Source organism: Solea solea, chromosome 20, assembly GCF_958295425.1.
Source record: "Solea solea chromosome 20, fSolSol10.1, whole genome shotgun sequence".
NCBI classification, from domain to species: domain Eukaryota; kingdom Metazoa; phylum Chordata; class Actinopteri; order Pleuronectiformes; family Soleidae; genus Solea; species Solea solea.
The window spans coordinates 10,932,271-11,220,628 of NC_081153.1; the positions used below are offsets into that span (position 1 = coordinate 10,932,271).

At 42.0% G+C, this 288,358-nt stretch overlaps 1 protein-coding gene and 1 long non-coding RNA gene across 17 annotated transcripts; both read right to left on the bottom strand.

The window, feature by feature from the left end:
• Positions 1 to 4,246: 4,246 nt before the first annotated feature.
• Positions 4,247 to 22,843, bottom strand: LOC131447953 (uncharacterized). Its single transcript, XR_009234105.1, has 5 exons — positions 22,736 to 22,843; positions 21,975 to 22,124; positions 21,201 to 21,262; positions 9,484 to 9,657; positions 4,247 to 7,173 (listed from the first exon to the last, which is right to left on the bottom strand). It is a non-coding gene; the product is annotated as an uncharacterized LOC131447953 (long non-coding RNA).
• Positions 22,844 to 48,158: 25,315 nt separating this feature from the next.
• Positions 48,159 to 222,768, bottom strand: adgrb2 (adhesion G protein-coupled receptor B2). Of its 16 annotated transcripts, none has more exons than XM_058620059.1 (36): positions 221,966 to 222,768; positions 171,081 to 171,984; positions 142,213 to 142,275; positions 140,299 to 140,487; positions 132,916 to 133,077; positions 127,367 to 127,531; positions 126,782 to 126,946; positions 125,447 to 125,548; positions 124,141 to 124,247; positions 122,977 to 123,171; positions 122,265 to 122,333; positions 121,618 to 121,726; positions 121,102 to 121,254; positions 116,161 to 116,248; positions 115,109 to 115,211; positions 110,535 to 110,578; positions 96,965 to 97,091; positions 87,155 to 87,258; positions 86,758 to 86,860; positions 86,359 to 86,509; positions 84,176 to 84,245; positions 82,730 to 82,796; positions 79,490 to 79,575; positions 77,735 to 77,833; positions 75,840 to 75,939; positions 75,150 to 75,221; positions 72,988 to 73,080; positions 71,677 to 71,940; positions 70,137 to 70,176; positions 69,678 to 69,692; positions 68,296 to 68,468; positions 67,463 to 68,146; positions 64,985 to 65,020; positions 62,982 to 63,095; positions 52,497 to 52,550; positions 48,159 to 49,482 (listed from the first exon to the last, which is right to left on the bottom strand). In XM_058620059.1, the coding sequence occupies exons 1-36, from the start codon at positions 222,047 to 222,049 to the stop codon at positions 49,306 to 49,308; spliced, it is 5,331 nt and encodes a 1,776-aa protein (XP_058476042.1). In that variant the 5' UTR covers positions 222,050 to 222,768; the 3' UTR covers positions 48,159 to 49,305. The 16 variants fall into 16 exon arrangements, with proteins under 16 accessions (XP_058476042.1, XP_058476040.1, XP_058476049.1 ...); XM_058620057.1 differs by having other exon boundaries at positions 142,192 to 142,275; XM_058620064.1 differs by lacking the exons at positions 48,159 to 49,482; positions 52,497 to 52,550 and adding exons at positions 54,689 to 54,736; positions 60,328 to 60,409 and having other exon boundaries at positions 142,192 to 142,275.
• Between the last annotated feature and the right edge of the window lie 65,590 nt (positions 222,769 to 288,358).

Below are 288,358 nucleotides of genomic sequence, written 5' to 3' on the forward strand. Positions count from 1 at the left end.
TTTTATCACTGGATTTTATTGCTTCCAATCCATAAAGTGGGCCCGGTTTCAGCCCCTGACCATTCAGAAACATTTGTCTTAATAGCTGCATAAATCCCACCTTTATTGTCAGTAAGTAAATAGTTCAGGAGGCGAATAAACATCCCGTTGGTTTGATTTATGCAAACATCGCTGCTGCTGCTGCTGCTGTTTGATATGGGCCGAGGAGTGCTCACATCTTGGAGATATTTGGTTTGGGTCCTTCTGTCAAAAGGTCAGCCTCTCTACCGAGCTGTTATCTTTCAATTTCTCTTTAGCTTAAACTGCTACCTTGTGGAAAGGAAGAAGTATAAATAACTTTTAATAAGTGCACAGCTGTCACAACAGCCTGGCGCGTCTTTGACTCGATAGAAAAGGAGCAAGACGGAGGGGTTCATGCTGCATTAGTGACTTTTGCAGCTGTCAACCTTTGCAACCTTTGGGGAACTCTGTGAACCAACAGCCGACAGGAAACGGGGCTATTTAGGTTTGTTTGTGTGTATTTTGTTACCTCTTTAGGACATTTTCGAGCATAAACACTGACATTAGCAGAACCAGTAGTCCAGATCAAAGCTTGGTCATAAGGGGCCAGGTGTTCATTTTTGAGGTCTTTGTTACGGTTGAAGGTAACATGTCAACTCTTAAGGTTAAGGTTAGGGTTAGGCATTCACCGGTTATGGTTCAGGTTAGGGATAAGGGTTATGTAAGTAAGTGAGAGTTCTTAAAAGATAGCTGCGGAAAACCTGTGTGCGCATGGAAGCACGTATGTGTGTTTAATACGAGCACGTAGCTCTTTACAATGGAAGAATAAAGGATGTACAATTTGAATTTAATGGAATGGAGGTGGAATTTTAATACAACTGAATTAAGCAGAGCATCGGTTTTTAAAACTCTAATTTATGTGGTTTGAATTTTTCTATTAGTGTCAAGCGCATCCCCTTTTTTTTTCCTCTCCATGTTCACAAATCCAGACAGACAATTTAAGCATGTGTCATTTCCACTCCATCACGTGTATACGAATCTAAATGGGTGATTATTGCGTTTTATCCCCAGGTTGTTAAATAACTACACTCTGGAATCAAGTCCGTCTGTCCCGAGCCCCTTGAATCACAAAAACCCGGACAGACCTGTGCGACTATGAATGTGTCTATGAACTAAATTTTGTACTAATTCATCAGTCAAAAACGAGAAAGCTAAACCCACACGATGCTGTGGGAGATTTCGTCATAAAATTAGACAGTGGCTAGCACTGTTCCCTCTGTGTTACCTCACAGCAAGAAGGTTGCCAGTTCGCATCCCGGTCCAGGCCTTTCTGTGTGGAGAATTTTCACATCATGATGCCTTTGTGGCTCTTGCTGAAACGTCTGTCACACACAAGAAACAGTTTTGCAGGGAGAGATACTTTAAAGGTTGTTTAAATGTTTAAATGCACTTATTGTAAGTCGCTTTGGATAAAAGCGTCTGCTAAATGACATGTAATGTAAAGGAATACTTCACCAATTTGCATTTAGCTTTGAATTACTAGAATAGGGGTAGTATTTTTGAAAAAATTGTGCTTCCCAACCTCAGTTTCCCCTGAGTCGAGAAATATAGCCATTCTTTTCTTTGTTACATGCTCACCAGTGACACTTGGTCCGAGGCTTGAAACAGCTATGCTAATTCTGCACTTTTTAGAAACACTCGTAGGGGGACGGGACCTCATTCCCAGAATGTAAACAGTGTCCGCCATCTTTGCTAACAGTTACGCTAACAGGACCAAGTGTCAATAGTGGGCATGTAACTAGGGGGGCCATACGTCCGGATTTAGGCCGGACAGTCCGGAATTTAAATGCCTTGTCCCGCGTCCGGCGCAACCTCAACCCAGACGCTCATTTGTCCTCCTTTTTGGAGTTGCACCTGAACGCAACGCTGCATATCGTCAAATGGTGTAAGACTTTCCGTAAAAAAAAAAAGATTGGTTAAAAATGATTGGCTAAAAGCGGTGTCACTCAATTCTCTGATTTCTCATTGGTTGAAAATGTAAACAAGCCTGTTTCCATGTGCTCGCTCTGTTGCTCATCTCATTAACTGAATGTTAACATGCCGAAAAGACGGATCTCATTTAATGCCGAATGGTCAAAAGAGCACACGTTTTTCTTCTTACTGTCTTTTGTTGTTTACATAATTTTTTTTTATTTATTTAGTTTATGTAAATTTAATTTGCACATTTAAGGCCATAAATGTTCTGCTTTGTGGCACTGCACTTTGCAAGACAGATGTATTGAATAAATACAAATACTGTGAACAAATACGTTTCTCAGGAATATTTTTTCCTCTTTTGTTACACATACATCATGATATACCATAGATAAATTGTCTTGTGAAACAGAGTATCTCAGAATCACTGTATCATCGTTATCATGTACACAATTGTATTGTCGTGGGGAGTACACTAGAGTTGTATGGTGCGATTATTCTTTCCTCACTAAATGCCGCAAAGTGTCCTCCTTTTTGGTGTTGTGGAAATGGCCACCCTACATGTAACACAGGAAAGAAGAAGGAAATACAGTATTTCTCGACAATTTTTCAAAAATACTACCCCTATTCTAGTCATACAAAGCTAAATGCTAATCGGGGAAGTATTCCTTTAAGTGCATACATACAGAGAGTGCATGACCCGGAATTGCTATTTATCCTTGTCAGATTTAATTGTTTTGTTGTTGCAAACCCCTTCCTCTTACCTTGAGACGCAGGTCCCATTTTCAAGAGAAACCTATCAAAATGGTTATTGGCCCTTTTGTTTTCATATAACCTCAAACTATCTCACATCTTTCGCTGCTTTTCAAACACTTCCCTCTATCAGCTTCATTAGATATCATCGATTAAGATGCAGAGATAAATCTCTCCGGCGGAGTGTTCTGCTTTGAAGTGATCCGTTCAAAACTTAACCAATGTATATAATTGCACCTGATAATCGCTCGACCTTTTTCTTCAAAGGTGCTCCAAGTGTCTGCATGCGAGTGTAGGGAAGAGAGATAGGGCCGACAAGAAAGATGCAATTATTTTGAGGGTGTCTCTTGTACACATAAAAGGATACAGTTTCAGAGGCCTCCCCGGAGCTACACGTGGGTAACAGATTTGTCTTCTCCTCCAGTACTTCATAGCTCCTGTGCACAAACAAGGAAATCAGGCCACGCAGTAACATGTTGACGACAGTCCCAGTGAGAATTGATGTAAATGCTCCAGTTCATACGAGTGTGAGCTATTCCTATCCACGCCTTGTGGGACTAAATTGCGATGACAAACCCAAGAGACGTGATCATAAATGCTTCATCATAAAAAAAAGGTGGGAAACAAAAAAACAATGAAAATAAATGATTGCGATGAAGGAGCAACCCGTGTGATATCGTGATAAAGGCAACGTGAGACAGCTTTATTTGTATAGCACATTTCACATGGGGCAACTCAATGTCTTCTGCTGCTTTCAGCTTCTTCCTTTTAGGGGTTGCCACAGTGAAAGTATTTGTCCCCATATTTGATTTGGCAAAGATTTTACACCGGATGCCCTTCCAGACAAAATCCTCCCATCTATCTGGGCTTGGTACCAGCAGCAGGACAACACTGGATGTGGCCTTCCCGTGGCTAGGTTCAATGTGTTTTACTTAAAAACAAAATAATTGGAAACATTAAAAACACACAAGTTAATCAAAACCCAATCAGCAAACAGTACAGAAGGGTACAGAAAGAGAGAAAGAGAAAGAATACAAAAAGCCAGACTAAAATGGAGCATAGAATATGAAATGCAGAGCCTTAAGGAAATAAGGGTTTGCAATGAAATTGACCACATCTCAGATCCCTGCCTGTGTGGTTGGTGTACAGATTGACAGAAGACACATGAGGGTTCAAAACCTGACCTGATTTTACAGATTTGGTGTGTGTGTGTATAAATACCGCGTGCATATGTGTGTGCATGCGATGGTGCGATCAATTACAATCACACATATTGTGCACGGTGGGTGGGTTTGGCTGTGTTCCAGCTCTCAGCAGGGGAGCATCTCTGAAAAGGAGGATCAATGAGCTAGTCAAGCAGCATCATATGGTGGTCTGAAAACGCTCCGTGATTTACGAGATGCGAGGCCTCGCTCTAACCAGCGTTATTCCGTCAGCAGTCACAAGTTTTGCCTCACCTTCTGTTCAACTAGAACTCTCCTCTTCCCCCCCCCCCCCCCCCCTTTTTTTTTTTAACTGCACGTGCTCCATATTGAGCCGATCTTCTACATTTAAGCTTCCTTCGGCGTCTTTAATTAAAAATGAGCAGAAGGAACTTATTGGAGATGTGGCTTTACAGCTGAGCTTTCTGCTGCTAAAAGACATGTCACAGCACAGGCAGTGTGTTCCGGGGGAGTTTCAAGTTTTTGCACGTGTTGGACAACCCTCCAGAGTACACACCATGACTGGCCACTGTCTGTCACATGTACCGAATGAGAATGAGGCATACAAGCAAGCTGGGGTCCATACGGCTGTGTAAATTTATGTGCATCCACCATTCGACTCGCCATCTTCATTCTAGTCCGCACCTTCTGCACCCTACCACCGTTACCTCCCTCATCCATGGCCGTAGACACATTAACGGTGGACTTCTCCCTTGTATCCCTCCACTCTTGCCCTCTTCAGGATCTCTCATTACTCCTTCCTTCCCTCAGTAACTATGTGAGGAGCAGAGAGTGGATGGATCCTGGCAGTGTCTTTATTGGTTCAGTTATTTCCACTGCATGCTCCCGTGCTCCCCTAAGAGGATGAGGGATGGCACAGGAGCAGTAAAAGAAGGGGAGTAGATGAGATGCATGGGAAGACAGAAAAAAAAGAGTATAATATGAGAGAGAGAGGTGTACTTTGTCTTTCTTTTTCACCTTTGAGTTGAATCAGTGAACCCATTCACATACATTGTAAATGTCTGATACACATACGCGCGCGCACAAAAACACACCGAGGAGAAGATGGAGCCAGTGCACCAAGTGACTCCCCACAACTTCAGTGCAGATGAAGGAGGGGATACTATTTCAAGCATGAGTGCCGAAATAAATCAGTCAATCAATAAGGGAAGACGTAGCCACAAATGCTTGTAAATGGGTAGTCACGCAAAATACAACCTAACCGAACACGCGCCAGTGAATTAGTGCGAGGGACTCCTGTTTAGATTGTCATTAAAAGCTTCAGCACGCTGTTGTGTGCCACTAAATTGCTTAATACCCAACACTGTCTCTCGCTGACCGATAATATAACCAAGGCTTTAGCTTAGCATGAATAAAACAGTATGTATGTGTGTGTGGGTGTGTGTGTCGAGCTCCTCAGTTTCCCCGGTCTGCATTATTGCTGCAATAAGCCACGGAATAAACTAAAACTACCAGGCAGTGAGCTGAAACGCTCCCAACGCTGCAACAACTGAACTTACAACGTCGCCATGCACTTCCGATTTAAGACTGGAGCAGGCCATCGTGATACGTTACTAAAGTCTAATTTGCCGCTTGTGACATTAGGGAGGAAGCACAAAATAGAGCACAATAAAAAGAAGGAATGGAAACCATAAAGAGAAGAGCGAAGGACGGTCACTGAGGGAGATGGGGAAGGAGGCTCGAGGAAGATGAATAGGGAGTACGTCTGCCACATCCTGCGTCATGATGACAACCATGTGGAGCTTATTTGGCCAAGTGACACATATTCCAACAACAGCACTTTATTTTCCCCTCTTTCCTTCCTCTCAGTCTTTCCATCCAGAATAAAGGTTCGGGAGGCAGGGAAGGGGTATGGGTCTGTGGAATTATGCTGACACAGGCTAATGAGAAAGAGAAGGGGGGGAGAGACACAAAGACACACACACATACACACACAAGAAAGGAGAGACCAAAAAGTTGTGGAGAGCGATGAAGGGAATACAGTAGCAGCTGTAGTTTTCCACTGGAGTTTGGAAAGAGTGAGTCCTCCATACTCGGAGGCCAGGACGCTCGTGTAGTCATGTGATCACCCGGCCACGTTACTCAGAAGTTTATGAGGGCCCACTGCTTCCAGGACTTTGGAGGAGGGGTTGTTCTCCCTGCCAGATTTTTCCAAACATGATGCTCACAACCTGCATGCCAAATGTGTTTAGGACATAAAAAAAAAATGCAACACTTTCTTCGGCTTATCTGCTCCACTCTCCACGGCGAAATAAATCACACATGTTAAACAACGTACGTACATGCTCTGTTAATGTTGTTTTAAGTAGAGGTTGAAATCAGATAAAGGTCTACACCGGATTTAGTTATTTCTGGTTCATTCTGTGGACCAGGTGAATAGTTATGAATAATAATGAATACGTATTGCTCTCATTTCATTCAGTTTCACTCTCATAAACGAAGGAGCTACGGAGTAATAACTTTTTGATGGTAGGCATCACTATGAGGCTGTATGTGGGAGCCAAGCCATACATTCACTCAGCTCTCTCAGAGAACTCAAGAAGTGATGTTGTTAGTTCAAGGGCTGGCGACGGCCAAAAGAGTATTAAAACTTGGCCAAGGTTGGCTGTTGACACTTGCCTTCTAATTGCTCAGGGGTTGTGCAGACATGCAATCTGCTTTCAAATGCAAAATTGCACTTTAAGAGATCAGAGCGACACACCTGGAATACATATTAGCATTTAGCATCGCCTGAGATTTTTTTCCCCTTCTGTTTATCACCTCACATAGTTCATCCCAGAGGTAAGAGTGTGCGGGCCCATCCCAAATATGCACCCGCTTTACACCTTCACATGCAAAAGCACACTCCACCACGCACCCAGCAGAGGCGAAGCTTCATTAGCATGAAGATGACTTTTACAAGACACTATAAAAAAAAGAAAAGGAAATGGATGCATCAGCATGTCCTCCAGTGGCTCTGCAGCTAATTACAGCTGCTCATGGAGAGCTCATGTGCGGCACATACCACAGCGAGCGTCTGATGGCGTCGATACCGGCATGCGTCACGCGGCGCATGCTTGCACACATCCACTCGTGCACATTCAAACACACTGGATGTTAATAATCAAATCAATATGAGCAATCTCAGCATTGTGTCTCTCAGCTGCTGTCACCGCTGCCGTGCATCTGTCTGCTCTCCATGCTCCTTTAACCCCAGAGGGGTTTCGCAGTCATCCACTAGTTTCTTGAATTAAAAAAAAAAAAAAAAAAAAAGAGTTAAATATGTACAGTCAGTGCAGTAGATCTCTACAGTAAATCGAGACTTTAAGGCTAATCAAGAGGTCTGCAAGGTAAAAGCAAGTTCAGGATACTTCTGACAGCTGATGGTGGCAGGTTTAATGAAGTCTTTGGCTCATTAACATAGGGGCTCAGGCGGTGGCCTCGCGCTGTCCCTCGCAGGCTCGTTATATCAACAGCAATACGCCACAGACATGGCTAATTGGCTGCAACACACAATATAACATTCAACATTTTTGAGAGATCATTAGAGCAGGTTTGTTTTTGAAGCTTGATCGCATGTTATCAATAGGTCGGCTATTAGACTGGTGTCAGTTCACCTAATTTCTCCAGCGTAGTGTTAGAAATGGAAACGTGATGGGGTTATTAGGGGCAGGGGTGTTCCGAGACCGTCCGTTCTCGAGAGTTTACAACACAACCGGTGCTGTCACAGTGACATGCCACTTTTCTGTACCTTCTGCATTAATACCTGCAATGACAGGGAAAATAAGTTGTAGAAGAAGTGGTGCAGAAGGGGCTAAATTGCGTCAAAGTAAGCCCCCGTCGCCTGACATTTGTTTATTGTTGTCAGAGAAAAACATACGTCACGTTGCCATGTCTTTTCATTTCTGTATGACTGCTGTGACTGTCAAGGCATAACAGATTGGATTTGAAAGTAGGTCGGACAGACGAGCGAGCTAAATTTGCTTTGACTTCCCTTTCATTTTTACAAGTAAATAATAACTTTTGCGATTCTTATTTTCTGTGTAACTGACAGATTGTCAAATAAATGTGCACTACGACTGACAAGCGAAGCCTGCGGGGCAGGGGGTGCTACGCCGTAACGCTAGGCATCTTGCTACTTCCGCCTCGACTTTATAAGGTTATTAGATTTGTTGTGAGTAAAATCACATGATCACCCACTTTACCTCCAAAATATCTGCTTTATGTGACAACTAAATTCTCCATTCATGTGAACATCTGCTGAACTACCGCCACTCTCTGATCTTGTGATGTGTTTTTTTCCTGATTTTCAATCTGGGAAGAGTGCACTTGTGCTCCTAGGGAGACATGGCACGGCTGATTCATCACCTTAGAATTCTGTTTTTAATGTCTCTCAACAGATTGTATATGTAGCACTTGTCAGGAAATCTCATGGGCCCTCTCAACCAAGCAATCCTTATGACTTAACATGACCTCAGGAACCAAATCTGGAACTAAAAGGCGCTCGCTGCATCTTTAAAGTTTTGGTTTCCCCCTCATCTCTTAAACCTTGGAGGTAATAATTTGTCACCATCTCCACTGGAAGCTAATGGGATTTGCTCATTTGCAATGCTGCTGTGTACTCAGCAGCATGTTCAGCCCTGCTGTGACACAACACTATCAGCCTGTCAATCAGTCTGTCAGTCTTAAACGTTGGTCCAGACCACGCCATCCTCGTAGATCACTTCGCTCCCTGAATGCAGGCTTACTTGTGGTTCCCATAGTCTATAAGACTAGAATGGGAGGCATGGCCTTCAGTTACCATGTTTATCCTCTGCGGAAACAGCTCCCAGTGTTGGTTCTTGAGGTGGACACGCTCTCTGTATTTAAAGTTAGACTTAAAACCGTCCTTTTGGATGAAATGATATGCCTCCGTTTTTCTTGCTCTCTGCCTTTTATCTCTTTTGCAGAAAGAGAGACAGGCTTTCACTTAATCATTTTTCTTGTTATACAGTTATTTTTTCCTTTCACTTGCACCAGTTGAAGCACATGGCTGCACATTGGGAGTCTGGTTCTGCCAAGGATTTAGTGTTGTTGAAGGTGAGTTTTTTTTTCTTTTTCTCTCCACTGACACCAAGATGTGTGAACCGTTGGGTGTCCCATCTCTTCCTTCCATAATAATGTAAGGTGTCTACCTTAAAGTGCCTTGACTTCATGTGCAAGGGGATTTTGGTGATATATAAATAAAATCTGATTTGAATTGACTCTACTTCATAAGGTGACATTTTCAGTTGGTCCAAATCTACATGATTTTCCTGTACTGAAACACCGCAGAATCCGTCTTTGAGGAACTTGTAGACAAGTGGTAGCAGCAGGAGATGGTTTATTTTAGCATCTGCCTGTGTGTGTACTCTCTCACACCCTCTGTGCCTCCTTCATATGCATCAGTGCTTTTTGCAATTAGTTTAGATTAAGCCAGACCCCACTGCGGAGAAGCCAGTTGCAGAACTGGCCCTCTGCAGCAGTGAGGTCAGCGGGTGATGCTTGAAGCCTTCTCAGTGTCAGTGTGACTCACTCAGGCAGATCCATTCAGCTTAGGACCCTCTGACATTAAAGAGCTGTTATTCTCCAGCGACCGTCTTCCCTCGCATTGTCCCCCGTCATGATGAGTCTCAGAGGGTTTAGTGCTGACCTCTTCACCCCATTGCAGAGAAGATATGCCCACTATTAGTGCCCGAGATCAACGATACTGTGAGACACAGAACAGGGAGGGTGCAAATAGAGAAAGAGAAAGAGAGAGAGAAATACAGAGAAAAAGAGACTCTTCCACATCAAGTCATAAGCTGATCGATTCCGTCCTAACAGGGCTTCATAGCATTGATTGTAGTGTAAGTAGCTGCCTTGCTGTGGCTTATACTGAAGCCCGCACACCACTGCTGCAATGGCTCAGAACGAAGGGTGGCTTTTAATACTTGAAGCATTTTCTATTATTTTTGAACGTTTTCCAGCCTTGAGAATACATGAATATCCCCCGTATGTACACTTTCATAAATGTACTGAGTAAACAATTCACCACACCTCACAGGAGTCTGAACTATACAGGGGGCCTATTATCATTACAAGTGCTCATCCACTCACTCTTGTTTGTTGTTTTCAACTGAAGTCTGTGTTTGTGCGTTTGTGTGTGTGTGTGTGTCCTCTGAGCCAGACACTTGAAGGGATTTTCTTGGTTTATGCTTGCAACACACAAAAAAACACAACAACACAAAATCCAAACAAGCTATACAGTCAGGAAGATGAGCAAAAGATACGAGGGGGGAAAACAGGAGTGAAATGAAATGCAGGTCAGGCCTTGAAAGATTACAGCATGAAGGTGGTCTAGGCAGCGCAGCTAATTATGCATGACATTACTGAATAAGCTGTTCTGCTTGCTACATTTTATTAAGGGGAGTAAGAGGCTGAACACGTGAATTCATTATTCATCGATTTGAATAGATATTTAACAGTGAAAAGATTTGAAAGCGGCAAAAAAAAAAAAAAAAAAACTTTAGAAAACCAATTCCACCCATCCATCCATCTTCTACCGCTTTATCCTCCACATGAGGGTCGCTGGTGCCAATCACAGCTGACATAGGGCGAACAGGGCCAAATAAATAAACCACCATCCACTCTCAAACTCACACCTACGGTCAACGTAGTGTCCAATTTGCCTAATCCCTAAATCTGTATGTTTTTGAACTGTGGGAGGAAACCGGAGAACTCGGAGGAAACTCACGCACACACGGGGAGAAAAGCCTGTGTTCCAACCGGGTTAATTATTGATTTTAAAATAAAACAACAGGACATTCTTTTGCGTGTGACCACCAACAACATATTTGAAATGATACACAGCACGCAACGAAGGAAGAAGAAGGGGCTCTATGGGGACATCACCCTATGACAAAGCATACATTTCTATGGGCTTAACGCTTACATGCAGGTGAGAATTCAAGACAGCTTTGCCCTGTTTACCCAGCCAACAAGGCAATCCAGCTTTACAAATAACTACAAATGTTGAACACAGCACAGTCCCCTGCGCCAGGGTTAGAAGGAATCAGTGAAAAGGGTTTTGTTTTGTGAAAAGCATTGATTCAGACTTCCAGCTGAGTGAGTTGTGATTCTAATCCGATCATTTGTTCTCCCTCTCCTCCTACAAAGCACTTGCCAAATGTGTTAATCTACCCAAATATGCCATTTTCTTCCACAGTGCTGTGTGATGAGACCCCCATGACTTGCAGTCCTAGACATGAAAGGGCAATTTCCTCATATAGGCACACATGCACATCACGGAATACTCGCACCTACATGCACAGTATCTGTGCAACACGTCCCAGTTCCCAGAAACACAAGAAGGCACGCACGTCGCAACACAAACACACTTTAACTCTAACCCCTCTGCTGGAGTGAGCTCTGAGAGCAGCTGCTTTTTTTTTTTTGCAGCGCTGTGTTGCCAGTGTGAATTAGAGAAAGGGATGCTCTGCCTCCTCTAAATGTTTCATGATGTTTACCAGGCTGTTTGTTCTGAGAGCAGATCAAGGGCAGACCACTCCCACCAAAGGAGAAAAAGGGGAGGGGGGGGCATAAAAACAAGGTGAATAAATGAGTCTTTATATGACCTGATTGATGGATAGCGCTGATAGATGGATGCAGACATACATTACAGCAGGATCACGCCTAATCTACTTTACAATGCATACGCACGGCTGCTATTTATTGTTACGGCAGTATATGCTGTGCAAAGATCTGTTTCTCTCCATTCTAACGAAGTAACATCATTAGACGGTGGTAATCGATCGCGTGTTTTCATTATGAAATACTTGTCTGGCAGCTGGCCACATAAACACTGTTCAGCAGATGCATGTATTGTCAGTGCAAACATGAAGAAGAATTATCTCAATGAACATCATGTATTCATAAACTCAAGGGGTGCAATTAGCGCAAGCAAAACAAGTCTGAGGGTAACGTCAGCGCTGACGGGCCCTGCAGAGTGGAGGTGCTTTGTCAAAGGACAAAGAGTAGTAAACCTTGAGAGATTGAATGTGTGAGAACGCCGCTCTCTCTCTCTCACTCTCTCTCTACGAGAACCTCGACAAACACGTAACGAAACGAATCAAGGGCAAAGTTATGAAATTTACATGACTCGCCATTAAATCATCACAGGGGGAGAGGTGGTGATAGATGGTGGGGTGGACTCAGGCATACACAAGGACAGTTGAAGACTGTCCACATACAATATGTCTCAATGCATCATCTGCTGGGAGACAGTAAACACGCGTGAAAAGAAATTGAGAAGAAGATGAATGGAGTATGTTATAGCTGTGCTCGCCTGTCAAAACAGAGAAGTGGGAATGATGGTAAAAAAATAAAGCAAAAGAAATTGCTGCAGGACCCCCGAACACAATGTGGACAGTCAGGATCGTATAAGCATAGTGGGATTCAGTAAAATCCAACTTGACTCCAAAGATTCAATTTAGATTCAATTCAAACAAGTTAGGGGGCAATTATTAGAGAAGCAAGGTAGCAGCAAGTAGTTGATAAGAAGCAGGCTCATGGGGCACTGGTTCCAATCCCAGCTGACATAGGGTGAAAGGCGGGGTACACCCTGGACAGGTCGCCAGTCCATCACAGGGACACATAGAGACAAACAACTTTTCACTCTCAATTTAGAGTGTCCACTTTTGCCTTATCCCCACACCTGCATGTTTTTGGACTGTGGGAGGCAACCGGAGAACCCGGAAAAAACCCACACACACATGGGGAGAACATGCTAAGTAACACTCCAATGGACATACATATAGGGGCAACACTCTGCTTTTCTCTTCTCTGTGGAAATCGTCCGGGAAGTCGTAACTAATATTCTAAGGGTGCATGTTATGTGCACATGTGTTGTCTCATTCAATCATGTCAGAGGGTGAAAATCGTCATAGTTGAAGATCTAGACTGCTGGGATAATGTTGACGATTTTATCAAATTATACTGTATGTGATATTTAATTGCAAGCTTATGATGAAGATTGTGTCAGTGACTTGGGTATGTGATTTGTTGTTGTCCGTAATGACGTGATTTCGTGACTGCTAGTGGTAGCTTCATATATTCCTGCACACATGCACAACAGTGGCGTCGATTTTACTATCTAACTCTCTATTCTGCCGTTTTCATCAAACTTGAAGAGACTGAATGGCAGCATTGGGTGTGAATGCCCTCAGTGGAAAATCTCCCAGCATTAATTCCCCTCAGAGGGTTGTCCCTTCCACCGAAGCCTCACCTCACCTCACCTCTGCCGTACCATTCATACAACAGTGGGTCCAAGACGATGGGCCATTAAGTGAAGTGGCACACATACTGCATGTTCCACCCTCCTGCCTTTTATCTCCTATGGAACAATGAAGAGTGACGCATTAATATTCTACCCTGTAGCCTTATCGCACTCTTTCCTGCTCTTTTTCTTAAACTGTAGTGCTGGGCAAATATTTCCTCCCCGAACTCGTTTTTCATCATTCTCAAAACCAACCCCGCGCCTCTCCTTCCCCTGCTCTTCGCATGGCGTTTAAGACGATAATTGACATTCTCAGACAAGATCAGAGCTGACCTGGAAGCGAGCAGGGGAGCGATTAGGCGGTGGCAGGCTCACAATGCCCCCGCTGTTCTGCGGGTAATTACACCCAGGGCACGGAGATCAGCTGCTGCTTATTGAATTCATATCAAATAAAACTCAGGAGAAAGTACCGGCTGCAGTGTAGCAATCCCACCATCCGAGCACCCTCCCCACATCATGGGTTCATCCCTCCACCCTGCAACCCCCCTGCAGCTCGTCCATAGCCCCGTTTCTTCTCATTCACTCCCTTATTCTGTCATATCTGCTCTCTCACTCGTATGTTCCATCCTCTCTGTCTCTAGCGCTCACATCGAACTCTGATTCTGGTCCGCTCTTTGTCCAGTTTCCCTCTCATTCGTCCCTTTTCACCTCATCAAACCTCCGGAGTTCTGATTCTGCATCTTCATTGGACTCTCTAGCTGCTTTACTTTCCTAAAAGCCGATGTCAGTGTGTTCCTTCCCCAGTGTAAATGCTTTCCCCCACTGCTGCCACTGCTCTGTGTGTTTGTCCTCACCTGGCCTTTTGCTCTGCCTCTCTAGCTATTTTTCATTCTTTTCATAATCATCTCTCTCTCTCTCTCTCTCTCTCTTTCTCTGTATCCAGCATTGACTCCATCCCTTTCAAAGGTCATAAACGATGGTGAGGAGAATACATAGCGTTCTGTGGTGTCCTGCTGCTCTAATAGCTGGATATTACATGTTTTTTTTTAATAGTTTTTTCTACTTCTACATCTCCAGGATGTTAAGACTACATGCAGTTATTTTGTCTGTTGCACTGCCGCAGTTTGTCCCTGCTCTGGGAGTTCTGCTGCTTGCCACTTGGGGGCGATATGGCCATATGCTTCCAGTTAGTAAATGCTCTGCAATTGCAGGTCCTCAGTCCCTGCTGCACCTACACAGTCCAGAATCTCTGGGTCGCTGCACCATCCCATGGGCTCCCTCCTTCTTACTCGTTTTTCTCCTCCTTCTCTCCACTCCTCCATTACCTCTTCATGCAACCTAGTACTTCGTAGATCAGCTGCGATAAAAACAGACGCCAGATTGAAATGTCAGAAGCGTATCTCAAACTGCCAGAACATTAACCTGCTCACCTTTTAGAGCCTTTTTTTTTTTAACCCCCTTGAGCGTGGAGCTAAGAAAGACTCGGGGCTGGAGCAGAGGAGAAGGAGGACAACGTGGCGAACCAGAGAAGGAGAGGGAGGCAGGATGAACTGCCATTGATTAAGAGCCTTCATAGGTTACACAGAGCAGACAGATATGCCGGCAGGCTGTGCGGGGAAAACAGGTGGCGTAAGCAAAGTAGACAGAAAATACTCCAGCGGTTAAGGAAGGGAGGGAGGGACAGAGGGGACAAGGGAGACAAGGGAGGCAGAGAAAGCAATAAGGCAGAGAGAGAGAGACAAGAATGAGCTGTTGAGAAAGAGAGAAACGAGGGTTGACTGAATACCGGACACAAAGCTGACAGAGCGACGAGGAGGGGGGGGTGAAAAAGGTGAAAGGCGACTTAATACTAAAGGAGAGGTAAAAGAGTGAACGATAAGGGTCGGGAAAGTCGGATAACGTGCAGTGGTGGCAGCAGGGGTGAGCACTGATCTGGAAGGGAGAGTGAGTCGGGATATGGAACAGAGAGAGAGTAGATATGTGCTACATCTCAGTGGGGACGATTTGGTTGATAATAGGCTGATAAAACCGCCGCCTGCTCTCAATGCTTGTCATAAATCTTTCATTGTTGCTCTCATCTCCTTCATCTCCCTCATTTTCTTTCCCTCCCCCTCCCGTTTTCTTCATATTTTTTTCTATTTTTTACTTGTATAGCCATCTCATCGGCCTTCAGCCGTACAATACAACTGCCACGGTGGAAACAGGCCAGTGATGCATTTTAAAATAAGCACCACAAGTGAGGGGGTGCGGGGAGGAAGGGAGGGAGTTAGGGATCTGGGAAAACAATTGGGTGAAGCTGTCTTCCCGCCAGCAGCTGCAAAGCCACCTCTTCAAGAGTCAAAGTGGATATGACTGGTATGAGCCGTGTGGAGCCTTGAGGATTATTTGTAAATAGGTTGAGAGGCATAAAAAGGAAAAACAAAAAAGGTATTGAGAAGGCATGCTTGACTTTGACACACGGAGCTATATGTTAATATGGTCTAACGTGACGAGTTGCTGAGCCGCATCACGACTCCAAGTCTCATAAATCTCTGCACCCGTCGTGCTTTCACCTGTCCTTTTTGAAGATCCTCCTCTTCATTTCCACCTACACTGCTCTACTTCACCTCTATAGCCCCCCCCCCCCTTTCTTCTCTCATCCTCCGCCTCCTCGTGTCTATCTCTTTGTTGCCTCCATGTCTCCTCTCCCCTGACACGGCCATAAATCACGAGGACTGAGAGGGTCTTGTTTGTGTTGGGGGGTAATTATATGTACCTTATGTAAGCTCTCAGGCCATGATGAATTAGCTGCCCTAAATAGGCCACTCCTGACTGACACAGGTGACACGAGCAGCAGCCACCGCCGTGACTTATCGAAACCTTGGAGTCGGTGTGAGAAAAAAAAAAAGAAAGAAACAAGTACAGAAATAACAGGCAGATGTATAATCAGTGAGTCCCGATGTTTTTTCTCCTCCCCAATGCCCGACCGCAAATATCCTTAATGTTACTGGGGGGGGAAAAAACGTGTGATTTTCTACCATGACAGTCTGACAAAGCAACTCTCTGCAGCAGCAATATTAAACCGAGCACATGGGTATCATGAGATGAAAATTAATGTTTTATTGAGCAGCCCTCAGTAGTGTACGTGGAATTGGAAAAAGCCTCAACTTGACATGTGTCTTTTATTATTTTGCATTTCATCTATAGGTTTGGCTTTGAGCCAGGAGATCACTTAAATAACCTACTTATGTAGGCACTGAGGTCAGTCGCAGTCTGAACTTTTTAACCGTGTTTTAGTTTTTCCTGCAAAGTTGAACGTGCTTGGAATTTGTCGAACATGTCCACTGTGCAAAATTTCACAGTGTCAAGACATGTCAGAGAGCAAGTGGTACCTGCTACAGACACAGAAAGCATCGCACAAAACCTATCATACCACCACTGCCTTTTGTATTTCCCAGATATCTGAAGGCTGTGTAAAACTGAAAAAAATAAAATAATTTAAGATCACTTTAAGCTGTGTTGGTATTTGAATTGTATTGATAATGTATTCCCTTGAAAAGAAAAATAACTTGCCTGTGACTGCCTTGTTTGTCTGCAGCATTAATCGATTGAAGTGGCTATTCCAAAGAGGCCGTTGGAGGTTTTTAGTGCCAGAGAAAAAGGTAGATGCATGTGATGCTTCTTAATAGCTGTGACTTTAGTGAATTAGCATCCATGGCCTCTCGCAGGGGGGCAAAACATTTGAAACACAGAGTGAGACGCTCATCGAATCAGAGCCAAGAAAAGAAGACTCCAGTCTGCCTGTAATGGGATTTAAACAAAGACGGAGGTAGTCTAAAGTAGAATGTCTCTTTAGCCCATGTTCTGTCCACTCCATGCCAGCCATTGTCAACCCTCGGCTGACAAGTGATGTTCGGTGTGTTCCAAACACCATGACAGAATGCTCTATCGTTTTGTGTCAGCCGGCCAGACAGCGGCAAGCGGGAGAGGGAGAGCGAATAATGTGGCTGGACCGAGGAATAAGAAATGAGAAGGACAAGGGCTGTTACTGAGGGCAGGGAATAAGGGAAGTAGAGGAAATACATTTATCTTCTGGCATATGAATAATCTTTTTGCAACACCACCCTCCATTCTCCCTCCATACTTCCATGCATAATATTTGTTTTCATTGCTGGCAAAGGTGCCTGTGAGTAGCAGTGAGTGAGATGCAAAGGAGGGGGGGGGGATTAAGGGTGAGAGGAAATGCCTTTCAGGGTCAGATAGCACCTGGACATGTTGAGGAGATACAGCCCACATGGTCACACACACCACAGTATATACACACACAGCCAGACATTCCCCAATGCAGCAAATGTGACGTGTATTTATGATTCTTCTGATGGTCACCATGACAATATGACACATGGCAGAGATTTCAGATGCTGGCCGTCTACACACACGCGAGCACACACACACACACACACACACACACACAGATTCATACACTCAATCTGACACGGAGGTCAGGATAATATATTTGTGAGCGCAATTATGTGCTTGGTATGTGTGTGTAAGGGACAGATGCTAGTGACTTTGTCACTGTCATTCGCCCAGTGTTAAATCTGTTTCATTTTACCTTGAGGATGGATCTCTCCTCTTCTCTGTCTCCTTGGCTGTGGCACCTCTGTTCCTCATTGTCTCTCCCCCCCCCCACTCCCCCTCATTCCCACACACACACACACATCATTTCTTCTTGTCTCATTGGCACAGGCCTGGTCTCTCAGTGGAGGTGTGTGCACATCCAGCTGGTGAGTGTCATGCTCTGCTGCTCGGTACTGCTCAGTAATGGCCGCGGTGGCCAAAAGAGCAGCTGGACACACACACACAGACAAACACACACAGGGAAGTGGAAACTATTCCCAGAGACTCACTATTCATTCCCCTCATTACCATATTGCCAGTCTCTGAGAGAGAACAGGGCCAGGTGGTGGGGAAGGAGGGTGGTGTGTGCGTGTGTGTGCGCGCGTGTTGGGGGAGGTTTCACCCTGAAGCGCCATCCAAGCACCTTGGACTAGCTTTCACTGCTATGACTAATGGCACATTTCCATTTCCATCAAACCACAAAATGCCACAGGAGTAAAGGTTTAAGCCTGAACTTACAATTGCTGGATTAAAGCCTAAACTGCCAATACAGTAGCCACCGTAACAGCTCCGACAACAAATCCATCTTAGTTACAAGTGTCCCAGCTAATGTCCACTCTGTGCAGACTGTCTCACCAGCCGGTTTGGGAGATGCTGAAAGGAAAGCAGCGTGGCAAAACCCCCATACATGGCACTGTGCGGGGCAGTAAGCAAACACAGAAATTCCTGCTCTGCTCAGAGGTTTCTGCACTGTAAAAATTTGGGAATTTATTACATCTAAATTGCATCATAAATCTGACTGCAGTGATTCTCAAAACCTACAGCTTTTACGCAATGGCCCTCTGCTGGCTCCATGCCTGAATCCTTATAAGGATGGGTGTTTTGCCCCTTTTATGATCATACACAGATTAACCTTTGTTGCTGGGTCTATGAAATGTCACCCAAATGCATCCCTCATGGTTTTTTTTTTTGTTGGGTAACAATGGATTTAACTGAGATGAAAAAAAGCCATAATTTCCACAAACAACTAACAGCTAAGAGGCTCTTAAAATAAAGCTACATTCAGGTAAGTATTTTGTTGGTTTTAATGTTAAGATGTTGCTTGTGTTTTGAAACTCTTTGTGTTTGTGTTGTTTGCCTATGATTGCAATAAGAAAATTACCCTGGCTCTCTAGACCAAAAAAAAAAGTTTTTGCAACATGCATGGACAACATGTTTTTTTTCACAAACATAGTCTTTGTTCCACATAGAAGCAGAAACAGATTTGTCTCAGGTTGTTTTGCTCCTGTACGGACAATGTGTATCTATCCCTGTCTGCGTCCATTTAGTTTTCTGGAGCTTCAGTATGTCTCATCCACATAATTGTGCTTGTTTGAGTGGTAATTGTGAACACAGTGAGAGATATTTGTCTTGCCATGCGTTGACAGAGAAGTAGGCTTAGAAGTAGTAGGACAGACTTGACTTTGCTTGGGGGGGGGGGGGATTCACAGATTCAGAAAGCATAAATGGTGGCTACCACACATCTCCCTCAAAGTGCCTTATTAACCACAGTATCATTCTGATTCCCTGATACAATGTGACAACATCACTTTCAATTAGACTACTAAAACTTGAGGCTGCTGATTGAAAACAGACAACATCCACACGAGTCATTGACAACACTGAGCTGCCTGGCCATGATATGCTCACATCTGTGGAACCGGTGCTGCATTTCACTCACTGATGGATACATATGTTTTCTTGGGTTTGAGATTCTCCCATTGAGCATGATTAACTGCATCATAATCCTAACAGCTAACCACAAAACGTTCCTCTTGAAATGCAACAAGTAGAAGAAGCTGGAGCCTAACCCTGGATTTCCACTGGACGCGGAACGGCCGCGGAACGGCCGCGGCGCGGTTCTGCTTCGTCCTCTCCCAAACGTCAATCCCCACCGGGCGCGTTACGGCAGCGGCGCGGAGCCTTGGGAGCCAGCGGTATTCACGGAAGATCGCGCGATAATCTCGAACGGACGCGAGATCCCGCGATAGACTGTGTGTATAAAGGAAACAACAACAACACAGCTTCTTTCATTTCTCCACTTCCATAATCAGTCTCTCGTCGTCCATTGTCTCCGAGACCCTCGGATCAAATGACTGTTGACCTGGGAGCACCGGTTATGACGTAACGTTGAGGTGAAGTTGTGACCCGCGCATTGTGTTTTATTTTGAAAGGGGGGCGGAAGTGTTTTACTTTGATACTGTGTCGGACTTCCTGTCTTGTGCGATCTGCTTCGTTGAAATTTACGAGGTTCAGCAGCGGCAACGGAAAAAATAGAACTGATTCCTATCGATAGCGCTGCGGCGCGGCGAGCCGCTTCTGGGCCGCTGCTGATCCGCGCCGCAGCGCGGCCGGTGGGAATGCTCACATTGATTAGAATGGAAGTGATTTGCAACGGCTGCCGTTCCGCGGCCGTTCCGCGGCCGTTCTGCGTCCAGTGGAAATCCAGGGTAAGGGGCAAGGCTCATGTTTTCAAACATGAGCCTTGTGGACTATTCTTGTTCAAACACACATAGAGTTTAGAGATACTTCAATAATTGCTATTTCTGTTTGCCTTGCCATATTGTCATAATATCATATCACATTAAGTTGTAACAGTAATTACCAAATCTGGCAACATAATGAATTCATTGTTTAAGGAAACAAAAACAAAACGTGCTTTTAATTATGTTTATTTTTATCCTAACCAAAAAGAAACCATCAATCTCACAATGGAACTGAAAGAACATAGAATGAAAAAGATGGTAATAGATGGGGGAAAACCTACTCAAATGATTAGATCTGCAGAGCGAAAGTGATCTTGAAATTTCATCTTTGTCCTGACAAAAAAAGCTGTCTTGATGAACTCCAGCTTAAAGTAGTTCACACACACACACAAGCGCGCACATACGAACGCACACACACAAATGCAAATGTGAGAATTTCAGCCATATTACAAAGATTATGGAGGATTTCAATGGAGTAAAATAAGAATACTGAGATAAATGAACCAGTGAATGCACTGCTCCTCTTATAAAAATGATCAGACAAAATCAAAACTGATTAATAAAAAAAGCATATATAGCACAGCACACTAAAAGCAAGGAGGAGGAGGGATGGAAAAAGAAACATGGGCAGACTTTGCTGCTAAGATGAAAGCTGAGAGGACTGAAGATGATAGAGGGGAAACTGTGGGAGGAAAGAGAAGCACAGGGGGAGGAAAGGAGATGAGGATGGATTTGCTGCACAAACTACACAAGAGGGACAGGTGGTTAAACATTGATAACTGTGCACTAAGGCATTATTGGTGTAAATGTCAATGTGCAGACAATTTCGTTGTGAATAAAAACATTTGAAGACAATATTGAAAAACAAGTTACCGCTGACTGTAGTCACCCTTCTCCCTGTACCAGTCATGAAGCAATTCCAATGTATAGTACAACTGCAATCAAGTGATAACGAACAATCACACTCAAATTTGGTCACTGAGGCAAATTATTTAGTTAACAATGCCTTGTATCACACCATGTCATTTAATATTCAAACTCTAATGCTTAATGGTGGAATCTGTATGGATTGTGTACACATAATTTTCTACAGCTGTAGTTAGAATATATCAAAGATCCCCCTCTTTTAGCTGCATTTGCCATTATATAACAAAATAAGGGATGTGTGTTTCATCTGCACTCTCTAATTTGAGGCAATTTAATGTGCCAGAGTGTTGCAAAATATGCAGCTCCAGTACATCAGTGGAGAGAGTATAACCCCTCTGTTGCACTTTTAGATGGTGTTAAATGTCTACATAGAACATAGGGGTTAAATTCAACACTTGACTCTTACATCTGTAAAGATCCACCCCAAATAGACAAGACAACAACATAATGGCAGTTTTTTCAGTTTTCAGCTAAAGATACCCATAAAGTCACAGTATTCTGGAGTCTGGGTTACCATAAATGCATTGAAGCAACCAAATTATTTACATTATGTACAAACTAGATAAGTGGATAACAAAATTATACACTCAATGTAATGTTCAGCAATTATTGTATGTGAAAATTACACCAGTGGACTCAAAAACCCTTCACACCTGGTCGACCAATGTTCCAATAAAAACCAGTGAGATCTCAGGGAAAGAAAAAAGAGAAAAGTCCTACCACCCTCCTGTGCTTTGGAAGTCCAGATAAATGATTGTAGTGTTGATGGGGTGTCACTTGCTGCATGTGTGGCGGGCAACGAGGATAGAGATGTGGATGGATGACAGCAGACCACAGTGAGTGGATGAGGACCTAAGTTCCAACTGTGAACTTCACACAAAAAACATACAAAAATATAAATAAACAGCCATGTAGATATACTTCAATAAAATCACTTCTCTGCAGTGTCCCTTTTACTTTTACATGAACTCATCACAAGCCATAACAAAAAACACCTCACAGTATATCGCAACATGACTACATCATAACAAAGAGAAAAAAACATTACATTTTCCCCCCTTGATATTAGCCCACTTAACATTATTACTAACATTTATCATATAGTTAAACAACGTAACTGAAGCTGCTAACAGCTTAGCCATGCTACTCACTAAACATGTGCTAAACCTAGCTAGCCAGCCCAGCACTGATGGTAATTATTCTCATCAAACAGGTAGTTTACCAAATGAACAACTACCAAAAACACTTTTTAATTAAGTACACAACAGACATCTTTATGAATTAATGCGACATTTTAATGCCATCTTGACTGGTTTCAACAAGGTTCTTAAGTTTGTTACGTGCCTGACATTGCTGCTATATTTAGCGTGCTAACGCAGCATGTTGACAAGCACCCAGAACTCAAGTCACACGCATTTAAATAACTTCACACCCTCACACATGACATTTCTCACGGTAATAAGTGATAAAAGTCACCGCACATAAATTAGTAATCGGTGAATCGACCATGCGACAGCAGACTGCTCTACGTAGCTCATTCATACAACTGTCTTGAATTAGCAACGTGTCAGCCAATCAGAAAATAGTATTTCTTGTCGCCAGGTAAAAGTGGTTGCAGAATGGACGCGCTGCGCTCTGATACGCACAGCTCCACACTGCTTGCGTTTCACGTCCATCCGCTTCCACACGGCTGGACAGTCGAGAGAGTTTTGTTACTGTACTTGTCGGACAGACATACACTGTAAATGTTTTAAACACAGCAACACGGAGCAGTATTTATACCGACCGAATGAACAGGAGCACAGTAGGCTTTCTGTGATGTAGTTATGAGAAATACGATGTGGCGTCAACACGGGATCTTTTATTCTGAAAAGTAAACCGGATGTTTTATTTCCCTACTTCCTCTCCCTCCTCTACTCTCTACGAGTTCCGTTGATTTATACGACGCAACCTTTTGAAAACCATGTGTATTTAGAGTTCCACTGCAAAAAAAAATTGTGTGAAAGGCAAAAATAAAACTATTTATTTTGTTTAGTGGAATTTGTCATTTATTAGATTAACATGTTATCTTCGAACACTATAGCATATTAGTACAACATGCTAAATTTATGCTTTGGAAGCTCCTGGAAGCCAATCCCTCAATAAGTAATCAAAGCTATCATTTGTTAATTTTTTTACTCCCCAAATTATATGAATGTACTCTGGGGGTATGTTGTAAAGCTCAGGCCAAAAATAACCAGAATCAAACTTTCACTGAAAATATTCCTGTAGCTGTGTGTGCACGGCCCTGTGAATGCATCTGTATACGTTTCAGTATTCGTACCTTCAGGTTTGTAAAAAGATGGATTTTCTTGGAGAGCGCAAAGAAATATTGCAAGATCCATCATGTGAGTGCATATAGATGAGCTGTGTCGAGCAAGTTCTTTGAAAGATGTAATGTTACTCTTTCAGTTTATTTGATCCACTTGATAAAGTATTTACATATTCAACCAATTGGTTACGTATCTCGTTGCTTAAAGCAAGAATTTGTTACTGTTGTAGTGGAAATTGCTCCAAAACATAAGATCTGAATTAATCAGTGTCCACTTCAACGATTTAACTATGAGATATAGTAAGAAAGAACTATACGCGTTTTCATTAAACATTGCAGTGCTACTATCAGATAGTTACAGGATTTAAACAATTTTAGAAATAAGTGGTTTAAAACTATAACTATGAGAGTGAATAGGAGAAGTTAAGTTCTCTCTACAGACAGATGAAATGTCTCCCTTTTGACCTTTGCCACAGCAGACATTTTGAGGTTTTAGTATGAAAAGCACAGGTGTTATTGATGCCATTAATGGAAGCTGTGCAGTTCATATGCAGTATGGCATTTACCCTGTGCCAGCTAAATAAAACTCAGTCATATTCAGCTGTGATTGTCCAACTCAAACTGTTCCAAATCCCCAATGGATCTAAAGCTACACAATCAAGATTTCTCATCTTCAAAGCTGATTATTTGAAATAGCATATCTTACATTGGGGTGGTCCATTTTAATGCACCTGAATTTAAGCAAAGTGCTAGATTCTTGGTCTTTCCTCTATGCAATGCCTTGCAATTGCATAATTAATAGGTGAATTTTAATGGCAGCCTTTTACCTCAATTAAGCCCGTTTTTAGATGTAAATGATGTCTAGATTTAAACTATTTATGTATTCTTTTATATCAAATGTAATGTAAGTAATGTTTTTGCATAAGCATGTGTACAAACCCAAGAAAACATTTAATACATGTACAATTTCTATATATTGTAATTAGTGACGGTTCGTGATGCAGTGAATTCAGAACTATGCCTCTGGCTTTGCTAGATATTTTGAAGCAACAACTATAGTTTTGGAGAATTTATAGCATCTCCTACTTCTAAAATCTTCAAACACTTTATTAGGCTTGACTTGATCATGCTTTTCTCACATATTCCTCTTCAAACTGACCATATGAGATGTTACATATGATCAGGTCTCTTTGATTCTGAATAACAGTAATTAAACAATCCATATTTGGAATGTGATAATTACCCATATTTCCCGTTCGTAGTTCTCACACCTGTGAGTGTATTTTTACTGTGTGAACCTAAAAAAAAACCAACTGCAGGAGATAAGGTCACAGTGAAGTCATTTCCGAGTGCTGTGGGTCATTTTGATCTTCTCTCAAGGTGTTCTTGCTACCAGCTCACACCTGTTTCAGGACTCAAGCAGTACAAGGAGAGTTTGTCCAATGCTCCAAAAACATGTATCTCAATGTGTGGAGGCACCGTCAAAGGTACATGAAAGCCTTGACCTTCTAACCAATGAGAGTAAGCCAAAGTCAGGGGTGGAAGCTCACAGCTGCCAATCAACGCTGGAACATGGTCCTGGTCTACAACTCGTCTGGCGCCCAGACTTCAAGATATTATTAGCTACTGGAAAACTTCTCTTGCGGCTGACTCACAGGCCATCATACTCCCGACTCCTGCATTAGATGTGAAACTTGCATATTATAGCTTTCGCTCCTCAGTTCAGCTACAACAAAGTAGCCTTCAAATTCAAGAAATCCTTCACTCTGTTCACAACATAACTGTGTTGGAAAGCCACTTAATAATGCATTACCTGCCAGAGACTACAGATGAGAAACTGTATGTATGATGATGTGTGTGTGTGTTTCTTCTTTGTGACATTAAAATAAAGTTTAATGAAGCCACTTCAGCTAAAACAAATGGAGATAGTTTGTATATTCATTTTAATATTAAAACATGAATCCTTAATATCAATCAACAGGAGGTTGGTAGCATTGACAAACACTGCAGGTTTGACATTGTGAGTTTCATTTTAAACTGTTGATGGAAACCAGTAATTAATCATTTACGCAAACGTGTTTTTCTTTAGTCCCTGAGATCATAATTCACCGAAAAGCTAATTTTATATGTTCGTTCTGCACGGCCTAGGATTGTTTATCGAAGGGCTTAAACGACCCTGTCATTTTCAAGTCAGTCAGTGAAACACCTCCATACATAGACGTTGGAGGATGAATAGATTGACAGATTGGGGTTCTGAGGGTCTGTCGGTAGATAGCAGGTCATTAAGTCCGTAAAGGACTGGGAGAAAGTAAAAACATCTCATCTGAATAGACGGAAGAGACAGCAAATCATTCTAACCCCCCCAGTTATCTTTCTTTTCTCTTCCCATCTGTCCCGACTGACTTTGTGAGCGTAACAACTTTGTGTTTACCTGAACGTCACTACTGCTGTCTTTCTGCCTCTCATTCATCCAATTCCCAACCAAAAAGTTCTCTTTACTGCTTAGTCAATGCTGCGTTGGAAATAAATTGACTTTTCAGCAGACTGTGGACTGTAGCCATCTCTTCCATCCCTTGCTCCGTCTCTCTTCCTTCGCTCTTTTCACCAACACCTGTCCTCTCCTCTTAACAATAGCTTCTCTCCTTCACCCACCTCTTATGTCTTTTTCTACCCCCGTTCATTTTGGTGATCATTTTCTCTCTTGAATGTGTTCTTTGCTTCTCTATTACCCCCACCGACTTATTTCTCTCTCTACTTTCTCTTCCTTTCTCCCTGGCTGTGGGGTGATGTATGGTCCCTGTCAACGCTGGAATCAATGGGACGGCAGTTGTTTTAATTTAGCCTGGGAGCCCAGCGGATCCAGATCCTCAGCGTCATGGAAGAGCGATGGCAATGGCCTTTCTCTCCTCTGTTTTTACTCCCCTCCCTCTGTCCCCCTCGCAACTCGCTGCATTGATCAACGCTTAGCTCCCGTTGGAGGCCCACAGCATCCGAGGGGGCCTAAGAGGATGAGCAAGCTCACCTCATGTCTGTTAATATGCTCTGGATCTGCATCGTTTGATGAGCTGATGCCTCCAGCTAAGGCATGTTAGCGCTCGAGTGTGGCGAAACGTGAACGGTTGGATATGGGGGGGGAAATCTGCCACCTGTCTCCGGAAATGGCAAACATGTATCATTGAAAAAAAAAAAAAAGAAGCTTGCTGCTTAATATTTCAGATAAACGTGACAGTGCTAGCCTTCAGAATCCAACTCAAGCATGCAAAAAATATCCCCGATGGACGTATGAACAATGAATAATGGGTTGAAAGGTAAGAGGTTGGGCGAGGTTCATTTGAGCCATGATCTGAAGCTCATGAGCCACGTGTCTCCTGACAGCGCCTCCTCTGCTTCTGTCTCGTATCGCTGTCCTCCCTTTTGTCATCTCCCCTCCGTTGCCCCCCCATCGTTAATACACATCATCTCGACGCGCGTTCTCCAATGCGAGGCCTGAGTGAAAGCCGCCATGAGAGGCTCTCATCACTTGCTAAAGTAATTAAAGTGGCCGCTTTGAAACAAAAGGCTGAATAGGTGAGCGCTTTGGAGGAAATGAAGGAAGTGTGTACAGCAGGAAGGGAAAGCAATCAGAGAGGCGGGTTTCCGACACAATGGCTCAGTTGATGAGAAATGGGCTGTACACACGGGCCATGTATTATCGGGTTTTTAGCAGATGTACGTGAAGGAAAAAAAAAAAAAAAAAAAGCGTTTTGAAGGGCCTGGTTTTTAATTGAGCAATTTTGTGTGATAGACACAGAAATAATAGACCTGTCTGTAACACAATGTTTGTTTAGATCTTTGGAATTCACATCGTTTCATGAAATGACCAAACTGTTACTATTATTTAAACTGAAGATATAAACACTGGTGCTAGTTTACAAGCTGGCTAATTAATGACACATATTAGCAACACAAATAAGACCGGGGTTAACTGGAGCCAACTGACACCATTCATCATTTGTGCAATAACAAATACAGAAATGTAATGTGCAAAACATTATCTGCTACTGTGAGGAATTATGGTCTCATAAACCCAGTGGACACAAGAAAATTATAGATGTATAGGTTTTCTTGTTGAAATTCACTTTAACTGTTTGTTTTTTATTCAACAATAAGCACATATTTCTTGTATGGTAAATGATATACATGTATATAAGTGTTTCTGAAGGATGAAAATGGAATGCATCCATTCCCCTCCCCCATAGGGGTTAATACAATATTCTGAATCCGACATTATGCAATTGTCTTACATTTTGTGTTACATAAAAATCTATAATTTCAATGAAAATCCTTCACCTTAACAACTTTCTTATATGCGCCTATAGCATGGATATCTAAAATGTGCCGGTCAGCAGGGCCTTGACACATTTTCAAATTAGGTTTGGGGCACGTTTGGTCACACTGGGCTTGAGTATGTGTTCAGCACCATATATATTTTAAATCGGTCATATCTATGGTCATATAGAGGATCATTTACGCCGCATCTTTCTGTAATCGGGGGAAAACAAGCAGTGACAGTCGCGTGTCACGGACTGGGTAACACGATTCCAGTGTCGCTTATATAAACGGCATCAGCCTCGGGTCCGGTTCGGACAGAAAAATATGCTCGGATCCGTGCTGTATAGTATCGTGTCAGTGAAAGGGTTTATTATTCTTGTTGTTTCCGTGGGCGATTAGAAAGTAAAGCTGCGTGGGTTGCACTTCAAACTTGCGGCTGCCCCTCCGCGCACTGCTTTATGCAAATACAGCTTAAATTGCAGAATGTTATTCCAAATCTACGGTTACATTGACGGAGAAACAACCTCAACTGAGACATGAGAAGAGAAGGAAAATAAGAAAAAAAAAGGGAAAAAGGGAGATTTATGAAACAGAATTATAAAGAGGAACTGAAAATAAGAACTTTCACTTCAATTTCAGTTGGATTTCATCTTTTTAGGACCGTACATTAGGAAGCCCCATTCCCCTCTCTGAGACATCTTCAAAGGCGAGCAGGTTTACAAGGAAACCGGAGGAAAAACATGACAAGTCATGGCAGAGAGATGACAGTAAAGACGTTGGCAGGTGTCATCAGGTGAAAATTAACATGGCGGAACATGACAGAGTGAGAAAAGAGGACAGCTGATGCAATGTGGGATTAATGGCTGTAGGACAGGAGTGTTGAGGTGAAGTCATGGCATTGTCAGAGTGCACCTGTGTGTGTCTCTCCCTGGTTCCCAGCACACTCCATTTAACATTATAGCACTGTAAACGTGTCCTAGGGAACCAGCAGTACTGTTATTTCAAGTTGTCAGGTCGGATCTGTGTGTCACACAGTTCCTCCTAGGGCTCCCACGTTTATGACACAAGAAGAGTATAGGTGCTATATCAGGTGAAAGAGACATCCACAAGGACAGATCCTCAGCCTTGCACCCGCCATAAGCCGTATGTGAAATTAGTGGGAATGTGGGAATTATGCTTTTCATGACAGGAATACTTCACCAATTTGCATTTAGCTTTGTATGACTAGAATAGAGGTAGTATTTTTTTTTGAAGATTTGTGCTTCCCAACCTCAGTTTCCCCTGAGTCGAGAAATATTTTACGTGCCCACCAGTGAAACTTAGTCCCAGCCTTGAACTGCAACGCTAATTCCGCACCTTTTAGACCCACTCGTACGGGGACGGGACCTCATTCCCAGAATGTAAACAGTGTGCGCCATCTTTGCTTACAGTTACGCTAACAGGGCCAAGTGTCCCACGTGTCACTGACACTGAGGTCGACACGTAAAGTAAAGTATTCCTTTAACTACAATATCTGCACCGTAGATCTTCCTGTACAACAATAGCACTGACACCAGACACACACACACACACACACACAATCCAGCTTTCATTCCAGGTTCAGAAACATGTGTGACACGTGCAGCTGCCATTTCTTACACCACACAGAAACCCTTCCAAAGTGTTGGCAGCCACAAGAAGTGAGAAAGAAAATTGACAGATGTGTCATTCTTATATATAGTCTTCTTATATCTTCTCTATATATATATATATCTTATATATAGATATATCATTATTCTCTAATTAGTTTGTCATACATGTTCTGGCATTCATTCTAAACAACATAAATGATATGGAGTGGGTGAGTCAGACTAAAACTCTTGATTCTTTCAAATGCTGTCAGTGTTTGGGTTGCCTTCCATTTGAAGCATGATGACATCTCCATAGCATACTGAGTACAGCTATAGGGTGATTTAAGTGAGAACTTTGAATTTTATATCAGCACCCCGGCAATTTTCCTTGCTTTCACTTCCGTTTCTTCTAACGTGACAGTCTTTGACATATTCTTTCAGTCCAAGCAATGCAGTTATGTGTGACCACCACACAAAAGAACACTGTTAGGCAGTGTTTTCTGTGCTAATGTGTAGAGCTGAAACGATTAATCGATGAATCGATTATTAATCGATTACTAAATTAATCGACAACTATTTTGATAATCGAATAATCGGTTTGAAGCTTTTTTCATGATTAAAACAAGATTTCCGATTGTTTAAGCTTCTTAAATATGAATATTTTCTTCATTTATTTTCTCTGGAAAACAAAGAAATCATTAAAAGTCAATCATTTTGGTTTGTGGACAAAACAAGACATTTGAGAACATCATCATGTCCAGGTTTGACGAAACACCGATCAACATTTTTTTAAGGTTTTCTGATGTTCTTAACACCAAACGATTAATCGATTAATCGAGAAAATAATCGATAGATTAATCGATTATGAAAATAATCGTTAGTTGCAGCTCTACTAATGTGTGTACCACTGCAAGCAAGCTCTTTCTTTTCAAGTCGTTTGACATCCATGTTACATCATTTCCCACAGTTATACTCGTCACAGTGGTTAGGAATACTTGAGCTTGTTCTTGGCCTGAATACTGATAATATGTGTCTGTGTAAATCATTTATTTACTTTGTATTTTGGGGAACAAAAATTGCTTCATTAATTGACTTACTTATATTGGCTAAAACTGAATGAATAAAGGACTCCAATGAGTCCGACAAGAGAATTTAGCTCCATCCCTGATGACAAAATGTTAGGTATAAGATGCTTCCCTACACACATTTAACAACATTGTACTGAAACTACCATTTGGTCACGGCAGTGATTTTTAAATCCTGGGCTAGGTTTCAGGGATGGCCAGCATGTAAAAATCAAGCTAACACTAAATATATTAAAAGAAGAACAAAGTTCACAAACTTTTTAACGCAAACCAACACAAATATGCAAGTAAAAAACAAATAAGTCAAGGACATCTATTTAGTCGGGCTGAACAGAGTGGCTCTGAAACAAGTGGAAAACTTTGCTAGAAGTAGTTTTTTTCCTGATCAAACCCGGGTTGATGGACATTGACATGACCTAAACCGATGGCCTGTGCAAACAGCCAATGACAACCTGTCACAAGAATGATACTAAAAATAATAAAAGAACAAAGAGAACAGGAAGAAAGAACAGAATACAAAGAAAATGCCGCATTTTCTCTGATGTGGTTACCTGACTTTCTGCCCCGGCGTTACCTTGGAGACAGGACACTCCAATGTACTGATCCACAGATGTGTACACACACATACCCGCACGCCATCACACGGTAGAAACCGAGGACACAGGAGGGGGTAGTGGGTATTCTGACATTTCAAGGTGATTTCCTGCCAGTGAGGAAATATCATTATTATTCAGTCAGACACATCTATCAAAGTCAGGATGAGTTTCCTTACAGTGGACAGAAAAGGAATTATCACTTCATTACCCACTGTGTGCGTCTGGCATTTGCTTTCATCTCTTGACCAATACAACTCCGTATCATAACGGTGGGAAATGTGGGAGAAGCACTTTGTTTTCTCCCACTTTGCCAGTGTGCTCGGCAGATGGAGTTCACTTGTAAAACATATAAAAGCCATTTGACAACACCAAGATGAAAAAAAACAACAACTTGCTGTCTGGGGAGAAGGAGAAGAGGGAAGAGATGGGGTGTGGGGGGGGGAGCACTGGATGCTAATGGTGGTCAGATGCACACACACACACGCACACACTTGCCCTGAGGACAGTCAGAAATGTCAGGAAACATACACCCTCATGTCAGTCAAAATGGAAGTACTGTATGAAGCGGGAGCTCTCTCCCAGCATCATGCGCCACCACAGGACATGGCATCCAGAGCACAGCAGAGGCCCCTATGGCGATCAAATAATCGTCACAATCTGCAGCTGCAAGACTGAAGCACTCCCCCAAGAGCCATCACACCTCCTCCACCCCCACCGCCCCCACCCCGCTCTCTCCGCCTCACCCACTCACCCCAACAACCTTCATTATGCCTCAGTCTGTCGCTTAAAGGCCGTGCGCTCCATTTGTAAGAAACAAAAGTGCTTGCTCGGACACGGTGTGGAATTATTGCAGAGGAAAAACGCTGCGCCTGTCGCTTTGCCCACAGGCGTGGACGTGTTGGTCTGCAGTGGAGTGGACCACCTCGAGCTGTGCCCGAGAGAGAGGGACAAAAAGACAGGATGGGGGAAAGAACAAGAGGTAGAGAGACTGACTCACTGAAACCTGAAGAAAAAAAAAAAAAGAAGCTAAAGACAAATTTAACTATAGATAAAGTTAAAACTCCACAGAGGGAATCCGTTTCAGCCTATAGCGAAAACAACCACATACTCTGCTCAGCAATAATTTAGATGCAAGAAATGAAATCCAGTACTACTGAAGATGTTTAAAAGAATAAATGAAACATAAGTGGGCAGGCTAATATGTGAAGTATCTGAGGATGGCAGTTGTGGAAGAAGTGGATCCTTAGGCTATGTAAAACGACCAACTAATGAATTATTATATCGGTTTCCCTTCTATTGTATCTACAGTACATCTGCAGTGCATCCATAAACAGGGACATATCTAATCTAAATAAATCGGAGGTTTTTAAACAAATTGATGGGAGAGGAAGGAAAATCCGTGAATTTTAGCGACGTATTGTTCAGTCGAACATTGATTAAAAGTGGTTAAATACTGGAACTAGACTATATAATGAGAAGTTTGGAGGACAAAACCATCATTTGGTGAAGCTGTAGTAACGTATTTACATACATAAACTTGTATTATGTTATAAAAGTTTCTTATGTTTTCGATTTTGTATGATCTTCACTTTTAAAGATTTCAAACAAATGTGGAGTAGAAGTGTAAAGTAGCATCATTTGGAGAAAACAAACAAACAAACAAACTCAAGTACTATCTGTTACTATCTGCCACTGTGAGAATTGTCCTTTGAAGGTTGCAGACGAAGGGCAGAGGCAAACAGCAGGCTGGAGGTCTCAATCCCGGAGAAATTCATACTTAGATAGGAGACAGACGGCCTTTCCTGTGAAATCCGTGTTGCCAGGAGCTTGGAGCTGTTGACATGGTTGAGAAGACTCTCCTTTTGCCATTCATAAATCTGTGACAGGAGGGAGCCTCACTCTGCCTTGTTATCACTGTCTCCCATTGTGAGACCCATGAGTAAAAGGTGCTTGAATTAAAGTGGCTTCCCCTTTTCCAACTCTCCCTCTCTTCACTTTGCATTTTACTCATTCAAGTTATTTTTTTGGTTCGTTTCTCTCGCGCGTTCACTCAGTACGTTTACACGCACAGTTTAACCGAGCTATGACCATAGTCTGACTAAGACAGGCAATCGGACAACTTGTCAAGTCTGACTACATGCGGAGGAGAAAATCCATTTATTGTACGTGTGCGCCTGACTCCGCCTCCGTAGGTGGCACTGTAACTCTCTATAAACTAGTGTGTATTGAATCAGTTACTGGTTGACCTTTACTTCACAGACAAACAAACAGCTAGCGGCGAGATGGACGTGATACAAATTGATCGGGCATGGACAGTTCTTGCGGTTGCTGTGTTGTCAGAAGAAAGACGCCACCGCCGCATGATTTCCTGCAACAGTACTTCAGTTTATACGTCGTCTCCTTTTACCTCCGGCAAATCCTACTCCAGTCCGACTAAGCAGGTGTGATCAGACTATGAATCGCATTATCCAGGTATGTTAGTCTGACTAAGACTATCTCGATCTTAGTTGGACTAACGCGTTTACATGACATTAAGAAAACCAAATCATTGTCTTGGTCGGACTGAAATCGAACTTTCAACATACTTGTAAACACACTGCCATAATTATATACTATACTATATAACCGCTATAAATATTGTGTCCTGTGGAAAATCATAAGGAGAGCATATAGGGAAATGATCTTCATGTAAGATGAATGGACAATAATAGAAAATGAATATTAACTTGATTCTGTATCTTTTAATCATGACTCCGCAGCCATTTTCTGCATTATCATAATGATTATTATTAGCCAAATAGAGGCAGAACTTGAGAATAATAAAACAAAAAACAAATACAAGGTCAGGTATTGTCACGGAGTGAACACATGGGTAATAGATGGGAACTATTGATTGTGTCTCATGCTTGTTAATAACACCAGGACACTGTTTACTTTCAGGGGAAATGCTCGGGAATCACATTATCCACCCCCTTAATGCATTTCAGGCCCCCCAGACCCTGGGTCATGTTTACTAATTAGTTCAGAATTTCCACCATGACAGGCTGGGCTCGGGTGACACTCGCAGCAACACCTTCACTGTCAGGATGACACTGTGGCATCGAGAGATACAGTCAGGAGGAGGAGGAGGAGGAGGAAGAAGACAGATGAACAGTGAGGGAGTCCTGATACTTCATTAAAGTGATTCACTTGGCTGATTTTGTTCTCCCCTCGCTGGACCTCGCTCTCTCCCTTTATTCACCTCAGCTGCCCTCAGCGTCATATCTCCATGTGCTTTCCCTCCCTCACTTTATACCGTCGCTTCCCCCCACCCTCCCCTTTTTACTTTTTGTGCCCGTGTCTTTAATTTGATTGTTGCTTTACCTCTGTGTCACCTCTGTGATATTCTGCAGAGACCTTCAGTGCCTCCAATGGTGATGTGATTAAACAGCAGGGGATTGCAAATCATTTGGAGGTGAATTCTATCACACACTCACATTATTGGGATAGTTCTGAGGTTGTATGAGGTACTGGCGAATGGTCAGCACTGCCAGAGCTGCACGGGCCCCCTGCTGGTGCCTTGTGCTTAGAAAAAGTATAAAGGAGACATCGTCTCTCTCATTAAAACATGGCTGCCAGCAGGGACACAAGGAAAAACTCGATTTTGGCCACTTAACAAAAGACACACCAGAAGCATCAATGCCTGCTTAAGTCTAAAGAATATTTCTGTCACTTAATCTTGGTTTGACAGTACAGAGCCTGGGAGGTGACATCTGTGGGAAAAAATAAAATCAAATGTAACCCTATGAGCAGCAGGTTCTGAGACGGCGCACAGGGACCGTCAACAAATTGCAACACTGATGGAGCCATTGTTCAATATGTGTATGTTCAATATTAAATAATCTATTTTGACAACTTTTTGATCAGGTGTGTTTATATAGTTGGTGGAAAAAAAAGATCACCTAGGTTGTAATGAAAAAGAGGATATAAGACTGTCTATATTGTACATTCTTATTGTCTCTGTATATACTGTATACATTTAAACATAGTAATGGAAGAAAGCAGCCAAAATGCTCTGTGTTCCAAGAGTTAAATTATTAATTTATATGGACTGGCTAAAGACTTGTATTTAAATCTAGTTTAATAACCTTCTAGGCGGGGAACACACTGGATGAGTCGCCAGTCCATCCCAGGGCCAAGATAATTCACTCACACACACACACCTCCAATTAACTTCTGCATGTGCGAGGAAACTGGCACCACACACACCAGGATGTGAAGCAGCAACCTTCTTGCTGTGAGGCAACAGTGCTCACCACATGCGCCACTGTGTGGCCCATAAGCAACCGAATATGAAATGTAATTTTGCAGTCTGAAATTGACATTCTACAAATTCGACCCGGCGTCCTTGAAATCACTGTCCACAGCTTCCCCCGGTGCAGTGAAGAACATCTATCTATAAATTCCAGGAACGTCTGTCTGACAGATGTCTTGCTACAGGCATGAGTAAGTACAGTGCCATGTTTGATGTTGTTTGGATAAGTAATTCAAAGATATCGATAAATATATCGCTAAAAGAAGCACACATTGGCTTTCGCCGCTCTACTGTAGCCACTCCCCCTCTCACTCACACAGCACTGTGAGTGAGACAAGGCCCAGTGAAGTTGAGGCAGACAGTGAACGCAGTGCCCCCAACCACAGACTGTTCACCCCACTACCCTCCAGGAGGCGTTACAGGTCTCTCCGCACCCAAACCAAGCTTCTCTCCTGTTGAACTCGAGCTCTACATCCCGGTGACAACCAACCAACTATTATGCAACCCTGTAGTTCAATGTTCCATATTTATTGAATGCCTTTATGTCAGTATCAGTATTTGCTTTCTACCATACACAAATAAAAATGTCACTGAACTTTTGCTGTGTAATGTAACAATGAGCACTCAAACACACACAAAAACAACATCAACGTCACCCGACTCGAGCTTCTGTCCTCTCTCCAGCTCATTCCCGCTCCGTCCATCTTTTCCGTGTTTAGACAGGGGAGAACCGTGGCTCGCCCTGAACCAAAGATAGCTCCCCTTTCTCTTTGTCTGTCTGCATGGCTGCTCTATACTCGAGGCCCCGGGGCTCTCTCTAGTGAATCTAGCTGGGAAATGCTCCAAATGACATGTCCATTTGCAAGATGTGCCCTTCCTTTATTTGCAAAAAAACACAACAGCATGGAGGGAAGATGGTGAGGAAAAAGCACAGTGTAAGGAAGATGTTGATTAGCAATTTGGTACAACAACTGCTAGATTGCATAACATATCAACATATCAAACTACAGATATTCAACTATAACTATAAAACAAGAAATGACCCTCCACAGCTGGTTTAGTGTTTTGGTCTCCTTCAAAATCCCTCAAATCCATTGGCTTTTCTAGGGTTTATGGCGAAAGCATCTCATAACTTTCATCAGTGTTTACAGCTCTCTGACCTGACGGACAGCTTAGGCATTAATGTGTCACTGGGGAGACATGAGATGCATGTGCAATGAATGCACTCCCTTGTTTGCAATAAGACCATCCACTAAACAAGCCGCTGCACAGGGTGTGCCAGGTTTTGATGAGGGAAAGCAAGGAAGGAATGTTTTCTTAAGGTAAGAAACCTGAAGCCACGTAGGCACAGACCAGGCAGAGAAAAAAAATCACTTTTTTTTCCCCCTTTAACAGGGTTGTAGATTTGGCAGTTCAGAGACATGTCCACATCGCATCATAATCTTTTCGGGGGGTTCACCCCCTGTGTCCACTGGGACCCATCAGAGTGTCATTGACCTGTCACGCCACATGTTATAGCGAGGCATCATTTAAGTGTGGCCTCTGTAGCTTTTGATTACTTCTCACGACCTACATGGGGACACCGCGGGACAACGATATATCAAACAATTTATCATCCAAGTTTGGAGGACAACAGGAGGCGGCAGAAGATTCCGCGGTGCTTTTTCAAAGCTTAGCGAACGGCAGTTTAGAAGAGAAAAGAAGAAGAGATGAAAGTGAAACATCCACTCATGTTAATGAACACACATGTGCATTCACAGGGAAAACCGTGAACGGAACACTGGATACTTCTTTCACCCGCAGTAGTCGCTATTAGCTGGCCTCAGGTCACCACCGGTTTTGCAGTTTTATATGTGTGTCAAATTCCGTGACCATTTGCATTTGGATTGGAGCGATTAACTCGTACAATGCGCAGGCATGTCTTGAATAAACTTGGCGTAATAGATATTCACTCCACAGACACTCGTACCATTAATGAGGGTTCCACTCCAGGTGTAAGAGAGTTTCAGAGGTCGTGCCATTTTTCAAGCGTGAGGACAGGTCACGCAAAAGACTCAACACTTCAACGCGTAACTTGCTGGTATTTTCTGGACGTGTTCCCGACAAGGTGTTGAGAAATAATTATACCACACGGTTATTATAGCACTGGAAATAAAACTCTCGATGATTGGCAGCAATGATGGCACAACTTCCATGAATACACTATGTTCAGCAGGGGCAATATTTACCATGGTAACGGTTATCCTGTGCTCATTAGTTAGTCAAATTCAGAACCCGCATGACGGAAAGCTACACAATCATCATTAAAATTCACTCCAACCAACGACTGAAATCGCCAACACAGAACCAGATTGTGAGCAAATAAAGTGACGTGGATCATTTCCAACCTGTCCTCCAACTGAAACGTAACTATGGGTCGTTTTTTTCCACCCCCTCAATACGACCTAAAGGTATGTTTTTACTACACTGGTGCAGCATTTTTCAACTCGAATACGCACAGATACCACTGTAGATACCACTGCTAAGGTACCAGGCTGCTGTTATGTATACAACCGCGAGGGGCGCTGGTTTTGAAAACGTAGACATAGGTCGTAATTCCTGCATACGACCTATATGTACGTTTCATTGGAGGACAGTCTGTTCATACTCACTTAGTCGAATAATAAAAATCACTTCTGATGAAAAACACGCATAATTGATGTGGAGCAATACCTATGTGGTGTGAAAACGACTGAAACCTGCTGATATTAGGAAAAGCGAACTCAATGTCCAGCAGGTATAATTGTAGTTGGAAATTGGTGAAATGTAAATATTGGATTTCAGAATTCACATGGGCATAATAATAAAAAAAGACCACATACAGTGCCATCAAAATGTCCTCCACACTATAACAAAGCCACTGGTTTCGCTCACTTTAGGGGTGGAACACTTATCCAGAGATGACTCATCTAAGCACGTCACTTATTTCCACTCTTCTCCAAGCTAAAGTAATACAAAGTTACACTCTTGAATGTGATTTATTCTTCGCTGGGAGGATTTATGTTCCACCACCACACACTGGTATCATCATTGATATCCATAATCTTTCTTAAATACTGCGCTCATGCACAAGCGCGAGCAAACATTTTCATGATTAAATGCAGATCTGGGACCACACGGTGTCATAGTGGCTATCGCTGTTTTTTCATTTGTCATCAAAAAGACCCAGGTTCTCCTCATGGTGGCGTGGGTTTCCCCCAGTTTCTCCGCTTTCCTTCCACAGCCTGCAGACGTGCAGAGGTTTGAACGGTTGTTCGTCTCTGTGTGTTTGCCCTGCGAAGGACTGTCCATGGTGGACCCCACCTTTCACCCTATGTCATGTGCTATGTCATTCAAAGTCATTTAGATCATTTAGAAAAAAACCCGCGTGGACCTTTCAAATCACGGAGAGGAACCTTGACATAAAATCCACAAGGTCAACGCGGGCTTTTTATTCTGTATGTGCCATAGAGCAGACCCGAATGAGTTGTATTTTGTACTTCACTTCACCCAAACCTCAAACAATGCACATAATACAGTTCATTTACAGACAAATCTTTATGTAGGTTTCTGTTAAAGAAGTGCCTGTATAAATTAACAAATTGGTACCATGACATACAGGTTTTACCAGGTTAAATAAAACACTTACTTGGTTTAAAAAAGTGGTGCACTCCACTTTGGTTCTGATTTTCAAAGGAATCGTATATTTATCCTGGTGTGGTAAAGTCAGGATGATGGCATTGGTATGGACTGCATTACCCTATGTGTATGAACATTTTCGGCTCTTTGTTATTTCTCAGTGTGTCCGAAGTTTCTTTTCGTACATAGTAAGTATGTCCCCCTTCCCTCCCACTATTATATTGCACTGTATCTTAAGTATAAACCCATTAAAACAGTGAAAAGAGGCGCTACAACATGATCATACTGCCTCTATGTTACTTTATGTTCACGTGGCACGGTAATGCAAACTCAGTTATTCAGCTTAAATGAACAGTGCTAGGCTAAGGTCAGTTTGGATTATCCATAGAGAATTTAGCCAGGAATGATCATACAGTTTTTGTTTGCATTCATGATGTAGCCATTCTTGCCCATGTTGTTCTTTCTTTCTTTTTTTTTTGCTACGATCGCAGCATTTATGTTGCACTTCGGAGAGAATATTGTGTTTCTGCAATAAACAAATTAACAAAGAGCTGCTGACGAGGCATGCTGAGCCACTTTACAGGGACGGAACAATGTGTGAGTGTGCATGCGTGGGGAGGGTGATTGTATTTGTAAATGATAAGCAAAAGCTAAAGCTCTTACCTTTTAGGCTTTGGCTTCTGTGTGTCGCACCGTCTGGAGAGTGTTCTCAGCAATGTTATCGTGAAGTCTGAGCAGGGTCACTGTGGCCTCTCTTTGTTAAACACAATGGATAATCACAAATCACAAACAGTATCAGCAATGGCATGTACAGGCTGTAACAGTGACAAAAACTAAAATGGAGTGTGTTTGGCAGTCCGCGCTCACCTCGAGGTCCATTAGCAGCTTTTCTCGGCACATGCAAGAACAGTACAAGGTTGAACATTACAGTCCTGTAGAAATGTAGAAAGTTGAAATGCTTATAACGATTCTGTGAAAGGGTTCAACATCGAGCACTGAAACATTGAACCTTAACGTTGTTCTCTCGGTTAAATTAGTTTTAAAAAAAAAAGCCAAATACCTATCATATGTCTGTCACTCCGATTTTGCAGCTTATGTCCGTGATGGAACGGCACACACGTGCCACTTTCACCGGCATCTGCACATCAGTCTGACAGACTATTACGGGCAGCCTAATTGAAAAAGGCTGTTTAAATGCATATCGGCTAATTGCTTCACAAAGCGGCATACATTAAACCGTGCCATTAAGCGGACACAATTGACAAGTCTTGTGTTGTACTTTATGTATAATCGTGTTTTATCATGTATGAAATGTGGAAAACACACACACACACTCACCGCCACACGCGGGAGTGGAGCCGCTGCATTGAGGTCCACCTGAGGCAGTCTCAGCTGTCAATCACGATATTTCACCCTGTCTGTCCATCCATCCACTGTGTCGCCCTGTGCGTTACATTACATCAGGCTTTATTGAACTGCAACATTTGTTTAGAATAAAGATTGTTATTATTATTACAGTTATAAAATCACATGTAATGTGGGATTGTGATCGGTAACATTTCACTGATCAGTCGACACCCTCAAAGGCCATTCATGTTTTTTTTCTGATGTGACCGCTGTGATGTGCGCCACAACAATAAATAATATGATACAAAGTCATTTGTGTGTGTGTGTCGCCATCAAGACCTGTTCCAGAGCTACTTGGCACTGAGGCTGCTTGAGTGGGATCAAATAATCCCTCCAGTTCCTCAGGGTTAAGACCGGCTCCCCGAACACATCACGCTTTTATCCGAGGCCACTCCTCAAGACTTTGAGCTTTATCTAGGGAAATAGGGGGTGAGGGCGGGTGGGGATGTGATGACGGGGGGGGGGTTATCTAGCATATGTTGTCTGTATGTTGCTGACTGTATACACACGCAAATACAGAATGAAAAAAACAACCTTGCATCATTTTTCAATTTCTTTAGCTTGAAAAGAAGCCACAATTCTACATCAGCTGATCAGTCAACAGAACATCACATCTCTAACTCGAATGATTCAGAGAGATGGTTCTTGCATTGTAAACATCCTGGTGTAATCATTGGCTTGACACATGCAAAAGGACAGTCATATGCTATAACCATGCACTTTATATTGTATATGAACATTTTAAATGTTCTACCTTGCTCTTATGTCACATTATTTTTTGTAAAATTAGTCCAATCTAACCTTAATGTCTTTTTTACATCAAATGAACACAGACCAGGTCACATGCTTGTGCCACACGCCACTGCATGCCTAACAAAATCAATAGAGATTTGGACTATGCCAATCGGTTATACAGTCATATTTGGCCAGCATAAATTTGATCTACTGACCAATTAAGCCACTGGGAGGCAAGTACTATGCAGGACACTGGAAATGAAATTCCCCACTGACATGAAATTATACCTCCAATACCATTTTCATACCAAACTATAACTATATAAGCTATGTTGTTGACTCACGAGTATGAATTTACTTGCACTTACTTACTGGCCAATATCGAATATATTACCCACAAAGACATTGCTACAAGTGTAAAAATAGCTTTAACATAAAAACGGTTTTGTTTGTGTAGCAAAAGCCTTGCTCTGCACAGGCCGCCATCTTGTGCCACCCTGTTCCTACAGGAGCCCGGATGGACAAATCAGCCAAGAGCATGCAATGAGTATTTTGAAGCAGAAGCTTCCTACGCAAATGAAGATTAAAAATGACTTTTTTCATCTGGTATGTGAAGGCCACCGCTGAACCCTGATTGCTATGTGACCATTTCATTTGACTGATTCTCACACGCGGGCCCTTGAAAAGCGATCTGAACTCACTCACGTCGTTGGGTTCGTATCCTCCAGCCTTTGACTCTAGCAGGTGTCTTAGCGTCATTACCGAGCGCCGTTGCCGTTGCCGTGCGGCGAGCCTCTGAATGAACATGTCCACACAGTAATGGCATTTTAATGTGAACACTGAGCATGAGGACAAAACCTCTGCATCCGTCTTCGCTCTCGGCCTCCTGGGTCCGTCCTTGCCATGGTCCTGGTGGACGTTGAGGCTTCAGTCCCTTTCAAAAAAAAGGAAATAATTGGTGCTAATCGTGAAACCACCCTCCAGCAGATCCAATCTAGCACTAGCCATCACACAGTGAGTTCACTTTATGTCCCGGACCTCGGCTTAATGATGCATAATTATGCATCAGCTCCTACCAAAAGTACAAGAGTGCAGACGCAGAGTTTCCTCCATCATATCAGCTACTGACAGTGTGATGGACAGCGGTATATATTACTCACTTTAATTTAAAAAAAAAAAAAAAAAAGTTGTTTTGTGAATTGTTTTACTGTAACTATAATTAATGAATAAAAGACAGCATTACTGCAGTGTCCCCTGACGTCCTGTGCCCTAGGCGTCTATGTCACCTATTCTTCAAGCCGGCCCTGCTTTGACAGGCTTGCTTGGCTGTCTCATTACCCTGCAAGCAGACGTGTTTGAGGGCACATAACGACTCTGCACTTCCCTGCCCTTGTCAGTGTATCTCCTACACACTCCCTCTGACAAACAGCCTGGAGGAAGCTGCCTGCTTCTTTTCTTGGTTTCCTCACCTTCCAGTGAGTCTTGACGGGCCTAAGTCGCTGTTAAACATCTAGCAAGTCCCAGCCACAGTATTTATGTAAGCGAGGCTGTGGTGGATTGCATTAGCTTAAGCCTACTACTAAATTATGCCAGTATTTCGAGAAGCCCTTGGCAGCGTGGAGAGGCAATTCATTCTGACTAAATGTAGGTTGCCATAATATGTGAAGTGTGCTTTGTGGGGAGAGCGTGGTGGAGCCAAAACTAAGCTTCAATGAGACATTTACGTCCGCTCAGAATAAATCACCCTCAAAGTGTGACAGACACAGGGGCTGAGGCGCGGATTAGCAGGGCCAGAATTTGGAGGAGTGAAAACAAGGACATTTCATATGGACAGCCATCTAATTCCAGGGTTGAAAGGGAGTGGGAGAGAGCCATCCTGACAAGAAACTGAAATGCTGTGAAGCAGTCAGGGATCTGATGAGACTTTGGCTGTTTAGTCAAATAGAGGAACATACGTTGCTTTAACTTGGATTGGACATTTCTGAGGACTAAGTTTACGTTGTGAAGTAAAACTTAAGATTTGTCCACAAGCCTCTGCTGGTCTTGTCCACTCCATCCTGCTCTCTTGTCCATCAATCTGCTCCCTTTTCAGTGTCGTCTCCAGAGCCTGTGGGATTAAAACCATTTGTCATCCACCCAAAGAGGGACAGTGAGACATGCGCCACCAATTAGAGCAATGGATTTATACTGTTTCTTGTTTCAGGGCTGAGATGTCTTCCCTGCTTGTCCCGTACACTTTAACCTTACCACGGTGTCAAAGTAAGACATGCAATTCCACTCAGAGGGTTGCCGCATACTATATTCCCAGGTAACCACAAGCTGTCACTTTGTCAAATTGTGCACATGGTTCCAAGGAACTTCTTTGTTTTTCCTCCCGATAGCGTTTGTTTTAACTTGTCAGTCATAGTTTTCCCCACAGTCTCCTTCCTATCGCCTAAAATATCAGCAGATTTCAAATAGCCAGAGGCGTCCATCAGACACAGTTTGCTGTTTACATTATATATCAATTATGAAACATGTGCTGGGAGACGACTCATCGAAGCCTGAATATTGTAGCGTCCGCGTTGTTTATTGTCGGACCATGAGGGAATTGCTTTTGTTTGTGCGTGCCCTGGAAATTGTCATTTTCACATTCAACAAAATGTGACGAATAAATGGATCTGCAAGAGTTGACATTGTACTGGAAAAAAAAAAAAAGGTCCAGTGTGTAAAGATTTGCTGGAAATATGTACATTTTGCAGTAATTGAAGATACAGTAAGTATACCAAGTGTACAATTTCCTGACTGTATGAATTGTTACTAATTTATATCATAGATCGAGTAAGCGTTACAAAGACCACCATAACTGAGGGCCACATAGATTCTCCAACACAGTTGGGAGTGAAGGGTGAGCTGCATGTTTTACACACTGTACCTTTTCACGGGAGGGATCAACTAAATAAAGCTGTGGTGTGTGACCTTTACAAACAAAATACATTCGGGCGATCGTCAAATGAGTTTCCACAGCACTAATGGAGGCCATCAGCTCCACATACCTCACTCCGGGATTCTCCGGACAGCGGCCCGCTTGAATCCTGTGTCATCGGGTGAACCTTTCAGCGGCGTGAACAGAAGGAGGAAGCACAAACAACGAGCAACGCTGCGGCAGGTCGGAACGTGACTGAAAATGCAAATATTGTATAAAACTGGACATTCATTAACCGGGTTAAGGGGACAAATACTTCTTGCAAAACAGACATCAGCAGTGACGTGGCAGACAATTAATTAAACAGGAACTTTGCTGCAGTTGGTGATCCAGCACTAACTTTGGTAATAATATCCCGATGCATAACTGTGGTGTTGTTCTCAGCGGGACGTATATCGTGCATCTTTGTCCTTAACCCATGTTTGATTAAGTGGGTGATGTCAAAGTCCTCACGACACAGTGGCGTCATGATTAAAGCGAGGCAAAACTCCACAGACATAACTGCTGTGGGAACAACAGGCAGAGACAAAGTCAGTCGTGTTGATTATTAGTTTAACTATGCATGACATCCACCTAAATGCTCCTCGCTCCCGCTGTGTCATTTATTTAATCCAAATACAGGAACTCGGAGCATTGTGAGCACCACAATAAACTGATCTCCCCAGGGCTGTCTGCGACTCGCAGAGGCTTGTCCTGTCGCGGCTGTAGACATCGAGCAAAAGGCAGCACTGACGAGACAATTCGAGGCGGCCGCGGCTTCAAGGAGAACTACTTTCAAAGTCACGTCTGGCCACACTTCACTTTGTCCACCTGTGTTGTTTGTCAGCGGGGTCTCTCCTTGGGTCACAAGTGACACACCAGTACAGCAACTTAATTACCTGCAGACCTCAAGGAAAAATAACCAAGAGGCACTTTAATCACTGTGACTCCACTGCGAGAGGTGAGATGAAAGCGTCTTCCTTGGTCTGACTGTCACGATGCATACCGTCCTCGAGGCTGGCTTCTCTATTTTCTCCCTCCCCTGACCTCTCTCATCTCTCTCCCTCTCTCTCTTTCTCTCTCTCGCTGACTTCCTTGAGAAATTTCTACTTGGTGGCCTTTCCTCCAGGGTGAATGATGGCAGCTTCATGGGCAGACTAATCTACACTTACAGTAATTACCCACAAGCCCCTTGGAGGGCAAATGTAGAGTGATTGAGACATGAGCACTGTACCACTCTACCACTTCCTCTAGTTTCTTCTTTGCAGCATGACAGACTGGACTGAAACCAATTCACTGTGACCTTTTTTGTTTTTTTCTTTTTTTAAATATAACTTTGGAAAATAAATGTTATTTCACATGAATATTAACTTCAAAAAACAAAAAAACAAAACAGAAACTGTTCCAGCACGCCCCAAAACCCAGAATAATACAATTGTAAGCAAACTGCAAATCAAGAAAGATCCAAGTTCTCATCCACAGACGCGCCCTCCAAGCACTGCATATGCACATTATGAGACACCGGGATCAATTTGAAAATTTATTTTCATATAAAAAAGACACTATGAAAACATTAGAGGACTACTTTGTACAATCTTATGTATAAAAAGAACATAAATGAGGGAGGGAGGGGGGGGAAAAAGGAATGCTTTTTCAGTAATAAATCAAATGAAAGCGTGGATGGCCGTAGAGGTTGGTTTAAGCATCGAAGGCTCAAGGGTGGAGGTGAAGTTGGGTTAACTTGCAAATTGTCTGGTGTTTTTTTTTCTTCTTTTTTTAAATATATATATTTCTGCAGTTGGCTGACACAAAAAAAAGAAAAGATGACGCATGAACCACCGTCTCATCAGAGACAAAAGGATTCCGTCTCTATTAGTCAAGCCGCGTCTTGCTGTACCTGTTTCTGAGGATGAAAAACTAAATTCCACTCCCCACTGGGCTTGAAAAACACAAGGACATACAAAAGTATGAAAAATCTCAAAATACCACACTGAAACGACACATTCCCGGCTCCTTCCTTCCTTCCTTCCTGTGAGCAACTACGGGCAGAAAGGCTTTGTGGAGAATTTGTCAAACGTTTTCACAATTAGTTGGACTGAGACTGCGTAGCCAAGTGGTTCTCTTTTGACACGCGGGACAGCAGATCTGAGATTCTGAGCTTCTCAGAAGGTCGAATGAATGTGACCTCGGCTCGACAGCCACGGGCCGAACCAATATGACTCCTCTGAGAGACGGTGAGCGGTGGGCTCGGGCCTATCAGCTGATTAGCTTGAAAGGTTAGAGAGGGGGCTAGACACTTGTCTTGCCATATGCGCTGCACTGCACTACCACCACATCAGGGATCTTAAAAACAGATGGTTTGAGGTCTGCATAGGAAAATGTCAGGACAAATCACCATCCCCGGATAATTACTGTTTTCAGCACTCCCTCTTCTTATCGGGCACCTCTGCCTGCCTCTAGCTTTCTCAAAATAGATTTTTGGATCTTTTTCTAACGATAAAAATGTCTTGTGCATTTCCGATTAATAAGCGTGGCTTTGACTAGGCAAGGCACTAGTCTAGGCTAGAGACAGAAACCATGTTACAACTCCCATTTTTGCCATTTTTCAAGTGAAGGAGAGCGAGTTCTTTTCTCTCTTTAAAGAGATTTCTCTTATTATGAATAGACTCGCAAATAAAACGCACTGATCCCGTTCTAAACATGCAATAGTCCCAAATCCAGATCGGACAGAAATCCTTCCTAGGCCCTCTGAGAGGTCCCTTCACTGTCACAAATTCCAATCAGGCCCCGGGATCACAAATGACCTTCTGCTGCGATTGTAAAGGACCATTTTAACTCTCAGCGCTGCTTTGACACGCAAATATATCTTCCACTGAACGTGCAGGATTTCAACTTCAGCATCTGTCCTTAATCTCCTTGAAGGTGTGTTCTGAATGGAGTGACACGTCAAGAGATTGATTCGGTCCCACCGACGCCACCGCAGTGCATCTACTTATGATTCCAATGAAATTAAACCGCCCCGTGCCCACGCCAGGACTTTTTGTATGAGGAAAAAAAAAAAGCAGAACATTGTCAGCCGAGGAAAATTACTAAAATGGCGTTCGGTCTTTCTATTATGAAAACGACGAATGTATTGATCGCATCAGTGTTTAAAGGTGGATCGCTGAAAGCGTACGTGCGCATTGGTCGGCTGTCATTGTCTCCACTGGTAGCAATATGGGAGTCGGTATCACGTTCAAATCCTTGCGCAAGCCATCTGTCGAATTCAATTTAGAAGTTATTTTCCTGCATAAAAACCACACATGGATCTGCTACCCTGTATATTTCTGAGCGTCTCTGCCCTTACTTTGGGCCTTTAGAACCCTATTTTTTTTTTAAATCTTATTTCATTTTATTCCATTTCACACATTTTCGCACGTTTTGATACACCCCAGCTGATCATTAAAATAAATGTGGACGCGGGTTTCCTTTTAAACGTTCCACCAACACATGATTGGATTTTGAGTGAATCATTTGAATTCACCCTGTGCTCCGTCTGAAACGGGTTGTCCTCTTGTTGCGACTGAAGTACAGACACAGAATGTCAAGCAAGAAGCGTCGGCAACGCAATTTTTTCTTCAGTCTGTCAACCTTGTAGCCTCGTGACCGCCGCGACTCCTTTCTCTGTCTTTCTGTTTCACTCCCTCTTTCTGCTGGGCGCGATCACAGGGAATGAGAGAGACAGAGAGACGTGTGAATGAGATATTATACAAGTGGCTTCACTGCTGACATCTCCAACACTGGGTGGGCAGACTGAGCAGAGAAAGGGAAAACAGAAAGAGGTGGAGGACGGGGGGGGGGGAAGCAAAAGAAACTCATGTCATGTCTCATTACGCTGAAAAAACTTGAGATATTATCTTTTTTTTTTTACTCCACACTGTGATTGGTGATGATTGAAATGGATTCAGACGCTGCAATCTTTAAAGGCCTTTATCTCTGAGCAGTGGGGAAGAAATGAAGGAGATGTGAGAATATGCATAACAATCACGATCCTTCCTATTCCCCCCCCCCTCTCATGGGTGAATAACACGAGGCGCACATTACACGGGAAAGCAAAGTCACACTTGGCGTGGATGGTCTTTTCGTCGTTCCTTACTGGTTCATTCTCACGGTAACTGAAAACAAAACGAGCCAGTGTAAGAATAAATAAATTCTTGTTGAAGAGTGAGACCATAGAACACAACTCAGATGGTAATCTTTTTTTTCTTTTCTTTTTTCTTCTTCATTAAAAGTTTTAAACTTAGGGGAGGACGTATTTTGGAAAATACACAAAATAAGCAGGGGGAGATACAATGCAGATGAGGAAAAGAATTGAACGATGGGATCGTTGAACCGGAACCTGGAAAATAAAGCAAAGGATGATAAATCATTGAGCCATCCTTTATCTATTTAAAATGATGAAAAGAAAAAAGAGATAAAGGAAAAAGGGGGACATTGAATGCCATCTTTACTCATTAGAAGAGAACAGGAAATAAATGAAAGCAGAGGGTTGGGGGTGGGTGGCGGGTTGGGCTGAAGGCTGAGGAACCTCAGTGAGGTTTTCATCCCTTGCTATAAAAAGAACTGAATGGTGCAGAAATATTCTTTGTCTTTTTTCTTCTTTTTTTTTTATCCCCCCACAAAATCATTAAACAATTGACATAGATTTTCTTTTTTTCTCCAGAATAAAATCAAGACATTTTTCTCAGAAATAATTTTGTCATAGTTCTCTCCTCTTTTTTTTTTCCAAGTTCCTTTTAAAAATCTTCCTTAACCGCACACGTGTCAAGCTCCTGTTCTTTCTTTTCAATAGTCTTTGCGAAAATATAGAGTAGAACAGTCTTCCTTCCGTGTCTGTCCAGTGCAGAAGTAAACAAATAAAAGTCTGATCCAACAGAGCACATCGCAGGAGACGGGGGGGGGGACGGGGGGGGCGGTATGTGTGAGGTCTTTGCCATAAAAATCCTGTATATGTATAGCTTTCCAGAGGTTCAGTATCTCTGTGTGCATCTGTACTGTAACTCGGGAACGAGGACGTGTGTGTGTGTGTTCAAGTGAGGCGTGTGTGCACATCTGCGCGTGTTCACACTTCAGTCTGGAAATCTCCTTCGGACGACTCGGGTGTGTTAGCAGAGGAGGAGTCCCAGTTCTTATTGTGCAGCTCCATCCGGTCCCTCTGCTCCCCAGGCACAATGGACAACTCAGGGGTCATGGTCTTGAAGCTGTCCCAAGAGGTCTGGTCCTCCGGGGTTGACTTGTCCTGATGAAGGAAGGGGCGACAACAAAAGGGTCATTAAAGTGGGCTGCAACTGGAGGTGCATCAAGGAAGTATTATCATCATTTTATGCTCAATCATTCACAGTGACGGTTACGCCAAGTTAGCCAACCTCATTGGGATGATTTGAAGGAAGGTTAATTAGCAAATGTGTTGTAATTCCACATACAGTAACTTACTTACCAGATTACTCAAAACTATAGACCCTTTTGAGAGCTACGTCACAGAAATGTGACTCCAAGCATTAAAAAGAGAAGACTGGGGTGATGCTACTGCAGTCAAAGAGGCTCACGTTTGTAGTGCTCACTTTATTTCATGTAAGTTAGCATTAAAGTTATGTTGTGGTCTTAGACGTAGCTAGCTCGTAGTTAGCTGCCGGCCGGCTAGCACGCTGACAAGTAAACACGGTGTGCTAAAAACGTTAATGTAAGACTTGTATGCGCATAGACTTTCTCGCGTGTACGGGCTAGGTTTTATCTATAACGTAAGAGTGAATAGCTGGCCACTGGATATCTGAACACTTGCTAATATCATCTACCCAATCGTTTATGGAAGCTGAGTCAGGCAGACTATTGCCGTTGGCTAGGACTAATTTATTTAGGTATTGTTCGCGGTCCTTAATCGACAACGGAACATATTTAGAATTATTCGGTAGAGGACTGTGGACATACATGCTATTTGCTTACCTGTTGTGACAATTTCTGACCCCAAACCGCGCGCGCATTCTCGCTAGGCTTGTTTGTATACAATGAAAGGGTCTATACTTCTACGTTATTCCTTTTTCATACCTGGTATTAACATCCATCCTGACAGATCCAATCAACCAAAAGTACAAAGCATTAGGAACAACTGTTCACACTTGGTATCAACATGCACCCTGGATACATCTCCTGTGAACACCAGTGAGCCAGTCTCACATCAGCAGCGCGTCGTACGCAAATACACATAGATGTGAGTCATTGTTTGTGTGCATCGGTGTGTCTGTGCGTGAGTAGAACGAGAAAAAGAGTTGGGAGGAGCTGAGGGAATCAGACCACTACTCCCGCTGCTGTAACATGAAATAAGAGTTTAACCAATACAAAAGAAAGGAAACCATGTGTTGATCGGTATACATACTGTGGTGGCTACAACCACGAACGATTATTTGAGTACTTGTTTAGTCTGTAAAATGTCAGCAAATGTTGAGAAATGTCTTGCTTTGTCCACAAAACTGTTTTAATGATTTCTTTGTTGTATGGAGCAAAGAAGCCAGAAAATATTCACACTTTTTTTTAGTTTTTGTGAATAACAGATTATCCAAATAGTTGACGGTTAATTTAGCAATTGATTAATAATCATTTAATTGAACAGCCTTTGCAGCTTAACTACGTAAAAATCAATGTAAGGTCACTGAGAAGTGTATTAAAAAAACAGGGGATGGCAGAATCCACAACGCGTCCTCAAACCAAGAAGCAATCAGGGTGGATGGTATGTGCAGACCTGTACTTAGAGCTGTATGTATGTGATTGTTTTTTGTTTTTTCTACCTCAGATATTTAATGCTGTTACATATATTTAGGGTGCACTCATGTTTTACCCTAAAATAACCTGGTTTAGCTAATTAGACTAAATTGTTGGCATTGCAACACGTCTGATTAATATGACCGCCAAATAACCGTTGCCATGTTGGACTTTGCCTTGGTTGGCCATTCCCAAATCCCTGCCAATCAATTTGGGCAACAGACTATAGTATGAGAATGGATAGAAATTAATGCCAGCACCGTGAAGTAAGACCAATATTGTCATAAATTGCAATTGCTTTGAGTAGTTCGGGCACGAATACAGGTTTGAAGATGGATACATTTAAATCAGTACACAACAAAAGCGGAATTTGTTTTGTGTCTAACGTTTGACAAGAAAGAAACTAATTTCTTGGAAGTCAACCTCACACAAACTAAGAAAAAGCAGCGCCATACCTATACCCACAGTCCACCCCTCCAACTCTCTAATTTTTAAAGTTAACAGATAAAAGCACGGCACCCTCTGGTTCATGGGTCTGTGACTGCAGCATGTAGTCCACAGATGTGGCTACCGGGCACGTCAAATACATGTTGGGAGGTTTGGTTGAAAACAGAATTAGAGGCAGCCTTATGCATCAGATAAGGGCCATTATTCAAATCGGAACTTGTTATCTCGCAGGGATGATTTCACAGATACAGGCTGGGGAAAGACACAAGGGATCGCTTGTCTCGACGATTCTTGGTGGAGCAAAACACACAAAGACGAAAAAAAGAGAAAGAGAGAGAGAGAGAGACATCATGGCGCCTTTTACTCGTGTGTTTTTGGACTCCGTGGAATGGAATACTTCAAAATGGACATTCGGCGAAAAATAATTGCAAATAGAGAGAACTTGTGTGTCTGTTGATCAAACCTAATCACACTTTAGCTTCTAATTCATTTGTTTTTTCTCCACAATCCCGCCCTCGCTGACATTGCACCATCACTTCTGTAGTACATGCCATGAATTACTTTTGAGCAATTCACACCCTCAAACGCTGTCCTTTCATCTGGCACTCGTCCATCGAGACACACGCACACACACACACACACACACACACACACACAAACAACTCATTGATCTGCAGTTTTGCAGCGCTCTCTTCCCCCCCTTGCAGTGAGATGATCGCTGTCCAAGCGCTAGGGGGCAATATCTGCCTGATTATCGTTCTGCTTGCGTCACAGTCTGACAGTTGGTAAAATGAATACAAAAGGCATAATCTGGGAGCCAATTTGCATGCTAAATGCTGGCGAAGGAACATTTTGTGATGCAGGAGTGTGGGTAATGCTGCAGTTAAGCCCAACTTTATCCCTGGGAGACTAAGCTAACGGTATTGTGCTGCTACTGTGAGTCTATCCGTTCCCTTTTGCCATCTCTGCCTGCCTACATTCCCTCCTTGCCCCAAACTCCCACCGCATCCCTCTCTCCCTCTCTCTGTCTCTGCCAGAAACCCCTCTACTTACACTCAACGAGTTCTTTTCACCTCCGGCAGACGAAATGCTCCATCGCTTTTCCCTCTGTGGTGATGAAATGGGAGGAAGAAGACAAGGGGATGGAGGGGGTGATGAGAGACGGAGGGAGACAGAGAGAGAGAGAGAGCGAGCGAGAGAGAGAGAAAAGAAGGAAAAGGGGATCACAGTCACTGACAACTCTTCCAACACCTTCTGCAGGTGAAGAGGCAGTTTGTGTTCACACGTCCCACCCCCGTCCGTCCCCATGTCTCGTTAAGCCTTTCTCCGGCTGAGCTGAGATAACATGTGAACACATTTGCAACATGCACACATGAGCTGTGTGTTCTTACGCGTTCGAACAGAGCAGGGTCATGCACACGATACTGAGCTGTAACATCCTGATCTGAGAAAGCTTACGAGAAGCCTGGAACTGAAGGAAGGACAGAGTGATGGGAGCGCTTCTATAATGCTACGCACCACTATAGCGGCTACAACTATGACAAAAAGGAAGGATAGCATGTGGGTGTGAAGTGAGCACAGTTTAAAATGCCATAACGGTGAATCTACCGTGTAGTTCTAAAGCCTTCATGCTTTTGAAATAATGTTGAAAGAGGATAATCAAAACAGGTTATTAGCATGTGGAAGAGAACAATGTGTTGTGTTATTATTGCACTTTTACACATCATACATACTGTATGTGTGGACATTTCTAAGTACGTTCTGAACTGCAGGCCGGGCCCACGTTGAGTCCATAATAGCAAATTTGGCTATTATGGAAAATGGAATTTTTTTTTTCCCCGCTTGTTCTTGGTTTGAACTTTTGTTCTGTTTCAAACATAGATAAAAAAGTAAGAACATGTTACAAGCAGCAGACAAAAGTGCACTGCATTTACTGCTCGTTTGGAAAAATCTTTATGGAGAGAAAAGTTTGCTGCGGAACTTGTGATGTCTTGATTTACTGTCAAATGGGACCAGCGCTTCCACCAGCTTAGAGCACATTTAGTGTTTGAACATACGGCCAGCGGGCCAGAACCGGCCCACCAGAGGGTCCAATTTGGCCCGCTGGAGGAATTTCTGAATATTTCACAGATACTTTTCTAAATATTTTGTGCCTTTGTAGATCCACTGTGATCTGTCAATACAAACGGTAAATGTATAGGCATAATATTGCACTGATTTTATTATGAACACAGGTTGTTCATAATGATTCATGTAAAAAGATACTTCATTAAATTTAAAACAAAGGGAAACTTTTTTAGAGTACTTGTTTATATTATGCTATTATTTTACTGGTCCGGCCCACTTGAGATCCAATTGCACTGTATATGGCCCCTGAACTAAAATGCATCAGTTTAAGACTTTAACTTCATTGACTGGTGCATCTTTTACACAGTCTTTTCTCCACCAATGAGCTGCATATAGACAAAACAAACAGAGAACGATCTATGCTTTCCCTTCTTTGCAAATGGCATATTTGCTCTACACAAAAAGGCCAACAGAGTTTGAAGGAGAGACGAGCATTAGCACCCACCTGCAATCATCTGACTCTGTTGCAACACATTCATTCACCATAATCATATTTCTGCTTCATCAGTCTTTAGAGTGATGAAAGTAACTCGCCTCACATTTGCCATCGCCAGCGGTCACAAACCCACTGTATGCCTTTTTTTTTATTATTTTCATTTCATTCAGAAATAATACCCGAACAATGGCTACCATTTTAACAGCTCACCTACAGTGCTCCTCTGTGGCGTTTTAAGAGGAATTATGGGAGTATATAACACTTTCCATTATATTTTTTGCAGGAACAGCAGGAGTAAATATAGGTAATGGGGCAGCGAGCACCACAACACCCTTGAATACATGTGTCTGTCTATCACTGGTAAAACTGTGACAGTGGCCAACTTATATGTTTCGGCCTAATCACCCGTCATTAGAAGTGAGACAAGCAACATCAGAGTCTGCGGGAAGTGCTACAAGCCGCAAGACAGAGAAAGTGGAAGGAGAAAAGGTGTAAATGGAATAGAGTAGGAAACCACATGAGCACACCACTGCACACAAATGAGTGGAGGAGGCCCACTACCTTCCAGTCACAACCCCCATTCCCTCATTTGGACCATGAAAATCACATCTAGATGTGGAGGCGTAATGCGACAGGTGTGTGGGAAATGATCGGGCAGGACGGGTGGGTTAACGTTACCTTTGTTTACTTGGATGCCCATGGTTCTGCTGACTGTCTTGCTACGTTCAAACTAAAACATGACAACAAACATGCAACATGAGGCCCAGTCAGACAGCAATGGACATGGAAAACAGGGGGGGAAAGTGGAAAAACAAATCATAAATTGATTAAATACAGCAGTGAAGCAAAGAAAAGAAACACACTGAATGAGAGTCCCATGTGAAACAAACTTAAAATCACATTGAAACATGAAGGACATGAAAGAAACACCAACATATGCACGAGTAGACTGGATAAATATCAGAACATGTCAGAACATTTACAGTTGTCAGTGGGCTTAAAGGCTAATTGAGGCACATTTTTAGCGCGTTTGATAATTTCATTGATATAATCATAGCATCAGTATCATTTATTACGGGGGCAGAAAAATAGACCAAGTGGGCATAACAGAGTTTAGCACCATTCCCCCCTTAGCTGGGAAGGAATCTGTGTCACAAGTAATAAGGGCCTTCAAAAGAGCCAAATCTGGAGAATGTAGGGCAAATAAATTCCATTAGTGCAACACATTGCAAACAAATGAGCAATCAGACACACAGGCTTGGTTAGCTGCTGTCTGGGCCTGTGCACTGCAGCTCCGCGTAATCCTAGGCTGCTGTTCCTATAGTGAAAACAGTTCCAGCTAGCAAGTTTGGCCCCTTTCACCTCCCTTTAATTGGCCCAAGGACACTAAATGAGCTAAATTAGTATTGTGTCTCTTGGTGCATGAAGCCAGTGTTAGGCTTGTTCCGCATGGGCTACCCGTCCCCTCATTAGAAACCACTGATAGAGCCAGTATGTAGAAGCAACACTCCGCCAGCCCTCAGTTTTCATGGGCAATTTATGTGGAAGGATGAAAACAGTTGATGAGTTTATACTTGGCACAGAGAAGGGGGGCAAGGAAATAATTAAAAACAAGCTAATGAGAGGAATTAATTATTCAATTAATGCCTCAAACGTGCCACTGAGGGCTGAGTTTAGAGGGAGAAATGGGAAGATGAGGGAGACGGCATGAGAGAAAAATGTCAAGCCAGGAGGATGAATAGAGGGTAGAATGAGATACGAAGAGGAAGAAGAGAGGAGGACTTGCTTTATTGCTGGAATGTGTAATTGAAGCCCCTCATCTTAATGCTAGTAAATTGTCTATCAAGACCTATGGGATTTGCCAGTACAGGGAAATGGCCCTCAGTGAATCAACAAAAATTGGGTCGATGTCATTCAAAATTATACATCTTCATTTTACACGAGATACATTACCATAGCTAAATTTCCCCTTAGTGGCCTTAAAATACTGTTGGAATGTTAACCGTGACTGCGTTAAGGGCGCCCCAGGTCACGCCTCCCTTTTATGGGGCAAGATAATGGAAAAAAATCCTCCTAGACCACAATATATCTCCATGCTTGAATTGACTTAGATTCCATAGTAGAATTCACACGCACGCCCCCGGCCATTTAGATAGAATTGCAAACATAGTTTTAATAATCGGAAATTTGCTCGTCGCCTCTGCTCTGATCTAGAGCGAAAATCACAACAAAGAATAGTTGTTTCTTTTGTCTCTCTCTCCGTCCCACTGCGTTCGGCGCATCTCCCCACTATCTATCTGGGGAGGGAGGCCAAGCACACTTCATTTAATTAAGAACACAGAAGAGGAGAGCAGACCATACAATGGAAATATATCTCATTTGAGAAACAAAAAAATGCATCAGCCACGCCATTATGCAGTGCAAACTATTTCCCTCTCTCACACACACACACACACACACACACACACACACACACACACAGTTCATCCCACACACAGAGAGGCGCAGCACTGCATCAATGGGCACGGCATGCAAATATGTGTTATGACCTTCTGAACCCTGTGGAGAGGATGGAAACCGACAGGCTTGTTCCACAATGACAAAGACGAAGAAGCTAAATATTAGTGCGTACACTAATGCTAAAACATACTGCGTGGCGTACAGGGCATCCACTCTGTGTTGCAGCAACCCCACTGAGTCCATCTGTATCATGTCTCCATTAGGAGAGACACAATGAAAATGGACTCCTTTTCTCTCTGCTGGCCATATGGCCCCTGCCAGAGCAGCCGCTGCACTTAAAACAGAAAAGGGTGCGGATTTGATCTCGTCATTACTGTTAATGTGAAGTGCATATTAAAGCCTGGATATAAAAATGGACGTAGCTTTCTGGTGGTTGAGGATTTTTCGGAGGGCTGTGGTGCCGGAAGTGGCCGCAGTGCGCAGGCCTTATAATAATATAGCCGTCAACGCCTACGAAATATAGCCCTTACGTGATATACTTAGAAGCCACCTCTTCTTCAACTTTTCTGAGATTTCTCTCAAAATCCTCTATTGCAGAATGGATGTCTATGGGGAAATGAGACAAGTTCTCACTTGATTTATAATTTCAGTTAACACTTTCCCGATGAGTTAATGGTCCCGAGTGCTTCCTCAATAGGACGTGATGTCAATGCTGTCAATAATGTTCTCATTTATAGGAAAATGGACAATAAAGCACAGTACAGTAAACACTGTGTGACTGACAACTACTATTGTCCCATGAGAGCCTGGTTGCAAGTGAGTTTTGGCGCCATGTCGGTCAAATTGTGTGTTTTGCAAATGGAAGACTATGTCCATTTTTATTTATAGTCTCAGGTGTATATACGGTAAACATTTTATTTAAGGTCAACAACTGCGAAATGATAGCACACAGCACAAAAAATGATCCGACCTTGACCGCTTAAAACGTAACTGCAAACACGCTGCTATGCATGTTTGTGCATTTGAAATATACACAACAGTGCGAGAGATGTATGTTTTGCGTTAAAGCCTGCCAGTGACCTTTCTTAGCCACAGTTTACCAGGTAGAGATTTTGCAGAGCAGTTTTTAAAGGTCATGCACGCCATTTGTTTTTGACAAATAACTGAGATGGGCAACATCTACATTAATTTGTTTTTTGTGTACGGGACGTGTTCTGCTGGCTTCAGCAGCCAAGCAGAAACAACAGACAAGGTGATTTTCAATATTTAGGTTAATGGGGAGTCTTGAGATTCATCGTCTGCATATCCCCATATTGTCTTTCCAGTCATGTGTCTCTCTCCTTCATTTTTTACTCTGCTTAACACTGAGTCATCACTTGAAAGCTTCTAGCTGTCATGGTAGAGCTATTGCTGTGGTAACTACTCTCTCCATACCAGCCAAGAAAAGGAAAGACAGGAAAAGCATGAACTCAAGTGGGAGTAAAGTATGTGGATTTTATCTGTAATGGCACATTATGGCCAAGACCTGTTTAAGCCCACTGCACTGACACAGACAAGGATGTGAAATATGTGACAGGAACAAAAAAGTATGGGACACACACTCTGATATTCACTCGTCCCCTTAACACATAGATCCTACCTTTGCACAGAAGTCAAATAGATTGGGTCTCCTCTGACGCCAATAAGCCTTAGTGACATTTCTGAAAGTCTCTCATCAACAAAGTGCATCGTGTTTGGCCCTTTTCAGTGCCAATGAGCTGGTTTATGGGCAGAATATCATGGTTTATGAGGTGATTATAAATTGGTTTGGATGACTCATTGTCTTTATGAACTCATCCATCACTTGGTTAGAGACTTTACATCAGTGGGTTCATCTCAGGCACTGAAATGGACACGGTGGATTGAGTGTGCTGCACTAATGAAAAAACAAACGACACAAAAATCCCTCTAGTTTATGTTTTATCATGGAAGATAAATCAGGTCCTACATCAGGCCACCTTACAAATCCATCTGTGGTAATCTTGACTTTAGATTTCGGTGTGAATTTGTACAGGCGTTGATGGAGGGAGGGGAATCTGGCATTCACTATGTGAATGCGTGTAAGTAAAGGGTTCAAGCTGTGACGCACCAAACTTTTACACCACCACACCATTAGGGGATCGTCTACCATTAACGCTCATCATCACTGGGGAACAAGGCTGACGGGAAGATGAGCAGCTACATGGGGTGCACATATAGTTTGACACGGTTTGCGTTAATGCATTTATACATAATTTTATTCATGAAATAGCATGCTTCAATGATATTGCATGCTTACTAGCAGTGACTGTCTGCTGGCTTAGCACCAAATTACTGTTGACACACCTGTCAAGCTTTCATTTCTCACACAGCACAATTTCCAACAGCGACGGACGCACAATAGGACGCTGATTTCAAAGAAACACAGACATAAACATCTTTCTCTTCGTTAGAGGGCAACCACTGATGTAACTATCAACTGTAGTAAGATAGTGTTCATGGTAGATAATGGAACATTTTGTACACCTATGTAGATATACAATATAGGAAAGTACTGATACTTTCACGTCTCTGTGTGCTGTTGTCTGGTCCTCTGTTGCTGTTTGCCTTTCGAGGACTTCAAAACAACCCCCGTCATGTTTTTGACCTGTTAAGTCTAAGGGCACTTTCACACCAGAGGTGTTTGGTCCGTTTTAAATGGACCACAATTAGTTTCCTCAGATACAAATTGTGCTTCGTTTGGGCGGGTGTGACAGCTCATCCGAACTCTGGTGTGGACCAATCGAGTGAACTCTAGACTGACTGAAAACATGGTTCCCGGTTTGCTTGCAAGTGAACCGAAATGCAAACCCACTATCCAGTGAAGCGAAGACAGGAAGTGAAGATAGCTTGCTGCCTCGCATGCTGCTCATACAGGATAAAAACAGAAACCCAAGATGTATTGCTCCATTGTTTTTGTGTTGAACAAGGATGGATTTCCAAACGATGAGCCGGGTTTTCTTCTGCTTCCTCATGCTTTTTTCTTCCCGGTCAGTGCTCATCTTGGGCCCCAAACGAGCAGCCATGACGATGTCCAGGCAGTTTGGTCCGCTAACAATAGCGCAGCTTGAAAGTGAACCAAACCAAATGAAGGCGTGACATTTTTCATCATTCCCCCGCCAAATCGAACAAAGTCCACGGACTATCCTGGAGTGAATGCGCCCTAAAATGCGCCCTTAAAGTAACGAGCTGTGTGATAGTTGCAGAAAGTACTGCAGAGCACCAAACAGACAGTGTCTCGCTGGCTTTACTTCGAAAGAAAGCTCATTCTTTGGCCAAAAATGCTTCAGAAAAGGAGACAGATAAGACCAGGGCTTAATGGCAGTTCCACGAGGAAGAGCTCTAAAAGTCACAAAATGGTTTCAAAATGACTCTGGGGGCCAGAGGGTCGGAGACTGCAGCTGTCTACATGAACTACGCAAAGCAATACATTTCTTTAAATGTTTTTGTGGTAAAAAAAAAAAAAAACAACACAAAGACACCATCCTTTAAAAGTCACTACTGAAAATGCAGGGCATCGCTCAGCCGCCTGCACACACACCACCACATCATGTGGAGAAAGCCAAAGCTTGACAGGTTTGTCGTCCGTAGTAACAGTTACTTATCTATGATTGTTCAGTCGCTGCTTGTTAGAGGCATTTCAGCACCAAATACATTATTGCAGCATGAACACACATGGCTGCTGGACAAACTAGTGGCCAACTATGTGATGCATACCGTGCCATGTAGCAATTGCTTGCTTTAAAATTACTTAAGAGGGGGCTCTACTACACACATTTTATGAGGGGTTTTAGCGTGTCTTACGTTGACTTTCTTTGAAAACAAGGGATGTTCGGCGCACGAGCGACGGCTCAGTGTTGTGTCTCGGTGGCGGGGGAGGGGGGACCTGTGTTGGACGAACACCCATTAGAGGGGCTCACATGGTGGTCAGGTTTGAGTTGAAATACTGGTTTAGGCATTTTAAAGGAGAGATACCTGCAAAGGTCAGCAGGATTGATGACGTTTTAAGGTGTTATTACTTGAGGTTGATGACTACTCATTAGACAGGTAAGGGGAAATGAGGGTTTTTCCTTCAACTAGTATTGTCCGGAGCAGGCCGAGCACCTTCATCATCCAAATGAAGTGAAATGCTCGGCAGTGACTGTCATTAAGTGACTATGTCCACTGACCATATAAAGTTGAGGGTGTATATCAGCCTCCGCAGCACTTTAGGTGTCCATCCATGAGACGATATCCCAGTGAAATGCAATTATGTTTGCCATTAAATTGCGGCACTCATGTGAATATATGTGGAAATCAATGTCAGTGTCTGTCATTTGGCAAATCAAGGAGCTTATTAATGTTATTATGAAACAATTAAATCATTACTCATGCAGTATTTGAGTTTATGTGCTTCCTACACACAGGCTGCACAACACACTGCCTTTGAACACACACAAAAAAAGAGTGGAACTATAGACATTTATTGCCTACAAACACACACAGGCAGTACATTGTTACTCTAACATGCACGCCCACCCGCACACACACACACACATACCCCCGTCCTCATCTCCATAATCGCTGTACAGTCAGCGTGCCCATGTCTCGAGATGACACTCAAAGTGAGTTGACAACAGCAAAGCTGCGCTCTCTTTCTGCGTCCTGTCAAAGGCCCGACACTGATAGCATTATCCATGTCATTATTCACAGCTAAGTGAACTGACGACTTACTCTAACATAAAGGATTTGGATGAGTTAGTCGTATCTTTGCCGCACTTTAATTTCATAACCTAATGCCGTCACTAATCCAGAGGAAATGTGCATTCCAATTTGTCTTTTTTTTTTTTTTCCTTTCTTTTTTTGCATTTGGGCATAATCTCAAAGCACACCTGAGCTGCCTCTGAGGCACATTAGCATGCTGCGGCGCAACAGTTAAGAACCACAGATTTCTGATATATGTATGGCTCACACCTCTGCGAGCAGCCTGCCATTTTTTTCTTCTCCTCCATGCTTGGCATTAATAAATGAGGAGTTGGCCGGTGCGTCTGAAAATCTTGATCAAGACACTGAGCAAATAAGCAGCAAAGCAAGACCAGTCTGGTTCATTAAAATGGCAGCATGTTGTGTGTGTGTGTATGTGTGTGTACATACAGTATGTGTGTGGCTCTATAGAAAAGGGAATATGAGAGATGCCAGACTGGCTTCTGCTCCTCTTCTGGTGGTGTAAATTAGTCGTGAACCAGCATGCCACTGATGCCAGTATACCTATCAAGGCTGACTAACTCATCATGGCTTCATGCACTGAAGCTTTGCAGATGAGGGTGCGCGTGTTAAAATTTTAATGAAACTGGCCCTCTGAAGGTCAGCGTGGAGCAGACAGGGACTCTTTCGTCTGCTGCTAATGGTGTATTAATGATTCAAAGATGCCTGTGCGTCTCATGCCCACAGGTGCCCACCCAAGCGCCCCCACTGACATGCACGCCTACTAAATACACCCACTCAGACAAACACGTGTACATGGAAAAAAACAGTCACACGACAGTCACATTCACTGACACACAGTATTAACCAGTTTGATAATCAAGGTTAAAACACTTGTTGACAAGGTAATCATTGTGAGTTATTAGTTTCGTAGGCCTTAGGTTGCACAATTTGTGATATCATCGACCGATTATGATCGATGGATCCCTTAGCTTAAATTTAAAGTGATCGCCTATATTTATTATTATTGGTATTTAAAGGAATATTTCACTGATTTGCATTTAGCTTTGTATTACTAGAATAGGGGTATAGTATTTTTGTAAAATTGTGCCTCCCAACCTCAGTTTCCCCTGAGTTGAGAAATATCTTCATCCTTCTCTTTGTTACGTAACCACCAGTGACACCTGGTCCTGTTAGCGTAACTGTTAGCAAAGATGGCGGACACTGTTTTCATTCTGGGAATGAAGTCCTGTCCAGTCCAGTCCCCCTACGAGTGGGTCTAAAAAGTGCGGACCAAGTGTCACTGGTGGGCACGTAACAAAAAAAAGAATGAAGACATTTCTCGGGTTGGGAAGCACAATTTTTCAAAAATACTACCCCTAATTCTAGTAAAACAAAGCTAAATGCAAATGGGGTGAAGTATTCCTTTAATAGTACACATTTGTACTCAGGATTTGCAGTAAGTAAGTGGAAATAAAATATGCCCTGTGAATTTCTGAGGGAGCTATTTAGTTGGAAATGCACTATAATGAATACAACATGCTTCAAAAGTACCTCATGTTTGTAAATGACTCAGAGGAAAATTCAATGTTGCAATAGTGCTGATGACATTTAGACAGTGATGACAGTATTTGTGTAGTGCGTAACTCATTTTCAGTGATCTCAGTGTCATAACTTTAGTGGTAACAGGGTGGGGTTTTTTTTGTGAGTGTGAAGGGGGGTGGAGGTGCATGGGTACAGCAGGTACCCATACAGTTTTTGGGCAATGGTCTTACCTTGAATGAGGACATGGCTGCGTCCCTGCTATACCTGTCTATGGTGTGGAACTTGGACGAGTGGTTGAGCTCATGGTACAGCTCAGAATGTCTTTTGCGAGTGTGCATCACTTTCTGGAAGGGAAGAAAGGAAGGGACAACAGAAATGAACCAAACAGAAACAAAAAAAAATGCAGAAGGGAAAGAAGGGGCCAATATATGGCAGGCGGGGGTGGGGGGGGGTATGGGTAAAGGGCTGCGGGACTATAGTGATGCCAGCCATGAAAGGGAGTAAGGAGAGGGGCGCCGACAGATCGATTGATAGCTCATGCTTGTACATCACCAACTTTGTCAGTTTTAAGGCAAGTGGGGGTGCTGCGGAAGAGTCCTTTAAGTGAAATTTTGGTGAAAATGACCGACAGAAATCATAGTATTACAGACGGGCGTCTTCTAGCTGGTGGTCCTGGTAACTCTGGATTTTATCTAACTCATTAAACGTGTAACAGATGGACTGGAATTTAGTTCTGGAACCAACTGAAATGACATTTGGCCAAAACTGCCCTCCCTGCGTTCGGATAATGTCCGTCTAGATGGCAGCTACATTTTTTTTTTTTTTCTTTTGACAGCAAACTGCATTTGTCAGTGCCACTGCTGTTGTCTCTCCATACTAATAGGCAGTGCTGGAGCTGCTCGACAGTAAGCTAATCGTCAAAGCAGATTGCAAAGCTGAAAGTGACACGGGAGCAAGATTCCAGCACCCGCACCCGCACACTTACTGAGCAGGAGTGCTCTTAGCACAAGCTCCAGTGTCTTCAGAGTGGACATTCTCATCTAGGCTCAGCTAAGAAGGTGCTACTTGTTCCTTACTATGCTTTTAGTCTTTCCTTTTTTTTTGGTCACCGGTATGACCTTGTCTTAAGTCTTCAAACCTACAAATGACAGACTGCATAAAGTTAAAGGGACACTCAGTGACACAAAGGCATCAGGGTTATCTTAGCTTGGGTTAGAGAGTAGTATTCTAAGTATACAGAAAAGCATTACTGACACTAAAAAGACTATTTCAGATTAAAGTTTATTTTAGGTTAATTTCTAAGGGACGAGGCAAGCAAATTCAATTTAAAAAAAAAACATGGTGGATAATGCTTTTACCTTCCATTTAATTATGGAAGTGTACTCTTTTTTTTCCACTTATTTCACTGATTCAATCTCTTTCTCAGATGTCAGCAGCTAATTGACGAGAAAAGAGTTGCTTTCTTTGCTCATGCAGTGGCCACTGGCGGCTCCCAGTAAAGTTGCCACATCACCAAAATGAAAAGCGATGGTCACGGTTAGTCGCTCGTCACCACTCATACCCTCTGTATGCACGTGTATACAGTGTGTGCATGGTGGGAGGTGAATGTCCAGTCTTTACAATGCATTAAATGTCACTGAAATCGCAAAAAAAAAAGAAGAAGAAGAAGAAAAATTTGCGGTACAATTATTTTACTCTTATTTGTACTTTGATGGAGACTGGAGATTCCCAAGACACCCAGCTCGTTCTGACAGAAAAAAAAACATACTCGCACACTGCCAGCCCAAATAACTCCAACAGTTTCAACCAGCCAATTAACTCAGACCACATACACGTCTATCCGGAACTACATTACTCATTCAGACACAGAAAGCTCTCTCCTTTGCTGTTTCTTCAACCAGGACCCTGACAATAATATGGAAACATAATTTGGTTTAATCGAGATGTTTTTGTCTTCATGACTATGTGATTGACACAAGCGTTCACTCAGCGTGGCAGACGATAGATCGATAGATAGATAGGGGGTAGTTTTAAGGCCAATGTTGGAGAAACAGCACACTGCGTGAAGAAGGTCTGACACAGTTCACTGTTCGAAGAGCGGGGGGAGACACAGATGCGAAGGGGGAGGGGGTTTAGAGATGATTTTTGCTCCTCTATGTGTTAATCAAGTCCTGGCAGAAGCACAAGAAAGCAGAGGCAGGCTGATGACAGGGGGTGAGGTAACAGATCTTACCTCAAAGTCCAGCTCAGAGTATCGTACTCTTTTCCTCTGGAAGAGGATGGGGGCAGGGGAGAGAAGGGAAAGCATCAATGACCACCCCTTGACCACTATTGAACTTAAGATTGTCTCTATTTCAGTCGCTCTGTGGAGCCATTGTTCAATAACAAGAAAACTGCTAATATGCACTGGATGCCAAACACGATACGGATACACTTGCAGCTGTCAAACCAAATTGCACATTATTCCCTCCATTTTTTTTTTTGTAATAAGATTAGTGAAGTGGAATAACCCAGAATTAGATTGAAATAATAATTTCCCGGCTCACATAGTCTCAAAGATAATCATTACGACCTCAGCATAAATCACCCTCGGCTATCTTTTGAGAATTTGTCGGGAAATTTGTTGGGACATTGTTCTTATTAAAAGAGCCGCGTCAAAGGCATGAGGAATGTTTTCCATCCTCTAATCTCATTTGGATCCCACCTCCCTTCTTATGTGCCTCCATAGTGAGTGGCACACGAGCCGCCAATTTAAAAGCTGCAGACATTTCCACTTCATCTGGCCCTGACATTGCAGTGAATTACATCCCATTTCTGTCTTCCTTTCTGGCTTTCGCTGTCTGCCAGATTTGCATTTGGCAGAGAGAAGGGCTGCTCCCCACAGTTAGTTAAAAGCTGTATGCATTCTTTGAAAGGCCACAGTTTGCTGATCTGACGCTACAGCGGCCAGGCTTTTTAAAAGGCAAAGGCATGCAAACAGACAGAGAGGTGCGTTTCTCTCCGAGGCGTCCTCTCCACCGAGTGAATTCACCTACGACTGCCTTAAAAACAACGCAACTAGCGCTCCCTCCCGGAGAGAAATCCTTACCTGAAACAGAGAGATTCCGTGATTCCCTTTGCGTTGTGTTATGGAAGACATGCAACATGCATATACATAATAAAGTATATTGCATGTTTGGTGGGGGACACACATAAAACAGTCATTAACCCACTCATACACAATTCATAGAGAATGCCTTGTTCTGTCAAGAATGATCCTTGTTAATACGGCGGCATGATGGTTCTAAAAAGAACACTCAGCAACGCACGCACAAGCTCTTCTTATTTATTTTGCAAACAAAATTGTATAATAACCTTATAGCCAGCTCCCTACTAATTAATGAGTGGTCAATATATCCCGAGAAGCTGCCTTTTTCGAGCTTTGACTGAGTACGTTTGAATTCAGATTCCTAGGCGTGTGACTCAGAATCAACAGCATCAACTGTGGGTAAATTAGCGTCGGCGTGTTTGAACCCAGGGAGTAAAACACAGCTGTGATTTAATCTCGAGAGGCGTGCGCCGATATCCATCTTCAAAAATCTGGCATATTCAAACGCGGGCGAAATTACAGCGGTAAATTACATTCCACAGGTTTCTCTGCAGAGGTTTCTTTAGTATTCATGAGTGCACTCGTGGCTCTTCTGACAGTGATTTTTTTATGAGTTCTAATGACTCGTCCTTAACGTCCTCAGCTCTAAATTAAGCATCTGCACTTTTCAGTGAAAGTATCCTCTCCATCTCTTTAATCAACCTTGTGAGTCAGCAACATGCCACTGGGGGAAGATCCACTGTGTGTGTGTGTGTGTGTGTGTGTGTAAAATTAAGGTGGACTGACATTCAACAGGAGTATTTCCTCTGATCCTCCTCTCTCAGTCCATCTGCTCTGCCACCTTGTACGGTTAGGAGGGTCTCTCTCTCTCTCTCTCTCTCTCTCTCCCTCACTGGATTGGCTTTCATTCATATGCACAGCCTAAACAAAGTGCAATCACTAACCTTAACTATAACCAGTTCATGTCTAAACCTAACCACAATATAAAATAGCTCTACACTTAACCAGTTCCGGAGAAATGAGAAATAATCCTGCCTTATTGGCACCAGATTTTTTCATGGCGACGAAAGGTTCTGTGAAGTCCAGTGTTCATGCCAGAAGAGCGCGCACACACTCTCTCTAAACTAAGAAGCTGTCCGTCAGTACAAGACTAACTCTTTATGACACCCTCAGTCTCAGTCAACAACAGCAAAAAAAATACTCATCTTAAAACGTTGTAAAGGACATCTACACTGTAGCATGCTCAGCATATGGTTAAAACCGTATACTGTGTGTGATTCGATGACTCGTTTAAGGCTGTGCTTATGCAGTGACATGGATGTCAGCCACTGACTACGCTGTTTTAGAGACACCGCTATGTGACGCAAATTGTTCCATTGTCTTTTTCTCAAGGTCAAAAGATGTTTTTTTTTTATAAATGTGCGTTTGGTTTTAATCCGAATATTTCTGTCCCCCCCCCCTCCAAAATGAGAGGAAGTGTTCTTCTATTCATCAGTCCGACCCTGCATCTACTACATCACCACCACACCCAGCACTTAAACCCATAAGGTTGTGTGAAAAGTGGACAAAGCGTCAGTGACGTTGGGAACTTTTTCTTCCCTCAGCCCTCAACCTCTCACCCACCTCCAGGGATCCTGCTGAGAGGCTGGTGTTGGTGCTGCCCAGGTTACGCGGCAGGGTCCTGGTTTTCTCCGCTGTACTTCCCCCCGTCAGAATCTGTCTGACTGATGGCCTCTGACTCGGCTTCACCTGCAGTGAATGCCCGTGGTTGTGCATGTGTCCGCTGTGGGAGTGTACAAAACCACCCTGAGGCATAATGTGGCCATGCCCATGGGGCATGGTTTTGACAGTACCGTATGAGCGGTTGAGGTTCATGGCAATGTTTATGTTGCCCACGCCGGACGGCATAAAGTCCACTGGGTAGGCCTCGCTCTCAGCCGGGTGGAGGGTCAGGGGGGAGGGAGGCGGTGGGAAGGGAGGATCTTCCACTGTGATGTTGAGAGGCTTGTCCTCGCCCCCTAGGCCCAGGCCTCCTTGGGAGGTGGGTGCTGGGGGCTTGAGACTGACTGTCCTGCGAGGTAAGACCATGTAGTCTCCCTCTCCTCCTCCACTGCCTCCACTCCCAGCACTTCCGTCCTGGGAATTGTTGGAAGAAGCAGGGGGGCGTGCCCAGCCCAGGCTGCTCTCCGTGCACAGATAGATTGGAGCACCACTGCACTGCTGCCCCTGCTGTCTCTGCTGATCCACATTCATCTCCTTCTTTAGAGGCGTCTCACTCAGCTCATTGAGGCCTCCTAGTGGCGGCACCTTTGGGGAAAACAAAAACAAATGTGATTCTGCAAAAAAAAAAAAAAAAAAAAGTGACAATAAAATGATCACTGATCTTGAATTTCCCCCCCTCGGAGCTCTATAATGACTCTACCATTTCTCAGCCAGTATAAACGTCAGTTGTGTACCTGTACAATGAGATTAGGAGGGGGAATATTCCCGGGGAGGGAGCTGAAATTTACTCCAACTCCCCCCTCCTGATGAGCTGCCAGCTTGGGATCGTCCTCATCGTCAAGCGAGATGCGAGAAAGGGTCCCGGTGATGGTGGCCGGGTTACAAGTGTTGACTTCCTTGAAAATGACTGGAGGAAGATACACGTGGAGAGAAGGGAAGCCACAGAGACAGGGAGAGGAAACAGGGAAGCGGCAGGTGTCGTGGTGGTTGGTGAGAAGGGAACGAGTAAACAGAGGTGAAAGATGGGGCAGAATGAATAAAGTGAAAGTAATGAATATCAAAAATGGTGATGAATTTATATAATAAATGCCGAACAGCAGGCAGGTGACAAAGCAGCATCAGCAAAACACACATGTGGCAGGAATTATTCCAATATTAAAGACGGTTAATGGAGCTGTGAGACCACATGGAAGGGTTTTTGGGGCTTATATGGCTCAGTGTAACTAATATGAGTTTTGTCTCTGACACTGTGACCTTAAGTCGATGCCCCATCTTGAAGATTTGCTGGTGAGCCAGGATTTTTATTAGCCGGGCAAAAAAAAAAAAGAGCCTCACACTGCAAACTGCTGTGCGACTCAAATGAAATGAAGCCAAATTCCCCTCGCTGCCGACCGAGTACTGTCCCATATCTCGCTCACCAGCTTATTACTCACATATCAGTGAGAGTCTATGTGCTACAATGTGTGTGTGCATTTCCGAGTTTATTTATTTATATGGAAAATACTTACGTGGCTTTGGCTTAGCTCTCATGCACATTGTTCAGAATAATAATAATAATAATATAAAAAAGATTGCTTGAAAAGCTACTGAAAATGACACACAGTTTGACATGCTAATGAGACACAATGCTTGATCACAACTATTATCTATTATCTGTTATCACAATCACACACGCACACTGAACCATCTGGGTATTCATGCTCGATATCATGCTGTTTCTGTCACCAGACGGGGAATTATTATTTACACCACACTCCATAAATCCAATTCTAGACCAAGCCTGGGATACACAGACTGTTCTACTGTAGACTGAGTGGATGCTGTGATACATCATGCTACACATTCAGATCAGAGACTGAAGCTGGATGTCTGCGTCCCTTTTGTGTTGGTGACGTGAAAGGACAGGACAGAGCGGTGTAGTTCTCATCTGCAGTAGAGGGCCAGAAAATCCCCTATAGACAAATCCGACAGTTGTTTTATGCGGTGGGTTTGAGTTTGAAGTCAAGAAGTGGTTCTTGAGTTCCACCAACAACCCGGATTCATCTATAGGGACTACTAAAAAGGCTTAGGAAACGACCAGGCAGTGTGATGTAGGTCATTTAGGTGCTCAACTTACATGGGTGTCCTCTCTCTGCAAGGGTGGAGCGGGGGGGGGGGGGGGGGGGAAGTGATGGCGTGTTAATACCTTAAAGCACAACATAAACTATTTTCTGTTCACATTTTAACAACACCTTTCATCGACAGCCAGCGATTCAGGTTTGGACACACTGAGGAGTGTTATTATCATGCACAATTAAACACAGCCTCGTCGGAACATATGCTTGCTGAACGAACACTTACTGGGCAGAGTCGGTGTGATTGATAAGGCATAATAATTTGCGCACAACTGTGCCGAGATGTAGCACATCATCGCCTGTCATTGCGTGCAGCAAAATAAAGAGTGTAACAACCTTCCCGTTGCGTAATCTGCAATGCTAACCCTGTGCTGGACAAAAGTTAAAACAAAGAAAGAAAGAAAAAGAAGACAAATGGGAGAGAGGGGGTAAAGAGAAATCAAGTGGAAGGGATCACTCACCTGTTTGACATGCCAAGTCCACATCCTTCTCAAAATCCGTCTGGGGGAAGGGAGGCGGGACAGGAAGAGAGGAAATACAATGACTTATGTGTTAAGTATTGTCATGACATTATATTAGCATGGCAGTAGCAGCAGTATTGGATCAGGCGGCCAGATGAATGACTGGATCTCAAATGGTTATGCTCTATTCAATGACTCTGATGCTCTAATGTGACTACAAAAGAGGACTGGGATCTGTTGCCATGGTGACAGTCAATTAAAAATGCCAACTATGCATGAGAACAAAACAATATGTCTTTTTTTTTTTTTCCTTTTTAGTCACACCAGTTAACACATCTTTCTAGCTGCAAGAACAGAGGATATAGAGTAAACTGTATACATGAGGGCAAAGAAGCTCCGATGTGCACTTCACAGCAGCAGATCCACAGATAACACACTTTGAGATCTACACAATATCCAAACTACTATAAACTTTGCTATTCACAGATAATATAGCAATACTTTTCAACGTATTCACACCACAAACATTCACACAACACCAATTCTATGTAGATTATGAGCATGTGCACAAACAAACACGTTTATTTTATACTTTGATCTAGGTTTTACTTCAGAAATGCAGCGTGGCAGCGCTCCTTGGAGTTAAGAAACACGCCAAAACCCAAAAGGCGGTCGGGTAAACGAAGAAGTATTGTCTCCTAAACGGCCACCGCGCGAGACTTTTCCAAAGTTTAGTGAAAGTGAAGCTCATTGCTATTCAGTCGCAGTCCTCCCTCTTCTCACCACAGAGCTTCCTCCTGGTCCTCGGTGGGATTCACTTACAAAAGCCTTTGTTTGGATAATAAACTACAGATTTTAGACAGTTTGGGCACACCACAGTGGCAGTGGGAAGAGAAAGGGGAAAATGAAAAACTGAGAGAGAGAGAGAAGGACAGAATATGTAAAGGTCTCAGAGGAGTGGAGGAGCTCTTGGTATACGCAAATCACTGGGAGCACCGTAAACGGGTCTAAATGAATGAATGAGGATATGAAAGAAACCTCTCTCTCTCTCTCTCCATTCCAAATTGAACTAAACAAATCCATCACGCGCTCCATGAAAGAGCTCACAAGTTATGTGTAGTGAGACGTCAACGACAAGAACTGTTTGATAAAAAAAAAGGGGGAACGCGGTCTGGTGTAATATGCAGCACGTTTTTGTCTTACCTTGCAGCATTTCGAGCAGCGGCGTCTATCTACACACACTGTAATTACACTTACATTTAAAGGTGCAATGTGTAAACAAAGGCAACACAGAACTCGATACAATATTGTCTGGTGGTTTTCAAAAATTAGTTTTTGTACAGGATACGCAGACAAGATATACTGTAGCGTGATCATTAGTTACAGATATGACAGTGGCATTGATCCTCTTTTGTATCTCTCAGAGCTCTCTCTCAGAAGTCAGGATATTGTTTTACAGAGTGCACCTTTTTCCTAACACACGACTAACCATGTATGACTAATATCGGGGTTTTTTTTTTTTTTTTTGTGGGTGACATACTAGTTGGTTGCTGATGTGGTTGTGGTTGTGGTTGTGGTTATGAGCATGGCTGTGGGTATTGTTCAGGAGTGCGTGGGTGACAGCGTGGCTGTGGTCTAGCCCGGCGTTGTGGTTGCTGTGGGGCAGACTGAGGTAACAGCCTGGCTGGTATGCCAGCTGGCACGGCGGGGGGAGAGGCAGCGGGTGGCCCGCCGAGCTGCACAGGGTTGTGCCGTAATGTGGAGAACCACACTGTCGCCCACAGTAGCTCACGCTTGGACTTTTCTGATGGTTTAAAAGAAACGAATGGAAAACATGGAGTTGGAATGGGAGGGACGACATGAGAGCAGTGCTGTAAAGGGGGAGCACGGAGATCATACGGGAGATTAATGGTGATGACGATGCGTGCTGAAGGCAACCTCTGAATTATCTATCACAATGAATGTTCTCCAGAGAATTGTGCATAATGTGCTCGTCTTCGTCAAAGCAACGCCATATCTCAACCAAAAACCTGGAGCAAACAAGGTTTTACGAACTGTTCTCCGTGAACAACAGTCGTCATGGCAACTAGCCAACGCTGAGAGCCGTGCGATAATGATACATTTAAGTGAAAATTGAATCGAATCCGATCGAACGCAGCGCTCCTCTCGGTTATGAGAGCGGAGACAGGAATGTGTCATAATGAGGTCCCCGTGCAGAATGATGGCTCCAAAGTTTAATCTTGAAAACCTCGGAGGGGCTTTCAGAAAGCCATAATCGTTACAGCAAACAGGTCTGAGGGAGAAATAAAAGGAGCGGCTGTGTGAGAGTTGCTCACGCTCTCGGAGTCACGGTGTGACTGTGCCGACACTGCCAGGGCAGTTCAAGTCTGTGTGATTTATCACACTCTTAACCACATTTGGAACATGTACAATAACCTTAGTGGACTGCTATGCTCTTCCAATAAAGACAAAGGACTTTGGGTTAAAAAGTAAATCTGAAAGTGGAAGTTGTTTGTTTCTGATCAAGCATAAAGTCCACGGGGTCAGTTTTGACCGTCAGCACAATGCTTTTTCAGTTTTTATGACGTTGTGTCACTTAAGGAAGTCAGTCTCCAAGCTACATTTTCTATGGGAAATGCAGTCAAAACATGTTTTGGAAAGAAAAAGGTATGGCATTAGAAAAACAATAGTGAATATGTGTTATGGATGGCAATAGCATAGGAGAAAAGAGAGCACTTTGGTAAAAGCAACCATGCATGTTTCAAAGCAAGTTGTACCCATGGAACTCTCCCACCTGGGCAATGTTAGTCTGAGACGAACGCAATGTGGGATGAAATGGAATACTATTCACCATGATCTGCACCTGTCCATTCTTGCAGGAGTCTGGCGAGTTTTCGCTGTCGTCTTTACACCCCCCCATCCGACAGCGCACTGCGTCCTGCACCTGAAGTAAAGAGAGTGAGTAGAATTCAAAGAAAAAGAACGTACAAGGACACAGGAGGTAAATGCCGGATTTTATATATTCTTCTTATATTCCATTTTCATCTGTGCCGTTGCGGATGCTCAGCGAACAAGACAATGTGTGAGAATTGCAGTGGCTGGATCGCTGCAGTCTTCACAAATATAGCTCAGCCCTTTCTTTGCTTACATAACCGTCAGTAAAAGCGATATAAAGTAGAGAACACACAGCGGCATTTCAAAGTGTCCCGTTTGAGCTTTGTGAGATCAGTGGCACATGGTCCCAATTAAAAGCAACAGCACAGCATATAGACGTTCTGACCTCGAAGCCTTTTCAGCTTCATATAGTCTTTCTTAATCTTCCTCCATGTCAAAAAGGACTGGCGACTGAGATTCTCTCCCCCCCCCGCCCCTTTCATGCTCTGTATTACAGATACACTGGTTACTTGCAACATCATTTCTCAATGCTGCTTCTGTCAAATCCCATAACAATCACACACGGCGTGGAAGGAGCGCTCGTGTAAGGAGAGCGGCTGACAGCGTTTTCGCTTCCACTGTGTGGTTGTGTGTTACAAATGAGCGGAGTGGAGAATCATCCGTGTCTGATTAATACTGCATGGGCTGGCGTATCGCTTCCATTGTTTCCTTTTACACATTTTCCTTCCCTTTATGTCTACACTCATATTCATTGGCATTTGTTCCTCATTTACCATGAGTTTTCGTGTGTGTGTGTGTGTGTGTGTGTATTGGCACTCAATGCAGCACGCTCTGACTTCAAAGTGAGGAGACTCTCCCACCTTCCTCTCGATTTCCTCCTCCCCTACGATCATCCCCTACTTCGCTCTTGAATCACGTACCTTTTTCCCACAGATCTCTGCATGTTATTTCTCTTCCCTTTCCACACTTAAGTATCTCTCTCTCTCTCACAATATGCCTCTGCTTTTCACATCTCCCTGTTGTTTTTCCCTCTCCCTCCTGCTGCCTCCTAATCACAACAACGCTGACGTCACACCTGTTCCTTCACTCAACTCGCCTCGACTGATCTCAGCGGGCTGACTGTGCCACCGCGGCCCTTTCATACTCCGCTGCACCTTACATGCTGTTGGAGCAACGGAGGAGCTCGACATCCTTGCTTGCCGGGATGTTTAGTGTACTTCATGTAGTACCACACTTTCTTTCTCTTAGTTTTGCACTGTAATGCTTCCTCCCTCCCTCCTTCCTTCCCCTCACTCCCTTCCTTCCACCTCTCTCTCGCCAACGTTGTTCTGCAGCGACATAGGATTTACGCTCAGTAAAGTCTCTCGCTGGGGATTTTCATACATTTGCAATAAATAATTCCTGGATTTACTGTACCCTGATCCCTGCTGCTTTTGTGTTATTGATTTAATGCAGCTAAGCATTCCCGGCCCTTTAAAAATTCACTTACACAGTGCAGTGCGTTCAATATCATAATGATCTCTTGGATGTAGGCACAGCAGTGCCAAGTGTACATGTATCAGCAGCCGAAGACACATTTACAGTTACGGAAAACTGATGTCACCGTAAATCCATTGATGTCGCTGGAGTAAACCTAGTGTGTGTGTGTCGGCGTGTGTGTGTAAATGTGTGTCTCTGGGACATTAATATATGTGTGCAGTGCTGTATGTGCATAATGAGTTCAAAATTCAGCACTCCTGGGGGTGCTGCAAAGTCTGTGGCAAACAGACACTTGGGGGGTATTAGTTGGGGGACTTATCGTCTTATTCCATCCAGCATCTTTGTAAGCTCCTTAAAGCAGCCTTGGATGAGACGGACAATGGCACACTATCATAGTGCATTATGACGAAGAAGCGACCGCGGCGCAGGACACGAATTCCAGGGCTAATCCGTCTCGAGTCTGATCCGCTTGTGATCTGCCGTGACTTCAGAACTGATCTGCGAACTAAACGTGACATTTTCCGAACACCTGTCAACACCTGAGTGAGTGAGTGAGTGAGTAAGTGCTCTTGAGGTCAGAATTACACATGTATGAATTCAGCTCTGTCTGCTTAACAGAGGGCCAGACGCTGGACTCACCTCTCGGCGCATCGCACAGTGGACGGTGATGATGACGCAGCCTTGAACGGAGTCAAAGACGGCGAACAGGACCTGAAGAGACAAGGGACATCTATTACTGTGTGTTGGTTTCAACGGCGAGAACGCTTCACAAACAACGGCGCTCCCCTCAAAGGGATTTATGCTGTCCTCCCAGCTTACCTACATGCACCCATACACACGTCATACATCATGTCAAGGTGAAAGTCAAAAAAGAGAAAAGCAGCTTTAATGAAGCAATGCAGATTTTTCTGAACAGTAAAAATAGACGGAAAAAAAAAGGATGCCGAACAAGTAAAATGCATTTCAAATTTTCGTTTCAGATGACGTATGGGACAGCTGACTCCCCTCTGTTCTCTCCAGAAGGTGCAACTGGCAACCTAAAATTACCATCACTGCTATGTATATGTTTCTATATTTCTGGTGTGTTTTGTGATTTTTCTTTTTTCATTTTAATCCTGAATCATAAACAAAATAAACGAGTGAATGCAAGTCAAATACACACAGCAATGCTTTATTATGCATCACTGGTACATTCATGAGCATCAATAAAATGCCAACTCCCCAGAAACCTCGGAGTACCATCACTCTGCTTCTGTCTATACGACTATGTGACTTAATGGAGCTTTTTTTCATGACGGATCACAGAGGTGCGCGTGTAAGACGTCTCACCTGGAAGAGCGTGGAGCGCCGGTCGGTTATGGCCAGCACGGCTGACATCCAGGTTAATGCTAACAGAGGGAGAACCACACAAGAGCTCCAAAGAGAGGCCCTGTCAGAGAAAAAGAAGGAGACAGCGAGAAGGATGGGGAGAGGAGAGGAAAGAAGGGACAAGGGGTTCAGTCTTAAACCAGGCTAGCTATAGTAAGAGTCTCTCTCTCTCTCTCTCTCTCTCTCTCTCTTACACGCACACACACACACACACACACACACACACTAGTCACTGGTTGGCAGTTGGCTGATTTTCACACTCAGGTTTCAGACTTAATATTCTAACTGAGAAGTGGAGGGTGATGTGTAATCATGTAGATCATTACGAGACTGACAATTGCTCACAATTACATGGTTGATGCACAGTAAGTGTCATGCTGGCGAACTGAGAGATGACAGGACATTGACAAGTACTGACATGGGGGGGGGGGCTTCTAAAGGGGGTATGTGTGTGTGTGTGTGCATCTGTGTCAGTGACACTAAAGAGTCAGACACCAATTTAAAATGTTCATGCTGTTTGAGCACATATTCATAGGTCCTATAACTGGCAGCGTGGTAGAGGGACAGATCTGTGTGGCTACGCGGCTCAGGTGCACGGCCAAGTGATAATAAAGAAAACCATAGCGCCGAAGCTCTGCTGCTCCTCCTGCCTATACATTATGGGAGCACAGTAACACGAGGAAACCAATATGACATGTGAATAGTACACATGATTCACCAATTGGTTTAGCTTTTAATTTGGAGGAAAATCAATCACATAATTGTTGTGTTTTTCCACATTCTTTTTTTAAACAGAGGTGAGCGCACTCAGGGAAACAGACGGACAAACAGTTCCTTAGCTTTTTAAATGAGTATACTGTAAGGATAATTACATAATACCTATTTAGTAATTGCCAGGCAGATCCGAGATTACCGGTGTTTATATGAAGCACGAATAACATCACAGATAACAGATATGAGCTTGTTCTACTCTGTTTGTCTGCTTTTCCAAAATAAACAATAGACCATAATGAAAGATTGGCACGAGGGCAGAGATACTAGGGCGCACAAGAACGCCTGCAGTGCTGAAATTGTGGGATTGTCTTTAATTTTCCTACTTAATACCCCGCAAACATTCCACATAAGGCAATACATGTTGAAGTGGAGCAGTTGGGGTTTTTTTTTCCCAGAAATTATATGGCCACTAAATATTAGTGGAATGCTTCTTTTAGAAAAATGTGGCATCTAACCACAGCCATGCATAATACAGCAAAAATCCTAAGAAAAAGAAAGCTCTTAACAGAAAGATATATGTATGTTTCCACAGAATACACGCTTTTAACTGGCATTGGGAGGTGTTTTATATGTTTATATTACTCCATTGTATTTACATGAACTGGAAATGTAGATACTTAACTGTGTATGTTTGTGTGCATCACACACACAGCAAAGCTTTCCTGGGAACTGTGCTGCCCGGCTATGTTAAGCCTCTTCACTACCACACTATACAAACATGGTAAAACAAACTGTAAAGAAGATTTGCAAATACAGTTCGACTTGGGTCAGGTTTGCTCTGTACGACCCGAGCAGTTTGGATCTAACTTGCTCTCATTAAATGGTGGCAGCTTCAAGTGCAGGCTTTTTCTTTTTTTTTTTTTGCTTTCTTTTTATCCAAGCAAGTCTGAATGTCATGCCGCATTGTTACAGACAGCCAGAGATTACACAGATGAAGTGGGAGAGAGAAGATGGAAGCAGATGGAGAGAGGATAATGGAGAGTATTACACAGAGATAGGGGAACAGAAATGGGGAGAGAGTGATGGAGAGTCGGCGATGGACAGAGAGGAGAAGGGAGATAGAAAAATGAAGATGGACTAACATGGCGCTGCTGGCAGTCGAGCTGGACATAGCGGTGCTCGAGATCACGCCACACTTGGAGCATTTCAGGAGCAGTCGACTACGCGCATCCGCTGGGATACTTTTGGATATGTGCGCACACACAAGCACGCACGCACGCACACACACAAAAATACATATACAAAACCATGTGGGGAGGAGAGGGAGGAGGTTGAAACACAAGTTCCCGTCGTGACAACAGGTGGATGGGAAAGGTGTCAGGAGTTACAGAAGAACCAAGATAAGAAAAATACAAACAAAAGAAGAGTGGGAAAATAAACAAGAGAAAATGTGGACAACAAAGAGAGGGAGTGGGAAAAGAAAAAGGGGGGGGAGAGTGGGGAGGGAGAAAAAGAAAGACAGGCAAATTAAAAACCAGATCATAAAAAGGTAGCAGCAATGAAAAACAGTCGGAATACAAAAGGCTGATTCAGAGCAAGTTGAGAGCACATGGAGACGGGACATTTCAATGTTATACGGCAGAGTCATGTGGATTAAAAGATTACAGTGACACAGACAGGAAATACAGCCGGCATCTTATTGCACCGCCACAGTATGCAGGTGTGTGTGTGTGAGTGAGAGCGAGGGAGGTAGAGAGAGAGAGAGAGAGAGAAAGAGAGAGAGAGAGAGAGGGAGAGAGGGAGAGAGAGAGAGAGAGAGAGAGTTGCTTATCTACACATGTGAGTGCACAATGAAGCTTTGATTGTGTACTCACTATTGACTACTCAGGACATAAAAAGTGTGTGTGTGTGTGTGTGTGTGTACTGTAGGCCTATATTATGAGGGGAGAATTATGGGGCCATGCAACGGCTTTGCTACATTAGTGTGTTATCACAGCTCATCGCCTTAGTACCAACCATATCCCCATGGCTCCATAAAGAAATACATTACACACTAATGACAGCCTGTCCTGTGAGCAACAGCGCTGCCCTGTAAGCGCACACTTCCAAGAAACACTCGGATGACACGGAGGTCTTTTCTTGTTACGGAGAGGAAGGCACACTCTGTGCTTTAGCTCCTGCAGCTACACACAAAATGTCGATTTGTGCCCAAAAAAAAAAAGACATGAAGTGTGGGATTTAATGTGAGACAGAGAAGGCGTGAAGGAGAGCGAGGGGGGAAACAATGGGATCAATAGGTATGGAAATGAACACATGGATTTGTCTGAGAGTGTCGGGGAGATCTCTCTTTGAATTAGTAAACATAGCCACCGACTGTTTTGAAGCAATACTGTAGGTGGAAGCTTTAAGAGCGCCGTGTGCATAGCATGTGCATGTTTAAGCGAGGTTTAATTTACATAATGTCAGCGTTTGCTGTATGTAATCAGGTTTCCATCTGTCACTGAGCTACATATCCACATTTATGCATGTCACATAAAACTGGGGGGAAATGGATGAGAACTGTAGAAAACGACAGTGACAGACTGCGGAGGGAAAAGTACAGGTGTCTTGTCTGATTGCTGCTAAATTGGTCCGTGTACTTTTGCCATTTGTTTTTCTTTACTGGAGACACAGGTGTACATGGAGGGCTGTGCACAGAGGCCACTGAAAGCAGTCTGAGTTAGTAGTCATGAGATTGTTGCCTCCCCGTGTTTGTGCCTGACACGGTGAAAATCCGATCTGATGCAACTCAATTGCAGGTGGGTTCCACAAAAACCTGAGGATGAGTAACATGTGTGTATTTGTGTGTGTGTGTGTGTGTGTGTGTGAGGTGCAGAGGGTTCTGAAAGTGAACTTACCCAGCTCGCTGCTTTTTAGATTTGTCTGAGATGCCGTCTCGAGACATGAGCTTATTAAACACGACGATTCCGATGAGCATATTCACCTGAAAGAGATCAGAGAAGAGTTTGATCACAGTTGCAGTAATGGATGTGGCGCCATCAGGGAGTCAATGAACGGTATCACCAGTATTTTTAAATTTCTCAATGTTTCCGTGGCATGAAGACAACTTGTTAATTGTCTCAGATACGAAACTAAAAGTGTCAGTACTTTTGCCAGGCTGACTTGTACATTTACATTACATTACTCAGTGAAGTTTTAAGCACTTGGGGGAAAAAAACGGCACAAATTTACAGTTTTTTTTTGTTTGACTAAATGAAGAAACAATGGGCTAAAAGGTCTTGAAATGCTCATTATCAGCTCTTCAAGTGAAACATATTTAAATGTACTGACAAAAGCCAGAACTAACTGTGTCATGGTTAATCATGTATGTAATATATCAAAGAAAACTAGAACATTCAGAGTAGTCTTAAGATTAAACAACTCATGGGAGAAAAAAATATGACCCTTAAGCCATAGCTCTACAACAGTTTTGAAATTAGTTTGTATTGTTACTAAAGCTTAAAGGAATACTTCACCGATTTGCATTTAGCTTTGTATTACTAGAATAGGGGGAGTATTTCTTTAAAATTGTGCTTCCCAACCTCAGTTACCCCTGAGACGAGAAATATCTTCATTCTTTTTTTTGTAACGTGCCCACCAGCTTGAAACTGCAACGCTTATTCCGCACTTTTTAGACCCACTCGTAGGGGGACGGGACCTCATTCCCAGAATGTAAACAGTGTCCGCCATCTTTGCTTACAGTTATGCTAACAGGGCCAAGTGTCACTGGTGGGCACGTAACAAAGAAAAGAAGGAAGATATTTCTGAACTCAGAGGAAACTGAGGTTGGGAAGCACAATTTTTCAAAAAATTTCTACCCATATTCTAGTAATACAAAGCTAAATGCAAATCGGACCTTTGGACTGTACTTAAAAAAGAAATAAACAAAAAACAGTGCTATTAATCCTGTCTTTGCTTACTAATGAGAAGCCCGTACTATAGCTAAGCTTCCCAAACATCTGGCTATAGTGACCCAGTGATACAGATTGTATTAGACACAGATACATGCAGACAGATACGAGCCAACGCTTGCAACATGTAGACCTCTTCCACTCTTAAATCCAACCCATCTGGGATGTGTTCTATGCCGGCAACATGTTATTTATAATCCAACGGTCAGTCCCACGTGTGTGATCGCACATCTCCCTCTGTTTTCCTAGTACATAAATCAAGGTCTGTATCAGAGTGTCCGCTTACACACATTTGCTAGAAAGGAGTATTTGAGCAGCTTTAACTCTGACTTTCAAATGTTTCGCACAAAAGCACATTTAAACTTGAGGCCTATTTCTTTGCCGCTTCTGACGGTATGGTGCATCTGGCAGCTTGTACAATTTGCTCGAAACCGTATCTCTGATCTCGTTCCCTCTCATGTGCTGTTGCTGACAGCTACCTACGATGTGCCAGATAGCGCCATTGTTATGCCAGTCATGTCTGTCCACAGCTATGTGAGTAAGCGTCATCTTGCTCTGGTATTTGCCCAAGGCCAGGTTCATTAATTAGAGAAGAGTCCTGTGGGAAGGTCTGTGTTTCTCTGCCCGACGCCCTACTCTCATTACAGCTGTTTGTTAGAGTGGGGCCTCAGCAACAACACCAGGGGGCTAGGGACCAACACATAACAGCTGGGGTGTGGAGTACACATTGACATTGTGGAGGCAGAAATGATGGGAGCTGGAAACGTCCCAATAAACACCAGACAGCGATAAAAAATAAATAAATAAAAAAAACTTACAAAACTGTCCTTTGGTTTGATAGCTACAACTTTTCATCTCCCTCACATGAAGATTACACCCCCCCAACCTTAATTTCATTAGAATTTTAAGATCGCTTTAAGCAACAAACTATGGATACTTTCAAGCAGTATTGTGAATAGGCAAAACAATCTTTTGACTGTGTGTATTATTTTAAATAATAATAGTATTATAATATTTCAGCATTATCTATGCATCCTTCCTAACATGTACCATACATGCTGTTGGTCAAAGCAAGGCAAGCAACATTTCACTTGTGATGGGCAACAAACAATATTTCTACAGATTTCTACAATATTCAAGTCAAATTTATATGTCCTGCTGACCAAACTCTGGGACTTGTAATGCAAACCCTAATCCTAACCCATTACTAATGAGCTAATTTATACTGATGAGCAATTTATTAACTCCTTCCGTTGGGGAAGTCTTGAGAAGATAGAAATCGGGGGACAACCAACTTGGAACACACTGTCTCACTAATTTCACATGGCCTGGTTTGCAACAATAGTCTTATGTACAATAGGTAGGACTGCTTTTAACCCAGAAGACATTTTGCACTGGTCTGTTTCACTTCTATGAGATACCACTGGTCCATCTCTCATTTATAAGATGAGATGCTACGTCTTAAGATTGGACTTTATTAACCGTACTGATGATTTACAATACCGTAAGCATTTTAAATTGGTTCTATTTGTAGTTATTACATTCATTATATTAATCCTTACTCCTCTACCAAGAGCGGTTCTGCAGCTTTGCTTGCCAATGTGTAGCCGTCGCTGCACACCACCGGTTGCAGCTATTAGTTAAAAATCCAGACTTATTAGGCCCACTGGTGAAAATGTCCACCTAACAGTACAAACAGTAGAAACAGCCACAGTGTCAGCTGAATAAAACACTGAGACGCAATCAATATTACAGCAATAAACAAAAACAAAGACAATCATAATTGAGACACACACTGTTAAATGCACATTTGTGTCTAAAAGCAGTTTTTTCATAAAAAAAACCCAAAACATTTGTTTTTATGGACTGAAGTGAGTGATAGCTTTTGCTGCTGGGCTAGAACATGTGTTGCTTTGCTGGGTGAGCCTGTGTGTCTGCGGGATTCTAGTTGCCTTTTTTTGGAGTGACATTTTTTGACTCAAGGGTCAAAAGAGTCAGCTTATCGTTCTGTCGTGGATACCCGGGGCGTGTGTACGCTCACGCGTGCGTGGGGGAAAATTGTCCGAGGTCAACAAGCTTGGAGGGGTCACTTGGCAGAATATTCACGGGGTTATATGATGTGATATGCAAAGGCAGAGAGACTGGTACCACTGCAGAGTGAAGGGAAGTTATGCTGGGCAGACTCACCAACACAATGACTGCAGCAGGCCCAACGAAGGCATAAAGCAGACCGCCCTCTAAGGATAACCAGCAGCTAAGGGAATAGAACAGAGCAAATGTTGTTATGCACAGAAACTGTAAAAAATCATTGTTATGAACAACATCACTCCACTGACTCTGGTCTAACTCAATGTATGTTTATTAAATGTAGTCAAAAAATGTGTGCCATAACTCAGTCCTTCAGCTTTGTTCCTCCTGCATAATCAGATTTACCCATAAAAACAACTATGGGAGGGAATACACATTCAAATAAAGGAAGCTTACGTTTTTTTTTTTTATAACTTAAGGTTCTACGTTCTTAACCACAACAAGTATGAAACAAACAAACAAAACACATTTACTCAAATAGCCTTTGTGAGCAATAAAGCAGTCATTTCTATTGGCAGGTAAGTGCCTATTTCCGTAAATATTGCCCTAAGTGCTGAGCAAAGTCATTATGCACACTACCTGAAACATTTTCTCAACCTGTACATGGTACGAAAGCCATTGAGACTTAACAAGTCTAAATGTGTCCTCCAGTAATGTCACGAGAGCAAAGTGAGGGCTTTGCCTGTAATTGCCGCCGAATAAAGAGGAGGCAAAGGGAGGAAAACACACACACACACACGCACGCACACACACACAGCCCAAAAGCCAATGCACATCTTATTAATGAAAATGTTGAGTAAAGACAGAGAGCGTTAGAGAGAGAGAACATTTGAGAGCTTATTTTAATGTGTTTTCATGCAGTCAACAGCACCATTAACCAGCATGTTTTGAGAACATGAAAGGTAAATAATGCTTTCACCTGAATGATATTGATTTTTTTTTTCTACAGGGCATAAAAACCCCTCAATCTTAATGAGATGTGTGTGCGAGTCAACATGTGCTTTTCTCCTAAGTTGGATGGATGTTCATGACATGAATTTGATTTTGTGTGCGTGTGTAACAGGAACTGTGTAACAGTTTTGACTATTCTAGTGAAGCAGATTCAGACCTTGGCCTTAGTGCCTTGGACCATTGAAATCTTATAAATGATACTTAGCGATGTTATTTAAATGATACTTGTGCTTCTTTTCCAGTGTTAAATTACAAGATGGTTATTTGACATTACAGAGAAAAGCTTAAACCTGGTTTTCAGGGTCTTTAATGAATAGAAAAAAAAAAGCTGAGCACAAACTAATCTAAAATCATGTTTTGCATTCCACCAACTGCATGCTGGGAGAGTCTCTAGTTGCCCTTTGACACCTTTTAAACATGAAAATAAACCGAATAGACGGATGAAGGAACGAAAACCGAATGTCAAATTGACATTGAGCTTTATTGATTCACTGGTTCAGCGACACTCGCTCCTTAATAATTTGTAAAACAAAACCATACCTTAGCCTGAAACCTTCAATATTATCTCAAGCAGTAAAAGGGAACATTACTCACTAGCTGGCTGTGCCGTAACCTCTTGCTCTGGTGAAACCCACCGACACGGCTACGACGAGAGCTGGAAGACCTGCAGAGGAACAGAGAGTGAGATCAAAAGTGGTGAAACAGGGAATGAAAGGAACCGTAGATAGGGACGCATGGAGATAATACATTTCCGGTGTGTACAACTCCATAGGACTATTGAAACGCCAAGTAACTATGCAATAATGTGTAATATGTGCATATGTGACTGAAACTGACCAAGGGCACTGCAGCAGGTAAGCCTGCATGTGCTCTGCATGTGCTCTGCATGTGCTCTCAAAGGTCTTACCACAGACAAGAAACATGGGCAAGGATTAAAATTATGACGGCGACTGCCATCATGCGCATGCCGCCACCGCCGCCGCCTCAAGTGTGCGAAACACAGAGGGGTGAGAGCACGTGCGGCAGAGCGAGTTTATGAAAGTGTGAGGAAAGAGCTCGGTGTGGTCAATAAGTCACGCATTAATTAGCAAACTCAAGCAATCTGTATGTGAGCGCGGGGGAGTGGGTGTGAGTGTAAATGTGAGTGAGACTGAGTGTCAGCGAGGGCGCAGCCAGGAAAAGAAGGAACGCTCGGCCTGTAACGAGCTCGGCTCCGCAAACATTTATGCAATTAAGAAAGCTGTGATTATGGTTGCAAATGAAAAGCAATTAGAGAAAGTCACATTAACATTAACAAATAAGATGGTGGGGAGCCAAGGCGGTCCACTAACTAGCAAGTGCAAAGTTTTCGTTGCACAACAACGCGAATCTCGCGTGTCTAAAAAACGGGCAACGCGTGTCAATACATCAGGCATGCACACTTTCCTTCTAAACCAACAAAGATGCAGTCACTCACACACACACACACACACACACACACACACACACGCACACACCCATCTCCTGTTTCCATGGCAACATATTTCAATCACATAATTTGAGGGGAAAATTGCAAAAAAGGATGAGAGGAGGATAGGCTGTTTGATCCCCTCCACCTTGCTCATGCATTTCATGAGCATTTGTACGTCTGCAGGGTGGTTCTATAGCTGAAACTACACACACACACACACACAGCCAGTATCTCTCTATCTGTGACTGTTCAACATCTATACATTCGCCCTGCTCTGTATCAGGGCATCAGTGACTTGGCAGATTAGACTAGGTGGGATCAATATCAAGTGAAATGAACAGACAGCATGTGTGCGTGTGCATGTGTGTGCACGCATGCGTGCGTGTGTTAGCAGTTGTAATTTCTCTAGCTATCTCAAAGCATCTCGCCAGGCCTGTGTAGATTTGTATCACACAATTTGATTGTCCCCTAAGATGGTGCTTGTTGTGGAACAATGAAATGGCAGCTCAATGAAGTGACACAGAGGCTGACGGGTGTCTGTACTCTGAATGAACAGCGCAGTGGAACGTTTGCTTTAACACGCAAACAAAACATTCAGCAAAGAGGTGAAAAAAAGGACAATACTGATGAATTTTAAGCATAATTCGGTCGTCGTTTTATAAGTAAAACGTCCCTGCCTGTTTTGCTCAGTGAATATCATTGTGGATCTTGGGGGTTTAAACAGAACAAAGCAGACGGAATCATTTGCCTTCATGGTATTATACGATTTTCTTCTCATCTCAAGGTAAATCTGAACATTAGTCTCAAGAACGGTAAGTGGATGTAGCTTCTGCTGCCGAGACCATGTAAGTGCACCGGTGTTAAGTGCAGAGCTGGAATGGAAAGTGCATCAGTGGAGTAAAAAAAAAAAAAAAATGTGTTTTGAATTACTGCGGGGCAGGGTGACTATATAGCTATATATGATATGTCATACTCAGGCATTAAGGATAACACAGCGTTCTCTCGGCGAACCTTGCAACAGACGACGACTGCACCTGTATGAGGTGCAGCTATAGTGCATGACAAATGCTATGCTGAAATTTCACCAACACTGGATTAAAATGTCTGACATCTTTAAATAACCTTTGTACCAAGTTCAGTTTTATTGAATTCTGAAGAATGCATTCTATTGGAAAGATCAGTAGAGTCAGAAATGGAGGAAGCTTTCATACCCCATTAGTTTTTTTGTATAAAGATAAATATACGCCTGTTTCAAAAAGCAGTGGCCAAAATTGACACCGCAGCCATTTTGGTGGGAAGTGTGACGCAAGTGCTCGTGGATGCTCACCCCAGCCGAGGCACAGAAAACGCTTGCGGATGAGCCGCGATCTCAATTTGCCGATGACGGCCAAATAGGACTGCCACGCTTCTGTCAGCACCCAACAGAAAGACGCCAAGAAGAAGAAATGCAGGAAGGCAGCAGTCACAGTACAAAGGCCCTGAAGAGAGAAGATAAACAACGCAAAAGTAAGATTAAAAAAAACAAAAAACAATTGGAGACCTTTCACAAAAAAAAAAAAAGAAAAGAAGAACGATTGTCACCGCCACACAGTCCCTTTCCAAAGAAAATGTCGGCTTCTACTTAGTCTCAAGCAGTGTTACTGGACTCATGTGAGTAGGTTCGCTGCGTTAATGCATTTTTGAGATCTTTTGACAGCGCAATTTTTGGCACATTTCAGTGCTTCACCTTGCTGAGTGTTTGAGATTGTCCCACCAAAATCAACAAATTGGAGGCCAGGATGGAGAGGCAGAAATTCACCAAGATGATGGACCTCTCCGAACGGATATACCTACACAGCCGAGGAAGAGAGAGGGAGAGAGAGAGAGCGAGACAGAAACAGAGCCAGAGGGGACAGGCGTGTGATTTAAGTATTAATGACACAGTGATGGACTGAACAACAACTCTTTTGGACATGGCAGAGTTATTAGCTTATTTTGCCATCTGCCACATGTGTTACAAAAAAAATCTAATTACCACCCCCTGCTGTAATTCAACCATTTGCTCCTCAGGCCCCGGTACAGTTCTGACACAGCTGAGGACACATGTATGACAACATGGCTTGTGTGTGTGTGTGTGTTCATACCTCCAAAAGGCAGCGTAGATTAGCAGCAGGATGAGCAGAGCGGTGCAGGAGACTCCACAGCCCACCATGAGGGGTACAGAGGGTATACTTGAAGGACCCATGTCCTGAAGAGAGTGAAAAGGAGAGACAGAGAAAGGAAAACTGATAGTTAATATTTGACTGCAAGACCTTGTATAACACAGACGGGCATTGCTTGACAAACCATTTATCGCAGTGTACACGGAGTGTTATCCACTCTCCATGATGTGGCCTTTTTCCGGGTAAAAAGGAATTCTTTTGGCATCGCGTTGCTTTCGTGACTGTGCCTCGCTTAACTACTCAAAGTCAACATGCGTGTTTACTCTTCATATGTATTTGCACTCTACTCGGCTTAAATTGTGAATAATAAATACTCAAAAATACATAAATATCGTAATCAGACCACCAATATTCCTTTCGACGAGTGAAATTCCTGAACAAAAACATTCTCATTAGCAAAATCACAGTGAAAGGCAAACAGCGCTGTGCGTTAGTCATCTGTGTTTGTCCATGACTAACAGTCTGAATTGCTGCCTGCAAATGTAGGGTTTTAACATAAGAGCCAGTGCTGTGCACAGGCTTATCTGTTAGTTATAGACAGATTTGATGAGCGAGGGAAAGTGATAGCTACATTTGGAATAAATCTGGCTACTTTGATGTTGCCAGCGCAGATTAAATGAATTGTTGGCACTTTTCCAGATTTGCACTTACGTTATCTATTAACGGTTACAGTCCCTCAGTTGCAAGGCCCCTTCGCTAGCTCCGTTTAATGATAGCCTGTTAATTATGTGCAATTACCTTTTTAATTACAATTGCACGAGTCTGTTTGATGGAGCCGAATAAAATATAATGACTCTATTGTGAAAGGTGTTATTTGTCAAAAGTAGTACACCGATCTTCTCGTTTTGGCTTCTCTTTGCAGCGTGTTGGACGTATCCAAGTATCACATGACCACGCATATTAATTGTGCCCGATATTTTAGTTGCAGTGATAAGGCCTGTTTATACTGAACCAGTAACTCTAATAAGTGAACCTAGTCGTATTTATTGGCACCAGGGGGCGACTTTTGCCCAGAAGTCGATTTACCAGACTTTCTAATGCAATTAAACATTTCCTCAAAGAGTTAATCGTTTTTTTTTTTTATCAAATATCACAAATTTCAATGGAAGTATGTTTTATACTGGTCAAATTGCAAAATGAAAAGTCCTAATCTAATATTCACGTACAAGTACAGTGGGTTTTTCTTTCTCTAAATACAACTCTAAAATCTAATTTTCCTTAACTGTACCCTCTTAACATGCAGTAAATTGTAAATAACTTCCAGGTGTTGAAAATGAACAAAAGCACTTACTCACAGGACATTTTCTGGCCCTTTTATGGTTAAATTAAGCAGCAAAAAAAAAAGAAAAGAAAGATTATAATAAATCTAAATCTAGTGGTTTTCAATGATTTCAAAATAAAAGCAGAGAAAGCAACAGATATCGATACCATCTATGAGACAAATGTGTCCCTTGCTGAGGACGAATGCTCTATTTCGATAACATATTAACAGTTGATAAATCCTGACCCTAAAGCAAAAGCTTCCAGGACATTATGTTAAAAAATTCCCACTCCACTCTGTCAAGTGCATTCTCTGCATCAACAGTGAGTCTCGCCACTGGGCTGTTTTTTGACGGCTCACGTGTAGAAGAGTAAAACCGTCTGAGGTTTTTCGGAGAATGACCTCCTCGCAAAACCGTATATATCCATTCTTCACGAATGCAGACAAAAATAGGAAATATTCTCAAACTATTAGTATGCACCTTAAAATCCAAGCGAAAGTGACATGTACGTGGAAGGCGCCCTTTTGAGCGGACTCAAAAATAGCCTTTCATTAAAGTAGGTGCAGGCATGTGTATGTGCTAAGTCGTCGTTTGTAAGTTTGTAACCAGAATTTCATTTACAATATCACATTAAGCCACTGCCGAGCGAGAATATACCTAAGCCAGTGTAACACAAGCCAAACAAAATCCTTATTTACACCCCACTGTTCACCTATTTGCTACCGCTGCATGATTTCACATGTACAAGGGTAAAAGCACAAGACCGCAGCACATAATTAACTGATTTAGGTCATGGTGTACAATGGACGTACACTTTGCCTCTCTTGAGGTGCCTTTGAAAGGATGAGGCGCGGAACAGATGAAGCTGCATGGCGAGCATACACCCCGCCATGCTTGAGAGTAGGCCTGCTTTTAAGTTCTCAATCACGCGGTTTTCCTCCTAGGGTGGCTAAACGTCCCTCTCATTAGAGATTTACACACACATAGCCAAGGTGTTGCTTACTGGAAATAAAGTACACGCTCACACAAAGGCACGTCCAGGGAGGTGTGCCAAGCAATTGAAAGGCAGTGTTCAAACTGCATGTGTGTGTGTGTGTGTGTGAAAAGAAAGAGATGGAGCGGGAAGAGTTAAGCACAAGGAAGAGAGAGAGCAGAGTGCAGGAGGGTAAAAAAGAACAGGAGGGTAAAAAAAAGAGAGAGCAAAAGATTCCCTTTTAGTGGTTTTCTGTGGCCCGACCAAAGGAAGTCAATTTCTCTAGAGGAAATAGGCTGGAATACCAATACTGTGCACTAACTGACACATTAGAGGAGAACGGAGGTGAAATATGATGAAAAAACTGAGAAAGAAGAGGCACAGAAAAGAGGGAAAAAAAAGACTGATAAGACAAGCATCTGTATCTAGAGAAAGGTCAAAGAAGAAGGTTCTGTGTTTGATATTATGTGGAGTGAAGGGTCAAAGGATATAACATGAGGATGCACGGGGAATTAGAACAATACACACATTCTCTCTCTCACACACAGGCACACAAATCCAATTCAGTTTCATTCTTTCTTTCTCGTTCTTTGTCATAAGTGAGCGTTTAGCCAACAAGTGACAGAATCCCCCCCAGTTTGTGCTCTTCCTCAGGTATCCCTGATTCTACAGCTTCCACATCCAGACTTGACACCACAGCTCACTTACTGCAAATATTACGATTTCAATATATCATACAGCCACTCATCACCTCCTAATGTTTTTTTTTTTTTAATGAGTTTTTTTTTTTTTAATCCTCATCCATCCTTCATCTGCGGCTTTCACTTTTCTGAGGATCACATAAGAAGCTGAACCCTATCCCAGAGGCATGTCACATCCTGGATCCATCCATAATTGCTAGTCATGTTATTGTATGCTTCCTCTTCCTCTCTATCTCCACTCTATCATCTTCTTTTCCTTTCCGTTTGTCTTTTCACCCGTCATTCTCTCCACTCTCCTACCCAAACCGGTTGAGGCAGATAGTTGTAGCCTTCTTTTTCTCCCGACTGTTGCTCACTTGCTCGCTCACTGTGTAATTGCAAGGTCTCGATCTTACAATGTAAAGTGCCCCGAGACAAAGTATATTACGAACCGGAGCTATACAAACAAAACGGAAATGAATACATTACATTCTTACTTGACATTTACGTTTAATACATGTGTAGCTTTTGTGAGAATTTGCCAAACGTTGTTTTCTTTATTGGTTCACTTAGAGTACGCGACTAGATTTAGAGTCTGTTTCGTCGTGTGAAATGATGCCACAAAGAAGGAAAATGCCTTGTCATAAACACATGAGACTATGTTGCAGTCAGAGGAGGTACAGCATGAGGCTGTGTTTTGTGTGTGAACATGGTGAGAAAAGAGAAAAACAGAAAGAGAGAGGGAGAGAGAGAATAGACCAGAGTGTGCTGAGGCTCTGCTGTGGAAGACCAGGTTCCCCTGGGCAGCCTGGCTACCATGTGATGGGGAAGATAGCTATTTTGAGCTCAGGAAGTTTAACCTACTTATCTCCTCTCGCTGACAATCCTGCTCCCTCCACTCCGACCTATCTTTCTACCACTCCCTTTCTCTCTCCCTCACTGCATCCCTCATTCCTCCCATACCTCCCCACCTACCTTGTCTTGCTCTTACTCCCCCCATCCCTCCCGATTTATAGTGCTGAGATTATACAATGCTGCACTTGTTTGAAGCAATTTCGCAAATGTGTCCTTCGTATCAGGACGACAACTGAGGCAAATGGAAGTGTGTATCCTTGAGTGCATTCAACGCCACTCGACTCATGTCGTGTGCTACAGTTTTGTTATACAGTAATAATACACTAAAAGCTGTTTGTTTTTATTTTATAATGGTAGCATTTTTTGGAAACAATGATTTATTCAATAAATGAATTACAAAAAAAAGAGAATATTCAGTGATGATGATGATGGCACAGTGCTGATATTAAAGTGCACTGTATTTATTGCTTGTTTATTAGATAAATTAGGGACTGTTGATGACTTGAACTGGTATTTCAATTATGAAATAAAGCATAACATTGGCCATAAAAAAAGGTTGATAATATGTAAAATACATTAAAGGAATACTTCACCGATTTGCATTTAGCTTTGTATTACTAGAATAGGGGTAGTATTTTTGAAGTTTCCCCTGAGTCGAGAAATATCTTTATTCTTTTTTCGTGTTACGTGCTCACCAGTGACACTTGGTCCAAGCCTTGAAACTGCAGCGCTAATTCTGCACTTGTTAGACCCACTCGTAGGGGGACGGGACCTCATTACCAGAATGTAAACAGTGTCCGCCATCTTTGCTAACAGGACCAAGTGTCACTGGTGGGCACGTAACAAAGAAAAAGAATGAAGATATTTCTCGACTCAGGGGAAACTGAGGTTGGAAAGCACAATTTTTCAAAAAATACTACCCCTATTCTCGTCATACAAAGCTAAATGCAAATTGGTGAACTATTCCTTTAAGTGTTTAAAGAGCTAAAGAGTGCTTCTGACTCAACTGCTTTCCCTAAAATGACCTGCAGAAGTATTGTACAGTCTGTGAAATACAGCAGCAGGATACATAATGTGCACATATGTGTAGGTTATCCTTGTAGTATGATCCATATAATCCTTGAAAAGATGGCACTTCCAAACTTCTAGGCATCCACATGCTCCTTTCGTCCTCACACAGGTGCAGGCACAGAAACACACACCGGCACACTTTGCCACTGGAGCGATTTAACTCTTTACATATCACTAATCTTGTGTTCCTGCCATTCAATAGCCCCCGCTAAGCTGTGATAGCGGGAGGTAAATATAACGTGTGATGTGCTTCAATGGAATCAATTCAGCCGACTCGGGATGATTCAGCTCGACACACTGACTTCAGTGGCCTCGAGACAAGCCGCGAGTCTTCTGTCAACGTGTGACAACATAGAAGGCTGACACGGTGACTAAAATGTGAATACATCACATCTAGTGCTGGCTTTATGCTCGGGCTCTTTCTCCTGTTGTACACGTTATTCAGTGACGGCAAAGCTAAAAGGTAGAAAATCACCTAGAAGACCTGAATCCAGCAAAATACACATTTTCTTCAGGTGCCCTCTGAGGCACCATCTGTATAACACACAGTGTCATGTCTAACCTGTTCTTGCCCCCCTCGCTTTTATTTTATTTTTATATATACTTTTATATCACCATATTCATCGACATATCGAAAAAAGGACTACATTTATAAATATCTATCTAAGCTCTAAACCTGTCCTTGTAGCCATGCTCCATCATTATACATCTTCAGCCGGAGAGAGACACCGTGCATCACCTATTTATTGTCTCTATCGAACCCTCAATTAATATGATGAGGGTTTTAAAAAATTTAAGGCAAGTCCTTGCAGAGTCCCTTGTAGATTTTGAGCAAGCCCCATTAGTTAATTAAAGTTGACAAGTACAATGTATTTGGCCACTGTATCCTTGTTGTCTTGCTTCATGTTTTCTCCTAAAACCATATCCTCCTGTTGTAGCTGTAATCATTCAAATAGGGCAGCATGCCACCGTGCGGTGCATCCTTTATCCCCCGTCAAATTCAACCGCTTCCAGTCAAAAATACGAATTCCAGATAATGAGAGAGCAAATAATAGACAGACCCATGAAGGTTTTCCCCATTTTGATGAGGTGCTAAAGATATCAGTCTTAATCTAATGACTGAGCCAAAGGCAGTCGTTGTGGCAGGTAAAAGAGGACGTGAGAAGCTCACGACAGGAAAGGCAAAAACCACTTCTCAGGTTGTTGCTTTGCTTTAAGAATGTAAATAGTTTATGAAAACAGCTTAATGACCTTTCCTTGTCTGCCTTGTTTTATTCCTGTTCACCTTCTAAGGATTCACACTGCGGCTTAAAAGTTTAAAACTCCTTAACACCGAGCGTATCGCAGGCAACACGTTTGCACAAGCGCACTTTGCATTACCGTAATTACACGACAGTTTGTGCTGTCGGGAAAAATTCCAACGGTTTTCTGAAAGCTGAGAAGTTGCACGTCAAAGGCAACGTGTGGTTATTACGGTAATTTGACTGGCGCTGTTTCAGGAAGACAGCGAGTCAGAGTCTGTGACATAGTTTTTATGTTTCGGCCTGTTTTTGTGCATTGAGACGAAGACTCAAATAAATGTTGTATTAAATATACAGTTATACTGTTTCCAATTTCAAATTGAACACTCAAAATCATGGTGTTCATGTGCAACTACTTGTTTTTCTTCATTTTAAATTGTCAACAAAGTATTTTAACATGCGCTCAATTGTAAATAACTGCCAGATATTGAAAGTTATTCTGGAAAAGTGGGCAAAAGCACTTCCTCAAAGGACATTTTTATGGTCTTTTTATGGTTAAAATAGGCAAAAAAAGGGCTTAGGTTAAAATACTGGCACTATTTATAAAACTGTGACTCATTTAAAAAAAAAAAAAAGTGGTATAATCTCACGTGATGGACTAAAAAGATGCAAGATGTTAAACTGACTTTAATTAAGCCAGTCTCCAAGACCGTCCTCTAGCCGATTCCATCTGTAGGATTTGTATTCCCAATGTAGTCATTCTGGGGATTAAGTGGCTTGGCTTATTGTATGGCTCCATGACCTCACTCAATCAACTGTTTCACTGTTTTCTGTAAAGTGGCAACCTCTGTATTGTGTCTGATAGTGAAGGTCTCTTGCTAGACACACAGGAAAATGCGTGAGCACGCGTGTGAGCATGCGTGTGTGCACACACACACACACACGAATCTCAGAGGATATAGAAAGTAAACAGGATTAACTGGCTATCCTTCACTCCACTGTAAAAATGGCCTATAATGGCAGTACTGCTTCTAAATCCCTCCACCCCTCCTCCCATTTCTATTAAACATAGAGGTTAATCCACACCCGCCCAAACCACCACCACCACCACAACCAACCCCCCCCCCCCAACCCCGTCCCCAGCGCCGTGGCCTGGGATAAGCTGTCAGAGCCGGGCTGCTGATACTCCCCTCTACTCCAACAGCCACACAGCCTGGACACAGCATATTAGTGTGTGTTTTTATGTGTAAGCATATACTTATAGTAGTCTGTATTTTAATTGCTGGCAGTATCAAACTCTCCTCTTGTAGAGAATCCAATTTCTCCAGAAAAAAATTAAAATCTAGAGCACCCTAAAGCAACCAAGTGGTGCACTCAACTACTTGTGACTGACTGAGTGCCAGTGACACACAAACAGTGACCCATACCTTCCGGTTCTCAGCGCTGTGTTTAACGGCGGTACCACTGGTTTAACGATACATCACTAATGACTAACACGTCTCTCTGCAGAGATGTGTCAAAAATGTCACAAAAGTCGATGTGCTTTCCCTCCTAGTGCTCTTTCATTCAACACGGATGACCTGCTAACTGGGTGGCGAGGGAAAAAAATTCAATATAGTTCAGTTGGAAAAAGAATGAACCGGAAATGGAGGCTGGGGTGACACATCTGGCTGTTTACTGTAGGTCACAGTTATCCTGTTTTTTTTGTTTTTTTGCCAGTATAACAGGAAGTGATATTTGCACAAATTACCTATCAGGCTTTGCAGCCTCCTAAAAATAAGTCAAGCTTTGAGGGACACAATAATGAACAACCACAGTAACACATCCAAAGGCCATCACCATATTACTGTATAACCCTCTTTAAAAAATAATGAGGTGAAGGTATTCAGGGAATACTGAAGAAGAAATAAAATCATATCCAGTATGATATAGGAACCTCAATGCACAGTATTATTAGATGTTATTCATTCATGAGTTAAAAACTAAAGGGCTAGCCATGTGTCCTTTTTGCTGGGATTGTTTTTCAGTAACGTTCGCGTCCATTTCATGATTGTGAGTCTGCTTTTCCCCATTTCTGAGGGATATATCTCACTTATTAGTAGCTACATTGTACTTTCATACACTCTTATTTTTTTTAATAAAAATAAAAAAATAATAAGAGCCACATCAAAGAAAATGTGTAAAAATGGATTTTATAATGGGGGAGAAAAATTACCCTCATGCCAGCAGCATATAACACTAACAGATAAACTGCTGTCCACAGACATGTGGACACATAAGATACGTGACTAAGATCAAAGATCAACAAGGAAAAAATAAGAGAACATGTATAATACCCCACACGTGAAATCACATGTAGTTTCCGTGTTTAATGCAGAGTAAATGTCAGCAGCAGGGACATTTTAACAATCATGTCAAATGCTATGTCTACAGCAACCGGTGAATGCCACGTGGAAGCCATGTTACACAATGTAAAGGTCACTCAATAACAGATGTCTGCATGAACGTACAGCTCTTTATTCCGCTTGTAATGCATCGTTACATATACAGCCAGCACTGCCCATCTCTCTCTCTCTCGGCTCTCCCTTCCAGCTAAGATTAGACTGCCGCTTCTGTTCGGTCAAACATCTTCTTCTCCAACATCCTCCGTGCCTCTGCGATCACTTCTCATCTCTGTGACACCTGGAGTTAACCGCCAGTGCTTAGGGATCTGTTTTACTGACTCAATTTTCTAAACTAGCCATTAAGCAAGTGAGCGAGAAAGAGAGAAAAAAGACCTTTCATAGATTCTAGTGCGCCAAAAAGAAATTTGGCCAAACTCCATCTGCTTACACTTCTCCTTGATTATTTAATGCAATCATTGGCCTTGTGTATATATGTATATATATATATATATATATATATGAGGTGCAAGTAAGCGTGGAGACAAATTAGCAGCCACAGCTAAAGGGGAACATTTTTGTGGCCGCAACAGGAAACGAGCTGTGGCAGAAAGTGAGAGTGACGGGAAAGTGTTAACAAGGTGACAATGAGGGCGAGGGATATGAGAAAAAGTGGGGTGATAAAAACGAGTAAAAGGGAAAACTGGAAAAAAAAAATCAGAGTAATAGGTGTGCAGGGAAGTGGCAGTAAGAAATTGGGTTACGTGTATCGGTAGTGTACGGTTAATGAATTATGGTCAGGAACACAAACTTACTGCTGTCCATCAGACATTATCCCAAACTACTAAAAGACTCTTTACTATTGTCAAACACACAACGCAAGGCACACAATCTATTTATAGAGACACAGGTTATGTGCAGGATGCAAACATTTGGGCCGAATCTGCCTCAAGATGCCTCTTCTCCCTTTACATCACAAGGGAGTAGCTTACAGAAACAACTCCTTTACCAAGTGTTCTCTCATTCAAAATGTGAATAGAAACACTTAGAATTGCCATTGTCTCCAAAGAAAGCATGCATTCATTCATACAGATAATGAAAGACAACCTTAACAGAATGCTCTAAAGGGCAATGCAATGCTGCTGCCATGGAAGTCACATACAACATGGTATTCACCAGCTCACTGACCTGACCGCGGGTGTAAAAGTTGCATTGTGACACCCCAGACTCTCACAAAAGAACATCAGGCTATGCATTGGTGTGACTCACCGGGTCTTTAGCTTGCTGTGCTAACACGGCGTAGGTGGATATCCTGCTGCACAAGCATTTGGTTTGGACAGTGGTTGACGCGAGCGTTTGGCAGCCTTCTGTGCCCCAGTTTTCCGCGCCAGCTTCCCTGGAGGTAGAGAGAAGGGAGGAGTGTCACACAGGGGGGGGGGACACAAACAGTAGCTGCGAGACATAATACACACAAACAGACGTCACGTGATGACACAGGCCTATAGGACGTGCCAGCTCAAAGAGACACCAAGTTTCACGGCGTCTTTTTTTTTTTTCTGAAACAAAAAGTTCACCAAGTCTCCCCGTTCACTCAGCACTCACACAGACACAGGCAGATTTCATTGTATTTTATTTTTATTTTATTATACACAGTTGCGTGCAGATAACCTTATTTGATCTCAGGTCTTTGCTGTGCTAAGCACCCAATATGTCTTTGACTTTTTTGTCTTCGTACTGTTGTTTCTCCTTCTCCGTAAAATACCATCTATTTTTTTTTTTTTAACCTAAAATAAAAATAATATTCTCAAAGGAGGAAAGAAAATGAAACGAGTTGTATCAGCTTACAATTAAGAAGTGACACAGTGGACACACTGGGGTTATTCGGCATTAAACGGTGAACAGCTCTGACATCCAACAAAGGTAAGAGAGGGACAATCAGGTAAGTCTAAGTGCTTTCAATAGACGGCTGCGTGGGGAGGTCAATCAATAAGATTATATCTGAAGTAATTACCACTGCAGCTCACACGACACATTAACATTATGTTTAACCCTGGGTGTACAGTACTTCTATTCAAGTCACCAGAGACAGGTAGAGAAAATTATGGGACATAAGACCGGTTGTAGAGATGTTCTTAAGGGGTCAAGACAGGCGGCTAATGAGGGATCGGTAATGAGACTCAAAGGCCTTGGCAACACATATATATATTTAACTTCTCACTGTAAGTCAGGAGATAACATTAAAATATTTTCTGCATGAGCTAGAGTAGTTTTTAAGATTCAACGTGAGGGATTCTGGGTCTATTTGTCACCTCATACTCAGTGTGAACATTTGGTCATTACGTTGTGATGAAAACCTGGCAAACCACACAGTCCAGTCGGGTAAAACTCTATGTTTTTGAGCGTGGACTCCACATCTGACCTTTGAAGATGGTCCAGCGTCAAAAGGGGAAAATACATACATAATTGGAGTCAAGTTTTTTGAAGGTTTTATCTCAAAAGGACAGACACTTTAATCACTTTAATCACGTAGTCCTTTAGGCGTTTCAAAAGGCGCTGAAAATTGTGATTTGGCAGCTCCGAATACAGAGCAATTCTGTCGAGGGTCTCTCAAGCAATAAACGTTATTGGGGAACGAAGGGACAGTTCGTCAACCTGTCAAGGCAAAACAACTGCGCTGTATAGCGAAAGCTATCTTCAGCCTCAGTGAATTACACAAGAAACACTGCTGAGAAACTCCATTATCTTCCAGGCCAGAATAAATCTGGACGTGAAATCTCATGGAAATAAATAATCTCCAAACCTCCCTTAAAGAGAAAGTCCGTCGTGTGCGTTTTTATCAATAAATCGCTCGCAAAAGCGCGTACAATTCCTCACCGAGAAACTTATTTAGCCCATTGTGTGCCAATAGCACTGAGAATCTGCAACATCAGGCTTACAAATTTGTGTATTTTTTGTATCAGAACCCAGGTTGGCAATCTTCACATCACTTGACCATAAAAAAATGTAGCGCTAGAGGAGAACTGTATCGCTAAGCACTGTTTATATCTCGGGGGGGGGGAAGCTTTGGTGGGAAAGGCACTTTATGAGGAACGATAAGCTGGCCTGTTGCTCGTGGCATTTATTGTCTCTTGAGGAAGATTTATAATTTTAGCCCCTCTCTCTAAAGAAATAACAAACAATAATATAGTTAAAGATCTTCCAAGATATCACCGTGTATGCCTTACAATTGTTTAACTATATATACCTTCGAGTGATACGAAATATATCATAATAGTAGCTCCTCACGTCATATTCTGCCCTGACAGAGTTTCACACGATCAATCACCGCTACGTGACGATTTAATTAACCAACGCGCTTAATTAGAAACAAAAATAGACGTATGTTCAAAACAGTACTTCAGTGGAAGTGATACCTTGCATCTCATAGCAACCGTTCGGTCCCTTTGTCCGTTTTTTTTATTATTTCCTTAATGTAGTAATGAAGAAAAGCCTTAGCGGCGGCCATTTCTGTTATTTATGTTGTATGGTCGTTGAAAATGAGGTAGACTTGTGTTCTCTTTTCTCAGGAAAAGCTTTTAGGGCACCACTCTGTTTTATTTCCATCTCTCAAACCTCACAGTTCCTCTCTTGGTCCGTCTGTGTCTTGCTCACTTGTTCTGTGTCTTGTATACACCAGTAAAAAAAAAAAAAAAAAAATGCTTCTTTTCTTTTCTTTTTTCCCTTTCTGTAAATCAAATCAATCAAGTTAATGACGTGTGGCACGTCGTGAATCAACCGATAACGGCGGCATATTAACCACAACGCAGTACAATAAAGTGCTTTAGAGATGTCTGTCTTGATATATATTACACACACACACACACAATGTCAGTAAAGAGATGTCAACGCAACTCTCTAATCATCGCCTGCACATTGTCACATCAATGCCCAAGTATAAAAACACAACAACCAGACAAACAACAACATGAGTCACAGCAGCAAAAACAGCTTAGAAATAGCTTGACAGGGAGCAACATGGTGCTTTATATGTTTGTGTGTGTGTGGGTCACAGGCACACAGACACACACACAGAATGTGAGCGAGACAAGAATAGAGAGAACGACAGTATATGGATGTGCGCTCGTTACTTTTTCTGAGGGAAATCCGTCCGCGCTCATGTGGATTCCACTGCGCCTATGAGGATTCATCCGACGCTACATCTGAACATGAATATGAAACTATATAAAGTTCTGCGAGTGAACTCCCGGGAGATGCCGGGAGGAACATTTACAAATAGCCTCCCGCGTGCAAAGCAACAGCCGCGCGGACGGTCACCACGACTGCGTGGACACATCAAGGCAGACGTGCTGATTTATGCAACTCATGAAAGCGTGCGCGTGGATTACATTTAGTAACGCAGACTTTGATGACGTTCAACAAAGCCACACACACACACACACATATTAGAAATTCTACACCAGTCTGGCAGCAACGAGGAAGTTGGGTAATGAGAAACTGTCTGACAGCTCACAACAGGGGGTCGTCAATGATAACACCAACACCCAAGCACATCCACACAATTGTCCTCATTGTTTTTTTCCCGCTGCCGAATTTCCAGTTTAATTAACTGCTGACCGTCGCCCGGTCCAGCTGGATTTAATTATTGGTTTTGCTGCTTTTCAGCAGAAAAAGAAAAAAGCCACAGCTTTGACTTTTATTCAGGTCTGTTTCACCCACAAGTTGCTTCACACATGCACACGGTGTATCACACACACTGTGGGCTCAGAGACGTATGAGATTATTAATTTTGGTTTAGCTTGTGGGAGGGGGGGGAGATTAAATGGGACATGGCTTTTGTTTTGTTCTCCTGTTTCGAGCATTTGAATGAGCCGGTCGCTGCCGTCGACTGCTCTTATCATGGAAAGCAGGGACCAGATGTAGAAACAGGTGCACATATCAGCATTACTGCTTTATGAGCTACGGTTCCCAAATGTACACGGCAGAGAGAACCAACCTGTGATGTGTAAATACGCATAGCTTCATCCAGTTTGCATTGTGTTAATGAACACATGCGCTGCTCGGTCACAAAAGTGACAAAGAATGTTGTTTTATTCAAATGATGTTTGAGGGTTAGGGTTCCATTATTCCTCCGTGTACACGGATTTCTACGCTGTTTACATGTGATCAGCCTGAGACCAAAGCTCGGTGTGAGCCGCGCGCCATCGTCGTTAGTCAAAAGCGCTGATTTTTGTTTTATCCCCCCATGCTTTTTACAACATGGTGACGCATTTCCAAAATTCACCACAGAACACAGTGTGTGGAGATGTAGGAGGATCGCCGGAGAGTTGATGATGCATCGCCTGAAAACCACAAACAGCTGTAGTCGAATCATCGAAGCATTTTACTTTTAGCTGCTGGTGGAGCTGAAGTATGATTCATCCTCAGTGAATAATGAATGGGCGTTATTTCAGGGTACGACAAACGCAGAGAGTGTCACTCCTAAAGTCACACACTGTTATGGCTGAAAAAAAAACACATAAGGAAATAGTAATAAAGCATTGTTTTGTCACATGCTAAAAACAAATACTGTCCATTTTTGCTTCCTAATTTTGAGTTGAGCGATGAAGGCAAACAGAACAAATAGTTCTGAAAGGTGTGTTGACCTTTTCTGTCTACTGAGAAGAAATTGGCACCAACTCTTCAATGAAAGGGCAATGATATGAGAGCCAATAGCCTCCGTGTTAAAAAGTAGAAAGGTTAAACATGCTCTGAATTCTTAAAACCTAAATATTAGATGCGAATGATTTTGGCTGCACAGAAGTAAAAACATTTGTCTTTTCAGACTTTTCAGGTACAGGAAACATAGCAGGGAATTCATATTATATTTACCCAACATCAAATGACGGTAACAAATGTGACTTGAGTTTGTTACCAGGTTTACATGAGAGATGTTGCTGTCACCGATGTAATAAAGATTAACATTATCAGCTCATTTTCGAAGCAGGTAAATGCCGTCAAAACTGATTCATGGAGATGACTGGAAACAACAACACCAAAAAAAAAAAATAACATATATATATATATATTTGGTCCATTTTCATTTGGTATTATGAAATTGCAATCTCCGTGCCCATTAGTCTGTCTCTCGCTGCCCATTTGTGCCGATCAAATACGTGCAAATTATTTCCATGTGTGTCACCGGCGGTCAGAATCACAGCGAGGCGCAAAAGTTATTTCAGAGAGCAAAAACAAAACACAGACCGTGACGCTTTCACAGTCTGTGATGCTTTCTTCTTTTCCAAAAAGAAAGCGTCAAGGGATGACAAAAAATAAAAAGTATTTAAAACTTCAGGGGGAAATCAAAAGCATGGGAATCAGTGTGCCGGCGTTTAGGCAGCATCTCCATTACAGAGAGAACGGCGCCAAGTCAAATTAAAATTCTTCAGAGGATAATTCTGAAGGAGTTTTATTTAATTCTCACTCTGTGGTCTTGTGCGTTTAAGTGTATAAACAGCGTTTTAACGTGTATTTTAATTTTCCTAACACCCTGTAGGTATATATTACATACTGAGAACCAGGAAGTCAGAGTGTCTGGGGGCTTTTATTTTTGGGGGGGGGGGGTCTTATCATCTTTACCTAATTCCTGCCTGTTAGCTGGTGAATGCAGTTTCATTATATAAAAGTATAGACTAGAGCCGCAACAATTAATTGATTACTAAATTAAACGACAACTATTTTGATAATCGATTAATCCTTTTGAAGCTTTCTTCATGATTAAAACAAGATTTCTGATTGTTTAAGCTTCTTAAATGTGAATATTTTCTTCATTTCTTTGCTCTGGATAACAAAGAACTCATTAAAAGTTAATTATTTTGGCTTGTGGACAAAACAAGACATTTGAGAACATCATCATTTCCAGGTTTGACAAACACCGATCAACATTTTTTAAGGTTTTCTGATATTTTATGGATCAAACGATTAATCGACAGATGAATCGATTATGAAAATAATCGTTAGTTGCAGCGCTAGTATAGACATCTAAGTAACTCAATGACGGCTGTCCTCCATTTAACTGCAGCTGTGTCAGTTCTTCCACGTAAGACTTCTACGGATTTTTATGACAGGGGTTAAAAGAATAAAAACAAACCGGGTTCGAGCCCCGGTTGGAACAAGGGCCTTTCTGCATGGAGTTTGCATGTTCTCCCCGTGTGTGCGTGGGTTTTCTCCGGGTACTCCGGCTTCCTCCCACAGTCCAAAAACATGCAATGTGGGGATAGGTAAATTGGACAATCAAAATTGACCATAGGAGTGAGTGTGAGAGTGAATGGTTGTTTGTCTGTCTCTCTATGTGGCCCTGCGATGGACTGGCGAACTGTCCAGGGTGTACCCCGCCTATCGCCCGATGTAGCTGAGATTGGCACAGCACCCCCCCGCGACCCTCTAGCAGAGGATAAAGCGGTAGATGATGACTGACTGACTGACGTGTGAATATCTCAGTGCTGAAGTATCATATATCCTAGATTTTAAAGGACACTGTGACTCTCTGGCCTGCACCAGAAGACACACACGGTTGGGTCGTCCTGAGAAAGCAAAGCAGCTGTTGTGTGGAGTTTTAATCTGGCCATAGAATCACCTTAATTTAATCTGCATCTTCCTAAAGCTTAACATTGCCCTTAACAAGAAATTCATCTTCATTAAACTTAAATTTTTTTTTACATGTTCCAGTACAAAAATACCCTTTTAGAGTCAAATCAGAGATAGATATGCAGATAGTACATTGTAAATGTTTACGTAAAACATAAGTCTCTCTCAGAATTATAATTATTGAATTTAAAAATCAGCGTGCATGTGATACGGTCAGAGACACAAGGCCACAGGTATCAAGTTGTGCCGATATTCCATATAATATACAGTATTTGACCCAGATATTGATTAGTAAGAACTAACTTTACATCCACCGACTGATGTAAAGATGAGCCCTATAACCACAAAAAAAACATGCTGTGAGATTATGCTAAGCTTGCTGTGATGTTTAAGACTCCGCAGCTTACGTTTTCAATCTGTTATATGAACATGAAGTACTTTTAGTTTGAACTGAGTCCAATGTGTATGAAAGAATCCAGTGAACAAAAAAAAAAAGCTTGATCAAGTAATCTACAAAGCCGTCCTACATACATCAAAACCACAGCTGGATGAACATGAAAAAATAGTAGGACTCTACCACAAGGCTAGAGGAAAAAAAACCTACAGTTTTTCATATTATGGTGTACTTACAAGAGCATCATTCATGGTAACTGCTCAAGTTTAAAGCTAATGACTTTTAACATTGTGAAATGCACTGTCCTTGCTTGACCACACCTCACTTTCCTCTGCTAACGTCCCGGGGGACATCGTCGTAAAAAAAACTTCTCCGTCCCACTTCTTCCTCAGTTTCACGTGAGCATGGATACTTTGTCATTGACCTCCACCGGCCCAATCTGCTCTCTGCCACGGACATGAGCTAATTTCTAAGCTTCTCTCCCAGGATTATCTTTCTCCCTGGTGTCCGAGCTCGCGTGTGAGTCCACGGCAAAAACCGTTACAGGATCCGACTGAAGCTCTGCCACCTCGACTCTGAAGAAAGTTGCTTATTTATTTATTTATTTATTTCTACCACCTTTTCAAGTGTTGCATGTCCATGTGAAACCTCAGGTTTGCATATGTTTATTTTTTTGTAGGAGTTGTGCAAGGGACTCAACTGGGACACTCGAGGCCAGAAGGACAAGCCCGGAATCTCACACACTGCCCTTATAACCTACTTCCAGCAGCACACAAGTAAAGAGGATAACGTGTTAGTCAACAAGATAAGCACAAGGCAACTGCTGCGCTTGAATTAAGGTTGCACATAAAGTGTGTATGTATGATCCCAGTGCGTTTCCAGGGAACCTACAACAGAGTTCAAGAGTTGGGACATGAATTTGACTTACCCAGTGGCTCCTTCACGCTACGGGTACAGGAGTGATCGAGCAAATATATTCCACCTGTCCGCGAATCATGCTGTTCACTACTTCTTTATAAAACAAGCAGCAGTTCTAACAACTATCCCTGGCCATAGGGTAGAAAGGTAAGACTCTGTGCTACCACCACTGGTCACATGATGATGAAATCATGAGAATAAAGCATGAAATAAAAAAATAAAAAAAAGATTCCTCCATGATGTCCTGTGACTTAAAGAAATCACAGCCACTGTTCACACTCAAAAGCCTCCATGTTAACAGGACCTCCAAGGTCTGATGTGACTGCTGGGTAAATGAGCTAAAAGCCTCTGTAACGCCCAATGACGGAAGACTTCACATAAGCTCGCCCGGCCGACTCTCTCTCTCTCTCTTCCTGCGTTGATTCACTGTTAGACACAGTCTTGATCCCTTCTGCTCTATCAGATGGAAAAGTGGAACAACCCCGTCAGCCCACCGCCCCCTCCTCCTGGTGGCTATGCTGTTAAGTGTTCGCTCGTGTTGTCTGTCTGTGTCGCTGTCTTTGACGCTTGGAGAGGGATGAAGAAAAATTCAAAAAAGTGGCCTTTTTTTTTTCTCCCTAGTTTCATTACCGAAAAATGTAAATATCACGTTTTACATTTTAGCACGTTGTGTTATTCTGTCGACATTTTTCAAGCATTTCTATTTTTAACTGGAGAAGGCAATTTCTGAATAAATTGCAAGTTGGATTGCTGCCTGCCTTCTACCCGAGCTGAAGCCAGCGTGGCACGCCGCGCCGACTTGGTATGCATGAGAAGTTGAAATGAAATGAGTTCAAGTTTCTAATTGAATGACTGAATGTCTCGAGAAGTCGAACATTTTTTTTGCGTGATACTGCTTAAATGGCAAACTGCACCAATGTTGCAGTTGTATCAAGTTTTGCCGGGAAGGAAGAATGCAAAAGAATGAAAAAATCTTGGCTATTATTATAATAATAATACGATAAAGTCATTCTAGTGCAACGCAAAATTGATGCAGTGCACTCTCAAAATATGTTATCTTGAAAGAAGGAACACACTTTCAAAGTGAAGAGTTTGGCTCTCCACAAGAGGGGAAAATGTACCCTCCTGTAAAACAAGGGGGGGAACGTTTCATGGCGGAGTGACAGATGGCACGTGACGAGCCTCGACACTGCCGATATGAGAATGAAATAAAAGTGTCACACTCACCTTTTTTTTCTTTAAAAAAAAAAATAAAAAACGTGATCACATTTTTAGCAAGATTTGTTAAGTGTCTTAAGTGTGTGAGGATATGCCTCCGAAATGATGAAAAAATTTAAAGTTAAGACCTGCCTGTGCCAAAGCTGATAACGTTGCCAGATCAGTCCGAGTCCAAAGAAAGTCTCAATCTACCGTGTCAGATTGAGGATATTAGAGCTGCCCACCGGGCCATTATTACTCCTTGGCAGCTGGGGGGGGGGGGGGGGGGGGTTTGAGGTGGGACTTTAAGTACTGATCCCGAACACGGCAGAGACCACTGAGGATTAGAAATAGGATTAAGTGACCCTCTGGCCTTCACAAGCTTACTGTCATCCATCCATCTAAAGTGTATGTTACATTTATCTCCAGCAACTGGGTCGTGTGTTTTTGTTTTTTTTAAACTGCAAAAGATGCAAAGGTATTTCGGCTTTTCCGTTGACGTGACAGTATGTTGCTTCTTTATGTATTTACAAATGGAATGAGAAACGTGTGGGTGATACATAAATACATGTTTGAGTAGTACCATTTATATATTTGAGGTGCCAGCAGTTCTAGTTGAAATGTATAGAACATCCAGGAGTGGCACATATCATCTAAGTGTATGTGTGTGTGTGTGTGTGTCACTGGGTTTCAGCCAAGTATCCCACACAGAGGTACAGTGGGGGGGTCAAATCGCAGTGAAGCCCGAGGCAAGGTCAGCAACCATTCGCAAAACATCTTCCATGGACGAGAGAGGGAGAGGAAGACAGCAGAACAGAGTAGCAGAAAAAGGCAGGACTCGAGTTAGGAGCAGAAAATCACTGATAGTTCAAGGCAGAAAAACATTGAAATACTCCGATCCAATTTCACCCCACTGCCCGGTGGGTGCAACACAATCCAACATGTTCACTTCCAAAAGCCTCCTTCCCTTCCCCTAACCTTACGACCCATTTCCGATCCCTGTAGAACTTTTTTCTCGTACACGAGAGCTACAAATAGCAGCGTCTATTTGGGCGGGGGCTAAAATGAAAACAGTTTGAGAGTAGGTTGAGAAGACAAACACACACGGGGGGGGGGGGGGACGGGGAACGATATGGGTGGGCAGATGGTGCCGACATATGGGCCTGTTAGGGGCAAAATAAATAAATGAACACTCACACATAAATAGTGAGATGAACTGTGGGTGCCACAAACTGTTGGCCAACTTAGCCAGCTGAGAAAGAGAGAGCAGACGTGGGAAACCGATGAGAGTGCGTGCGGATTCATAGATGTGCACAGATAAAGTGGCCGTGGCGGCCTTTAGAAATGTAAGCCTTCTTAAAGCATACATTAATTGCGTGTGCATTATGACAATGGGGGGGGGGGGGGGGTGCTACATACATACGTACATAGTGGTATAATCTCTTTTATATGTAGATGAGTCTAGTTGCGCCATCTATCGTTTCCGTGTACACGTCGCTGAGCGGCAGTTATTGCTCCATCTCCGCACGGAACTGTTTCTCTTCTGCTGTCTGCTACAGTTGCTGCTGTGTTTATCCTCACTCTGCATTACTGTCTGTACATTCTCCTCCTCTTTTTTTTCCCCCTCCTGCCTCCTGCTCAGTCTCAAAGCCTGTGGCTCAGTCAGAGAGAGAGGCAGAGAGGTGATGTCCTCCAGCAAACAAACAACGGCTTTGTACAACACGTTCCCTTTGCCCGTATCACCCGCACACTTCCGCCCGACTTGGAGTCAACATCTACTGTCCAGCACAGACGAGCAAATGGAGGCGAACAGACATACCAATACGGTACAGTCAGTTTGTGTATATTCATAGATGAAGCCCACCACTCTGCCAGGCCTCATTGCCTCACATGTTTCTCTAAACTGCATCAGTGCAATGACTCATGGCTGTTTATAATGAAGCTGTGGTACTAAAATTCAAACAAGCGAGCACATGAATAACACATTTCCTTCTATGTAGGAAAGCAGGTATAATAATAAACATAATAATATAACTAAGACACATCCTCAGACAGCCTCTGTGACAGTAATTAAAGCCCTGTTGTGTTATTGTTGGGGTTTAGCCCGTTACTTTGCATCGGAAGAATTCAGACGACATTAAATTGCAATGTGTTTTTCCTTTCTTCTTCTCAGCTTGACATATGTTTCGGTCACTGTGACTGTGTGATAGCAAGTGTCTCCCATCTGTGTTTGTGTGGAAATATATGACCTAATCTCTGGCTCACACTTTTGGATGTTTTCCATATTCCCTCCCAGTTTGAGTATGAGTGTCTGACAGACAATGCCGCCACCTTGCCACTTTATATTCCGTTTGGCTCTCTGGCCTCGTAATGTCTGCAAATTTAATTTGATTGCAGCTGTAATCTTTCCGGCTAGTTAATTGACTTTGCGGAGGTTCGTCTCCCTCCTACCTTGATGGAGAAGGGTAGTTAGATAACTTACAATGTCTTATCCTCTCCCCAGGAATCTACATTCCCACAGTGTGTTTTGGTCACTGGAGAGTACTCTTCAAGAACTGGATAAGCTAATGTGTTCTTGAAGGGGAAGCTGAGCTAACCATCCTTTTCCGTCATCTGTCTTGTCACAGCAGGCAGGAAAACGCTGTGATGGGCCCTCGACGAATTCAGATCTTATTAAAAACATTCAAAGCATTATCTGTAAGATCTAGCTGCTAAAAGCTGTATGGGGCCTTTCATTTAAAAGGAGAGAACTGCCTTAAAGTCAATGTGGTTGTGAAGTTCTATGATTTAGGGTAATGGAAAAAGTTCAGCTGCTGAGTGCAGACCAGACGAAAAACCTCCAGAATAAGAGGAGATCCAATCAGAACTATACTCTCTTTGCAAGGAACGGAGCTGTTCGACGTAACAGCAAACTATTTATTTATTTATTTATTTCCTTGTTCTGTTGGCATGACAACATGTTACCAGAGGAATTGCATACCTGGTCTTCTAACTCCTGTATGTCACCTGAACTCACCGGGTTAGCATTTTGTGCTGAGAGAGTGGGAGTTATTATTCTGTGTTGACTGTTTGATGCCGAACGCTGCGAGTAGAGGCTGAATACACATTATTATTGTGATATCCCTAACATTTACCACTTTGCCCAGTGTGCAAAGATGTCAGTCCTGTCACGAAGACACAGAGAGGCTGCTTCGAGTATTTTGATATTGTGCAACCATACAAACATTTTAGGCAATGTTTGGTTGTCACACTAGTCAAATTAGTCTAAAAGGCGTTATTATAAAATGACTTTGTTGTTACTCTGACACTGGAAGTGCAATAACAGCATGACCCAAAACCAGGCCCGGGTTTAATGGTTCTGAACAAGTTTGTTATTGACCAAAAGCGTAATCACGATGTGGGTTAATGGTTAAAGCGGCATGATCAATTGTGTGGGCTTAAATCATGTAGTTCAGTAGCTGGTCCACTTTGCAGTGCAAACAATGTCAAAGACTCACTAGCCTACAGTACACAATACCACTGACTACTTCACCAACAGGCCACGGTATGTGGGGCTTGGAAACTGTGTAACTTAGAGGAATACTTCACCGATTTGGATTAAGCTTTGTATTACTAGAATATAGGGGTAGTATTTTTGAAAAAACCCCAGACCACACCGGTGACTACCTATGATTTGGATTGCAGAGGGGTACAAATACATGGGTGTTCACCTCAATAACAAACTGAACTGCACTAATAACACAGATGTCCTGTACAAGAAAGGTCAACGCTGTCCCCATCTGCTGAGGAGACGGGAGGTCCTTCACTGTGTGCAGGACACCGATTACGGACCTTTTATGCTATTACCTGTTTGGTCCATGAAAGGTCAGAACACGTTGAAAAACTTTGATCAGTGTTTCCAAAACCTTGACGTGCCGGTGTTCTCAAATGTCTTTAGTCCACCAAACAATATTAATCAGTTTGAATGATTTTAGTTGTTATGCGAAGCAAAAACGCCGTGGAAATACTCACATTTAAGAAGCTGGAAACTCAGAGAGAATGTTAGGATTGGATAATCAAAATAGTCGATTATTAATTTAGTCATCAATTATTATTTGATTCATCCATTAGTCATTGCAGCTTCAGTATACTATGTGTAAACATTTTCAAAAGTGTAACACTTTCTTGCATACCATCTATCACATGCAATATAGCTTATCCTTTTCAACATGTCACTTATCTACCTCTAATCTTATTGCTGCTGTTAACAAGTTCATTTTCCAAGTGTGGGATCAACTAAGTAAACTCTAATCTAATCCAACCCATATAAACAATTATGTAGATTATAACAGGATCATTTAATTTCAGCAGAATGCCTACAGTGGGTAACAACAAAATGCCCGCAACGTCGTATCAGTGAACATTGAAGGGAGGGCTGCAACAAACAGCTATTGTGACTGATGTTACTTTTCAACCCTTAGCTACTCAGAGAGAAACATGTTTGTTCTCATTGACTAATTTCATTAACACTGACACGGGGAACTTCATTAGACTGTCACAGTTCATTAATAAAATGAATGGGACTGAGCACAAGCACAAACACGATCCACGTTCACACACACACACACACACACACGCGCGCGCGCGCGCGCCGTGACAATTCCATGCATTACTGCAATATACACACTCACACGGACACAAGTATCAAAATGACTCAGAGAAACTTACGGGTTGCCATAGTCCCAGACAACACACTGAGGATCTGATGTACCCTGCAAGATATGGGGGGGGGGGGGGGGGTGGAGAGGGAGTAGAGAGAAGATAAGCAGTTATTGCCAATCGAGAGGATGAGTAAAAGGGGAGGGGCAGACAGGAGACAGAGTAGCTCATTGCCGGAGGAGAGAGAGTGATGCTGTGCGGACAATGGAAAGAGGGTAAACGGACAATGAAATGGAAGGATTGAGGGAGACAGTGGGAGGGAGAGATGGAGAAAGAATCGCTGTCAGGGAACGGAGCAGCAAATAGCTGCTGCTTCAGAAAAAACAAAACAAAAAAAACAAAAACAACAGAAGCTACGTGAGCAATGACTCGAGAAAGTTAGAGACAAGACAAAAAAGCCATTTCATGGACAATAATACACAGCAAGTTGGGGCCATAAACACCCTGTAGTTGAAAGGCATTTGAATTCTCTGTGTAAGTAGAAAATAGAAGCAAACAACTATGAGGCAGTAAAATGTATTCAGGTAAAACAGCTACTTAATAGGTAGAGCTGGCCCTTTTGGAGTGTGCAAATGCAAGAGTCAAGCGAGGGACTAAATTAAGTCGGTTTGCCTACTTCTCACATGTTTCCAAGTAATTTAATGAAAACATTTTGAAGAGTAGAACAAAGTCACACAATCCACAGGGTCTAGCAATCAGCTCCCACCTCAGACTTAATGCATTGACTCACTGAACCCCAAAGCCAATCGGGGGGGTCAAATGGCAGATGAATCATGTGGTAATCAAAGCTCAGTGATGCCTGCTGGGAAAAGAAGACTCACTCAATTGGTGAATCAATCACATGATCAATGTCCTTAACAGACTCATCACAGCCTGTTCCACTGGTGATCCTCTGTGATCTGGTGCATGTCCTTTCAAACTGTATGTCTTATTTGACCAAGATAGGAATGCGATTAGTCTCAAGGTTACCGTCATGGCTTCTCTCGTCTGGAACATAGATTCTGTCCCTAAATTAACTTGTAGGGCCACAGAAATAAAGGAGTAAAAACTAGTGTATTTGAGGTCAGAGTGACTGAGAGAAGTAACCTCCTGTTACACTTTCTGGGTCTTTTCAGAGGAACAGTAATTTAGGCGATGTTAACTACCTACAAGTGAGTTGCCATTCTTCTGCTCGGCTTATGCAGAGCAGTCTGTTGGTCCTCCCTCAGCCCTGCATTAAGCACTTTGCCTTTGAGCTCCCCCCTATGGTTTAGGGGATTATAGCAGTGTAACAGCCAGACTGCTCTGTCAATTATGAATAGGATGATGTCCACTTTAAGAAGACTCACTGAAGCCTGAGGAAAATGACCTCTTCTTGACTGAAGAGGAAAGGGAACGTTTTCTGAATGTCAGCGTTTAAAAAAAAAAAAAAAAAAAGTGATGCACATTCACATCTGCACTATTAGAATTTATTTCTCCACAGGCAAGGTCATCCGTCCTCCTCTGAGCAGTTCCCAACTCGTACCCCCCATGAATCAGTGAATTCAATGCATGGCTGGGATTGAGAGGACGCCACGATGCACTGTTGATATAGACACGATCAGAGGCCAGGCGACACGGATTGATGGACGACAGCACTTTGTTCTGCCTCATACAAACACATTGCTGTCAAAGACATTAGATGTGCTTGGGTATGCATTAGTATACGGCTTGCTCTGTTAACATTTAGCTATCAATCAGTGGCCATCATGTCCAACTGCACGGTATAGTGGGAGTGACATCCGTGTACTCCCACAATGTCTGACTCTACTCTTAAGTGCTGCGTTGCATAATGACAGCATCTGCTTGACTGACGCTTCTCAAAGAAAGGAGACGCGCGCGTGTGATTTCTCACAGCTGCATTTACGGAAGGTGATGATAGCAGCTGCGGCACCTTAACAGCTCTGTCATCTTTTTGCGCTGAAAGGAACAGCCATTTTCTACTAAGATTTTCACAAACCACGGAGCCATTTAGTAGCCGTGCAACGAGCTGATGAACCAAATCAAGACTGGTTTAGGGAATCTTAAAAGCTTTCCAACTTTGGAGATGTTAAGAAAATAAAAGTGAGTAATCCGGGTGACGCATGTCAAACCGATTACAGTTGTGTTGCCGGGAAAGATGTACGGCCTATGTGTGAATCTAAAGGTAACCAGAGCTGCCTTTTAAAATCTACAAGGCCCAAATGAAAGAGGGCTGAAGAAGGGAGCAGAGAGGGAAGGGTAACACCTGGCATCTGGTCTACTGGTCCACTGTGGACAAACAGGGCTTAATGGCCTTCTGCTTCTTACTCATCACCAAACCACAAACACACACTTTGACACCATGGAAGTTAGTGTCAGGTGTGAGTGAGATGGTCTGACTGAAGCAGATGTCTTCTCAGGGAGTACATGACCACGCAAAGAGACTCCAATATCCCCCTTGGAGGGTGAACTTGGCAGCGCGCTTTCACGGTCCCTGCTTCAGTGACTGGGCGTTTCTTTTCCAGCCAAGGTCAAAACCAGCTACTGCTGAAGATCATGACCTACGACTGTGCACCTCCTTTATTTTTGCATGCCTTTCTGTTACTCATACACCATAGTTACTTAAAGCTCAGCACTTTCTAACGGAGTTCAGGCAAAGGTGCAAGGACGCTCAAACAGCAGGTTAACAGTGCATTTAATTGCACTGAAATAATGATGTGTGTGCAGATTATAATTGGGCAGCATTCTTATGTAGTTTCACAAAAATGCAAATGAGCTAGGGGAACTTTCTTTTTGGGTGTTTTAAAGGAATAGTTCCATAGAATAAAAGGGGAATAAAAGTGTTTTTCGCTCTTGAGGAGAAGAAATGATCGCGGCGCTTCCAGTATCTGACCATTAAATACTAAAGTGCAGCCAACAGTCCATTAGCTTTGCTTAGCATAAAGACCAACACGTGGGGAAACAGATCCTCTAATTACTTTAAGGTGGATTGTCTTGGACGGAGCAAGTAGCTGCAGGCTACAGTTTCACTCTTAAGGAACAGACACAAGAGTGATTCTGGGCGGGAAAGCTAATTATGGCTTTTCAGTACATGTACCTGTTTCTGTACAACTTTGCAGTTATTGCTTAAGGTTATTCATTTCAGGTGGCAAATATAGATGAGTGCTCATGACTTGAATTTCAAATCGAGCCAGATCGATGCGTTAATCACTCGTGTCCACGGCTAGAATGTAATTTATCACATGGTGAGATTTAAATGAATTTTTCTACATCGCTCTCGGAAAACCATGTTTATTTTTGATGCTAGTTATGCCGCATTGCAACACCTCCCCTGGAACTGAGCGTGTGTTATATAAACAGAGGGGGAGAAGTTTAAAAGACGTGGGCAGATGGGGTCAAACCAATGAAATGTTTATTTTTGAATATATTCTATAGTATGAGCAATTTGAAGTGACTGCTGCTGCAGCTGTATACATTTTCACTATTAAAAAAAAAACACTCTTGTGAATATTCATAGTTGTGTAAATGTAATTGTTTGGAGTATCCTTTTAGCAAGTTAAGAACAGCCTCTCAGACATTAGTCAAGGGTATGTGCTCACAGCGCGTGCATCAGCCGTCCACACACTGTCCTCCGCATGTGCTGCACCGAGTGCCAGATAAGTGTCTGTCCTCACCAGGAACCTCCGGTTAGAGGTGCAGAGCTTTAAATTAGGATCAGTATTAAGCCGTCATGCTCCAGACAGTGGGTGTGCAACTTAGCAGTAGCTCCGCTTTGCCAAAAGTGTTAAAGATGAGAATAATACAAAGATTAAAAGATAATAAATAATGTAAAATAAATGTCAACATGTAAAGAATCAATGAAGTAAGGCAGGAAGTCGGAGGGGGTAGGGGATGGAGAATGAATACAAAATCTTAATGAAACACAATACTTTTGACCTCCAGGTCCCAAATGCCACATGAAGAGACTGATTTTAGTGGAGGATTTTGTGATGTGTGTTTTCTACAGAGAACCATCAAATGTTCAGCGTTATTTTTCAAAACTGTGCCCACCTTTTACCCAGAAGAATGGCTAATGAAACCTACATCTTATTGAGGTCGTGATGAGGGCCTCCCATTAAACTTGCACTTAGGCCTTTCTGCTGAATACACCCCATGAGTCATTTATAATAATGCACTCTGCTGTAATATAAACCAAATAGGCACCAGGAGACGTTGCAATGCAAGGAAGTCAAAAAAGCTCCGTCCACATTTGCTCAGGCAATTCACAGAATACTGTGGTGCTTAATACGGTGCAGCACTTTCTCTTTCAACTGAACTCAGGAAACATGGGTCAGCAGGGAGAAGAGGAATCCTTAAAAGCCTTACACACATTTATTTTCTTGGCCAAAGCGTGTTCAATTTGCACGTTCATAATATAAAATGCAAAACCTTGCACAGGAAAGTGCTTCATAAGCAATAATTTCCATGTTCGTTGCACTGTACTGTAAAGTCAGTGAGAAAGTAAACATCTCTATGGTAGTTGGAGAAATTAGACGAATATCTCCTATTTCTTTTCTTAAAACGGGTCACAAAAGATTGGCTGGGCAAGACACTTTTCGACTTACGTTCAAAAGCGGTGACAGCTCCACCACCACCATGGGCTCGCTGGGTTGTAGTTCTGGTCGCACAGTCACCGTCAGGATCTTTGAGATGATCACTGCAGGGGGACTAGAAAGATAGAAACACACACAGAAATTGTATTATTTAGACCTTGTTCTCAAACTCAAAATGAACTGGGGGCCAGTGAACTTCTAGTCTGGTCAGGAGGGGCAGGTTCAAGTGAATTGAATTGTGTTGGGCCGCAGGACATCGACTGGCAGGGCCGCATGTGGCCCCCGGGCCGCGAGTTTGAGACCCCTGTTCTACCCATTCAACAGCAGTTTGAATTGGTTTGCCTAATTTTGAACATATCACACATAAAAACACATATTTCTACCCCTTCTCTTTAGAGAGTTGTCTGCAAAACAAAACAAATAAATAAAAAGCTAACGAGAGAGGAAGTGAAAATGGTGCTAAAAAGTAAAAAAAAAAAGTATATATATATATATATATATATATATATATATATATATATATATATATATATATATATATATATATATATATATATATATATGTATTATATTGAACCTATTAGTATTCAACAGAGCTACAGGAAGAAAATGGTTTTAACAGATCCAACTCATTAACAACCAAAGGCACTGACCTGAATAAAACAACCCACAGCCAGAACAAACACCATGTCACACAGTTTCATGGCCTTTTGACAACCGTCCGATTTCCAGCAACTTCTACTTTTAAAACTTCTACAAGTGAGAGGAACCATAAAGAATTTGCCCATTCAAGTTCTACTGTACACTGCTAAGCAGACACAATGAAGAAGAGGAGAGAAACAAGACCCGTGACAGGTTGGAATTAGACTTGACAGAAGGAGCGACAGAAGAAATGCCCCCCAAAATAGAAAAGGTTTTCAGAATGAAAACAAAATATGAGACGGAAGATTGCTGGTGGAAAAGTTGACAAAAGGCAGTGCAGGGATGTACAAGATGGGACAAGGAGAGGAGGAGAAGGTGAAATATAGAGCAATTGGACACCGAATGACAAGAGATGTACTCACTTTGGCACAGGCAAGATGACGCCCAACGTCCGGTACAAGACAGCTCCGATAACATAGTACATTGTAGCCTCAGAGTCCGCCTCTGTTTCTGAAACAGACAGTGTTGCATTGCATCAGTGCAAAACATTTCCAAATTATTCTGTCAATAATACATAATTATTTGTTTTATCAGTAACAGAGAAAACATTACCCTGAAGTCATTGTTAGTGGTGGAATCTAGGAAATGGTTAGCCGAGCATTCATTTTAAAATCCCAAATTTGGACAACTTGGCTCCTTCCGATCAGCTTCTTACGAAGGGGCCGCAGAGATTATACTCATCATGTTTGAGCTAACGTGCACTGACAAACTCATTTGATATAAACAAACATCTCGTGGCGAGGCTAACAAACACAGACTTCACCAGTCTCTTGGCAGCTCAGTTTACATTTACTTTCAAGCCCGCACTGACAAATGCTCCATTAACTACATCAGCGCAAGTTTGTAAATTGCAGCACATATCTGAAGCGTATGACAGCTACATCCCATATCCGGGCTAATTATACTTTTGAGTAGAAAATGTACCATTAATTCAGGTGAAAGATCCTGCTGTAACACTTTGTGTGGGTGGAGACGCTCTTTTAGTCAATTTGCTCGTCTCGGCGCTCATAATACAGAAGCCTAATTTTTGAAAACTAAATCCGTCATTAAAAAGGGCAATTAACTTGAGTAAAGTCAAAGTGTTCCAGCCATTTTAAGATGATGTCCTTCAGTCTCTTACTTTCCCCTGTTTGTTTCAAATCTGCTTTCCACCTCCGAAGTGTTCTTATCTCCTCTGTTGTTGCCATTTCCAAGCACTTTTCAACTTATCCACCCTTTTTGAACTCTCCTGCTTTGCAACCCCGTGCCTTACGTCACTCCCTGCAGTGTTCTTTTGACAAAAAGAGCAGAGGCTCCCAAGGAGACTTTGCGTCCTTCTGTAAATGTCACTTTGTCTCAAGTGAGAGAGCCGGCGAGAAAAAGTAAGCGGGAAAAGTTCATGCTGAGGGCTGCCACTGCCTCCTCTGCCCTTTTAGGCTGAGAGGAGCGATAGTGGAGCATCACCAACAGGGGGGTGAGGGAGGAGGAGGAGAAGGTTGATGGACTGGGTGACTCATCCAAGATCCTTCGCGGGAGAGATAGCTATGCATGACAGACAGGACCAGAAAGAGGGAGGGAAACAGAAGATCTTGATAGTGGAAAAGAAAGCAAACAAAGGGTGTGTGGGGGGCAGCAAAGTTGGGATGCAAACCCCTGGTTGTTGAAGTTCAATGACGTCAAATGCAGACATATATACAGATGCAGGTAAGTAATATCGTAAATATTGAGAGATTGTGCAAAAAAAGGAACGAAAACCATTAAGTACAAGCTGGCTGCAACACAAGAACAAAACAAGAAATCTGACACCAAGATCAAAATTAATCTATGTTTATCAGTTTCCCCTGAGTTGAGAAATATCTTCCTTCTTTTCTTTGTTACGTGCCCACCAGTGACACTTGGTCCTGTTAGCGTAATTGTTAGCAAAGATGGCGGAAAACTGTTTACATTCTGGGAATGAGGTCCCGTCCCCCCTACGAGTGCAGAATTAGCGTTGCAGTTTCAAGGCTCAAAGTGTCACTGGTGGGCACGTAACAACAACAAGAATGAAGATATTTCTCCACTCAGGGGAAACTGAGGTTGGGAAGCACAATTTTTCAAAAATACTTGCCCTAATTTATTAATGCAACGCTAAATGCAAATCGGTGAAGTATTCCTTTAAAAGAGGCAACCACAGAGGTAGGAGCTAACAAAAAAACAACAGCAACTGAAAAGTAAAATACAATGCACATGTGAATACTATGAGAGGAACAAATTGCCTTTGTCAGAAGTGAAGAGTCTGCAAGGGAGGCATGCAAATGAGTAAGTCTGTGTATTGGGGGTAAACTGAGGGGGAGGCACATCGACACTCATGGATGAATAATACCACCAAAACATTTCCCATGAGCAGTTTTTTTCGTCCCTCTCTTCTCGGTGAATGTCTAAGTGATTGGTGGTCAGCTGTAATGCAGCAAAATGGCAACCCACAAGTCACCAGCTGTGAACTTTAATATGCCATTTGTCAGGGGGAAGATATGCGTGGGGTTGATGCTTAGCCGTTATTTATGGTTTTAATCAAAAATCTAATGCTACATCCAAAGACTTCCATGTGAGTTACTCTTTTTTCCTTCCTTCCAAACTCTTTTTCTTCTGCATTTCTGCTTATTTCCACAACTTTTGTACATAGTGCAGATAATTAAAATAAGCACCAAATAACAGCATTTTTTTTCTGTTGGCCTTTTGAGCAGAAATGCTAATATTTACCAGCGAATAAGAAGAAAACACAGTGCAGTTAGTAATACTGTAACTCACTACGTCATATCGACTTAATCTTAATCTTAATCATTTAAATTCTGGCTTAATTAATGAAAGCAGCTAAACTGCCAAACGGTTTGATAATTTGCTTTCTTATCAAAAAGGTAGACGATAAGAATCATTGCATATGCAGATGTGTGTGCTAAGTGTAATGTTGGAGCAAAGAGGCAATTTTCTGCGATAACAGGAAGCCAGGGTAAGTGCGAGGATTCTACAGAACGTCATAATGGCAAGTTGTGGATTTAAAAGGATTGACATGGTCCCAGTATGTGACGGAGAGACGCAGCAACTCTCCTCTCCTGTCTCTGCGAGGTTGCTAAATATCAAACTACTAGCAATTATCATATTTCGGGTTTGTGTACAGATTAAACTCACAGTACATTAGCTGTGCCGTTTAGCATATATCTTCCAGGCTCGCTGTGAGGCCCGCTTTGCCCGCCTCCGGTTTCTATACAAGGTTACAGCGTGGTATTTCCAACTAATCAGTGATAATATCAATCGTTGCGTGGCTTCTAGATGGAGTGTGTCGCTTGCAAGCGAGTGTGCACGTCGGTCTGTGTGTATGCGACGTCTGTCACGTCGAAAAATCAGTGGAGGACTGTCTCGGTCTCTGCTCAGTGAAGCGATTCATGAACCTATCAGCGGAGTGTGTGTGCATATGAGCCTGTGCGTGCACAGACACACAAAGGTGCTGGTGGCCTTTTATGAGCATGTTTAAGCTGTCCATCTGAGATAGGCTTTCATTATGGGGTTAATGAACCAAACAAACTGATAGCAATCAAGTGACGACCTAAACTCATGGACTGCCAATGGGAAAAGGCAGAGTTCCCAAAGGGGGCGAAGGGTACTAATAATTTCCTTACTCAAGTATATGTGGAGGCTATATCCAGTTTGGATAAAACAATTTACATATGGCAGTCATGTCATTTGGCATATGCTCAAATGACTGTACCATGTCCTGAATCTCATATGAGGAAATGGCAGAGTAAATGTGGTACGGCCGGTTTACTTTTATTTAAATAAATAAATCATATCGGTATAGTGGCAAACATGGAGGTGAACGAATGACAGGTTTTGAATGGAAAAAAGAGGCAAATGTTACCGTGCAATCTGAAAAAAAAACATAACACTTTTGCCGACAACCTTTGACTTCCATCGCAACTCGCGAGACAACCCATAAACAGGGCCCGCTAGACAAATGCAAGAAAGATGGTTCGCCTATTACATTCTGCATAATGAGGAGATGGAGATTAGAGGGAGAGAGGAGAGGTGTCTTCAGGTCAGCATACAGGATGTCTCCAATGCCAGTCAAAGAGATTCAGTGTCATCAGCTGGAGTTAGAGGTCAGAGATAGCAGTGTTCTTTCAGCCCTGCAGCCTCTCTGAACTTTAATTTGGGAAGGGGACAGGGTGCCAGGCAGGAAGTCTGCCAGTCTAATTTCCTGTGAAATGTGACCTTTGTCTTCATTGGCGGTGAAGTAAGTCTTTTATCTCATACAAACCATTTTCCTCACACTGTTTTAAGTCTCTTTGGTCCCTTTCCACAACTTAGCTTCTGTGTCTCCTGATACCATCTTTCTCTTTGGCTTCATTATTTCTTTGGGCTGCATTTGGACGCATTAATATATATATTTTTTTTTTTATTTCTTGGCTTTATTTGAGAACCGATGGAAAATATTAACAGCAGTTAGTACTAAGAGCGGTTAACTGGCTTGTGCTGCTAAAAGCAAAGATTTATCTTTCAAAATTTGTATGAGACACTTGATGCACTCAAGGGGATGAGGCAGACTTCCTCACACATGAAAGACCTGCATCTCCAGGGCCTCTTTACAGTCCAAATCTTTCTCGGTAATATCCTTCGGTGTCCTTGAGAAGGCTTCTGCCTGCTGCCATGACCCGCATGTCTAAGTGCATGAATTCACACTGGGATTACTCCTCTTCACAAGCTGTCTGACCTTGGCTAAACAGCGTTGTGTGGGGTGGTAACATTCCGTCCTGTGTCAAAAGACTCAAGACTGCTTGTAAGCGTGAGAAATCTAGGAGCTGGAAATCTATGAGTCAAAACACAACAAGGCAGCGAGGCAGCTGGAACACCTTACATTGCAGTACAGTAACAATGTGGTTATAGTGTGGTAATGATTTTGAAATGGTGGACCATCTTATTTCTACAGTAACCACTATGTAATAGCTTGGTAATCAAAATGGAAATAAGTGTGAGGATGATTTTCAACATTATCATATGAAATTTTGATTCTCAATTTTGATTCTCAAACACTTTAATGTGAAGATATTACCTGGATAATACTGTATTACTATCCCCTTATTAGAACACTAATACTGGTGTATTAAAAAACTAAAACCATACCATCACCATGTTGTTACTGAACTGTTTAACATGATATCAAGTCTGTAATAAACCACTACTGCTGGCCACCTTTTTGGGACACAGGCATATCTGCAGATGCAAAATAGTGTGCTCATCGGTTGTACTGAGACCAAATCTGACAATCAAAAAACTAAGAACTGCCCTCCTACCTCCTTCCTCTGGTGGGACAGTGAAGACCTCTTTAGGGATGTAGAGCCTGTCCTCTGCTGTTCGGGCCCAGTCCTTCATCCCTCTCCGGCCCTTCATGGGGAAGTTTATATCACTGGAAACAGCTGACACTGGTTCTCGTTGGATGGTTATCACTGGGCAGACACGAGACATAAATCACTTGAAACCTCGGTGCGGCAACAAAGCGGGGACTGAAACAAAAGTTGAGGGTGAGGTGAACCGAGAACAATGTGCACAAAGTCTCGAAAAGTCACTGAGGCATTTAAAGTGTAAAAATCCATAAATAAAACAGGGGGAGGTTGTTTTTTTTTTGGTCTGAAAAGTTACACTGGATGAACGGCTGCAGTTTTCATGTGATGATTGAAACGTAAGACACATCCAAATGGTGAGCTTTTATCTCTAAAAATGTCCAGAAAGTGAATGTCTTAAAACACTGATGGTGCGAAAATAGTTTCTTTTTCATGCCCTCACAGCGGCAGAATAGTGATAACACTTACTGATGTTGTTTGTAACCATTAGAAAACTCTGAAAAGGCTTCTGGGATTCTCCAATGAGGTGAATGAAATCCTCTAATATCCTCATCAGCAAAGCGGCACCGGGAGCGACCTGTGGTTTTGAGTGAAAAAGCAATGAGCATTGATTATATTTTCATCATAATTACAAGGCATGGCCAGCTCCCTATGAGACACGTCCCACCCACTGAAACATTTTTATTTATTTCATTATCACCAATGATGGTGTTCCAGGGGGGTGGTAAACTGTAACCACGTGGGATATAATATCACACTGTGTCTCTTGTTTATTGTGTCCAGATGGCAACGGAACACACCTCAAATCAAGGGCACCAAGCTGGGTCACACACAAAAACACACAAACGTGTAAAGACGCATACAATTTACCTAGTGTAATTAATAGGAACCAACTGTGTTTATTGCACAGGTGCATTTTTATGACTATAATCATGGAAAATTGATACAGGGATGTGTACGCACTTACAGCGCTCCGCCACACACTCGCTCGCACACCTACAGCCGCGCGAGTTTAGGACCTCGTAGAGCGGTCGTCAGCCCGCGGTTAAAGTAAGGAGGTGTTCAAGGACACACAAAAGTAACACACACACACGTGTGCAACCAGAAGACTTTACCTGGTGAGCATCCTCCCATTTCTCCAGATTTTCCATGTCCAACATGTGACTGACTATCTGGAAGAATTTCTGAACACAAGATAAAGTGGTCGTTAATGCAGATGAACGTTCACCCAAAACAAAAGCCAGGTGTTGCCAACTGCCATGTCCCTACAACTGCTCGTAGAGCAGTATTAATCGATTACTAAATGAATCGATAACTATTTTGATAATCGATTAATCGGTATGAAGCTTTTTTCATGATTAAAACAAGATTTCCGATTGTTTAAGCTTCTTAAATGTGAATATTTTCTTCATTTCTTTGCTCTGGATAACAAAGAACTCATTAAAAGTAAATGATTTTGGCTTGTGGACAAAACAAGACATTTGAGAACATCATTATTTCCAGGTTTGACAAACACCAATCAACATTTTTTAAGGTTTTCTGACATTTATGGACCAATTGATTAATTGATTAATCCAGAAAATAATCGACAGAGTCATCGATTATGAGAATAATCGTTTGTTGCAGTGCTAACTGCTAGTATTGCCCAACAAACACTCCATAATATCAAAAGTCCCTGTTGAGGCCATATGTGATTGTTACACACACCTTCTAGTACCAAATGTAGTCAATTTGAAGGTGCAGCTCATGTGCGAGACTGTTGATGAATGCATCACTTGTATGTATAAGGTTTGAAAACAGGGGGCGAGTCCGCTGAGCTCTGCTCACCTGCACGTCGTCGGGAGCTGGGATGTAGGTTGCTCTTTTGAAGGTGTCCGTCACATTTCGCAGGATCTCCGTGGAAAAGAGAAGGTCGCCACTGTAGTAGCTCCTCCTCTGCAACAGCTCCAGGAGACTCCTTACGATCTGAGACATGCCCTCCCCGGCCAGGGTCCTCTGACCCTTCGCGAGATGCTCTCGTAACTGCAATGTGAAGAAGAATGTCAAGTAAAGGTTTAGGTTTGTTTTTTTTTTGCTACTGATCACTAACCACAACCACACTGTTGTCAAAGTGACACATTCAATGCTTGCACAATTGTTCTTATTTAAAAAAAACATAGCTGGCAAACATGTCAGAAATAGTAGGACGAACAAACAAAAAGAAGTGACCATGTTTTTCCTGTAAATATCGATGATTTGGAGATGTGAGCTGAAGGTGACGTTTCAAGTCAGAAACATACAGGAATAAAAAATGTACAAGGTTGGATTTGTTTTTTGTGTTGAGTTTAAAAATAGGCAAGCAAAGAAAGGCCTTGCAGCACTCTGAGTCAGAAAATGGTGCTCGTCTCTTCAGACGGAGAGATATAAAAAGTAAGACTTGCATATGTATTTGGAGCGCACAAAAGGGGGGGGGGGGTATGGGGGAGAAATGGCTTCGAAGAAAAGAAGATAACAACAATCGCAGAAAATTAATTATTGACTTCTGCTGTTTAATGAAAGCTTTGTGCAAAAGCTAACCGAGCAATCAGCTCATCACGAGCAATTCCTGACCCACAACTCCTTCCACCGTCATCAAGGAGAATAAAAAAATGGGGTTGAAGTTCACAGAGGGGGAAAACAGTACAGCTGATGAACACTTTCATTAGCCACGTTCATTAGTTGTGAGCTCAAAGCACTAGGAGGGATAATCAGAGATGCCGGCAAGTCTAGAGGAAAGAGACTGCTCTGTTTTGAGTAACTCTTTAAAGAGCAAAGTTGAACAGAGGTAGATTGAAAAGACTTTCTTTCCAAACTTTGGAAGAAAAACAAAAACAAAAGTTAATTAAATGCTGCAAGTAACTGGCTACAATGATGTAATCTAACACAACCACTTTCTTGCTAACAGTGTTGGAGAGCATAATGGTGCGAGAAGCTTCTGAGTTTGGGAGGACTCTCGCTAAAAAGGCAACTTACAGATATGTGTAAATATCTATATTCAAGTGAGACGCATCTGGCGAAGCTCGGAGGACCCCAGAAAGCAACTCCATTATTGTCCAGCATGCAACGACGACTAGCAGACCCTAGGAGAAATGAGAGAGATACAAGCATTTAATCTGAAATTTGAGCAAGGTTTCAGCCAACATGTTCATATACAAGGTGCAGAAACATGGATGACCACTGAGAAAGTTGTTAATAGCTCCCAGGAAAAAATAACACCAAGAGGTTTGTCCATTTGTTATATGTTCAGGGTAAAACACAATGCAATGTTCAATTAATGTACATTTTTAAGAAGCGAAAACCTGTGTTTTGATGTGGTAGACAGAAGATAAGCCGCTGCCAAACACCTGCAAGAATGACAATGTTTCACGAGGACACAGACGCCGCCGCCACGATGCAAATACAGTATGAATAACCTGAAAAGTTCGCCCCGTTCATTAAAATTGGTTCATCTACTTTGCTCAGATGTGACGCTCCTGTATTTACTGGCAGGCGACCTTATTCAGGCAGAAAATGTTCTGATGTCTGAGCCAACGCCACATTTAAAGAGAGATGAAGAAACACACGTTTATGTTACAGTCACTCTGAACCACATTTGCTCTTGGCTTAAATTATGAAGAAGCGAAGAAAGAAAATAAAAAATAAAAAATAAAGCTTTGTTCTTGTTCCTACTTTTAAAAAAGTGAAAAGAAAAGGCTCCGGAAGCCTGCTGTTTGAGAAACTGTGAAATGACACAGACAATGAGGTTTGACAGCATTCAAACAGGACCCATCTGCTGTGCTAATTAAGGGAAAATTGCTAGATAATGCACAAATCGAACATTTTATTATGACTGCCTCGGTGTATTCAAGCTCAAAATGGTAATATCACTAAAGTCCAGCCATTTGCATACACATTAGACTGTATATACCTGTCAACATCGAAATGAATCGAGTACACACTGTTGAATTGAATGTATGCCTATTATTCTGACCACATTTGTATCAGTTCTGCCATGTTTTATGTTGCACTAATGAGACGCGCTGTTGCTGCACTGTCATTTCCTGAAGTCACTTCACAGAGAAGTGAAATGTGTTTATTTTATTTTATTCTTTTCTCTTCTCGTTGTTTTTTTTTATTTTATTATACTTTAGCTGCTTATGCTCAATAACCAGGGCAAACACACCTCATATGTTTTCTGTTATGCGTCTTGTGTAACAGTGTCGCTCTTGAAATTGTCCAAACACAACGCGCGTCACCCAACTCGCAACAACATGAGCTCGGAGCAGGTAATGTGACTGACCAGTGGCATTAGTTGGACACTTGTTGTAGACAGTTTCTCCAGCTGAGGCTCTTTTCCATGACATAGACAGGAGATGTTCATCTTTACAGATCTCATGAGGAGCTGTAGAATTGGGTGAGAAACACAGGAAATGTGAAATACGGCACAGTTTGGCAGGCTCACACAATACGGAAAATCACCACACACACACACACGCACTCACTTCCACTGAGGGGAAAAAGGAGACGGAAAAGCACAAAAATAAGATTCAAATCAATGTCCCTCTGCAGCGACTTCCAATCTTATTCCCTCGTACATTGCTTAGTGCTCTCTGTCAGTGTCACTGCCTCAGTACAGTAGCTCACTCCCTCTTCATCTTACCCCCCTCTCTCTTTATTCATCTGTTTTCCCCACCCTCTCTTTCATAACCCTGATGAAAAACGGGTGACAGTGCTCTGAAGATATGCCGAGGGAGCAGACGAGTGTTGGCAGAGGCGATGCAGAGATGAAGAGGGATGAAGAGCAAAGGGAGAAACACACAAAGCCAGAAAATATGATACGATGTTCCCCTGCAACGCCAACAGAAAAGATCCTCGACTCGCTTGAAAGGGACTTGAGAGCCACTCAAAACAAGCGGTCATGGCGGAGGCTACATTCAAACACTCATATTTTGGTAGCCGTGTGGTATCCAGGCATGTGCATATCGTGATGTACACGCAGTGTCAGTCAAGAGACGAGCCTGTACCCTGCTCCCTGAAGTGGCTGACGCTCCAAGTCAACCACTCAACACTTTGACCTCAACCAGAAAGAAAAAAACACACAAAAGATTCAGTTTCCTGTTTGTTGAAGTACCTTATGGTGTCTATTTCCTGCTATAGTAGCCAACTTCTTCTCACTGGAGCTGCTGGTGCCTAAGCTTTTGCACATTTCTTTTATGTTTTGATTGCAAAAAAAAAATAAAAAGAATTGGTGTATATAGAGATACAGAAAAAGGACCACATGGCAAGGACATGAAAAATCAATGGAGAGGCAAAGACGGATGAGTATGTGATTTGACAGGGACACAGACGGGAGGGAGAAAAATACGAGTGTTTAGTCGTGGTGTAGATCGACTCTCTTCAGTCTTACAGATACTGAGCGTGGGGAAACGGAACACACACACGATATACACACACACACGTTTTGTCAAGAATCTGCTTTGACAAAATAACATGTACAGTATGTATCATGTATACGAACGCGCACGGGGAAATAGTCTCTAAGGGAAGATGCATTTATGACTCTTCTGCATTAATTATATCAAATTCTCATTGAATCAGCTCACTCATTCACACACACACATATATAGCCACTGACCTGGGCACTTCTTCTCATTACAGGACCGGACCTCCTCTCCGGAGCCATCACAGGGATATCCCTGCGTATCGGTGCTCTCACACAACCGGAAGCGACGCTGCCAACCGGAGTCACACGTCTTGCTACAGAGACTCCAGTGGTTCCAGCTGCCCCAGTTGCCTCCACCTAGAAGAGCAGCAAAACACCACCAGGGTAGTTCATAATCAAAGGGAATTGAGATTGGGATGGAATTTGTCAAATGTAAGATGGAAAAAAAAAAAATAGAAAATTTGGAAATTGATGGACGTTTTAATTTTGTAACTCTATGACACCCGCTGCTTTTTTCATCTTTTTTTTTTTAAAGTGGGAACAAAATGAAGGCATTATGAGCCCCTTCTATGTTCATTATAACACACCACTATATTTTTTTCCCTCTGGAGTCCTTGACGAAACCAAATTGGGTCCCAACCCTCAAATTGCCAGTATGCAAAAGACAAATCACAAAAGAGCACACGGATGCCTTTAGATAATGCATGATCCATGTTTATATAATGACATCTGAGAGCACGTGAGTGTGAATACTAAGCATTCATTTGTACGCCTCACCACTACACGAAGGGTTGGTGCACTCTCTGCTCTCCTGGTGGGGGCCCTTGCATTCAGCCCAGCCGTGCACCGACGCACTGCAGCGCCGCTGTCTCAGCTGCGTTCCCACGTCACAGGTCACGCTGCATTTCGACCACGGCCCCCACTCCAGCCACCGGCCCTCCACTGGACACAGAGATGGAAGCGAGGGAGAGGAAAAGAGATGAAGTGGAAGGGAATGGAATGAGTTGAAGATTTTGAGAGACATTAGGAAATCAGGATATGTTGAGGTGGATTTTGGTGGACAAGGAATGGCAATCGAAAGAAAGTTGGGCAGAGGAAGGAGAGGCAGGGTGGAGAAAGTTAGGAGGCTACGAGAAAATAAAGAATAGTTAGGACGGAGATAAAATACATCGCAGAGACTATTTGATTTACATAAATAGCAGCAACAACAACCAAAAAAAATGCATACTTTGTGGTTCTATACGGATATTATTAATATTTTAATCTGTTGTGAAATAGCTGATTACAATTCCTTTGATGTTTTTGTTTCAAAGAGTTCATATAGAGAACAGCCAGTTGAAGACACGTTTTATATATATATACACATATATATGTGTAACAATGGTGTATCACCTGTCAGATGAGGCACAAATATCAAACAGCCTGGTGACATGCACCAGTGTAATCAAAGCCTCCACGTCCTCCTTCAATAAAGAAAGTGTTGCTGGGGAAACTGAATTGTCCTGTAATATATTCAACACCAATAACATAGTCACATATGAGGGCGTTTGGAAAGTTTTGAGGATTTTTTTGGAAGAAATTTTTAATTAAAAAAAATTATTTGTTTGTTTTTTTTGCAGTAAAATGCCAATTGTAATTCTGGATACTGCCAAGTAAATGCATTAGTATTACTGATGGGTTTTCTAATGAGTATTATTTGGCTGACCAAATGCAAAAACCCAAATCCCAACAAGTATTTACAAACCCCCCCCCAAATATTTACAAAAAGTTCTATTTACAAGAAGCACTTTGTTTAATTTCCCCCAGGCCGTCAAATTATGTACACAATGACGCGTCCATTGTTTGTTTTCTGGTGGTGCGAACGGACTAGAGATGAGTGACCTGGTGGACATAAGTATTTGAGTATTAATAGCGGTAAATAAGGCGGTTGAGTTAGAATGGCAAACCCTTGACCATCTACAAAGATGACGACCAGAAAATCAGCGGGCGGAGGAGTTGAGTACACAGCGCAGTCAGAACCGGTGATGTGTGTGTATCGGCGTGTCTGTGCGTCCACAGCACTGGTTTTATGTAATATTGTTGAACCAGATGTAGCTTTAATTTACACATTAAATATCATCTCTCGGTTACAAATGTCTCTGCTTTCTCTATTACTGTCACACGAACGCATGATACCCTGTGTACCATGAGGTATAATAATTTAAAATGAATAACAACCCAATGCCTCTTTGTTTTGGCAGCAGTGTCACTTTTTAATGCATTTCCTCCAGTGGAATTATTTATGGGGGAGTTAGCTATGTTATTTTGAATTTTTTTTTTTTTCTCAACCTATTTTACAACAGTGCCACAAATAATTTGGATTTGATGACATTTGTCCCGCAAACGCGTGGAAATATGCATTTTGAGGCAGCGTGGCATAATATGGATGCACGGTATTTTGACCTTTCATAAATCATAGGCGGTAAATTAAGATTTGACGACAGAAAAATGCTGCCTGCTGAAGGTGACGAGGTTGACGAGACCAGGGAGACTGAGCCAAAAAAATGCAGGCTGTAAAACCGCAAAAAAAAAAAAAAGCTAAGAGAGAGTAAAACATATCATTAAGCGAAGAGAAGGTGATCTGGCCATAACTCTCTGTGCGATCAGAACTTTGACGCGACACATTCCACATTAGATTGAGTGGTGATAAAAAGCAGTGCAGCTTTTATAGTCATTTTGAACAAAAATAATTAGAATATGTTACAACTAAATTGTTTCTTAAAGGTTTTGGGCAATGCAGACAATACAAAACCCTGATGCTATGCGCCACTAAAAACACACACAAACACACACACACACACACACAATGGTTCTTTGACCATTAAATGATGCATTCATGCCTTTTTCCTAAAGCACATTTGCTTTGTTACTTGCTTTGTTTGGTTGGAGACTCCTGACAGTATGTTTTTTGGGTTTTATTTCCGTGCTTTTAGGGTAACACGCTGGTTCTGACGGCCCATTGGGGGGTTGGCCCAGTCGAGTCCTCACGTTTTGTTTATTATTGAGGCTTTTTTATGTTTTAATTTCACCAAACTTGATTATTATTGTGGCACCCTTTATATATCCCCTTTGAGCCATTGTTTCTTTAAGGAGGCAGTAACGGCATAATAACAGGGCTTTGAATCCATTCGTGTGATTCTCCCAAATGGGAAATCATTTCAAGCTCTCGTTGGCAATGCAGTCAATCATACTGAGTGTGACTGGTGCAGTGTTCTATTTATCAAGGACTAAGACTATGTCAGAGATGACAACTCAATCTCAAATGTGAACATGACATTTCCAAAGCCTAAATCCACGTCTTTGAAACCGTAAATCTGAGGAAGCATTTGGAAGGAAATAACAAACCCACTTTTTTTTTTTCCTCTTTATCTTTCTCTTGTTGTGAAAACACATGTCATAAACACTTTAATAGTGTTTGTGCAGAGAGGAAGATGTATTGACGGCCCAAAATTACAGAAAGAGCATTTCTTTAATGCGAGCCAAGCGGCGGCACAGAAAAAAATGCAAAGACGGGATCATAAAATGTAGCCATTGACTGTCATAAAGTAGGAGCAGAGCAAGGCAGCGGCGCTCCTTCTCTGTAATTAAGATAGCGCCATGAATTCCCGCATATGCCCGGCTATGAACTGACTATTTATCAGGTGAGAGAGAAAAAGCAAGTGACAGGAGACTTTGCGAGGCAATTTTCAGACGACTCTCGGGCTGCACACAAGTGCCTTTTTAGTTGTTGACGTTCCGAACCTCAAAAAGGTCTGATACGATCAAATTAATTATTCATGTATGACATTTCAACTGAACTTACTTGTGGCCTGTTGAGTGATGTGAATGACACAGCTGTCTTGTTAACATTTGCAGCTCTGCGCACATGTGCGTTAGTCGTTTGAAAGGAGGTAAAGAAAAAAAATGACAGAATTCCAATTTAATTACGTTGATACTGTATGGCGTAGTATCAGTTCTATTAAGTGCATACTGTACATACCAGAACACATTGGTATGTACTATTCTTAATGAATGGGAATATCTAGCAAAAAGGCCTATATGCTGGTATTCATCATTTCAAAGAACCATCGCCTTTGAAATCACCGAGTCCATTGAGAGAGTTGCAAACACGCACACGAATATTCTGTCAAGAGCTTTCTCCTAAAACCTTCTACTTCCATCAGTTTCCCAAAAAAGACGTGACAAAACATCCCAAGGGTCATCATTTTGATTACATCACTCTCTCCATCCCGTTAATACCGTAAAGGTTGCAGTAAAGTGTGTGTCTGCAGTCCAGGGGGAAAAATTATACTTTTTTTTTCCTCCGCCTGTACAATAATAAATAAAAAGCACTTACCCTGTGATAATTGCTCAAGCGGTGAGTGATTGCGTACAAGCGCACAAACACACACTCAGACTGAAATCCATTCAGGGAAAAAAACACAGGTTATTACTCAGTTGGTAGCCACCAGTGTTGTTGCAAACTGTCTCGTGTTTTAACGTCCATGTCCATAACGGCCATTATTCAAACTTCATTTGGGGACCATTTGTATTCTGCCAGAAAATTAAAAATGAAAACATTCAAATCAACGTTTTTTTTTTATTCCAGTGCTCTCAAAGTGAGTGCTTTTCAAAAGGGACACTTGAAACAAATTAAGTTTGCACCAAGTTAATCTAAATGTCTAATTTATGCTTTCAGTCTTAAAGGGGATTTTGGCAAATCCTTCGTATTGCCACATAACCATGTTAGCATTAACTGTTGACTTGCCAATATAAAAGCAATTGCATTCCTGGCCTAGAGCTGCACTTTGCAGTGGAAAGCAAAGCGGACTACAACGCAGGGCATTGTGGGTAAACTCAAATAATAATAAAAAAAATTAGATGAGTGAGTTTTCTTGTTCATTGTTTGTCTTGTTTTCTCCTTCAATAATTCTTGATGCCACACCGCCTCAGCAGGCGAGGAGGGGGAATGCGTTATTCAAAAGGTTTGGTTCGTCTCACTCAAGTTCAGTGTGAAAGCAAACCTGGCCCGGCTGAGTGTTGCAACCCCGAGTCCCCAATCGCACCGAGTCTGGCGGACTATTAGGTGTGAAAACTGTTTTTGTTTCTAGAGAAGTCAACGCTCTAACCACCTATATAGGTATATTTGTTCCTTAATACTAGACACTGGAGCATGCAGTCTGACTTAAAGAAGTAGCGCTGCTCACAGGATATGTTATAATTATAATATAATAGTAAAAAAAAAAACTGCCAACAGTATTTCCTTTGTGCAAATGTAAGCACATTTAAGTGTTTACATTCCGTAATATAACATGAAGTCTTTATCTGTGATTAGCTACAGTAATGGTCGGTCAAATCAGCCAATGAGTGTACTCAGTTAAGTCTATACAATCTCCGGTTCTGGGCCATTCCCCTCGAATGGCAGCCTGATAAGATTGTTTAAAATGTAAACAGATTAAAAAAAAATTGACAAAGGCCTAATAATCTTAAAAAAAACAACAGCGGAAAAGAGATAAATTGCAAGACTGCCCAGAAATCTCAACTGAAGCCAATTACGAAGGAAACACTGAAGTCGAACCACTCACAAGAAACTCACACGTAGTGAGAGTTTGAAAAGGGGGCATAAATCATGCTGCATTCATGCCATAACGGGAGGTCAAAAGTCAAGAAGAGCTTCCAGTACTCTGAAGTGATGATCAGTCCAAGTTGGTTGCCATTTGGTAACAAACTAGATGCATTGAAATAAAGTTTTTAATGAGTTATTTGCAGTTCATTAACACATATAACCATGTAAGACTGAGAGTGAACCGTCATGGTAACAGCCTATTGAGGTTGTATTGTACTTTGGACAGAGGTACCTGCTAATTCTTAACAATTTATAAATAGATACGACATGTATATAAGGTGTATACAGTAAAAAAACAAAATAATGCTATGTTGAACTATATGGTGGAGCTACTGGGATGTCGGGGTTCACCAAGATGGAATTGTAATCGTGATAATGTAAATAAGTTAGTACTTATTAGGACTGAAGAGATGACATTGTTCTCTTAAATTAAATGACAAAACACAACACAAATAAAGAGTTTACGACATGTTATGAATGCAGAAGTTAAACCCATTTTAGATTAGATAGAGAGAGCGATTATGCAACAATGGTAAAAACACAAATTATGATTGCATATGCATGTACATTTGAGAGTTACGACGGTAACTTTTGAAGTTTTTATGACTTTGAATGACAACAAAAGATCAACATGCAAGGACAGAGCAAAGGGTTGTATCATGTAAATGGGGATGGTACTGACCAGGGCACACTGCTATGTTGCAGAGTTTGGTTTGAATGTCGGGCCGTCCGCAAATCACAGCCACCCCTCCGTTCACACACTTCCTGGTTCGCGTCCTAGAGCCTCGCCCGCAGGTCACGGAGCACAGACTCCATGACGACCACTCGTCCCACAGCCCATGCACTGCGAACACCCACAAACGTGACGCACAGACACACACACACGACACGACACGGGGGATGAGGGATGAGGGAGGGAGAAGAGTGGGAAAGGATGGAGCATTCCATTACAGGCCAGAGGGTCAGAGAATGGGAGAAACATGAAAGAATACATGAGTATTAGCACAGCAAAACTTTGGAGTTACAGACAGGAAAAAAGCAGTTTATGTTAGCGCATGAACGCGAATGAATGTTAGGAATGGACGACCTTGCATTTGACATCATGCGGCTCAAGTCATCACAAGGAAATGAACATGGTATGAAGTTATTACAGCCATCAGTTATTATATAGAGTAAAGCAAATGATCCAAGGACGCCACTGAGTTCAAACACTGATTAAAATATGAAGAACGTTTCTCCTTTCCCCCCATTTCCTTCCTTCTTATTGTGAAAATTCCATTTTTGCCAACAAACACAGTTTGCCATACATCTAAATAGCAAAGATGATCTATTCTGCAAATAATAAACAGCTGTACCCTATGAGTGAATATAAACACACACAATTGTGCACACATTTACAAAGATAATAGTCAACAAATCTGACTCTATAATCTCTAAACCATCAATAAATAAACACAAAAGACCACAAAATGGATGAACAAGGCAAAGTAGGAAGTTATGAGTGCATTTTTAAAGAATAGTAAACAGATCCATAAAGTCTGAGAGAATGCCAAAAATGTGTTTGTTTTGGAATTTCCTGCGAGACACCGTGAGGAAACCACAAGTCACATTCATAGTGATGGAGGAAATAGAGCAGACATACTAGAAGACAGATAGAAAGCAAGATATGGCAAAGGGGAGGTAAAGAGGGGTGGAAACAGAGAGAATTAGTAACAGCAGGATGGAGATTGCTGGTCCTGTATTGAGCAAAGCTAAATAAATCATGCTGATGAATAATTAAGCCTACACTGTGAAGGAAGGCTCAGAGGATTAGAACGCTGGGAGAATGGAAGGAAAGTATGGAGGGCTGGTATTTAATAAGATATCAGCAAAATATGGATCGATGCGTCTTTACAATAGGCTGATGCACAAAGTGGCTGCATGTTGCAAGCAAGGCAAAAATCACAGCTTTACCATGTGAGCATAAATGTGCTTCTCTTTAATGAAAGGCTTTTCAACTGAGCTAATTTGTGGGGCTGACGAGACGGGAGCTACTTGCACCAGCTGTTCTTAAGTTTAAACTTTGTCCGTATATCACAAGTGTGTTCTGCACTCACTTCATTGAACTGGAATTGCATCATATGAAGAGGTTGCTGCGAAGAAATCTGTAGTTACACAATATTTGCACATGCTGAGTGTCAGTCCAAACTAATATTAATATTACTAAAAAGTTTGGGGATACAAATGAATGTACAAAAATCCCCCACAAAACAGATCTCACCTCAGTATACTTTTATATATAATCAAATCTCATAACTATAACTATTTTCCATGTATGTGAAAATTGTTATAATAAAGGCATACCAACATTTATCTAATTGAAATAAATGAAAGAATAAATAGACTTCAAGCTTTTAAAACTGACATTCAAAGCAACACGCCAAGAAAGATGTAAGGTGGTATTTTAATATTGCTAATATCTGATGTCTAAGTCTGTCAGTCTTTTTAATCAAATATGAAACCAATTAAGCACAGAAACAACTTAAGGAGCAACTGAACCAAAAGCTGACATCAAATTCACCAGCTTTGCTCTTCATGCAAGTCTTCAGTATCTGTATGGAAGAAGGTCAGCCATCACCTTCACCCAATCTCTCAATTGAGGTTATCAAAACCAATCAATCACTGCACCACGACATCAGCAAGTCAAGGTGTCATGTTTGACTGATCACATGTCCTTCTCTTACCATGTTGCACCTTTCTCTTATCTTTGCACCACACAGAACAAAAGACTGACTCCACCTCTTGGTACATGCCTTCTTTACTCAACTATTGCGATGCGTCCCCACATGCACAGTGAAACCATTACAGACGGTCGGGAACGTGGCGACCAACTAGTCTTCAGTCAGCCCGAAAGGTCACATGTCACTCTGCTGCTCATTAACCTCAAGTGGTTATGCACGGCCACTAATGACTGCCTACAGACACACTCCTGGCTGTGCAATTCTCTGCATGAACTCGGTCACACCGGCTTCTGCTCCAAGAAAAGCGGTCTAACATTGCTGCCACTCCGCAAGAGCCAATCACAGTGCAAATCACTCGGGGCTCCATGAATGTGTAACGAGCTACCATATGTAGGGGGCAACTCTATCTTCAAGAACCTCTGGAAGACCTCTATTCTGAACACCGTTACAGGCATTATATGCCTATTGAATAGGTTGTAACTGGAGGGTTGCTGGTTCAAATCCAGGATAGGTCAAGCTGGGGTGTCCCTGAGCAAGGTACCCAACCCCCATTGCTCCTCAGGCGCAGATAAGTGCTGCCCAAAGCTCCTGTGTCCACCACTGGTGGGTTAAATGCAGAGGTCAAATTCACTATCACTAATAGGTGTGTGTGAAAATAAAATGAATTCTAATGCTAATGAGCACTTAATGTGCAGTCTCGGAGCACTTCTTTATCTGATTTAACCTGCTTACGGAATAAAAAGATTTAGCACTTAGTGCATTGTTTCCTCCTAACGTGAAGCCGCGGCGCCCCTCGGTCGCTCATTTACAAGTAGCTTTAAAAGCGTCTGGCCAATAATTAAATACGACGGGAAAGTAAAACAAATCCGAATAAATCATGGTAATAATAAAAAATAATAAGAAAACAAAAAAAAACCTGTCATAATAGAGATAAGCAAGAAAAAAAATGGTTAATTCACAGGTCTGTTACTTATTTATTTAATTAATTAATTAATTAATTAATTAATTAATGGTTACACTACAGCATGACAGCAAAGTCAAATTAGGCCAAACGGTAACATTTAAAGCAGCTCTGGTTCTAGGAAACATTATATCGGTGATATCAGGTAAAATGCCTAAACATCCGGCAGCTCATGCTAGTAAAAAAAATTAAAATAAAAAAATACTGTCTATGATGACAACAAGTGCATTAACATAATACAACCGCTCTTTCATTTCAGCCGAGCACATTAAAAAAAGAGTTTATTGCCATCAGGGTTGCGATCACAGAGGGAGGTAGAAAAGAGTATGTTTACAGCAGCAGGCACAGGAGAGAGAAAAAAAAAAAACACGGAGCCGCGCTAATCAAACAACAAAGTGACAGATCTGTGCCTCCAACAGCCAGTAATAAAATCATCAAAAGTTCATGAACCCTAGAATTTCTTGTTTGTGTGGGGGGAAATAATGTGCACAGTAGGAAGCACATGGACAGACTGCATAGCAGCCTGGGTTTATGATGCAAATGCAAATGAGCACAGGAATTAGAAGACACAATTTCCAGGCTATATTAATGACGGAGTCTGTAAATCGTTTCTGAAACAGTCCATGATGTTATTTGTTGAAATCCTCTTCACAATTGGATTGCAATCAGTAAATAGAGTAGTCTGGGGGAAATAATGAATGGCTTTTTATTTTGGTTGTGTTTATTATTGAGAGAGCTGGATTTCTTCATTTTTTTTTTACAAGAGGATTCTAACAAACCAGATTCTTGAAAAGCAATTATGGACTTAAATATAATAAATGGTTTATATAGGGCTTGTCAGGTCTAGATGACCATTGCTTTCATACAGTTTTTTTCATTCACCTATTCAAACATGTCAAACCCTGACCTTACCTCACGCAACCAATGATCTACACACATGTACACAAACAGTGTCGATACAATCAGAACAAACCAAAATATCACAGTTACACGTACCTCGTCGGATTTAGTTAAATATAACGGTGTGGCAGTTGTGACCTTTGTTTTGTAATTCCTTGCTTTGAAATGCTTAGTTCAAAATAGGGCGGATCAAAAACATCACCGATCTTTTCATCTGCAGTGCAGAACAGCATGGCTGCAGTATGTGTGTGTGTCATGCCTGCGTCCATGTGCGCATCCTTAATCTCTTGTGGAGTTGTGAGCGTTTGACTGCTCACTGATCTGGACATTGTGTATTCATGATGCACCGTTGTTCCTGCTCTGCTCTGTTTTAAATGTCACTAAATCTCTCGCAAATGAGCGGAGGATAAAACAGAGCAGAAGTAGGGCTGCTACTTTACTTTGCACACTCTGGCGCATGGAAGCTGTATACTTCAGCACACTAAAAAAAAAAAGGTTAATTTGCAGGACCAATTACCGTCTTGCTTGCTTTGTCATGAGCCAGACCATTACTTAAAATTGATTAACCGTACCGCCATAATTTAGAGTTTTAACCATGGAAAAAAAGGGGAGGAAAAAATGTCTAATTTCACTTCATCGGTTTTCTGTCCAAGTTACTTTTCTTTGACGTTCCCTTACTTGTGTCGAGTCTCACGCACACATGTGCACAGAGATGCTCCGACACATACGGTGTCCACTTGCACCCACAGTTGTAACACACACACATTGAATTACCCAAACTCATTAAAAAAGACAAATAAATTGGTTTAAAAAAATTGGCACGCAGTTTTAATTTAAGTACAGGGAGGGCATTCACCCCACTTACACCCGACTGTATCAACTTTAAAGTGCAGTCAGTTGAGGTTTGGTTCAATATCTATAATATTCAAAGATTTCATTCTATTTTTCATTTGCATACTGAAAGCAGTGCTTTACTGAACTGCCAGTGTTTTAATGGGCTTTGGCAGGATATTTCGTTGTGCCAGTGTTCATCACATAATGTAGTAAACAAGCCAAGCTATCCTCTAAACTAATGATTGTGAACTACACTGATCACAGTTCAGGGGTATGTAACCACTGTCTTTGCCGACAGTGAACAGGACAACAAACGCTCGGGACCACAAACTGTGAATTCTTCTACGCAGAAGGTAGAAGGTAACGTTATTTCAGTGCTTTTATAGTTGAGGCTTCTCTCCCCCAAGACAGCTTCCTCCAGCTCCAATACCCCGTCGCACACATCTTCAATTGATTAGGCAACTTGGTGTCATCAGACTTTCTGTAGTTTTACTCCAGAGAGCAGTGAGAAACCTCAGCTGACCCCTGAGGTCTCTGATTGATGATCTGAATCTCCAACTTTGAAGAGACAGTTCCAGAACCTTGTATATTTCGTACTGTGTACCGTTAGGGTCACAAATATTTGGACATAATTTGTCATTTTGTCTGCGTACACCACCACTATGAATTTGAAGAGAAGTGTGGACTCAAATTAAAGACTTTAATCACATCTTGACTGGTTCATTTTTAAATTCATTGTGGTGGTGAACAGAGGCAAAATGACAAGATGTGTCCTTGTCCAAGTACAGTATGGCCCTAACTGTATTTGATACAAGCCCATAGATGACAAAATGATTTCTCTCTGATCAGTCACATCAGGTTCAAGAAACAGTTAACGGTTTCTTTGCGACCAACCCAACATCCAAACATCCCGGTCTACATGCATTTCGTGTGATCCCACCGAGGCAGAGTGCCCCAAACATCCTTCCACAACCATGTCAGAAAACATCAGAGGAGCAGGGGAAAAAATTAAAGAATTAGCACAACATAACACAGCAACAAGTATCCCTTCAAAGGCGCGACGGAGAATATTAATATCAACACAGAATGGAAAATGAGGCACTTAGACATACAAATCTCATTGGCAACATTTGCATAAAAAAAGATTAGCATATGCACCGACAGGGATGGAAAATCTTCACTTTTTTTCTTTTTAAAGGGGTTTTGAGATGACACTGACCTCTTACTTGCATGCTAATGTGCACGTATGTAACATGTAGGTACGCACACGAACGCACACACGCATACACACAAGAACACTCGTAAATGAAAAACTGCATGTGGATGACATCACTAAGACTCATACACATATCTGATTAAAAAAAAGCACAGCACTTAGACTAAATGCAAACACCGGGGCCGTACCATTTTGGTCTCAGAATAGGCCTGGTACATACCTGGTACATACAAATTTTTTGCCAAACAAAACACCACAGTAAATGGGTAAACCAGCAAGTACTCATACGATATACTATGGTCGAAACCTCAGCTGCAGAAAATGTATTTTTCTGTTTCAGAAGTTGGCAAAGAACGTGCCAATATCAGATCTACCTTCAGCCTGTGTCTTCGTCTTGTGTATCTCCGTGACAGAATGCTGTTTCACGTTGCCTGTGCCACTGTAGCCGATCAAAAAGGCCCGCTGACACAATGTGCAGAAGGCTCAGCTTGAGTCGCCACTAAAGGGAGTTTAAGCCAATCAAACGTATGTTCCCAGTCTTTAATGTAGGAACACTGTCTTTTCTTTTTTGGAGCAGGGACAGCAGCTGACGTCCCAGCATCCTCATCGTTCTCGCTCTTGCTTTTTTCGCTAGATTTCTGAGCTCCGCAAAAAGTGCGCACAGCGCCCTCACCTGAGCCAGTAACTTCCACCGTCACACACACAGGCAAATGGCACAAACACAGAGACTTGAAGTGAATGCTTTTTCTATTTTGAAAACGCGACACATGTTACAGGATGTCCCGAGTAATACGGGACAGTTGGTAAACCTCGGCAGTACATACTTTATGTGGCAGTCAGCGATGACTCAACACAAATAAAGATGCCAAAAACAGAACCTCCTATGTTGGAGGTAAAAAAAAAAAAAGTGACAGAGTTAAATATAGAGAGTTTCTGAGCTGTGGAAAGTGGAATACACTTGCTGATATGGAGTATAGGTGTCATGTTTGAGAGACTCTCTCTCTCCACTGGTCAACAGTGTGAATTGAGACTATTTTTTTCCCTCTACATATTTATTTACATATCAACATTGCATCCTCCATGGGTGAGTGCTAAGCAGGGGTTGTCAATGTTTACAATGTGGTTCTAAAGCTGCATTCAAACAAAACACAATGGCGAGCTGAGACCTGACCTGAGTATTTTGTTGCTACGTATCTCAGTCGCCCATATTACGAAACATATAACCATGCAACAATGCTTAACCTTGTGCATTTGTTGTCGTAGTAATAATATCCGAGCGTTTACTGTTGTGAGTAAGACAGCCTGGATTAACGGACAAAAAACATAACACCACGAGATCTTCCTCCTGTCAAAAAGTAAACTATCTCACACACACACACACGCATAAAGATTTTAAAACACAACAGTGAGTGAGGCCATGTTTGGTTATCATACCTGAGCCAGTGATGCCAGGTTCACCTGGACAGGAAGCGGTGTTGTTGCACATGCGCGTTTCCCTCAGGGCACCGCTGCACAGTGTCCCATAAGGTGAGGAGACGCAAGATCGTGTCCTCACTTGCCAGCCTTGCCCACATGTGAGCGAGCACACACTCCACTGTGACCACTCCTCTGCTGCAGGGTCACCTGAAGAACAAGCAGAGGGGAAGGATGAAAACGATCATTAGCTGGAGTCTTAGAGTCTCTTCAGTGCGCTCTACTCTTTGGAAGACAAAGAAGAAGGACACTATTATTTGAACACAAGCTTCTCTAGCTCATGGTTGGCAAGACGTGAATTATTTTGTGTGACATTTTGCTGTTCATTCCCACACATTTCTTTGCGGGGGAAAAAGGGGTTTCTGTCTTTCTGACGACAGGTCTTAAGTAGATTTTCAGTCATTATTTCCCAAGAACCAAAAAAGCTTTAAAACCCATGTGTTTTTATTGATTTCTGTGACCAGTTTTGTTTTTCTTCCATTTTTTTTATTTAATTGAAAACCAGATAAGAGAAAACTTCAGATTGGTAGTGGTGCCACTGCAATATCCTGCCAATAAAAAAGGACAAATAAAGTCATAATCAATACAACTGTCAAGAGGACAGCGGGAGATTATGTGCAAGATACGAGAAAGGCTTTGTGGTCACAAACAGACCAGGGTTAGATCCAGCTCAAATTCCTCAGTCAGTGATTATAAAGCATATAATCATACTAATTTGTAAACTTCCATCATGTTGCATTCGCACATGTTTTGACTGCATGATATATGATATTCCTGTTCACCATATGAATATGTAAGATAAGTGATTCTCATTATATAAGCTCCTTAATGGATATAAACTTCTACTTAATATTCATGGGCATGAAGTCCATGTTAGAAGCGTGTTTTGCGGTGATACCTAAAGACATGAATATTGATGTAATTATCATAACATGCATTCATTTTCTGCCTAATGGCTTTAGCTCTAACAGCCAGCATGTTTATGTGTACAGATTCGCCCATATTTGATTTGTTAAGACCACGATGATTGGTGATTCTTGCTTTCTCCAGGCAGCTGTGGAGTTACGCCTCTGAAAAGCAAAGAATTCTTCTCTCTGTCTTCTCTAAATTGTTTGTATGCGCCACGTCCTTTGATGAAAGAACCATCACATGGCACAGACGGAAATCAAATTAATTGCATGTCCGTTAATCGCATTACATCTTCATTAACATGCCATGAGTCAGGGCTTAAGCTCATCATACATGCCCGGAGGAACCAAGGAGGGGGAGAAGAACGAAGAAGGACAGGACAGAGCCAGGGGTTTTCCTTCCGGTACTCCCTCCTCTGCACAATAGTAGCAGTGACTATTGAAATGTGTGCCACTTTTCCTGTGTGCATGTATATGTGAGCACGCTAAAATGAGTATGTGACCTATTCTGGTGTGGCTGAACCAGCCGACATGTAATAATGTATGTATAAGGCAGATCTGTTCGCATACATAAATGTCATCTCATGAATAAACCTGTCTTTTCCAATTGTATTAATTATGTAGGATTTAAACTCTTACACATAAAGAAGCTCATACATTCCACACTATCCCACATGTGGTCAACTACTACAGTGTGGCACCTGGGCTTCTACTGAGCTTTAAATAAAAGATTATTATCTATAAGGTCTTAGCTAAGATTTATTGTAACGGTCAAGCGGAATACCTTTGTTCAAGGCTGTGCACACATACAGTACATACATCTGACTCACCTGTTAGTGCCTGAAACACACCTGGAAGGGTCTCCTCGTTTTTAAGATTTATTGTTTACGCTCAGGCTGAGTGCTTTTGTTCAAGGCTGTGCACACATACACTATATACAACTCACCTGTTTGTGCCTGAAACACACCTGGCTGGTCAGCTGATCGTGGTCTTTGGGTCTTCACCTTCAGATCATCATCGTCATATGGATCTGAAATAGATCAAATAAATACTTCTACTTGAATATAATTATATTGATACAATTTTACATTTCAATATATTAAATATTAAACATTTAACTGCAGGAAATGGAAGATACTAGTATAATATCTCATCTCTTATGAGATGCCTGGTTTGTTTACTGCATGTTATTGTGACAATGTACAGAAATCAGCATCCACTTTGCACATTCAGGGAAGTAAAAAAAAAAAAAAAAGTACATCCACAACATGACTCCTTGGCTTGATTCTTGTTGCTGAATATTTAACATTTAACACATCGACACACTTCAGCACACATTGTGAAGATAAGGATAATAAGATGTCAGGTCTACAGTAACTAAGTAAATCTGTAGTAACTAATTCTGACTGGCTCATTAGCTTAAAGGGAAATCCTTGCACGTCAACGCAAATATTCATAATTCAGTGGGACGGTATTTATGTAGCAGTAAATAAGACTGAAAGCACTTGTATTACATTAATAATATTTTGTATAAATAAAATAACATGCGGTGACAACTGGAGGATTTTATGAAAACCTGCATTGCATTGCAAATGATTGGTGTGTGTGGCAGCAATTGCCTTGACAATTGAGATTAATATGGAGAAAGGGAGCCTATGCAATACATCTCAATTTGTTTTGTCTTATCGCATTTTGATACAAATAAAGAGTGGCACAGGCACAGACTATGATCTGTGCAAATGGATTTATAGGCCAATTCAACATGGTCCGCGTCAGGTTTTCAGGAACCACGGCAACCCGAGGAATGAGAAAATGGACTACTGCAACACGCCATACATGAAGCAGATAACAGAAGAGGAACTTACCATCACAATTAGAGATTGATGAGGTACAATGTGCCTCATCAATGGTACAAAGATGCTAAGGCAAGGGGGGGTAACAAAGTACCATTAGAAGGTCTTGAAGTTGCAACTATCCCACTTACAGCATCATTGAGAAGCCAATACATGTAGCTGCATCAGTAATCCTTGAGATGCTTGGTTAGCCATCTATCTGAGCTAAAGAAAGGTGAGGTAAAGAAAGAGGCTGCCTAAAAAATACACAAGCTGTCCATATCTGAGGTAGTACAGACCGCCAAACAAAGGCTCACAGCCCTGGCCGCCCGTCTGTAGAGGTGAAGTAGGCCCATGACTCAATACCTCACATATGGATACTGGAATGCTTGGAGCTGTATGATATTAACAGGATGATAATGGACCTAATCAGGAACTCAGTGGGACCTTCGGAAAATGACAATAGAGGCCAACTCAAAGACCAATGCACAACAGAGCCTCAAATGTGGAATATACTAAGGTGATGCCCCGACCCCCCCTTCTGTTCTGCATAGAACCTTTCAGCCAGATCATCACAAAAGGGTGGCTTCGGATACGATTCGGAAGCGGGACAACCGTCAGTCACCTCCTCTACATAGATGACATCGAGCTGTATGCCAAGAGAAGCCGAGACAAAGACTCATTGATCCACTTAACCAGGATCTACAGCGATGACACCGGAATGTCATTTAGACTTGATAAATGCTGTTGGGTGATCAGAACTGACAGAGTGGAACTACCTGAAGGCAACACAGTAGACGTGCAAAACAGCTACAAATACCTTGGAGTACCACAGATGAAATGGGAACAATGAAGAGGCCACAAGAAGAACTGCTACAGCCAAATACCAAATACCCACCTCGTAAGACAGGTCCTCAACAGTCAGCTGAACAGTCAGAACAAGATCCAAGCTATCAACAGCCATGCACTGCCACTATCACATAACCTGCTGGCATAATTGCCTGGTCAAAGGAAGAGATATCCCCACCATGCATTAAGGGTTTCACCCTAAGTGCAGCACCCTGAGACTGTACACTAAGTGGATGGAAGGTGGCCAATGATTAGTGAGTGCCAGAGCAACTTTCCAGAATGAATCAAGTAACATCCAAGAGTACATCAGTAAGATGTCCCCCAGTGATGACCTGCTGAGTGACTGCCTCAGGCAGCTGAAACCCAACAAACCATGGCATGTTCCTGACAAAAGAAGTGGCTGATATTGGAAAAACATACAGCAGCAATGGCTGGAGAAGAATCATGGCTGCACAGGAGTAGGGACGAAGCAACAGACGTTAGAAGCTGGGTCTACCACACAAGGCAAGTGTAGGCTGTGCAGCAATGCCTGCGAGACGGTGCAGCACATCACAGCATGGTGTACTTTATATACATGATTGCTTAAACGCCCATCATAAGCAACACTCTGATATAGCCTTCCCCAAAAAAGAAGCCCATTTTAACCTCCCACTATCTAACACTCCCGTGTTCCAACTGCTCTCAGGAAGGACACTTGTGCTTAATGGTCTAAGTACAATATTTTACCCCAGGAACATCTTCATAATTTGATTTGCTGCTGTAGATTGCATTTGCAGCTGGCTACAGCCATGGCTTAAAACAAATGCACAAACTATTCCAATTGTGGAAGAGGCTTCTTCGATGAAATATAACACCTTACAGAAAACACCAAGCAAGTGCAGTCGTCTCCAACACATAATGTGTTCCATGCCAAAAGAAAAAGGACTGAAAAGAAAGAAAAAGTGTTGCAACTAATGTGGCAAGAGATTCCCATGGCAACAGGCCTGAGATTTGAACATATTCTTTTTTTTTCTTTTTTTTTTTTTCAATAAAGCAAAGTCAGTTATAAACTTGCATGGCTGTAGGTTTTAAAATAAGTTAACAGTCACAATAAAAGCATTAAGCCTTGCACAGGCATACAGTGCTCCAGTGTTTCACTCATTCCCACTCATTTTTCGCCAAAACTGCCAAGACTGAATTTCAACACCGACTTAAAGTCCAACTGGTGAAAAGGATTCATGGGTAACTTCAGTAGCAAAAAAAAAAAAAAATCAATGTGATATCAATTCATTTGAGTATAACTTTAAAGATTTGGGAAAATGTACTGATTTATCTTTATTTTTATAGCAACACAGTAAGTGCTGGTCCCAATTGGGAGTTTCTGAATTATTTTCTGGCAGAAACTGGCACAAATTAAACCCTGTGTGTGGGTGTAGCTCCTACGCCTCTGTGCTTCTGAGACAGAGAGGCCAGTGAAGCAGGACAGAGGAGTAATGTCTCGCATAAAATGACCAGTGAGGACTACTTCTCTCCTATCTCTTTATTTCTTTCCCTCTCTCTCTCCCTCCTTCGGTTTGTCCCTTACCGTCTCTCTCACTCAGTTAGATCTACAACACAGGAGAGGATTTAGATGAACACCGCTGTGGAGTCCGGCACAATCGAAAGTAAAGATCAATATGGATAAACCCCTGAGAGTAGTGACCTTTAGAAACCCCACGATATTGTTTAATGTTCTGGACTGCACTTTAATGGACACATCATCACACACTTCATCAAATAGTGTTGCTCTTAGTTTTTCCACCCATTTCAGCCATTTCTTCATCTCCAGGGGAATTTTCCAACTCTAGTTGGAAAAAATATAGTATCACTTCCAACCGCGAACAGGGATAATGATGCTGTGCGATTTGTCAGGTTGTGTTGTTTTACTGTAGTGATTGTTGTTGTTGATATTATTCTAGTTCTGGTCGGTTTTTGTAAAAATTTGTTATAGAAATGTTGCACAAAGATTATTATTATAACTGGCTCTGTCAAGCAATACTATCAGCCCTAACTGAAGGTGCCTTTGCAATGCAGGGGTGGACGGGGCAAGAAGCATTTATCCCATCAAACACGTCGGACAAACTTTCTGTGTGTGCTTCTTAGTGTTTTTAGTCATACACCAAGCACTCTGACTTTACTAACGCAATAACACAATAAATAATTTGACAATGGTTTGTGATATATTTATATTAAAATGTATGCACTACAGTTTTAAGTTGTAGTGTGTGATGTACAGGTGTCATTTGGCTGAAGTGTCAGTTCAAGAATCTTACGTGGGGGGAAAAAAATAATGTGACAATGGCAGTCTTTGTCAGTCAGTGTCAGGGTCTGAAAATTGCAACTGGTTGAAATCAGCCTTAATTAGATAAAAGATGACATTGAAAGGACAGACCATCCCTGAGGAACTTCTCATCCTTTGTTTTCAACCCATTTCATACGTCTCTCCTCTCTCAGAGGAACACCTTTCAGTTTGTAGACACCTATTACACTTAAGTTCCATCATCTCAACTGGCTGTGTGAAAATGATGCTCTGTAATAATTTGGGTTCACTGTTTTTCCAGAACATAATGGAATTCTCCGCCTGATATGTCAAGAGTTATTACGAGGTTGTAGATGTCAGTGTTTTCAGACATGAATGGTTACCTGCAGCTGTTTTGATTTCTGCGGGTGTAAATAAACCATTTTTAGCTTACACTACAGAGCTTGCAATTTCAGCCAATTATGACAATGATTTTGTGAGATGGTGCAACAGCTAGTGTACAGTTCAATCATAAAATGTCACCTAAGTCACAAAACAGGCACATGAAGTCAAAATATGTGACATTTTCATTCGAGCAACTGTATTTCAGTCCTGTCTCCTGTTGCCAAATGACATTCAATGGAAAAACATGTCAAGTAAAAAGTCGAAAGGGCTTTTCAGTGGATTTATTTTTGGAAAACACAACAAAAACACCAGAACGATTCTGATTTTTTAAAAATATTATCATTGTTATTATTGAAAATCATTTTATTTATTTACCGAGTTGTAGACCAGCCGCTATGGATAAAGCATCTTCACCTTCCTCAACTCAGTGTGAGGAGCAGAATACTCTCAATGAACGCACAAAAGCTTTGAGACACGGACACAACACACTGAATGTTGAAATGCACAAAGAGCTATGACACCAGAGCTCAAATTCACCTTGATGTGGTGCGCGCACACACGCACAGCTACACAATGGGGAATAAATATGGCTGATAAATAAACATCATGGAGTAAAGTGGTTTTGAGCTCCTACAAAGCATCTGGCTGGGGAAAGGGATTGAGGCAGAGCCAGTGAGAGCCACAGGCTCCTTTGTCGGACTGAGTCGGGATTTAATCCTGCTGGGAAGACCGTGTGTGTGTATATGTGTGTGTGTGTGTGCATATGATAATATGGAAAAAACAAGTGTTATAAGTAAATGGCATGAACAAAAATGTCTTCTGCTCGCTACTGTTCACTCTTTCACTGCAGTGTATATGATTGAATACGCGCACACACACACACACACACACACACACACGCACATACAGGCGAACACACACAAAGAGAGAGCGAGAGATTTTTCAGCTGTATATCAAATCTGAGTTTATAGCTCTCTGGTGCTGTCCATTTACTCCAGGGTCCATCTGGGAGAGTCCAAACTGATAGAAGTGCACCATAATGGACTTTTTATAAGCTACTGGACAAACAGACTCACTCCATCTCTCTCTCTCACTCACCCTCTCTCTCTTTCTCAGCAGGCAGATATGAACCGCGTTAGTCTGACGATGGAGACCTCAAGGTCATTTGTGTGCCTTCAAAATGGAATCAGAATCTAGTTTTCTCACTCCCGGGGGCTGACTGTTGTTTTTATTTCACAACTACACACACATGCAGACCCACGTTTAAACACACAGTTCACCACAAACCCTTGTGTAGTTCCAAACTGCCGAAATGGCTTTGTTTCGATTCACTTTCATTCTCAATCTGAAATTGAGAAATTGTCCATTCTTCTTTCTCTTATTAAATATTTTCAAATCTTCCAACTCCCACACAGCAGTCATTCGGTCTATTATTCTGCCCTCCACCCCCCCACTCACCTCAGCCTTTCTTTCTCCCAGGTCTCTAACAAGATGAGAATTTAGACGGATTTACAGTCCAGCGAACTTCAGGAAAAGCTACAGAGCCACAATCAAAGACCAATCACTGCAGGGACGGTCAGAACAATACACCAATTCATTCAGAGTCGAGTAAGCAAGACGACTGCGCTGATCAGCTACCAACAGTCACACTTAAAATTAATCGTGTTTGATTTTAAAACATTTAAAAATGACCTTGCCATATGAAAATGTAACCCTTCGTGCTCACGCGGCATGGACCTGTGCCGCAGGTGCACCCATGGTCATTTGCTGTGGGAATAATACACAACTCCTTATATGGACATCCTGTGGAGGGGGGGGGGGGGGGGTTATGACATTAATATCGCATTTTTAGTAGTGATATATATTTTCTCTGTGTTATAAGGGTTAAGAAATCACCACTATTACTATTCATCCTAACAGGGAGAAAGAAGTTTGCAAACAACTGACTCAAGATGTGTTGGCTTTGCATTGGTGCTATATGATCAACCAGATCATCCCATACTTATTTTTGGGAACAGTCCAGGCACTTCCTAATTAACTGCAAAAACCTACTTGTGCCACGAAAGGAAAAACAAGAAGGATTTATATTCTGGGGGCACAAATGTATTCAATGTCTACAGTTACACACGCCAACAGAGCCATTACAAACAGACAAGACGACTTATTGAAAAAGCAGTCATGACGCAAGTGTTGAAAACCTATTGCTCAGTTTTAAATAGACTATTATACCTTCAGGTGATATACACAATCTTCTGTTTTTGTGCTTCACAGCATCATCAATTTCTGAAAAATGTATTAATCCTGCAGGTTTGGAAGAGTTTTGCATCAAGCTGAGCAGAAGCCTTTACTTGCTAGAAGAGAAAAGGGTTAACTTGTGAGCTCGGATGTCAGCCGACAATCTTTGTCAAGTCACCTCCCGTTCTCTCTTCTCATCCTCTTTTTTTTTTTTACCTGGATCTCATCTTTTTACTACAACAGCTGCCAAAAATCGGGCTTTTTCACCCCGACAATGTACATGACGCAGTCGCACAACAAGGATCGATTAGTGCTTACATACGGTATGCTTCTGCAGAGGGATGCTGTTGCCACAGCAACACCGTCATGCTGATGCTGTAAAGAAACGAAAGGGGATGTAGGTGGGGGGGCTTGCAGGGAGTGGAGAACAGGAGGTGGATTATAAATCAGTGTCCACACTCTGTTTTCTGGTCTTCTGTCTGATTACGAGGTGAATGGCGTCTGCTGATGGCTGCTCTGAACACTGGTGAAAGGCAGCTGTTCTGCTACTGCTGTGTTCCTGCCCCCTACTGTCTTTTACTGTGTATTTGCTCTGCCACTTTAATTCTTTTTTTTTTTATGTTGTATCTATTTTATTTATTTTCTTGCATTTCATTTGTCTTGTTAATTTTTTGTTGTAAGTAGTAAGTTTTTTTTTTCCTGTTCTTAAATAGTTTTATGCCTTGACCACAAAACAAAGTTGTAGTTCATTGTTGCATCTATATTTATAGGCTTTATGTAACTGCCTAGAGTATCTGTTTCTCACGTAGAAGCTCAAATGTTAATGGCGGCCATATAATGTTTATTCATGCAAGGGTCAAGTCTTCTTTCTGGTGATCAACCACGAAAAGGAGTCGGCTACATCTGGCTGACTGTGAGCAATCTATGATTGCCATGAAAAATGAGCCACATCTGCCCATTACAGTGACATGCATTAATGATAGTGCTGCTTCATAAACACAGGCACACTCACGGACTCCTTAGGCACCCGGCTCACAGGCCAAAGCAAAGGAGTGCCTACTCTGGCAGGTGTTTTTTCATGACACATAAGAGAGCACGAGAGGAGACTCGGATAGCCAGACTGTCCTTCTTGATAGAAGGGACAGTAAAATGAGTCAATTGCCCGTCATTAGAGGGAAGCGTCAGCTCTGCAAGACAGTAGGGCAATCTTTGGAGCATTGCATGGTCAGCGCACACAGACCTACACTGACGAAAACTGACACACCCTTTCTCTCTCTCTCAAACACACGCACACACACACATGCACCCATTAGAGTTTTTAAGCATTGCTTGAGTCACTCAGACAAGCAGAATCAGTCAGTGGGAGATGGAAGGATAAGCTCATGTGAGAAGAAGCAATAACCATTCATTTATTTATCACTGCTGTTACAGTGCTTTTAAGAATGGATGTCCCTGGGTTGTTCCCGTTTGTGTGTGCGTGTGTATACTGTGGTGTGTTCCGATTAGTTTTAATATGTGCTCATGTTTATTTTGGACTGTTGTGCATGTACCAGTTTGTTCCAGATGGTTTTGTTCCTGTCTTCAGTTACAGTAGTCTTTCGCTCATGTGCAACTGACTTCCATAATGTACTGTAAAAGCTAGAGTGTGTTATTTCTCTCAGTGCCTGCAATTTTCAGGGCAAGGCTATTTCATATTCATATTCAGACCTTGTGTGTATATATATATATATATATATATATATATATATATATATATATATATATATATATATATATATATATATATATATATACACACATACATACATACATACATACACATATATATATATATATATATATACACAGTATATATATACACAAGGTCTGATACTAAAGAATGTACATCAGTAAACCCATTCACTCAAACAGGCTATTACAATGATTACATTGACTTTGTAGTCTGACTTAAATCACAGCTCTTGCATGAGATAAGAGTATTGAAAAAAGAACATCCTCCTCATTTTAGAGAGATCATATCTGGGTACTCAACTGTCTCGTTTCCCACTCCTGTTGTGCCCATGCTTTTTGGGAATATTGTATTTTATTTGATCTATTCAATTTATTTGAAATGATTCCATGTTTTTGAGAGCAGCTCTTGCTTGGGATGCACCTTTGGCTCCTTGAGCACCATCATCATTTTAATACCTGCTGGGTGAGGTTGAACTTGCACCGAGATGTGCATTGTCTGAATAAACACAGTAAACTCTTGTTTCTTTGGTTTTTCTTTCTATTAACAAATGTGGCTGCGGATCTGGAGATTGCTGATGCACATTCCGTAAAAGCGTGGAGCCCATATTATAAGCTTTATGGGTGGTGAAAAATAAAGGGATGGCTCGCAGTGAGAGGTAATCCAGACAGATATCAGAATGTCCTTCGAAACAAAATATGTTCTCACAGCCTTATACAGACATACACACATGCACACACGCACACTAATCTTTCTCTTTGCAGGGCTCAAGGACCGCCAGGGCCCCATCAGTTCTTGAAATGAAGCCTCTCAGCTTGTTCTTTTCTTCTTCAACATTGCAACAAAATGTTCCAAGCAATTTAGTCCGAGGACAAAAACAAAATGTTGTGCGGGAAAAAGCTCCTGGAGAAACAGCAAAGAGTAGTCAGGCTAGTTGATCGTTCAGTGCAGTCATTCAGCATGAAGGGAACTCCATGCTCAAGAGCCAATTTCAGCCATGAAGGTCAAAAAGGCTCTAGAATTGTGTATTTCTTCCCCCCAGAAATGCTGTGTAATTTGTATTAGCTACTGTGTTGCAGTGAGACTATTGTGCTCAGCTAAATGTTTCAGCCTTGAATGAAGAAAATAACACTGTCCTAGATTAGAGAATCACACGTTAGTGTTTTCCCACCACTGTTTTAAGAGATGGGGACCAAGTCAATTCTTGTAAGTTGGAAAAAACTTACACTGCTGAAATCTTAAATGAGACAAGGCAGCTCAAATTGAGGACTGTGGATGACTGCAAGGCTAGTGTGGAAAACTGGAACAAGTACAGCTTTCAGAAGTATGTCTAAAAGAGAACTGTTTAAATTAAACAATACCCATTTTAAATTAAAAGGGGACAGACTGCACGACGGGGGGGGGGGGGGTATCTGTGTGTGTGTGTGTGTGTGTTAATTTGTGATTTGTTATACAGTAACAAATCATGCATTTTTAAAACACAATAGTCCAGTGGGAACTAGACGTATACAATATTGCACAGCTCGCATCCAACTGAAGTACAGGATCAAAAAAAATGTATAGTGTTTTTTTTTTTTTTTTGGTCTTTACAACGCCTTGAGGAACCATAACACACTTTCAGCAAATCCCAGAGGGACATAAAGCCCTAACCCCTGCAGTGATGCCACACACAACACACCATGCTGCGAATAAAAACGAAGAAAATATAAAAGCTCAGTGTGTATTACGTGGCATATGCTAATGTTGCACGGAATTACTTCCCTTATTTGAGCCTACTTCCAATTTCCCTATATCTTGCCATAGTCATTTGATAGTAAAATGTGAATAAATGGGGAAACCCTGGAGATTAGTGTATGGCATTTAACTATGAATTGCAGGGAGAAACCTTCCACATCGTCTCACTTCCCTGGCTTCCCTTTAAAAAAAAAAAAACAGAACAAGAAAAACTGTCAGGCAATGACACTCCTGTCCCTTCAAGGCATAAATGTGCCACCCTAACTTCAGTATCTCCTTGTCACTATCAGTCACTCTTACACTTGCTTGCTACATATCTGGCACTTTCTGTTGCAAGCATGGTTTTCTCGCTTTCATGACTCTCTGGCTCTTGACCCCGTCAGCCACCTTGACTTACTCTCCGCCTTCTTTAACCCATCAATCACTCTTCTCCCGCCGCCGCCTCAGCAGTTAGGTGGCACTGGGTGAAATTATCACCTCCTCTGTCACCTCCTCTTGCCTTTTTTTTTTTTTTATCTCTGCTGTCATTTCTTGCGTTGTCCCACTTTCAAAGGCCCGAACAATGAACTTTGTGTGCACGTTGTAGATTGTACAATTTTGGAAAGGGCAGAGCCCACATGTCTTTTTATTTGACTAGATCAAAGCGGAGACTGCACTGTACTCGCATAACAGTGAACTGTAAAATTACCTCATTGATTTATTTTTTATTTTTAGTTTGTCCATGAATCAAAACACGCCACAGGCTGTTTGAGTTCAAATTTAAACAGACCAAACCTTCAGAGTTTACCTTCCATTGTAAATGGGTTTTACAATTGCAAATGAGAAGAATGATGGAACACAATTAGGCCACATAACGTTCTGAAACGCACAGTGGGTTATTAAAAGACAGCGTCCAGCATTAAAAAAACATTTTTGAATCCCTGTATGTCACTTCGAATGAACACTCATGTAATGCATTTAGGGACGTAAATTAAAACTCACCCCATAAGAAACTGAAAAGTATTCCTGCCAGACTTCATTGCCTCCGGTTCAGGGGTGATTTCTTTTCATCACGGACTTCTTGTTTGTTCTCGTTTGTTGTTCATAAGCTCTGGAGAAAGTTTGCTACAACGAAGTCTGCTAGCTTAAATGCTAACGAGTTAGCAATACAGTCCGCTAGCTTAAATGCTAACATGTTAGCGATAAAGTCCGCTAGCATAGCGGACTTAGCATAGCATAGCGGACTTTATGTCTTCGTTAATACGTACAGCCACGATTAAGTTGTTCTGCAATGCGACTTTAACTTGTCCATTTTCATTCAACGGTAAAAACACACGCAGCTTTTCGAAGTAGCGGCAGCAGCATATTAAGTAGCCATGTGTTTCCTCTGTGACGAGCATCTGATTGGCCGAAAAAACAACAACAGCACTGGAATATGACGTCACCACACCCTAACTAGGAATCGATTCAAACAGCCCTAATTCAAATACAAAGTTTATGGTTTTAAGACCCACAATAGTGTGATATGAAGCATGTAGTGGCTTTTTCGAAACTTCAACTAATTTTGAAAAAAAACTAAAAACTATTTCCTTTGTTTATTCAGTTTGTGCCGGGACAAATTGTCCTTGGTTTCACATGTCGAACAATGTTGAAATATGTTGACTGTTGTTTCCCAAACCTCAAAATGATGATGTTTGAATTATTTGTCGAATAAAGCAATGAAACCAGAATTTTTTTCACATTTAAGAAGCTGAAAAATCAGAAAGCTAGTCCTAATTATTATTATTTTTTTAAAAAAACCTCTAAAACTGAATAAGTGATTATCAAAATAGTTGACAATTAATATATTTTTTATTAATCGATTAGTAATCAATGAATCGCTGTACCTTACTGCATTCAATTTTAGCCCCCATGTTAACAAATCAGCGGTCACAATTCACATTTTTGGTGAGCAATAAAACAGAAAGTGAAGTCATACTCATACGTGTGGTGTTATGAGAGACACAGCAGACATACACAACCGGCAAACACACACACAGCAACACACACGCCATGCATCCAATGTGACCCAAGCGTAACCGATAAATGAAAGCGGTGGTCATCCACAGTTTTATGGCTTTATAAAGTCAACCACACTGTATCCCTCTGTATATTTGTGCCTCGCTACTCCCTTGCTGTGATTATCCATAAGTCTTACTTCAGAAATCCCTGCGTCAGCCGAATGTCACGCTGATTAATCACTTGATTACCTCGAGCCAATAGTCGCACTGATTAACTGTGCCACATGATGACTCCCTGGTCGACTCCCCAGAGAGTGAGGACTCCCTTTGCATCCTTGCAACTCATGACCAGGGGACAAGTGAGTTAGATGAGATCACACACGACTCAGCAAAAAGAACCCTAATCTCACTTCCCCAGAAAGATAGAGGAAAAAAACTCAGTGATAAAATTCCTTGAAAGGTTATAAAGATTATAGAGAAATATAACATCTTGAAACTGACTAAGATACATTTTTTTTTTATGTGAAAATTAGCTAGTTCAAATAATTTTGTATTAGAAAAAAAAGAGAATGTGATCTAACATACACTATATGACGTACTATGAAGCTTGAATTTGGGTACGTCAAGACATGGTGTGTCACTACAGTAGATCCAGAAATATCCACTGACCGCTTTTGCCTTGTACCTGTATCTCACCAAGTTCAGCCATTCCAACATCAATTTACTCTTTCAATCAGCGCCAAATGTCAGATACTCTCTGCAAAACACGCACACAAGTCACAGCAGCTTGTAAAGTCTACTACCAACTATATGTGGTTTGTGTTGGAGCGGGATAAAAAGAAAAACAAAGACAAACGGAATGGATGATGAGTTTGAAGATGAGTCACACTTCTAATGTCTTCTTTTCCCCTTGTCTCCTTACAGACGACTTATATACGATTTGGACGAGGACTTCACAGAGCAGTGGAGAGAAAAAAATAAATAAAGTGAAATGAAAGAACAGACAGGGACAGAGCCTGAGAGGATGACAGCATGAACTGGACTCATCTAAAGCAGTGATTTAATGCTCTGGAGGTTTTTGTAGAGAGCACAAATAGCTGCACTTAAGTACTTGGAATGGTGAATTAATTGTAATGACAGGTGCATAAAACATAAACAGCAAATGAAATCATTAAGTGCAATTTACATGACTGCGTAAGTGGACCTGAGAGTTTTCCCATTTGTGCTTTTATCAATAAAAATATGATATTATGGGATCTGTGTCAAACCTAAACTGCTTCTTTTTTTTCATGTGCCAACCCCTGGGCAGTGCAAGCATCATTAGACCCATCACAGTAGTAATGACCCCTTAGGCCACAAAGTTGATAAGGGACAAGACAGCTGTCCAAGAAAAAGTATCGCGAACTAGTCTCCAGCCTTGTTACGCTTCATCAAAGCCAACAGCTGCATGCATGCAAGTGCTTCTTCCCTTGTATCTATGAGTGCTGCTGCACAGACACCAAAGCGTGCGCCTGCATCTGTGAGCACGGATCTGCCCAGGGAGAGGGTAATGAGGACCACTGGGGCTCGTTTAAACAACCAGGGCTCACAGCCATAGAAGATCTTCATCAGTCCATTGAGTAGGAGAGGAGAAAAGCAGAGAAGCTCCAGTGTTTCCCAGTCTTATCATCACATCAGCCACATTCAACATACCCCCACCCCGAAACCCAAAGAACTGAGAGTTATCCAATGAGTGTCACTGTTCCATTCGGTCCATATTGTCTTCATTCATCATCTGGATTAAAGATGTCTCCTGCTTTGAACATGTACGTTTTACTAAATCAACATACCACTAAAAGAGGCTCTTATTGGCTTTAATTTGTATTCATTGCCCCTTAAAGGTGAAGAGAATTATTTGTCATTTGGTCACTTTAGTTGCATGTTTCTTATTTATTTTTTTTTTTCTCAATCTATCTGAAGGTGAAGTGCAAAGACACAGAAAAGAACACAAGAAGACACACACACACACACACACACACAGACACACACACACCTCATCACCTTACATTGATTTCCCACTGGCCAACCAACTGCTTAGCCATCTTTGTGGTGACAGGTTGACCCATGAGACCTGTTAGATGCTCTCACTCTCACTCACTCACTCACACACACACACACATGCACAGCACTGTCCTGCAGCCTTTAGGGAACTCCCTGAAGTATTTATTGACCACAGAGAAAAGTGGCTATTAATCTGACAGAGGCTTAAAAGCCTGTCCCCACCTGTTTGTGCATGTGCGCTTGTTTGACACGTGTGTGCGCATGTGTACAGGTATTACTCGTCTGTACACCCGCATTTCCATATGCGGTGTGCGCCGTGGTTTGACAATACAAACAACCTACATAAATTAGCATAATGCGTAAACGTTAACATTAAGAAAGAAATCCGCGCGCACAAATGAAAAAAACGCCTCCGCGTCCGTCGCACAGTTAATCCAGATGTGTGTCACTTGGTCCACGTGGCGCCTTTTTAAAAGGTGAGGTGAGATTGTCCAAGCTTGCATTCCAGCAAATTATCGTCAAACTGTTACTTCTGCCTGTTCATCACCCCAGAGGCAAACCTACAGGCCTGACAGAGCAACAGGATAATGAGAAGAGTGAGGGAGGCAGAGGGAGAGAGAGAGAGAGAGAAAGATGAGAGATGAGAATGAAGGCCATATGATGATCCGTGTCCGTCTTTCTGTGCGCATACACCTCCATCCGTCAATTAAAGCTTTAACTCCACACTCACTTTTCATCTCAGGAAAAAAAAAAACAGAGAAACACGTTATTTGTTGAACATTAAAAATCAATGCTGTGGGAACACCCAGGTGCCGTGATGTCAGAGATGGTGAGAGAGAGAGAGAGAGAGAGAAGAAGATCTGTCTTATGTCGCTGTGTTTCTCTGCCAAGAACATCAACTTAGGGGAATTTGTCTCTGGTGCCTTGTTATTGTCGACTCGGTGTTAGAGGCCATTGTGCACTGAAGTGCTTCACCAACAGAAACACACAGACAAATACACGTACACACATGCACCCATCTCATATCGGCTCAGCCATTGTTTTTTTCGCAACTTAAAACTCCAGCACAGAAAGAGCTTTGATGTGTTGCACCGGAGTCGGGCAAGTGTCAAAGTGTAACCTTGTTTTCCATGTCTGTGCGTGCGTGTGTTCAAAGAACGTGCGTCTTTGGCTCATCCTCGGTGAATGATGGCTTTGCTAAAGTGCTGTGAAGAGAAACATTTGGTTTACTGTGCATTTGATTCATTGCTGGCGAGAGGGGAAAATTTGCATAGCAGGCAGACTCGAGGCAGATCTGGGCTCTCGTTAGCCGGGTGGCTAGATACTTCATCATTATCATCAAGCCCGCACTCTGGTTCCAGCCTCTCTGGCCTTGCTCATAATGTCTAAGCAGGCTTTGCAGAAGGAAAAAAAAAAAAGCAAAAAAGCAAGAGTCTTGAGCAAATCAGGGAAATGCAGTGTATGCACAGCGAGTAACTCTGCAAGCAGCAGCATTTGTTGCTTGGTCACTCGGGCCTTTTTGGGCTTCTCCTGTCACAGCCTGCTATTCTGTCGACACAGGTACCTCCACATTTCCCCTCTTTCTCACCCACTATTTTTTCAGTCACCCACCCTGACAGGCTTGCTGCAGTGCTTTCGGGGACAATGCTTGTTATAGAGGACATGCTGACGAGTGTCGATCGATACAGACTCACAAACCGCAGCATCTGTCTGAAAGCTCTTGGTGTGTACGTCCGTGCAACTGTGCACGTGCGCGTGTGTGCACATCAGGTTGCTGTATGGGCAGGACGTTTGACTTGTGTGGGTGCTGCTGCCATTTATTTGTTGTTTTTTTTATGCAGGTGGTGTTGAATGTGCATACGTGCGCGCGTGTGTGTGTGTGAGGGATCTAGATATCAGTTTATAGGGGATTATATGGACGGCTTCCACAGCAAGAGTCACACAGGTGGAAATGATCTGTGTATATTCTGTGGGATGCCGGGAATCATAGGTCAGGCGCAGATACAGATCTGTAACACAACCTGCCTCCAAAACACCTAAACAGTTTCACGTGACCACTTTTGAGTGAGTGAATAAAAGTCCTTGAATCTGGCTGGAAAATTAAAGAAAAGGAGACTGATATGGAGACTAAGACAGTTTCCTTTTCCCTGAGTCCTAAATCCACCACGGGTAACTGCTGGAGTGTGACAGTAGGCTTATAAGAGCCAGTGTGTCGATAAATCCCAAGAGCATTTATTCCCTGCAAGACCAAAGGAGCATACCTCATTTTATGTTCCCCACAGAACAAAAAGGCAAGGTGATTTTTTTTTTCAACCCATTTATTTATCCCGGTATTTATATATTAATGTGTTCATGAGCATCATAAACTTTTATTATATTCCAAGTCAGTTCCGCGACCAGGTTTTATATGAGCAGTATATGTAAATTATCTGCGGCTTCACTTTTCATCCTTTTATCTCAGAGTATCTGTGTTTGTCGTGTATTTATTAGGTAAACAGTCTCCTCACCTGCATTACGGAGTTTGCATATACATTATGGAGGAAACTTTATGCAGAATAGCTTGTGGTTTAATTCACTCCTTCAAACATCATCACATTAGCCATGGAGCCTGTGTTGCCCAAAAAGGAGCAATAAAACACTAATGGTCGATTCACTTTTTCTTTCATTTACTCAAAAGTCTAATGGGATCATTATTCAAAGTTGCTCAGATAATTAAGCATAACATGTTTGTGTGAAAAAAAAAAAAAAACAACAAAAACAAAGGAATCAACACAGGCTCACTAATGGAAACGTGTAATTGGAGGCAAACTAGTGACAGTGGAGACCTTTTGTTTCTCTTTTTTGTTGTGCCTTCTAATTATGCAAAACAATGACAACAAAGTTTTCAACAAAAATAGAACGTGGTGTCACTTATGCAACGTTACAATAATAAACAGCATTCAGAGAGTCCACAAAACAATAAACCCACTTCTTACTTGATTGTCATATTTTCTTTTTATTTCAATCCCTAGCATCAGGTCTTGGTCCCCACAGCATGACATCAGTTTTGTGAACTTTAGAGTACAAGCTATGGTGTAATTGACGGTAAATGTCACACCTGCTCACCCTCTCGTCCAAATACAGTCTCTCCTGGTTTGTTTTGATTGCAATACTCAAGGCTCCTAAGAGCAGGCTCACAAACCAGTGGGTGACCATGATGCCACTTGAAAACACTGCAAAAAAAAACAAGAATAAGCACTGAAACAGACAGTACGAGGGTCACTCATCTAGCTCTAAACCTGCAATGGTGCGCACACACAAAGCGACCATGGTGTCTCCCCATGACGCCAGAGAGGCACTGCTGAAGACTTGTCTTGGAAGCAAAGCACCATGGATGAATGGACCGAAATGTCTGACGGTGAGGGTAGTGCACACAACACACACACAAGCAGCTACTACACACTAAGACCGACACACACACACAGACAGAGAAACACACACACACACACAGTTTCCCCATGTGTTTTTGCTAAACTCACGAGGCAACATTTCCTTGTCTCGTAATGATTTCTAAATAGGGCTGCATTGCCCAGGGATATATTTAATTGCCACACACCGGCTGGTGATGCTAATGCGCGCAGACAAAAAGAGAGCGGGAGGCGGCGTGGGGCGGGGTGTGTGTGTGTGTGTGTGCGTGCGGGGGACAGAGAGGGGAAGCAAGTCACACTTGTTTTGCAGTTGCTTTGACTCAGCAAGGGCACAAGTGACTGTCACTGTGTGGTCAAGCTTTGCACGCACCCACTTATCGGTGATGGTTTGGTGGTGGGGGGTGGGATTTTAGTGTAGATACTGGAAGCAGCTGTAACATGTCTGCCCTACACACATGCATGTCCACCTCCACGCCAGCCAATTGGCCTCCACTCGCCAGACTCCTCACAGTAGCCATTACATCTCCAAGCTCTCGTGAGTGACTTGAGTGGCGTGCGTGCATATGCCGCATGACCATGTCCCGATGTATGTATTGTGCTGCAGCGTGACAATGGGTGTCACGGCCAAGCGAAACCCCCTCGGGATCAACGCCACAACTCTCCGACTCCCTCTTACTTACTGGCACGCAATGAAGTGGTTGTTCTCCATCCAGCACATAGACACACATGGCAAAACCATGAAGAAGAAGAAGAAGAAGAAGAAGAAGAAGACTGGGCACACACACACACACACACGGCCGTGCTATGCGCTTACGTGTGTGGGTGTTTTGTGTTGCACACAGCTGCTTTTAGAATGTGTGTGTTAGCACCCTGGTGACCGGCTACAAACAAACAACAGGAGGAGAGAACAAAACATTTTCATACTTCATTACTGTGGGTGTCTGCCACAGTATGTGAACACACACTTGCAAAATAATTGTTTATTGTTTGCTTATATGGGCAAACAGATCTCTGACAGTATCTCTATCGGTGCGTTCTTGTATTTGTGGCATTTTTTTAGCATAAACTCTGCCCTTGTTGGACCGAGTCGTACCCGTTGAGGCGAGAAGATGGTCCTAATGAGGCAGAATCTCATATCTGAGAAACTGGTTAAGTTTAGAGCTAAGATTTGAATTGTGGTTAGAATAATAGGGTTAGGCATGAACTGGTTATAGTTAAGGTTAAGGAAAATGGAAGTCAGTGCCGTGTCCTAGTAAGAATAGCTAACCAAACCTCTCTGTGTGTGTTTACGAAGCTTCCCCTTCCTGTATTAGGATAAATAGCCTTGTCTATCATGTGAGGCTGTGTCAGGCAAACAGATTCTCCTCACGTCAAACCAGATGAACACAAATGAGCTCCCCAGAGGAGACATTTTAGGGGGGAAGTGTGTCCCTGTGACACTTACCGTGAAGGACATCTTATGGGTAGAGAGGTGGTGTGGCTGACAGGCACAAAGTAAGCATGGATGTACCACGCATTAAGCCCCTATTTGAACATAAGAGAGCCATCAGACCTTTACAAAACTGCAGGTTTGTGCATTAAAACGTATACGTGCGACGGCAGAAGCATGAAAAAGAACCCTGTCTTGATACTGTGAGGTGTAAAAAAAAAAAAAAAAATTCATTTACATAATGGCGGGTAATGTGTCACACCCTGTGCTGCTTGGTATCAGTATTGCCCCTTGTCTATCTCAGTATGTCTCTCTTGGTGGCAATACCATCAGGCGCCTTCCAGAGATGAATGGGAGCGGTACCTTTAGCACCTTCAGTAAACCATTAGCTAACTGGTTGTCAACTGTTATGAGGCTTTCAGTATCATTCCACCTCAGAGGTGACCGGTCGCTCACGCACTAAATCACTGTACAGTACCAAGAGGTAATTATATTGCTGCCGTAAATCTGCGCAACGGCCCGACAAAGTTAGATCATCTTTTCACACGCCTGTGAGTACGTGTATACGGTCAGGGATGCACACATGCTTTATGATGTGCATGCTTACACATGAGCATGCACACTCCACGGAGCACAGCTGGCCAGCTGCTTGCCACATGGGTCACAGTATTGCACTTTTCACATGTAATTGTGTCATACGTGGACCACATGTACTCAAAACGTGTCATTTATATCCAGTAGTAGATATTTGTTGATGCTTTAAGATCTCATTTTATTTTGTCTCCAGTGTTTTCATATGTAGCTGAGATTATACACTTTTACACCCTCACAAAAGGTCAAAGGTCCAAATATTATTAGCGTTAGTGTTACATCTTTGGAGACCGCAGCACATCAAGACTGTTGTCACTTGATGATTATAAACTGAAATCAAACCAAATCTGTTATATTGACTATTTCTTAATGGACAAATACATTGTCCTCAAGCCAATAAACAATCCTATGCAACATGCACCTTAAAATATTTACAGTGCTGGTGGAAAAAGTCAGTGAACCCAGAAACATAACTGAGCAATTCTTGTTCTGCAGCAGTAACTCACACAAAAACAATGTTCAGAAACCTTTTCCAGCTTTGGGGAAATCAACAGTTCCTGGTCACAAATCGTCTGAGGCATTTTATTTTTTTTAGCTCAGCAGAAGCAAGTGTCCCCAAATAGGTTATGTAAATGTGTTTCGCCCCTATACATCCACATTTTAAACCTACTATAGCCTGACAGCAATGACACATGATCAATGTCTGGTATGTAGTCATTTGCAAACAGTTGCTTAGTCACATGTCAAAGTAATTATGCAGACATGTTTCTGGCCACCTGGCAAGTTTGAGTGAAGCAATCTCCACCAACTCCTGAGGGAAATGTCTAGCAATATCCTTAGCTGCTAAATGCTTCACTGTGTTCACCGGCTAATTGCTAACCATATCTGTCTGTGGTTTGCTGGCGCAGAAGAAGAGAAGAAGCCACACTGCGAAGCCAAACAGAGCTGCAAAATCAGGAACGTCATTCCCAGTATTAATGCATTTGTTTTGGAAAAAGTCATCGATAGACTTCGTGGACACTGCAATACCCAGCTGATCTGTTCAAAGAAGTGGGAGAAAAAAAAAAGAGAGATCATTTTCATTCAGGTTAACCTCAGTGCTTTCTCCATAGAGAGCTCCCTGCTTTGAAAACACTGCAACGAATGTCGATACCTTGTTCCTACGATACCTGCTCGTGCGAAAATGTCATTCTCGCCAAGTCAACCGTGCGGGGGCCATGTGCTCAGAAACCAGTGTGCAGTATCGCACAAAGAAATCACAGAGACTCATATTCAAACCAAATGTCAAACCGATCATTGAGATTTGCATGGTTGGAGTTTGACAATGGAACATTTCGAAATCATCATCATCATCATCATCGTCCTCGTGCGAGCAGAAGTTTAGTGAACAGATGCGCCCCACACACACACACACACGAAAAATACAACCCTCCGGGAATTGTATCGCATGGCCGTGGGCACAGGTGCACTATGGGATGCATGTCTATTTTCTGCAGTTAATCGATCACATGGAGCTTCACTAGAAATCAGTGAGCCAGAGACTGTTATATACAGTGTGTGTGTGTGTGTGTGTGTGTGTGTGTGTGTGTGTGTGTGTGTTAATACATCTCTACACTCCTTTGTCATCAAATTGCTCTATGACCACTGAAAATTTGCATCCGCCCTGTGAGACAGGGGTTCAGGCTCTTTGTCGTCCACTCATTCACACACATCATATGCACTCACACTCTGGGTCTCACACATGAACAGTTTCTCTTAGAGAGTAGGCGCAGGGGGCTCTCCGGAGGGTAGCTAATTTGGCCCACTGGTGCCTTAACCACATCTCCTTTGCTTCATGTCATTTTCTCCTGCTCAAAAAAAACTCCCACTTTGCTTCGGAAATATCACAAACCTCATATGCCGCCGCCGCTGCCGCTCTCCTTAACATCATACAACATTTATTGGCTGCCGACAGAAATGTCGGCATTTTCACAGCCTCAATTCACTCAATTCACAGACAACCTTTGGTCCTCAGCATACGCACTTAAGCCAGGCAATCCCATGAGGTCGGAAATGGGCTTGGTGTCAGAAAATGGACACTGTACTCTGCTGTACTGCCGTCATATATACGTCTGTAGTAGCAGTGCGTGTTCTATGCGATAGCTGAAGAGCTGATGCATCAGACTTAAAGGCGACATCGAATGCTTGTATCACACATATATGTTAGTTATGGAGGTCTGCTCACATATATTAACTTGTTTTCATAATTAAAAACCTCCTTATCGCTGCAAACGAGCCGATCAAAATATCTCCTCACTGACGCTCTCGTCAGCCGTGCTGTTTCAGACCAAAACCACACCCCCAGAATGTGGATGTGTTGTGATTGGCCAGCCAAAGAGAGCTTTCCTACTGTCCTGTGATTGGCCAGGTACCTGGAAGTGACGTAATAGATAGGCCAGCTCTCAGATACACAGCTCCCCCTCTGGCACGGTGGATGCTAATCCCAAAGGGATTAATAAAGTCGTCTGTGCCCGGACTAGTGCCCGCACCAGGAGGCGCTACGGTGGTTAGAGGAGTGGTGAGGATTTCTGATGACGACATCAAATTAAGGAAGTGCCGATCCGCTTCGCAGAGCCCAGGAAAACAATACAACACTATTTTCTCAGCAGTGGCTGAACTGTTTGTTCTGAAACTTTAGGGTTTCATAAACGAGGTAATGACGCAGATACACACACAAACGCAGCGTTAATTGGAGCTTCCGGTCTATGTGGGCTTTAAGAGGTTTGCCGTGGGAGGTGAAATACAACCTTAAGTTGTGTTTTTTACGTCTTACAGTGAAACATAGAAGGGAAAAAAAAAATAAAAAATTAGCTTATGAGATGAGGCCAGTGCACAATGCATCTGGACGAAGAGATCTATTAATTGTAAGGTACACAATATATTTCCTCCCCTTTATTCGATCGATTACACTTTTAATAGCATCAACAGGAAGTTGGCCTGCATTGAATTGTCTCTGAAATACGGCCAAGGCGGGACAGAGTACTGTATACCAATTCATACGGATTCACAAAGATCTGTTGAGAAAACTGCAATGATTATAAATGACAAGGTGTGTGTGTGTGTGTGTGTGTGTGTGTGTGTAAGGGCTTTTGCTCGAGCATAAAGGGGCTCAGTGCTGAGCCCGTTCAGGGAGAGAGAGAGAGAGGGGGGGAAAGAGCCATAGCTCATGAGCACAGAATACTAATCCTGTTGCCACAGTCACCCTGAGCACATGCAGTTTTGCTTCATTAATTTTTAGGGAGGGTGGGGGGAAAAAAAAAAAATCACAAGTACTGTTTTGCAAAGCACACAATTACTCTTCGTCATCATATGTGACACGTGTACATTTTTCACCCTGTGTGTGTGTGTGTGTGTGTGTGTGTGTTTTAGACAGAGTTAAGGGTTATTGAAACACCTGTATGTACTGTGCGCCTCACGCTGCTGAACACATACACTGACACAAACACACTTCTCTCTGCTCTAATTGCCAGATACTATTCCACGAGGAGGGAATTAGCTGTATGCGTGTGTATGCGTGTGTGATGGACCACTTGGTCCTGCTCATTGAAAGGGTGATCTGGTCCCGTGAGTCACAGCCAAATCCCAGCACTCTTTTCCTGTTCCCCCCTTTCTCTCTCTCTCTCTCTCCCCCCCTGATTTCACACATGAAACACAATCCCCACCCTCTATCTGGGCTAATGAGGATTCTCAAATGCCGCTGTGGAGTTGCTGTGTGATTGTCCAAGTCACAACAGCATGCAGATACTGTAGAAGGCGAATATGTACCGGCACGATGACATAGACAGACGTGAAGTCTGGAGTATGGGTCTAGCATGGTTCCTGGAATTGCAGTTTTATATTCTAGACGGGTGCGATCATTTGCTCACAAACCCAGAATTGAGTTATTATTAAAAACGAAAACATCTCAAGCTGATGAATGGCTCTTTCACTTACTGAAAGCAAGTTTGGAAAAGTGGAAACACAGGGCAGAAACACACTGAATTAAAACACAAGTGCATCCGTCCTTGCACTGACTGGCCCTTACGGCCGTGAAGTAAATGCATCATGACTGCATAAACCCCCACCGACTGCACGTACACTGGGGCCGTGGACACTGCTTAGCTGCTTAACTCCTGACTCCTGTGTGCTGCACTCTGATTGCTTGGCATGCGACGACGAATAAGAGTGAATATCATCAAGTATGTAATTTTCTTAAAAGGCCACATTTGAGAATATTAAACACATTGCACTTGCCAAAGGTATCTGCAATTACTTAAGCTAATGGCTGGATTTGACGACCGGCGAGAGTTACATGGCATCATAGTAGGCAGCAGAAAATAACAGTGCCTTTGTTTGCATACAGTCATAATTGAACCTCCTGCTCAACTGTGCTGTTTTCCAGAAAGACGTTTAGCTAATTTGACTTTTTATTGTCCTTATATGACAGTAATGGACATTTTGGACACATACATCCATCTTCTACCGCTTTATCCTCCACATGAGGGTCATGGGGGGGGCACAGGTACCAATCTCAGCTGACCTAGGGCGAAAAGGACTGGGCCACATAGAGACAAACAACCATCCACTCTCACACTCACACCTACGGTCAATTTAGAGTGTCCAATTTGCCTAATCCCCAAATCTGCATGTGTTTGAACTGTGGGAGGAAACTGGAGAACCCACACACACACACACACAGGAGATTATTATAAAGAATTATAAAGAATGCATGTGTTGTGTTGTCAACATCCTGTCTCTGTACAAAGTTAAATAATATGTGATCAATGCATAGTTTAAAATAAAGAAAGAAAATGTTATTCTCCGATAACCACAGATCCAACGAATATGAGTCACTCATGGCGATAAAAACCACGCCACGATCCCACAGATTCAGTAACTTGACCTGACTCTGCAGTTACCATCAGCCCTTTGGAGCTTTATAGCCTCTTTTAATTCACTGTTTGGATGTTAGGGCCCACACCTTTAATGGTTTGCTTCACTCTCACCACCATTCCGGCCTCATTTGAATCACATTGCTGGGTCTTGTCAGTAGAAATTACACTCCGAGGATATAATGATGATATGTCATTGGGGGTGCTTACAGCTAATTTCTCTTGACCCCATGTGGCAAAACAAAAAAACAGCTATTTCGGGTTTAGGGAGTGAAATCCGACAAACATAAAAATCCCTCTAACAAAGTCAGGTCAGATTGTGCAAGTCACCTAAATTAAATTAAATTAAATTAGAGGACATAATCAGTGTGTCTACTGGAAAAATGATGGATGAGCCAACACATGCACACGTTTCCTTGTGAATGGATGATGAATGATTGAGAACAATGGAGTTGACTCTGTATTCTATGTGAAGGCAGCTATAGCCTATGTCTTAAGAACCAGTAACAGCTGACACAATCAAGAAAATTACCAATTGCATGTCCTGAAGTACAATATTCATTAAGTAGAGAAGAAGCTCCAGACGGGCTGTAAAGACGCCACAAACTCCAGCTCTAACCCTTTAAGCCCGTGTGCTTCACAAGCACCTGGAGAAAGAGGCTTTGAGGAGATCCATCATCCATCATGGTGACACATTCACTGCTATGCTGAAATAGCACCTCCCAAACCCAACCCCTCCATTATTTTTTTTTTTTTTTTAAGTTCTGCCCAAACCCGAACTCATAGGAGACCAGACGCTAATTTTCAACCACAAAATCCCAGCTGGAGGCCAACATCAATACCTCCAATCCAGCTTGATTCATCCATAATTTGAGTGTGAAATTAAAGGATATATCACAGAAAATACTTTTATATTTATCTGTTTTTAAAAACAGTGGTAGAGTGGTATATGGATGGCTGAAAAAGTAGAAATGGCCACATTAAAATATACAGATGTTTTGTATTCTATTTGTTAAGAAGTAAACGTGACTTCTAATGATGATACTTCAGGTGACAGATATAAAATCAGACCTTTCATTCCTTTAATTTTAAATTGAATGATTGAGGACAATGGTTATTTACAAGAAAGACATTGTCTTTCCAACTGTGGAACATGTCAAAACCTTTAATGACCCTCATAATATTTTATAATGTATATGGAAGCTACACCTGTTACTATTTGCTATGCAGAGTTCAAACACCCTGACATTTCTGAACACGGATGCAAAAAAAAAGAAAAGGCAATTTTTCCAAATTGAATGATATTTTTCCCCTTTGCTGTATTTTATAATGTGAAGCACATTTTTCATAATATGGCCATCTTTCTTTGTACAATGAGAAAGGCACAGGTCACTTTCAGGCCAGTGATAAAGTTAAATTGGGGGGAAAGTGAATTATTCTGTTTCAGGAAAGGTGGGAACATAGGAAGAGCACAAAGACAACCCTCTGAATACGTAGAATACATTCAAGACATGCTTTAATAAAGTAATAAGCATGGTCATCAATTTTCTTTCTTCTTTTTGTTTGTTTGTTTGTTGTTTTTTTTTAGGGGGTGTAGAGAACAGTTTGGAGATCAATACAGTGAAAATGCTCAAATGGGAAGTGGAACAAAATGAGTGAAAATGAAAAAGGGAAAGGTATGATGGTATGTTTCTTTTGCCTCAGACACATTCTATGTTGGCCTTTTGTAAAAAAATATCTGTCATTCAGTCATACAACCCTGAGTGTGCGCGCCCGTGTCGTAAAACTGTTTTTTAAAGATCACAAGCATGGAAAATACAATTATAGCCCGAAGGATTTTTGATCCACAATACCCTTGTGCACGCTAATGCTTCATTTATGCATCAAATGGCTTTAAGATAAAGCAGGTTGATTCAGTGGTGAAGCGGAACCTTCATTTGCAACTTCTCGTCATGTGTTGCCTGGCTCGACTAAATCAGATTGGTGAAATATATACCTGAGCTCACTAAACAAGAACATAAATAGGAAAGTTAGTGTATTATTCAGCTGCATCGCCCCAGTACCCAATTTATATGGAAATTAGACCATTTTAAACAGTGTTTTACGTTGATATGTGAATGGAATTTGTTCAGAGTTATAAAATAATGCATTTACAGATTTGATGGACCAAGCCTCTGTGGGTCAAGGTGTACAGTCTTATAAAGTTTATTTCTCCTCTCACTAAGGATGAAGGACAGACACAGTTGTGCACTATATATCCTTAATACTGACACAGAGAAGGAGTGTTTCCAAAGGCCACCGCTCAATACCCAGTGAGTATTATCTTTAAGACATTAATTTAGTTGAAAATATAAGATCTGTTTGTCTTAACCTTTTGTTTTCCCACACTGCACACATTTTTGTGGGCAGAAATATCGCCGTGATACCATCTCAATTAATTATTTGCCAATTGTGGTCTCTCTTAATTAATTATGTACAATTATCCTCTTTAGAAAACAAAATACTGTCTTAGTACAACGATCTAAACATTGATATTATGTCAGAGAAAAACCACCGGGATGACAAGAAGCCATAATGCTCCGTGTCAGGCGAGACAACACACGCACATAAACACACAGACACACAAACACATAAAAACCGAGGGAAAAGTGATGGTTTGTTCGTCTAATCACTGGGAGCAATTTGTGGTTGAACGTCTCGACCGATGCAAATTTAAAATGTGAAGGCGGGGCTATAGGGATTTTTTTTGCCACATTACAAGAACTTCGTCAAACAAAATGCTAATTCATACTCATTCCCATACACTGCTTTCATGTGAATATTAGGAATTGGTTCTTCGAGATAAACAGCTGGAGGCACACTTTTTCCAGTTGGGGCAATTAAAACCGCTGCCAGAAAAGGAGAATACAACATTATTATGTCACAAAAGAGCACTAATCAAACCTCAGACTGTGGCAGACTCATTGTTTCCCCCCCTCTTTTATCATCACCTCAGTGACGCAGAAGCTTCAAAGAGCATTTAAGTCCAAATGCAAGCAAGTGCAGAGGCTCGGTTTTTGGTAATTCAGTTAGAGTAAAGCAGGAAAGTAGCAACAAGACTCTGGCTGTACCTCTGACAGCCTGACAGTATTTACATTAGATATTTTAAGGTAATTAGGACACGGGGGAATTATTTGTAAAGGAACCGCTCTCCGCTCACAAAGGCTGGTGCACAAATCTGTCGTCTCATAGTGGTTTGTTCCCAGCGACTAACCAACAAGTATGCAAACGTCAACATCTTCAAGGTCAGATCCAGCTTTTGTAGCAGCTGGCGCAAACACAGTACATCATTTTAAAGCTGTGTATGATATCAGTTTGCAGAGCTGTTTGCCTGGTGTGCCAAGGAAAAGTGCACCAGTCCAAAACATGAAGCACTCTGTCTCCCTCTATCTTCGCATGACCCTCCTTGTTCCCATGTCTGAGTACATTAGATAATAACTCCCCCTCAGCCCACTGATCCAGAATCCAAAGAATGATAACCTCCCCATCAGCAAAGTAAAAGCCTCTCTCTCTCTCTCTCTCTTGAGAGCTCCGTATTTGTGGTAGTGAGTTGTTGAAGGCAGGCCAGGACATCTAACAATAATAACTGAGCTCTAATTAGTGCTGTTCACTATGCAAACATGCCTATGAGCCACCTAAAGGAACTTATGTAATTCTTTGTTCTTCCACACAAACAAAGTCTCTCTGTATATCAGCGGATTTTCTGTTTCCTTCTTCTCATTATGCCACATAGAGGGGAATTCGCTGGAATCAATTGAAATCATTAACGAAGCTTTAAAATAAGCTGTTTGGACAAAGCACTGAACGATCCAGCTTAGAAACACACATAGATTATACAGAAGCACACGTGCATGTGTCTTATGTTTGTGAAGAATTAGTGTATTGCATTTCAAGTCTGATCTTGTCCTCATTTAGACACACACACACACACACACACACACACCATTGCAGCATGTAGTGTGGAATACTAGGACCCACACATCTTGGCCACATGGATAAATCTCAAATATAGATCAAAAGCCAGAATTTCTGTTGGGCATTTCCAAATCTTTTGATGAGACGGCTGTTTGAACAACATTTTTACATCATTCTAATGAAAAGTTCTCTGCCAAAAAGAGGTATACTACCATTCAGACGTGGTCTTTAAGTGCAAGATAAACTAGCATTTGCTCGGTTTGGCACTCACCGCTCTAGACAATTGCTAATATTTGACTAAATGGATTTGTAATACTAACAGGATAGGCTCTAACATGCCTTGTATATTTGTGTGTTAGCATGTTTTCATATTCTCTGTGCAGAGCTCTGTGCTCATGTGTGATCCATTTAAAATGGCGGTGGCGGTGGCAGCAGCAGCAGCATTAAACCATCATCTCATTATTTGGCAGAAACATAGCCCTACCTTGGCGGACATCTCTGGGTGCTATGGCGATTGCATCATTGGAATGCAGCTCAGTAACACAGCAATCATCGGGAGCCAGCGAGCCATTGCTGAAACTATGGGGTGTCTCTGGGAGCAGCGGAACAGGTGGTGCCATGATGTTGTGGTTTGGACAGATACATCCCGTCTGGGTCATTCCGCAGCCATCCGCATCAGAAACCTCCTGCTCTCCGTTGTGTCCTGTGCGTAAACACTCCTCGAACCACCGGCAGAGCACGCCGCAGGTAAATTGACTCGAGTTCTCATTATTAATGAGCAACACCTCCACGAGTCTCAGCTCCAGTAATTCCTTGGTTACCTGAGGCTCATCAGCAGCTGGGTGTCTCGTGAGACATAGTTGGACGAAGTTCTTATCAAACTGTAGGAAGGAGTAAGGTCCATCTGAGTTAGATTGGCTGGTGCAGAGATCAATGATGTCCTGATCCCTGGCGGCAGCTGACTGTAAATGAAGGGGACAGCTTTGATTTGCCAGATGGTGGTCAAGAGATAGAAGCATGGGGGAGTGTGTCTGGCAGATGATCGGGTGGCGGGTGAAGCGGAGGTAAAGAGAGTATTTGGTGGGATCAGGGTTTTCCAGGGACCAGGAACAGCCTGGTGCCCTGGAGGGAAATAGCTCCCTTAGGGAGAAAGACCCATAAAGGACCCCAGCTACAAGGCTGGAGCATGGTGTGGAGACGGGTGAGGGGGCCCCCTCTGCCCCAGTGCTGGGGATGCCACTGGCAGCCCCATAGGCAGCCTCAGCCAGGGCAGAGAGAGGAGCTAGAGCGAGGGCAGACGCGGCAGCCAGAGCCCCAGCCACAGCCAGGAAAGAGGACAGTACAGACAGACACACCCTACCAGCAGTGTTCATCCTATGACATTGGTCCTGCAGGAGGAGAGAGAGAGAGAGAACAGGGAAAAAGGAGGTTAGAGAGGCAATTAGACGGTTCATGGAATATCTTCAAATGCAACCAGACAAAAAAAAAGAAGAAGTTGCATAACCAGCACATGTTGTAAAGCACAATATTCATACAAGTCAAGAACAAACAATCTGCTTTGCTGTCTCAGGATTCTCACGTAACCAACTTTACGGCAGTTCTTTTTCAGCCTCTCTCTCACACACACACACACATACACACACAGACTGCCAAAAACACAAACCACAACAACCTGCTGGTCTGGATTAAAAAGGTTGAATGTTTGGCTGTTGCACCATCCATTGTGTGGCCTGCTCGGTGCTTTCCTGCTGATATGACAAACACACACACACACACACACACACACACACCATCTCCTGCTGAGCAGCTCCCCCAAGGCTCTGGCAAACTATTACCATCACCAACACAGCGAGGGTCTGCCAGCATCCTGATTTCTGACTCGTACAACACAACACACACGCAATGTTTTAGTATTTCGCCTGAAAACATTGTATATTTTAGCGTGCCTTGTGTTTGTGCCCCCCTCACCTTTCCAGGACTTTCCAATAAGCACTGCACAAGTGAAGTATGGGAAACATCCACGCTACTAAACCAGTTACATTTCAGCACGATACCTTCTGTCCTCACTGATCACTGATCCAATGTTCATAAAAAAAAATAAAAAAAAAAAGAATTACACCTGTACCAGCAGCACAACAAATTAAAATGTCTGCGGAGACTTATCGTCATGAAAGCCACAAATAAGCTGTCCAATCCGTCAGTCACCAGCACCTTTATGAGAACCATGCAACATCTGGATAATTGAGTGTTATTATTACACGGGGCATGATATGGTGATTAAAAAAAACAAGGACACAGGGGCCGTCACTAGGTCATAAACAGCCCTCATGGTCATATACTGATTGCATTTCCACTACGAGGTGACAGTGCGCGCGTTTCCATAGGTAAAATACTGAGTGGGTGCATGTGGGTATCAGTGTGGCCTTGTTGAAGTTGAATGTTTTATGCATTTAGTCATTTCTTATTGCCTGTGTCACTCTTTCCACACAGGCATATCTTGCATAACGGGCTCTGTCAGGCAATACTATCACGCCTAAATGAGGGAATAATGGTTTCACATTATTAAAGGTAACATGAACATGCATGGTTTCCCATTCCCAGTTCTAACTGGTTAGCCATGTATACCAGAGGTGCCTAAACTCTTTCCAATGAAGAAGAAAACACCTAATCCTGAACAAGGGCTGCTGGCCATAGAGAAATGTAAATAAATAAAATTACAAAACACTCCTATTTCATTTGCTTGTGAAGCGATTTTGAATGTGTAGCAAATTGTCGGATAATATTTTCCAATCACTCCAATCACAAAAAAAATTTCCTTGTTTCCCTAAATTTCTTTCCACCAATGTGCCACTGGTAACTACTGCCACTCGAACACAGTAATGCTTTGGAAGTGGACTCGTTCTCTCCGTGGTAGCTCCAACCAAGGTTGCCGCACACGTGACACAACTGTAAAAAGCTTTTGTACAAGGCACGTGTGTGCTTTTTCGAGTACTGCACTTTCCTAAGGCCTAGGTTAATGAGACACCGTGGTAGCCGGTACTTCAGAGGATTTATGTGAGTCTGTTAGGGCTCTTGAGCATTGGACACATAGTGCACAAGGCCTGGAGAAGGGGCTGGGAATTGTGCACACTTTACCATGTCAAGAAGCAGCCAAACGGGGCTCTTGGGCATTTAGCCGGGATCTGTTAATGAGCACTATGGGGATAAAGATGTTGGAGGGAGCAGGACATTAGAATTCATGCAATTATTATGAGGAATTATGAAAATATGTGCAAATGTTGTTTAGGTACCCAGAATAAAAATTAAAAGATAAATCTCCTTAAGGTGTTGGGTACTGAGCCGATGCTAACACAGAGAGATGTACCATGGTTAAAGGGTTGAAAGGACAATTTTTAAAAGGACAGAGACTGGGTTTTGAAGATATTAACTATTTTACACCAAGGTCATCAGAAGGTCTTTAGCCAAGTTCACGGTGTAGAGCAGAATACGTAGAAGAGTAGATGAAGAAAGTATACAAATGCTGAGGATCTTCTTTCCTTTTTTTATACATTTATTTATTCCACTTATCCAGGTCGGCGTTGCCAGGGCAGCAGTTTCAGAGGAGAAGCCCGGACACTTCCAAGAGCTCTTCTCGAAGGATCCCGAGGCGTTCCCAAGCCAGCCGAGAGATACGATCTCTCCAGTGAGTCCTAGGTCTGCTCTGACGTCTCCCCCCCCCCAAGATGGACATGTGGCCAGGATGGTTTGGGAGGCATCCTGGCCACATGCCCGAACCCCCTCAGCTGGCTCCTCTCAAGGCCGAGGGAAAGCTAATGTAGCATTTTGTGAAGTATGCTAAAGGATATAATTGTCAGCATTCTGGTAACAGAGAGTGTTGTAATGGAATAAAGTACAAATACTTTATTACTGTACTTAAGTACAACATTCACGTATATTCCCTTTACTTTGTTATCTATATTCATACATCTTTCATACATTCAGACTCAACATGGGCCACAAGTGTCTTGCCCAAGGACACATTTATAGCAGGGGCAGGAATTGAACTCACAGCCGTGCAGTTGAAAGACAACTTGTCATACCACTGAGCCAACATGGCTCAATCCTAACTCCTCGCTTTTTTTTTTTAATACTTTTACTTTTAAAACTCAAGTACAGTTTATATCAGAAAATTACTTTTGATACTTCAGTGTAGTAAATGTCATATACTTTAAGATGTTTACTTAAGTGATATTATAAAAAGTGACTTCAACTTCTACCAAAGTAATTTTCTGGTAAGATACTTGTACTTTTACTCAAGTATCCCTTTAAGATACTTTATACAAGAGTGCTAACAGATTTGGTCAAATATAGACGGATGGCATGCATAGGCAAGAACCGGAAGCAAATAAAAGTGAAGCCTAAAGTCAAATGTTTTTGGGACAATGAAGAATGAATATTCATAAACCCAAAGTCTGTGCATGAATAAGCCCTAAAGTGCAGTCTTCATGAGGCCATTCTGTCCCACTTCAATCTAAAACAGCACTTTACTGTGGGCACCTATAAATATTCATTCATTTTGATGTCTTCCTTCCTTTCCCCCTTCCACCTTGACAATAATGTCATCATCACAAAATAGTTCTTCAAAGCACTGAAGTGACAATAGGATTATCTGACTCTGTCATCACCACAAAACTCAACAGCAAAGCTGAGTATCGCTGGGTTTCTTTTAAAACCAACACTACTGCATCGGTACCAAGAAAAAGAAATATTTCACCACACTTCTTCTACACATTGGGTCCCTGTGCAAGCAAATGAGAACCGTCAGCAATTACTGTGTATTATCCTCCATGTGCTTGTGTCCCAAAGACCCACATTGGGAGCCTAAACAGCTTCAATTATAGCTGCACTGAAATGTCAGTGTATCATGTTGTGACACATCATCTGAATGACTGATTTAGCTGCTTTCACACAAACACAGCAAACCTGGGTTAAAGACAAAAAAAAAAAAGCAGTGGGCCACATCCGGCCAACTGTATTGCATTATAAAATGTCTTTTCTGCTCCTCCATTGACACACGTATCACGCACCACCTCGCCTGTTAAAGAAATTATTATTTACCCCGTAATATACAACACCTTTCAACATTTATAGTCTTTTGTGAATCCTTTAAAGCTGTCGCCCAGTGTTGAAATTTAGCCCTTTCTGAGGGCTATTCCATGGGTTAATCATTCAAACTTATTTTAAAGAAAAGGTTTTACTAATGCATCATAACATGACACGTGTTTTATTTCAATCTGGTCTGTAATTGAGTTTGACAGCCCTGTTGTCGACGGTCAGTGTGCACTTGTATCGCAGGCAGATATTCATACAGGATGGCTCGTTGAGATGAGACTTAGGTTGCCGCTGATGGTCTACCTAACTTTAATAGGAAAAATACACCACTTGAGTCTCAACAATAGCAATAACGTTTCACATTAAACAAACCATAACATTAACAACGCATGCTCGGAACGCTTTAGCGCCGTGTTAGAAATAGTCTGTGTCTGTACCCGCAGTTTGCTTCAGTTTCAGAAAGTATTAACGGCAAACGACATCAATGTAAAGTAAGTAAGCTTTAACGGGTCTTTTCATTCTGATATTTGAGTTGGAGCTGGACTCGTGCGTTACAAAGGGCTCCATAGACTAAAAAATGAGGCCCTGAAGTTTTTCAAATTAAAAAAACGGCGACAGCGGTGTGTTTTTTCAACGTCTTCATTTCTGGGGCTCAAAAATGCTGAGGTAGCGCGGGCTGCAGGTGTAACTGGAACAGAAGAACGAGAGTCGCATGGATGTAGCCTGAGATAAGAAACAGAATAATGACGCCTATTCTCAGGTCGCCCCTCTGCTTGTGTCCGTTTCTCCACCTCCACATCTCATCTCTCATTCTTATAGTGCAGAAATGTAAGGGCACAGTGGCAGAGAATGGTACTGCTTCATTTAATGACGCAGTGAAATCTCTCATATGCAACCCTAAGATGAGATCAGTATGTGGCCCTTGAGTGAGTCGCAGGCACATGCAATATTTGGAGGCTAACTCACTTAAATAAATGCATTACTGTATCCTGATACCGAGGATTTGGAGTTCCTCTCTTTCTGTAACAAATTATAAAATGTCCCTTATCCTTGCTTCTCCCTCTTTAGAAATGTCAGCCTCAGTGCGAGACGTTTATTCACACAAATCTGCTCCTATCCTACTCGGTTTGTCTTTTATGCATGCGGATGAGGTGAATTGGATATAGACCTAAATGAAGAAGCAGCAGCATTGTTGCACTGCTGACATTTCAATGGTCAGCATTCCTTTCATAAAGCTCACTCCACCACACCATCACATTTCCCTTGTCGGTAATTCACAAATATCAGGCAAGCTGAGAGGATCTCATGCTGTGACGCGACAGCACTACATCACAGCAAAGGGGCGTTTTTGTCTTCACGCTGCGGCGAACGCTCTGCATGCACGAGCACGGACACAAAGCGGATAAACACATACGAATGCATGCTGGGCGTATTCAAACCGAACATTCATGGCAGCCCTACGTGTGACATGTGTACAGCGGTGACGGAGTCGGGAATCATTCAGCCAAGTAAAGAGGAGCTAATTATGTAGGCTATGTTTAAATCAACGGATGCTATACAGTACACAGGCTTTAAAAAAGGAAAATGAGAGAGAGTGTTTGCAGAGCATCAGTAATAAAATTTGACTTTTAGAACAATACACTTTTTTTTAAAATCATTTTGTAGTAAAAAAAATTCAAAAACAGGATTTCTAATAAATTGATATCTCCATCTGCAAGACGAAATTTCATCGGTGCAACATTTGCTGCAGCACTGCACCGCACCACAGACCCAATAAAAACGACTCTGATCAGGCAAAAAAAACAACAAAAAAACAAGTGCATCATTTAAAGTGATCTACACCCACACGACACAGTAGATAACAATGACTTTAAGTGATGTGAGCACAGATGTCTGTCCCCTGCTCGCTCTCAGACAACACCTTGCCCTTCTTCTCGTCTCCCTTCAGTACACAGAGACCAACAATCACAGGCTGCCTGTCGCGTTGAGCAAATCATCCCCATGTGCACTTGAACGCAGCTTACTATTTAAAACCAACAGAGCATACTATTTCCCATACTGCAACTCTATTGTGCCTGCATTTTTATGCTCAGCAGTGAGGATTATGTTGGTTAGCTGGCAGTTTTTTCTGTATACCGCAGTTGTATTTACAGAAAGTGGTGTGATCCATCCATCCATCTTCTACCGCTTTATCCTCCACACGAGGGTAGCGGAGGGTGCTGTGCCAATCTCAGCGGACATAGGGCGAAAGGTGGGATCACACCCTGGACAGTTCGCCAGTAGAGACAACCATCCACTCACACAATCACACCTACGGTCAATTGAGACCAATTTACCTAATCCCCATATTGCATGTGTTTGGACTGTGGGAGGAAGCTGGAGAACCCGGAGTAAAGCCACGCACACATGAGGAGAAGTGCTAAACCACTAAAGCTGAAAATTAAAACCTGCAACTTTCGACTAACGACCTGTCTTGCTTGTCTCTGAGAATCCAGGCTTCCTCCCACACCCTGAAGACTTGCAGGATGGGGTTTAGGCTAACTGGAGATGCTCAATGAAAAAAGGCGGTGGAAGATGAATGAAGGAAGGACACACAAAAAATTGTATTTAATCAAACTGTGTCAATCTGATTTGAAGCCGTCTGTGAAATTGGCTGAGGAAAGAATGTGGAAAGGCATGTTGACGGTGGCAAGGAATTGAAATTGGTTAAAAAAATGCACTGATTAAAAACCGGTGACTGCTGAAATGCTGGGTTACGGAATTACACAGACATGATCAGAGGTGACAAGGTTGTTATGAGAGAGGCCTCAAGAAAGGGGCCTTTAAATGACTGAGAGAGAGACTTGTATTGTCTCCATCCTGTCACGTCATATAGTAACAGTAGTTTTCATACAAGATCCATAACATCTTACCAAAACAGAGTGTTTGAGCCATGCATTTGAATACTGTCTCAACAGCTACCATTACTGCTGTAAAAACCTGTCAGAAAGCAATTTTGTCAAAGATTGTAACACCCAGCAGTGACTGTGTGCTTCAGCGTCAGCTCTGTGTTTTAATGGGCTGTTTGTGTCGTTATCCGTTCACAAATACACAAACACGATGACGATGCCATTATAAATGTGATATTATGCCAAATAGTTTTAATAATAATTACCTTTACAATAACATACACTATAAGAACACAGTGATTTTCCAATATACTTAACGGGAAAACATTTCGACTCATTACCATATTATGGTCTCATAGGGTTAAAAACAACTTGCTTGGCATGTAATGTTTATTCAATACAGTGTGATCCAAACGTGAATTTCAACATTGATCGGTGTTACGTTCACAGGGAGCTATTGATGGACAATTAATTGCACACGAGCGTATAAGCGCTTGTCGGAAATGACGATAAGCATTTCATTCACCTAACTGCTAAACCGTTGAATACGGAATTATATTCATTAAACCAATTTTCACACAAAGTTCTTTTCATCCGTCTTTACCAGTGAATATAAAGCCTAAAGGTGCTAAACAGGTTCCAGTTTAAGGTTAACAAATGAGGAGGTCAGGGGACGCCAGGCCCTGATTGACCCTGATTTCTTGGTGGGTCATGTTTTTGTGGTGGGTAATTCATATTTATAAAATAACACCATAAAACATCTCTTTTCCCCTCTCTCTTGGGGTCTTGCAGCTTGATTGTTGTGCCATAACACAAATGTCACCATCTGTTGAGTGTTTGGACAGAATCGGATGTGACACGCATGCACACAGATATTTTTCTCACTGACCTGCATGAATACACATACACAAGTCTGTCCTAATGCGTGTGAATATAAGGTCGGGGTCTCATAATATAGTTGGAAGTTGGAAATAGGTCGGCAGTATCGTGGAGGGGAATATTTGGGTTCTATCGTGCAATGGAGAACAACAGCATGAGCGGGAGAGTGATTGTCTTTTCCTCGCGGTGCATTGTTTTTACCAACAGACGAGTCGGCTACTAAGCAGATTTTTTTTCCACAGATAACACAGACGTATTAAAAGACAACGCAGAGGCACAGAACACTTGAATCAGAGTGTTCTTCCACGAGATGTCAGTCAGTCAGTCATCATCTACCGCTTTATCCTCCACCAGAGGGTCGCGGGGGGTGCTGTGCCAACCTCAGCTACATCGGGCGATAGGCGGGGTACACCCTGGACAGTTCGCCAGTCCATCGCAGGGCCACACACAGATAGAGACAAACAACCATTCACTCTCACACTCACTCCTATGGTCAATTTAGAGTGTCCAATTTACCTATCCCCACATTGCATGTTTTTGGACTGTGGGAGGAAGCCGGAGAACCCGGAGAGAACCCACGCACACACGGGGAGAACATGCAAACTCCATGCAGAAAGGCCCTTGTTCCAACCGGGGCTCAAACCCGGGTCTTCTCGCTGCAAGGCGAGGTGCTAACCACTACCCCACCGTGTGTCCCTCCACGAGATGTATATAAAATTAAATGTGAAAAACTGCCCCCCGTCCCTCGTGTCCTCACGTCCTCTCTCACAGCATCCATGGTCCTTCTCTGTGATTTCCAAACGGGTTCAAACCTGAGCTGTTCGTCAAATATGCTCATTTCCTGATGACTCCTAATGAAAATCTCAGCATCTTCAGGTCTGCCATCTCCACCTCCTGTCTTTTAGACAGTGCCACTGTGTCCAATCCACCCATCATAGCAGGTCTCACTACCATCTTGAAGACCGTCCATCACACATCACCCCTCTTCTTCACCTCTCTTATGCACTGTCCATGGTTTTCTCGCATCTTCACCTGACTACCACCTGTCCCACTGTCCTTCACACACAGAGTCTTCACTCCTCTCCTCTCCAGTGCAGACCTCCACCTCTCCAGGCTCTCTTCCACCTGTACCCCCCCATACTCTCACTGCAGATTACAAAATCATCTGCAAAAGTCTATAGTAATAGTATAGAGAGACTGCCGCCTGACCTCATCTGTCAAACTGGAAACTTGTAAAAGTCCCCTTTTAATTAAAAGTTGGAGCCGAATTTATCACATAAATAACGATAATAAGAAATGCCTGTTCCAGAAAATACAGTGGCTTCACCTCAAAATATGAAGATTAATTTTTGACAGGATTTTCTGGCTGTATTAAAATTCATGAAATAGATAAAAAAAAAATGCATTTCCATAAGAAACTTTGCACTGTTCCTATATATATATATATATATTCCCCTATTCACTTTTCACTCCCCATGTCAGACAGAAATACACACAGACCTGACTCTACACCGCTGACTCCAGAGTTCACCGGTCACCGACTGCTTGACATGCCAGATTATCATAATTTGTGGGGGTTCTTTGGGACTGCAAACTCAAACACGCTTTGCTTTACGAATCATTAAACTAAGGCCACAGCATCTATTAATGCATTAAAATTGATTTGGGGATGTATAGTGGGCCATCAACAAAGCCAATCCAAAGGGGATTTTTGTTTCATAATCAACAGCAGCATTCGAGGGACGTCTTGCAAACAAATGACGTGACTTAAAAGGACTGGAATATTGAAGAATACCCCTATGCCAATTCACACGAACAGCTCCATCATACGAATTGAATCTAGAGGGCATTAGGGAGGCTTAAGTTCCAGAACTCACTGATGGGAAAGCGATGGGGTTGGGTGAAGAGAAAGTCATTAAAAAAAAAAAGGAAAAAAAGAGGACAATATGGCTCACAAAGCAAGAATGTATTTAAGTAATTGTGGCTTTAGGGTACGAGACAAAGACTGTCAAAAGCTCAGTGAATCATCAGCGTCACCAGTCACTAAAGAGGGAAATGGAGTGGGAAGGGCCAGACGATGCATGTGCGAGAACATATTCGTCAGTGTGTGTTCCTGCGGATGTGCGTGTGTGACGATCTGTGAGCTGATGGGAAAGCCATCCATCACTTGGAGTTGTTTTGTTCCAAACATCTATGAATAAGGCACGCATATTTATGCACAATGTGTGTTGGCTCTGTACTCTTCTGTGTGTGTGTGTGTGTGTGTGTGAGTGGTTGATTTGAATATATATCCTGGCTGCAGAGTGATGACAATGTTTCAAACAACTTCCTATGCCATCACCCCCACACACACACACATCGGCAAAAGCTCCAATTCCTACAGTGTTTAGGAACGTGTGAGAATATTTTAAAATGGGCATATCCAGCGTCCATCAGCATGTGCAAATGACATGAATATATGAATAAGAAAAGCAGCGGAACGGGAACAACACAAGAGGAAGCCTGCGCGAGTACACGACCAGATAGGAACATGAATCAGTTTACTTAACTTTAACAGCTTATTCATTTGCAGAGGGAAATGAAACGTTTTGCCTTCAGACGTATAAGGGACCAATACAACTGCACGTTTCTCATCAGCGGCGAAAACCGCCGAAGTGTGCAAACCAGGAAATATAATCGCTAACCATTCAGTTAATAAGCGCACAATCTTTGTTAATCTATCTTATTCGTGTGTGTAAGTGTGTGACCGTGGAGGTGGTTTTTGTTGTTATCGCCCAAACTCTTCTCTCTCTCTCTCTATCTCTCTCACTGCTGCAGAGTAGATCAGGCTCTTTCTTTGATGTGTTTCCTAGCAGGGTATTTATTTCATTATCTCCCCTTTCTTTTTTCTAATCCTCATTTTTTTCTTTCTGAACTCTGTATCGCGGGAAGGCACGGGGGGGGGGGGGGGGGTGGGGGGTTGGTGGGGGTAGAGGAGAGGAGAGGAAAGCTGACACTGCAGGTGCAGGCTTCAGCCCCTGGACTGTGTTAGTCTGACTTTCACAGCATTTGGTTGACAGTGTATTCTTACATGAATGGGAAGAGAGCGAGTCCAGCAAAGGGAACTCCTTTGTGGAGAAACATCAAGTTCATAGGTCATGTGTGCAAGCAGCTACTCAGGTGACATAATACATACAGCCGCAGTCTGAGACAGCGGCATCAATGTGTGTGTGTGAGTGTGAGTGAGGGACCTTTCTCCCTCTGTTTGGGTCTGACACGTGTCACACCTCCGCTGGGGGTTAGAGGTCATAGTTGACTGTGTTTGGTCACACAGAAGGGCTGACCTTTGACACACAGCTAGTGACCTGGCACCAGCTGTGTGGGGATGTCGGAAGACTGCCGTTGCATTTCAGGCAGATTAGTAGACCGGATGGAATTTTTTTTTTTTATTAAAACAATAATAGTATGCTTACATGAGTCTGGCTTGATTCTGTTAATGACAGTAACTTTTGGCAGATGATGGACCGAGTTTATGATGACTGCAAATGAACAAAAAAAAAGCTAATTATAGAATCGTTGACTTTAAATGACCTTTAGATTGTACACCCTTCACATACTCATTTATCCACTTATACAGAACAAATGCAGGCATATGTAGGGCCAATCACATAACCAGCACTGAATGAATGAATGAATGGGTGATCACACACGCACGCACACGCACACGCACACGCACACACACACACACACACACACACACACACACACACACACACACACACACACGGGTCAGGGAATAGGTATTCAAGGCCCCGAAACCATTATGAACTGGATTGGATGAGTCATAACGAAGCCCACACACAGTTAATGTAAAATACAGTGCTGCTGTTTCAAAGTGAAGACTTTATCCAAGATCACACAATAGCAGAACACATTATAAGTACTTGTTATTGTGATTGAGGCTTATGTGCGACCTTGGTTGTGTGATGGGGATGGAAAAAAAGTAAGAGTCGAACAGTTTTCCAGTAGCTTCAGTCCCATCTCACACTACTTTAACTGTAAACGGTAATTTGCCAAAACACTAATGTTACAGCAATGACACACTCGTATGAAAATACTGAATATTCATCATCTAAGGAGGAAACCTGTTGTATCGTTATCACTTTACATTCATTTGGTTTCATTTTTCCATGATAATGTCAGGTGGACCAGTATCTCACAGAGTAAGGCAGACCAGGACATGTCTCTAGACAGTTTCCCCCCCCCCCCAAAACCACATCCCAATGTGTTTCTTGGTGATAAACTCTGAAGACATATTCAGGACAGATTGGGAGCATTCAGACCTGTACTTAAAGCTGTCCACATGCAATCCAGGTGTCTCAGGACAGATGTAGAATTTACAGTCTCAACGGCTCATATCATGTTTCATATTTTGCAAGTGTTCATGCAAAAGTCATTATTGGACACACACAAACTCGGTCTCTCTCACCTATACTCATTACCAAGATCATCAACGACCCACTGTAATATCCCTTTAAGGAGCTGCATTATTCGTGTAACAAATTGCCGTCTCAAACCTACTGCAGACTTCGCAGGGAGATAAGTCACGGTGTAAATATGCAGCATCATCAGCTTGCGGTCAAGCATAATGCCTGGCGATGCCAAAAAAAAGCAGGCGGTAAATTACAAAATGAATGCTAACAGACAACGTGAGGTCCTTTACTGAAAGAAGAATGCTGGTCTGAGATCAGATGTAAGGAGAGCTCATTTCCACTTTGGTCAAAAAGTGCTCGCCTTCCATGTCCTGACGGCACACCGAGAAATACTGCTGAAGTGTCAGGTACAGACCTTTACTGAGAGAGACGTGCAGTTTGGAGCAGAAGTACGACTTCAGCTTTTCTCCCCGTGCCAGAACAAATGGAGTGCAAATGATATGAGCATTCGTTTAAAAACAAAAAAAAAATCGATGTCTATCCTCACAGCTTTCTACTACTGTAAATAACACTGCAACGTCAGATTGGCCTAAACATTACAGATATCAGTGGAGGGTTGCTCACATCAAGTCAGATCAAGGCAAGTACATTTAATTACACCATTTCAGCCAAATACACTATAATACTATTATATATATATATCTGTATTTCCAAAGTTTCACATTAACCAAGATGAGAATAAAATAGACCAACTTAAATAAAGTTTCATTCAAATATATGTGGATTTGAGTTCATTGGCTGTCGGGTACAGTATAACCCTTGTAACTGTGTTTTTGTATAATGTTAATAAATCTCATCATTTATGGATTATGTGTCGTTCCCTAAATTTTGTAGAATTCTTCTCAATAACCCCAACAATTAGCACTGCGGTGAATGTCTAGCTCTGTATGTGCATCGTTTAGGTTACACTGTTATGTGGGTTGCACGGCCCGTGCACTGTGCCGCGCTCCATCCATCCTCATCTCCCCAACTAAACAGGCGTAAAAAGTAAAAGAAAGAAAAAAGGGAAAAGAAAAGTAAAAGGGAAAAAAAAAAGAAACCATCCGTCATCTCCCTCCAGTACAGGTGAATATATCTCCTCTTTATTTTATTTAACCAGAACTTTCATGGTAATATATTCTTGTCTGGTTCACATCGTCTCGCCTCGCGCACTGACAGATATAGATGGAAGTGTGCGGAGCTGGATAAAAGTAAAATAAATTAAAAAAGAATTCTGATCACGGAGATCACGTTAAATGAAACCAGAGCGTAATGGCAAACAAGGAAGGCACAAGTGTCACTAGATTACGACTCCAGAGTACAGAAGCTGCTCTGAAGTCAAGCACCGGCTTTTACATGTCACCAGAAGTGTGCAGACGCATTCACGGTGAAGTGTATTCTCATGTCATTTCAAGGCGAAATATCCACAATTTGTAGTTTGATAATGATAATGTGGAAACAAAAAGGACTAAAAAGCAACGGAGAACGTCTAAGTCTAGAGTGAACATCAGTAAGTATGGACGCTTTGATGCAGAAAGGAAATAGTCAAGCAAGGACTATTGAAATGCGAACGTTAATGACGGCGAAGGAGCACAATCACTCTCACGCGGAGAAAGCCACTGTCTACACATTTAGACGTAAACGGAGCCAAACAAGCCATATTGGAGCCACATTTGGAGCCACCAATAACTGTTGAGACAGGTCACCACATGCTCCAAGATAAGAAATCAGTGTGCGGGCAAACAGAGGACCATCTTGACGGACATTACTTTTGCAAAAGCAATGGGACGTGGGATGTGTAATCATTCGAGATTTATTCCTCCTCTGAGGACTGCCAATATCCAAAGAGCTAAGTTCATGGAGCAGTCAGTGTTAATATCGGTACAGTCGAAGACTTGTGGGGGGGGGAGTCACGACTCATCTCAAATCTGGGAAGTTAAATCGCAGCCTTGGTAGAAATGTACTGTAATTACAAGTCGACAGTGTCACTACAGCGTTTGCATGTTTAACATCTCGCAACTTAACTTAAAAATATACATACTTGGCGTTGCTGCCAACCATGTGGATTTCTCAATACTGTTCATTTTCATGAATGTAATGAAAACCACAACTAACAAAACCTTGAACAGCCAAGATTTGATTAATTCACTCTCCGACGAGAGTATAAATGTGTAGCTGGGAGAAGGATAATTTTGACTCCTTCTTGGCTGTATGTTCCATACGTGCCTTTACATACACACAAAAAAACAGCACAAGAAACTATCCCTGCCACGCACACATGCTCATGCACAAACAAGCCTAAATGTGATGGATGGCCTCAAGTCTATATTATGCGGGTTGATTTTCATAGTGGTGAATAAATAAGAACTAATGGCAGCCAGCAAAGGTGGAATGCAATCGTTTGCTAATGGCCTGCTTTAGAAAATGCTGTTCTTTTCTTAATCGGCAACAGCAGAGCTCATTTGTCAACGCAATAAAATGTCTGATAGTGGAAATGTTTCAACAGGCGCGCACAGAGTCGTGCACAATAAATACCACTTCCTCCGGAGGTGTCCATATCTATCATATTCCTCACAGTTGTCAGTAATGTTTCAAATGGTGTTGTACTCTGTAACAGCTACTGTGCAATGCAATGGTTGAGATGATATATGAGGGTTTTCCAACACCAGCCCACAAAAAAATTAATCATTCTCAGTGTAAGGTCCAATTTTTTGATTTCCTGGATTTCAGGTTATGGTTGTGACAATTAAAAGGCCTGAGAAAATACACCTTCAAACTATAAAAACTCCCAGATTAGCTATATTTACCAATTTTTCTTTTCAGAAAGTCGACTAAAAATCAATGAGAGAATTAGAAAGTCGATGAAAGAAGGAGAGTCGGCTTGCAAACATTGGCCTGGCAGAGCAGATTGGTGGAGGTGGCAAACTAAGCTGGCAACTATGACTATTTTCATTTATCAATAAATAGTTCTGCATATTATTTTTCGTGTTAAATTGATGATTTATCAAGAGAAGTCTATGTTTTGTCACGAAACGGTAGAAAAAGAGTCACCCTCAAGAAGCGGCAATCACAGTTGTTCATTTAATCCCGAGGATCAAAATAGCTTGTACTTTATTTTTAGTGAGCAGTTAAATAAACAAATGACGTGAGGGTTAGAGTAAGGAGTATTGAAGGACTCGGGGTCTGAGAGGTGGTAAGCAAGAGGAAAGATTCTGCGATAGAGAGCGAGGGGACAAGTAAAGGGGGTGAGAGGGATTAAGCAGAGAGAGGATGGATGTGGTCTGCCTTCACCTCCTTTAGGCCAGAATTTTATCTCCAGCCCCAGACTGGCAGCAGCACACCAGAGAGAGACCCGACGACCAGGCATGATTCAGGACTCAGGCTGTGCCCATAGACACACACACGCACACACACTGATTGCAAGAAGCTGATAGTGACCACAAACACACATGGGGACAAATATTTACTGTAGGTCTTTAGGTCTGATCTGTAGCCCCACAAACATGTACAGTATATACACACACACGCAAATAAAATCACCACAAATGTAAAGCATGCCAAACCACATCCACATAACGCAAAGGTTTATATTTAATCTACCCAGGAATACAATTCAAATGAACTCCCTAGAATCCCACTGACATCTGTTGACAGGATTTTTTCTTTTTAATCAAATTTACTGTAAAATAGCTTTGATAAAGTCAAAAGAAATGAGCTTTTCAGACAACATGATTAGGAGCATTCAATTAAAGCAATGGAATCTCACGTGTAAACCTGCAAACGTCACCATTGGTGTCAATTGAGTGAAATATGAATGATGGCTCGTCTTCACACATAACATCCAACAATACAACAAGACTATATTTAAAAAAGAATTTATGATTAGTTGTGTTGAAGTTAAATCTGATTTGATTTTTTTTCAATCTCTTTTTTCATAGCGGTGATAATATTTAACTCTGTTGTTCACGGTGTTGTATATTAAGACATAACACTTCATTCGTGTACTGTATACATACATACATACTTTTTTAAGGCCTGGCCTACGAGATAGAGGAGAGCAGAGGTCCCCAACCACAGGTTATTGATTATCAGAGTCTGAAAGATCTTTTATTTTGAAAAAAAAAAATGTCTCGAGACTTCCCAACCACAAAAGACCCATTTGTGAACAAACCAGGTGAATGGAGCCTGTCGGTGCTAGAGGAAACTCAACTGCTGGAGAGTGCAAATGAAGTATGTTTCAGACAACAACTCAGCCGGTGTTCTGGATTAAGATCAAAGCAGAATATCCAGAAAATCCAGAAAAAAAAAAGCACTAAAAACCCTCCTTCCATTTCCAACATCCTATCTTTGTGAAGCGGGATTTTCGTAGGAGGGAAACAAGCTCAGGGCTCCCACTACTTCAGCAGGACTTTGTTTTTAGTTGTTTCCAGTTTTATATGAAACAAAGGTTGGGGACCGCTGGTATAGAGGGACAACGTGACCCTTAGATTTAAATACCACTGTGTTTAATTATGTCCGTTGAAGTAATATCCATTAATCTCATCCACATTCCATTTTTCAAAAATGGCACATTTGAAAAATCACAGATTGCATTAAAGATGATTGATAATCACAAAGCTAACAGATTTCAATAAGTAAGAGTGGCTGCAGGCATATCTACTCAAGGGTAAACTTCATTCTTTTATGCCTCACAGTAAATGTCACACCCAACAGGGCACAGGCATTTTGAGGCTGAATAACATTTACTACCAATCCATCATCTGCCATCCACGAGCCACACAACAGCAGCGCGGCGACTCAAGCGGAGTTCGGTTTAAGTTTGGTTTGGATTCCCTGAATTTCATCACACGAGGAAAAACGACAGAATGAACTCCATTCCTCGGGGTCACGCAGGACGCTATAGCCAATTGTGAGCGTCACCGAAAAGTAATATCCTCTGGACTGCTCACAGGAGGTGATAATGTAAACAATACGTATTTTGAAATGACGTGTGACACGTCTTTGACAAAAGCTGCAACCCACACACCCACAGCGACAGATAACGGCGGCGAAAGTGACGCAGCAGCAGCCAAAAGAGCCGTCTGAGGTTCAGAGGTTGCCTGGTCGGCATCGACACCCACCGCCCTGAGCCTTCTGGATTCCATTCATTGACTGTGACAGGCAGCCTGTCGATACCACGCGGCGGTCAAAGCAGATGCCTAATCCAGCAGCCGATCGATGGCGAGATAAGGACACGCTGACTGCTGGGGTCGCCTGCACAAAGCAAACACCTTTTTTTTTCTCCCCCCCCTCTCAGTTTATTACAAAGACAGCGGTACAGCTAAAGAAAGGCAAGAATAGATAAACATGCTGAATGTGAATGACAGGAAAGGAAAGGACACGAGTGGGTCTTTTTGTTGGTGGTGGTGAATGCGAAGGGAGGAAACGTTAAAATGAAAGAAAAAAAAAAAAAAACTTGTGTAAGGGCCATAAACGCCACTGCTGCTGAGCTGCACATTTTGTCAAGCGATGCAACTCCTTCTCCACGAGCCAAACGACCTGGTGCTGTCAGCTCTTTGTCTGATCTTTTGGTCGCCATATACCCTGAGTCAGCATTGGAGAGAGAGAGAGAGTGTGTGTGTGTGAGTGGACATTACAGTAGTGGTGACTGAAATGGTCTATGACAGGCCACACACACACACACACACACGCACGCACGCACGCCACGAAATTAAAACAATCTCTCTTTTCGCCGTTTTTACGCGACACCTTTCAAATTCTTCGAGGTGTTGAAAATCCAGGAAAAACCGAAAGTTCTCGCCATTAAATATTCTCTCTCTCTCTTAGTCTATCACTGCAGCAGGTTCAGTCTCACAGGGGAGAAACTCATTCCCTTTTTTTTCTTATTTTTTTTTTAAAACATCTTGAATACATGTGCATTGCCATGTTTCGATCAGTCAAAGAGAAAGCTTTGGGGAAAATTACTTTCATTACTCTTCCATGTCACAACGTTCCTCTTGATGTAAGAGCTAATCAAACTAGATCCACAGCACAGAAGTGACCTGAATATAAATTCTTCAGCTGTTGCATCTTCTCATCAAACCTGACATTAGGGTTTTCACATGACCTGCAACATTCTCTATGGTGTTTTGATGAAGCCTTGTCAGAGTGCCCTTGGGAAGCGGCTCAGTGTAGTTTGTTCCTCATCTGTAAACATCTGTTCCAGCATTATAATCTAAAACACGCACTCTTTCCTGAACACAGCCTCCTGTAGGACTGTGATTGGTCTTGTTTCGACCAGGCCTTTAAGTTACTTTGTGGCAATCTCGTCTCCCGTTTCTATTCCCCAAAACATAACCTTTCAAAATTGCAGTGCAAATGACTATGTTTATGCATGAATCTCAAATTGCACCCCGGGGACAAAAATCAATCTCTCTTCTGTGACTGACATGGACTGTTTAGAGAGTCCAGGGCTTGGGGAGGATTCATCTTTTTGGCCCTTTCACCTGCAGTTCACGGGGAGCACGGCCAACAGAGACGCGTGAACCAAAGGCAGCGCTGTTTGCTGAAGTGTAGCCACAGGAAAACCGAAAAGGATTTTTTCACTTGTTTCTTTCCTCCAACATGTTTGTTAATTTCTTTGCAAGTATGTGAAGACACGCCGGCAGCTATAGAGTACAGCTCAACACAGCACAGAGCTTAAAGCATCCGTCGCTCCACCGCTTGTAGTGAGAGCCCGAGGCTTGCAAAGGCTACACATGACTTACAATCAAGATGTGGAACAGAAAGTATAAGAAAGTCACTCATAGCTACCTATTTTTGCTAATGGTAATTCGGTGGTAGATTACAGTGCACTGTAATGCTGTGGGCAAAGCACTGCCATTTGATTTATATGGGTAGCAGTGGAGGAGGGGGATGAATGACAGCGAGGGGAAATAGTATGGCACATTTGAAAACTGAATTACATTCTGTACAAAAAAAAAAAAGACAGAAAAAAGCGGAGTTAACTTAAGCTTGGCTCAGGGCGATGTGCGTGGGCTTGCGCAATCATGTGGGGAAATTTAAATAAGTTGGAATCAGTTCCCAAATTTGATCTATGACAGTGACGGCAGAGCAAATGTTGCCTTCGCTTCAGGCTAAAACCGCGCAGACAGGAGGGGAAGCCACTTAGCATACTTTTGGAGTCAAGCGAGTGTGGTTTTGCTCACAAATGCCTTCAGTGCTGATGTGCAAAACTGTCCCGTAAATAACTGTTTGCGACACCTTGCAATGCCCATCCAGTTTCACACTGGTAATGATGCACATGACATGCGAAACGCCCAGTGTGAGGTAACTGTGATAAAGATCACACGACGCGCAGTCTACGCGGAGCATTCACGACTAAGCTTGTGACCTGGGGTCTTTGCAGTTGCTGTGACTTCACTCTTCATGGGTGTCGACAGCGGTCACGCACACAGCACAATCTCTCTCCAAGAGATGTCTCATCATATTTAGTAAAAAAAAAAAAAAAACACGTGACATGGAGAATCGTGCTTGGAAACGAGTAGACTGCAGAACATTTCCTGAAGCGTGTACTGTGAACAGCTCTTGGACTGTGGACTCTGAAATGTCCAGTATGTGCTGTAGGAAGAGGGTTGGCGGACACTATCAGGAGACCATTTCATACTTGGCAACTGCCGGCTGTTCATCGAGTGAGTTTTAATGTTGGCACACAGATGAGGCTGAAAAAATCGGGTGTGAACTAGGCTTCACAGAAAAACTAACCCCGGCGTGCACAGTATGTAAGACCTTTTGATGATGTTGTTTTCACATTTCTCCCTCCATGCACTTGTGCTTGAATATGCATTCCCCCTGATTTCTAGTGGCTCATAGCAGATCAGTTCTGGGGCATCACTGAATGCTGTGGCTGAATAATTATATCACATATTTATTTTACCAAAAACCTACCACGGTAGGTTTGTCACCCAACAATATGATTTAAAAAAAAAAAAAAGGAAGGTGAAAACCATTATTCTGGCCCTCTCCCATCCATTCCTCTCCCTTTCTTACACATTTAGTCATGCCCTTGTTCAGATAAAATGTGATGGCATACAAATACCCTGACCTTCAATGTACCCGTGGGGTTTGCGAGTGCTGCCTGTTCCATCTCCCACCATCTTTCTCCCGTTTTCTCACTGCCTCAGCCACCAGTATAGAGGAGGGTGAAAAGGTCGGTCCCAGCAGGCTTGGCCACAGCCACTGCAGCTGCCTGTCATCAGTCCATAAAGGCACCACGCTAATAGACTTCCCCCACTCTTTTCTTGTCAAACAAATGGCCGGACCATGGTTCCTCCTGAGAGAAGGGCCATGTCATAATCGATGCAGCTACTCACGTATATCACTCCCTCCCCTTCCCTCCCTCCCTCGGTCTCTCTGTCGAGCTGAAATGCACACGAGAAGGAACCACGGGTCTGAAACACAGTCAGTAAAACTTCAATCCCCATGAGTAGGACTCAAACGAATAGTAAATTGACAAATACGCATATATGCTAATTAACTTTGCCCACTTATTACTAATCACCGCGCAACCGCACTTTGTGTCCCCGGTAAGTCCCTCCCCCTTTCGGTCTATCTTGTTTTCCTTTGCAACCGGCTGCAGTCTTCTGTGGCACACTTCGCTAATTAAACACAGGCAAAAATTTGAGAACACTAACTCAAATCCAATTACAGGCGTGATGAACCACATGTGTCCCCATGGCGATGAGCCTGGCCAGGTTCCCCAAAAGACAACAACAGATTAACAACAAGCCTGATTGAAATGGCAGGCTTTCAAACAACATCCGCTCCGATTGGAGCAGAACTATACAAAGCATACTCCCATTGGGCTAAAAATAATAAGCAGAGCAAAGTGTACTCCAGAAAGTGGAGGACAAGGGTGTTTCACATACTGATGCAGAGTCCCCAACTTTGTTGTTGAGCTCGCGAAGAGAACGAGAGGCTCGTTTTAAATGTAGTGCGCATGAGTTAGGCCCGACTCATTTCAAAAGAGCAATTTCAGATGATGATGATTTTAACAAAGAGGTCAGATCACAATTGAAAACATACTCAACGAGACGTTCTCATCACCAGAGAATTTTCACGCAATCACCCTGTGATGGAGAGGAAAGAAAACAAAAAAAAACAAGCTCTTCCTCATGATCAATTGTAGATTGTGGAATAAAGTGCCTCACAGCCGTATTCAAACAGTAAAGGCCTGAGTATGACAGACGGGGAAACCTGCTGATCACACGCTTTGGTTAGAACACGGATTTGAGACCTTATTAGCGTCTTTGCTGAGCACTTCAAAAGGCACTGTGCAAACCCACGAGGTTGTGTGTGGATAGCTCGCCACGACGCAGCCACCGGAGTCAAAAATAATCACAGGCTCCAACTTAACGTGTAAATAATCCCAGAGGGACAGGACACACTTATGACATCACACCGCAAGAAAGCGTGGCTCTCCTTGAATTAATCACCGGCAAAGAAGGAAGCGTGGGACTATGGTGTCATAGCACGTTTAATGGGAAAGTTGGTGTCACCGGGCCAAAACTTTCACCTCAATGTCACGCCTTCGTTTGATGTCAAAGAGAAAACAACATCGAGGAATGAAGACGGGGGGGAGGAGCAACAGAGGAGTGAAGAGAACAAAAGGAAATGCAAATAAAGTGTGAGAGCTCGAGAACTTGAGCGTGTGCTATATGAATAACACAAAGGGCCTGCAGACAGTGTGTGCGGGTCCACCTCTGCATTGAAACGCTGGATTAACAATTCATATCCAAACCTGTGAAAAGCGCGGACAAGTGAATGATGAGTGCACTCAACTCTCGCCTACCCTTTGGGAATTCGACAAAAAAAAAAAGAAAAAAGAGCTCCCTCTCAGAAAAGGAACTGAGGTTTCTCTCCTTTTGTAACAAAGTGAGGGAAGTGACAGGGTGAGAAAATAAATTATAAGTGGCCCTGAAGGTCAAGAGAGAAGCGGAGGAAAAGAGGGGAGCAATTGTCAAATCCAAACTCCGCAAGACACTTGTCAGTCTCGGGGTTCCTGTGAATAAACTCCTTCAAACAGGCGCTTATATGCAGAAAAGTAAGAGAATACTGACAGCTCAACAGATTACAACACTGCATGAAAGGGTTGAAGGGAAAAATAAAAGAAACTTGATGTGAGGGACATATTTTCAGATAGTCACATCAGGTCTTTGTCTTTTTTTACCCCCCCTGCACATTGTTCTTTAAGAGGAGAGAGGAGAAGAGAGGTCACTATGTCTTACATGTCAATTTGGCTTTATTAGCACAGGAAGGTAGAGGGGCCTGGAAAGGATGAGAGAAAAAGTCCAATGGGGGAAGAGAGGGTGTTCTTAGAATTAAAAGGAAGCTATTGATGTATCTTGCTCCAAGGCTGTCTTCTTTTTCTTTTTTTTCCCCTGACTTCTAATTTAGTATTTCGCACACAGCACACAGGGAAGAGAAAGTGGTGGGGCAGGGAGAGGAGGGAGATTTGGGAGGATGCACTCTGTGCAGCACACAGAATAAAGTAAGGGGGGGAAACAACACACGTTAAACATAAGGAATACTAGTTTAAAACGGTGAAATGGGTTAGGGTTATTGGGGAAAGGATTGCAGACTGGCAGACTAAAGGCCCTGACTGACTCCGCAAGAACAGAGAAATGTGTTCTTTTTTTTTCTCCCGGGTGGCAAGAACAAGAACTAAGTTCTGGCAAGGACATGTCATACATCACGAGAAACTCAAGTGCAGAACTCCTGGGAAGTCCTCACAGCATTTCTGCATTAACTGCGTCCACTTCAAATTTCTGGCCAATCACACAACAGTTGTCAGACACCACCCAAGCAAAAAAGCTCTGCCCATGATGACGCAGAACAAGCTGCAAGGAAACGATGTCGTCATTCTCTTCCCGCAGCCTTGGGTGAGAGAACACAGAGTATGTACAGGCCTTAACCCACATACATGTGGCAACATAAACGCACCCACACGCTCGTCACAGCTCTTTTTTAACACTTTATTCTGAAAGGAATTAGAGCCACACACACTGTTGCCTTGCAGATAGAAGACCGTGTGGTTCGCGTGGGTTTTCCTCCCACAGTCCAAACACATGCAGAGGTTAATTGAACACTCGAAATTGCCTGGAGGTGTGAATGTGACAGTGAGCGGTTGTTTCGTCTCTGTGTGTTGGCCCTGTGATGGACTGGCAGCCTGTCCGGGGTGTACCCTGCCATACGCCCTCAGCTGGGATTGGCTCCAGCGGCCCCTGCGACCCTCAGGTGGAGGATAGGGCGGTAGAAAATGGATGGATGGGGCTGATATGGTGGTTTTCAGCCAACTACCATATCAGTCTCTCTCCTTCTTTTAAAAACCATAAACACGCTGCGGACACACACCAACACAAGATTTATACGTACCCATCCCTCACGACACAGATTCATTTCCATAAATTCAACCTCCCGTTCCTCAAAATCCTTCCATTTTAACAGAAGGACATCTACACACAAAGACACACACCAGCGTCCACACAACACACACTTACACTGGACATAGTCACGTGTGCACATAGATTTATGACCAATGCAAATCCCCTGCCCATGCAAGCAGATTGCAGTGACCACAGACATAGCGGGACAGAAGAGGGTAATATCCTCCACCGTGGGATAAGTGAAGACCAAGACCGCCCGTCTCCCTTATCATTTTTTGTCCACTCTCCCTTATTTCCTCCATTGTCTCCTTCTGTCCTTGCCACCTTTAGTATATTGCGTGTAAAAGCTGAGGACAAAAAGCCAGTTTTGACTCATCCAATCTGCGCCATTCGCTCTTAGATGTACAGCACCTATTTAAAGATGTAACCATGTAACAGGTTAAGCAACCAATAACGGGAGAGTCACGACTCGTACACAAAGGCAGTACATACATGGACACGGGGAATCGAAGGCTTGGGATGGGAGGACAATGACGGAGAGAAACGAGGAGCTTATGGGAGCAAAAATGTCAGCTGATCCACTCGCCGTGGACTGAATAAATGTATTATGGTGAGAGAGAGGATTACATTTCACTGGTGCCTCACCACCCCCACTCAATAGAAAGTGTAGTATGACAAGTCCGCATGATATCAGTTTGTATAAAAATGAAACACCAGCAGCTTAGGATGATAAGATCACATTGACTTACTTATGATTATCGCTTTTTTTTTCTGGTGTATGTGTGCGCGCCTATTCTTAAGCAAAACAGAGACTTTATTCAATGACAGGTGAAGGTGTAATACAAAACCTCCCACTGCAACTGTCTTGTCCTCCCTTTTCCCTCCCTCTTCAGCATATTCCAATCCCCAGTATCCAGTCCTTTATATCCATATCTCCGTGCCTTTGACCCATGCAGGCGAGGTGGGACCAATCCGTAGAAAATGCTCTCCGCGCACCGACTGTCAAGTTCCCCTTTACCTCATCTCTCGCCCTGCTCTCTTTGCTCTGTCTTTTCCTCGACGCAGAGTGGTAGACTAAATGTGCATACGGGAGAAAGCCTGTGCTTTCTATCATTTGGTGTATTAGATTTTTCTTCTCCAAAAATCACAAGTTACCTATAATGTCACCCAGAAAAAAAAAAAGTCATATAACTATCTACACTGTACATTTTTCTCACTTAATTGTACAACAATATTTAGAAGAAAATAAAGATGGAGCTGGGGCTTTTTAAAAAATAACACTGATATAAAATAGATTCCACCTGATCAATACCAAACCATCTCAGAGCAGCATGTACTGGTCATATTGCAGGCACCAGCTGCTGGACCCCAAACTAACTTAAGCTTGCTCACAGAAACTTTGTTCTGTAGTTCACCAGACAGCGACTGACCGTTTCCCCCTTTTTCCAGTTGCTAAAAATCTTGAGGGGATTTTCGAAGAACCGCTTCAAAGCAGAAGATGTGATAATCAGTCAAGTTCCATCTAAATCGGCTGAATCAGACCCTCACATCGCTCATCCTGGATCCAGTAATGAGACGATGAGGTCATGTGCGGAGCACCCCTGGTTTATAATGATGGTTATGGTGCCCAGTCCTCTGCAGCTCACATTTCTCCTGTTGCAGATATGTAAATAGGTCGACCTAAAATCATTTTGACATTTGTTATTTTATTCCTACTAGTGTTATTGTGCATAATATAACAAGACCCGCATCAAATAATAGCTTTAGAGGGACGTCAGAGGCTTAAAGTATGATATTTTTGGGAAGTTGGCACGTGATAAAAATGTATTTTTAATTAAATCAGTGCTCTGCGAGGTGATATTACAAATGTAGGTGTTGACACATGATCACACGCACACACACGCACACACAGATAATGGGGAATCTATCCACTCAGTAAACGTAATAGCTGAATTGTGCATTTCTGTGCAATTCCAGTGTCAATGAGTGAGAGCCTTCGCAGACTGACCTATTTCCTTCTTATTTCGCTTCCCTCTGACAGGCACTGTAACACTTCTTTGTGATGAGTCGTGAGACGGAAACGGCGATTTTCATCTAATCTATTCCACTTATCGCGTGCGCGTTGCAGCCGTGTGGGCGGTCAGCGAGCGCGCATTAGCGACATGATATCGATGTTCCCAGGTGTAAAACACGGCCGTGAATGCCGGCCAGATTTCCCATCAGCCTTCACGCTCACATTTAACATTTCATGATTGGAGGCCCAGAGGATATTTCAGGAAACTTAGGAAAACGGGTGGATGCCCCACATCAAAACCACCTGCTCCCCATGAGGTGTGACATTTCCCATCGCCCCCAACCCGTACACATCAAACACACAAATGCACATGAAAATATACAAATTCTGTGTCCCAATTTAATGTGTCCCCCTAGCTGTGACGTTAATAGCTATGTTAATATAGCATAAATGTGCCTCTTCACAGACACAAACATGCACATACACACACACACACACACAAATATCCACATACGCTAATCTACCCCTCCAAGCCTGCCTAAAGTCAATTCAAATCTCTCACAGCTGTGTTCTACCCCTAGGATTAGTTGTGACTTGGACACACACACACACACAGACAGACATGGAGCCATATGCAGATTTTCAGCACATTTTCAACAGTGCCAGGCGCACTGCTGTTTAAATGATACGCCGGGATGCAGGTGTACCAGCCAAAGCCAATAGAGTTGGAGCACAAGCAGAGGAAATAAAAGCACATATAGGCCACAACTTTACACAGTCCGTAAAACGTGTCATACAACAGAGAAATCCGGCTTTGATTGACTTATAAATCGAACAAATTCAACACACAACTGTGTCTCTATTCAGGTCTTTACTGCACTTGACAGATCTAGTGCCATCTAATCTAAGCTTTCAGTGAGATTATGTCACTTCAAATGTTCTTGCAGCCGATGAGCGCATGAGCAATAAAATACGACCTTGCTCAATTTGATTCGCTGAAGGTTTGGTGGCTAATGTTACAATGTTGTGGTAAAATATTGGGGTGTAACTGATATTACGGAGACACTTTATGACTCATCTGTATCCATGCTACTGTTTCATTACACTTTATAATTATTTACCATTACAGTTGTGCCGCAGAAAGCCCGCTGCGTTACAATTAAATTGTTTTATTTGGTGAAACTGGACAAACGGAACACTTGTAAAGTAAATATCTGCCAAAGTTAAATGTATTGCTATTTATTGAGAGACTGATACATTCAAATAACTTTCCAAATAAGTGATGAAGTGGAACTACTTGTCCCCGAAAAAAAAAGTAGGGAAACTGAAAAGTATATTGCTGGTACAGGCTACGACAAAAAGAGCCAAATCTGCAATCTGCTGTCTTTCAACGAGTGTAAACAAACTTCTTATAATTTTTAATTCAAATGAAGCCTGCGGCAACGCGAGCTGAGCGATGCACATTGTGCTCACGCAGGGTTCTCTGTGGCAGAAAGGCGCCAGACTCCCCATTTATAAACAGCAACAGTCTTCGAGCACACGGAGGCAATGAGGCGCCGCCTCAGAAAGAATTTCACTCGTAACACCGCAGCACATTTTTATATGTGTGTTTGAGCGAGTGTGTATGTGCTTTTCACATGAACACATATATACACACACACACACACACACACAGATGCACACGTTCTGTGTTAAGCCGCAATAAACCACTGAAGCAGTTGAAAGGCAGTTTGGCAAGGCTTCTACGCTATAGCTGAGAAGAGTAGAAAAGGAAATGTCCTGCCAGCCTATTCCCCTATTCATCAATCCACTGAGCCTTGTCCTCCTAACCCAGACTAATGGAGGACGGATGGTGCATAAAAGACAGACATGCCTTGATTCATACAGTTCCAATGAATTCCCAGCTGGCTGCAAGTTCTCTACGTTAAATGATATTGAGGACCAGGAATGCACAGCCACACCGATAGCAAGGGACGGGGGATATTTAACGTGAGGACATAAGGTAGGAACAACACTGGCTTTGCCATATTCATGTTGTCTTTGACTGTGGGCCTTCGAGACAAAGTGGGCTGTTTTGGCCGCTCTACTTAGTCCACTGTCAGAACAAATTATGCTGCTGATGATTATTCATCAAACAGATGGGAAATTATAAATATTAATCCGTGATTTTACATAGTGAGGACCTGGTGTGTGTTTCTACACTCCAAATATTCCCGAGGCTTGTAATTCCTGTGTACTCACTTATTGTAAGCAAATAGAGCATAAATATTACAATGTCTCATGCAAATAAGAATTTAACTTCACACACACACACACACACGGGAGGTAAGGTAAGTAAGGGGACACAACAGGCACAGAAATGTGGGATTTCAGCAGACAGTACCCTCCACATACTGGGTCTTAATAATTCAACACTATTCAGTGGGTGCAAATGGCCCAATTATCAAACAAAACCTGAAAGAGAATGTGATAAGGGAAAGTGGGCATGTTGAATAAAGGAAAGACGGGGATTTGATGACTGGGACGTGACGGAGTCGATTGGTGAATGCAGAGTGAGAGATAAAAAAAATGAGCAGAGCTATTTTCCCCCGAATCGGAGAACAAAACTCTGCGGCCACTGCGTGCAAACAAACGTGCGTGCAGACATACTCGCTGAAGAAGCCTCTCTACTTTCCTTTCTTTAAGACCCTCAATCTGCATTCGACCTACAGCCAACATATGACGCTGCAAACTAGAAGCACAGGGGGGGGAAATGAAACAGCAGGTATAAACACGTGTGTAGTATTGACACTCAAGCAGATCATTAGATTGCCTATTAACAACACTAACAAAAGGGCACAACTGCGGCAGAGTAGTCAGTGCCTCCCTTTATATTGATTATGAGTCCATATATTGATTTGGACGGCTCCTGTAAGTCATCCATACCCATCGATCATGAATCAGTGCGGCCAGTATGAGCTATTGCTCTCAAAACTGCGAGATGACATGAGGCGTAACATGAATCGATACACTGCTCCGGCGCAGCAGGTAATCAAACGTGAAAATTAAAGAAAATTGCATGTGCCATGTAAGCGCACTCCGTGTCGCGCAACAAGCGAAATCGATGAGCGGTGATTCTGCAAGACCTCGGTGACTTAAAAAATCATGTGCCTTTGCCTCATCTTCAAAAGGTCTACGACGCCTGCATCTGCTCGGATAGAAAGCCGGATCAATACATACAGGTATGCATATGCCTGTGTTCATCGTTTGAAAAATGCAGACTGTCGCCGCGTTCTCTCCCCATGGGCATACAGGCAAAATGTGCAGAGAGTTGAATTTTCATATACAGTAAGTGCCTATTGTGGGTAACGTGTGGAATTAGATCATAAAGTCAAGCACGGGATGAAGTGCGTTTGGACTGGAGGAAACACAAGTAAATAATATTCCTCAATCTTTCTATTTATATTTTCCCTAAAAAAACAAAACAAAACACACAAGTGCTGCCAGTTCAAAAATGAGCACACCATTAAAATAGCAGCCCATGCGGAGTCGAAAGACACATTTTCCAACTAAATTTCATCACATGAAGTGAGACGCTGCTGTTCTTCTCTCCCTGACCAACAGACAGCCACAGATTTCCCTGCATTAAAACGAGCTGCATTCGCTTTTCCTGCACAGTTGCACCGCTGCATCTCGACATGAAGGCTTTACTAAACAAGGACTTTACTAAGCAGGACTAAACCAAAAAAGTCCAGCAAGTGTCCAGCTGGATTTTGTAGCCTCCGCGGTCTCAGAGGAACATATGGTCCCATGTCACATCTCAGTCACATCCGTCTCACTGCCTTTAAACCAGGTAACAAGGCAGCAATTGCTATAAACTGTCAGATGATTGATCAACCAGATGCTGAAATCATGGGGAGTGGGTGGGATGAGGCAATGATGATTTGAAGAGATGAGAGCAGACTGGTGGTTATGTGTGTGTGTGTGTGTGTTGGAGTTATGTTAATTCCTTTTCAGGTGAATAGAAAGCCATACAGACTACAAAATCTCATTATTCTGGGCTGTCATAGACTCTGTCTCCTCTTCCAGATGGGTTGATTGTATCCTCCCCCTTTCCTCTCCATCTCTGTTTTTGTATTTCTCTTTCCTCACTCTCCCTTCCTCCCCCCTTTCCCTCCACATCCAATCTCTGGTTTTAAATAACTTGTTTCTGCATGGATAGACTGGAATCATATTGACGGTGACACACGACAGATTTTCTTTCTTTTTTTTTTTTTTTCTGAAATTAATTTCCATGACAGAACACACAATGCTTTAATGAGTTTTTATTGCTTATTGATCACACATTGATACCACCGTTTGTATACATCAAGCAGTGATTGGTCCTTCATGACAGCTGCTGTCTGTGTGTGTGTGTGGGGGGGGGGGGGGGTTTACATGATATCCAGAGCCTGGATATTAATTTGAGTAAATTCAATTGCATAGAAGAAGATATGGTCTGACATGTTAGCTTATAATGAACACAGGCAGCTGAAACTCAGTATTCAGGATAAAGCCACAAGCTGTGGTTTCAAGTTACCACTGTGCTGAGAGAATTACAATTAGCTGCGGCTGACAGTTTTTCCACTTACTTTTCCCCAATTTGCTCCATGGTGTGGGCTCAAGTGTGGATTCATCATCCACTGCTTTTATGACCTTCCTCTATAATTGCAGCTATAAAGGTTTTTGAAAGGGAGAAAACAATACTTGAGGCATGAGAATGAAGGACAAGCTAAATGCCAAGTGTCCTGAAACTACTGTTAAACGAGTGAATACCCAGTGTTTTCATGCCACGGGCAGTCATGATGACCAGATATATATTCTAAATAGGCCGAGGCTGATGTTAACGCCATTGGTTCTGTGTCTAATTGGTAAAAAACAAAACAGTATTGGACATTTCAGCCTGGTATTGCGATGATAATTTAAGTTGTGACCTTGACTTACAATCAATCCGGAGGGGATGACAATGCAATGCTGTGAAGAGATTTCACTCACAACCTCTAACGTCAGTCACATTGAAGGGATCAACAAAGATTCTTGGCGATATCATTTGGGAACCCTGGCTCTCTACATCCGCTTTTGTTGCAGTAGGCAGGGAGGCTGCAACTCACAGGTTATTAAAATAATCATGTTCTGGGATCGCAGCTCTTTTCACTGAGCACCTCTCATCAGATGAGCTAGGACAGATGCCCTCTTTTCATATATTCAACAGATGACCTAAGGCAATCCCTCCACCTGCGTAACTCTCTGCTGATATCGATGCATATGTTCTATTTCTTCTCTCTCTTTTAGACCTTTTCCCTTTCCTTAGGTTTCATTGCGGCATATAGGGAGTTCTTGTCAGTGCATCAAGCACCGAAAAGGACCAGTATGCAGAGTAGGTGTAGATTAGGAGAACCGCAAATGGGAGTAACTGTCGCTACTGCCCTGATGTCTCAAAGTCTCTTGTCACTTTTGAAACTGCCTTATTATTCTGGCTGAGAGCTGCCCACGTCTTTTCGAACATTTGGTTTAAATGATGGCGAAAGGAGTTGCTGATATATTACGCTGAGAAAATGATGTCAACTCTACCTTTAAAGGTTGCACAAGACGAAAAGTCAGTCATCATCTACCGCTTTATCCTCCACCAGAGGGTCGCGGGGGGTGCTGTGCCAATCTCAGCTACATCGGGCGATAGGCGGGGTACACCCTGGACAGTTCGCCAGTCCATCGCAGGGCCACACACAGATAGAGACAAACAACCATTCACTCTCACACTCACTCCTATGGTCAATTTAGAGTGTCCAATTTACCTAATCCCCACATTGCATGTTTTTGGACTGTGGGAGGAAGCCGGAGAACCCGGAGAGAACCCACGCACACACGGGGAGAACATGCAAACTCCATGCAGAAAGGGCCTTGTTCCAACCGGGGCTCTAACCCGGGTCTTCTTGCTGAAAGGCGAGAGTGCTAACCACTACACCACCGTGTGGCCCTAAGTAAACGACATATTTTAGTTTTTCTCCAGGAAGAGAGGAATTAGAAGAGGGATTAAAAACACAGCCCTCCCTTCAGAGGCTAATCAAACATGTACCCTCTCATCTTTCTCATCCACCTCCTGAATCGGTTTGTGTGGACTCGCATACCAACGAGCGCACAACCACCTAGCATAGAATTCAAGGTGACCAACATTAAACAGAAACACATGTTGCACGGTGCAGATGCACAAGTATGGACAATGGAGTATCACGGACCACGTGGCAAATAACAGTACGGGGCTCATTTAGGAACACACTGATTTGTATCCCGTGTTAAGTATTTCCTTGGGAGTGTTTCTCTGCAAACTCCCCGAACATAATAACAAAGAAAGCCTCCACACCACAAGGCAAATTTCTAATGTAATGGCTTTTCTCGCTAAGCAGAAGTTGTTGTAATCGACATTAAATATGCATGTTCAAACAGAGAGCCCGTTCGTTACTTAACAATAAGCCACGCAGGCTTAGACATTTGATGGGACATTCCCCCGGTGGGCCTTCCTCGCGGCAAGACATGTTGTAATGTCAAAGTAATAAAAGCACAGGTGTAAATAATCAAATTATTCAAATTAACGTTGAGCTAATTAAAAGAGATCAAAGAGTTTAGCTTCCTGGGAGACACGGTCCATGCTGGGTCAGTGACACAGTCACCGCTAATGTGATCGGCAACGCCTGTGCTCTCATCTGCTCAGACGATGGAGAAGAACGTCTAAGTGTACAATCGTGTCGATGTCTGGATTGTTGGATTGTTGGATGTTGAAGACAGTCCCTGTTAGTGTCACTCGCCGGGCGTCACTAGTTCATGTCTCCTCATGGTGGCGCTGCTCAGACTAATGAGGGAAACTTGGGTGGAAGTTACCTGCATGGCCGAAGAAGAGGGAGCATACAGCGGGATAATGGCGGGGGGGAAATTCCCCATCTATGTTCAATACATAGATTGTGTACACTTTATTCTCTATGTTGTGAATTAATAGCAATTCACAGATATGTTGTTATGTCTTCAATTAGACAGAAGTCACAGAATCGTATCGTGATATTATTGATATTGTGGACCATGGATTCCAACGCCTAATAATAATGGTAATAATAATAATGATGTACTGTATATATACCTGTTTTAATGAAACCTTTGGCCACATATTACTGTTATGCCTCCTTCCTTTCTTCCCATTACCATTAACTCAACCTCCTTTAAGGAGAAAAAAAAAACTTAGTTTAAAGATTACAATGGCTAATTTGCTGCTCACTGAACCTGAATTAATTTAAGTAATGGGCGCCTAAATGGTCCATACATCCCGGTGATAAGCCCTCCCTCGTCACTGAGCTATTACACCCTCATTTTATAAGCAGCACAGAAGACTTCTTCTGTCTATGATCAGGAATCTGTAACCTGAAGCTGAGCGCTCGCAGATAACAGCGAGAATCACAAATATTTAACGCTTGTCTGATGAGCAAAGTCGGCGAATCAAATTGAAATCAATCAATCAATAAATATCCTTGACAGTTGTGGTTGCATGCAGAGACTGGGATATGTTTTGCATGGTAACCACATGCACATCCTGTGTGTGTGTGTTTTTCTACTGAGTTGTGTCCTTGTTCCTCTCATCATGAAAAAACATTATGCTCAGAAACAAGAAAGCATTGAACACCCGATGAAATAAAACAAAGAAACTATCTGTAGTGGAGGTCACGAGTGGCTAATATCCACACACTTATAATTAAACACAAAATCACAAAATGGATTTGCTGTGTGCACTTGTGCCTCTGCCTGCGCCTGTGTGAGAACATTTGGCAAAAAAATGTTTCTCACAGTGCAATTTACTGGTCCAGCGAGACATTTTAATTTCAACTGAAGGGTTTTGTTATTCAGAGTCTCTTGCCTATGTGTGTGTGTGTGTGTGTGTATATATGAATGGCATTCAGCGAACAAGAGATTTAAAGAGAGCGTCAAACTGCATTGAGATGACTCAGAAGGGGGGGGGGGGGATTAGTGAGGGGTTATAAGTCTGTTGTAGGAGTTGAGGCCTTTTTAGCTCAAGATCAGACAGAAGGCAGCTCTACAGCCAAATCACTCGCTGCCTTCTTCCCACACTCTGCTCTCTCTCTGCTTCTTCTTATCATTGTTGCAGTATAATGACTACCGCACATGCACGATTATGGTGCCAGACAGAAAAAAAAGTGCTTTAATTGTCGAGTACAACTTGCATGCATATGCAAAAAAAAACCGAGGGCCGCGTTAGTCAGACAGTGATTATTGTGTACACACACGGACTAAACTGATGTAGTGACAGTGATGTGATAAAAGGTATCATTTCACTGAAGGAAACAAATCACTGGAACAAAATGGGGTAGACGCGTCCACCGTGTCTCGCAGCTACACAGGAATGACACCGCCACAATCATTAACCCTGTCCAGACATGAGTCGAACACACTGTAATTGACAGGATAAGTGACATTGTTGTCAGTGTTTATTAATGTTTAAACCCCCACGTTGAATATTTAAGAAGGAAACATAATGGGCCTGTTTTGTTCCTACCATTAGCTCCACAAAGACTTGTTATTTAAAAACATCTGATAGAAAGTATAGTAAAGAATTGACCATGTCATACAATTGACCCTTGTGACATTAATGAATTTAGTCCAATGTTATAATCTTAGGCCGTTTTATTTCCTTATGACCCCCAGTCGCATATGACAGTCATATTAAGCAAATTTCTACATGTCACCAACTGAAATGTGGAGACAAAGCTATATTCAGACATTCACCTTTATGCTCCGAGATGGACTGGGTTACGATTGGGGAAGGTTTGCAATCCCGGTTTGTGCAAATGAAGAGAATGTGACTGCATTTGCCTTTGCAATGCGCACAGATATGATGGAACATCCTGCCAGGAAGGAGACAAGGACGGGGATGACACATCATTTCACTTTAAGAGCTAACATACCCTGGCATACACACACACACACACACACACACAGAAGGCACACAGAAACATGCACTTACACATGTTTACCAAAAAAAACAAAAAAAAACCTGAATGAGACTAGGCTTCCAGCCAGCAGAAGATATCACAACCATAATTCATTGCTCACTGGCTGAATCCAGACTCTATAAAAAAAGGAAAATATATTGAACACAGGCGTGATAACGTGGTCCATGGTAACACGGACAACGTGGTACGATGAATAAATTGATTGCAAACTGAAGGAGGCGACGAGAAAATGCAGTCCAACTGGAGAAAATGCTCTGAACAAACAAACAGATTTGACCTTTTCACTCAGAGAAAAGGAAACTGCAAGGAAAAAAAAAAAACGAGTCGAAAAAAGGTTGGCTTAAAAGAAAACAGAGACTGAGAAGACCATCGCCTTTCTGTCCATGTCTGCATTTCTCCTGCCTGTATCCTATATATTTCTTTTGTCGGGCAAGTGTTGGATTGTGCATTTAAAATGATCTCAGGAAGAGATCTTAAGATATGTGGCCTTGTTTTTGTGTGTTTTTTTTTTCCCACCTGTTCATTTGGCAGATAAGTCTGACTCAATTAGCTCACAACGCTGAGGGTCGGCTTGTCCCTCAAACACACACACACACATACAGCGGAACACACTCACACAAGCCCTTAATAGATGTATGCTTTGATAAGCTACCCATTGAACATTGCTCACACATGGCTGTCCTTTATCACCAAGGTGATATTTCTATAGGTCTTGAAAGAAATGGTTATTTTAAGAGTAAGTGGTGGTGTAAGGCGTTGTACAGCATCTCATATTCTGCTTTCGGGGAATCCATTACACTCATGAAGTGGATCTCTCACATCCAAGTACATGAGGAGCCAAAAGAAGGGTGTCAGTTACTGACGGCCATCCATCATGACAATCCTGATGACAGAGGTTATACAAATGATTTGTAATCTGCAATGAGAGAGCGCAATCTGAGGGATGATTGCTACAAATCCATTTACTCTTTTTTTTTTATTAACCGTATAGGAAGATTTAAATGAAAGCAACGATGAAGCAAAAGGGGGACGCGTCCGTCAGTCAGTCAGTCTATCAGAGCTCAGATTTGATTGAGTTCATGCATCAGTCACATCATTACTTCCTGTGGAGGACCTTTCGAGTAATACACTGTAACTTGGATGGAAATAAGGCAGGGAGAATCACTGCCAAAGATAAAAAGCACAGAAAAGAAATCCTCTTTAGCAGCACGCCCCCAGAACTGGAGTGTGGTTAAGCACTGCTCATAAATATGCGATGATTGAATCCTCAAAGCCGGAGCCGAGTCACTAGGCAAAATAAAAAATATATATAAATATAGGGAGCGGTTTTTGTCACAGAGCTCCAGGAGTGAGGAGCGTTGGCAACACACTTCATCTGAACAGTGGCTAATACATTCAGCCGCTGAATAGTTATCATCCCTCTTATATTCTCATCATCCTATGTTGTCATCAGACTCTGAAGCTTTTTCATCCAACAAACTCCCAGATGAGCTGGAGTGCACTTACGTTGATCCATGGCTGATTCCACCCATCATTTACAATGTTGAATTACAGGTGTCATGGTATCCACTGTAAAATAAAAACAAATAAAAAACAACAAAAAGAACGCCAACTTGAAATCATTTTATATGAAAGTTTCCAGTTGTGCTATACTGAGTCACAGAAGATGGACATTTCTATGTATGGCTCCACACAGAGAGAAGACCGGAGACAGTGAGAGGCAGAAATATAGGAGCCTTTCGTAGCTCGCAGGAGTTTCACAGAACTAGCATTAAATAAAAAAATAAATAAAAACAGGATTTTTCAAAGGCAGCCAGCTTGTTACCATAGCAGCAGGTCAGCACAACACACATTAAAAGTAATATACAACACAAAAAAATAAAGTAAGGGAACACAGCTTTAGCTTAGAGTATAAAATTTGATCTACACGGGGACCACATGTAAAAGTGAGAGGTACGTATAAAAGCAGGACACTAAGTATCCCCACTCAAACAATGGTATCTGACTTGGTGTGTCATGGAAAATCAGTGTGTGCATGCACACGCTTGTTAAGGCAGTGTGTGTGTGTGTGTGTGTGTGTTAAATTTGGCTCCTTATGGACCCGAGCCAAGAGAGGCATCACAAACAACAAACACAGCTGAAGAGAACAGGGGACGAGATGTTAGAACACAAACGTCTCCGAAAGAAACAGAAACAGCATAATTCTGCATCTCTCTCGCACTAGATAATGACACACCTTCCTCTGGGTGTAGAGTGGACAGATATAATCATCTGTTGGAGTGGTAGAATATTCAATGAGCAGAGAGAATGAAAAGATTAAGCTTTTACAGAAGATGCAAACACATCTGCACTCTGCAGCTTGTGTTGGGATGTTGGAAAATGGCTGAGTTATCACTGATAGTCTGTGGCTCCTGCAACACACCTCAATCTATTCCTTGATTGGTGCCATGGGGTGTTAATGGAAGAAGTGAAGGAAAGGCAAAGTGGAGAAGTTATATCGAATCGCGAGAGAGTCCAGTAAGCTCGGGATGACTTTGTGAAGCATGCTACTCTGATGGGTCCACTAACACCTTCTTGTGGTGCAGCATGGCAAAGTCGTTTTCCACCATCCTTATCCTTCCTCCCACGTGCACCCCCCTGCTAATCTATCCATCTCACACGGACAAGACAGACCCAGTTGCCTGTAGACGCAACGCCTTCCAATCATGTTATCATGGCTAACCGCGAGTCAGTATTGAGGGAGGGGAAAAGAAAAAAGTGCGAGTGAGAGAAATGGGTATCGATTTGATCAGATATACTGCTGTTTGGCCGTGCTCAGCACCTTAACAACTCGGGAAAAAAAGGAGTGAGTTTGTCTGGGTGGAGTGTTTATAAGAAAATAAAAAGAATTAATAAAAGGGAAGCAAAGAAATGCACTGGTCTGTTGTTGCTTTAAAAAGGAAATATAGCACTTTATCCTCCTTGTACAAGATTAGAAACAAAAACTAAAATGCATAATTAGATGAGTTAGTTCCAACATCAAACAACAATATTAAATTCAGCACACAGTGTAATTTATAACAAGTCAAATAAATTGGGACTTCGAAAAAGCCAAAATGTCAGCTAACAAACCAAAACAAAAATTAGATTCAAGTCGTGAAAAATTCATGACAAATATTATTTCAGTACACGATCTGGACCAATGATATGTGCATGTGACTGAGGGGCTGTCTGTGTGTTTATGGGTCAGAGCTGTCTCCCTCTGGCAGCGTGACAGCCATATGACTGGTCATAATTGCCTGTTCCACTCAACCCAGTGAGGGGTTATAATGCCAGCAGCCTCTTATTCCTTGGTCCTGATACATTTTGCTGCCCAGCCTTGACAGTGGCTCTCACTCTGGCCTTCAGCAAGTACAGTGCGCACACACACACACACACACACACACACACTCACACTCGGCAGGAAGGAGGCAGACAGTGTCCTATCACTGCCAGACACATGCATACATGCTTTCATGGGGGGGGGGAGAAAACACACACACACACACACACACTCGGCAGGAAGGAGGCAGACAGCGTTCCTATCACTGCCAGACACATGCATACATGCTTTCATGGGGGGGGGAGAAAACACACACACACACAGACAGGTGTAAACATATTCACACAATGATTCACGCTGTCTCTCATCCCCTCGATAATTATTTACCGCCATTTAGCTTTGCCTTACAGAAGAATTAAGACCATACATTTGCAGGCAGTGTTTATACGCACATTAACGAACGCCTTCCACCGTCTTTTCACCACGAAGTGAGGTGTAAAAATTTACAAGATAATCTTCTAGTGGACGTTTCGTAATAGCATTTCATATATAGCGGTCTCTAAATGTCATAAACCAGGGGTGTCAAACTGGCGGCCCGTGGGCCACATGCGGCCCTCCAATCAATTACAAGCGGCCCGCCCACACAGCTGCCAGCGAGGTAATAGAATAGAATAATATTTTCACAATAGTAATAAGATATTCGGTTGTAATTATTGCTTTATTAAATGTATTACACTCCACATTAAATTGCATATATTTAAGTTGTTTTAATTACAGTTATCCTCGTCATTACTTTCTATTTATTTTTTGTGTTTTTGTGCATCATAAATAAGTTTTTATTGTGAATTTACATCATTTTACATCAAAACAAGCACTTTTTTTACTTTGAAATTCCGTCTAATGTCATCATGGATATCTTATATTGCCCACCCGCTACTGAACAGTTGTTTTTTTTCCAACTTTTTTTCTTTAGACCGGTCCCCTCTTGACCAGACTAGATGCTCATTGGCCCCCAGGTCATTTGAGTTTGACACCTCTGTCATAAACAAACGACTCCTGATTTAGTTTAGTGTCCCATAAACGACCCTTATACTGAGTGATTCGTCCATCTTGAATGTGTTTACAGAAGGTGAGCAGTTAATAGTAATCATAAATAATGACATAAGATCGATCAGGGCGTCATTGGTAATAATCCACATTTTAGAAATACTTTTGACGTCTGAAAACGAGTCCGTTCCTTCGGTACTTCCACTGGCACGTCAAAACCGCCTCCAATCTCCATCAAGAGACCCAATAGTCCCTGTGTTCCCAAGTGATTGCCAGAGATTGGCACCATCTAATTATATTCTGAGGTAGTCTATTCCTTAAAGGTACCAGGGTGCAATTCCACAAAGAGCACTGTTCTGAATCTCACAAGTCTACAGCATGCTAGATTTAGGATCACCAGTTAAATTGGGTCCGGGAGAAAGGTGCTGATGGTGTCGAGAAGAGATTGGGCTGCTATGATACTGGAACCGCAAGGGGAATTAAAATGCTGTCAGGCCTCAAGCAATAAAACCTATCTAAGCATCACCGGGGATTTTCTTCTCCACTAGAGCACATATAGAGAATGTCATACAGTATTAATGGTTGATTTTAACCATTAATGTACTTAAAGGGGCTGCTATGTATGTTGTAACTGTACTGTAAATATATTTATAAACACAAAAGAGGCCGAGTGTTTTACTGTAATGTGAATATCCCAAGCAGCTTGGTTGGATCCACCCAGTTTCCTCTGCATCCCTTGTATATTAAAGTTCCTGTACACTGTCATTGGGCCAAGCTATATGCCTTAATTGCAACCATTACAAAGAGACAGGCAGTGATGAAGAGCGCCTATGGAGAAAAGTGCACCTTTAAAAAAGTGCCTTTACTCAAACTTTCATCCGTCAGTGTGTCACAGTATAGCCATGTTGTGGAACAGTTCGTTTTTGGTACGGTAGGTTTATTTTTGTGTGTGTTTTCATTAGGAATAGTACCCAACCGTTCCATCCTTCCCTTGGGGTACCAGAGTAAAATGATATGGTACATTCTGGGTGGAGCTAGCTACTATACTGCTCCTCCCGCTCTCTTCACTGGCTTCCAGTAGCTGCTTGCATCCGCTTCAAGACTCTAGTGCTTGCGTTTCAGGCTACAAACGGATCCGGTCCAGCCTACCTCCAGGACATGATCAAAACCTACACCCCAGCCCGCCCACTCCGCTCTGCATCGGCAGAGACAAAAAAAAAAAAGAGCTGCTGGGTGTCCTCCATTGTTGTGTTGTGTGATATTGTCGTTCCTTGGCATCCCACCAGTGCGATGTCAAGCTATCATATCGACGCAGCCACCAGGCACAGCCCACACCCCGCCCACCAAGTAAAAGGTACTGTTCCCAGTCGAAACGCAAGCCTGACCTAAGGCTCTACTATTCCAAATCACAGCGTACGGCACCAAACTGAACCGTATCATGACGGGAACACAGTATCTGTGCGTGTGAGTGAGAGCGAGATAACAGGGCAACACACTCACAGTGGGAAAGTGCTGATTCATAAGAGGAACAATTGAAAAGACGCAGGGCAAGCGGAGGCCGTTGTGTTCCTGCACAGCAAAGATCTCACCGTGGAGATGTTAATCTGTTGTGCATGTAAAAACACAGAAGCTGCGGTGTAACGTAAGGTGAATGCCGGTGACAGCTGTAATATATACTTGAATACGAGTTGTAAAGCTCACTGTACACGACTGCAGACATGCAGCAAATGTGTACATGCACACAGTTGAAACGATCCTACAAATAACAGCAGCGAGGAAAAGGCTACACAGTCTTGTGAGAGAGAGCTGCCTCAAAAAATGACTGACTGAATCATAGAATCAATATTTACCATGAGCCATTTCTTGAAGGTTGGGGTTTTAACCCATCACACACACAAACAGCTTTAAACTGTATTTGTGCCATGTGCAGTTCGAGGAGTTTTATAATCCTGTATTAGAGATTCAATGAAAATAAAATAAGAATGCATCAGAAAACATCAGAATTCATACAATCCAGATGTATTTTTGAATGACACAGAAGCCCAAATCAGCTGGACATGCGAGTGACACGTCAAATTGCACTGTTCAACCATTCGCTTCCAGCAAGCATGAGAAAAGGTTTCACACAGCCTTAGCTTTACATTGGCCACCGAACAATTCAATTAGATCTTTTTACAGCCTATTTACGGCAAAACAAACCACCTCAATGTCAACAGAGTGCACTCGTGGGAGAGGTTTCAGCACATAGATAATGTGAAACAAATCAGAGCTCCAGCTATCATTTTGGTGTTTTAAGTGTCAATTAACCACACGACCCACGAGTTTGTGAGGACACACAACAACCCTACACCACACTGTACAACATATGGCTTTGATTAATGCAACCATTCGCCTTCTGTTCTACAGCATTTGATTTGTAATCCAGGATGACAATGTTTTGGACTTTGTTCATAAATGCCGCCTCTACATGTTCTATTTCCAAGCATAAGGCCGGATTAACGCAAACTGTACATAGCAGCGTGATTCATAGAGAAGGATGGCGCTTATTTAAAGTCAGATTTATCAGTAAAACCCCTCTTTGAGTGAGTAAAACTGGTTTCTGATTACGCAACATTAATCACCCATATATCAATCAATTCCAATTCCAATTAGTCTATTTATCTGTCACTACAAATATACTATTACAAAGTACATAAAGTACATGTTTGCTTACATGTTAAAGATGCTGATTAGTTACAGATTTTAAAGGATAAGCGTGTAAACATCTCTTCTGCCAGCATGATACACAAATACAGTACAAGAAAACTACTCAGTATGTTTACGTGCACAGTTTAATCGAGCTAAGGCCATAGTCTGACTAAGACAGGCGACCGGACAACTTGCCGAGTCCGAGTTTACATGCAGAGGAGAAAATCTATTTATTAGAGGTCTGCCTCCGCCTCTGCAGGTGCTGTATCCCTCTTATAGAGCTAGTGCATATTGAATCAGTTTCCTCTTGATCTTTACGTTGACCTATGGTGACCTGCGAGATGGATCGCGCTGTGGTTTCGTATGTTTCTCATGCTACTCGCGATACAAACTAGATCGAGCATATGGCTCTTGTGGTGGCTGCGTTGTCCGAACAAGGACCCCGCTGTCTATACGTCGTTTCCTTCTACTTCCTGCGAGTCAAAGAGGCAGGGAGTGGACCTGTGTGCATGTGCAGATCGCCAGGTCTTAGTCCGACTAAGGCTTAGTCCGACTATAATCAGACTTTTAACGCACTGACTGATGGAACGCGGTCTATTGATGAAAAACACATACAGGCTATTGTGTGTGTTTGCAAATGTAGATGTAACATGTATGAGCAAGCAGAATACTTAACAGGCACCAAGAGGCCTCTCACACAAAGTTTAATTACATTGCTGGTCCCTGCAACCTTCTCATTTTATCTACCTGTTTAATTGCCGTGAAGGTAGCGGGAGGGCCGCATGATGACGCAGCCTCTGGTCACAGTGTTTGGTGGGGAGAGAGTAAATTATGATGCACTAAAGCATCTGTGAAGGAACCACTGTCTGGCTCCAAAGACCTGTGTCTCTCTGTGATGCTTTAAGAAAATCAGAGTTGTGTTATTAACTTCAATAACTCATGTAGACATTTAAAGCTGCACAGCTAAAGCCAATTTGTTTTGCTGACACCGTTTCTTGCTTTGCACCTTATTGTTTTCCATGTGAATTAATCTGTTCAATATCTCCCGAGATGGGAGAGTGTGAAAGCGGGAACCACAATGGACCAATAAACAGTATCATGTTTAAAATGTTGCTTCTTTTACGTTTTAAAGCCAAACAACCTGCAACTATGCATAATCGTGGGATGCTGCTTCAGAAAAAGGGGAAATAACTAACCAATGAACCTGGGATTGTTATTAAAGGTACCTATATGCTAATTCAAACCTGGCCAACAAGGGTCCCATTAAGCATAAATAAATAAATCCTATGCTGGTATGTTCGATTATAGTGGAATAGCAGCAATTCTCACAACTAAGACATTCTGTATTCAGCTCCCCAATTTACTCTCGACCCATGCTGGGAGTAAACCTGCACCACTTTGCTTCATAGCAGTGATGATGACTGCTGTCCCTCAGCTGCACTAGTCAACAAAAATGTGAACGACGCAAAGAGAGGCATACATGCACCCGGTTTGCCATGGATCGCAACAACCAAGGCAAACACCGGTCAAGTGTAATGGAGAACTGCACCTGATGAATGCAAAGAAATAGCAACAAATATGAGACACAATGGCCCGAAGGGAAATAACTAGGGCTTCTTGCAAAGCCCAAATTCAGTCAGCCTAAATAAAGACACTTCCTCTCTCACACACACTCTCACTTTGCACTTTTGTATAGCTATTTGGGGACACATGCACTTGTTAGCAGGTAAAAAGACACAAACAAAGGAAACAAAAGAGAAATCAAATGCCCTTAGATGGTGGCATGAGAGAGAGAAGCGTCACCTTGATGTTCAAAAGAGCTACTTGATACAAAATCACACAGCTACACACATTTTCCATTATGCACCACTCACACATGCTGCAAGGTCCAGGCCTCTATGCGAGTTGAAAATAGAAGTTTGGTTGGTGGTGTTGCCAGTGAAGCAGATAAGAGCTGGCATGTGCCAGTACCCACTGTATTTGTCCTGCCCCTGTTATGTTTTCCTCTAAGGTCCCCGTCTACAGTAGTTTCCCCAGGCTGCGCTGGGCTGGGCTGTAATGGTTCCAAGTTAAGGACATGGCTGGAGTCTGCCAGTCCCAGCATTTGTGACATATTTGCACATTGCCTATAAGAAAAATGTCCAGCCTTGGAGGTGATTTGGATTCAACAGTGCTGGATGTTCTTTGACAGCAACAAAAAGAAAACATGTTTCTTTGCCTGGTCTAGACAAATAGTTCAAAAACACCAAGCGAGCAATTGCTTAAATGGTCAAAACTTTTTGAAATACTTTATTATACTATAGTATAATAGATAATCCCCTCAAATATGTTGTTGTTAGCATTTTTTTTAATGAATGCACTAACCTATGTTTTACAGCTCAACACACAGTGAACATTTCTTTGACTTTATAATTCATTATTCGTGTCTTCCATTGTATCTGTTGCAATGCAAGAAAATATGGGCTCACAACTGAGACAAAGGGCACACAATAACCTCCATTTAAATATTCTAACATGAATAGAAAACATAAAAATGCATTATGCACCACTGTGATTTGAGTCATCCTCTCAATGGCAACTCGCCTGCACTGTCAAATGTCCACATGAGTCAACCCAGCGTGCCTCTGGGATGAAATTCCACACGTCCACTTAGTTTTGCTACAGAATCACACAAGCTGCAAGCTCTGCGTAGCCACTGAACTTTGGAGGTTTTGCGCACACATGGCTAAGCCTACACGTCAGCATAAACGTACATATAGCACGCGGAATCACACAGGAGTAATGAAACGTGACGGGAAATAAAATCCTTAATGTTTGGCAGTTTATTTCATCTTAGAACATACCGATTACCCGGCAGCAGGTTCCGCACACATTACACAACTCATCGCTCACACCACACAAAAGTCCAGGGTGCTTGCATCTGCTTAGGAAGCGCACGACATTCCACTTGTTGTCCTGCAACATGGTGTTCCTTCCTCTACATCTACATTTTTTGAGAGAAGAGAAACATTATGTCATATATATGACCCGCAAACATCTCAAAGTGCATTTAACACGACACAAAAGAACGAGCAATGCTATCAAACCTATCAGGCTACACAGAGTGCTGCATTACGTAGGAATCTTTGAAGGGAAAATGACAAGTGATGTCTAATTTTCCTCAGCGTTTCTGGTGGGACCACTGGGCCCAATCAAGAGGTTGATTGTGGGCCACATGTGGGCCACAGGCCATACATTGAATAGGCTGGCTCTATAAGGACCTCTAATGAAGGCTGATGGGTGTCACTGTGCTGATGCCGATCATCTATCTGCTTGTATTGTAGGTGAACTGCAAACGACAACTTTGGAGTACTGTTTTTCACAATATATATATATATATATATATATATATATATATATATATATACATATATATATATATATATATATATATTTAATATATATAAAATGGATTTAGGGAACAGAAATACTTAATGAGTACTTTTACCCTGAAACAGGAACAATACATTTGTTTATGACATACGCGACTGATTTAGAATTATAGACATTGTAATTATAGACAATTACTGTCTAGAGCAGAATAGACATTGAAACTGTGGTGAAATATCATTTTCACTGTGTCTCACACAGGCAGTGTGGACACTCATGTCAACATGTGTGCGCCTGAATGAAAAGCAACACAAATTTGCCACACATGCATTTTGGTGTGTTATGGCAAATACAAGAATTGAGAGATGGATAAGAACCACAAAACGAGAGAGACGGCAACGAGATGGCATGAGAGAACAAAAAGGAAATACTTGTACAGTAAGTTGCAAAGAAAGAGATGAGAAGATGCAATCATGAAAACATGTCTGCTCGGGCTATCCTCACGGGCCCTCCTTCCTGTACTGCTACACAAAGTCGCAGTTTCCCCTCCCCGAGGGACACATGTTAAGAAAAGCATGACATCAAAAGCAAATATTACTGCTGGGACTCAGCCAGTCAACAAACAAGATCACACACACACACAGTATCTTTATAAGAACACTCATTGAGTTAGTGCATTAACCCAACCCTTAAACTAAATTTAACCAACACGTTTAAATGAGTAACTGTCAGCATAACATGAAGCTATTTCTGTGGAAAATCAGGTGTGTTGGAGCAAGGGCATCATCTAAAACATGCAGGGCAGGGGTCACTGAGGACCAGGCTTGGGAAACACTGCCTTAACTAATACCATAACCTTAAGCACTGACTCAAAAATAATCTCATGCACAAGTTTCCCCCAATAAACTCTGTCGTCGATTGTTAAATAATAAATTAATCGCCGACTATTTTGCTAATCGATAAATGGTGAGTTTTAGGACGGTGACATTTTAAGGTTTTGGGGAAGGAACCAGTCTATGAATTAATAAAAGAAGTAAGAGTAACAGAAGTAAAGTAAATGTAAAATGTTGTGGGAAAACACTCACTGGTAAGCTTTGCTGTTAACACTTAACTGCTCTATGTTGTATTGTGGCAGTTTCTGCAATCATTCCTGCAAAGTCAAGGCAATTCTTGTGTTTAGTTTTCTCTCCCCCCCTCATCCTCCTGAACCCCCAACCTGTCTTTTCTCAAAGAGGGCCCATCCTTTTGCTTTTCTTGCTAAAATGCTTACCTCATCGTCATTAATTTAAGCCTATTTTTGTATCTTTTTTTGTTTGCTGTTCACTTTCCTTTTAGCCTTGGCCTTTCACACGTCCAGACATGCTTATAGACAACCCCAAACCAAAATGGCACCCAGTGCAAATATTGACACAGTCACTTGAGGCCTTGCCAAATGCATGCCGCCCCGGTGACAGAGGCATCTGTGACTCCAAATGAAGCATGGCAGAGCATACGAAATGGGGCTGAATTGTCACACGCTGAAGAGAGGAACAAAGACGACACTTGACCTGACAATTGCTCTCATAACCCTTTTCTTAAGTGACTTCCTGATAGTTGCTTTCATGTATTTAACACACACATAATTGGCAGTGTGTCTAGCTATCATTTAGCCTTGTTAAAAATATATATACTGTATATTATCATCCACCTAGGCTTTACCTGTGCAGACAAATTGTAAAAGACCTACATAATAATAATGTAATGAAAAGACAGGCGAGGGAGCTTGTTAGGAAAAAGGCCAGCAAGGGGAAGAAGTGTGTGTTTATGACTAAGGGTAAGACAGGATGGGGGTGTTGTAGGAACAATGGCCCAGCCAAAGTGCAGTGATCCAGGCAAGACCAAGCTGTATCCTTGCCTCTGGTCCACATGCACCATTTAAAATGCATGCATGTGTGCACACATACGCACACACATAGTTTGATCACTTTGCATATTTTATTTTCTCCCCCCTGGTGCGCGTGTCATGTGTATGCTTTGCACATTTTGCCCAGTTTTGAGTGAAAGTGAGATATGGAATAGAGAAGGAGAGAGGAGAAAGATTTAGCATTGCCAGCATTAGTGCGTGACACGTGGGCGGATATGGAAGACGTTATTAGTATCACATTTACAGGCCTTATAAAACTGCCAAAGAACTGGGTGTTTTTCATACATCTTCAGCAGATACGTGTCACACTTTTTATTTCAGCTGTGTTTCCAGAAGCTACGCAGATGATCATTCAAAGGCAGCACAGTCATTACTTGCGGCCTCATTTCTGCGCCCCATTTAACCTTCCTGTTCTGCCTCAGTCAAAAATGGACCGGTCTCATCATCTACTGTATTATTTGTATTCAATGATTACCAGATTTTCACCACCAGCGAGAGCCGTATCTATCCCCTCCTCCTTCTGCCTCCACCGTGCCCAATGATTACAACAATTACACATGCACATGGTGAACAAAATCACCGTTCTACGACAGCTTTGGCTAATATGTAACGTGGTAACACATATGGTATTCGTATGGTAATAACATTTTTAATAAGTAAGTAACATTATAGTAACACCATTTTATTTCTAAAGTTAAACAGGTAATAACTTGGAATGTGTCTTAGACCTAATTTCAACAACATATAATACAATATTGACATGTGAAGACATGACACTGATGGTACCTTATATTAATTCTCATTACTGAACGATTATGTGGGAAATAACATAGTATTACTGTCATTGTTACCACACTCTCACCATTATAACATATTTTATAGTTTTCAGAAATAAGAGGAAATGACCTTATAATTACATCCCTTAATACAGCATCATTGTCATACTGTTGCCATGTTAGTGTACTTTAATGTTACACATTACCTATAAGGCCACATTCAGTTCTGTTTCTGTCGTGACTGGTTCTTTGAATGTGTTTTTGACATGGCTGCTGTCCATGGTGCTGAAGTCTGCTGTGTTTCTGGCTGTTCCTCTGCATCAGCAGACAGGGATCCCAGTGTAGTTGGAAACATTGTTTTTCTTTGTTGCTTTCACTGTTTAAACTTATGCTGCCTCTCCAAAAAGCAGAGAAAAAGAAGAGAAAATACCAAGTACTTCTGCTTCAGCATTGAGAACCAGTGTTCTATAAGCCCATTAGTCACATGCTCTCAGGACGAATGTAATACAGATTATACAAAATGATGTAAGACTTGAAATTGCTGTTTGCGAAATTTCTGTAATAAGACTGAGGGACTTCCAATCCCTGGCCAACCTTTGTCCTCTACCCAGCAGGATTTAAAAAGGTGCTTTCTCTCGCATCCAACTCATGAGCAATCATCATCCCTTGGTCTCATCTCTGCTAAAAGGGGACATGGCCCTGCTGGCTCCATTAGTTACGACAGTAGCCCCGAGGAATAAAACAAACGAGGTTATTCACTGTGTTTAAATTAAAAGAAAAGAAGGCCATGGAAAAAAAAGAAGAGGGAGGTGATGGTTATTCACTGTTCAAGCTGGAGGTGGGACACAGTGAAGAGAGCTCTAGAAAGTCAGTGTAATATTGTTTCTAATGTCATCCTGTGTACATTCTCCATTGTTTTGCTGGGATTCTTTTTCTTCTTAAACTGGATTACAGGATTACTGAACTCCCCTGTCAGAATATGAGTGATGTTAGAGGTTTACACTGACCTGTTAATCTAAATCCTGCCAAGAACCAGGGAAACAGATGAATCAGTGAACCCTGTTAAATAGACTACACCAATGGGATGTTGTTGGATAGTTTGGCTATGATGAAGGAATAAAATCACAGACGTACCACGTGTGTTATTACCTCAAATAATGTAATGCAACATAGATTTTATTGTTTTTCCAGGTGCTATAGGAGAGCGCGGAACACTTCATGCTCAACAGATGTACAACACGCACACACACACACACACACGCACGCACGCACACGCGATGATCGGAAGGCCCTTTGCACTCTGTTGTTGCGTCCCGGTTATCGTTCCCGCACAGCGTCACCGCAGCCACCTGCTCGCTCGTGGAGACGTCGCGGCTTTTTGTCGGACTGTGTTTTAGTTAAATCGTCTTTTACTGAAAAATAACAGGCACAATAACAGCCTTGGGGGGGATAGAAGCTTCACTGCGGCAGACGCAGAGACACCCAAGAACAAATCGAACCTCGAGTGCGTGATCAGGTATCTTTCAAAGGGCTTTCTGTTGCGTGGTGAGATGCGGATGTAAGTCAGGCAGCCGCCCCCCCCCCTCTCCTCCCCTCCCTTTCCCCTACATCCTGGCTGTTTAGCATTCACCAAGAGAAGGCACCCACTCACTCAGACGCACAGTGCGCCCATAGGGAGCAAGGGAACATCGGCATGAGCTCTCTAACCTAATGCTATCAGAGCACGGGGGGAACCATCCTGCTGCCAGGAATCCTTTCCACCCCAACCATTAGAGGCATTGTTAAAGAACCGTCCATGCGGGGAGAAGAACTCTGATTTATCAAACTCAAAATGGCATCGTGGAAAAGCCCCCACAAGAGTCAATGGAACCTTTTTTTTTGGGGGGGGGGGGGGGGGGTTCGTGATACTTGATCATTAAAAGGCGAGCCAGAAATAAGTGTCCGTGCAGGTTACGTGGGCGCAATGTGCTGTGCGCGCGTGAGTGCGCGCGCGCGTGACGGGGTTTCTTTTGGCCACTGCGCAAAGTTACGGATCTGCCAGCAGCTTTAGGAGGGAATCATACAGCTCTCTGTGTCTCCCACCAGACATTCAGCATTCACAAGGGTATCGCCGTCCACCTGTGCCCAACGAACGAGCCGACATTTAACTGCTGAGATTCATTTCGGCTTCTTTTTCTCTCTCTCTCTCTCCCTCTCTGCCACCGGTTCCTCCGTTCCGTTCAGGTTCACAGATCGATCACACATCCCCTCGGATAACTACCGACGTACTTCACGCTTCTTGAAACGGCACTGTGCAGCAGTGCAAAAGGAACTGTGCAGCAGCAGACTGTGTGTCTGTAAATCTGAGAACGTGTGCGCCAGCACCACACTTTCAATCTGATCTTTGCACGACGACGTGAAGGATGAAACACATCCGTACATGAGCGAACGACTGCAAAGTAATCTGGAGCGCATGGCGCAAAGAAACGTTTCCAACGGTTTGCATGTGGGGGTTAATGGATAGAGCACATTACCTGATCGCTGTCAGCAGTAGCCGAGTTATTTGACGTGACGGCTATTCTCCGATCGGTTCCGTAGAAACAAATTAAGTTTCCCATCCATGGCACGTCTCAGATATAGAGGGAGACTATCATTCATTCATCCTTGCTGCTGCTGCGCGGAATCTTCTCCCCACAAATGTTCTGTGCGAGGCATCTCACTTCCACGTCTCCGAAACGGAACAGAAAATAAGTGTACAACATAAATAGATAAATAAATAAATACGACGTGGACTCGAGAAGGACATGAAATCATAAAATAGCCATAAATTAAACGGGAACAAGCTGAAAAAAGGCACTTGAAGGAAAAAAAAAGAAGAAGAAGGGATGACGTTATTGTAGATGTCCAGTTTTGTCCAAAAAATAAATCCACGTCATATAATCTCCATGTTTTTGCGCATATAGACACATATATCCCAAAAGTAGCAAGAGGACGCGCTCACAGACAGCAGCAGCGCCGCAGCAGCAGCCTGGGCAGAGTGGGATAACCAGCTTTTTTTCTAGTGATGCCCGGTACTCCAAGTCCAAGAAGGCTCCTCATTTGAAGCAGACATTGACATAGAGAGACCGAGGGGGCGGGGACAGGAAAACAAAATAAAAAAAACAAAACAAAATGATTGTTCCGTTAACTGCCAAAGGGTGAAATGTGTCTGTGGTTCTCGCCTGCTTGTGCATTTGGAATAAGTATCCACGGGCAGCGGCTCACTGTCGGGCATCTGGTTCGCCTGCAGTCGCTTCACAAGCAGAGGGATGCGCGTCCTCGCCGCCCTTCGCCGGGATCTGTCAAGCGCGTTCTCAACAGAGCGCCCACCCCCCCTCCCCTCCCGTTTTTTTTCTCTACCGCAACTGCCATCGTCGTGACGTCAGCACGCGACTTACCAAAAAGGCAACAGCGTGTATTCAAATACACGATAAGGCTTTACATCATATTTGTAACATTAACTGGCGTCAGTTCATAGTACTTCACTGATCTGCATTGTGCACCCTTATACAAAAATATGTATTGTTTTTTATATATATATATATATATATATACATATATATATATACACATATATAATAACACATACATAAATCACACAGCATCACTAAAACATGCTCTTGTTCAGTCTTCCAGCTTTTACTCTGAAAAATGAGGTTTGCCATTCTTCATGCTTTTGTTTCAAACCCTGCAAACAAAACAAAGAAGCTAAAATGTGTGATGTGAGATGCATACATTTTACAGGCATCACCTCTACAGGCAATGGTGTATTTAGACTTTGGACCACCTTGCTGCATATTTTTGCATATGGATGAGTAAAAGTGGTGGGACATTAGTCAGCTCAAGTGCTTCTCCTGAAAGCTCAGATGTGAAGAAGGCACTAGTGCAGCGCTTCTAGTCCAGACAGATTACTAGCCATCCATCGTCCATACTTCTGTTTTCTTGTTTTGTAATAAGTCATCCATTTTTAGGAATGTATTAAATTAGCTACAGTCTACTCTTGCTTTATTCTACTGCTGTAAACTATGACCTGATATTTATTGACAGAGGGAAGCCTTTGTGCACATGGAACTTTATTCAATTTGTATTTAATCTAAAGTCAATGTCGTTAAACATTTTCAGTCAAATGCAGACAGGGGCAGGAAGGCTGTGGAAATTAACTTTCCAAGAGTGGACAATATTCCCCAATGGACATTTGGAAATTGCTCCACTGGACTCATTGGTCACGGACATGTTAGAGAGAAAAGAGAAGGTGTCAAGGGACTGTGTCCGCCAGTTTACAGCCTGTGAAAACTACAGGTATACTGCGAGCACTTAAATGTGAGATTTTGCTCTATTCCCTTTCTGTAGATCCTGTTTATTTACATGTGAATAAATCGTGTGTTTTTTTTTTTTAAATTCTATTTCACTTGATCTGCATTTGTATCTTTTTTTGTGTTTCGAAATCTTGTACGGTAACCTGGAAACCTATAGAGCGCCGATAACTGACATCACAAGATGCAAGCGCCAGAACCAGAAATAACACAATTATGGCAACATAAATAACAGGCAACATGCCAGTCAACCTCGCCTCTAGTCATAACAAGATAAGAAAGTGCATAGATGTTGAATCATCACAGATCCCAAGAGGGGGCAGAGTTCCCCTCATCCTACTCTCAAAAGTAGAATGAGGGAAAGTTTAACAGAACGTTTCGGTTTGTGATATATTGCTCGAGCTCCGTGGATGTAAAATGCACAATGAACTCTGACCACGTGAAACTGGCAGTGGCACCATTCATTTTTTGCACCAGCTTTTCTTGCCCCCATTGCAATGCAAACAAAATGGAGCCACTTCACATCTGTCCTGCAACTGGTAGGGCCAACCACTACCATCAATCTACATGGGTGTGTTTCAAACAACAACTGACTGACAACCAACATGGTAGCTGCAGGCCTGGAGAGGTTATATGCATTTAGACAATATTAATCCAACCAAATGTTGTATTTACTCACTTAAAGAAGATCAAACAACGGCGTTTCTGTGAACTGCAGCCATTAATATCACCCCTGGGGAATATAAAACTGACTGAAACATTTCAAGTAGATTTAAAAATGAGCACACAGGGAAGCACTGCACCTGTTCTTCTCCCCATCGGTTAATGAAGGTTGAATGCAGGTACAGCTGCAGATTGTCCACCACTCCAGTGACAAACAATGCAGATACAAAGCATTCCAATCCAGAGGATGATGAAGAATAAAATACACGTCTCAGACACACAAACAAAAATCAAATAACAGACATCAAAAGCGAAAAAAAACAAGCAGCATAATCTTAAAATCTATTCCTGAACTCAAAGATAACCATACAGGACATAAGTGTGATACGACTTTTTGTAAAAAGCATAAAAGAGTCTGGCAGGAGTATTTTGTAGAATAAAGGGTGCTGCAGTGGTTCAGTCTGGAGGAGATAAAAGAATGGATGCCCTTTTGTAGATGTGTAGATGAAAGAATTGACCTAGTCTTGGCTCAATATCTCAGTTATACTCTACAAAGCAGGACTGCACAACTTGCAACACCTTACCTTTAAAGTACAACTCGGAGTGGAAGATAACATATAGGTCACAAGTCTCTTTTTTAAACAACAGGTGGTATAAGAATAAATGCGAGAGTGTCAGTCCTGGCAGTAGTGGAAGCAGGTGGTGTGTTTTTCTTACTTGTACAGTTCTTTTCAGTCCGTGCTACAAAATAGCCACTGAAGCCATGTCAATAAAGGTTTCACGACTGTTGTAGACGAGTTGAAAAACACAAAGGGCCACAAAACAGAAATACCCGTCGTGCTCTCATTAGGCTGCTAAGAATCTTTCCACTGCAATGGTAAAAAGAGAAAGGTTCCTAACTGTTGTAACTTTGGCTTCAGTCAGGCTAGACTCAGGACAGAGGGACCGAGCATTCCCACAACTGCAGAATCACGGACACATCCTATACTATCCACCATCCATTGTAACTTATTTAGCCATGCAAGGAAAACATAAAGTGCACCCACTGTTACAGATAAGCTTGTTCAAGGCTTAAAGAACACAGGCTACCACTGTCAGTCTCAATGCAATGTTTCAGCACCATGGAAAAAACTCACTGCTAGTATGTACACTAGCACAAGGCCAATGTGCTACATCTCAGTTTTGCCGATTATTCCATACCCTAAACATACACATGAAGCCAATACTAATATACTGTATTATGTATACATATATATATATGTATATACGAGTGGTATTATATCTCTTGGATATTATTTACACATGTTGCTATGCAGGAAGATTAAATGATTGGATTCAATACAAAGCAACTGAAAGCAATGCAATGCAGAAGGATGTGGTAATGTAAGCCAAAGGGTAACATACGGATTTGATTTGTCTTAACCACCCGTAGCAGACAGCAGATATAACCCTTAAAGAACCATGTTTTTGTTTCTCTAAATCTGAAGCTCATTTATGGCAATTTCCTTTTTTAACTTGGCCCTTTAACGGTCAAAACATTTCAATGAAATTGATAGATGCCTGAAACCTTGTTCCATGTCATGTACCCAGCTCGTTTGATAACCTAATACATTTAAAACGAACAGCTCAAAGCTGCTAAGGATTACCAATAAAGCACAGTGCAGTGTGTTGTAAATACTGTTAGCAGATGGCCAACAACAGGTAGGCTAACTCAATGCGCAAAAAAAGCATTGGCACTGAAAATTTCACATGCCTTGTCAAAATGTCTGTCCCAAAATGTTTGGGTTGTAGCAAGCCGGGTTAGGTCATCCTCCCCATAATAATCTTTCAACCACCTGAACAAACCTGCAACTCACACCATACTTGACCAAGTTACTCAGAGATGTGCTCGCTAATTGCAGTTTGACGTAAGAGAGCAGACATGAGATATTAGAAAGCAGGAATCCATCTACATAATCCACATGGTCATATTTCTAAATAAAAGGCACACAAGTTCCAGTTAACGGTTACTGTATAGTGAATGCATCATCTCACAGATGCAAAGATCAACTCCAGGTCTTAGCGGTGCAAAACTACATTGTTCAAATATGAAGTAGAACATGGGTTCAGAGCAAACCTGATAATCAAAATCAAATTCTGTGTAGTCCATTCTTTAAAGGTTAAAGAACTTTGTTTTTCCCACTTCCCTTCACAGCAACACACTCGCCAACCACTAGGTCTTTGTCAATATTTTTGCTCAACACATGGCATAGAGAGGTAAGATGTATGTCTGGTCTGCAAAAAGTTTGAAATGAGCCCTTGGATATAGGTACAACGTGATTTTGCTCTGGCACAGACTAGTTGTTTGCAAATGTCAAACAACTCCTACAAATAGTGACATCAAATTGATTACCACTGCATCACAATGCATCTTAACTTTACAGACTGCGTCTTTGCACTTGAAATGGATCGCATCTCAGTGTCTGTTGGGTAGTCAAATTAATCTTTAGTCGGAGACCCTGTTGATGGTGACCCTGGGTGTTTACCCCCTCTTTCCACACAGCTGTACCTTTTAGGACTCAGTGAGTTGAATTGCAGCATTACAGGCAATTTCATTTAGATTGGAGAATGATAATAATGTGCATCTAATGAAAATTAATTGGGTCTATACTGACGACCATAACATTATATTTATTCCAAGGGAAACAAGGATTTTTCCTGGCGTGCCAAAAGATATGCCAATGATCATTTTTGCTCCACTCTACAGCTCATAGGAGAACCATTTTATAGACAGTTTGCCTGAGAGGATTCTGCTCAGAATTGAATTTGTGGCCTCCTAAATTGGCTGAAATGAAAGCACAAAGCAGATCAAAAGGGAGAATTTCTCTGACTGTGATAATCATGCTCATTTATTAGCATTACAACATGCCATCACAACTAATTCCGCAGCTGCATATTGTGATGAAAAAGTCTTCGCTCACCTTATTCAATTTTCTTATTGCCCGGAGAAACTCTCTTTTACCATTTATCACTTCTCATGAATAAGTGGAAAGGGGATTTTATTAAGATTAACAACTATAATAGAAGGCGCACAACAGATAACACCAAGACCGTCCTCTTCTCTCTATACCCATGGTTCTCAACCTGTGGTAGGTGTGCCACCAGTGGTACGCAAGCCTCCTCTGGTGGTACTTGGTGGAAGATCAGAAATACTGTTCTGTACCAGGGTATATGATCGCAGTGGAGCTGAGGGATTTTGACCGGATTGCATAGAAAATCAAACAAATAACATTAAGATTATAATAGCGTCATTTTATCTCTTGCTCTATCTTAATATAATCTTGCTGTACCAGTGTCTGAAGTATATGTGAGGTAGAAAATGACCGATTTACACCATTGTATTTTAACATTGGTGACAATCGTGTTACTTCAAGAGCTCAGTATGCTCTCAGGTGGTACTTAACATAAAAAGTTTGTCTGATGTGATGCTGGACAAAAACAAACTCAAGCTCCTCCAGTCTTTCATATGTCAACCATCTGGTCGGACTGCACCTTGGAATCACAACATCACTGGAGTAGGACATTTTTAATCAACCACAACAGCCCATTTTCTAACATTCTTGGCAAAGACAGAACAATCATTGTCAGGACATGTATCCCTGTGGTGTACAGTGGGGATGGTTGGCAGGTGCTTCATGTATGCGCACTGCAGGCTGCAGAGTAATGAACCAAATAGATGCTGGGTATGATCTCGTATGCGCGCAGCACAACGCTTTTAATTTGACAAATGTATTCATGTGTGGACCTCTTTTGAAAAAAATATAAGACAGAAAGATTGCTCGTCTGGATTTATATCAACCATCCCATATCAATGAACACATCCTTTGACTTGTATCCAAGGAGATATTGGAGTAACATTAGCATAGTATCAGGCCTATCATATCCCTTTCATTGGAATATCATTAAATTGTTCATTCGTCTTGGAGAGCTTAGGATGTTGTTACCATTGCTGGCCTCTAATACTGATTGAAACTGACCCTAACCGGCTACTCTATTATGTACACCATGCACTCACAAGGATTTTTGGCAAAACAACCTGCTGAAGTTCAAAACAAGCACCAAAATGGTGGAAATGTGATTTAAATAACTTTAAAAGTGGCATGGTAGTTGGTGCCAGATGGCCTTGTCTGAGTTCTACTGGGATCTCCAGGGTTTACAAAGAAAGGTCCAAAAAAAAAGACAATATCCCATGAGTGGCAGAGGTCAGAGGAGAATGACTAGACTTGTTGAAAATGACAGAAAGCTCACAGTGACATGCAACAGTAACTTGTGTAATAATTACACAGTACAACCAAGGCATGCAGAACACCACCGACAGCTTAATGGGTCAAACCTTGGAGCAGTTGGCCTGCAGTTGCAGAAGACCACGCTGGGTGCCACTCCTGCAACTTTATTTATTGTTCTGTGAACCTAATAATGGGAAACGCAGTTGTTCATTTCTAAGAACTGGCGTTTTAATTGTTTTGTCAAACATTTAGCTAACTACAGGATGCTTAGCAGTAATATAAAAATTCCCAGCACCAGAGCTGACCTGCTTCTCCAGTGGCTATGCTTCAGGAAGCAGCTAGGTCAAGCTTTGTATTGTCCATGTAAATGCATTATTCACAAGTACTATACTGCTTATGATGTACACACATCAGCACAAGTCACTGGGCCCCTTGACCTAAATAGGAGACATCTGTTGTGGCCAGAGGGAGAATTCCTGGGTAAGACACTATAAGGAAAAACTACTGAAATAAATGTTTAAAGCAACAAACTACATATCACCTTACATAATCCAATATTTATAATGAGAAGCAAAGGTTCTCAATGAGTGCATCTAACCCTGGCTGCGCAGTTTAAGCATCATGTCGTGTTTTACATTTTGGCCAACAACAAGAGTCTGTACTGTATAAGGTGATCCTTTCTGAGTAATATCTCAGCCATGTAAACAGGGCATACAATTCCTGTCACAGAGTGGGTCTTTGCTGATTCCTCATTGGATTGCTCCCATTAGAAAATGGGACTGAAATGGCACATGAGGGCCAGAAAAACATTTTCAAAATGGATCAAGCTTTGAGCCTTTATGGTCAAAGACACAACGAAGAACTACAGTACTAGGAAATTCACGTTATTTTCATCTAACCTACTTTTAAACAATATAACCAAAAACACACTAGCCTTTTCCCCACTCATTGCCATTTTTTTTGCAAACCATAGAAGACTATCATTTGTGGCCACCTTTAATTTGTAGAGAAAGGAAAAAAAAAAGGGCATGCAGAAACTCCAGTGCTGCTGTAGGACACGGATCAAAACTGTAATTGTCTATCTTTCTGCTTTGTTACTTAAAATCACCTTAATTTTGTTGAGGCAAACTGGCTGAAAAACAACGATACATGTGATTTGCTTCCTGTGATTCAGGACAGGCCAAAGCTCTGGTGCTCATCTCATGCTGTCACAACAGGTTTTCACTTTCCTTATTCACATAGCTAGTAACAGGGAAAAGTGAGCCCAATGAAAATCACTGTCACTTTGACAGCTTGCTAAACTCACAGAGAAAAGCATTTTCAGACTAGTATTTTCCCTGCAGGACCTCAAAGCAGCCTGAACCATCAACTGTTTCAACGTCCATGCTGACTGTTTGCCTTTAGGATTCATTCTCTTTCTGATCTCTGTTTGCAGTAATAGCTTTGATGTTTTCTAGTGCACCGACATCAATCACGAATAACACCGTTTTCACCCTTTCCATTGAAACATTTAAGTAATCCTTCCTTTTCTGTGTTAATGAACACGCTCTACTCCTATTTCAAATCCTGACAATGCTGTGCTTCAGAGATGTGTTGTAAATTCAAGCACTAGATAACGTATGAATAACACATAACCAAATTGCTACGGTACTTGCAAATAAGTGACTTATTTGCGGTAAATGTGCATATGTGCATACTTGTATGAGCATAATTAGCTGTACGCTTGCGTGCATGTTCACGTGCATTCAAATACATGAATACTAATTTGGGTGTGTATGTGGCAGTTTGTGTGTGTGCGTGTCAAATGCTCAGCCTACTAAATCGTTTGTGGAGTGGGAGCTTGGGAAAAGCAGTGGTCCATAAAGCCAACTGAAGTTCCTCCCTGATCAAATGTGACAATTATGATAGTGCTCCTTGGTACAGAACTCCCCTCTGGCTTCTCCGCCCAATCCTTCCTCCTCTTTCCTAATACCACCTCCTCTTCACATCCTGTAGTCTGCTGCCTGTTTCATCATTTCATTTTTAGACTGTCTTCACTACCTGCATTAAGCTTCTCATTTCTCAAGGGACAAAGTTATGATTTACTCAAACAATCACATTTTGTTTTTAACATTCGAGGGACTGTAATCACATTTCTGTGTCACTGATAATCTGGAAGACTTCAGTAATATGCTGCAGCCAGACTATTTTGTCTATTAGGTTGGTGGCAAAGAGACATACTGCACGTTGCTTACTGGTCAGTCACCATTTGCTAGAAAGAAACATCCAAAACACACATGTAGGTACAGTTTAACATTAGAATACCAAAAACATAATTCCTGCTACTCCTATGAACGGTTTTCATGGTAGATATTTTGACAGGTCATTGGAGGAAAAGCGCAGGTGTAAATAATTATTCAAATAAAAGACTAGTGAGTTTTATGGTGCATGCTAGTCTCACACTGTCCTGACTTACATGGATTGAACAGAGCCATTGTTAATGGCATCAGTTATACCTGTACTTTTCCGGCTTAAACTGCATATTTAGCATAGCCCCGGGATTTAGCTGTTGGGATCTCTACATTTGTTTCAAACTATGTAAAATGATAAAAAACTTAAATAAATGCTAATATAAATATGAATTAAAGCAGCTAGGTTTTAGTGTAAGTGCAGTCTAACCCCATGCTACCAAATGCAAAGCTTGCAATGTCATTGTGATAATGCTAGCAAACATTGTCACAGTGCTAGCAGTGCTATCAAACTGATGTTTGGCAGCAGATTAAGAGTAAGAGTATGAAAATACTCTTACAACATCTCTGAGCTGCAACAGTTTAGATTATTTCTTTCCTACAGCTCATTGTGAATGTTTAGGTTTTAATAGCAACACAGACGACGTGAAGAAACCGACAAATAAATGCAGAGGCCGTAAAACAAACAAAAAGGAAAAGACTTATGAAATAATATGACAGAAAATAAGCTTCAGACAATCCATCTGTTGAAACCTCAGAAACACAAAGATGAAAAACTCAGGACAAGTTAAGGTGATGCAAGACAACACACTGCTAACAGTGCTAACACACTAGAAAAGTGTGAAGAGAGTAAGAGGCTAATTGGTTACAGGTGTAACTAATTAGAATGCATTAGGGCAGGAAATAAAACAAACAACACGAAGTACAGTGAATCATTTCAAAATAAAACAGGAAATACTAGTAAGGCGTGCAGGCGAGTGCAATATTTAAGAAGTGGAATGACTGCATTTATCCTATATGAATATGAATATAAATGTATTCAATTCCATAGTAATTGTTTTTAATATTTTATGAGATAAAGCGGTAGAAAATGGATGGATGGATGGAGGTATTGAAGGCTAGACCAACTCTCCTGACTGTAGACTTAGCTTGAAAGTAAAAACAAAGGAAACAAATTAAACTTATAATTTAAGATATTGAAAGACAAAATGTTACTTCATTGTGCCCACCAATGCCCGTCTCCTCATCTTTTTCACAATTTTCAGGGCTAGCTGCACTCATAGCAGTGAGTCCACAGAGCCAGGCCCATCATGAAGCAGCCAGGTTTCATTCCTTTTGGGCTATAAATCACTCACATACAGGGGAACATGTGGTGAGTGGTACATTTTCCACATACCCACACACAACCATTCTTACCTCTAATGCAGGTGAAAGATTTTAAGATTATTCTTTCCTTCATCTGACAGAGACAGATCACAGGTGGACCATGCCCTCCGTCCCTCCGGAACCACCTACAGTGCAACTTCTCTCTGGTCATCTTGGTCTGTCTAACCCTTCCTTCTCCCTCTCCTCTTCATAGATATCTATCACTGCTCTGTGGCCTTCTTCATATATCTCCCTTGGTTCCTTCATCTCCACTTACTGTGTGCTCCATACATCCCATCTCTACAGTCCCCTACCCATACATTTAAGAGCAGCTGAAGCCCACAGCAGAGCACACATTGTTGCCCCATCCATCACAGTTGATTGTAGGCCAAACAGGTCCACAAAAAAATCTATGATTTAAGTCTACCTTGCTCTTGGCTGGCCAGGCTGCTATATGGTGCCTCAGCTGGTTCAGATGTGAAAATCTTAAGTAAAGTAAATTTGTTAAGTCTAGACTTGTGCCACCTCTTGATTCATCCTTCAGCCTTAATCATGACTGTTTGCACATTTTTGATTTCCTCCATCGATTATGCGGCATCGTCAATACAAGCAAAGATTTCCATTTCTTAAAATGCTAGAACATGGACTGAGAGCAAATGTCTTCATTAGGACTCAACTTTAACTAAACAAGGTGCGTCATTTGCATGACATGTACAGATTATGTCCAAGCAGCCACACTGCAGTGACCGGCAGTAGGCACAGTACGAGAGTGTGGTGGATTAAAAAGCATTAAGATTGTGTAATCATGTATTACACAATGGACCAATCAATGCATGGACCAATCAATTCTGCTTGGTTCGAAGGTACAATCAATGGTTTGAATATATTAACTGTTGTGATTAAGCCCCAGGAAGAAAAAGAAAAAAAAAAAAACATTTAATTAAGCAACTAGTAACAAGTGGAAGAAAATAAGTTAACACAGGTTTAGCTTGAATGTGGCGTCATTTAAGATGGCATTCAAGATAACACATGAAATAAAAGTCAAGTTGCTTGACAGGAAATGGAAAAAAATACTATTTCTAAGTATGCAATCTGTGACACATAAACACATCAAAAAGCAAGACGTGGAATCGGCAATGCCAGTAATTTGTTTGTTCACTGTATATTTTCCTTAAGTGGCACATTTCCCGTTGGTTTTATCCATTTTCGACATGAGTCTTGCATGCAAATTCACAGAGCAGAAGTTACATGGAGCCATTTTGACGTTGCTGCAATTGAAAGCAGAAATAACAACGACTCCAAAAAGTTACTCTTGTTCCTTTGCTCAAAAAGGTTTGCTCATGCAAATGTTTATGCAGCTCGTTTATGGCATATATCCATGACTGCTCTCCTTGCCCACCATGTTCCTAATTTAGTGTTTCAGGCGCATGAAATATGAGGCTTTGTTGTACTCTATCACCATGAGGTGGGCAGAGGAGGGCAATGAATAAAACCTAGCGTGACAGTTGTGATGATGGCTGATCTTGCCCTCAAGGAGATGAGTTAGCAATTTCATGTCACACCCATCACTATTAGGCAGCAACACTCACTGAGGAATTGCATCCCCCCCCCCATCATTTTGACAATACCAAAAGGGAATCAAGTTGAGAGTGAGATTGCTTGCTCTGGTGGTGAGAAGACGTTGAACTTTCAAGGAGAGCGAAGAACTTGAATAATGGGAAATGGCTTAGTGGAGGCGTTGAGTAACCGTTCTCTGATAAATGTGAAACTTTCATTTAATGAATAAAGAATATTGGTTTTGAGGGCCTAAGGAGAGAACAATGGACAACAAAGACTGGTTAAGATAGCATCAAGCGCCATTTACATATTGCCATCTTTGTAATCTTCTTGAGTTCTGTCTACTCCCTTGATCTCTCTCCCTCTCTCCCTCTCTCTCTCTCTGTTTTGCTTGTCCAACCCTTTCTGTGACTCTGTGTTTAGCCTGGAGACAGGTCTTCTATGGGCTCTTAACTAAATGGGATCTTTGCTGAGGCTATTGTTGAGAGCTGGGCCACAGCACAGACATCACGCTCCAATAAGCACAGCAAACACTAAAAGGTAAAGGCCATGGATTGTGTATGTGAAACAAACTATAACAGAAGAAACTGGAGAGCAAAAGCATTATTGATGATGTTACAGTTGTACATTTTATATGTTCTTTTTATGTATTCTACTGCTTGCAACACCCCAGTTATTGGTCTCACTGTGATAGATTGAGTTACATAAACAGTATAACATGGGCGTAGTGAGCACACGCCGTGTCAGTCGTGAACACATATGTCTGCATTTAAGTGACATAGACTTTCCAGATGCAACATAGAGTAGTTCTGAAAAGAATCTTCAATTCTGGCTCAAATTTAGCCTCTGACAGTCCATTCATAATTCACACGTGTGGTTTCTTTTAATAGCCAGACTCAAAAAGAATCACAGCATGTGCTCAGTGACACAGAAAAATATACACACTGAAAGCACTTCATACTCGGTGTTCAGTGGGTCATGAAATATTTAAAAAATATATATGTTGCATGTGTTCTTTTTTTTTTTTTTCTTCTTTTCTGGACAGTTCAGTGTACTATTGCAACAGACGTACTACCACAACCTCAAAAGTTCTGTAAAAATTCATTATTTATAATGCACTTTCTTTTTTCTTTTTCTCCTGAAAGGTTTTGAAGGCCACTTGCCGACACTTCACTATCGCCTGTGCTTTAAGGTACTGTAATAGAGTGTAGTTGTACTCAAAGAGGACATTAAACATGTCTAGTAATGGATGTGATTTGTGAGATTTCAATTCAAATGAATATATTAACTCTAAACTAAATTTGCAGAACATCTGCATAATATAATACACACCTCGCACAGGTTTCCAACTATTGCCATCAAGTGTAAAGCATATCGTAGGTTTGTGTATAGCTTTAAGATAAAAATCATTTGGTTTTCTTAGCCTCAGAATGAGCATTTTATAAGTGTTTTTGGCAAGGGCCTCGCTTTATAGAGGCCACTATCTTGTGCTGCCAACAAACCAGCCAGAGCGTGTGTTCTGAGTTTTAAAACAGAAGCTTACTATGCAAATTAAGAGGTACAACATCCTGTCTGGTATGTGAAGGCCACTGTAGTTCCCTGATGCATTTTTTTTTTTTTTTTTAAAGGGAGTGGATGGGCTATTTTTTATTTTTTTTTTCACATTCAATTAGCTCAGTCAACCATGTCAAGACCCACTGATTCAACTTTGTCTAGTTTGCTCCTTCTAAAAAAAAAGTCGCCTTATGTTCAACTTGATTAACTCCGCACATCAAAGTGTTGTGTTTATGTTCTATATGAGCGATTTGGCTTTTAAATTAGCAGGGCTCCACCTGTTTCCCTCAGTGGCGCACACTTCGTTTACTCGTGGATGTGATGAAAGCATCTGCTCTGTGACATTAAGGACAGTTTTATGGCTTGACATCATGTATTTATTAGCCTTTTAGAAGGCCGCCGATGCAGCAACGGCAACTTTTGTATTCATAGAAACAAAGGGGGATTCATGTCTACGTACAAATGTGAGAAATTTTCATTTAAGCATGTGTTGCTGTGTGTGGTGCTTACTGCGGTATTTCTGCTGACATGCAGTTTGTGTGACGAATATAAAAGAGAAAGCTAAAGGAAAACTAAAGGTATAAAATAAAAAAAGATATGGGGAAAGAAGTAAGGTGTTCCCGGCATTAACTACTATTGGTCTCCTCAACCTTCTAACGATTAACTTTTATGGAAGACTGTTCTGAACATTATCACTGTGAAGGATAGAGTCTTATCCTCCCTGAAGAGCTGCAACAACTTAAAGCATCTGTGCCAGGCCTCACTGCCTGCTGAAGCACAGTTTGTGGTTTCCCAGTGCTCTGATTAAAGTCTTAATTGTGTGATGGTAATGTTTCTTTTATCCTCATTTTGGAATTTCAATAGAAACCGCTAAGCCAATGTACATATCTTCTGGTACTTGAATATTGACTGCTATCAGCACTGTTGGTCTGAAGCTCATTTGCACTTATCTCTTTCCAAATTTCAGGTAGTTATGGTTCATTTGTGGCATGATTGCTTTGCTCGAAATTGATTAGAGAAAGTATTCAATAGCCACTCAGTGATGTTTAGTAGTGAGACTCGACCAACTGCCACCCACAGTGTCAGACTGCGAGGATTGTAAAATACCTTAAGTGTTTGTTGTGTCATTATACGCTCAGCTCCTCACGCCTTCACTTTAAAAACATGGCATTTTTTTTGCTGTGTGCTGGTGACTGTGACCAGTTAAGGAGAGATGACACCGCCTTTCTCTGACTGATCCTAATTCTTATGGAGCAGTTTTTTTATGGATGACAAACCATTGCAATTTCTGCCTTTTTTCTTTTCTTTACTGCCTTTACTGTTTCTGTAACACTGAAAATAACTTCAAAAGATAAACCGGCCATTTTGTGTTAGCTCATAATTCTTTAGAAATAGAAAGCATATTCCGCAAACCCAAAAAAACAATCTTCCCTGACCCATGTGTGGGTCCTGATATAGTTGGAGTGACCGCCTTAAATCAACTTACGTATTGTAAGTCACTTTGGATAAAAGCGTCTGCCAAATGACATGTAATGTAATGTAATGTAATCTTATGACTAAAGGTTGGAGTGAAAATCCATTATGTCTGAATAATTAATCCCAGTTGCGATTCCTCCAACGGGAACACATAAACACACAGCTTTACAAATGCGATATAACATGCATGCATATTTCTACAGCTTTGTGCACACATATCACAATCTACAAAGACTTTTATGCACCTGCCCCCTGATGTAAGGCAGAGATTTCTTCGTCTCCCTGTCTGGTTTGCAGCTTGCTCAGTTGGATATGCTATCCTGCTAATGTATGATTGATTGTTGGAATATGAGACACTACACTGCCCCCGACTTTCCTCCCTCTCAACATGGTTAATGGGCCAGCCAAAGGCAGGTGCAGCGTTTATGTGTGCGCGCACGTGTGTGTTTAGAGGTGTCACCCACAAATCAGTGCTAGGATTTTAGCCCTTTTGTGTAACATTGATGGATATTTCTGCCATTTGCGCCTGCGGGTGTACTCATGTGTGTACACCCGCGTGTTGCTCCCTATAGTGAGAATATAGCAACAGTGTGTTTCAATATAGGAGAGCTAAATGAAGCAGCGAGAAGCATGTGTTTGATGTAGAATGTGATTGACCCAAATGGCCCATTTATTGTATTACACCCCCAACATGCCAACCCCTGCTCAAAACCTCTCTTCCCCCATACATACACACCCCACATCCGCTTCTCTCTGCTCAAACCTGTCCTTGAAACAGCAGAATGCAGTCCATCAAGGGTCTTTACTTTAATGAGTCCGCATTCAGAAATGACTTAAGTATAAGCCTTCCTCTATCCATCTACGCCCCTCACCTTCTTTCCCCTCCCTCTGTGCATCTATTATATGTTTTCTATAATCCTCGCTTCCATCCTTACAATAAACACTGAGGTCAGGGCAATGCTAAGTGCTTCCTGGCAATCATCATTGGCTTAGTGATGAATGTATGTGTGTGTAGAGCTGGTGGGGAGAGAGACAGACAGGGTTCTGTTCAAATGGGCTACTAATCATTGTATCCCCTTTTTAAAGGGGGCTATAATAAGTGATTTACAAAGGATTATATATACATGATTTTTTTTAATGTTAGCAGGATCTTGGCCCTCTTTCTTCCTTTCTTTCTTTCCCTCCATCTCTCTTCTCTCTTGCTATTCTGGCACTTATGTAACTCTGTTACCAAAAGCAGACTGCTTCACCCTGACCATGCAAGGGGAGAGGGCTGGGAGGACGAGGGAAATAGAGAGAGAAGGGGAAGAGATGATCAGAATTTCAACAAGCTGTCCTTGATGACTGACCGGAGTGGCGTCATGGTAACACTGCTGTCTTGTTGTCTTGTTGCAGTTTCGTAGAGGGAGCATGCATGTTTGATGTGTAGGAGGAAGAAGTTTTAAATGATAAGAAAATGTGGCATCTTATACGTTTGAATTCATAAATCATGATGATATGGATTTTTTTTTTTTACCCACACCCTTCCCGTATTTCTCCCCTTTAATTTCCTGAAATTGCATATGAAATGCGTTTTCCCTGACACGTGCTAATCATGTTTCTACAACATCAGCATCAGGATGTGAAAGCATCCACCGTGCTGCAGATAAATCAACATTACCTTCTCAATTATGCCCCATAACCTGATTCCATGCACACACACACACGCACACACACTGTTCGACATTCATGACTTGAGGGGACATTGCATTGACTTACATTCATTTCTTGGAGACTTACTCTAACCTTAACCACAATTACTACTGGCCTAATCCTAATCCTAACCCTAACCCTAACCCTAACCCTAACCTCAACCTAACCATGAAACATATCTTTACCTTAAAATGTAGTAATTTACGTTATGGGGACTTGCTTTTTGTCCCCACAAGGAGGACAAGTCCCCATAATGTGACTGTGTAAACAGGTTTTGGTCCCCACAACATTAGTAATACCTGGTACACACACACACACACACACACACACAAATAAGGCATCTTACCATGTAATTCATGTTGCATCTAATGTAGCCAATCAGAGCGAGGCAAGTTGGCAAAATGCAAACATTTTATGGCACGCCACTTTCTTAATAGCGACAGATAAATTACAGTAAAGATTTACCATCGGCATCATTTACTAAACAATGATACGAGGCTTTATAGACAAGCCACAACAATGAAACTGTAACCGGCGTAGGTCACGGACCTAAATCAGTGAAATGTTTGACATTGACGTTGGTCATTCTGCTCACCCAGTCTTGCATCTCCCAGTGCATCTCAGGGACAACAACCCTCTGGGAGCAAAATGGGAGTACCAGATCGTAGATTTATGAGGCCCCATTACCCTTTTATTACTGTAAGTAACAATGAATAATTGTTTGTAATCAGGACATTGGGTTGGTGAGAACAGTATTAGGTTCACCTCATATATCACTGGACAAATACTAGTGTTGGGGACAATGAGGAATGAGTATTGTGTTTGGGAGAAAACTCTCTCTTATTTATAATTGTTTAACCCCCAAGTGAATACGATCACATACAATGGCATGAAGGTACAAAGGCTCGGTCCAGAAATGTTTGTGTGTGTGTCTCAACCTCCCACTGTAGACTTTCTTAGATGTAGTACGCTTACTCAAATTCCCCCAGTAAACAGGCATTGGTGGAATTGTTTATTAACAAAGAGCAATTAATCACATCCAGGAACTGGTCACCTGGGCAACTAAAAAGCAGTGGGGGCAGCAGGGAGTGGACTCCAGCAGCCTCTCTAAATGGCTCTAATATAACATGCTGTGCTGTAAACGCTGCCACTCTGTTGTTTGTCAAAAGAATGCCTGCTGCACGCAAAATACCAGGCATTAGATGAGAAACAGGCTGTTTCATCATGCTGGTGCGACTGTGAAATAAATAACCTCACTCTGTTTCCCAGCTCCCTTTTGTCTATCCCCACCACATCATCTTGCATTTGACAAAACCTGCAAATGTGTCCTCAGCCAATATATTCATAACACACAGTATACTCTGCTGTGGCACTTCAATTTTCCTTCATGACACCAATGTTGGCCAAAGTGTCACATTTTAGAGGAATAACAATGAGATTTACTGCACACAATAAAAACAGCAATTCCCAAACCAGATGCTCCCTAAGGAGAGTTTGCAGGTTGGTTGATGAAGGCTGGTCAAACTACACTTCCCAGGGGGCAGAGCTTCATTGCCAGTTCTCCTTCTGGGGGTAATAAACTTCCATTGATCCAGTGACAGCACAAATTAAAATCAATCCTGAGTGCATAGTGTCCCAGTGTGGCAGATTGCAGGGACCATCAAATGAGGAGCGAGGGTGTGTTGGAGGAGACAATCAATTTCAATACAGACCTGAATGTTTCTTATGAACTTACATGAGCCATTGCAATTCAGACATATAGGTTTATTTCTCCCTGCATAACTTAGATGCCATTAAAAAAAAAACACGGGCAAGTTTTGTTGAGGTGGAGAAACAAGAGAGACCAGGAGCAGATGTATAACAGTTGTATTAAGTAATTAAGACTCTAGATTTAGATTATAGAGTCTAAATTATAGATTAAAGACTATAGAGGTTTCTTTTTTTTAATATTATGGTAATGTGAATTATAGTAGCAGTAGCATGTATTGTGATTAAATTTGAAAGAGGACTGTTTACACCGTTGAACGTGAGTGGAAGGGTAGAGGTTACCTTTCGCCTAGTTGGATGCAACTTACTGAAAAACCATAATCATTACCATTATCTAAACCTGCATGAGTAAACAAGTCACCAATTATAGACCTTTAGTTTTTTCCCAGTGTGTTATTGTTGTACCCGTCTGATTAAAGTTAGGCAAATAAAACCACCAGAAAACAACCTGAATAATGGTTCCAAAATATAAATGCACATGTACCTGATATTAGCCTGTAATACAATAAGACAATATACCAACAATGCCAGTGCAGAAGCAAACATTGGGTCTGTTCCATAACGTTCACTTTATCAGAGCTGTTTGTGATATACTGTATATGTCTTTCTTTAAATGAGTGTGCAGAAATATTTACATTTAAGGATCCACTTTCAGAGCAGATAACGTGACCATAGCACAATCTGCAAAAAGCCAACTTGCAGTTTGAAATGTGCTGCCTCTCTAATCAATGGGTGTTAAGTACAAAACGATGGGGATGGAAAAATACATGTTAGTTACCTACTGTCTACACTCAACAAATAAACCGGAATATTTCACAGTGCAGGTAGACCAAAAGCGGATACCCGTCTTATTTTCCATTTTGATATTTTTCCATCTTCCTTTCCTATATAATATATGCATTGTAGCCTAAGGGAAAGATTCAATACACCCCAAGGTGAAATCACTACGAAGACATACGTACATACATGTGTCATATGCGACGTAAGCACCTCTGCCTCATAAAATATTATTGAATGAAACATGGTGTGAAACGCGCAGACATACATTATATGAATGTCACATTTCCCCCACACAAATTGCATGCCACACCATAAATGAGTCACACTATTTTTTTATTTCATCATCATAGGGAATTATGGTGTCCTATAATGACGGACACCAAATCTACAGTTCAAGACAATCCATGGACATTGGCATTGTCTTTTAACAGGAGGGAAATAAACCAAATATAGGACCCAGTGCATTGATTTTAAAACCAAGACCAATAAGGTGGAATTGCTTTGTTAGTGGTAAAGTGGTACATTTTACACTTTATATAGGCGTAGAAACAGCAGGCTGTGGTGCCGTCACAACAAGTGACTCCGATAAGCTCTGTCAGACACAGTCCTGTCATGAGTGCTGTGGCGCCGACATGTTGTGCCCACAGCTGACATTAAACGTGTCAGAGTTTTGCCCCGCGGTGAACATTTATTGAAAACTGTGTCTCACTCATGTTTTTGTTCTTTCCTACGTGTGGAATACTACATTTGCCGTTCACATAATACTGTATTTCAATCAGACATGTGTAAGACGGAGGTCTAACCCTGATTATATACGTTAAACATACCAACAAGAATAAGAAGTTAAGCTTTTGTCAATCGCTTAAAGAAAATGACATCAAAATATGTTTATGTGGAATGATAACTAATGTCTAGCGACATACAGGTCATTGGTATAGAGTTTGCAAATACTTAAATACTTAATCATGGTACAGTTGATTTTCACAGTACTAGGTAGGCGGTGTGTGCGCATCAGTGCGATACCTAAGAGTGACGTAGCACTGGTGCGCCGACAACAAACAACGACATTGAACGCAACACAGTGGACAACAAAGGAGGACATCCGGCAGCTCGTTCTTTCTGTGGCTGTTTGTCTCAACAAGACGTCAAGATTTGTATGACAATAGACTATGGCGTTGAAGAGACACCGGCCGCAAGAGAGTGGCGCTTTTCTGTCGCCCAATGAGCTGATAGAGACTAGCTCCACCCGTACCATACCTTTACTCTGGTACCCCAAGGGAAGGGTACAGAAAAATGGAACTGGGGCCAGTTATGTTGCTACTATTCCGAATGGAAATGCAAAAAAGTATGTACCGCACCGAACCGATGGAAACACGGCTTCAGCTGAAAGGGTTAAGTAATGCTACTATTTAACAGCAACTTGTAAACCAACATGGACGACACGTAAACATATAGTTCCATGATAACTCTGCAAGCTTATTCACCCCTTCTTTCCGGTAAATAAAATGAATCTAACAATTTATAGTCGACAATTATGTTTCCCATTTAAATTATGTGTCGGGTCACGTTTATGTGAATGGCTGATTTATGGTGTCAGTCAAAATGGCGGACGACAAAGGTAATAAAAAAGGGCTTAGGGTAAAAGCAGGAGAATCTACAATTTCTAATATATACACACACAGAAGGGGGTTTATAGTGTATCCAGCAATGATCCAATACTGCTGATTGTCAGCAAAATGTTCAGCATGAACTGGGTACATAAAGCAAAGCTCTCCCAATAACTCTTGCAGAACAGCCCCTGCGCAAAGGCCTCAGGACCCAACATTGATTAAAAGGAGATGAGAAGTGAATCTCTGGATTATTCCATTGACCCTTCTCTTTTAAAGTCAAACCCTGCTGGTTTACTCATGCAAATGATCCCACTGCAGGAGAAAACCCTCACTGGGTGCCAGCTCCTTTGGACAGTGACTCACCATCAAGACAACATCCATAGCCTCTGAACGAGGGAAGGTTTGGCTCAGGAGGCCGATGATAATTGGCACGCGGGCCACTAAATGACGCGACCAGCTGAAATTCATTGGGAGAAGTCAATTAGAATGTGGACAAGTCGTAGTGACTAGAGAAGAGGAAAAGAAGCTGCAGGACCTCTGGAGATGAGGAGAAGATCGGCAGTGAGTCATGAATAGAGATAGGTTTCCAGTGTGCAAAGATTTACCAGTATTCCTTGAGGTGGGATGAACAGTTTGGTGTGCTCTTGATTGGTAATTGAGATTCCCCAGTGCTCATCTCCCCCTGAATATCGACAGGCTGGTCAATTCTGCGTGTCCAGGATCGATAGGCAGTCACATTATTCCCTTGTGACAAGGTAGCAGAGCACAAACTTTCCAACTTGATTGATCTGGCACCTGACAGAATGAGGTTTTTTTTTTGTTTTGGTAAAAAAAGAGAGGGTTTAATTTGCTGTATATTCAGCAAAAGCACCTCATTGTACACGATCAATAGCACAATATACAGTTTACAACACCAGGCTCTCATTTTATCTCCCAAAGAAAATAAAAGGTTTCATCATTAAAATAGATCTGTGCCTGTGACTCACTTGAGGAGCAGGCTGGAGCTTTTTGGGGAGATGATTCAGTGTTACTGGTACGTGCAGATTATATCTAAAGATGGGCATACACTGCCTTTCATTAATTTGATTTTAAATTGAAAAACAAATTCTGATTCATTCTGTATTTTGATAGTAAGTTTAGGGGGTTCATAACAACCTTGTACAACGTTTGCAATGATTTTGCAGCTTGATCCACTCTTTAGTCTTTAATTTCCCACATGGACAAGAATTTGTCTTATAGTGGAATATAATTTCACCTTTTGCTTAAAAACAACCAAAAGTGTGAGTCAAAGAACTTTTTTTTTTTTTTTTTTTTAAGCACTATATGTGATTAATTAGGGGCTAGTTTGCTGCATGGCGCTTTAATGAATCCAAACCGTGGAAAACAACCATCTTTATGGCCTCTGTTGGTGTCAAAGAGAGAAACTGAATATATGCTGCATCTATATTTAATGTGTGTACACTAAAATGTGCATGGGTGATTAAAGAAAGCTCCGTGCAAAATGACCGACAAAAGAACACAATATTTATGGAAGGCAAAGCAAAAAATGTACTTTAAGATGACAGAGGCAAAAATAAAAAGAAGACAGTATGAAATTTAGCACCACAAGCAAAATTGTGCATCTGCTCTTAGCACCGTTGTGAGAAAGTACCACATTCATGCTGAGATCTACAAAGCTCAAAAAGCTCTTCATGCATTTGTAACATTTTAAAAGGCACACACTTCAAATCCCCTGCAGTTCAAGGCCGACACATACAGCACACCTGAATGCTCCGAAAGATGTGAAGTTGAGTGAGAGGCTACCTTGTTATCCTGTTATCTTGTAGTAGCTTCTAAAACAAAATTGTCTGCCATGTGTGCGCCAACTTATCGTGCACAAATTCATTTGGTGTGAATGATCACAATATGGCACTGGTGTCTCACTGATTCAGTGAAGCGAACGTGTCGCTCTTTGACACCAAGACCGTGTGACACAGAGCCGTATATACCTTTGACAAAGCGGCGAAAATTCATGCAGGTCTTTTCAATGGATGGACACAAAGCACAGTCTGCAGTCAGCATTGTCAGTGAGAAATCCCCATGATGCTGGTATTGAGTGCTCTATAGACCACTGATAAGCAAATAGACACACTGGAATGGTTCTAGCACTGAGACATCACTTTCCTTACCACTGTGTGTGTGTGTTTTGATTGGAGTGAGTGAATGAGAGTCGGGGAGAAGCAGAGAGAGAGACGCACAAAAACAAACAAATCCCTTTCACCACCATCTGCACTTGGTAACAAAACTATTTTTAATCCTATAATACTTAACAGATGACTAGACTTTAATTTAGGACTCACAATGAGTAAATACATGCAGCTCTAACTAGGCTTAAACTTCTCATATGTTAAGCGCAGATGTGTCAAGGAGATAAGCCAGCAAATTAATTCAGGGTACCCAGAACAGGAGCCAATTTCTAAACCAGCACAAGTAAATCTTTTTCTTTTTTTTATCTTCTTTTTTGTTGCTGTTGTTGGTGTTCCATATGTCACAGTGCAAGGTGTCGCCCAGGGCAACCAGCCTGCAGGATTGATGTTTAATGAGGATTATTCTTACTGGCTCCTTATCACAGTCATGTCAACCGACACTGACACTTTTAATACCACATGTCACTCAAGGTACTCTGCACAATGCCAGGAGGGCTATCAAAAGCCACTTACCCTCACGAGAACACACACACACACACAAACACACACTCACACTCGTCGCACTACATTTGTTGCAACCCATTGTGGTTTCCAACAAAGCTGTCAGACTGCAAAGCAGGAATATAGTAAAACACACACACAGAGGCAGAGAGAGGACAGTATCATGCATGTGCACTGTGCTTTAGATTACCTGCGGGCACACATACACATCAAGGAGGCAAACAAAGCAGTATGCAGTTCATCTGTGCATTGCGTTTTCAGTAGCATTGCATCCAAAGGGATCAGAGGCCTGACGGACCAATAGAGAGCAGGGATTTAGTTTAAGCCACTCCCCAGGACAATTTGTATTGGTGACATTTTGCTTGAGAAACACAAAGAGGGATGAGGCACCAAAATCCATCTTATCTTGGCTTAGTTCAACAGGTTGGAGTCTGGCCCAAGTGCTCTTGGCAAAACTGCAGCGGATGTCGGTTTGCATGCGTGTGTGCCAGAGCAAATGAAGAATGGAAACAGCAGGCGTGCTTTTTTTCCCCCCCCTGAGTGCTGCTCTGGAGAGGTAATTGTCTATGGTGCCTCATCTTGTGACACATCAGATCAAAAGCCTTATCAGATGCAAAGGTATTCATAACCATTTTCCTTGCTGCTGACTCACTAATGTTTCTCTTTTATTTATTTTTTTCAAGGTTTTTTTTTTTTTCTTCCCTTTCTGCTTTGTATTAATATCCAAAAGCAAAGAAATATCAGTAACTCCTACTGGATTGCCTCACAACAGATGAGTCAACCTGGCAAACCTGTATGCGATGTTAAACGGCAGACAGGCAAGCATGATGTTCTTTGTGTGTGATTTTTTTTCCCCAGGAAAACGGAAGGTGACATTATCCATCAAACAATACCTCAGTGACTTGGAATTGGGATTGTTCCAAAGAAGTTAGGGGTTAATCCAAACCAAGGGCAAAAACACTGTTGCTTGACATTTCCCTGAGTTAGTGGAGGAAAGCAGCTGAAGGAAAATACACAGCTTAAGCTTTAATTAGCTACAAGGCAGGTCGCTGCAGACTCTGTATTTTCTCATTTATATTAATATTTCCTCATATATACAACAGACATCTTCCGTGTCTTCCCATTTTTACTCACTTCATTTGCAGATGATTCAATACTATCACTTTAATCAAGAAAAGAAATATACATATCTATTCTCTGCATTTGGAATTTGGGTCAGATATTCTCTGCAATGTCTACGACTTCTTTCAAGTTAAACCACTGATATTGTTGCAAGCCAGGTGATTATGGACTCTCTTATATTTAGTGGGAATATGAAATGAATTATATTTCCCTCGTTATTTGATGGGTAAAATAACATAACACAAATAGTTATTATAAATACCGATCCCATATGGTTTATCAATGTAGGACACCAACCTTTAAATCAGTGGTCCCCGACCTTTTTTCCTTGCTCGTGTCCAGGACTAACCAGGACTTCCTCTGTTGCCTTGCCCGTCAGTCACTGATAAAGAGGAAAGGTAGGGGATTAGCTCTTCAGCTCCACTACAGGCTGATGTGTCCCTGGGAAAGACACTCGACCCTGAGTGGTTCCTGGTGTACGGGAAGCTTTGACTTTTGATGCAAAACAACGTATAATGAAGTCGACGAATGGGAGGCCCTCTTTATTTTTACTTAACACTCACGCTAACGTCCTGATGTAAACATTCCTCAGTGGGCCACTCCGAAAGTGTGTGGCACTCAGTGACGGAATTAACACTCAGCCTAGTACAGATAACAGCTCTATTCACTCTTGTTTGCTCACAAATATATCGGGGCACCAATTAGGCAACATTATTCAAACATTTTCCGACGGCCTTGTGTGGATGTCGGTGAAGTCCCCTGTCCCTTTTCTCATTATGCACACTCCTCCTCAAAAATGAAACACATCCTCAAACGCAAACCTCCCTCTCGCGGTGTGCCGAGCGACAAGGAAGTGTACACATGGATCAGACAGAGTCAACATTATTACCGCTACTCTCTGGAGTGGCGTGGAGCTGATTCGTATTTATTTATTTATTTCGTTTTCTTTTTTTTTTTTAAAGTACATGCCGGTGGCTTTGATCCCGAGGTCCCCACTATAGTGCCTCCTTCCATCCTCAACAAACCTCTTCCATTCTGTAATGAGACATCTTGGCCAACACAAGAGTAAATACTCTCGCGGTACACAGACGCACAAGCGGTATAGACGCGGACACATATTCGAGAGACGAATTACTATACAGCAGACGCTCACTCGTCTTCACTCTTCTGTCCGTCAGAGTGCTGCGAAGTCATCAGCACTGCTCGACCCCGTCTCCTTATCTATAACCTCTCTCCCAAAGCACGTTATTTATTCATTTATCTTTGACAAATGTATCTCAAGTTTCCATCTCACTGTCATGTTCTTGTTTTTCCCTCCCCCCCCCCGCGACTTCACGGCCTCTCTCTTCTCTCTCCATCCTTGCCCTTTCAGTCAAACTCTGTTCTGTTGGCATTTTCAAAGCGGGGGCTTTAGTCATGTTGCTTTCTCTTGGACAATTAATTCTATCGTCTGTCCCTGAGGACGGTATGTTCTGTATATAAGTGAAGGTTTATATAACACCATAACCCCCCCCCCGGTTTCACACACTGCTTGGCTCCAGACAAACTCAACAAAGAGCTGAATCTGCTCTGTCGCAGTCTTTTCCATTGATATTTTGCCACTGTTTAATACTGAAGGTATCAAACCACTTTTATGGGAAAACAGCGATACACAACACACAACCCTTGTGTGGTCAACTTCATGCAGTCGTTATCCATTCTGTCCACCTAATGTGAGAGACTGAGGGAGTCTGGGTTGGACACGGCATTCTGGTTGACAATAAGTGTAAACTTAATTACTTCTTGTTTACTTGATTGGAAACACTCGGGATTCAGGACAAGACCAAGACATCTACTTGTCGTGTCTCGGAGGAACTTATACTCTACCTGCGAGTTACTAGAAAGTAACTGGCTGCAGTAGACTACATACATTATATAGTCTGTAGTCTAAGTACTGTATTTTACTATTGTTCTGTATTTGGTATTTTATGTTCTTACTATTTCTATTTCATTTTATTGTGAGTCACTTCCTGATATCTGTTATCTGTAACAAATAAATAAACTTTACTTATATGCAGTGTTTGGAATAACGCCGTTTAAAAGAATGGCGTTAGGTAACGGCGTTATTTTTTCAGTAACGGGGTAATCTAACTGATTACTTTTCCCGTCGTTACAACGCCGTTAACGTTACTGGACGTAAAATGCGGTGCGTTACTATGCATTGATTGAATAAACTGTGTAATCCCAACGCACCCCTGGCTCACAGCTAGTGAGGAGGCGGGTTAAAAACGAGGTAAGCGATTATGATTGACCAAGGCAGAGTCACGTTTCACGCATTCCAGCATACACGCCACACACACACACACACACACACACACACACACAACAGCTAAACAGAGAATTGATGAAGCAGCAGAAATGGCGAGTCAGGACTCCGATGTAAAGTTGGCATTTTCAAAGTGGCAATAAAATCACTTCTTCAAGTTCATTGTGATCAAAGGCAAGAACGTACATGTAATGTGTACATTATGTCCCGGAGCAAAAACTTTGTCGACATCCGTTGTAAGCGATTCTAATTTAATGAAGCATCTCACAATGGCACACGCATCTACAAAGTTAGTTGCCAAAAACACCGATTATTGAGAGTTTGATTTATTTAATTAAGATTACAGAGCTAAACACACTTTTTTGTTCTTTAAAAGTTTACTTTTGTTGTCTCAGGTTGAGAGAGTTTGATTTCATTTGCCAGAGTTAAATGCACTTTATATGGTGCAACTGTTTACTTCTCTTACAAAGATAATACTTGAAGTGCAGGATAAACATCTTGCTGTCTGTCGACGTGCAATAAATATAGAAAGTTATGTACAAACACCTGTCTGTTCTACTTATTTCAACTGACTTGTGAAAAATTCACAAAGAAATCCAAATTCTTTGACATATAGCAACTTTTTTTTTTAACAGTAACGTAAATAGTTACTTTCCCTGGTAACGAGTTACTTTTATTATAGAGTCATTCAGTTACTAACTCAGTTACTTTTTGGAACAAGTAGTGAGTAACTATAACTAATTACTATTTTAAAGTAACGTTCCCAACACTGCTTATATGTCACACCCAAGAAAGCTTTATTGTGAAACATTTGCAGGACTGACAGATGCTCAGAGTCCTGGCATTTAGTCGAGTGACGTCTATGGTCATTTCCAGAGGGAAAGTCAGTGTAAACACGGCAGCAGCTCCACAGCCGACATGCTTTCTGGAAGTATAATTCCTGATTCATCCTACGATAATCAAGGCTTGTCAAGTTGGACTCACGATGTCCTATCCACAATTGTGCTAGTTCGACAACAGAAAATAAATTACCGTCACAGATAATCACCTCTTTGACCTGACACCCACCACCCTACTTCACCTTTGCCCTTCCTCCACACCTTTTCTAATATCTTTCCCCTCTATGCTCTTTCTTTTTTGTTTTTTTCTCCAGGTTTCACTGTACCGTAATCCAATCAGTCTCATTTGACATTTAAATAGAGTCTCAGTGGGGACCCATTGGACGAAAGAGGAGGTAAATGTCATCACACCAATTTTTTCTGGAATCTTCCTCTTGTTTTTTAATGATATATTGGTGGTGTGAATAGTGTGTATGCATTTCTGCCTATAGCATGTCTCTGGCATATGTTCGTGTGGGTGTGTGTAGTTATTTGTGTGTGTGTGTGTGATGTGTGCGAGAGGTCTGCCTCCAGCGCAGTGCAATGACAGGCAGCCTAATGAAAAGCTGGGTTCTGATTGACTGGCTGACAAAGCGGCCCACTGCATAATTACGTCTTGAATTATAGATGCCCACAGTTACACTTCCATGACTGCACTAGCCTTGCCAACGCTGTCCCTCAATCAGGCCAGCAAATCTCATGGAGCTTCGCGTGGTCATGGCCGGGCACGTTTTCACATCCACAGATTGCATATCCATATCAACCACTGTCCCCAAACCAGCTGAACATGCTCCAGTGACGTTGCCCACACGTGGCGAAATTAACCTTATTATCTTAGTACACCAGAATCATGTGCTGTGGCTGCGTTAGCTGAAAACAAAAAGCCCATCAGCCTCGGCCCATGCAAAAATATGCAGTCTCCAACAGCACAGACTTAAAGCAGTGAGAGCTTGACGACAAGCACTCATTATCAAACCCAGTTGCAGCGGTGTTACAGAAACCTCACACTGGCCCCTTTGCTTTGTCCTCAAGTTCTATATTTAGTTACATTAAAAGCAGTATTCATTCACTGGCTTTTCAAATGCTCACGCTTCCTGTGCTGCCCCCACTCACTGTCGCTGTTCTAATGATTACTTCAGCTGTTTGCTATTGATTCCTGAACAAATGACACACTGCTACTGCTTGACCAAAAGATATTTCCATGTACTTCTTTTACTGTGTTGGAGATTGAAATAATCCTCCAGTAATAGTTTCCTTGAACACCGGGCTTCACTGCTGAGAAAACATGCTGTTAATGGAGAGCTTTATTTGCAGAATGCAGATCGGTTTGGATGTATTTTTTTGGCCAGTTGGAGGGAGTATAGAAAAGAAGCTCTGAGCGCAACATGAATGTTATCATGTGACGAATACAACACTCTGTTTGGGCATTCAAGCAACAATGAAGCATTAGAGATTTTATTTACGTTTGACACGTTTCTCTCCGACTTGAAATGTCCTAAATGTGGAGCTGAAGGAAAATGCAGTCAGGTGGTTGTTATTGGCTCTCAATCAACACGTTAAACACATGCATTACACTGAAATTCAGTTGGCCCTTTTAAGATAAAAATTAATATAAATAAATAAAAATGTTTATTAGAGCAGCCTTAACCCTTCAACACCTATGCCTCAAAATGCCTGTCTGGACTTTTTGCTTATTTTAACCATAAAAGGGCCAGAAAATGTCCCTCTAAAATTAAAATGCTTTTTGCCCATTTTTGGAGAATAACTTTCAATATCTGGCAGTTATTTACAATTTACTGCATGTTAAAATAGTGTATTAACAGTTTTCAATTAATAAAAACAAAATATTTTATTGAGAAAAGACACAAACACACGATTTTGCGTGTGAAATTTGAAATTTGAACAGTATAAAACATATTTAAAATAACATTTGTTTGCGTCTTTTTCGTCTCAAAGTGCAAAAACAGGCCCAAAGAAATGGAAAATTATGTACAGGCGTTTTTTTTTCAACTCTCTCCTCTCTGACTCCCTGCAACAGCACAATAACTGTAATAACCATGCAACTTCTCAGCTTTTCAGAAACTGTTGGATTTTTTTCCGATAGCACAAAACCATCGCGTAAACACGGTAATGCAAAGTGTGCCTGCGCAAACGTTATAGGGTTAAGTTCTCTTTTAATCTTTTTCAGTAGTATTTTGGTTGTTTTACATCTTAAGCACTAGGTAACTGAAGTGCACGTATCAAACAGTAAATATTTAAACAAATTAAAAAGGGATAGAAACCTCCAGCCTCTGAACTGTGCAGTCCATAAAACAAGTATCTTTGCTGGGGATTTAAATAATGATTTTTTTCTTTTTTTTTACAATAAAAGAAAATAGAATAAAATAGTAAGATATTTCAAGGTGGTCAATTCTGACAGCTGTCTGTCAGTTTATACTCAAAAAACCCTTTTCTTGTTTTGTGTTTGAAAGCAAGATCTGAGGGGGGGGGGCACAACAGCTATTTGATCTTGCAACACTTATACCACCAAGCAACCCCAGTGCACTAGATGCAGGCTTTTTATCCATCACAGCTGCACTAAAAAAGAGAGAACAACAGGGAGCAGAGCTCTTTGTACGCTGTGCTTCCTTTTGATGAAACTACATAACTGCTGCAAATAGAGGCGACATTGAACATAGATCTACAAAATAGACTTAAAACCAAGATAGTTTTTCTCTATTGATGTTATTTCAAACCTAAATTTGCACCATTACGAACGCCTTAGTCTTACCTTGCTGTGTCAATCGGGAACTTCTTTCAAGTTCAAGTTGTTTCTACTGGGCTCATCTGGAGTCGCCTTTGTAGTGTTTTTTTTTGTTTTTCACTTATTTTCTGACATCACAGGTATACAATTATGCTGACCTCCAACACAATGCAATACTGCTATTACTGAGGTTAAAGTAGGTTAATTGGTATTCAAACAACTATACTACATACCTCGGTGTGTCCTTTACATTGTTTATATTATATCTCCATTTATGTCACTCGAGATTTCGATCCCACGGTATGGAGCACATTTAGGATGCATGGTCAGGACATCCCACTGATTACTATTACACTTTACAAACCATGGTACATTAATCAGGATAAAATCTATGCAAGATTGTCTTGTTTGTCTTTGTCCTATTAGAGTCCTTTATTGCATGTGCTGTGTCCAGGCTAATCTGTTTATACTACATATGATGAGCACACAAGCATTAATGCAACATCCTCCACTGCCGAGAGCGAGGAGTTTATGTGTCAGTGCGGTCGGGATGTGACTCAAGATGACGAAACAGGCTTTAAGGTCTAAAGGTTTGCTGAATGAATGCACTGACTCTAGGGGAGAAACTCTGTGGATGTTTCTTTTTGCATTAGAAACTCCCGAGAGTCACATCTTATGTGAATTTTCCTGCCAAAGTATGTACTTCCATATGTTCCGCTGCTTCCCTGTCGATGTTTCAATGTGATCCTTGTGTATAAGTTGATGTCAGATGTCACTGTGTTCATTTCAAGTAAATCTGACTGCTTTGTCCAAAGTTGCAAGGTTTACTGCTACACTCATACGGCCTCTCGCTACTTAGTTTGCCACAACTGTGCAGTTTTTGGGTCTCAGCGTTCAGCTCTCCTAAAGCCTATGGATGAAACTTGGAGAAAATAGAGAAACGGAATAGCAAACCAAAAATATACGTAGTACAGCAGCCGTGTAACTGAATTTTCCATTCATTTACTGCCTGATAACTTTAATTATATGGTCAAATTTTTTTTTTTAATGGAAATTACACATCACTCAACTGAGATAAATTGGGAAAAAGTGCATACAGGATAATGTATGTCCATTTGCTCCCTTTACAAACCAGCGACATAAAGATGTAGCTGGAGTTTGAACTGTTCAAATATACAGCACGTCCAGATCACGCTGAACATTTTTGTCAAACAAGACTATTAATTAGGAAAATTCTTACAATAAATTCAACCGACAATGGCTGAAAAAAACGGGGGTATTACATGATGTGTGACCTCCAGACCTTTAACTAGCAATCACTGGCAAACGCGACAATGCCAACAAGACTCAGCTATCCCTACACGAGTCTCTGGCACCGTTTCAGCCTCCCTCCCCTGCTGTCAGCCTGCGCTTCACTGACCTGCAACAACAAATAAAGTCACGACACAGACAAGCGAGCGGGCTAATCACAGAACAACACGTCTTCATTCACAGAGAAACTCTCACTTGAGCGAGGAAGCGAGCGCGACGCATAACACGGCCCGCTTTTGTCATTTGCTGCCGGAGAAGGGTTCCCCCCGACTGGCTCATCGGGCAGCTCGAAGCATCGGAAACATCGCCGCTAAGGAGCTGCAAATATCAGCAGGTGTATGGGAGGCGGCGATTGTTGTGGTCCGTTTCACAGTGAAGGCCCGAGAAATCGGAGAACATGGCAATTATTATGAGGTCATTATGTGCTACTGGCACAGTAAACGTGTACTCCATGGTTGGTGCTTTCTTTAGGTTTTAAAATTCTTCCACCTAACATTTTCTTTCCGACCTGATGTCATATGTGATTGCCGAGACGGGACACTGAGGATCTTGTTTATCCTGTTGTGGTCGGCTACTCATGGGTGACTAAATGCCAGATGTGAGTGTAATAAGGACCACAGACAGAACTGATTACTCGCTGCTATATGATCATTTGTTCGTGTGCGCTGGCACACGGGTGAAGCTTTGTGGGGGCACGCATGTGCCTCGTACGTGCCTGTGTGTCCAAACAGCAGAGGTGTATAAAGTACTTGAAAAAGACAAGTAAAAGCACAAATACCATACCTGAAAATGACTTTGGTGAGAGTTAAAGTCACCCATAAGAAAATCACTGGATTAATAGTCTTAAAGTAGCTCACATTAAATGTACTTAAGTAAGGAAAGTACAAAGTATTTTTATAGTACGCATAAAAAGAAGCAAAACAACCAAAAATGGTTCAAAAGTGGTAAAACTAAAACAAAAAAAAAAACTATAAAAAGTATAGTACAGATCCGTACTACTAAGTAGCGTAACGAAGTGCATCTACTTCGTTACTATCCACCTCTGCCAAACAGCTTCACGGCGGGCAAGGAGAAGTCTCTCTGTTTGTTTGTTTCTTTGTATTTCCATGACAATGCATCAGTCTGACAAAGTGCCTGCATGTGTGAGGATTACAGACCCAGCAAGACAGAGAGGCAACAGAAAGAGACATTTAAAAAAGAAAAAACAACAACAACCACCATGAAATAACTCATGTCTGCATTTTCCCTTGCACTGCTTTGTCTCTTTCCTGTCTCGATGTAGCACGCACAGCAGGCGTAGCATGTAAGTGACAATTTTTGGCGATTGAAAACACAGAAGAAACAAAATATCGTGCCACATTTGCATAATAGTTTCCCAAAAAGTTGGCCCAAAGCTCGCTGTAAATCTTTTCCGTGTGACACAAGGTTATTAGTCCTAAGCCCCTTTTTCAGGTCTGCCTGATGAACAGTATTGGGTCAGACACTTGTGATGAATGTAGCCTAGTTTGGGCAGCCTCTGCACTTTATATTGCTTTTATATTATTTATTCAGTGTGACTGTTCCACCCTGGTCGCCTAAATAAAGTCAGCCTCATTACACGAGTTTGGATTCTGAATGGAGTTTTTATTGGCCAGGAAGTGGATCTAACACCTCAGTGATCTCAGTGGATTCTACAGGTAGTGACTCCCAATGAAACGTGCTCAAGATAGATACACTGGTTTTCTGTCACCATGGTAACAATGCGACATAATTGCCCGCCCTCTTATCATCTAAACGTATACACTGCAGAGTGTTTCATGTTTACTGGGGAGTCTCTTACAAGTGATAATTAGAATTACACGTGGAGCAGTTTTCAGAAGCAAAGAATGAATGAATACATGGAATTAATTCAACACAACGCCAATTTGGCCAGTTTGTGTGTGCCAGTACAGCAGGCCATCTTCTAACTAGAAGGTTGGCTTTCCATCCGGCTAGCCTACATGTAACTGGGCAAGAGGGGGCATCAGGCATAAAAATCAACAATGTAAATAAAAACCACTGTGGCAACTCCTGTGGGAGCAGCCAAAAATAGTCAGTGCTCTCTCACAATGAAAAAAAAAGCTTATGGAAATGTGTTCTTTGTGCTAAGTGAACATGTAGATTTTCACTCGGCACAGGATACAATAGCACATTGTCTAATATAGTCACAAAAACAAACAAAGAAATGCTTGTGAGGGGCGACGTTCACCGTGACACTGTCATGACACTGAACAGCGGGGTCGCTGTGAGAAGTTTTAAGAAGGTGAGACACACGTTTTTGCTGTCCTTCCCCTTTCTGAAAGTTCTGTAGCACGTGGTCCTACATGTGTGGCGCAAGTGTGTTAGGGCGCGTCCAACCCCAATTTTGCTGGTAACCTTAGGGTGTGTTTTTGGGCATTATGTCAGTCAAGCCGGTCAGAGTTTTTACTTGTCATTTCCTTTAAAAGCCAAGTGACCCTGTATGTGATGCGCTACTATGGGGAATGCAAGGTAATCGTAGAAGCCAACAATCCGTCCGGCCACAACAGAATGTAAATACCCAGAAATGGCAAGACTGCACTTACATAGCACACAAAGCTTCAAACCCTCTTAAAATCCATAGGCGTTTCTCTCCAAAGTAATGGAGCGTTTTGTTTTGATCGCGTTTTAATGACATCTTCGTATTTATCCATGTGCGCTATTGCAAAAATGATCATAGAGGCTTTGCCAGAGAAGGCCACACTGTGCAACACTGTTCCTATGCCTCTCCTGTGTATCGCACTGCACGAGCTGCATGATTTCCAGTTACATCCGCGTCTATCCCCAAAGCACTCATGCTCTCAAGCCTGACATTTCCCAGGATTTTATGCTGCTTCACAATGTCATCAATCTACGTATGTTGTTATTGTTTTGATTGAGAGATCCCAAGTGGCAGAAATTACATATTGTGTGTTTAAATGATTTGACTTCTTTTTTCCCCCCCTCTCTTTGCCTTGCTGCTCTTACACAAATGAAGCTATGTGTATATTACCATTCATTCATTTGTTAATTAATTCATTCATTCATTCTTTTCATTATTTTTAAAGAAAATTAGATCAGAACGAAGAGCACTGACCAAAAAATAATACATACGTTGAAAATATTTGCTATTTCTTTACTGGTAGTGACTAAACTGGACGACTCACAATTAAGCATAAGATTATATGTAAACGATGTACATTTCTGCAATTTAAATTGTCACTTTCAGGATAGATTCAGTACATCATCTCCTGTGTCTTTTATATGCATAATAACATAACAACTCCACAGTTAACAGATAGATAGATAGATAGATAGATAGATAGATACTTTATTCATCTCACAGAGAAATTCACAACGGGGATCCGCGTTATCCGCAGTGTCATTAACACTGTTCTTGTTGGACAGTAGTAACACCTATATATGTAAAGTCACCGGTTAAGAACTTAATCATATTAAAATGTTGATAGTAAACATTTAGAAATATTTGTTGGACAAATTGGAAATGGAAGAAATAAATCTTCTCAAAGTGCAGTTGCAAAATAAGCTGAGGCTAAAAATGGTGGTGTTAGAATTGTCTTTGCAAAGGTTTAATTAAAATACAAGAAGCAGAAAGAAATGTATCTTAAAAAATAGAGCAAAGTGCAGCATTCCTGTCAAGGTGAAGATAAATATGTGGACAGTATTCCTCCATTCAATCACAGGCCCACAGTGGAACACACACGGCACAGTATATGGTAACAAAGCCCATTCAAGGGGCTTTAACTAGGTCAGGTGGCTTGGTGTTCTGCAATCTATTAATATCATGAAAAAGTGCACCGTGCTATAGCCTGAGATCTGCACTCCTCACATCTCCCTCATGACTTTGCTTTGCACATAAATATATAAATATAATCAATTTTTGCACAGCCTGAACTCCCGCAGGATGTCATCTAATCAGAGGTAGAGAGCAGTTACGCAGTGCTCCTGGAATCCTGGAGGGAACGGAAGGGTTGAGAAGGAAGTGTCCTCCTCCCCGACATAACCGATCCAGTTTCCCTCCATCTTCCTCTGTTTCCGTTTCCCTGAGAATGTTTGCGTCTCCACGTGGGACTTGTGACGCGAGCGAGAGCATCGTATGTGACGTGACCCAACGGTTAGGACACATGTCATCATTGGAGGAGTGCTTGGATGAGGAAAGAGACAGTTGGTGAATGTTTGAATAAACAATGAAGCCTTCATCCAAGACTGATGCTCCCTTTTATGACGCCGGAGCCTTTGAAATGCACAGCCAGGGGAGTTCTTTTATTCTGCGAGGGTGTGGGCATAAAATGAACTCACAAATACTGCACGGTTAACAAACTAATCATCATTTCGTGCTGGTTTGTATCCCGAGTTCTCAAACTGTGGTAGAAACACTGGAAACACTGTGGCCTGCACAGCATGCCGTGAACAATCTGTGAGCAGCGCCATTATTCTGCAAAGACTTTCTCATTAGCAGGTGGGAAGCATGATTTTCTTCTTCTGCGGAGAGAAGGTTGCTGCGCATACTCTTGGACAATTATGGAGAACATCTTAACATTCCCTCCACCACCTGCTGGCAAATCAGATGAGAGGCGGTTAGAGGCTTTATGAGCTCCATCTATCTGTCTGTCCATCTGTCCTTTCATCCATCCACAAGTGCTAGCCGTCGGCAGATATCAGATACGTTGAATTCAGATGACACTTTGCCCACAGTTAAACATACAGTGCATCGTGCAAAGCAGGAAGAATACGCCGAGGGTTTCATTGGGCTCTAAAGAGTAAATGAGGGTGGTTTTACTTTGTCACGGAAATTAAATTGTGCATCATGAAAAGCCCAGTAAGTAGCCTGTTGTTTTTTTTTTACAGTGTTTTTTTTTACTGAGCTAAAGCACTTGGAAGTTGGTTTAATAGTTGTTTACAATTCAAAGAATGTTTAATGATGGCACATTGGGGGGCACTTACCAGCGTGCTATAATTACTTTGTGGTGTGGGAACTTCAGCATATGGACACTAATGATAAAAAGAGGACACAATCTCAGAAGATTTGTTGAACAGCCCAAACAAACCAAATTAAACATTTAAACAGCATTGTATTTACATTTTGTACACAACACAGATGTTGCCATTTCTTGTCTTGCTAGCATTATGGGTGTAAAAAAAAAATATATATTTGAATGGTCCATCTTCTCTCTTTTATTTAAGCAGACCACGCCAGACCTGACAGTTCACATCCATGAAGCGACCCCAGTAAGAGGCACACAGTGATTTTTTTTATTTGCTGCTGATTTATTTAGTGTGTTTATGACATGGTGGTGGTGCGTTTGCTGTGCTACTTGCTTGCTGCTCTGCGGCGTCGGCCGCCCAAACTGTGTTAAGACTAGTCAGGCCCACTAGACTGCTACTGCCAGGTGACGATCGCCTGTGAAGCCGGCTTTCATCCGCATGGGAACCACTGACACAAACAGGCCGCCGCATGCCTTGCGACTGATTGTTAATTTGATTTCCCCCTCTCCAGTCCTACACATCTCTCTCTCTCTCTCTCTCAAGGCAACACAGCTCAACCTGAGACATCGTAGGAGCACCATTTTGAACAGACACATGGTCAGTGTGCAGCCGCCATTACACACGGTGTCCTGCTAAAGACTTGTATTCATTTGTTATGTCCTCTTCTTCATCTTGGACACACATAATGCACTCCCTAACCCTAACCTTTACCCTAACCCTTTTCGTCCTCACAAAGCCACAAATAGAAGAGCACACACACACACACACCTATACTTGTTCTCTATTGAATTGTACGAATGATAGTGTTTTCAATCATTGATTCTGATATTTATTTAAAGAGAAGTGTCAAAAGCCAGCGCTCTGAATCACTCCTTCTTCACTGTTGTTTAAGTGTGAATACCCTAAGTATCACAACCACATTAAACACCCTTTTTGAGACTAATTAGGCAACTTGATTGTTTTTCCCCCCGGTTAATTAACAATGATCTTTCTTTTTCTCTTAATGAATCAATAGCCATCCATCCATTTTCCACCGCTTTTTCCTCCACATGAGTCAGCTGACATACGGGGCCATGCACACAGTAGAGACAACCACTACACCTCACTCTTAACATGTTTTGGTGAACCTACAGAGTATGTAGCCTTCAGTTAGCGTCAAATCTCAAAAGATGTTTACTTTGTCCATGGTGGGCTATTGTTAAAAACATGGTTGGTCTAAATGGCATGACCCGGCTACTGATAAATAAATATAAAATGCTAATTTTAAGGATAATGAAAGACAATAATAAGGTTTATTAAGTCAAGACTTATTTGAGAATTATTATTGATATTGATACGTTGATTTGATCTGTCCTTGTTACACCTTCTCTCTCTTTTTTCCTCTGTCCCCCAACTCTCCTGTGACCTTTGTGTCAGAGTATTTTCTCTCCACTGATGCCTATAGTGTTTACTCATCATGTGAACTGCTGGACGTCTTTCTTTCTTCGCATTACCAGGCAAGACGCCCTGTAATATTTCATTATCGAACTGTTAAGCATTCTGCAGCATTTGCTAAGAAAAGTGTAAGTGTATTATTCTAATTATAAGAATACTGAACAATAAGAAAGGAAAAGTGACAGCAACATACAGCAGATCCACTCAGAGACGGTAAACGACACCGACGGCAGTGAGTAGAAAAATACCATGATCTCAGATGACTGCAGTTGTAAACTATTTTCATTTACCACCAAACTATGTGAGGTCTTGCGGCGCGTAGCCTCTGCAAAAAGGGAAAAGCTGCAGACCATGCAACTTTCTCTGTGATTCGGTCGTGATCTATCATGGTCTGACAGTTATTGAATAATCAATTGTCCTTGCCAAATGTCAGCACAGTGTGTCAAGTCCAATCAAAGCAGCAAATTTGAACAATAACTGTCATTGCGCTCATGTTCACTGTATGTCTGTGTGTGTAGGGGAAGCACGACTGTGTCATCTGACATTTTAACTTGCAAACGTTGAAGTGGACGGACACACTTAAAGTATATCATTTTTTTCTACTGAGAGAAAAGATGAGACAGAGATGTAGTGTCAAATAAACACTTCGACCACAAACTAATAAAAAAAGTAGTTTAGCAATTCAGTGAAAACCTTTCTTGCCATTCACACAAACATACCATTGTATGTGGTTCGAAGGTTATCACCTTGTGAATTATCATTCTGATAAACAAAAATTTTTTTTTTTTTTAAAGAATCCCTCTTGTCCTTGTCTTTATTGCCTGTGATGCGTGATAAAATATGGCGTTGCATTTAAATACATCAAAAGTAAGATTATTAGATTTGATACCAAGATCCTACCAGGAAAAAGAATGTGGAATTTCTGATATTCAACCAGCATGATCAAAAAAAAAAAAAATCACTTTTACGATAAGACAAAGGAACACTGAGAAGCTTAAGTAAAAGCCATTAAAAATTAAAGAAGCAGGAGTGGGAGCTGACTTGGAAAAGGTCAACCTTAACACTGGTATTTTCTAACTGCAGGAAATGAAAGACCACAGAGATTCACTGTCACCAGCGCAGGTTCAGGTTTGCGTCATATTTAATACTTACATATGTTTGACCCATCAGGTACTGTACACTTTGTTTAAAGGGTAAAGCTGTTGTAATTTTAAATCATCACTGTGCTCAACAAATCCCCACGGAGAGGATCAAATCTACAATTCCTTCGCCGCATTCCTCTTCCTCGTGGAGTTTATTCTGCTTTATTCCAAAATTGCACATATGAATCACACATAAAGTCAACCAATTCAATTGCACACATTTTCATACCTCCATACCTTTTCACGGCAACTCTTGGTTGTGCTTTTTTTTGGTAAAGCAAGAGTTACAAGGGCTTTGTGGACATGCCGTGTGTGTTGTGTTACTGTGATTGGCAGAGAGTCAGTGAGTGTGTGTGTGTGTGTGTTTCTAGCCATGGAGATGAAAAAACAATAGCGCAGTTCTTTATTGTTTTGGCGTTGCCTACAGCATACAGTAGCCCTTACATGGGGGTCATTACAGTACTTTTAAATTTTAGAATTTAACTTGACGTCCAATTGTGTTATTTATTTAATTGCCGTGTTCCCTGCAGGTAAGAACATACACTACACAGCAACAAGGAAAAAGCATGTGGAGGATGAAACGCTCTCACTTCTGACCTTTCAAACCACTTTTCACTCGCTCAACCTTGTCCTGTGTGGATTCAAGATGTTTTTTTTTTGTTTTTTTTATAGAGAACGTTGAGCGCTGAATGCACAACGTTGCTGCTCTTCAAGTAGCAGAACTGTACCTCAGCTGGCACACCACCAACGACAGACACACAAACACTGATCTACCTATTGTGATTGCTGCCCTGGCCTCCCTCTAATTGGCAATTAAACAGTGCCCACAAAGCAATCAGGCAATGGTCAGGACAGATGTGACGCGGGGAAGAAGGGGGTTTGTTTATGATTTTCTTGGCAATAACTTCAGCTCCTTTGTAGAGGAGGATGAATCATAATGAGGCGAATTGCACATGAGCTTTGTTTTTTTGCTGCAGACAATTCGGCTTGTTAGGGTGCCATCCTATATCCTATATGTTGATGATTACACAAAGCCATACAGTGAATGGTAAAACACAATTGGAAAGGTTATGTTAGCTGCAGGAGAAACATTGTCACGGGAATAACCAAATTACCGCAGAAGCCTGAAACTCTTACTGTATCATATTGAAGACACATTATTGTGCGCATGTGTGCGTGTTAGGACAGAGAAGTTTATTTCAGTCACTATTCTGCTCGGTATTTTTTTAAGCTTTTCTTTGAAGTTATTCTTGAGTGTGTTGCCCGGATGGGTGTTAATTAGGAAACAGTCATTTTCTTTTGTTGCCTCTGCCTAATATCAAAGCTCCGTTCTGGGGGAATGGAAACTGCACATCACTGCACTCGCTTGACACAGAGTGGGATGGTGTTTTTTTTTTGCTCCAAAATATTTCATTGCATCCAAATAAAATGGAAATGTACATTTTACTTTATAATGCCACTAAATAAATAAAAAGAAAACCAACCTCGTGCATGTCACCTGACTTCTGTCGTAGCTGTTCTAAGCTATCACTCAAAAACAAATTATAAATCTGACACATGATGGGGCGTGCTGGTCCCTGAAACAGCCTTCAATTTTACGTGACATGACGCTAATTATATGTACCCAGCCCCCAGAGACAGTGGCATGGCTAGTAGCCTTTATCGATCCACCCTTAATGCAGACTTTTCAAGATTCAAAGATTCAAAGTGTTTATTGTCATATGCACAGTAAAGAAACACGTTTCCCTGTACAATGAAATTCTTACTTTGCTGTCCACTCAAAAAACACCAGCATAAAGTAAAAAGTAAAAAAAAGTAAAAAAGAGATGCTTTTGTAAAAAAAAGTATAAATATACATAAGAAAAATATAAATATAACAAGAGACTAAAATAACATATATGCATAAAATAAGTGTAAAAATATGAACTGTACATAAAGTGAACACAGATTTTAACAGTATTTCAGAGTCAGAAAATCCGGAAATCGGAAAAAGAACAATGTGAAGGCCGATACAATCCAGACATCCTATATTTCGCATGTTTCACTAGATGTTGGAGAACTGGTGGTAAATAAAAAGTCAATGCATATGCACATGTGGAAACAGCTTTGTAGTTTAAAGGGTGTAAAATGACTGAATTGGACTGATATCGGTATTGGTAGATTCTTGAGGTTGTTCTGCTTTGTAATTTACAAATATTTGAGAACATGTCTGTGATGAGTCTTTGAGAAATTCACTGCCTTTACTGACACAAAAATTGTCTAACCAGCACAATTTGATTACAAAATCATAAAAAAAACTATTGTTTAACACATAATAAGTCTTAACTATATTGTTAAACATCCATTTAATACAAAAAAACATCCGATAGCTTTCATTATTTATGACATGTTGCCTAACCTGTGGCAGGAGATTTGATTGAAATATCTTTAAAATATTAGGGTTTATAACAGCTTGAAGCGTCTGTTGCAATAAAGCTGTAATCTGGGACTTTAGCACATTTAAACAAGAGGAAATTAAATAGCAGGCGATTTCAACAATGTAAACCAAGGTCTGGTCTAAATATAAGTCGATCCCTTATTGAATCACCAAACATGATTTCCTGGGTAAAAAATTGTATGAGGAGAAAGAAAATCATCATTGCATTGTTAATGGCGATAATTTAGCAATATATTAATGGATAATCATTTATAGTTTACTAATAGTCATGACATGACATGTACTTGTGAGATGTGCAACTGCAACCGATGAGCGATGAATCGCAGCAGTCGCACAAATTTGGTTACTGAAATAAATCCTTATAAGAGCAGAAATGTGAGCGATGGTCCTGATGATGACAAACGTGGCATTTATATGCTCATGAGCAATCATAAGCAGGCAATCAGCTGTGTGTAGGAAAGCAACAATCAGCGCTGATGGAAAATGATGGCTTCACGTTGATTGGGGAGGTCAAACAAAACACACGCATTTAAAAAAAAAAAAAAAAAACAAGGCCGGATGCATCAAGAACCCCTCGCCCTGATGAACTGGTCACATTGATCAGTCTGAGACAAGTGCTGTGTTTGTGTGCTCTCTGGATTGTTGCTCAATAAGAAAAGAATGTTCCAAAATACCAGCAGGAGTAGATAAGAAAATCAGTGGTAGAGCCATTTCAGATTGGGTTTAACAATTATTTATGAGTTGCCGCTGGTGGTGGGTGGATGTAATTAAGGTGGTTAAAGTGACACATTGTAGGATTTCAACCTTCAAATAATGGCTGCAAGATTATTTTGCATGGTCTATGTGAAGTGAGAACGTGGTGGTGGGGGTGGTAGCACCTCTGCCAAGCCTAAGCAGGTCTGCGTCGCCTGCGTTGGGACTCTAGCGTTTGGTTTCAGGTCTACTTTATGACACATCTCCCCCACAACCCCCTTCGCCCAGCTCGAACCAGGAAGCATACAAAGCGACACACTTACATGGATGGAAATGTCCACTGAGTGGATGTCACGGCAGAGCGACAAGGGTTAAGGAGAGTGATAGAATAAGAGGGACAAGGGAGAATATTGGTCTGGCTTTCACTCGCGCCGGTGGAATACTGAACCAAAGGCGACCTGGTCCTTTTACTGTTGGACTAGTAAGTGAAGCTTGCTGTGTCAGGTCATGTTACTGAAGTCGTCTCGTCCTCTCCTTCACAAGGCAAGGGATTCAAACAATGTGTATACATGAGTTTATATATGTGTGTATGTGTATATATATATATGTATATATATATATATATATATACATATATATATATACATATATATATTCTTTTTTCAACCTGACTATATGTAAGAGGTAAAATGGGTTAGTAACCCCCTTACCATAATTTACCAAACAGTTAAAGGCACTGAGAGTGTTATACCAACACCGTGTTTGAGGAGGAGTTATGCTAATTATGGCTCCTGTGCATCACAAAGCCATATTTTTAGACACACCTATCATTTTTTGAAGAAGAGAAGCTATTTTCAGTTTTCACTCCATAATTCATGACTCTACACGTGCAATTTTTTTTTACAGTGGCTCAGTGGTTAAGACCCTACCTTGTGTACGAAAGACATCATGGTCGCAAGTTCGATTCCACCCCTGGCTAACTGTACTTGATTCCATTGTAAGTCGCTTTGGATAAAAGCGTCTGCTAAATGACATGTAATGTAATGTAATGTACATGTTCTCAGCCACTATTTTCCATCATACTGTATATAACGTATGAAAACAAGATATGCTTTTTCCATAGTTAGTTTTTGTTTCTAATATCTAATAAAAATAAAACAACAAGTAATCCTATTTGTATAAAATGCTATACTATAGGCTATTGTACGTGGTCTGAAGACATGGTTGTATATTAGTCCTGCTTCAGAGTGTAATGGCATTGTTGGCTTGTCAAAAACAGTTGTCACAAACAATACCATTTACCAACTGTGGGGGGAACTCAATAAAAAATAAATGTAATTTGTTTGTTATTGCCAATTACCTCTTAACAATTGATGGTATCACTATGATCAGTGCTACTATACCAGTGTTTGTTAAAATGAAGAGCATGCTAATCTTGATCCTCTTTCTTATCATAAAATACACATTTTGTGATAATAATAATATTTTTTTAATTCCTGATTCAACCAACCTACATTGTGACTCATGCAGCGCCTGCATATTTTAGAATAGAATAGAATAGAATAGAATAGAAATACTTTATTCATCCCCAAGGGGAAATTGTTTTAACATAGCAGCAATACAAACAAATATTATAAACATAAAATGTAAAATGTGCAACAGTGAGAAAAAAAAAAAAGAAAGTGCAATAATACTACATGTACGGGCTAAATGTTTTACTTTTCTAGTGTCATATTTTCAATGATAGTGAATAAATTGTTAAATGACAGGGTTTCCCGCCCCAACTGAGGTTTAAATCACTCATTTCATGGATCAAGGAGCTTTTGCTATGTCTCTGACCAGTCACATTCATCTCTTTTATATTTGAACCCTTTATGTCAGAGTTGGCAGAGGGAGCAGAGGTTGCATGTCCTATAGTTTCTGTGAGCACACTGCTGTGTCCATCACACTGTGTATATCTCCACTGATGGGAAAAGTGCACATTTTTTCCCTGAAATCCTAAACGTACACAGATATTTCTTGCTCATAATTCAATTTCCAATAATAAGGCTAAAACACACACACAAGAGAATCATTAATAATTTCCCCCCTTTTTTTCTGTACTGCCTGTCACTAGATTTACTTTTATCTAAAGGGCAATTTAATCGGGAGAGGGAAAACTACTTTTATCCCTGTGCCCCTCCCCTCCTTGTCCCTCTGTCTTTTTCACTCCCTGCTTTGTTATAACATGATAATGCTTTGTTCAGTTCGTGCTATTCACATAGAGGGGAAAAAAAAAAAGTTTTGGGAACTGAGTCGGAGTCTGTTGGCCTCCTCCAATAGAGAAATTAAATTAATAAAAGAAGTGTGGTTTGCCGAGATAGAGCACTTAAAAGAACGTACGAGGATAGAAGTGAAATCCTCTTCCTCCACCTCAATTGCTTTGCCGCTGTCCTTTTTTCTTTAAAAGTGTGTGTGTGGGTTTGTGTGTGTGTGTGTGTGTGTGTGCATGTGTGTTTTCTAGGCCTCACCTTCCCGAGGTTTAAATCCTCAAAATCCCTTTTTGTTGGATGATGGCCTGTATTTCTCTTGTATGGTATGGGTAGGATTTCTCCCAGCAGCAGCAGCAGCAGCAGCAGCCACTTGTGTGCAGTGTGTGGAAGAGTTCAACACACACACACATACACAGGCAGTGCCTAATAACTGCTCCATATGCAAATGTGTATGAGTAATGGCTGCAAGGAAGACAGCAAATGAGAACGAAGACAAAGCAGTGGGCATCAATTTTCACTTTTCAAGCATCAGCCATCTTGTCAGGTAGGTCGCCGGCTGGTGTTTGCATCTGGATATTATAATTGAAATCCTCTATAGAGGGAGTTCAGGTATGGGAGAGTGCGTAACAGCGAGCTATCAAACAGTGAGATTGTATGTGTTCCATAACTATCACCCAGTGGTGTTCAGATATGAAGGATATGAGACAGGCAGGGGGCTGATTGTGGTGCAGTGGTGCCATCCCTCCAGGGAGGGACAGGGTTAAAGGTCTCTGCTCCCTAATCCCTAGGTGGTAGATGTGTTTGGGATGATGGAGGTTTTTAATGAGAGCATAAAGGTCAGTGTGTATGTATGTGTGTGTGTGCACGAGTGGATGTACTCACACAGATTGGTCTGCAAATACGCAAGTGCCATTTGTAGTTAATATGGGGGAGAAAGAAAAAAAAAAACATCCCCCTGAATACATATTTGAGCAAAATAATCCCAGGAATAATGCCTCTAAAATGTATTATACGCGAGTGTCTGTCTTGGTATGTATATTTTCGTTAGGACAACAATATAAAGCATAGGAAGCATTTATTAGTGATGGTAAAGGTCAGAGTAAGGGGCTAGGGAATGCATTATGTCTATGAGTGTCCTCATGAAGACTGCCGAACAAGAATGTTTGTGTGTGTTTTAATATCTGCTCTTGTTTATGTCCACCATAGGCTGACTGAAGAGCTCCCAGTTTTCCCCACTTGGTATTGATCTGTTAATTGCACCACTTAGGTGTTAACATGAATCAGTGCTATAGTGTTGCAGCAAACGAGATACACAGGCTCGAAATTAATTACCCCAAAAATAACAAGCTGGGAACTGTTGGAACGAACGCGAGGGAGAAGTGGACCAAAGTTACACCAATGTTTTCATGATACATTTGGGATGTATGAGCTACAGGAGTCTGTTTGAAACACTCTGTCATGTGGGGATCTGAAACGAGCTACCAAAATAGCCTGGAAGAGTGCATGTTTGTTTGGGAGGTATTTCATTTCTAGTCAGCACCATGGGGGGGGGGGGGGGGGACTTCTTATCATACTATACATTACTAGAGAAGAGATTTTAAGCGTGCTTTCCAAGTGCTAATGTTTAAAATTCAGTTTGCTGGGAGAACATTTGCACGTACCTACATGTCAAAAGTGTTGGTCCAAATGGTTCAACCCGGGTATCTTATTTCATACATGAACATCCAGCAATAAAGGAATCAATCTCTTGCCTGCAGAGGATATGTCTATGACTCAGCTTAAGAGGCCACCGCAACAATATCTGGTCCCTGGCAGGAGAACAAGAAAATATGTGATGCCACCTCTCACTCTCATGTTTATAAAACACCTTCATCATTTGGTGACATTATTATTGCAAGCTGGGATCCTTTTCTGCACAGAGTAATTTTTGGTACAAATATGTTTCAATTAGAAACCGAAATTTGAAGTAACACGAAAGCCGACAATTGCAAATCTTTTACTTTTACACCATCAAACAATTCTGAGGGAAATGTCTGTTGTAGTTTAACAACGTCTAATCCTTTCCATTTCCTTAACACAAGCTCTTCTGAGGCGTCAAGCCATCATAAAGCGCTGCTTTGATTTATTTGTATTATAGTTTTTCATTTGACACACTTTCTTTTCTTATGTTTCGTTGCATTTTGCGTCTCTTCCACGGTTGACATTCTCTTAATCTCTTTGTACTCTGCTGCTTTTTAATCCGTACTTTCAATTAGTGCAATGAGTCGTGAACATCCCTGTGGTCTTGATACTTATTGTCAGTAGTTATTTTATAAGAGACAAAACAATGCCCGTAACAGGAGTCCTAAAAGATCACCGGCCTCCCACAGTCCAAAAACATGCAGATTTGGGGATTAGTCAAATTGGACACTCTGGTTGTTTGTCTCTATGTGGCTCTGTGATGGACTGGCCACCTGTCCAGGGTGTACCCCACCTTTCACCCTATGTCAGCTGGGATTGGCACCAGCACCCCCGCCCCATGTGGAGGAAAAAGTGGCAGAAAATTGATGGATGGAGTCTTTTCTGGCAAAATGAAGACACATTGCTACAAACTAAACCAAAGCAAGCAGAAACACAGCATATAAAACATTGTTTTTCACATGCTGTACTCACATGAGACCTCATTGACTCATTGCAAAAACACAGATGTCTTAAAAAGATGACGGCCTGGCATGACAACACACTGCTAACAAACGGTGGCCCTGAAGACAGCACAATACTAACCTGCTCTCTTGTTCCTCTAGGATGGCACTGCAGAATAAAATTCAACCTTGACTGCAGTAATTACAGGCTACACATCACCACCCACCAATTACCGTGCCACATTTTGATTAGTTTGTTACTGCAAACATGAGCCAAGGCATTCTGTGCGAGCAACAACGAGAGAAAGACTTTGAGAGTTCCGAGAAGAGTGTGTAATATTTGTGAGAATGAAGGTTATACTTAAAACAAACAGCATACTTGAACTCAAAGAAATACAAATAATCAATGGGGTGTGGAAATCAGGAAGATCAACCAAGAAAGATGTTCATGGATCAAGATCATGCATCCATCTTGACAACTAAAACACAAAAAACAATGCACCAATACCAATCAAAAGGCATTACCATGACAAAATAGAGCTTCCCATAGTATTCCGATGGCCATACAACAAATTATCTATCAGCCATTGATAAGCATCTTACCAGAACCTTGGATCTAGAGGAGGAACTTAATCATGAGACACTGCTAGCAGAACGGGGCGAACAAAGAGGTAGACAATGACAGCGAGAGTTGTTCTGCTGCAGATTTGTTCCTGACGTATAAAATGAATGCATATTACACAAGGAAATGAGGGTAGTGGTCCCTATGGAGTAAAATACAACCACTAACCCTGCAAGTGGACAAAAGCAGAGTCCATCCACAAACTTCGCTAAACTCCATACAAAGCAAATAAAAAGTTACAAAAAAAAAAAACATTTGAAAGACCTAACTGCAATTATTCCTTATCATCACTTATCTACCCAGACTGTACCATAAGCCAAGACGCCCTGAGGTGCGCTAGGAACCTCGACTGCAAATTGCAGCAGCTACACTTCCTCCCCTACCAACCTGTGCACAGCCTGAGGCCCTCAGACAAAAACCTGCTGGCTTTTCCTGTGCCTAGATTTCAGATTAGAGGGGTTGTGCCTTTACTGTTAAGGTATCACAAGCTCTACTATGACATGAGGAGCCTGTACTTATAAAATCAGTTTTTGTTTCACTAATTCTTAATACGTTTCCTTTGAATAATGTATGTATTGTGTATCATCATATGACATATATGCTTTTTGTTCCATGTAAAGTGATTTAAAAAAGGAAATTGAGGGTAAATCAAGGGTCTGCTTCTGTCTCTCAAACACTTCAGCTGAAACTCTCTGCCTTTCCTGCAAGACACGGTATGTCTTAATGCCTATCAGGTGTATGAAGGTGATATTTGCTATGACTATGGAAGGGACAGGTTCAAAATCTCACAATGAAAGTGACACCCCATTTATAAACATCACAGGGACTACCTTTGCAGCAAAAGCTTAACAGCTTTAATGTTGAGCTATATGAAGCATCTGTTCCCCATCAATCCACATTGTGCAGCCACAGATTCCTACACCTACAGCTCCCATTTTTCCAATCATTTCTTCAAGGCATCTACTGTGTTGTTTCACTTCTTCACTTATGCCATCGCTGGCATATTTTCCTCTTTCCCAGATGGTGGCTGATCTGGAAGATGTCTCACTCCACTCCCCTCATATGGAGCCCCTTCTCTGGGCAGAGAGTCTGTTGAACCTCTCCCATTCATTCCAATTTTTGGCTGGCTGGGGTGAAGCCAAAGCCCAGATCTGGTCCTCATGAGGACACATCCCACTTAACGTTTGTGCAGGGCCATCGCCAGAAGGCTGGGCTGGAATAACACACAAATACACTATCTCACTAATACAAATTCCATGTCATGGAAAGGTATGGGTTACACATGCTATCAATCCCATGTGGCCTGCTGCCACACCAATTAACGATGCTCATTTTCCCTCATTGGTTCCTGAAGCCATCCCATTATAGCTATATCGTTGCATTAGAATATATATTACTTTAATAGATTCAATTTCATGATTACACAGATAAATATTAGATAATCCCCACGGGTGTTCACGGAAAGTTGTCAGCCAGGATACATGATACATATTAGCATTTTTCCGCGCTATGCATATGGGGATGACGTGACGTATGTACAAGATTGAATGCATGAGTTGTTGCCATGGGAGGTAATGCGAAAATGCGAGCAAAGGGTTTCTCTCAGCTTATTAAAATGCAGCTATACGCGGCGCACACTTAAATGGATAACGAACATACTTGGTGCACGGGGACATGAGGGATGGCAAGAAATTACTCGGGGCGAAAGTGACGCAGAGAGACGTTGCACGAATCAAAGCAGGGTTGAGACATTATATAGTTATATAGTGAGGCGCATCGAGCAGTGTTCATAAAGTTTTATTGGGATGTAAAATTTGCTGATTGTTTATCATCCAAGAACGAGGGAGTTGAAATTGGCCAACAAAGCCATTGTGAGGAGCGACTATTAATTGCTGTGTGCGCTGTAACCACCATGGGTGTAATGATCAAGTGTGGATTGTTTCAATCAATCTTGGCATGATCTGATGAGCTCTGAAAAGCCACACACTGATGGATTTCTGTAGGAATTAGGCCTCAAGATAGATGACAATTAAATAGTGTAAATAAATGTGAAAATCTGAAAGAGGATGAAAGGGAGTTGCAGAGAAATGACAGTGGGGGTACACTGATGGAGGAAAGGCACACATGGATGAGGGTATGTCTAACTAACAGACACATTCACACGCGCACACACATACACACACATCAACTGAATAAGCAGCAGGGCTATGGAGTGTAAGCAGGTGTCCTATGGGAGAGAGTGTACCATTAGCAGATCATTTCCCTCTCTGCTCCACCAGGCCCTCCTCTATCATACCTCCACTGTCAGCACTGCCTTGGAGGATTACTGGAAAAGAAAGGGATGAAGGAAGAGAGATACTGAGAAAAAGGAACGAGGGTGTGAAATTGAAACTTGCATATGTGTCCTCAAAACTGGGATTACTACCAGGTAGGCATTTTTTTTTTTCTATCAAATCCATATATAACCAGAACATAATGTAGATTTGTGAAACACAGAGCTTGTTGCTTACTGTGTGGTCTGTTGGCAATGTTGCCAGAGGCTGTTATAAAGTGGTAAACACAGAATAAAGCTGGTGACAGAGTTGTACTTGACATCAAATGCCCATATTTCAGCAATGCAGCAGACACTGCTGAAAAATGTTTTTGCTGCGGTTTGTTGTTGTGGCAGAGTGGGTCAGTATATGTGACACCTCCCCTGATCCTTGACCCTCTGTCTCTCTTTAAAGCTGCACTAGCTGGGGGCAAAGTGGTGGCCCGGCTGGCAACAAGCCCACTGTCATCAGCGATAAGGGCACCTCTCCACAGTCTAGGCCCTGGGACTGAGGGAGGAGAGGCTGTGGAGATGGAAGGTCACGCAGGAGTAGGTGAGTGGGCAAAGGGTGGAAGAGGTGAAATCAGGGTAATGGAAGTGGGAGGTGGGAGAGATAAAAGGAGAGGTAGAGGGAAAGCCAAATCCCATACTGTCACACCATATGCAGCCTTCAGGACTTTGCAGACATGTACATGTAAGGAGAGGTCCCATGAGGATCCTTACAGTGACATGAAAGCGAACACAAAATAGTGGCAAGCTATAAATAACATTATGTAAGCGGGGCTGCAATAGCCCACATTAAAAACTGGACTCATATACTGTGAATGGATGCATGTACACACATACACACAAAAACAGTATTTTCTCTGTCTGTAAGAGCATGTTTAATTTAGTCTGATTTCCCACATGCAGCCGTGTGCACTATCATTGGAACTGCATTATTGATGCAGTGTGACCAATTGGCAAGGGCGTCATGATGTCACTCGTAACAATCTGAACTCAACATGCAACTAGTTGGCTATTCGGTTTCCTCACAGCTGTCAATCGTGCTGGCCTCCTCTCATACGTGCTGTGCTTTATCGTCTGTTTTCCTCTAAAAGGGACATCATTAACAACAATCGACACGTCATGCGTGAAGTAAGCTCATTTTCCCATAGACTTCCATTCGATCCAAGTTCTGTTTGTTTTTGCAACCAGTCACCCCCTGGTGGCTATTCAATATCCTTACTTCCTAATTGACATCACTAATGAAAGTCGTAGTTTCCAGCTATTCTTTCATATGAGTGTAATGTAAGGGTGTTGCTAGAGGACTAGAGGGTTTCCACACCCACTTAAGCTACATCATCTGTGGATGTTGTCTCCAGAGCGACCTGAACATACAGTAAGTAACTGTAAAAATAGACATAAGAATCAATCAATTTACGTCACTAAGTGATTGCATTCAGGATCGTCAAGAGACGCTGTGTGTTTTCAACTCACAGTGACTGGCATAGGCGTAAAGGTAAAAATACATTTGAAGATTTATCACTCAACCAAAATAGATTTTTAGTGTTTTCTCTTGTGATGGGTTCACACACTTACACACAGCATGTGCATCTATACAGTGAACCTCGATCAGCATTCTCTAAGCAGTCTAGATCAATGGAGACCTCAGAGAAAATAGCTCTGGTTTCCACTCGGTGGCAAAGACCTGTCTGTTGGAACATCAATGATGAGATAAATGAATGCTTTGTGGACTGTCAAACAACAACATCTTTGTCACAGCCAGGTATTGATGAACAACCTTGCAGTTGAAGACAGAGATTAGAGGTAGAAACTGCCCCTTGTGTGGAGTCACAAATTAAAACTAGACCAGTGCATATTTATCTGAGACTTGTTCTTTGGTGCTCGAAACATGCATCAAGGACAATTTCAGTTTAAAAAACAAACAAACAAACAAGAAAATATATTAGGTGTAGTGAAAAAAGCCAGCTAATCAGAAGTCATTTTTAAAGAGCCACTCCTTTAAACCAAAACTATTTTGAGTCTTCTCACTTTGGGTGCATTTGCTCCCAGCTCTGCCTGGTGCCCAAGGCCTAGCTGGGAGCCTGCTGTAACTACGGTAGTCTATTTCCACCCCAGAGTAATAGACGGAGGGAATTGCAGTGGCAGCTTGATCTCATATTCACCGTATGATTCATGGATGACAACAAATCAAAGCGTTGGATTTTATTTAACCTACATGGAATGTTCAGGGATTCAACAAAATTGCAATGTGACAGTAAAATGACAAAGTTCATGCACAGAGGAAACTTGTGTGTGTGGGGGGAACACGTCCGTCACTCCAAATTACAGTGAACATTGCAGGAATGCCTGTGTTATTTTACACTCTCCACTGTGTAGCCACTTTCACTTGTTCAGGTACTGGATGCCATGAAGAGTAAGTGCTGCCAAGGCTGACCTGATAGACACAGTGACTGTCCGTGGAGGGGCTGTAGAAATAAAAGATTCAACCTGGATCAGTGAAGCATCTGACACACTAGCCTGAGCTCTTTGGGTCTCTGAGGCAGGAGGTGCCTCTCTGTCACTCACTGTGAAAACACACACATGCACACATGCATGCTGGTTTTGCATTCTTTGTGGGGCCCTAACCTAAACCATCACAATTAAATACCTTACCCTAACCCTAGCCCAATTATAACCCTAAAACCAGGTCTTAATCCTCAACAAAAAAGCCTATTTAAGTTGTGTGGACCAGCCAAAATGTCCTCACAAGGTCAAAATGTGCTCACATAGATAGGTTTGCTTGATAATTGGTCCGCACAGCCTATTAAACACAGTCTGTCACATTGTCAAATGCTGATCAGCTCCACACGACGCTCTTCTCAGGATAGCGGTGTTTAGATCTTGTGTCGCCTGGCAACACGTCCATGCTGCACACGGTAAGTGATTTGTTTTGTGCCGATACAGACTGAGGCAACAGCAACACTGTGCCAGTCAAGCAAAATGGCCACAAACAGGTTGGAGTACGACTGAAAACACAAAGAAGCCGACCACAGAGGGGAAAAAGAGTTGCAGAAGTGAATTCTACTTCTCAAAACAAATCGTCATTCAGCAAAATATTGCTTGCCCGCTGCTGCTGCTGCTGTATACACACAAATGCTCCCTCACTCAGGTCAGATTGTATTGAGTGACAGAACACTGCAAAAAAATTTTAAAGCGACCAGCTTTTGAGCCTTCGTTGTCTACAGGGCGGTTAATCAAAATCATTTGATATTATACTGTGTACTGAAAAAGGTACGGTTCGGTAAGAAATAGGCTGTATTTAAAAAAAGAAAGAAAAGGAATGCTTGATTTAGAACCATGTAAACACAACAGAAACATATTAAAGTATCTCCCGTGTGAACCCCCAAGCTCTTCGGCACAGTTTTTACCCACATCCCTCCCACATCCCAGGAGAGCGGGTCATGGTTCTGTTGCGAGATAAAAGCTGGCAGCCTCCTTTAATCTTTCACTTCCATTTTGGAATTCTTTTCTCTCCATTTCAGCCACAGTCCCAGGCTCCCCGCTGGTCATCCCTTTATTTTATGGCACTTTTATCAATGTGTCATTTTAGGTTGTGCTTGAGTTCCCAAATCTGCCTGTGTTTTTGATGTCTCTGCCCCATTTTCCCCTTTATTCTTATTGTTTCCTTCTTTGCCTGCTGTCCTTTACTCTGCTCCCCTCGTGTCCCTTAGCTCTCATCATCTTCGTGGTTATATGATTTTGAGAGTTGATCGGAAGACCCTGGGCAATCTCTTACTCACCCAGACTTTCATTTTCCTGTGCCGCATACTTCAATCTGCACCTCACTTTGTCTTTCGTCCAGAGAGAGACAAAAAAGACAGCTCCAGCCAAAGCATATTTATTTATTTTAATAAATGTAGTTCCCTAAGCCAGGGTCAGCTGCCAGCAGTGAGGAAACATTGAAATCTTATTTTTGCTCTTTCACGCTGCCTCCTCTTTCCTTATATTAAAGGTCTCATTGCTGACTTGCCCCCAGTATTATGGTATTTATTTGACTTTGTGTGAGCTGCGCTATTCGACTCTCAACTATAAATAAAACAAAACATATATAGTTATTTAATGGACACTATAGTTGTGATCTGACAGTTTTTTTTCCATTTTATTTCTGTGCTGTAAAACTGAAGTCTATCAAAGAAAAGAAACACATTTAAACCTTGAATCAAGTGTGACAAAAATAAGACTCATTAAAGTTCCATATTACACTTCTGTCTGGCTGGCTAATGAAAGACAACTGGATGTACATAAAATCAAACAAACAAACAACAGAGCAAAATGTACTGTGCTCACCAAAGGTGAAAATGACATTTTCTCTTAAACAGTAAGTGCTTTTGATATCTTAGGGGAAAAACAGGTTGAAATAAAGAAAATGACAACTTGCACCTACCACTAACTTCCTTAGGCTTCCACGATACTGAGAGTTCTGTGAGCATTTAAATGTCAATCAATTGGTGACATTTACTTGCTCACAATACTCTTCAGGCATCAGAATCACTCACATAGAGTATTTTTTATTATTTTTTTTCAAAACAATTGATCTAAACTTTAAATATAGCCAAATAACCAAAGTCAGTACAAGCAGCTGCATATATTTCTTTGGAGTGTGTGGAGTCGTGCAACTCCCAGGACAGTGACACAACCTCTTTGATGTAACGTCAGCATGTTTTTTGCTTCATGCCGCAGTCGAAAACGAATGGTTCCACTGTAACGGAGCGCGAGGTGTTCCGATCAGTATCAAATCAGCCAAGTTCTAAATCTTCCAGTAATGCGATTTGTGGGCAACTTGCTAAATTCAGTATGTAATTTCATTCGTCTTTATGTCACGGGATTCACTTTATGCTGGCTGAGAGAACAGTAAAGGCTCTCAAACCACAGAAGACAAATCTACAATTACTGGAGTTATCTTTCCGTTTCATCTTCTCGAAAGCGATACCTAACTTTTGACCTAAATGTGATTAGTTGTGTACGATTTGAAAATGACTGACGTTGTATATTAAATCCTGAGACGTCCGGCGATTTTTTCATAACATCCACATGTCCTGAAGGTCCCAAAACTTTTAACTATGTATCTGTTGAATTCTTTCTACAACTTTTGAACAAGGTTACTACTCCTTTGAATTGTTGTAGCATAGGAAAAATCTGTTGATTTCTTTGAGAAATGGTTCTACAAATCAGATTTTTTTTTAAATAATGTCAAGTGCAGTTATCAAACAGCCAAATGTGTTCAAATCTCGCTCCCACATTGGCTGTTTTCCACATGGCATTACACATGTTTACAGAAATCACAACAGAAAAAAAGTCACTAATGGCTAATATTGGCAACTGAAATCAGAACACTCCTCTGAAAGGTGTAAGATGTGGAGGTGGTTGTGTGTAACAGCACAATCACAATCAGCCACTAAATGTTAACATGCATGTGAATGTATTCCTGCGAGAGTCTGATTTGAATGTGTGGGAGGATGTCAAATAGGAGACATACTGTACACTGTGTCTAACAAGCAAAGGCACCGCTAATCAAGGCTTCGCACAATCGTTAGTAGTAGCGTAAGGTCACCTCTGATAGATGCTGAGGAGAGGAAACGCCAAACCATTCCTTGCGTGAATTTAAACCCCTTGAAGGTGGGTGCGCATGTAAGGATTCTTGTGAGCATTAAATGCCGTAGGGAAATAGGGAGAGTATGAATTAAAACAGGGAGCCCTGTCCAGAGATTTAAGTCACTCACGAAGGAAGCTGTGCCAGTGTGTGATAGATTGAGAACACTCCGAAATCTGTCAGTGAATCAATAAGCCTTCAAAATCTGTTTATCAAAAATGTGAACCCCTGTTGGGTTTCAGACTGCTTACATATTCAAAGTTCATGCACATGCTCCAGTTCAAAGGGGTTCCACTGATATGCAAAGCCAAGCGACTCTGAAGTGAATTTATGTGTTTGGGTTTTTGGAGAAACGAGAAACTGGGTCCATACCCCAGGAAACCCACTGCCAAACATTGTATTCAGTCAAGGCTTGACAGAAACGTAACGCTCCACCCACAACACAGAGGAACATAATGGTTTACATTAAACAAAGAGGAACGTAATCCTATTAAAATGCAAATCTTTCTTGTCACCTTTTTTCGGGAAAATCTTCTCTAGTATCCCTTTGGCGAAATGCCACTGGTTGTGCAAAAACCACATCCATGAGCACTGATTTGAAGATCTGTATCCCTTTTTAAAAGCCTGAACTATTTATTGCGATGTGGCTGAATGAAAGCCAAAGACCGGATTTCCAAGTCTAATCACACTTCTGACTCTTAAACATGCACGTTTTACACAAGGTCGGCTGAAACAGTGGCGTGCACTAAGTTGCAAACATCATTCATTCAACTGCCCACGTACTTAAACGAAAACTACAAATCTCGATGAAAACAGCGCAGTGGTTAGATTTAGAGGGAGAAACTGCTCTGTTGGCCTCTGTTATGTCTGTGAGATTCGCTTTGACAAACAGCTCTAATTACAACAACATCCATGAGCCACCACCGATATATAAAAAAAAAAGCCACTCAGAGGTCCAAGTCAACAGAGTTTTACAATGCAGTCTGTATCATTAATTTCCTGTCGCCTCAAAGAGAGCATGTAACAGACATTTAACTTTGTTTGTGCCTCATAGATTTTGCTAATGTAGTTTCTTTTTTTTTTTTTACAACCGGATGATTCCAATCTTGCAGCGGTAGAGCTCCATGTATGAGTCATGCAACGGTGTTAAAGAAAAACGAGCAAGGCTTTTAACTTTGGCAACCGCTTAGTCCGTGCATCGCTGGCTTTAGGTGACAACTTGTATGCCTCATGTGGTCGGAGCAGAGTAACTCATTAGCGCACGAGCACATTCATTCACACTGACGGCTCTGCGAGGTCTCACATTCTGCAGTGCGCATCACAGATCGTACAAACAAACGCGAGTACATTCTATCACACCAGAAACATTCAAACACAAGGAAAGTTGCATTACTCAGTGAGAGACTCGTACAGTTACGCAGCCTCATTTAAGGAAACCTTCAACTATCCTGCTTTGTTAAGTGTATTATAGAGGGAGAAGTCAAAAGAAAAAAAAACAAATATTAAAGTAGCTTTGCTTTAATATTAGCGGTCGGTCTCAGTTTGTGCAGTAAAAAGATTTTTCTTCACAGTTTCAGCTTTCACGTGTCACAAATGTGCGATTTCATGCGCAAGTTCCCCAATTACATCATTATTATTATTTTTTAACAAGTTTAACAATAAGACACAAACTAGGCACCTTTCAAGGTTCCCTCCGAAGACACCAAGGCACCAGGACCTGATAGTCTATCCCAGGGCTTTTTAACTCTATGTATCAGACCTGGCAGACCTGCTCGCCGAGACGATAAGACGATGTCAGGCATCGTCTCAGTTACAATCTGTCAACTTAACTCATCACTGACTCCAGAGGTTCCATCATAGGTCATCTCACCAGATTATCAAAAAATCTCCCGAACACCATGGATGTGCAGCTTTAAACTGAAGAGAGCTGGCATTTAGTGGAGTACGGAGGAGGATTTAGAGATTTTACGCGTATGTTTAAGGACTTTCTAAGGCAAAACTCTATGTAAAACAAGCTCCACAGAAGCTCCACGGCAAATAAGAAGTGCACCTGGTTTGAAAGGCTGACGCGCAACACAACACAGTAGATCAGCGCTTCTCATGTAATGTAAACTGATGCAATTCAACAAAAACTGCTGAAAATTGCCAGACTGATGATCAGTCTGGCAATTTTCAGCAGTTTTTGGTGAATTGCCATGGGTTACAACAAATGTGATATAGTAAACGAGATAAATACATAAACAGCTCTCTCAGCCTCACTCTAAACCATCCTGCTGCCTATATCCATCACAGACAGGAGGATTTGATGAGGTGGAATGATTTCACCTTAAAAGCAAGCATGAAAGGTAGAAGTGCTCACTATGTAGTTACCAAAGGCTTTTACTTTGAATTGCCAATGATTTGTCTAAGGGAGGGAGGAAACACAGTGTGTTAAGAATTGCTGTTATTTCTCTGTAACAACTGTAAGCAACCTTTACTACCTGACTTTACTGAAGACACAAAGGCTGAAGCATGAGGTGAAAACTGAACAAATAACTAAAAAAAAAAATACAAAACCATTGTTGTAACTTATCAAAGTAACCCTTAAAATAATAATTCATGAATATTGGTTAAATTAGCTGTTGGTTTTTAACTTAAACACACTTAGACATGAGTTGTAAATACATTATTTTAAATCCACTTAACAGCATTTCAACTAAAGAGTAATTAATATATCACTTTTCACATTTATAATATTGAATTCATCAACTTACGGCACTGCTTTTGTGATGTTTTTACCAGAACAAACATTTCTGGACAGCATGTCTTGCACAGGAAACAGGAAGTGGCCAAACAGGAAGTGGCAGCACCATAAATAGACTCAAACAGGAAGTGATTTAGTAATTCGAAACTGTGATTTTAATTAGTTTATGCAACTATTAATTAATGGAAATGCTGAAAAAAACATTTGGAAACATTAACAAATTATTTACCAAAAGAAAAAATACAAAAAAGTGTAGCACACTTGTTGTACATGTTTTAGTCAATTGTAAAAGGCTTCCCGGCACTTGATAGATTTAAAAGTAAGTGTGATAGGGGCGGCGTTTAGCTCACTTGGTGAATCCCAGGTTGGAATCCCGCATCGGGCAGGCCTTTACTGCATGTCGTTCCCTATTTCCTGTCTCTCTCTACACTGTTCTGTTGATTAAAGGCAATACAAAGCCCAAGTAACAGACTCGGTGGTGCAGCGGTAGAGTGTCTGACATGAGCTCAGAAGGTTGTGTGTTCAAATCCATGTCGAGGTCAAGTGCGGAGACAGACACAGAGCCACCAAAAACAATACTCTAACAACTACTACATATCCATGATGTGACAATTTACTAAAATCTACTTCATGTGTTAAATACCTTTGTAGGGAGTTTATATTTCTGAAAGGACTCACTCAGCATAATGTAGTACATCTGAGGACAGAAATGGTGGCAAGTTTGATTGAAGAGTTGAGTACTGCAATCACAGACCCTTAAATTAGACCGAAGTCTATTATTGTCTAATCATTTTCGTCACTTTCAGTTAATCAAAGACACTCACCCTTTGTTTTTCTTTTCACACCACATGCTACACCTTGCACCTTTTGATATGTGTTTTCCCACACTCTCAATGTGGGACTTTTTAAAATGTACAAACTATCCTAATATTAGTTTTTCCTTCAAAGAGAAACAGAGACATGAATATTTATTGGGGCTTTACAACAACAATATGAGGGGACACATAGAACCGTTTGGCTACAATATGGCTGAAAATACAGGGCAGTTAATATCAGTGCATGCATGCCGAAAATGCACTCCTAAACACAATGAGCATCTATTGGGCTCCGTGGAATAATCTCTCCTAACTCTCTCTCTCTCTATTCTTCTGTTCCGTTGGAGCTGTTTGAAAATTAAGGGCTTTGATCTGAACCTCATTACACATTGCCTTGAAAACCACATTGTCTTTTAATGGTCTTTAATTAAGGCTGTTCAGTACATTTGTCACTGCCCCCATGATTAATACTGGCTTTCAATCTGCTGAAACTCCAGTTAGTTTGCTTTTACTGATGTGTCATAAGCACACAACAAACCACGATGACCAACCCCGCGCCTTTCAGTGAAGGTAAACAACACAGAGAAGGTGGAAAGAGACAAACAAGAGAAAGGGAAGAGGGAACACAATGTAAAGCAAGAAAACTGCTCATTATTACAGCAAATGCTCTTGAGTCACTTATCAGTAAGTAACAGCACAGGTGCAGGCGAGCCAATGTAAGCAGTTGCAAAGTGTATTGAGATAATAAACACGCCCCTACAGACCCCCTTTACTTACTCGGGATGTTGGAAACACCTGCAAAGGCAATTACAGGCAAGGACCAACAATAGACAAGATTCAAGTGTTTACGGCACAGTTTCTAATTAAACTGCAGGGCAGAAGCACTGGGAGAGAATTTCCATCACATTCTGTTGTTGGACAAACAAAACATGGACAAATCGACTATGGGATTGCTCAGATGAGGAGGAGGTGAGCTCCCACGACAAACAACAAGCAAATGTTCTGGGTAAATATAAAGCCTCCTACTCCTGTGTATTCTTCCCTTCCTGTCTGTTCCTCAGGACACTGCGATATCAACACATTGTTGCAAGAAAATAAGGCCGCATAGCATGGAACTCTTCGGTAACCCTTTAACACCGAGCGCATCGCTCAATTAAACATGCGCAATCTGTCGTTCATTTACATTTATTATTGTTTTTCTCCATTTTAAATTGTTAAAACAGTGCTTTAGCGTGCAGTCAATTGTAAATAACCAAATCATTATTATTCTGTAAAAATGGACAAAAGCACTTAGTTACAGGACAACATTCTCTAGTCATTTTAGGGTTAAATGAAGCAAACCAGTTTGAGGGTTAGGTGTTCATGGGGTTAAAGTTTACATGTCAAACTTGATCATTTGTTTTTTAGTTAGGGATATACAGTATTGTAAGACATTTGACATTTCTTACGTCCCCTTCGACTCAGAAGGACATGAACGACGAGTGTGCGAGCTTGTGTCCTACGCGTGTGTCTACAGCTATACTCGTCTGACCTTAGCCCAGTGTGCGCAGACAGCCGAGCACCTGGAGAGCAGCAGGTGATTACCAGCCTTAATGGGCTTAACAAGCATGACTACGGGAGGTCTGCTGTCCGTCAATCAGGGGCAAGGAGGTGAAGGGAACACATGAGCCATTAGAAGCCAACAGAGAGAGAAAGATGGTGGTGTGAGAGAGGTGGAGTGATGGAGGGAAGAGGAATCAGGGACAGTCTTTATTGAAGGAAATGAGCTGCCTGTGAAATGTCTTGCATGGCTCAAAGCATGCAGCCTTTCTCTTATATAAATAAAAAAAAAAGGCCCTGCCAAAGTTCACATCATTTCCATAAAGCCACTGTATCTCCATTCTATTTCTGTGGTGCCAACACTGAGGGAAGGGCGGATTAACAGCACTTCAGACATCCTGCTGCATTTATCAGAGCCAATGCCTCTTCAGATCTATTTGTCATCATCACTGTTAGCATGAGTGGAGTTAGTCAGGCTGTATTTTACCATGATGGGGTTTAATGATCCTTCCAGCCCCGATGCACTCATAGCAGAGGGGAATTTAAGCCGGAGCTGCAGTCAATTTCACGACAACAGAAGCTCCCGAGAGCTTTTATATGTCACAACACAATGCCATTTAAAATTGTAGTAGAGCACACACAACTGCAGTATGACACATGATTATTACAGAGTGACCGATCGATTTGCTCTCCCGCCACTTGCAAGTTGAACTAAACATGAGCATTTGGTGATTGGATTCGAGCATGTGAGAGTACAGGAGTAAATGCACCCAAGACCTGATTTATTCATCTGAACCATCTTCAGATGCATCCAGCGATGCATAATTGGCTCCCACTGTGGACAATTGAAATATCGTGATGGGATGTAAATGAAATCAGGTTAAGATCAGCCATTTTCATACCAGGTTAGTGCTGCGAGTCTTGAAAGGCATTGATTTTACTGCACGTTACCCAATAGTCACTCTGATCATCAGGTGGGTGAATAGATTGCGATTACTGTTACTGTGCCGCAGCGATAAAGAGAGCACGTAAAGCACGTTGGGGCAACCTTGATAAGTTTCAGATCAGCAGATGAAATCACCTGCATAGTAAGAGTAAGATGTTTTCAAGTGCTGACACTCAAAGTCAAATTGACATTAGAAGAAAACCTGCTATATATTATTCCAGCAAAGAAAAGCATCCGCATCTTAGTGTTTAAATAAATAAATTGTTCTGCTGCCATGGCCCCAGACTTGTGCGTACACACATCAAATACAAAATCTCATTTTAAGGCTGCAGAATCATTTGTGATTTAATCAACACTGGCGAAGATTTACCCGTTCCTTCTCCAAAATGGTAAGTTGTGTCACTTCAATTCTTTGCTTGAGTTTGAACATTTCCAGGAGCAAGGAGGTGATGCAAACAACGTGAATTCTGCATTATTCATTTCACTTGGTATGAGTATGATGTGAAGCGCTATTTGTGTCATTGGGATTTAGTGATTTTGTACATAATTTCATCATTAAAAAAAGGCCATCTTTGGTGAAAAATGTTTCATAAGTCTTGTTCATTTTAGGCAAGAATGTTTAATTTAAGCAATGAAGCGTTATGAACCAATATAGTTGCTGTTTATACAGCATAAATGAACCATCATAATGGCTTTTAAGGTCTCAGTTTCCCTTTCTTTAAAGTCTCGAAAACACTGCGGAACATCACTGCGACAGATTGTCATCGTTAACATTTTGTGACTTCCACCTAATTGAATTTTAATGATCATGGCGTCGTATGACAGTCATGATCGGTCTATGGGTAAATATTTGCTCCATAAATTTGTAAGCATCGCTTCCGTCTGTCTCACAGGAGAAAAGTAAAAAGCATAATGGAGCAGTCACCACATCTGAGCACAAGGATGACTTTAATCCCGCGGCACAAAGGGACGGTCTGCGTGTTGTTGAGCACTGGAAGAACTCAAAAGTGTCGCGAGTGAACGTCCGCCATTAAAACACATCAAAGGGCGTTGCTTTTAATAGAAGCAGAGCAATTCAAATGTTTTACAAATGCATCCTCTATCACTGAGATGCAGTTTGTCTTTGACTGCAGATCAATCTGTACCTCCTACATAGCCACTCACATTAAATCAGCTTGTCTCTGATCAGGTTTCTCCCTCTTAAAGCTGCTGTTTAGTTCCCATTCCCTAATGAACCGATGCGCTGACATGCAATTGAACCTGGCAGATCCGACGGGGATTCTAACACAGTTTATCTTTCAAGTTGAGTGAGTTAGTGTGTGTGTGTGTATGCGTGTGTACTTGTGATAAAACTACTTAATTATTATGAGCACTTCCCAGTTTTTTTTTACTTTAGTTATAGCCTGACTGAAAAATTAAAACCCTCAATATCATACTTTTCTATTTAAAACTAAGGTAATCACATTAATGTATGGAAGTCTTGTGAATAAATGTAAAATATGGCAGGTCCCTATTTAAAATCCGACTTTTTTTTCAAATAGAAAACAAACAAACATAATTAATCTATAGATTATTTGTGGTGACCATTTATCGGTGCCAGACTGTACCACACGCAGCTGTGCCTGGAAGCGAGACGGGTGAGAGGCTAAGAGAGCACACACTCGCCATCTGCCTTTAGTTTGACAGCCCATTATGGCCCACCAACTGCTTGAATACAACCAGACACATCAACACATCGGACAAATTTACCCAAGCAATCTGCAGAGCTTGCTGGCTCAACAATGCCACTCAACCCGATGTGTGTCTTCTCCCAAAAACAGCTCTAATATAGACCTTGACACGTGAAGAAAAAAAAAAAGGAAGCGTGCTTTACGAAGAGACAGAGACACGTAATTTTATTAGACCTTAGACAAACTCTCACAAAGTCCACATTCTAAATGGCATGTGCACAAACAGTTTATCCATGCCGCTTGTTCGTTTGCTTTCTATCTCGACTGCGATAAATTCTGAGGGACAAACAGGATATTAGCATTGATTATATCAGTGATCAATATGCTGTAATCTATGCCAAAGCCTGGGCATAGATTAGTTGAATAAGGTCTCAAAACCATATAGTGTACAGTTTAAAATATTTTGGTGTGTCAGAAAATACACCCCCCTCACACACACTATTCACACATATATCATGTATTATGCTTTTAGAAAATGGTGGAAAAATATCCAAAGGCAGTGGCCTTTTTTTTTTTTTTTTTTTTTTTTTTACAGTCGTTTTATGTCTGAAATATTCACCACTGTCCACAGGTGGCTACAGCCGTCACATCAAAGCTGTCCCAGGTCGACACCATTTCATCATGTGTGTACACTCCCTATCTCGCTCTGCCTCGCTTTCTCTCCACTCTCCCTCAGGTGAAAGTGTCTGCGAAGATGAAGGAGACAGACAGACAGAGAGCAGTTCTGACTGTGTACATCACAGTTGGCTCACATCATGCGGCGGGGGGGGGCCGGGGGAAGGTGGGACATCAACATTTTTTTTTTCCCCCCCTGCTCTTCACTCTTGGCAGTGGGTCAGTCAGCATCCACGTCAAAGCTTATCAGGCCGTCGCTGCCTCTCCTCCCTCGTCTAATCCTTCATGACATAACACAGCACTGCATCCTGCGAGGTTTGCTTGGGTGGCCGCCGAACGTCGACGAATCCAGTGGCGGAGAGCGCTTGTGCAACCTCGTGGACCGCCTCTGTGTGTCTTAGGGCTGAGGCGGAAGAAGAGGTTAGCGAAAGGTCTCGCCGCCGAGCAAAAGAGGGAGACATCAAAGAGAAATGAGCGCAAGACAATGCCTTCTGGTCTCAATCAGGGCTGGTAAACAGCCGAGTGTAACACCTCGTTTTAAATTAGTCACAAATAGGAGCACAACGATACGACAGCCACTTCTCTGCAGGAGAGAGAAGAGTCGCTTGATTGGAAGTGGGATTGCCTTTTTCACCAGCTGAGCCCTGTGGCATTATCCCTTTTTTTCTGTTTCTTTTTTTTTTTTTTTCTCTTTCTGTCTCAAATTAGCAATTTCTATAACCACACTCGTCCTTGGTGCAGGCCACCTTGTTTGCATTTTAACACGTCTATTTGGGTCAAGGCAATGAAATCCGATCAAATTGAATCATGAGTGAAGCGTAACCTTGAAAACAATCTGGCCACAATCGTAACAAGAGTTTGAGGAGGAATTAGGAGTTAACAAGCAGGACGCACCACACTCCATACTCTGCCGCTGCATAATTGAATCAACGGATGTGAAGAACAAGTGTCACCTGGGAATCGGCGCGCTTTGGTCAAATGGCCAAACGCCAAGCAGCGAAATGCCTAACAAGTCATTTTATTCTCCATTTGGCACAACCTTGCTGTATAGTTTTATTTATTTTTGCCTCTGTTCATGAAAGCCTGTTGGAGCCACTTTGAATATTAATAAGTCACGGATGACTGGACCGGTGCCCATTCGGCTCGAGACCTCTTTAACACACGGGCATGCGTCATCGTCATTGGCACACACATGCACACACATGACATGTCACACATGAGCTACATGTCACAGTCAAAGTGTGTGTGCATGAAGGAGGGTATATGAGGAGAAATATATCAGAATTGGCAATCCCGCTTCTCATCCCACTCTCGTCCAACTATCTTGTGCCGCGATATATCTTTAGCCATTTAATTAGCCGGACAGGTAATAAATCCCACGTCTTGTGTGCTTCCCACTGGTTCATTTATTTATCTATCGGCCTTTTAGTGCAGTGCAGAATCTAAGGGGCCAGACGCTATTATAAGGCAAGTAGCATCACTAGCCTTTTAAGGTCCGAGTCATTCGTTAATCAGGCTGACAGCATGAGTGGCATGAAGGCTGCTGCGTCAATTTAGGCCGTTGCTGTTGCTTGAAACACTCGGAAAACAGACACACGTGGAGAACATGTTTCTGGAGCGTATAACCTTTTTTAACGAGCGTGTGTTTATACATGCAGCTCTGCAGATCAGGATAGCCAGACAAGAGGTTGTAAAGCCCCGTCCTGCCGTAACGCGACACTTCATTTAATACTCAATGAGCTGTCTTTTGTTCTCATTGCTCGGGGACGTATGTATCAGCCAATCGAATGCAGATCAGGGCAAAAAAGGTGTTCTCCTCTGCTTAGTGGTTGTGTGCACAGTGCTCTGTCAGCACTTCCACGGCTGATGTCTCATATTACATCATGTGCATTTATTCAGCACCGGCTCCGCTTATTCCCCCCCTGTAATTTAATCAGGATGGATCTGCAGTGCTTGTTACTGTGAGACTTTGGCGACAGGCGAGTGCATGAGTGTATATGCACCGGGGATAAGCA

What these genes read in the sequence shown, in the direction of transcription:
- adgrb2 (XM_058620057.1), bottom strand. Translation starts at nt 222,049, where the DNA reads ATGGGAAACTTAATTTGTTTCTACGGAACCGATCGGAGAATAGCCGTC. An exon ending in CTACTGCTGACAGCGATCAG is followed by an intron (nt 171,985 to 221,965) that starts GTAATGTGCTCT and finishes CTCCTCCTGCAG; the next exon opens with GACCAATGTCATAGGATGAA. An exon ending in CAGCCATGTCCTCATTCAAG is followed by an intron (nt 52,551 to 62,981) that starts GTAAGACCATTG and finishes TCATCACCACAG; the next exon opens with AGGGAAAAGCGATGGAGCAT.